A 236,912-nucleotide genomic window follows, 5' to 3' on the forward strand; every position below is an offset into this window, starting at 1 on the left:
GACAAGAGACCCTGAAGAGCCCATATTCTCTCTACGTATTTATCTGTCTTGCTCTCTCTGTGTCAAATAAATAAACAAATAAATATTTTAAAAAATTAAAGTAGCCAGGGTGGTGGCACACATCTTTAATCCCAGAACCTGAGAGGCAGAAGTAGGTGGATCACTGTGAGTACAAGGCTACCCTGAGACTATGATAGTGAATTCCATATCAGCTTGGGCTAGAGTGAGACCCTACCTCAAAGAGTCAGGAAAAAAAAAAAGGTAAAATAAGAATGAATGTTTTTAGGCCCAATGAATGGTGGATTAATCAAAACACTCTAAACCATTGATGTTTCAGGAATTGATGCTTAGTTAAAACAGACATGGTTTGTGGGGTTGGTGTGCCTAGTGTGGGAGGCCTTGGTTTGTTAGCAACTGAATCAACACTTAATCATGGAACTGTTATTCTTCCTGAAGAACAAATGCCTTTTTTTTTTTTTTTTTTTCCTTGTAAAGCCTTGAGCCTATGGTATGGCATTAGCTCTATCAGGTGGTAATGTGGGCTTTTTAAATGGTTCCATAGCAAAAGGGCTTCACTGCTTTACCTTGCAATATGTAATTAAAACAATCTCTCAGAGTAGGAGAGATGAAAGACTGGTCAGCACGACACTGGGTCACGTACAAATCACACATCTACATAACAATAGCATTCATAGCATGGCTTGAAAGAATCTTAGCATCATCTGGAATTGTAGTCACCTATCAGAAAGCAAACTCCAACATCCAATTTAGTCTTCTCTGTTCGTATTCTGCAAACCCCTCAGACTTCAAGATCCATGCCATCATCTTTTCATCTTTCAGCACCCCATGGGAGAAGCCATCTTGCCAGCCTCCACTAGGGACCAGTGGTTAGAGTTGAATCACTCACATTAATGTACCTAGGTCCTAAACTTTTTAAAAAAATTTTTTTTTATTTTTATTTATTTATTTGAAAGTGACAGAGAGAGAGAGAATGGGTGTGCCAGGGCCTCTAGCCACTGCAAACAAACTCCAGACATGGGAGCCCCCTTGTACATCTGGCTAACGTGGGTCCTGGGGAATTGAGCCTCGAACCAGGGTCCTTAGGCTTCACAGGCAAGTGTTTAACCACTAAGCCATCTCTCCAGCCCACTAGGTCCTAATCTTGATGCGGTTTTTGCCTATCCTGGACTTCCTCACCCATGGTATACCAGTGAACAGGATGCTTGAACAGTCTCCAGACTCATTTTCATTTCAAGTAAGACTTTTGGGGGATACTTTTTATTAGTTTGTTTTGGCTTATTTTTTTTAAATTTAATTTATTAGTTTTCTTTTTAGCATGTTTTGGCTTATTTTTGTCTCCCCTACTTCCTGTGTTCTTCCCATCTTATCTAGTTGTTTCATGGCTGTCTATACTCTGACTCTAGACACTTGGTCCAGAACCAAATCTTATGGTAGCATTTCAAAATTCCTATTCACAGATAATATCAGAGATGCTACAGATCCAGTCATCCAGACAGTGTTCAACTTTGCCCAGTTATTGCTGGCTGTGTCTTTTGTCCTTCTATCTCCTCAGGTCTATAGCCCTCTGTGACTTTATGGTCTGGAGGAGACCCATTTTGATTCTTAGACTCATTTCTGAAGTGGAACACATGGGTTTTTCAGAGTATTGTCCAGCCAGAAGTCTTTTGACAGTTTTATATTTTAATTTTTTACAATTATTTATTGGTTTGGTGTGTTGTGTGTGTGTATGTACATGTGAGTGCAAGAGCATGCGTGTCGGGGTCAGAAGACAACTTTTGGGTCAGTGTTCACCTTCCACCTTACCTGAGACAGGATGACAGGATCTCTCATTGTTATTCACCTATCCTTTAATAAGCTTCTGGGCAATTCTTGTCTCTGCCTCCCTTCTCACCATAGGCACAGTGGGATTGCAGAAGCCTGATACAACTTCGGCTTTCTACCTGGGTCTGGGTACCCCATCTTAGGGACTCAAAATTGCATAGTGAGAGTTTTATCCACTCAGCAATCTCCCAGCACATATTTTCATTCTTTTTGTTTTGTTTTGCTCTGTTTTTGTTTTTCAAGGTAGGGTCTCACATTAGCCCATGCTGACCTGAAATTCACTATGCAGTCTCAGGCTGCCTTGAACTCAAGGTGACCCTCCTACCTCTGCCTCCCAAGTGCTGGGATTAAAGGCATGTGCCACCATGTCTGGCATATTTTTTAAAATATTTTGTCTTTTATTTTTCTTTTTTAAAAAATTTGTTTGTTTATTTATTTGAGAGCAACAAACAGAGGGAGAAACAGACAGAGAGAGAGAGTCAGAGAGAGAATGAGCATGCCAGGGCCTCCAGCCACTGCAAACAAACTCCAGATGCGTGCACCCCCTTGTGCAGCTGGCTAACGTTGGTCCTGAGGAATCGAGCCTCAAACCGGGGTCCTTAGGCTTCACAGGCAAGCGCTTAACCACTAAGCCATCTCTCCAACCCTTTTATTTTTATTTTTTAGTTATTTATTTGAGAGCAACAGATAGACACAGAGAGAAAGAGGCAGAGAGAGACAGAGAATGGGTGGATCAGGGACTCCAGACACCACAAAAAAACTTCAGAAGCATGCGCCACCTTCTGCATCTAGCTTACGTGGGTCCTGGAGAACCAAGCCTTGAACCAGGATCCTTAGGCGTCACAGGTAAGTGCTTAACCACTAAGCTATCTCTCCAGCCCCACATCTGGCATATTTTCATTCTTAAGCACCCAAATCTTTCATTGACCCTAAGTAAATTTTCCTTTCTTTTTCTTTTTTTTTCTGAGGCAGATTCTGGCTGCAGCCCAGGCTGACCTGGAAATCACTATGTAGTCTTGGGGTGGCCTTGAACTTACAGTGATCCTCCTACCTTGGCTTCCCTGAGGAATGCTGTGATGAAGGTGGCCTAGAATGAGACCCCAGCAAGAAAAAAACCAAAAATATATTTTTTTAATGAGAAGGAGAGTGAGAGAGATACAGAGTGAGAGAGACACAGAGAGAATTGGTACACCAGGGCCTGTAGCCACTGCAATCAAACTCCAGACATGTACTCCACCTTGTACACTTGTGCAACCTTGTGGGCTTGTGTCACCTTGTGTGTCTGGCTTACGTGGGACCTGGAGAGTAGAACATAGGTCCATAAGCTTCACAGGCAAGCACCTTAACTACTAAGCCATCTGTCCAGCAATCCCCCCACACCCAATTTTTTAAAGTAGGGTTTCACTCTAGCTCAGGCTGACCTGGAATTCTCTATGTAGTCTCAGGATGGCCTTGAACTCATAGCAATCCTTTTACCTCTGTCTCCTGGTCTATATATACATATACATACACACACATATATATATACATATATATATATGTACACACACACACATATACACATATACATTTATTTTTTGATGTAGGGTCTCACTCTAGCCCAGACTGACTTGGAACTCACTCTAGTCTCAGGTTGGCCTCAAACTTGCAGCGATCCTCTGCCGACCAAGTGCTGGGCTGCGCCGCCACGCCGCTGGCTCATACCCCCCCCCTTTTTTCTTCTTTTTGAGGTAGGGTCTCACTCTAGCCCACGGTGACCTGGAATCCACTCTGTAGTCTCAGGGTGGCCTTACATTCACAGTGGTCCTCCTGCCTCTGCCTGGAATAAAGGTGTGCACTACCACACCTGGCCGCTGTATTTTCGCGGTTAAGATGGCGGTGTAGGAGCCACACCAAAGCAGCCGAGGGGAGAAAAGGCAAAAACAAAACCCCAGCAAAATACATTCTTCTACTAAAAAGTGAGGTGTATAAGAAATTATCAACCACAGTAGAGAAATAGGAGAGATTCAGAGCATCTACAGCTCACAGAAGCAGGCAGAAGCGACTCCAGCAGCAGCGGCATCAGGTCCGCGGGACCACAGCCGCGAGGTCTGCGCAAACTCAAGAAACGTGAAGGGAGGATGCAGGGAAGAAGGGGGAGTGGCTCTGAGGAAGAGGACCAGGGGGAGAACTTTAGCTACCATCCAAGGTCCTTGCCCCGCCCCAGCACAAACGCCAGAGACCTGGGAAAGGGCGTTCACCTACATAGCACCCAGAGTAGGCGATCAGCGCAGTGATCCAGTGACCCAGCTAGCCTACCTGAGCCCACAGCGCGGCAAAGAGGGACCCAAGCAGTCATGCAGCATAATTGAGACCAAAACCATCCCAAAAGGTAACTGAGATTACACCAGGTTAGTACCCACCAAATAAGCCTCACATATAGGCTTGAATTGGAAGTGCTAATTGCACTGGAGAGAGCCAGGTATGGTGGCGCATGCCTTTAATCCCAGCACTCGGGAGGCAGAGGTGGGAGGATCGCCTTGAGTTTGAGGCCAATCTGGGACTACTTAGTGAATTCCAGGTCAGCTGAGCTAGAGTGAGACTCTACCTCAAAAAATGAAAAAAAAAGGGGGGGATGGAGAGATGACTTAGCTGTTAAGGTGCTTGCCTGCAAAGCCAAAGAACCCAGGTTTAATGTTATTTATTTTTTATTTATGACATTAAAATTTTATATAGTTACATTTGTTGATCTTCTCCTTTATAATCTCTTATACTGCTTTAGGTTTCAAATTCTCTTTCTTATCCAGAGGTTAGATACTTATGTATACTTTATTTTTGTTAAACATTAACTATCCATATGGAACTGATTTTGCTTTATTTTTGGCCAATGTGCACAGACTCCAATACATTAGGAATATTATTTCTATGCTTTTCAAGATTGTCATAATTTTTATTTCCCATTTAAATCTAATTTTGATTTTTTCACATGTAGAAATATTAATTTTAATAGGAAAATATATTGATCTTTAGTGATTCCTCCCCTTCTTCTTAAGTTTGGAAAGATTTCCCTAGATGAAAATTTCACATGCATACACATACACTTTTTCTTTCTTGCCCCCTTCCTCCTTCCTCTCCTCTTCAGTTTCATCTCCTCCTCCTTTAGGGTTTGCCTGAAGGCCAGCTTTCAGTTAGACACAACCACTAAGCTAGCCTCAAATCACTTGGAATCATTTTGGCCTCTTGGGGGTCTGAGAAAGCAAGAAAAATGTGCGATTGTGATAGGTTTCTTTATAACACCACCTCTCCCTTCCCCTCTTATATAAATATAGCTCAGTGTCCAGTTTCCCAATAAACATATGTATATCTGACAATTCATGAACTGCTGAAGTGAAAGGTTGCCTTTAAATATTTGGTATATAAATTTAGCCATTTCTACAGACAGAATGAAAAAAAAATATGGCCCGATTCTGATGAGATGCTGCTTGTTTCTTCTCACACCATGGGGTTCTGTTCTATGTCATTTCCTTTGAAGTCAGAGGGAGCTCTGTGCAGGACGGCAATGCGAACACCACACCGGCCTCTATACATGAAGGTGAGAACTGCCATTACGATAAACTATTCGCAATGCGGTGGAGGAAACATTGGTTTAATACACTTGGTGGCTACCCTGCAGATCCCACTGTCTGTGAGAGCTTTGTTCAACTGGAGCAAACAAGAACGTTTTGAATCTTGACATACAAGGGCTCATTCAGCAGAGGCATCCCCTGTTATGAGAGGAGGCACAGTGCTGGGCAGACATTGCAGTTTCTAGCCAGCACACTGAGGGCATTTCTCTCACATCCTCTCCATCTGTAAAGAGTCTGTTTTCAAGACCCCAAAGTGATTTTTCTATAGATTGGAGGGATGTGTAAATATTTTATGTGTTTGTACTCACATAGAATGGAGGGCAAACGGCAAGCATATAAAAGTAGCCAGACCTTTTCAATATGGAAAGAAAGTGTTCTTTGCAAGTTTTACCTGTTAAAGGGGGTACTTGGTGAAAAGTAGAGCATGCCACAGGAACAATGAAAGAAACGTTCACATGTAGAGCATATTAGAATTGCAGAAATATGAACATTTGCTTTCTATCCCAGAAGCATAATTTTGTTCATTGGTCTACAGGGTCTTTCTTCCTCCATCTGCTATCCTAATGTCTACTTAGAAACCTAAGTCAAATGATGGCTTCAGGTTATTTTCCTATAAACATTGGAATGAGTAGAGGGCAGAGAAAAATGCTTAGTAATTTTTCCCCCAACTATTCCTAACTTTGTAATAATGGCATCTACTTCCTGCAGGTTTTTGCTAATGCCGTAGCACACACTTAGCTTGCAGACCCTCCTTGCAAGCACCTCTCACAGGACAGCACACTAGCATATTGTAATGTCTCCTGTTGGATATCATCATTGGAGTGTAGAAGGCATTTCAACTTAAAATTCTGAATTATTTTACGGAAAAGTAAATCCACAGATTACTTTGGGAATGATATTTAAACACTTGAGCCTCAATGAGATTATCAATGGAGGAAATATGGATGGATGGAGAAAAAGAGAAAGCACAAAGTCCTGGAGTGCTTCATATTCAAGAATGGGAAAAAAAGAACTCCAGAAAAGCAGACCTGTGAGAACTTGTCATCAGAGCATGTAAGCACTGGCATCATTCCTTGAAATAATAGTTGCATTGTGGGGCTGGAGAGATGGCTCAGAGGTTAAGGTGCTTGCTTGGAAAGCCTAGTGACCCGGGTTTGATTCCCCAGTACCCATGTAAAGCCAGATGTACAAAGTGGTGCATACATCTGGAGTTTGTTTGTGGTGGCAGGAGGTCCTGGTGCACCCTTGCTCTTTCTCTCTATCTGCCTCTTTCTCTCTGTCTCTATCACTCTGAAATAAATAAATATATAAGAATTTTTTTAAAAATTATGTATTGTAAACCAGGTATGGTGATGCACATTTGTAATCCCAGGATTTGGGAGGGAGGCTGAGGTAGAAGGCTTGTTATTAATTTGAGACCAACTTGGACTACAGTGCTACACTGTATTGTAATATTTACAAATATTTCCAGTATGTGAATGTGCCCTAATTTACTTAAATAGTCCTCTACTGATAGTCTCTTGACTGGTCCTCTTGCTCTCAGTTTATTCTTTGTTTTTTTGTTTTTATTTTCTTCTTCTTCTTCTTTCTCCTCCTTTTCCTTCCTCCTCCTCCTTCTTCTTTATTCTTCCTCTTCTTTTTCTTCCTCCTCCTCTTCCTGTCCTTCTCCTTCTTCTTCTTCCTTTTCCAAGGTAGGGTCTCTCACTCTAGTCCAGGCTGACCTGGAATTTGCTTTGTAGCCACAAGGCTAGCCTCCAACTCACAGCAATCCTCCAACTAATTTAGCCATCCAAGTTCTAGGATTAAAGGCATGTATGTGCCATCATGCCAAGCTAGTTTATTCTTTTTTTTTTTAATTTTTATTAACATTTTCCATGATTATAAAATATATCCCATGGTAATTCCCTCCCTCCCCACCTCCACACTTTCCCGTTTGAAATTCCATTCTCCATCATATTACCTCCCCATTACAATCATTGTAATTACATATATACAATATCAACCTATTAAGTAGCCTCCTCCCTTCCTTTCTCCACCCTTTATGTCTCCTTTTCAACTTACTGGCCTCTGCTACTAAGTATTTTCATTCTCACGCAGAAGCCCAGTCATCTGTAGCTAGGATCCACATATGAGAGAGAACATGTGGCGCTTGGCTTTCTGGGCCTGGGTTACCTGACTTAGTATAATACTTTCCAGGTCCATCCATTTTTCTGCAAATTTCATAACTTCATTTTTCTTTACCGCTGAGTAGAACTCCATTGTATAAATGTACCACATCTTCATTATCCACTCATCTGTTGAGGGACATCTAGGCTGGTTCCATTTCCCAGCTATTATAAATTGAGCAGCAATAAACATGGTTGAGCATGTACTTCTAAGGAAATGAGATGAGTCCTTTGGATATATGCCTAGGAGCGCTATAGCTGGGTCATATGGTACATCAATCTCTAGCTGCTTTAGGAACCTCCACACTGTTTTCCACAATGGCTGGACCAGATTGCATTCCCACCAGCAGTGCAGAAGGGTTCCTTTTTTTCCACATCCCCGCCAACATTTATGATCATTTGTTTTCATGATGGTGGCCAATCTGACAGGAGTGAGATGGAATCTCAATGTAGTTTTAATCTGCATTTCCCTGATGACTAGTGACGTAGAACATTTTTTAAGATGCTTATATGCCATTCGTATTTCTTCCTTTGAGAACTCTCTATTTAGCTCCATAGCCCATTTTTTGATTGGCTTGTTTGATTCCTTATTATTTAACTTTTTGAGTTCTTTGTATATCCTAGATATTAATCCTCTATCAGATATATAGCTGGCGAAGATTTTTTCCCATTCTGTAGGTTGCCTCTTTGCTTTTTTCACTGTGTCCTTTGCGGTGCAAAATCTTTGTAATTTCATTAGGTCCCAGTGGTTAATCTGTGGTTTTATTGCATGAGCAATTGGGGTTGTATTCAGAAAGTCTTTGCCAAGACCAATATGTTGAAGGGTTTCCCCTACTTTTTCCTCTAGCAGTTTCAGAGTTTCCGGTCTGATGTTAAGGTCTTTAATCCATTTGGACTTAATTCTTGTGCATGGCGAGAGAGAAGAATCTATTTTCATCCTTCTGCAGATATTTATCCAATTTTCAAAACACCATTTGCTGAAGAGGCTGTCTCTTCTCCAATGAGTATTTTTGGCATTTTTATCGAATATCAGGTGGCTATAGCTACTTGGGCTTACATCTGGGTCCTCTATTCTGTTCCACTGATCTACATGTCTGTTTTTGTGCCAGTACCATGCTGTTTTTGTTACTATGGCTCTGTAGTATAGGGTAAAATCAGGTATGGTGATACCACCAGCCTCTTTTTTGTTGCTCAGTATTATTTTAGATATTCGAGGTTTTTTGTGATTCCAAATGAATTTTTGGATTGTTTTTTCTATTTCCATGAAGAAAGCCTTTGGAATTTTGATAGGGATTGCATTAAATGTGTAGATTGCTTTAGGTAAGATTGCCATTTTCACGATATTGATTCTTCCAAGCCAGGATCAAGGGATGTTTCTCCACTTTCTAGTGTCTTCTGCAATTTCTTGCTTGAGTGTTTTAAAGTTCTCATTGTATAGATTCTTTACTTCCTTGGTTAGGTTTATTCCAAGGTATTTTATTTTTTTGATGCAATTGTGAATGGGAGTGATTCTCTGATTTCATCCTCTGTGTGTTTGTTGTTAGCATATATGAAGGCTACTGATTTCTGTGTATTTATTTTGTATCCTGCTACATTGCTGTAGGTTTTGATCAGCTCTAACAGCTTGCTAGTAGAGTTTTTAGGGTCCTTTATGTATAGAATCATGTCATCTGCAAATAATGATAACTTGATTTCTTCCTTTCCAATTTGTATCCCTTGTATGTGTGTCTCTTGCCTTATTGCTATGGCCAAGACTTCCAAAACTATATTAAATAGAAGTGGGGACAGTGGACACCCTTGTCTTGTTCCTAATTTTAGTGGAAAAGCTTCCAGTTTTTCCCCATTTAGTAATATGTTGGCTGTAGGCTTGTCATAAATAGCCTTTATTATATTGAGATATGTTCCTTCTATTCCCAGTCTTTGTAGGACTTTTATCATGAAGGGATGTTGGATTTTGTCAAATGCTTTCTCTGCATCTAATGAGATGATCATGTGATTTTTGTCCTTCAACCCGTTTATGTAATGTATTACATTTATAGATTTGCGTATGTTGAACCATCCCTGCATCTCTGGGATAAAGCCTACTTGGTCAGGGTGAATGATCTTTTTGATATACTCTTGTATTCTGTTTGCCAATATTTTGTTGAGAATTTTTGCATCTATGTTCATGAGGGAGATTGTTCTGTAATTTTCTTTTTTTGTTCTATCTTTGCCTGGTTTTGGTATCAGGGTGATACTGGCCTCATAGAAGGAGTTTGGTAGAATTCCTTCTTTTTCTATTTCCTGGAAAAGCTTAAGAAGCAATGGTGTTAGCTCTTCCTTAACAGTCTGGTAAAATTCAGCAGTGAATCCATCCGGGCCTGGGCTTTTTTTAGTTGGGAGATTATTGATAACTGTTCGGATCTCCATGTTTGTTATAGGTCTCTTTAAGTGATTAATCTCATTTTGATTTAATTTAGGTAGGTCATATAGATCAAGGAAATCATCCATTTCTTTCAGATTTTCATACTTTGTGGAGTATATGCTTTTATAGTATGTCCCTATGATTTTTTGAATTTCTCTGGAATCTGTTGTGATGTTACGTTGTTTATCTCTGATTTTATTAATTTGTGTCTCTTCTCTCTTTCTTTTGGTCAGATTTGCTAAGGGTTTATCAATCTTGTTTATCCTTTCAAAGAACCAACTCTTTGTTTCATTAATTCTTTGGATTGTTCTTTTTGTTTCTATCTCATTAATTTCTGCCCTAATCTTTATTATTTCTTCCCGTCTACTAATTTTTGGTTTGCCTTGTTCTTCTTTTTCCAAGGCTTTAAGGCGAAGCATTAGGTCGTTTACTTGCGACCTTTCTAATTTCTTAATATAGGCACTTAAGGCTATAAATTTACCTCTTAGAACTGCCTTCATTGTGTCCCAGAGATTTTGGTATGTTGTGTTCTCATTATCATTTGACTCTATAAATTTTTTTATTTCCTTTTTGATTTCTTCATTGACCCACTCATCATTTAGTAGTGTATTGTTTAGTTTCCATGATTTTGTGTATGCTCTATAGCCTTTCTTGCTACTGATTTGTAGTTTAATTCCATTGTGGTCAGATAGAATGCAAGGAATTATTTCAATTTTCCTGAATTGGTTAAGATTTGCTTTGTGTCCTAATATATGGTCTATTTTAGAGAATGTTCCATGTGCTGCTGAAAAGAATGTATATTCTGCAGCCTTTGGATGAAATGTCCTGTATATATCTGTTAGGTCCATTCCTTCTATGACCTCATTTAGTCCAGATGCCTCTCTGTTTATTCTTTCCCTGGATGACCTGTCAATTGATGAGAGTGGGGTGTTAAAGTCACCCACCACCACTGTGTTTGGTGTTATCTGTGACCTTAGTTCTAATAGTGTTTGTCAGATGAATTTGGGAGCCCCCATGTTAGGTGCATATATGTTTAGGATTGTAATGTCCTCCTGTTGGAGTGTGCCCTTAATCAATATAAAGTGACCTTCCTTATCTTTCTTGACTAACATCGGACTAAAGTCTACCCTGTCTGATATTAGGATAGCAACCCCTGCTTGTTTTCTAGGCCCATTTTCTTGAAACACCGTCTTCCAACCTTTCACCCTAAGATAATGTCTATCCTTTGTAGAAAGGTGAGTTTCTTGGAGACAACAAATTGTAGGATCCTGCTTTTTAACCCAGTCTGCAAATCTATGTCTTTTCGTTGGGGCATTGAGACCGTTGATATTAAGAGATATTATTGAAAGGTGTGTATTTATGTTTGCCATTTTTTTGTGTGTGTGTGTTACTGGTTCTACCTGTGCTCTCTTCTGTTAACTGGTATTTGAGTATAGCTTGTTTTTTCTAGGTTCCTTATATGTGTGCTTTTCCTTTTGTTCAGCATGGAGGATTCTACCAAGTATTTTCTGTAGAGCTGGTTTTGTCTTCAAATACTCCTTTAACCTGCTTTTGTCATGGAATGTCTTTATTTCTCCATCTATTTGAATGGATAACTTTGCAGGATAAAGTAACCTTGGTTGACAGTTGTTATCTTTCAGAACTTGGAATATATCACTCCAAGCCCTTCTGGCTTTAAAAGTTTGTGTTGAATAATCTGCTGTAATCCTGATGGGCTTGCTTTTGTAGGTAACTTGATTTTTCTCTCTAACTGCTTTCAATATTTTTTCTTTGGTTTGTGTGTTTGGAAGTTTGATTATAATATGGCGAGGAGAGGTTCTTTCTGGGTTTTGTCTGGCTGGGGTTCTAAAGGCTTCCTGTATCTGTATTGGCACCTCTTTCCCAATTTGGGGGAAATTTTCCTCTATGATTTTGTTGAAGATGCCTACTATGCCTCTGGAGTGGAGTTCTTCTCCTTCTACTATCCCCTGAATTCTTATATTGGATCTTTTCATAGTGTCCCGAATATCTTGAAATTCCCACTCATACTTTTCTATAAGTTTGTCTTTCTCTTTGTTGGACTGCATTAGGTCTGCCACCTGGTCTTCTAGCTTAGATATTCTGTCCTCTCCCTCATCCATCCTACTGGTGAGATTTTCTACAGAGTTTTTTTATTTCATTAACTGTGTTCTTCATTGCTAGTAATTCTGACTGGTTTTTCTTTATTATTTCTATTTCCCTATTTATGTCTTGTATTGCCTTCTTTATTTCATTAAATTGGTATCCTGCCTCTTCTTTGATTCCTTTGATTTTCTCTTTGATTTCTTCTTTGATTGTTTTCATGTGTTCTTTGACCTCTTTGAACATATTTATAATTATTCTTTTGAACTCTTTCTCAGGCATTTCCTCTAACTCTTTCTCACTGGAGGACATTTCTGATGCATTAATACTTTTAGGTGGATTTATATCGTCTTGCTTTTTAGTGTTTCTTGTGTTATAATGTATATATTTTTGCATCTTGGATTAAGTTAATGCTTGGATTTTCTAGCTAGCTGTGTATTCTTAGCTGTATCAATTGATTTGATGTAATATATTTTCAGGGTAGGACCTTAAGATATTAGGTGTGGCTCTTAAGACTCTCAGAGTATCTACAAAGATGTTCTTAGGGGTTGAGTTTCCCTGCTTTAGGAGTATTCAAGCAGGCTGAGTGGAATAAAATACAGGTAGATTCTAAAATTTAACTAAACACTGTACACATTCAATCAAAAACAGCCCCGAGTATGTATGCAAGAGTAGTTATTATAATGACCAGATCCTCTATCAACAAAGAGGTTTAGATTTCTGGTCTGTTGAGGGATCCAAGTCAGCTTGTGACCAAGTGAGACCCTTCCCTGGTGCAATCCCAGTTACCTTGGGTGATTTTGGTCTCAGTCAAGTTGCTGCCTGGGTCGTCGGGCTGCTGTTCTGATTTCTGGAGCTGGGCACTTGCTTTTCCTACGGTGCAAACCGAGACGTTGCTGCTGCCTCTGCTGCTGCCGTAGCTGCCACCACCGGAGCCACCACCGCTGCTGAAGCTGCCACTGCCGTGTCCACCGCCACTGCTCCCCCCGAAGCCGCTGCTGCGGGATCTGCCGCCGCTGCCGCTCCTGGGTCCGCTGCTGCTGGGGCCGCTGGTACTGGTGCTGGAGCCACTGAAGTTGCTGCTGAACTCTGCTCCTGCTTGGGTCCCGCTGTCAGCCCAAGTTGGTGTGGCCGGGTCCCGGGCCGCTGCTGTGTTTGCTGGAGCTGGGTTCAGGCATTGGGGGAGGGGAGGGAGCCACAGCTGCTCTGGTTGTCTCACTGCTCCTCGTGTTCTTCTACCTCGCGGTCTGCTCCTCCGCTGCTCGCTGCCGCTCTCCCCTCACGTTTCCGAGTTGTGGAGAGCGTGGTGTGAGGGGAAAATCCCGCAGCTGGCTTTTCCTGCGGCTCGAGCCGAGAGTCTGGAGGCTTTCTGCTGCGCCACGGCTGCGGCGGTTGGCCAAGCTGCCGGAGCCGCTTTTCCGCCTGTGCAGGCTCTGGATGCTCTATAACTCTTCTACTTCTCCGCTGCCGCCTCAATTTCCTATACACCTCACTTTTTAGTAAAAGTGTGTATTTTGCTGAGTTTTTTTGGTCTTTTTCCCCCCTAGGCTGCTTTGGCGTGGTACCTACGCCGCCATCTTAACCGGAAGTCTAGTTTATTCTTATTTCAAACCAATCCATATACTGCCTAATTTAGCCTTGAATTAACATGAATTATTTGTGCATGGATGAAAAGTAGAACTAGGCGTGGTGGTGTGTGTACTTACAAGGCAGAGGTAGGTGGATTGCCCTGAGTTGGATGACTACCCTGAGACTACATATGATTTCCAGGTCAGCCTGGGCTAAAGCATGACCCTACCTCAAAAAAAAAAAAAAAAAGAAAGAAAGAAAGAAAGAAAAAAGAATGTAGAATCTTTTAAGTCAGATCTGGTGGCTAATATCAGGAATCCTAGCACTCAAGAAGCCAAGAACGGGAGGCAGAGGTAGGAGGATTGCCGTGAGTTCAAGGCCACCCTGAGACTACATAGTGAATTCCAGGTCAGCTTGAGCCAGAGTGAGACCCTACCTCGAAAAACCAAAAAAAAAAAAAAAAAAACAAAAGAAGCCAAGAAAGAAGGATCACTGTGAATTGAGGTGAACCTAGAATAGAGTGAAATGCTGCCTCAAAAAAAAAAATAAATAAAAAAAAAAATATATATATATATATATATATATATATATATATGAAATTATGGTCTCCAATGATAAGCTCCCAATAATCTCTGGACAAAAGAGGGGCCACATCCATCAAAATCTCCCTAAAATAACAATGCTTATCCCATTTAACCTATGCTGATTTCATTCTCCATTGAAGAATCTGTTTTTCTTTTTCGGGAGTTGGTGAGACCTGAGGAAATAAACCACTCCTCACACTTTAGCCAAAGCCCAGGTGCAACCACAGAGGAACTGAGACAAGCAAAAGTGCTGCTTCCATGGTGGGCCTGACAATCAGTGCCAGGGCAATGGAGATAGACCCTGAGGATACACAACTCACACCGAAACAGAGATTCTAAGGCTCCTAAGAGCTCATCACTAAAAGTAGACTTAAAGCATACCCACTACAGATCAGGAAATTTGGAGAAGAGGGGGCAGAAAGATTTTTTTTTTTTAATTTTTTATTTATTTGAGAGCGACAGACACAGAGAGAAAGACAGATAGAGGAAGAGAGAGAGAATGGGCGCGCCAGGGCTTCCAGCCACTGCAAACGAACTCCAGACGCGTGCGCCCCCTTGTGCATCTGGCTAACGTGGGACCTGGGGAACCAAGCCTCGAACCGGGGTCCTTAGGCTTCACAGGCAAGCGCTTAACCGCTAAGCCATCTCTCCAGCCAGGCAGAAAGATTTTAAGAGCCATTGTTGGGAGGGCATACCCAGAGGCATTGCCCCCTTCCCCTCCAATGACTGCTGTTCTCACAATACATAACCCACAACTTCACGGTGAATACCAGCAACACCACTGAGGTGGACCCTCAGAAGATTGGGGGCAGTGATGAGGGAAATGATAGTTCCAACACATGATGTATCCATACAAAATACAGTACTGTGTTGGTTTGATTCAGGTGTCCCCATAAATTTAGGTGTTCTGAAAGCTAGGTCCCCAGCTGATAGCAATTTGGGAATTAAAGTCTCCTGAAGGCTGTGTATTCTTGGGGGCAGGCTTATGGGTCTTACAACCAGCTTCCTCTTGCTAGTGTTTGGCATACTCTCCTGTGGCTGTTGTTCATTTGATGTTGGCCAAGAGGTGATATCCACCTTCTGCTCATGCCATCATTTTTCTCTGCCATTGTGGAGCTTCCCCTCCAATCCTTAAGCCAAAATAAGCTTTTTTTTTTTTTCTTCCCAAAAGTTGCTCTTGGTCAGGTATTTTCTGCCAGCAATGTGAACCTGAATGCAGCAGTAAAGTTGGTACCAAGAAATGGTGTGATTGCTGCTGGAATCCTGACTATAGCTTTGACCTTTTGGAACTGCTTTGCAGGAGGAATGTGGAAGGAGTTGAAATCCTGGCCTAAGAGATGCCTTGTACTGCTATAAGTACAGATTGATAGACTATTCTGGTCAGAGTTGAAAGACCTGAATGCAGTAAGAATTGTGGGTTTGGCTTATGAGGGTGACAAAGAGCTTTGCCTGGACTGGTCTAGAAGTGGTTTGTGTGAGAAGCTTGCTGTTATACCCATGTCCTGAGAACTTGTGCAGGGTTGCATTGCACAGAAATTAACAGGTTTGAGCCAAGGGATATAGCACAGAAAAAAATAAATCTTTGGGCCAAAACTTCTGCCTATTCAACTACAATTGTATGAAAGATTACAACCATTGAGATTGGGCTAGCTGACCTGTATTTGAGACAACAGGAAGAATGCAGATGCTTTTGAAGGTGCCTGAATGCTGAAAGAGTGTCCTGTTCTTCAAAGTCTTTAGTCCTTCCTGGATTAATAACTTGATAGCCCAACTGGTATTATGAAGTATAACAAATTCAGGAAAGAGAAGGTCATTGAATTTGAAACATGGTTTTATATTCTGGAAATGGCCATAGGCAGTGGAAGCAGGCTTGTTGGATTATCTGTGTGGAGACCCAGTGGAGCTATGAGTTTGGACCATGGGTTGAAGTAGAGACCCAGTGGTGATGCCAGGACTATGAGATGGCTGCCAAGGAAAGATGTGGGCCCTAGGTGAAGTTTTCTGGAACTGTGAATGGTCTAGCTGGAGGAGCAGAATTGGAATTCCAGACACTTGTCACTGGTTACAATTATCACACTTGGAGACTTGTCACTGACTAGAATTGTTGAGCTATAGAGTTTGGTGTTTGCCATGTCTCAATCTTGTATTGGTTGAATATTTCTTTGCTCTGCCTAATGCCATCTTTTACAGCATGAATGTTTATTTTGTGCCATTTATTATGTTTTTTTTTTGTTTATTTTAGTTTTGGGTTTTGTTTTTTTTTTTTGGTATTATAGCTCAGTTAAAAGACCTTGGACTATGGGGATGTTTGAACATCATTGGGATTGATTAAAAACTATGGGGACTTTTCAAGTTGGATGAATGCATTGCATTTTATATCATGTATGGTTACCAGTTTATGGGGGTGAGGGCAGAATGGCGGTTTGATTCAGGTGTCCCCATAAAATTAGTTGTTCTGAATACTAGGTCCCCAGCTGATGGCAATTTGGGAATTAAAGCCTCCTGGAGGTTGTGTATTGTTGGGAGTGGGCTTAGGAGTGTTATACCTAGCTTCCTCTTGCCAGTGTTTAGCACACTCTCCTATTGCTGTTGTCTACCTGATGATGGCCAGGAGGTGATGTGTACTCTCTGCTCATGCCATCGTTTTCCCCTGCCATCATGGAGCTTCCCCTTGAGTCAGTAAGCCAAAATAAACCTTTTTATTCCCACAAGCTGCTCTTGGTCATGCATTTTCTGCCAGCAATGTGAACCTGGCTAGAAAAACTATTAATAAAAAATTTTAAAATAAGAATAATTTTTTAAAAGTTAAAAAGAAACAGCTGGGTGTAGTGGCACATACCTTTAATCCCAGTACTTGTAAGGTGGTTATAGGAGGATCTTTGTGAGCTCAAGGCCACCCTGAGACTATATAGTGAATTCCAGGTCAGCCTGGATTAGAGCAAGATCCTATCTCCAAAAAAAAAAAAAAAAGAAAAAAGAAAAAAGAGAAGTAAAAAAATTGAATAAAAATGTTATGTTGTATTTCTATGATAAAATACAATGCAGGTATTCAAAATCATATCGAAGGGCCAGCCTGGACTAGAGAGCCTACCTTGAAAAACCAATAAATAAATAAAATTTTATACACACACACATATATTGAGAGCTGGGCATGGTGGCGCATGCCTTTAATCCCAATACTTGGGCGACAGAGGTAGGACGGTCACTGTGAGTATGAGTTTGAGGCCACCCTAAGAGTACATAGTGAATTCCAGGTCATCCTAGGATAGAGTAAGACCCTATGTTGAAAAACCAATATATTAAAACCAGGTGTGGTTATACACCTTTAATACTAGCTGGAGAGACTGAGGTAGGAGGATTGCTTTGAGTTCAAGGCCAGACTGGGGCTACAGATTGAGTTCCGGGTCAGCCTGAGCTAGAATGAGACCTTGTCTTGAAAAACAGGTTGAGAAAGTGCAAAGTATGATCACAAGTTCCAGAACAGCCTGGATTGCAAACAAACAAAAGCTAGACCTATTTCTAGGTGGGGTTCCCAGGTGATTTTTATTTTATTTTTGAAGCTCCCATGTATTTTGAGAATATCTTTCATCTTTAAGTTATTTTTTAAGATACTTTAATGGTTTTCAATTTCTATTAGTGGGAACCAAACCCAGAACTATATATATGTTAGGCAAGCTGCCTTCCACTGAGCTCTACCCTCAGTCTTCCCCCCCCCCCCTTGGAGAAGGAGGCAGTTCGAGGTGGGGTCCCACTCTAGCCCAGGCAGACCTGGAATTCACTATCTAGTGTCAGGCTGGCCCCAGACTCAGTGATTCTCCTCCCTCAGCCTCCTGAATATTGGGATTAAACGCATGCCCCACAATACCCCGCCACCCTCCGTCTTTAAAAAGCATATTTTTTAGGGCTGGAGAGATGGCTTAGTGGTTAAGCGCTTCTCTGTGAAGCCTAAGGACCCTGGTTCGAGGCTCGGTTCCCCAGGTCCCACGTCAGCCAGATGCACAAGGGGGCGCACACATCTGGAGTTCATTTGCAGAGGCTGGAAGCCCTGGCGCGCCCATTCTCTCTCTCCCTCTATCTGTCTTTCTCTCTGTGTCTGTCGCTCTCAAATAAATAAATAAAAATTTTTTTAAAAAGCATATTTTTTACTAGGGAGATGGCTCAGTAAATAAGGCACTTGTTTGCAAATTCTGCCAGCCCAGGTTCAATACCCCAATACCCACACAAAGCCAGATGTACAAAGTGGTGCATGTGTGGCACATGTGTCTGGAGTTTATTTGCAACAGCAAGATGCCCTGGCATGCCCATTCTCCCTTTCCCTTCTCTCTCCCAAATAACTAAATAAAACAAAAAGCATACTTTAATTATGTTACTTCACAATCAGGAGAGGAGCGTTGATTTTTTTTTTTCTTGCCTAAAATGAAAATCTTTAAATATCTTAATTTAGAAGTCAAGACTTTTATTGTTTTTCCATTGACACAAAACCCTTTGTTTTAGTTAAATGGTTCTATTCAAGGTCTCCTGATATACTTTGTACTTTCCTATAGCCATACTCTTCTATCTATATATCTATGAGAGAGAGAAAGAGAGAGAGAGGAGAGAGAACACAGAGAGAATGGGTACACCAGGGCTTCCTGCCACTACAAATGAACTCAAGACACATGAGACTAGAACCTGGATCAGTAGGCTTTGGAAGTGCCTTTAAACTCTGAGCCATTTTTACAGCCCCACACTACTTTTTTTTTAAGTGTTGGGATTATTTTATGGCTCCACTTTTCCTATAATTTTTACAAATCCTTTAAGGCATTAAGTTCCATCTGATAGTTGGCTTAACAACATGAATGATGGAAGAGGTATGTTAAATTAATGACTCTGTTATTTATTCAGCATTTATCACAGGATGTTTTGCAGTATTGTGGCTCTTTTTCTATGGGCCCAAAACTTATCTCCCTAACTGGCATTTTTATTTTCAAAGGACCTGTCTGGGACTTGGAGTTCTTTGTATTTCCCATAATGTCCTGAGCTTTGTTCACAATAAGCATGCAATAAACATTTGCAGAGGTTTAGATCCAACGCCATTTCAAATAAACATCACTTTTAAATTTTGAAATAACTTTGGATCTCTCTATATATTTATATCTTTAAAAATCATTTATTTATTTATTTGAGAGAGAGAGAATGGGCATGCCAGGGCCTTTAGCCACTGCAAACAAACTCCAGAAGTGTGCTCCCCCTGGAATTCACTATGTAGTCCCAGGCTGGCCTCAAACTCACAGCAATCCTCCTACCTCTGCCTCCCAAGTGCTGGGAGTAAAGGTATGTGCCACCACACCGAGCCCCTGCAATTCTCAGGTCCCTGCTCCTCATTAGATTGAGATTACAGATGAGCATGGACACACCCAGTTGTTTATACGGGTCCTGGGATTGATGTGAGCAGTCTCTCAGACTCCCTTGGCCCTCATGCTTGAATAGGAAGTGCTCTTACCCACTGAGTCATCTTCCCAGCTCCCAATATTTTTTCAATGTAGTAGTGTAGGTATTTGCAAAACAGTTATATTTATGCTTTAAAAAATATGATGCCAGGATTGGTGGCGCACACCTTTAATCCCAGCACTCAGGAGGCCGAGGTAGGAGGATCACCGTGAGTTCAAGGCCACCCTGAGACTACATAATGCATTCTAGGTCAGCCTGGACTAGAGTGAGACCCTACCTCAAAAAAACAAAATAAATAAACAAATAAGAAAGGAAGGAAAGAAAGAAAGAAAGAAAGAAAGAAAGAAAGAAAGAAAGAAAGAAAGAAAGAAAGAAAGAAATGAATGTACATGTTTCATCCATATAAAGCAAGCTTTGAAGCCTGTGACTTGTGACAGGCCATGTGATTTTGTGTTCAGTACTATGGATTGAACTTTGGGCCTCACATGCTAGGCAAGCACTCTGGCCCCTGCCCTCAAGCCAAGCACACTCCCTGAAGGTTTTAAGAGCAGCACCAGTGTGGTAACTCCTTTAATCCCAGAATTTGGGAGACTGAGTTCCAGGTCAGTCTGGGTTAATATGAGATCCTGCCTCAAAACAAAACAACCTGTTGTGGAGGTGTAACCTTTAATCCCAGCACTTGGGAGGCAGAGGTAGGGGGTCCCCTGTGAGTTTGAGGCCAGACTGGGACTACTTAGCAATTTCCAGGTCAGCCTGGGCTAGAATGAGACCCTACCTCAAAAAACCGAAAACAAGAGCTTGGAGAGATCTCTTAGCTGTTAAGGTACTTGCCTGAGAAGCCAAAGGACCCATGTTCAACTCCCCAGATCCCACATAAGCCAGATACACAAGGTGAGATATGTGCAAGGTCACACATGTGCACAAGGTGGCACATGTATCTGGAGTTCAAATGCAGTAGCTAGAGGCCCTGACACACCAATTCTTACTCTCTCTCTCTATCTCTCATTAAAAAAAGACCAAAAACAAAGCTAAAGATTTTAAGAACAATCCTAAGCACTTAAAGATCTTAAAGTACTTGTTAAATTATTATCCTTTAACCTAAAACAAGAGTCATACTAAAGGTAAGTATAAGGAAGTCTCAAAAAGTTCTGAATTTTATTTCTATATATTATAAAAACATCAAACTCAGGCTGGAGAAATGGCTTCGTGGTTAAGGCACTTGTTTGCAAAGCCAAAGGACCCAGGTTCAATTCCCCAGGATCCATGTAAGTCAGATGCACAAGCCAGCACATGTATCTGGAGTTTGCAGCACTGGAGACCCTGGTGTGCCCATTCTCATTCTCTCTCTCAAATAAATAATTTTTAAAAATCAAAATCTGGGGCTGGAGGGATGGCTTAGTGGTTAAGATGTTTGCTGCAAAGCCAAAGGACCCAGGTTTGATTCCCCAGGACCCATGTTAGCCAGATGCACGAGGGGGTACATGTGTCTGGAGTTTATTTGCAGTGGCTGGAGGCCCTGGTGCACCCATTCGCTCTCCCTTCACCCCATCAAATAAATAAATAAATAAATAAATAAATAAATAAATAAATTAAAAATCAAACTTTTTTATTGACAACTTCCGTAATTACAGACACTAAACCATGATAATTCCCTCCCCTCCCCCACTTTCCCCTTCATAATTCCACTCTCCATAATATCCCTTTCCCTTCTCAATGAGTTTCTCTTTTAATTTGATGTCATCATCTTTTCCTCCTATTATGATGGTCTTGTGTAGGTAGTGCCAGGAGGCACTGTGAGGTCATGGATATCCAGGCCATTTTGTGATTAGAAGAGTGCATTGTAAGGAGCCCTACCTACCCTTTCTTTGGCCCTTACATTCTTTCTGCCACCTCTTCTGCCATGGACCTTGAGCCTTAGAAGGTGTGATAGAGACGTTTCTGTGCTGAGCACTCCTCCATCACTTCTTCTCAGCACTATGGTGCCTCTTGAGTTATCCCAGAGGTCACTGCCATCTGAAAAGAGAAGCATCTCTAATCAAAAGTGAGAGTAGCATTAACATATGGGTATGAACATTAAGAAAAGTGTTTACAGGGCTGTTTGGTGAGCATAATATATGCATTTAGCCAGACAAGAGCAGGCGTTACACCCCTAGGGCTCATGACCTTCCCCATCATAGGTTTTCAGCATCTGGCATGTATTCTTTCCTGTGGAGCAGGCCTCCAGTCCAATGAAAAAGCAGTTGGTTTCCCCCATAACTGACATACCACTATTGCACCCATTGGCTCATTTGGCCTGGCTGGCCAAACTTAAGGCTTGCAGTAGCCACTGTTGCTTATCCCCACTGATGAATTCTCTCTCTCCAATGGTGCTGCATGCAGCATAGTTTTTTTTTTTTTTTCCCTAGCTTTCTGTTAGCTGATCTACAGGGAAAAAGTTTTCACCTCAGATGCAGCTTGATTTCTCAGTGACTTGCAGCCCAAGCATGTGGAGTCTTTGGCAATAGGGTTGTTCTTTTTTTTTTTTTTTTTTTTTTTTTTTTTTGGTTTTTTGAGGTAGGGTCTCACTCTATTCCAGGCTGACCTGGAATTCACTATGTATTCTCAGGGTGGCCTCGAACTCATGGCGATCCACCTACCTCTGCCTCCCAAGTGCTGGGATTAAAGGCGTGCGCCACCACGCCCGGCCAATAGGGTCATTCTTACCATCTATTCTTGGTGAAAAACCAAGAGCTTTGGCAATAGTCTGTAATGTTTTGAGTGTATCAGGGATCTACCTGGCCAAAAACTAACTGGAAGGTATTCCATCCCTGGCACTGAAAATTTTCTATCAGTCTATGGTTTCTGGTGCTCCATTATCCAAAAAGTAGGTTCCCATATAGCTCATTCATAACATCTCGAATTTTGATTAACTGTCCTCCCATCCTTCTTTATTCAATCTCTTCCTCTGACCCTTGCTTAGACCATTGCACCCCCAGTAATCTCTTCTTCTACTTATATACAATACCATCCATCCCCTTAATCCTCCATTCTCCTCCCTCCCTTATAGTCCCTTTCTAGCTTGCTGGCCTCTGCTACTGCTTTTTATTTCAACTCACATATGTCTAAACATTTTGGTGCTAGGATCCAAATATGAGAGAGAACATGTGACGTTTGGCTTGCTGGGCCAGGGTTAGCTTGCTTAGTATAATCCTTTCCAGATCCATTCATTTCCCTGCAAATTTCATAATTTCATTTTTCTTTACTGCTGAAAAGAACTCCACTCTATAAATGTACCACATCTTCATGACCCACTCATCAGTTGAGGGACATCTAGGCTGGTTCCATTTCCTATCTATTGTGAATGAATAGAGCAGAAATAAACATGGTTGAGCAAGTATCTCTAAGGTAGTGAGAAGAGTCCTTAGGATATATGCCTAGGAGTGTTATAGGTGGGTCATATGATAAATCTATTTTTAGCTATCGCAGGAACCTCCACACTAATTTCCACAATAGCTGTACCAGACAACATTCCCACCAATAGTGTAGAAGGGTTCCTCTTTTTCTGCATCCTTGCCAGCATTTATTGTCATTTATCTTCTTGATAATAGCCATTCTGACAGGAGTGACATGAAATCTCCAAGTAATTTTAATTTATATTTCCCTGATGGCTAAGGATGTAGAATATTTTGGGCGGGATGTTTACAGATCATCTGTATTTCTTCTTTTAAGAACTCTATTTAGTTCCATAGCTCAGTTTTTAATTTTTTATTTGATTTTTATAAAAACGTGAATTATGTGTATATAAATTACATATTATATTGGGCTGGAGAGATGGCTTAGTGGTTAAGTGCTTGCCTGTGAAGCCTAAGGACCCCGGTTTGAGGCTCGGTTCCCCAGGTCCCACGTTAGCCAGATGCATAAGGGGGCGCACGCGTCTGGAGTTCGTTTGCAGAGGCTGGAAGCCCTGGCGCGCCCATTCTCTCTCTCTCCCTCTATCTGTCTTTCTCTCTGTGTCTGTCACTCTCAAATAAATAAATTTAAAAAAATTACATATTATATATCAGGCAATCTTATTAATTTGAATATTTTAAAAAAATAAATAAAACTAAATAAAAACATAAGAGATAAATAAAAACTTGACTTTGCATGTCATTCTTGAGCAGGGACCATGCTAATCTTCTCTTTATCGTTCTAGTTTTAGTATATGTGCTACCAAAGCGAGCACCCACAGCCTATTTTTACCTTAAGCTTTAAGTTCATTGTATGTCCTGGATATTAATCCTCGGTCAGATGTGTAGCTGGCAAAGATTTTCTCCCATTCTGTAGGTGCCTCTTTGCTCTATTTACAGTGTCCTTTGCTGAATCAAAGCTTTTCAATTTCATGAGGTCCCAGTGGTTGATTAGTGGATTTGTTTCCTGAGCAACTAGGGTTATATTAAGAAAGTCATTGCCTATGCCAATAAAAAACATCAAGCTCTTAAGACAATTATTAGGGAGGTCCTGGGTTGTTTGTGCCTTTGCTGACACATTTTTTTTAATATATAATTTATTTATTTGAGAGAAAGAGGAAGAGAGAGAGAGAGAGACAGAGAGAGAGAGAGAGAGAGAGAGAGAATGGGCATGCCAGGGCCTCTAGCCACTGAAAATAAACTCCAGATGCATGTGCCGCCTTGTGCATTTGGCTTACATAATACTGGGGAATCTAACCTGGGTGGTCCTTTGGCTTTGCAGGCAAGTTCCTTAATTGCTAAGCCATCTTCCCAGACCCATATTGGGTTTTGAGTATAAATGCTCACATAAAGTCACTGAAAGCAACACAACATATCATTTCTAGTCATCCCATCTATGTTGTTGGTTATTAATTTTGTTTTTGACACCAGGTCTAGCCCAGATTAACCTGGAACTCACTCTGTAGACCAGGCTGGCCTCAAACTCACAATGGTCCTCTTACTTCAGTTTTCTGAGTGCTGGGATTAAAGTGGTGAGCCACCACACCACAGTAAGTGGTGGGCCTAAGTGGTCACATCTACAGAGAGGTGTGGATTATGTGATGAAGTACTTTTACATTTTACTCTTTAAATATTTTTATTTATTTCATTGCAAGAGAGAGAGAGAGAGGGAGAGAGAGAGAGAGAGGGAACAAGAATAAGAATGGGCATGCTCAGGCCACCCTGTGAGTCTGGTTCCATGTGGGTACTGGGGAATTGAACTCAGGCCAACAGGCTTTGCAAGTAGGCACCCTCAATTGCTGAGCCATCTCCCTAGCCTTTTTACTCTTTTGTGTGTGTGTGTGTGTGTGTGTGTAAGCATATCAGGCAGGCTTTTTGTTAGTGGCTGGGGAACTGAACCCTGGGGCTGGCAGATTTTGTAAGCAAAGTCCTTTAACTGCTGAGCCATCTCCTCAGCCCCTACATTTTACTCTTTTATCTCCCTAATTGTTTATAACCAAAATTGTATGTATTATGTGCACAGTTGTTAGAGTTAAATAGACTGAGAAAACAGAGTTTTCCAGTGTTGTGTATGTGATATCTATGTGCATGCTCAGGCCAGAGGGGAGCAAGGGGTGCCCTTCTCTTATTGCTCATCTGCATATGATCTTAAGACCTGGGTCTCTCTCTCAACCTGAAGGTGATGTTCCAGTGAACCCCAGCTTTCCTCTGGTCTCTGACCCCCCACAGAGTGGATGTAAATACATCCAGCTTTTTCCTTCCTTCCTCCCTCCCTCCCTCCCTCCCTCCCTCCCTCCCTCCCTCCCTCCCTCCCTCCCTCCCTCCCTCCCTCCCTTCCTTCCTTCCTTCTTTCCTTCCTTTCCCTCTCTCTTCCTCTCTTCCCTCCTTAGAGAGAGAGAAAAAGAGAATAGGCACACCAGGGCCTTTTGCACATGATCACTTTGTGCATATGACTTTACACATATGCGGGTACTGAGGAACTGAACCCAGATTGACAGGCTTGCAAGCAAGTGCCTTTAACCACTAAACCACATCAAGCCCCACACCCACCTTTTTATGTTTGTTCTGGGGAGTCAAACTTGGTGGTCTCCAGTCTGAGAGGCCTTTATTGCCAAAGCAGTAAGATTTCTTAATCGCTGAGCCATCTCTCCATCCCTTGCCTTTTCTTTTGCTATCCATATTTAACATTCAAGTGTTTGGATTTGGCAAATGCTAACTTGGCAATCTAAGGGAAGAGAAACTCATTCTCCAAGATGGACATATTGACTTTATTTTCTCTTCCCTCCATCAACCCAACTACACTGCTGACTAATGTTTGTTTGGTTTGCTTTCCTTCCAGATATTGTGTCTAGTCCTTGTCATCACTAACCATCACTGAACTCTTACCGTGGGCCAGGCACTAGTTCATCCATGTATGTGTCCACTACTGTTCCTTTGCTGAACTCCCACCAAACCTTTGTGAGGTAGGTACTAAACAGGCCAGAGAAGCTTGTCTTGTGCAAGCTGGGTCACACAGTTAGCAAGTGAGCTGAGCTGTGTCTCCAGCAGTCTGACTTCAGGCTCTGTATAGGAAAGAAGAAGAGAATGAAACGAGTCTGTGGTTTAAGATTTTTTACTTTATTTCATCGTTGGCATATATACTTTTGTCTAATTGGGAGGTGACTAAAGGCATCTGGGTTTGGTTGATGTGCTGGTTGAAAATTACTATGATTATAAGGATGATTATTATAGTATTTAGTAATTATGCAGTGCTTTATACTTCAAAGAACTATGCTTTATAATCATTTATTAGCTATGTCTCCAAACATCTCTATGAAATAGAGATGCATTTATCATGCATATTGTGCAGAAAGAGAGGCTGAGGCACAGTGAGATGGGCCATCATTTTGATTTAAAAAAAGAAATGAAGGGAGAATTCAATCCTTTCAGTTCTTTTCTCTTATTAAATAGCTCATGCTGGACAAGAATACAAATTCAATTAGTTAAAAATTTTAAATGGCCTGTTTTAAAGTGTCTGTTCTAATACTTTTTCTTAATATTTAATTTAAAATTAAATGCAAAGTATGCTAAAATTGATGACCATTCCCTTTGCAATCATTTTTTTGTTTGTCTGTTTTTAGAGGTAGGCTTTTACTTTAGCCCATGCTGACCTGGAATTCACTATGTAGTCTCAGGGTGGCCTTGAATTTATAGCAATCCTCTCTTACCTTGGCCTCCCGAATGCTGGGACTAAAGGCCACCACACTCACCTTTTATCTTTGTTTTTTTTGAGATCCATTATTTTTGGGCTTTAAAAAAATTATATATTTGGCATGCACCACCATGCAGAGCTTTAAAAATAGTATATTTTAGCCAGGCGTGGTGGTACATGCCTTTAATCCCAGCACTTGGGAAGCAGAGGTAGGAGGATCGCCGTGAATTTGAGGCCACCCTGAGACTACATAGTGATTTCCAGGTCAGCCTAAGGTACAGTGAGATTGTACCCTGAAAAAAACAAACAAACAAAAAATTATTTTTTATTTTTTTATCTTTATTCATTTATTTATTTATGAGAGAGAGAGAATGGGTATGTCCGGGCCTCTAGCCAGTGCAAATGAACTCCAGACACGTGTACCACCTTGTGCATCTGGCTTTATGTGGGTCCTGGGGAATTGAACCTGGGTCCCTAGGCTTCACAGGCAAGTACCTTAGCCACTACATTATCTCCCCAACCCAATTTTTGAGGTTTCTAAAAAAATATTTTTAGCCGGGCATGGTGGCGCATGCCTTTAATCCCAGCACTCAGGAGGTAGAGGTAAGAGGATTGCTGTGAGTTGGAGGCCACCCTGAGACTACATAGTGAATTCCAGGTCAGCCTGGGCTAGAGCGAGACCTTACCTCGATAAACAAAACAAAAAAATTATTATTTGCAAGGAGAGAGAGAATGAATAAGAATGGTCACTGCAGGGCCTCTAGCCCCTTCAAATGAACTCCACATGTGTGCACCACTTTGTGCATACGTGCCACTTTGTGCATCTAGTTTTACATGGGTACTAGAGAATTAAACCTAGGCCATCAGGCTTTGCAAGTAAGCAACTTAACCATTAAGCTATCTTCTCTCTAGCCCCTATTTTTGAGCTTTTAAAAATCACATTTCTGGGCTGGAGAGATGGCTTAGTGGTTAAGCACTTGCCTGTGAAGCCTAAGGACCCCGGTTCGAGGCTCGGTTCCCCAGGTCCCACGTTAGCCAGATGCACAAGGGCGCGCACGTGTCTGGAGTTCCTTTGCAGGGGCTGGAAGCCCTGGCGCGCCCATTCTCTCTCTCTCCCTCTATCTGTCTTTCTCTCTGTGTCTGTCGCTCTCAAATAAATAAATAAAAAAATTAAAAAAAAATCACATTTCTGTCAATGTGACATCTTTGCTCACATTCAAGCTTGCTCTCTCCCGTTTCTGCACACCAGCACTAGTAGACTACAGATACTACTGGAATCCCAGTGTCCATATCACCTTGCTTCTATTGTCTGTGAAAATGTGTCTGTTCACCACATGCATAGGACTCTTGGTGATAAATTTCAATAAAGTCAGACTTCACACAAGTATTAGAGAAAGTTTCAGATGCAGGGCAGTTTGTACACTTCAAAAATGAAGATTATAAACATGTCAGTATGATTGGGATGGAAGTAGGAGGAAGATGAGAAGGATCTGTGTGGGTTTATTACAGCTCCCTATAAAAAGCCTGGAAGAGATACATGCATTCTTCTATAAATCCAGTGTCTTTCAGGTGGGAGGCCGTCATAGCCCCGGCACATGGGAAAGGCTCAATAAATATTAGTTTAGTGGTTAAGAGTGTGTCTCTGGAGACAGATTGTCTGGATTCTAATCCTGGCTCTATCGCTGGCTAGCTACCTTAACTAGCCGTGCTGGTGTTTCTCCATCTAGAGCAAGGGGAAGGAAAGACCATAGAGTAGGTTATCATGAAATTTATTGAAGCTTTGATACTGTCTTTTCCACATCCAAGAAAGTTGGTAAATATCAATCAACTACAACTCCTTTAAGGCATTGGTGCTGATGATGTATGTAATTTGATATCTGTACTTGCCTTGTTCAAGTGCCATAATCTGCTACCCAAGAAAAACAATTCAAAACTTTCTCAAAATACATTAGAATAAGTAATTATGAAGATGAATAAAATTGATAAGGCAAGGCTGAAGAGACGGTTCAGTGGTTAAGGTGCTTACCTACATAACCTAAGGACCCAGGGTTCAATTCCCTGGTATCCACATAAACTCAGATGTACAAGGTGGCTCATGCATCTGGAGTTTGTTTGCAGTGGCTGGAGGGCCAAGAGCGTCCATTCTCATTCTCTCTCTCTTTCTCTCTCTGCCTGTTTCTCTCTCTCTTAAACAAATAAATAAATAAAATAGTTTTTAAAAACTGATAAAGCAAAATTCTATATTTGTTTCTTCCTTCCTTCCTTTCTCCTTTCCTCCCCACCCCCTTCCTTCCTTTCTTTTTGTAAAGATTTAGCAGAGAGAGATAGAAGAGAGACAGACTTCAGACAGGGCTGGAGATATGGCTTAGTAGTTAAGATGCTTGCCTGCAAGTCCTAAGGACCCAAGTTTGATTCTCCAGTACCCACATAAGCCAGATGCACAAGGTGATGCATGTATTTGGAGTTTGTTTTCAGTGGCTGAAGGCCTTGGCATACCCATTCTCTCTCTCTCTCTCCATCTGCCCCTTTCTCTCTCTCTCACTTGCTCGCTCAAATAAATATAATATTAAAACAAGATTTTTGAAAAAGAAGAGGGACTGGAGAAATGGCTTATTGGTTAAGGTGTTTCCCTGAGAATCCAAAGGACCCAGGTTCAATTCCCCAGGACCCACGTAAGCCAGATGCACAAGAGGCATATGCATCTGGAGTTCATTTGCAGTGGCTAGAGGCCCTGATGCGCCCATTCTCTCTCTCTTCTTTTTTTAATTTTTAAATTTTTTAAAAAATTATTTTATTTTATTTATTCATTTGCAAACAGAGACAGACAGAGACAGAATGAGCACACCAGGGCCTCTAGCCACTGCAAATGAACTCCAGATGTGTGTGCCACCTTGTCACTTTGCATGGGTACTAGTGAATTGAACCCAGGTCATTAGGCTTTGCAGGCAAGAGCTTTAATCACTGAGCCATCTCTCCAGCTCCCTATACTTGTTTCTTTAAGCTCTCCTCTACATGCTCTTCCTTTCCATGGGCCTCAGACTCAGTGTCTTCTATGAAGATTTTACTTGTGAGGGAGGCCAACTCACTGTGTTTCCTATCAAAAGCAGATCTATGTCAGCCAAAGACAAAAATGTCTTCTGGATGCATCCCAGGTATTTGCTAGAGGGTTGGTAGTATCAAGTGGTGCCAGAAATTGGGGTTAAAAGTTTCTTGACTTAAATTTTTTTGTTTTTGGACAGAACTATGGGACAAACAACACCTTTGAGAGCCATTTCCCTCCCCACCGATCTTTCCATATATTCTAAGAGTAAAACATATATAATATGGGTTGAAGAGATGGCTTAGAAGTTAAGGCATTTGCCTGTGAAGCCTAAGGACCCAAGTTCAATTCCTCAGTACCCACGTAAACCAGATGCACATTTGAAGTTTGTTTGCAATGGCTAGAGGCCCTGACACACCAATTCTCTCTCTCTCTCTCTCTGCCTCTCTCAAACAAATAAAAACATAATATTTTTAAAAACATATATAATACATGGTGCTGTTATTTGAAGAAAATGCTCTCAGCTGGGTGTGGTGGTACACATCTTTAATCCCAGCACTTGGGAGGCAGAGAGGTAAGAGGATTGTCATGAGTCCAAGGCCAGCCTGAGGCTCCATAGTGAATTCCAGGTCAGCCTGGGGCTAGAGTGAAACCCTATCTCAAAACAAAAAACAAAAAACAAAACAAAACAAAAAAGCCAAACAAAGAAAAAGGAAAAGAAAATGCTTTCCAAGCACTTGTACTAAGGAAGGTATAAAAGGTGAGGTAGATGAAATAGGAGTCTTCAGATTTAAGAAATTCTAGTCAGGTGTTATTGAACACATCATATAACATGAAGATGGAGGGAGCAAGAAAGATTTTGAGCCTGAGGCCACCTTGAGCTATACAGTGAGACCCTGCCCCTTCTCTCCCCCAAAAGCTGTAAGTCTGGCCAGGCAGGTGACAGGGTCATAGAAGACAGTAGAAAATATCATAGGAAGCACAGGACTCAGACTCAAGCTGAGTTGTAAAGGATCAGGTCTCTGTTAAAACAGACCAAACAGAAACAAGAACTCCAGTATTTCAATGCCTGGCAAAGGCTAAACACCCAAGTAGATGGCTCTTTTGTTGAACAAACTGCCTAAATGGATTTTGGGGGTAGGAGCTTTGCAGAGAGGGGCCATTGCTTTGCATGGTTCCAGTGGATGTGTGGTCTGTGTGACTGGCACCCCCTTGAGCAACATTCATGTTGTATTCTTTGTGAATGGTACCCCCTGGAATTGTGCAATCTGGCTATTAAGTCAATAAAAATGGCCTGGTGTCTGGCCTGAGATAAGGATTGAGAACCAAATCCTTCTACATAATAAAATAGCAGGAATGTTAAGTCCTCCCTGGTGAGTAGAGGCAGAAGAGGAGAGTGGTGTCTGGAATGGAGAGAAGAAAAGGTGTCTTTAGGGTGAGGATGGGCTGGCCATTTGCTGATAAATTGGAGTCTATGAACTTGGTGAGATAGTCCTGTAATTTTAATTTATTTATTTTGGGTGCCAGGGATAGAACCTAGGGCTTTGGGCATGTTAAACACATACCCCAACACCTGTAATTTTTAGATGGGAGTTTACTGTATGCCTTAGTCTGATCTTGAATTTATGACTGCCTTCACTTCCAAAGTGTTGGGATTACAGACACAGGCTTAAGCCACCATGTTCTGCTCTTTTTTTTTTTTTTTTTTTTGGTGGTAGGTCTCATTCTAGCTCAGGCTGACACAGCATTCACACTATGCTTCCAATCTGGCTTCAAACTCACAGTGATCCTCCTACCTTTGCCTTCGGAGTGCTGGTATTAAAGGGGTGAGCCATCACGCTTCTTGTAACTCTTTTGTTTGTTTTTTCTAGGCGGGGGCTCCCTTTAGCCCAGGCTGACCTGGAATTCATATGTAGTCTCAGGTGCCACCACACCCAGCTCTCCTTGTAATTTACAAAAAAAAAAAAAATTTAAGATTAAATTAAAAAAATTTTTTTTGTTTATTCTTTATTTATTTGAGAACAATAGACAGAGAAAGAGGCAGATAGAGAGAGAGAGAGAGAGAGAGAGACTGGGCGGGTCCTGGGGAATTGAACCTGGGTCCTTTGGCTTTGCAGGCAAGCGCCTCAATCACTAAGCCATCCCTCCAGCCCAAGATTTAATTTTTATTTACTTCTTTTTTTATATAGTTATTTGTTTGAGAAAGAGAAAGAGGAAGAGAGGGAGAGAATGGGTGCACCAGGGCCTCCAGCCACTGCCAACAAACTCCAGACGCATGCACCCTCTTGTGTATCTGGCTTATGTGGGTCCTGGAGAATAGAACTAGGCTCTTTTGGCTTTAGGATCTTTTGGCTTTGCAGGCAAACACTTTAACTGCTAAGTCGTCTCTCCAGCCCAAGAATTAACTTTTATTTATTTGAGACAGACAGAGGGACAGAGAGAGAGTGAGAATGGGCGCGCCAGGGCCTCTGGCCACTGCAACTCCAGACACATGTGCCACGATGTGCATCCGGCTTATGTGGGAGCTGGAAAATCGGAAAGGGGGTCCTTAGGTTTCACAGGCATGCGCCTTAACCACTGAGCCATCTCTCTAGCCCTCTTTGTATATATTTTTTTAATATTTCATTTGGAAGCGGGGGTGAGGGGAGAGAAAATGGGCACTCCAGGGCCTCCTGCCACTGCAAAGGAACTCCAGATGCACTCTCCACTTTGAGCCTCTGGCTTTATGTGGGTACTGGGAATTTGAACCTTGGCCACCAGGCTTTGAAAGCAAGTGCCTTTAACTGCTGAGCCATCTCTTCAGCCCTTTGCTTGTAGTTTTTAAAAGACATGCATAAGGGCTGGAGAGGTAGCTTAGCGGTTAAGCGCTTGCCTGTGAAGCCTAAGGACCCCGGTTCGAGGCTCGATTCTCCAGGACCCACGTCAGCCAGATGCACAAAGGGGTGCACGCATCTGGAGTTCATTTGCAGTGGCTGGTGCGCCCATTCTCTCTCTCTCCCTCTCTCTCCCTCTTTCTCTGTCCATCGCTCTCAAATAAATAAATTAAAAAAAAAAAAAAGACATGCATAAAATCCTTAGTCATTTCCCTTCAGGAGAAACTGGTAAATGAAGTTGAACAACTGTTTGGGGGCACTTTTCTACATGAATCAGAAAATAACCAGCAAATACTTCATTGATCAGGCTCACAAGCAATAGCTGCCTAATTGCACAATACCGTAACTTGCCTTTTTATACTGCTTTTCTTCAAAGAGCTGAAAACGTTTAATTTCCTCATTTAGTCTGACATTCTAGTGTGGGAGGGGCAGATTTATGATAACATTATTTATAGATGAAGAAATTGAAAATAGAGATTAAATCGCTTACTCAGTGCTGCATAGCCAGGGTGGTGGAGCCCACACTGGAATTTGGTTTTCCAGGCTCCAGCCACAAAGTGGAAAATGCATGAGTCTTGGAATTAGAGGGATCTTTGACCAATCCTGTTTTTGCCCTCTTACAAGAATGTAGCCTTAAGTCGATTACTTCACCTAAGTCTCAGTTATTCTCATTTGTAAAAGAAAGGCCATAAAACCTCATAGCACTGGAAGATTAATTTAGAAAATGCATGCAAAACTTTGACACAGAGCAGTTCGAAAGTAAGATTTGTTCCACCCCCCCCCAATCCAGGGCTATCTGGTCACATTTCAGTAGAATTTTACATCATTAAGAAGAATCCTCCGCTAAAACTATTTTTTTTTCCCCCAAACTCATCTCCTCTGGAGAGCAGAACATGAATTAAAACGTTCCAAAATGTCATTAACTTTAGGGGAAGAAGCTCTGCTGGGTTGTGGATGTAGCTCACTGGCACTCGCCTCCCTCGCTCTGAGGCCCTGATTGCAATCCTCAGCTCTGCAGAACAAAAACAAACAAAACTTTTGTGGGTTCAATGAGAGGGTGTGTGTGGGGAGAGGAGTGTGGAGGGGCATGAGAAGGTGAACCTGTCCAAAATATATGCAACACATGTACAAAAATTGTCAATACATAAATAAACAAACAAACCCTCTTTGCTAGATTTACTCCTGTTGGAGATAATTAGAAGAGGAGGATAAATTCTTAGGGTATAGTGGTTCTCAAAGGGTTTATCAGAATCCCCTTCTGGTTCACAAGTTCTGGGGTGGGGGGCCCTGGTAATTTGCATTTATAACAAGTTTCCAGGTGATGTTGAGCAGCTCATTCAACCTTGAGAAGTACTATCACAGGGAAGAGAAAGGCTGGGGATGCCACCCAGCACTTTGTTTAACAAGCCCTGCAGGCGATGCCGAAGCTCTGCTGGCAGAGTTGGTGAAAAGCATTTGGCCAAACAGATTCACTTTCAGATCCTAGCTATACTTACCAGGTAGATGACCAGATGTAATGAATGAGCCATGTGGAGCTCTTTGGTTTCCTACGGCTAGAGCCGGCCTGCTGGTGTCTGTGAGTGAGGATTCCTCTCTCCAGGTCCAGTAAGTTTTGCCAGCATAGGCTTTTTTTTTTTTGCTTTGCACTGAGAGACATGAAAGGCTGCTTGAATTTGAGTGTTATAGAGGCATTTACAAACACTTCCGCAATCACACACACAAAAATAAGGCAACACTTTAAATAAAGTCTGTAGAAATGGGCTTGTTTACATCTGGAATTTGTAATAAGGGGTTCTCAAGTATTTCCACTTTACCCTACCATTCTTAGTAGAATGTTTAAGAATTTTTAAGAATGTTTAAGACTTCCCTCATATCCCCATGCCTTTTTTTTTTTTTTCAGACACTACGCATGCCGAGTCTCTTTTTCTTTCTCTTTCAGACAAGATTTCATGTAGCTCAGGCTGGCTTTGAATTTCTGTTCCTCCTGCCTCCGCTTCCTAAGTACTAGTTTTTCACTTTTCAATTAATTTTTTTTTTTTACTTCTTTTAAGATTTGGCTTCAAATACAAAATCTATCTCCAATATTGATGCCTTTCTGATTTTGCAGCCGAGGAATCTTTTTTTTTTGTTGTTTTAATCTTTTCTATTTGTATGATATCTTACTTTGTGGGTTCTCATACTGCCTCTGCTCAGAGCTTCAGACAGAACCAGGTCTTTTCTATTGCTTGTTGCTGGCGAGGTATAAAAATTGTGGATTTATCTAGTGCTACATGCTTAGAAATGTTTACCATGCATTATCATTTTAATTTCTGAAATCCAAAGATGAACACACACACGCATGCGCCTGCGCGAGGAAAACGAGGTTTAAAGGTAAAGTAACTTGCCAGTGTGAAAAAATAAAACAGGATCCAGGTGCTAAGATCCTATAGTTTTCCCCCTCCCCCAGGCTTGGCATTTGTGGACGTGCAAGTGATTCCCGATATATAGGAATAAAATTCAGTTCCTGTCCTTAAAGAATTACAAAAAAAAAAAAAAATATCTGGTTCGGGACAGACGAGTTATACACACACGCACCATGAGTTAAAGAACAATCAAGAGTCAACATCTTTGGTACTGAGTTTGGTTAAGACAGGTTTTCCTCCTCGGGAAGGTGTACAAAATACCACCAACTTTGGCTAATGATTTAAAGAATGCACCCGAAGCGCTTCACGGTGTCTACCACGTAGCAAGTATTTAATACAGGCGAACAATTATTTTTCCGCGAGACAGATGGGAGCGCAGATAACCCCGCGCGCCAGGTGAGCGCTCCGGGCTCCGACAGTTCAGGTCTCGGAGCGTCGGGCGGTCTCAGCGCTAGAAGTCGCGGGCTGGAGGGGAAGGACGCCAGCAGCGGGTCGGGCAGGGGGGCCGCCAGCCGGCGACCGGATCGCGAGGCGAGGGGCCGCGGGGCCGAGGCGGGCAGCAGAAGCCCGGGGGCGGTGGACCCGCGAGCGCCCGCCCCCGCCGGCCCGCCCCGCCCCGCCCCGCCCCGCCCGGGAGGCCCTGGCAGCTCCAGCCCGCGAGCAGTTCCGGTGCCAAAACCCTTCCCTCCCCCGCTCCCCCGGAAGTGCTTTTCTAGGGTTCGGGCCGCACAGAGGCCTGCTAAGCCGCGGCCGCCGAGGCTCCGAGGGCTGCGAGCGAGGGGCTGCCGTCCCCGTGAGGACGCGGAGGTCGCGGCCCGCCGCCCCGCGCCTGCCAGCGCCCGCTCCCGCGGTGAGTGGCGGGGAAGCGCACGGGGCCCGGCCGCGAGCCCGCGCCGGGGAAGGCGCCCCCCACTCCCGCCGGCCCCCCGCTGCCGGCTCGCTCCGGGGCTCCCGGCGCCCCGCTCCTCAGCTGTCGGGGCTCCGCGGTCGGCCGCCGGCCCGCGGGGCGGGCAGAAGCGGGCTGCGGGGGCCCCGGGCCGGGGTGCGGGCGTTGGTGGTGGGCGGGGCGGGGTGGGGAAGGGGGTTCCCGGAGCTCTGGCTGCCGCAGGGACCGGAGAGCGGGGGTGCGCCGGGCTCCCGTCGGGGCTCCCCCTGCTTTCTGCCCTCTCCGCTTTGGGTGTCTGTTGAACCTGATGCCGGGAACCCGGACGCCAGTCTCTCCGCTGGGCTCCGGTGCCCGGCTTTCGCCGCCTCTTGAGTCTTTCCCCCCCTCCCCGCGCTTCGTAACGAGCCTGGGTCCCTGGGGTGTCGTGGGCTCGGTCCCAGGGTGGGGCACTCACCGTGGATGCTGGGGAGCTCCTGCCTAGGCTGGATTTGGGACGGTGCTTGGGACTGGGTAAGGATGCCTACGTAGGTCACTGAGGCATTCCTCCAAGGGTCCTGCTCACTTGAAAGTTTGCTTGAAACTGTTGTTGAACTTAACTTTTTTTTTTTTTTTGAAACCAACGATTTGAGGGAAATCATAGTTCACATAAATATCCCTGGTTCCTTGCTGACGTAAAAATGAAGCTATTCTCTAACCAGCCCTCCTAATTCCTGTGGTTATCCCAAGTCGCAGTTGTGTGATGAGTTCAGACGGAGGATATTGCACGAATCGATTGCAGTGGTTTGGAGAATTCCATCCTTCTCGCCCCAAGTTTACGTTCATATTTGGAACTGTCATTTCTTAAACTCTTAAAGAAAGATTGTCCTCAGTTTCTCCCGAGAGGTTCCTTATACAGTTACAGCTGTTGTTGCGATGCAGAAATTCCCACAGGTGGGCAGAAGTGTTTTATTTGTTTAAACTTACGAAGTGTTTACTTCGGATAAACTGAGAATTTCCTAGAGAAGAAAATGGTGTAGGTAGCAGTGAACAGATTCTAGGTAGTATAGTACTGGGGAACGGTTTGTAGAAAATAGAGTTTTTTCATTTATTGCTTTAAAAAATAATAACCAGAAGGGAATTAATTTTCTGCAGATGTCCAGTGTTTTTGCAGTGTAAAGTATACACAAGGTTTCGTGAAACCAATGGCACTGTCTTCACGTTTCATATTATGCTTATATTAAGGTTTATACTGTAGGGCTTTTTTGGGTCCTTATGTCATTCTCTCGCTCCACCACTGGAAGGGGAGGTGATATCATAAATTATGGAAAACAGAAAGAAGGGACAATACAAGTTCTGGGAACTTTCGTATGCACAGGAAAGTTTATTTTCAGGTTGTTGATATTAAACAGGCAAAGGGGTGGTGTTGGTTTCAATCCCTGGAAGAAAATTGGAGGACAGAGAAGTTGTACAGTTTTTAGGTTTAGGTAGAAGCTGTAGAGTCTTGTGGATTGAAGTGCTTATTTGTTTAGAGCACAAAGTTTGAGTATTGAAACTGAGATTCTGGAGCAGGAGGCAAGTTAGGTTTGTTTATGGATCTGTAGTGTTTTATGGAGATTGTAAGAGCAGAAAAAGGAAATTGGTGAAAATCAGATACTGTCAGTCATTGCAAATTTTAATTTCATTGCTCAAGTCAATTCAAGGAGAAGTGAGCATTTTCTGTGTTCAGTGATGTAGGAGCAAATAAAGACAGTTATAACTTAGATTAGTGTTTTGACAATAATTTTCTAAGTTGTGTCTGAAATCATGAGAAATTAAATTGTATTCTCTAGAATACTTAGTGTTTTAAATACTGGGACTTAATGTTGAGGATTGATGTGGGGTGAAAAGTACTGTGCTAAGCATTCTATGTCACAAGGATTAAGTCTGGTTTAGGAACTTTGGATCTAGTATGGGTTTACCATATAAATAAATATCTGGCTGGGTGTGGTACTTGGGATGCAAGGAGGCAGAGGTTAGGTCCTAACCTGGGCTACATTTCTAGACTCTGTTCAAAACAAAGAACCAGGGCTGAGGAAATGGCTCAGGTGTTTGCTTGCAGAGCCTGCCAGCTAGGGTTCAATTTTACAGTACACATGTAAAGCCAGATACACAATGTAGTGCATGTGTCTGGAGCTCATTTGCAGTGGTAGGAGGCCCTGATGTGCCTATACTCACTCGTTCTCAAATAAATGAAAATATTCAAAACAACCAAAGACCCTATCAAACAAACAACCGAAGAAATATATGAAACACTTAATCACATTGGGTGGGTTGATCTAAAGTTTGGAGTAGTAAAAAAAAAGTTTAATTTAGCTGAGATAATCATGGGAACTAGTAGAGATACGGTAATGAAAGAATAGTTTAGATGCTATTAGATAGTTTAGATACAGTGGGCTCCTATTTATTTTGCACTAGGTTCTATTTAAATTTCACAGTAACATAAGCATTTTTTCAATTTTCTTGGTTTATTTTGGCTGTAGACTTTTTATTTATTTATTTGAGAGTCGGGGGGGGGGGGGAGAGAATGAATGGGCACGTGCGCCAGGGTCTCCAGTCACAGCAAACTCCAGATGCATGCGCCTTCTTGTGCCTCTGGCTTATGTGGGTCCTTTGGAATCAAACCGGTATCCTTTGGCTTTGCAGGCAAGGACCTTAACTGCTAAGCAGGGTTTCAGTGTAGCCCAGGCTTAACTGAAAGTAGCTCTGGCTGGCCTCATACCCATGGTGATCTTCCTACCTCCACATCCCAGGTGCTGTGATCAAAGGTGTGTTTTGTGATGCTAGGGAGTCTCAGGTATGTTGTTAGTTGTTCTGGCTCTGTGGCCACAGGTAATAGTCTGTATTTGAGGCCAGATCCTTCTGGTGCAAAGGCCAGTGTTTTGTTTCTGTTATAGGTGCTACCTCCCAGTAAACGAGTATCTAAATTTAATGTTAAGGAGTTTAAGACTTTTCTGAAAGAAAGATGCAGGGATTAGGATTAGGTGGACTAAGAAGGCCTTTCAAAAAAGTGAATTACAATAGAAACGTGGGAGGTGGGAAGGATCATTGTGTAGAGAAAAGATACTGGACCAGATTATATGGAATGTAGGGCTCATTTTGGGAATTAAAGATAAGATTAAAAGTTTAAATTGGGACTGGATTGTGGAGTATGTTTAAATGTGGTGTTTAGAAAATGGACTGATAGCCAGTAATGTAGTGTGCAGAACGCTTTTTGGTGGCAGGCTGACTCTCATTATCCTGCTGAAAATACTGGGAAAGGGCAATGGGAATGAGATAGTAGCAAAGGCTTATTAGGACCCAGCAACTGATGTAGTTGGTAGACAGAGGGCGGCCTTGACAGGGAAGATTCAGAGGAGATGGAAATTGAAAGTTACACCTTATAAGTGCGGCTGATGTTGATTGTGGTACAGTTACTGGAAATATGGGCAAGGAGGAGTTGAATAATTACATTGGGTTCATATATCTGGAGGGTTTTTGTTTGCTTGTTTGTTTTGAGATAGGCTAGCCTCATATTTGAAGTTCTTGTGTTTTTAATATACTTTCTGGAAATACAGGTTTGCATTTCAGGAGAGAGGTCAGAGCTAGGCATGTATTGCATATGGATATAGGGAAAAATACAAATACATTATTCATATAGATCTAACAAATTGAATCTGTTTAAGGATGAAAGTGCCAAGAAAGTGGAGTGGGGAAAGAAAAAGAAAGCAACAACAACAAAGGCATCTGTTTAAAGCAGGAGGAAAAACTAGAGTGAACTACATTATGCAGCTGTGCAGTGGGTAAAGAATTTGATAGTCTGTACAGCTTCCTTGCGCTGCAGGTTCAGATGGAATAAAAAAAGAATCTGATTCTTAAAAATTTAATGGGGGCTTGAGAATATGGCTTAGCTGTCTGCCAGTCCAGGTTCAGTCCCCCAGGACCCACATAAAGTTGGACTTAAAAGTTGCTCATGCATCTGGCATTCCTTTGCAGTAGCAAGAAGCTTTGGCATGTTCAGACATAGTGAGTTTGAGGCCATCTTGGGCTGCATGAGACCCTGTTTAAAAAAGAAAATCTGGGCTGGGAAGATGGCTTAGAGGTTAGGGTGCTTGCCTGCAAAGCCTAAGAACTCACATTCAAATCTCCAGGTCCCACATAAGCTAGGTGCACAGTGACACAGACCATAATGTTGTATATGCACACAAGGGCTCACACCTCTAAAGTTTGTTTGCAGTGGCCGAAGACCCCATTCTCTCTTTGTCAACTTAAAAAAAAAAATCCAGGACTGGAGAGAGATGGTTTAGCAGTTAAGGCATTTGCCTAAGGACCTAGGCTCGATTCCACCAGATGTACAAGGTAGAACATGTGTCTGAATTTCTTTTGCAGTGGATGGAGGTCCTGGCACACCCATTTCTTTCTTTCTGTTTGTGTGTCTGTTTGTTTCTGAAAGTATATAAAATATTTTAAAAAATTCAGTTAGGAAGCAAAGTGTTCTTGGTTTTGCTAGCAAGAATGCTATGCTGCTTATCATTACTTTGTTTCAGAGAGAACATATTCTTTAGAATCATTTGGTTCAGACTGTAAAAATTTGATTACTTTAAAGCCATGTTTGGCTGTTTCCTTTGGACATTTGCTTGGTAAGTGATATGTGGGAATTTGAAAGTAAATGTCTGTTACACTTTTATTTTTGTGTATGGTTTTAATTTTTATTTCAATATTAAAAAAACTCCAGCCGAACATGGTGGCACATGCCTTTAATTCCAACCCTTGGGAGGCAGAGGTAGGTGGATTGCTATGAGTTCTAGGCCACCCTGAGACTACATAGTGAATTTCAGGTCAGCCCAGGCTAAAGTGAGACCTTACCTCAAAAATAAAATAAACATAAAACCACAAAACTCTTGACTATTTAAAGATAATGTGCTTTATATTACTATGGCTCTTAATACTGCCCAATTTAGAAAATGACATTTACATTTTTTTTTCTAATAATCTGTTTTTATTGTAGTGTTGAGGGATCAAGTCTGGAGCCTCAAGCATGTTAGACAGGTGCTCTACCACTGAGCTGCACCTCAGCCCAATATAAGTACTTTGATTAACATGAACACTTGAAAAAATTTTTTTAATATTCATTTTTATTTATTTATAAGAGACAGAGAGAGAATGGGCACGCCAAGGCCTCTAGCCCCTGCAAATGAATGCCAGATGCATGTGTCACCTTGTACATCTGGCTTACGTGGGACCTGGAGAATTGGACCTGGGTCCTTAGGCTTTACAGGCAAGTGCCTTAACTGCTAAGTCATCTCTCCAGCCCAATATGAACACTTAAAAAAATACATATTTATTTAAGAGAGACAGAGTCAGAGGGAGAGGGAGAGAATGGGTGCACCAGGGTCTCCAGCCACTGCAAACAAACTCCGGACACATGTGCCACCTTATGCATCTGGCTTATATGGGTCCTGAGGAATTGAACCTGGATCCTTTTGGGGTAAGCACCTTGACCACTAAGCCATCCTCCAGCCCAACATGAACACATAAAAATTATTTATAAATTTATTTGAGAGAGCACAGTGAGACAGAGAGACAGAGTGAGTATGGGAGCACAGGGTCTCCTGCTACTGCAAACAAACTCCAGACGCTTGTGCCACTTTGTGCATCTGACTTCACGTGGGTACCTGGGATCAAACCTGGGCCTTCAGGCTCTGCAAGCAAGCACCTTTAACTGCTGAGCCATCTCTCCAGCCCAAATGCTTTTATTCTAATGTTCTGATTATTCTAGGGGGATAGAAAAAGATATTTTTGTGTTATTATATATCTGTGTGAAAATCATGTTTTATTCAGGAAATATTTATGAACATTTACTTAGTTAATATTTTAGAAACTCTTAAGAAGTATAAACCTACAGAATTTCATGAGGTTTTCTTTTTTCTTTTTTTGGGGGGGGGGCTGTTTGGTGTAGAATTTGCTCTAGCCCAGGCTGACCTGGAATTTACTATGTAGTCTCAGGAAGGCCTTGAACTCACCGTAATCCTCCTACTTCTGCCTCCTAAGTGTTAGGATTGAAGGTGTATGCCACCACACCTGGTTCTCTTTTTTTGTCTCAATTATAAAAGAAAACTTATTTATTTATTTGCAAGCAGATAGAGTTTATAAAAGACAAACAGAGAGAATGGGTGTGCCAGGCCTCTAACCACCGCAAATGAATTCCAGACACATGCACCACTCTATGAATCTGGCTTTATGTGAGTACTGGGAAATTGAACCTGGGTCATCAGTCTTTGCAGGGAAGCACCTTAACAGCGGATCCATCTCTCCAATCAACTGTTCCTGTTCTTTTCTTTTCTTTCTTTTTTCTCTTCTCTTCTCTTCTCTTCTCTTCTCTTCTCTTCTCTTCTCTTCTCTTCTCTTCTTTCTCTTCTGAAAGAGGGAGAGGGAGAGGGAGAGGGAGAAGGAGAGGGAGAGGGAGAGGGAGGGAGGGCATGCACATGAATTGGAATCCCAGGGCTTCCAGCCACTGCAATCAGACTCCAAGTGAGTGTGCTACCTTGCATGCATATTTCACCTTGTGTGTCTGGCTTACGAGACAAACATAGGTCCTCTTAGACAAACACCTGAACTGCTAAGCCATCTCTCCAACTCTGGTTTTCTTTTTAAATATTTAATTTAAAAAATATTTGCAAGCAGAGAGAGAATGGGTGTGCCAAGCATATAGCCACAGCAAACAAACTCCAGATGCATGTGCCACTTTGTGCACCTGGTTTTATGTGGGTATTGAGGAATCAAACCTGGAATCATTAGGCTTTGCAGGCTAGTGCCTTAACTGCTGAGCCATCTCTCCAGCTCCACCTTCTCAGTTATTTAAATAGGTTATTATTTATTAATATGTAAAAAGATTGTAATAGTTTGCAGAATGAGGCTTAGGGTTTAACTTTAACGGCAGGTTTACTATTTTCTTCTGAATTACTATGGAAGTGTTCGTTTCTTTCTTGAGAATTCATTTCTTTTGTTTTTCAGGAATATGTTGTCACTATATCACAAGCACTTGGAATGTCCAATGAGACCTGTACCAGTGTTATTGGAGGCAGGGGTTTTGTGTGGGCTTTGTCTGGGCTGCTTGGCTTAATTTCAGTGAGCCTGGTATTAATGAGACAAAGGTCAGGAGTTCCTTTTAGCTTTAGTCTACATAATGGCCAGGGAGCACACCTCTCACTCCCTCCAGCTGTCTTGGAAATTCCTCGGTTGTCATTGGTCACCAAAGTGACTGGATGAGGGTGGACTTTTATGCCCCTGGAAAAGTTTTGAGGATACTTTGCTTAATGGTTAGGAACTCTGATAGCCTGAGTTAAAATTTTTTTAAAATTTATTTTTATGTATTTTATTTGAGAGTGAGAGAGAGAGGGAGAGAGAATGGGCATGCCAGAGTCTCCAGCCACTGCAAACAAACTCTAGATGCATGTGCTACCTTGTGCATCTGGCTTACGTGGGTCCTGAAGAATTGAGCCTCGAACTGGGGTCCTTAGGCTTAACAGGCAAGTGCTTAACCGCTAAGCCATCTCTCCAGCAAAATTCTAACCCTATGAGTTTGGGAGAGTCCCTAAACCTCTCCAAGCCTCTATTTCCTTATATTGGAGAGCTTAATATTTGGTGTGGGCAGGTCCTATTGTTTTCCTTTTATGAGGGGATCTGGCCACTTTGACCCGTGGCTCCCCACTCCTCGACTGCAGCAGTGTTAGGCTGTGACAATTTTCATTTACTTGAGTCTTAAGTGAGAATACAGTTAGCTTTTCATGAAGTTAAATCTATTGAATTTAAAAGATCTTTTTGCTACAGTCATCAAATTTGGTGGGAACATATTCAGTTCCTTTTTGTATTCACTTACTTATTTATTTGAGAGAGGGAGGGGGGAGAGAGAGAGCGCTCGAGAGCGCGATGAAGCAAGCACATACCAAGGGCCTCTAGCTGCTGCAAAGGAACTCCAGACACATGTGCCACCTGTACATCTGGCTTACGTGGGCCCTGGGGAATTGAACCTGTGTCATTTGCCTTTGCAGGCAAGCATCTTAACTGCTAAGCCATCTCTCCAGCTCTCAATTTTTAAAAAATTTATTTATTTATTTGAGAGAGGGAGAGAGAAGATGGGCATTCCAGGACCTCCAGCTGCTGCAAATGAACTCCACATGCATGTACCACCTGTGCATCTGGCTTATGTGGGCCCTGGGGAGTTAAATCTGGGTCCTTTGGCTTTGCAGGCAAGTGCCTTAACCTCCAAGCTATCCCTCTAGCTTAAATTCTTTTCTTTTTTCTTTTTCTTTTATTTTTGAGATAGGGTCTCACTGTAGCCAAGCTGACCTGGAATTCGCTATGTAGTCTCATGGCGATCCTCGTATCTCTGTCTCTCAAGTGCTAGGATTGAAGGCTTGTGCCATCATGCCTGGCTTTGCAAATTCCTTTTTTTTTTTTTCAAGGTATGGGCTCATTCTAGCTCAGGCTGACATGGAATTCACTATGGAGTCTCAGGGTAGCCTCGAACTCACAGCGATCCTCCTACCTCTGCCTCCCGAGTGCTGGGATTAAAGGCGTGAGCCACCACACCTGGCTTTGCAAATTCCTTTTTTAAAAAAAAATTATTTATTTATTAGCGAGAGGAGTGAATAGGGTGTGCCTGGGCCTCCACCACTGCAAACGGACTCCAGATGTGTGTGCCACTTCGTGCATCTGGCTTTACATGGGGTACTGGGGAATCAAACTCGGGCCCTTAGGCTTTGCAAGCAATCACCTTTAACTGCTGAGTCTTCTCTTTAGCCCCTTAATTCTGTGATGTGATGACTTTGAGAATTCATTTCTTTTGTTTTTCAGGAATATGTTGTCACTATATCACAAGCACTTGGAATGTCCAATGAGACCTGTACCAGTGTTATTGGAGGCAGGGGTTTTGTGTGGGCTTGTTTTTTGTTTTTGTTTTTGTTGAGGCAGGGTTTTACTCTAGTCCAAGCTTAACATGGACCTCTATAGTCCCAGGCTAGCCTCCAACTCATAGCAATCCTCCTACCTCTGCTTCCCTAGTGTTGGGATTAAGGGCATGTGCCACCACACTGGGTAACAGTTGGTTCTTTTGTTGATGGTGTTTTTAAGGGTGTACTTTTTTTTTTAACTTAAAAAATATTTGTGTGAGAGAGAGAGAAAGAGAGAGAATGGGCATGTCAGCGCCTTTAGCCACTGCAGATCAATTCCAGATGCATGTGCCACCTTGTGCATCTGGCTTACATGGGTCCTGAGGAATCGAACCTGGGTCCTTTGGCTTTGCTGGCAAGCACCTTACGCACTAAGCCATCTCTCCAGCCCTATTTTATTTATTTGAGAGAAATAGGCAGATTTGTATATATCTATATATAGAGAGAATGGGCATACAGGGGCCTCTAGCCACTGCAGACAAATTCCATTTGCATGTGCCACCTGGTGCATCTGGTTTTACGTGGGTACTGGGGAATTGAACCCAGATCCTTAGGCTTTGCAGACAAGGATTTTAACTGCTGTTTTTTGTTTTTGTTTTTTTAAGTCAGCTCTCACATGCTGGGCTTGAATTTGGTATGTAGCCAAGACTTGCTTGGAGCTCCTTAATTTGCCTTAGCCTCCTTAGTGCTGGGTTATACAGGATTATAGTAGTGAGCCACCATGGCTTGCTCTGTTTTTTATTTTTGTGTATCTTGGTCAAATAAAAGTTGATAATTCTACGTTGGTACTCTAATCTACTTACCCCCCTGTAAAAAGATTATGGGGGACTAGAGAGATTGCTCAGCAGTTAAGGCACTGCAAAGCTAATGACCCAGGGTTGATTCCCTAGTACCCATGTAAAGCTAGATGCACAAAGTGGCACATGCATCTGGAGTTCATTTGCAGTGGCTAGAGGTCCTGGCACTCCCTCTCTCTCTCTTTCCTTGTAAATAACTCAATAAAAAAGATTATAGTTCTGTGAAATCTGAAGATCTTGGCTTAAATAGTGCTTGAGATAGTGGTGGGGAAGAGTACTCATCAAGTTCAGTGATGTACATCCTGCCCTTTTACCCTACAGAATTGTGTGGTGGTTCTCACTCCTATTGGGAGTGATTTTGTCCTTTCACAATTAATACTTACAGCATATTTCAAAGAACAGTTAAGACCATTTTCTGTTAAGTGCATACAAGTTGCTCCAAATCATTTAAGGCTATATTTCTCAACTCGAACCTCAGGAGAAATCTGGGGTAGTGGGAGGCTGCTGCTTGGGGTGCTACTTTAAGTTACCATGTTGATTAGCCAACAAGATAAATAATTTGGGCTGGAGAGATGGCTTAGCGGTTAAGCACTTGCCTGTGAAGCCTAAGGACCCCGGTTCGAGGCTCGGTTCCCCAGGTCCCACGTTAGCCAGATGCACAAGGGGGCGCACGCGTCTGGAGTTCGTTTGCAGAGGCTGGAAGCCCTGGCGCGCCCATTCTCTCTCTCTCCCTCTCTCTGTCTTTCTCTCTGTGTCTGTCGCTCTCAAATAAATAAATAAATAAAAAAAAAAAAAAAAAAAAACAAGATAAATAATTTGCCTTTGACATAGTTAAGTAGCAGAAATTGGTGTTCCTTTCCCTTTATGCAGAAAAGAGTTGAAGCTAGAGCAAGAAAGGCCTTTTTATTTAATACAGCAAGTAAGCCTTGTACAAATATTCAACATGCTTTCTAGAGAAACAGAATAGTGCAGCAGTGTGCAGAATGGGTTATGTAAGTGGAGCCGCCAAAGCCCTCCTGAGGACACAAACCAATTATTAACATAAGCACTTATTGAAATTGCATCAGCTGTCTAGATGTGAAGTTTACTGACTCTGGTTCACTCAGTTTCTGGGAGGGTCATGGGAACTTAAGGTACAAACCTAGCTTACTGTGGTGGTTTAATTGAGGTGTCACCCATAAACTTAGGTGTTCTGAATGCTAGGTTCCCACCTGATGGAGATTTGGGAATTAATGCCTCCTGGAGGGAGTGTATTGTTGGGGGCGGGTTTATGAATATTTTAGCCAGCTCCCTGTGCTAGTGTTTGGCATACACTCCTGTTCCTGTTGTCCACCTGATGTTGGTTAGGGGGTGATGTCCATCTTCTGCTCATGACATCGCTTTCCCTGACATCATGGAGCTCCACTTCAAGTCTGTAAGCCAAAATAAACCCTTTTCCCCCCCAAAGTTGCTCTTGGTTGGGTGATTTCTACCAGCAATGCGAACCTGATTGCAACAGTAAAGCGGTACTGAGGAGTGGTGTCATTTGCTGCTGGACTTTGTGGGTTTGGCCTTTTGGAGCTGATTTTTAAGAGCAATGTGGAAGGATTTGAAACCTTGGCTTAAGAAATGCCTTGCAGTGCTGCAAGTACAGCTTGATGGATTGATTATTCTAGTCAGAGTTGAAAGGCCTGAATGCAGTAAGAACTATGGACTGTGAGGTTTGGCTTATGACTGGGCTAGCAGTTCGTGTGAGAAGCTTGCTGCTATGCCTGTGTCCTGAGAAGTTGTGCAGGGTTGCTTTGCATAGACTTGAACTGGTGTGAGCAGAGGGATATGGGACAGAAAAAAAAAAAAAGAAACCTTTGGGCCTGAACTGCTGCCCGTTCACCTGCAAGTTATTTGAGACGGGGCCAGCTAACCTGCACTGGGACAACAGGAAGAATGTAGACTCTTGAAGGGGCCCAAGTGCTCAAGGAGTGTCTTGTTCTTTAAAGTCTGCTTTATTTCCCCCTGGATTAACAAATTGGCACCCTACCTGGTATTGTGGAGTATAAGAAATGCAGGAAAGAGAGGGTCATTGAGTTTGCAACATGGTCTTGTGTTTTGGAAATGGCCATGGGCAGTGTGAAGCAGGTTTGCTGGATGCCTGCATGGAGACCCCATGGAGCTTTGAGGATGAACTGTGGGTTGCAGTGGGACCACGAGGTGGCTGCTAAGGAAAGCTGCCGGCCTAGATGAAGTTTTCCAGGACTGAGTAGCCTAGCTGGAGGGGCGGAATTGGAATGCCAGAGACTTGTTGCTGGTTAGAATTATAGGTCTTGGAGATTTGTCACTGGCTAGAGTTGTTGGACTTGAAGCTACGGAGTTTGATGTTTTCCCTGTTGTTTTAAATCTTGTATTGGTTGAATATTTGTTATGCCCACTGCCATCTTTTGCAGTGTGAATGTTTATTCTGGGCCATTATGGGTTTTGGGGGGATATATATATATATTTGGTATTATGGCTCAGTTGGAAGATCTTGGATTTACGGGGATGTATGAAAATCACTGGAATTGATAAAAACTATGGAGACTTTTTTTTTTTTTTTTTTGGTTTTTCGAGGTAGGGCCTTACTCTGGTCCAGGCTGACCTGGAATTAATTCTGTAGTCTCAGGGTGGCCTTGAACTCACGGCGATCCTCCTACCTTTGCCTCCTGAGTGCTGGGATTAAAGGCGTGCGCCACCATGCCTGGCTATGGAGACTTTTTTTGTGGTTTGTTTATTTTTTTTATTTATTTGAGAGTAACAGACAGAGAAAGGGGGGGAGGGAGGGAGAGAATGGGAGCACCAGGGCCTCCAGCCATTACAAGCAAACTCTAGATGCATGTGCCCTCTTGTGCATCTGGCTTACGTGGGTCCCGGGGAATCAAGCCTTGAACCGGGGTCCCTAGGCTTCACAGGCAAGTGCTTAATCACTAAGCCATCTCTCTAGCCCTATGGGGACTTTTAAAGATGGATTGAATGCATTACATTTTATATCATGGATGGTTAACAGTTTATGGGGGCCAGGGGCAGAATGTGGTGGTTTGATTCAGGTGCCCCCCATAAACTTAGGTGTTCTGAATGCTAGGTTCCCAGCTGATGAAGATTTGGGAATTAACCCCTCTTGGAGGGAGTGTATTGTTGAGCATGGGCTTATGGGCATTATAGCCAGCATCCCCTTGCCAGTGTATGGCACACTCTCCCGTTCCTGTTGTCCAACTCATGTTGGCCAGGGGTTGATGTCCACCCTCTGCTCATGCCATCGTTTTCCCCTGCCATCATGGAGCTCCTCTCTGAGCCTATAAGCCAAAATACTACCCCCCCTACCTTTTCTCCCAAAGCTCCTTTTAGTTGGGTGATTTTTACCAGCAATGTGAACCTGGCTACAACACTTAGACTTTTGAATTATGGTTAGTCTTCTGAATCATAGTTAGCATTTAGCTGGACTTGGTGAGACACACTTTTAATCCTAGCACACTCAGGAGGCTGAGATAGGATCATGGTGAGTTCGAGGCTATCCTGGGCCAACAGGCTTTACAAGAAAATGCTTTTAACCACTGAGCCATCCCTCCAGCTCCTTGCTGTCTTAAAATTTTTTTTTTATTATTTATTTGAGAGAGAGGAGAGAAAGAAAAATATATATAAGCATGCCAGGGCCTTCAGCCACTGCAAATGCATGCAGCCCCTTGTGCATCTATCTGGCTTACATGGTCCTGAGGAATTGAACCTTAGTACTTTGGCTCTGCAGGCAAGTGCTTGAACCTCTAAGCTCTCTCTCCAGCCCCTTTCTGTCTTTTTTATTTTTATTTTTATTTTTTTTTTTGGTTTTTCGAGGTAGGGTCTCACTCTAGTCCAGGTGGCCTTGAACTCAACAGCGATTCTTCTGCCTCTGCCTCCCAAGTGCTGGGATTAAAGTCGTGCTCCACCATGCCTGGCTTCTTGCTGTCTTTTAAAAAAAATTGTATTTATGTGCAAGCAGATACACAGCAAGATATACAATATGGGTGTGCCAGAGCCTCTAGCTACTGCAAAGGAACTCCAGATGCATGTGCAACTTTTTGTATCTGGTTTTATTTGGGTTCTGGGGAATTGAACCTAGGTTGTTAGACTTTGTAGGCACGCACCTTGACATTGAGCAATCTCTTCAGCCCACCTTGCTGCCTTTTAAAAAGTATTTATTTATTTGAGAGAGGGAGGGAGAAAGAGGCAGATAAAGAGAGAATGGGTGTCCCAAGGCCTCTAGCAACTGCAAACAAATTCCAGATGCATGTGCTACCTTGTGCATCTGGTTTATATGGGTCCTAGGGAATCAAACCTGGACCCTTAGGCTTTGTAGGCAAGCACTTTTAACTGCTAAACCATCCAGCCCCCTCGTTGTCTTTTTTTAAAAAAAAATATGTTTTATTTATTTGAAAGACTGAGGAATCTAACCTGGGCTATCAGGGTTTGCAAATAACCCCTGAGACAGTTCTCTAGCCTCTCTTCCCTCTTGAATGCTGAGATTGAAGGTGCAGGCATGTGCCATTAATCTGGAGAATTTGTTTATTGGAAAAAGTCTTTACCTTAATCTCATTCTGAAGATGTTTTTTCTGCATGCACTCTAGATTGGTTTTTCTTTGTTCATTACAGATTATTCTGTTCTGGCTTTTATTGCTGTTGTAGAATCCACAGCAAGTACCAGCATAACTGACATTCCTTTATAGGGTGTTTTCTTTTTTTTTATTCCTTTTTTCAAGGTAGGGTTTCATTCCAGTCCAGGCTGACCTGGAATTCACTATGTAGTCTCAGGGAACTCACCATGATTCTCCTGCCTCTGCCTTCCAAGTGCTGGGATTAAAGGCGTGCACCACCACGTCTGGCTATATGGGGTTTTTTTTGTGTTTTTGAGACCGTGTATCTCTGTGCAACTCAGGTTTGCCTTAGACTGGCGGCAATATAAACATGAGTCACCACACCTGGGTGGTAATGTATTATTATATTATTATTATTATTATTATTTTTGCAGTAGTGAAGGTTGAACCCATGGCCTTAACACATGCTAGACAAGTGATCTACCACTGAGCTATATCTCAGGCCTTGGTTCCACTCCTCGCTCCCTGAGATAGGGTCTGAATTTAGCCTACCTAGGCTGACCTACATCTCACTCTGTAGTTTCAGGCTGACCTTGAACTCACAGTGATCCTCCTACTTCTGCCTCCCCAATGCTGAGATTAGCCCTGTGTTACCATACCTGGCTAGTTTTCAACTTTTTTTTTTTTTTTTTTTTTTGGTGTTTCAGGGTAGGCTGTTTTTGGTGTTTCAGCCTAGGCTGTTCTGGAATTCACTATGTAGTTTCATGGTGCCCTCGAACTCATGGTGATCCTCCTACCTCTGCCTCCCAAGTGCTGGGATTGAAGGCATGCACCACCATGTACGGTTCAACTTTTTAAAAAAAATTAATTTAATTTAACTCATTTATTTGAGAAGAAAGAGAAAGAGGGAGAATGGGTGTTGCCAGGGCCTTTGGCCAGTGCAAAGGAACTCCAGATGCATGTTCCACTTTGTGCATCTGGCTTATGAACCTGGGTGTTTTGACTTTGCAGGCAAGTGCCTTAACTGCTAAGTCATTTCTCCAGCCCTAGTTTTCAACTTTGTACTTACTATTTTCTCCACTACAATTAATATTGCCATCTGCAAGTATTATCTTACTTTTTTCTTAAAAATAGTCTAGCTGGGTGGGCATGGTGGTACATACCTTTAATTCCAGCTTGGAAGGCAGAGCAAGGTAAGGAGGATTGTTGTGAGTTTGAGGCCAGCCTGAAACAAAACAAAACAAAACAAAAAACTAAATCTAGGCAGGTGTTGTTGGTAGAGCACTTGCCTAGGACGCATGAAGGCCTATGCTCAGCCCCCAGCACTGTATAAAACTGGACATGGTAGCACATTCTTATAATCCCAGTACTAGAGAGGTAGGGACAAGAGGAACAGAAGTTCAACATCATCCTTAGCAACGCAGAGTTCACAGCCAGCTAGCTACCTGAGACCATGTCTGAAATGCTCCCTTCAGCCCCTCCAAGGAAAGGTCATCCAAACAAAAACAACCAACCAACCAAGCACCTGTTAACATAAAAATGCACAAAGCACTCCCCCTCCAAAAATAGAAAAACTAAGTAGTGATAGTTTATATTTTTATTAATTTTTTTACATTTTTTTGTTTATTTATTTATCTGAGAGCGACAGAGAGAGGAAGAGGCAGAGAGAGAGAGAGAGAGAGAGAGAGAGAGGGAGAAAATGGGCATGCCAGGGCCTCCAGCCACTGCAAACAAACTCCAGACACGTCCGCCTCCTTGTGCATCTGGCTAAAATGGGTCCTGGACAATTGAGCCTTGAACCGGGGTCCTCAGACTTCGCAGGCAAGCACTTAACTGCTAAACCATCTCTCCAGCCCAGTTTTACTAATTTTTTTAAAGACAAGGTCTTGCTATGCAGTCCTTGCTGAACTGGTACATTGTAGGCCAGACTGGCTTACTCATGGTAATTCTGCTTCAAGTCACTCAAGTGCTAGGATTACAGATGTGTATCACCATGCCCCAATAGTCTTGTCTTAATCTGTATAGTGCATTTTATATATATTTTGTAATTACATTTTATTTGTATTTGAGACGGGGTGTTGCTATGCTGCCCAGGTTGGCATGGAACCCACTGATCCTCTAGTTTCCACTCCCTGAATGCTAGATTATAGGCATATGCCACCCATGCCTGGCTCATGATTTGATTTAATTAAATCAAATGCCTTGTACTTGCAGCAACTTTTGCCGGAGCTCTTGTGATTACAGGCATGAACCAGAACACTTTTTTTTTTTATGCGAGAGGGGAGGGGGAGTAAGTTGGCACGCTAGGGCCCCCAGCTACTGCAATTGAGCACCAGATGTATGTGCCACCTTATGTGCGTGTGCAACCTGGTTTACATGGGACCTGGAGAGTAGAACATGTGTCCTTAGGCTTTGCAGGCTAGCACCTTAACCACTAAGCCATCTCTCCAACCCCACACTTAGATTTTATGATTGTACTTACTTTATAGTTTTAAAATTAAGACAGAACTGATGTGAGGTAAGCAGTGTGCCTGGGAAATGGCTCAATGGGTAAGAGCTCTTGTTGTTCAAGTGTGAGGACCTGAGTTGAAGCTCCAGCACCCACATAAAAGGCTGGGCATGGTCATTCAAGTCTGTAACCATAGCACTGAGGGAACAGAGACAGGAGGATTGCGGAGCCTAATGGAAAAACAGCGAGCTGCAGGTTTCTCAAGAGACTGTCTCGTAAGATAGAAGAAAAAGAACACCCAATTATCTTCCCCTGGCCTCTGCACATGTGTGTGTGTGGCACATGCATCTGCACACATGTCTATGCCATATAGATATCCCCCCCCCACAAACTAAGGAAAAAAAGCAGTGAAATTCAAACCCTGTCATTTGTAAGTTTCTTTTCCTTGTTTATAGCTGCCTTTAAAATTGTTATTAATGTTTAAATTACTTTTAAAAAATATTTTTACTGGGCTGGAGGGATGGCTTAGTGGTTAAGACATTTGCCTGCAAAGCCAAAGGACCTAGGTTCGGTTCCCCAGGATCCACATTAGCCAGATGCACAAGGGGGTGCATGTGTCTGGAGTTCCTTTGCAGTGGCTGGAGGCTATGGTGTGCCCATTCTCTTTCTTCCTCTCCTTTTCCTTCTCTCCCCTCTCCCTCTTTCTCTGTCAAATAAATAAAATATTAAATAAAATAAAAAAATATTTTTATTTATTTGTGAACACACAGAGAAAAAACTGTGTGTGTACACCAGGGCCTCTTGCCAGTGCAAAGGAACTCCAGACAAACGCACTACTTTGTGTATCTGGCTTTATGTGGATACTGGGGAATCAGACCTGGGCCAGCAGGATTTATAAGCAAGGGCCTTTATTCTCTGAGCAATCTCCCCAGCCCATAAATTACTTGCTCTATTGAATGAATGAATAACATAAACATGAACTGTTGGCTGAAATAGCTTGCAGAAATGGTAGTAATTCTATTGTAATTGTATTTTATATTACAAGGAATGTAGACTATGTATCTGTATAATAAATATAATTGTTGAGTTCTTAAGTCTCATATGGAAGGAGTTCCTGATATTTTGCATAACTTTAGCTGTTTTCAGATAGAAAGTTTGCTAGATTTTGCACATAGCAAAGAAAATTTAAATTTTAAAAACATCAAGTGATAAAGGTTAGTGAGGAAGATTTTTAATTTTCTTTCTTTTTTGTTTTTTGGTGATTTTGAGATTGGTCTCACTCTAGCCCAGGCAGTCCTGGAACTCACTCTGTAGTCTCTGTAGGCCCCAGCCATGAGGCTTTGAAGGCAAGTGCCTTAACCACGGAGCCATCTGTCCAGGCTTGTTCTTCTACCTCTCATTCTGAGTTACTGCAGGAGGGACTTGGGTATTGAACAACTTAGGCTATTGAAGTCAGTAGTTATGGCAAAGTTACTTCGTATCAACGTCCATGTTAGTCATTGAATGTATTTTCTTTCTATCCTTTCCCTTTCTCTTCCTTCCCTTCTTTTTCTTTCTTCTCCCCCTTCTTCCTTCCTTTTCTTTCAAAAAATTAGTTATTGTCAGGTGTGGTGGCACACGTCTTTAATCCCAGCACTCTGGAGGCAGAGGTAGGAGGATCACTGTGAGTTCGAGGCCACCCTGTCACTACAGATGAATTCCATGTCAGTCTGAGCTAGAGTGAGACCCTATCTCGAAAAACCAAAAACCAACCACCCGGACAAAAAAATCAGTTATTTACTTGCATATGTGTGCATTATGGGCATATGCATGGGCGCATCAGAGCCTCTTGCCACTTAGACACCCATGCTACCTCTTGTCTAGCTTATGTGGGTAGAATTGAACCCTGACTGGCAGTTTTTGCAAGTTAAGTGCCTTTAACTGCTGAGCCATCTTCACAGCCCCTTTCTTTTCTTCTTTTTAATATATATGTATGGTCTTAGGCTGACCTCCAACTCATGAACTCCATATGCATGCACCCCCTTGTGTATCTGGCTTACATGGGTCCTGGAGAATTGAACTGGGATCCTTTGGCTTTGCAGGCAAATACCTTTACCGCTAAGCTCTCTCTCCAGCCTATCCATCCATCCATCCCTCCATCCATCCATCCATCTATCTATCTCACCACCTTCCCCAAAGTAGGGTCTCACTGTAGCTCAGGCTGACCTGGAATTCACTTTGTATTCTCAGGGTGGCCTCAAACTCATACAGTGATCCTCCTACCTCTGTCTACCTAGTGTTGGGATTAAAGGTGTGCACCACCACACCCAGTTTAATAATTTTTTTTAATTCATTGAGTTAGACAAGGGAGGGGAAGGGAGAATGAATGTGCACCAGGGCCTTTAGGCTTTGCAAGCATTTTAACCTCTAAGACATCTCTCTAGCCCCTTCTTGTTAAAACAACAAAAACAATTTTTAAATTTGTTTGAGAGAAGAGAGAAAGAGAGAGGGCTGGAGGGATAAATAAATAAATGGAATAACAATTTTATAAGCCAAGTGTTGTGGTGCATACATTTAATCCCAGCACTCTGGAGGCAGAGGTAGGAGGATCACTGTGAGTTCGAGGACACCCTGAGAATACAGAGGGAATTCCAGGTCAGCCTTGGCTAGAGTGAGACCCTACCTTGAAAAGCATTTTGTGTGCGTGTGTGTGTGTGTGTGTGTGTGTGTGTGTGTGTGTGTGTGTGTGTGTAGAGAGAAAAAGGGGCTGGAGAGATGGCTTAGCAGTTAAGTGCTTGCCTGTGAAGCCTAAGGACCTGGTTCAAGGCTTGATTCCCCAGGACCCACGTAAGCCAGATGCACAAGGTGCCACATGCATCTGGAGTTTGTTTGCAGTGGCTGGAGGCTCTGTCTGGCGCGCCCATTCTCTCTCTTTCTCTTCCCCCTCTTTCTCTGTTGCTCATAAATAAATAAAAATAAACAAAAAATTTTAAAAAAAGAGAAAGAGAGTGATTGGGCATCCCTCCGTCCTACCCTCCCACTCTCTCTTCCCTCCCTCCCACCTTCCCTTCCCTCCTTCCTTCCCACCTTCCCTCCTCTCCTTCCTTCCCTCTCTTCCTTCCTCCTCTCCTCCCTCCCTTTCTCCTTTTTCTTTATTTTTTAAAACATTTTTATTTATTATTTGAGAAAGAGTGAGAAAGAGAGGCAGGTAGAAAGAGAATGGACACCCTAGGGCGTCCAGCCTCTGCAAACAAACCCCAGACACTGGTGCCACCTTGTGCACCTGTCTTTACATGGGTCCTGGGGATTCAAACCAGTGTCTTTTGGATTTGCAGGTAGGCGCCTCAACCGCAAAGCCATCTTCCCAGACCCTTTCTCACTCTCTCTCTCTGCTTGCAAATAAATAAGCAAATAAAAATATTTTTTAAAAGATGAGTTAAATCTGAAATACATTGTAGATGCTCTATGTCTTGAAGTATCAAATATTCATCTGTGGGCGGGGGAGAAGGCTCTGTGGCTAACAGCACTTGCTTGCAAAGCCTGATGTCCCAGGGTCAGTTTCCCAGCATCCACATAAAGCCAGACACAAAAAATGGCACATGTGTCTGGAATTGGCTTGTAGCAGCAAGAGGCTCTGACAAGCCCATTCCCTCCCTCCCTGACTCCCTCCCCCCCCACATACATGCACTGTAGCCATAATTGAAATCTGTAAATATGAACAAGCACATCATCTCATTAATAAACATGTTTCCTCAATTTTATTCTATACCAAATAATTTGTTGTTGTTATTGTTTGAGGTAGGGTCTCACTCTAGCCCATGCTGACCTGGAATTCACTAGGTAGTCCCAGGCTGGCCTTGAATTCACAGCAATCCTCCTACCTCTGCCTCCTGAGTGCTGGGATTAAAGCTGTGTACGATCACACCCAGCCAAATTATTTTAGAGTAACTTTTTAAGTGATTTATTATCAGTAATGATTTGATTAGTATACCTATTTATTATCTACTTATGTAAAACTTTTTTAGGCAAAAAGGGATTGTGACTACAAAAAGTTTCAGAACTCCTGATTTGTAGTATATATCCAGTTTTGTTTGCTGCTTTAAAAAGAGATTATATTGAGTGTTTTCCTTTTTCTTTTGCATTATGAGGATTGAACCTAGGTCCTTGCAAAGTGTTCTCCCAGTGAGCTGTGTTGCTAGTGGCCATGTTAAGTGGGTTTTTTTTTGTTGTTGTTTTTCGAGGTAGGGTCTCACTCTAGCCCAGACTACCTGGAAGTCACTATGTTGTTTCAGGGTGGCCTCGAACTCATGGTGATCCTCCTACCTTTGCCTCCCAAGTGTTGGGATTAAAGGCATGTGCCACCACACCTGGCTTAATGTTAAGTGTTTTGGTAAAACCATATATTATAATAAGTATTTCTTGTTTGTAATTTGTTGCTGTTATAGGAAATATTACAGAAAATGCTTTTAATAAGTATGTTTCTTTATGTTTTTAAGATAGATTCCCAGGTGGGATATATTTTTATTTTTAAATAAAAGCATATGAATTTTTAGTGTTTGGTACATTTGACTAAAGTGCTTCTCAAAAGAATAGTATTACCAATTGATTATCCTTGTTAGATTGGATATTAGGGTTACTTTTTCTTCCTAACTTAACAGATTAAAAAGGCACTTACTTGACTGTTCTAATTTTAGAATACATTTTTTATGTAACAGTTTTTCCATAAAGAGTAAAGTTGGTTGTAATGTCATAATGACATGAACTTTTAAAATGTGATGTTTCTTTTAAGGAATTGGAGAAGCATTTTATTATCTGTGCCAGCATGTAACAGTTCTAAGTTGGATGTTGAATCAGCAGATACTTCTCTTTAGTTTATAGTTTATTATCTATAAAATATTTATCAGTTTTTATCTCAGTCTGGATCCTTGTTGATCTTTTCTCCTGTCTGTTCCCTGCTTAGAGAGCTGTTCCTTCCTCCAATGGTACTATGCCAGCACCTCATTCATTTCGCCTGTGTTTTTGTCAGCTTCAGGTGCCTGGTCATACTGACATGTTAATATCTATCTATCTGTCTGTCTGTCTGTCAGTAAAACTGCTTGGGCCAGAGAGATGGCTTAGTGGTTAAGGCACTTGCTTGTGAAGCCAAAAGATCCAGGTTCAATTCCCCAGGACTCACATAAGCCAGATGCACAAGGTGGCACATGCATTTGCATTTTGTTTCCAGGGACTGGAGGCCCTGGCACACCCACTCTGTCTCTCAAATAAATAAAAATAAAATATTAAAAACAAATTTTTATTTATTTGTAAGCAGAGAGAAAGAAAGAGAAAATGCCTGGTGGGTGGGGAATGGAGATTATGGGCACACCAGTGTCTCTTGCCACTGCAAACATACTCCAGATGCAGGTATCTCTTTGTGCATCTGGCTTTATGTGGTTACTGGGGGCTCAAACCCAATCAGCAGGTTTTGCAAACAAGTGCTTTTAACTGCTGTGTCATCTCCCTAGCCTGTAAATAATGTATTTTGATCATAATTCCTTTCCCTTTTTGTCCTCTTGTCCCCATTTTCTCTCCTCCTCTTACTGAACCCTTTCTTCTTTCAGTGTCCCTCTTCTACTTTTTAATTTTTAAGTGCAGTTGTTTATTTTTAGTGTATTTTCTTGTAACATACAGAGCAATGGGTTTCATTATGGCATGTTCATGTATATGTGTGATTATACATGGGTTTCATGTGTCTTCCCACACATCCTTCCCATTTTAGTTTGTTCCCGTCTTGCCTCACTCAGTCCTCCTATTTTCTTTCTTTATTATTAATTTTATTTTATACATATCATAACAGGTTGTATGCTTTAATTCTTTTGCCTCTGATCCTGTTTCCCTGAGGTCATGAAGACCTCATTAAGTAAGGGTCTGTGGAGTAGGGCAGGGAGGACTATGTTTCAGGGTGTTCCCACCCACTCTGGCTGTTACTATCTCCCTTCCCCCTTCCGCAGTATTCCCTGAGCCTTGGCAGGTCTGTTGGCAGTGTGATTTAATGTTGAGTTCTTTGTAACCTCTGAATTTCTGCTTTGATAGGTATTGATTGATCACGTGTCTCTCCCCACCACCTTGGAGCTGGTTGTCAGGTTAGCAATAAATGTCGCCACTTTCTCTGCAATTTCTCCTGGCCCTTGCAGATGTGGTATTGGTGGCACATGTCATGGTGGGCAGTTGGCTATGTTTTTGTCTTATTGGTGGATTTTGGATCTTTTCCATTTTCTCTTCCATCTGTAAAATAAAACAGATTCTGCAACCAAGAGAGAGCAGCTTGGGTTAAAGGGGGTATGCAGTGTTATTTGAGAGACTTTTTGGTGTGCAAGCCCACTCTTCTTCTCCAGAGAGCAGTGGGGGATTCTTTCTGAAGTCTGAGTTCTCTGACCATAAGATTCTGACTTGGTTTCCAGTACCAGACATGAATTCTCTCCCATTAAGCAGGTCTTATGTCTAATCAGAGAACAGTTGGTTATCCACAGAGATCACTGTTGCATAAGCATTATTTGACTAGCTGGTTGATTTCCTAGTCTGCAGGGTCTCCTGCTTATTCATGCTATTATTGTTGACCATTGTCCTCCAGCAGCTTCCATAGGGCTTTCCAACACCATGAGTGGCTTGCCGGGAGGGAGCTAATTTCTCTTTTGGTTCCAGCATGATATTCTATTGTCCTATGAATGCAGCCTGTGGTGTCTTTAGCAATACCTTTTAACTCTGGCAGGTAATCAAGTGCTTTTTTTTTTTTTTTCTTTTCAAGGTAGCCCAGGCTTACCTGGAATTCACTATGTAGTTTCAGGGTGGCCTTGAACTCAAAACAATCTACTTACCTCTGCCTCCCAAGTGCTGGGATTAAAGGAGTATGCCACCATGCCCAGCTTCAAGTGTGTGTGTATTGTTTTCTTTTTTTAATTATTTATTTTATTTATTTATTTGAGACTGAGAGAGGTAGAGAGAGAAAGAGAGAGAGTGCGTCAGGGTCACCAGCCACTGCAAACGAATTTCAGACGCATGTGCCACCCTGTGCATCTGGCTTATGTGGGACCTGGGGAATCGAACCTGGGTCCTTAGGCTTTGCAGGAATATGCCTTAACCTCTTAGCCATCTTTCCAGCCCTTGGGTGTTTTTTTTTTTTTTTAATTTATTCATTTGCAAGCAGAGACAGACAGACAGACAGACACACTGCAAATGAACTCTGGATGCATGCACCAGTATGCACATCTGGCTTTTTAAATTTTTTTTTTTAAGTATTTTTATTTATTTATTTATTTGAGAGCGACAGACACAGAGAGAAAGACAGATAGAGGGAGAGAGAGAGAATGAGCGCACCAGGGCTTCCAGCCTCTGCAAACGAACTCCAGACGCGTGTGCCCCCTTGTGCATCTGGCTAACGTGGGACCTGGGGAACCGAGCCTCGAACCGGGGTCCTTAGGCTTCACAGGCAAGCGCTTAACCACTAAGCCATCTCTCCAGCCCACATCTGGCTTTTTAAACAAGTGCCTTTGACCACAGCCATCTGTCCAGCTCCCATCTTCTTTCTTTCTTTAATTTTTTTTTTTTCAAGGTAGGGTCTCACTGTAGCCCAGGCTGACCTGTGATTCACTATGGAGTCTCAGGGTGGCCTTGAACTCATGGCAATACTTCTACCTCTGCCTCCCAAGTGCTAGGATTAAAGGTGTGTGCCACCACACCCAGCTTCTTTCTTTAATTTTTAAGATAGGGTTTCATGTAGTCCAGGCTCATCTCAAATTATATAGCTGAGGTTTGTCTTGAACTTAGTTCCCCCCTCCTCAAGGTCTCAGCAGCTCAAACTTGTGATCATTCTGCCTCTTGAAGTACTGAAGTTACAAACATGAGCTTCCACACCATGCTTATGACCTTATACGTCTGATCCTTCTGTCCCCACTTCCCAAATGCTGGGGATTATAGGTGTGTACCACTGTGTCTAGTTTATGCAGTACTTATGATTATTGAACTAGGGTTTCATGAATTGTGGGGAAGTACTATAACCAACTAGTCTATATCCTTAGCTCAAATATTATATTAGAGGAGTACACAATCAGATAACAACAAAAGACAACGAATCTCTTGAAGCAAAATAAGTTTTTATGGTCTGGGGAGCAAACCCAGCATCTTTTTTTTTTTTTTTTTAAATGACGTCTTAGAGCATCTTTCAAGGTGTGTAAGTTGCAGCTTGACAGGTGGAAGTGGGGAGGATTAATGGGAAGTGAAGACTCTACTCTTTTTTTTTTTTAAATTTTTTATTTATTTATTTGAGAGCGACAGACACAGAGAGAAAGACAGAGGGAGAGAGAGGGAATGGGCGCGCCAGGGCTTCCAGCCTCTGCAAACGAACTCCAGACGCGTGCGCCCCCTTGTGCATCTGGCTAACGTGGGACCTGGGGAACCGAGCCTCGAACCGGGGTCCTTAGGCTTCACAGGGAAGCGCTTAACCGCTAAGCCATCTCTCCAGCACAAACCCAGCATCTTATACATGCTAGGCTTTATTGCTTCAGTCCTCAAACAAAATTTAAATTTAATATTTACTAAGTGCTAGTCACTGTGCTTATGTTAATTATTTTAATTAATTTTTTTTTGAGGAGAACTTTTATTGAAACCAGTCATACATGCCTGTAATTTTTGCACTTGGGAGGCTAAGTCTGGAAAGTCAGAATTTTGAGGTAAACCTGGTGTATGTAGCAAGGCTGTGTCTCAAACAAAACAAAACAAAACAAAACAAATGAAAAAAGCCTTCAGAATTAATAAACCGACAAAAGCTCAAGAACTTGCCTTTGTCAGGCCAGATGCTTGTTGTGGACCCGCTCTTAGGCACATCCTGGCAGGAGCTCTGCTGTCATTTGCATTGTCTTGAATCCTCAGGCTGGCATTTCCAGTTTCCATTCCCAAGATCTTAAAGCAGCACTTAGCCAAACTGAACTGTCTGGCTGTCCAGACCTTCTCTTAGGCCTGGGCATTACTGTTTCTAGGGCTCTTCTGCATAGTATTTGTTTTTTTTTTTTTTTAATTTTTAACTTTTTTTTCGGAACCAATTTTATTTTTAATTTTCAAACATTTATTTACATGTGTGTGTTAATTAATTATACATATAAATATGCATTTAAATATACATATACTGTTTGAGGTAGGGTATCACTTTAGCTTAGGCTGTCCTGGAATTTATTCTGTGGTCCCAGGCTGTCGTTGAACTCACAGCAATCCTTCTACCTTTGTCTTGAGTGTTGGGACTAAAGGTGTATGCCAACATGTCTGGCTATTCTCAGCACTTTGTTAAAATTTTTTTTAATTTTAGTTTTTATCTTTAAATATTTATTTGAGAAAGAGAGAAACAGAGTAGATATTTATATAGAGAGAGAAGGGGCACACTAGGGCTTCTAGCTGCTTCAAATGAACTCCAGATGCATGTACCACTTTGTGCATCTGGCTTTATATATGTAGTAGGGAATCTAACCCAGACCAGTGGGCTTTTCAAGCAAGTGTCTTTAGCCACTAAGGCACCTCTCCAGCCCACTTTGAGTTTTGAATCTCCCCAGTAGTCACTGCCACCTGCAGAAAGAAACTTCCCTGACCAAAGTCCAGGTCAACACTAATCTATGGGCAGAAGCATAAATAGATGGCAATTTAATGCTTACAACATGTTTAGCCAAATAGCAGCTCTACTCCTCTATTAATGGTGCCACTATTGCATTAGTAGTAGGCACATCTTGTCTGGCTGGTTAGTTATGTAGTTTGCAGGGTTCACTGCTGGGTAAGACTGTTGGTGAGTCCTCCTGCTGTCCCACCCCCCAGCCCAGCAGCCTGCATAACACTTTCCAGTCCTAGGAAAGTTAGCCAGGAAGGAGGCTTTCAGCTCAGTTCTGGCTTGATTTCTCAATGTCACACAACCGAAACATGTGGCGTCTTCAGCAATAAGGTCCGACCATCTAGTTCTATTAGGCAACAAAAAGTGTTGGCACAGTCTGTATTGCTTTAGGGCCTCCCTGACCAGCAAGTCATTGAACATTAATTTTGAAATGCTACAGTTAAAGGTCTCATGTATATAGAGAGTATATAATTGAGAAAAATGATTAGTAGGAATGATAATAATGATTTGAGATAGTTATGTATTGATCAAATGAGAGACAGAGAATGAGTAAATGAATGATTTACCAGGGCCTGTTGTCTCTACAAATGAACTCCAGACACATGTGCCTTTGTGCATCTGGCTTTATGTGGGTATTGGGGAATTGAATTCAGGATGGCAGGCTTTGCAAGCAAGTGCCTTTAACCATTGAGCAATCTCTCCAGTATGTATGTATGTATGTATGTATGTATGTATGTATGTATGTATGTATGTATGTATGTGCGTGTGTGTGTGTGTGTATATATATATACATATATATATATATATTTTTTTTTTTTTAAGGTAGGGTCTTACTCTGGCCCAGGCTGACCTGGAATTAACTATGTAGTCTCAGGGTGGCCTTGAACTCATGGTGATTCTCCTACCTCTGCCTCCTGAGTGCTGGGATTAAAGGTGTGTGCCACCACACCTGACTCCCAGCCCCATGTTTCGCATTTTCTTTTTTTTTGGGGATAGGATCTCACTCTAGCCCAGGCTGACCTGGCACTCTGTAGTCCCAGGCTGGCCTTGAATTCACAGCAAACCTCCTTCCTCTGCCTCCCTAGTTCTGGGATTAAAGGTGTGTGCCACCATGCTTGGCAAAATGTAACTTAAGTATTCATAATAATTATACATTCTTTTTATCATATTTCCTCCTGAGGTCAAGACTTTTCCTTGTGGGTGTTGCCTATTTTAATAATCCACATCCATGAGGCATTATATGTTAAGTATCCTAGTTGTTTCCTTTCTAATTATAGAAGAGAAAGAACTTGCCAGGCATGGTGGCCTACGCCTTTAATCCCAGCACTTGAGAGGCAGAAATAGTAGGATCGCAAGGCTACCCTGGGCTAGTGTGAGACCCTACCTTGAAACAAACAAACAAACAAAAAACAAAAAGTTATTCAAGTTCTTTCATTTTTTTCTTTCTTTCTTTTAGTGTTTTTTTAACTATTTTTTAAATTTTTTAATTTTTTATTTATTTATTTGAGAGTGACAGACACAGAGAGAAAGACAAATAGAGGAAGAGAGAGAATGGGCGCGCCAGGGCTTCCAGCCTCTGCAAACGAACTCCAGACGCGTGCGACCCCTTGTGCATCTGGCTAACGTGGGACCTGGGGAACCGAGCCTTGAACCGGGGTCCTTAGGCTTCACAGGCAAGCGCTTAACCGCTAAGCCATCTCTGCAGCCCTTTTTGTTTTTTTTTTTTGAGGTAGGGTCTCGTGCTATCCCAGGCTGACCTGGAATTCACTATTGTAGTCTCAGGGTGGCCCTGAATGCACGGTGATCCTCCTACCTCTGCCTCCCAAGTGCTGGGATTAAAGGCATGAGCCACCATGCCCGGCTTTGAATAACTTTTGTATTATATTGTAATGTATGGAATTCCTCTGGTTCTCTTCTCTCTTCTCTTCCTCTTCCCTTCTTCTTCCCCTTCCTCTTCTCTTCCTCTTCTCTTTTTTCAGATGGATGTTGCCTTATTTCCAGACCTGTCTCAAATTCTTAGGCTCAGGTAGTTTTGCCTCAGCCTCCCAAGTAGCTGGGACTATAGGCGTGTATGGCTGCCCCTAGCTTTTCTGTAGTTTTATGGTAAGCATAGAGGAGTGAGTCCTTTATTTTTTAAAAACGTACACCTAATTTTATAATAACTTAAAAACTAATTGTTCTTTGAGTCTTTTAGAACTTTTTATAGAAACATCTTTCCACTCAATTCATTGGTTTACATTATCTTAAATTACTTAATTACAGTAACAAGTATAGTTGGCATGAAGTGGTTTGTGAACAAAATAGTTAGATCTTATTAACCACCCTATTCATTTGTGAAAGAAGGAAGGTAGGGACATATTAAGAAAGTGTTTTATTTATGATTTAAGGAAGTAGTCTACTACTAGACTTTCTGTATAGTCATCAGTCCAGATAGGACATCAGGGAGTGATTATGTGGGCATTGCAGGGCTCTGTTAGATCCCCTCCCCTGCTCCCAGATAGGGTCTCACTCTAGCCCAAGCTGACCAACAATTTGCTATGTAGTCTCAGGGTGCCTCGAATCCACAGTGATCCTCCTACTTCTGTCTTCTGTCTCTCAAGTGCTGGGATTAAAGGTGTGTGCCACTATGCCCAGCTGGAACACTTTTTGGAATGCGTTTTTTTGATACTAATTTTTAATGATGTAGAAGTGGGTACTATTAATTATATTCCAGGGTACTGCTTTTTAAGTCTCTCCCAATTCATATGTTCTCCCTCACCCCTCTGAAATCTACACAGTTATATATTGCCTTTCATAGAGTGAAGTTTTTAAAAGAAACAGCCTTCTAAAATACAGTAATTTTATTCACAGAACACAGAAGGAATTCAGCAGATGTTTGTGGAATGAATGTGTTGCTGAATGTTGGAATTCAGTAAGTAGAGAGGAGTCAAAGATAACCTGTCGATTTTGAGATGATGAATGCTTATAAAAGAAGATTTGGCTGGCTTTTGATGGTGAGTTTGGCAGTGGGTTGGGGTATGTGGAGTGATCCAGAAGAACATGTGTTGGATTTTCCAAGTTGAAACATGTAGTTTGAAAATTTGGGGTCAGCAAAGAGTCTAGGAAATGTGGAGAAAGAATTGTTTTGACTTAGCCATTGTTCTGGTCACAGTAGTTTCTGACAATTTGGTTTTTAGAGGATTATTACAAGATTCATTATTTCCTTCTTTCATTTCTTTCTCTCTCTCTTTCCTCTCTCCCTCTTTCTAGTATGATTCCAGTGCATTTACAGTCGGAAGGGAGACAGAGACAGGTGGTTTCCTGGGAGTTCACAAGTGGGATAGTAAACAAGAGACCCTGCCTCAAATGAATGGAAGGCAAGGATCCACATGAAAGTTGTCCTCTGACCTCCTCATGTGCCGTTACAGAAAGACAGTTAAAAAATTAGTTTGTAAATGAAGAGACCAAGATTTTATAACTAGAAGCCCAAGTGATTAGAAAGCTATTAAGTTTTTCATGAGATGATTATTATATACTTGCTCCCTAAATTGCATGTGTCCTGTGCTTGTAGGAATATTGAGGTACATGGCAGAGGAGATGAAAAGAACTGTGGGACTAGAGGCATTGAGTCAAATGAGAACCAAAAGAGAGCGATCATGTTGTAGAAGTCTTACAGAGGTGGGTGAGATGCTACTTAAAACACAGGGAACAGTTTGTGGTAGCTTGAACTTCAGTGTGCATTCCTGAGCTAGGCATAGTGGCTCACCTTTGTAATCTCAAACCTGGGGAAGGCTAAAGTAGAAGGATTGCTACTGAGTTTGAGGCCAGTCTGGGTCACAGAGTAACTTTCAGGTCAGCCTGTGCTACAATGAGACCCTATCTCAAAACCAAAACAAAATAAAACATGTTGGCATGGTGGTGCATACCTGAGGCTCAGGAAGGAGGACCATGAAATCAAGGACAGCCTGGGCTAATAACAAAATCCTATCTCTACAATTAACCAATAAATGGAGGATGACAAGAACAGAAGGAAAAAGAAACGCAATCCTACATAATATTATACACATTAAGTGCCTGGATTCTGGCTTTAAAAAAATTGATTTATTTGAGAAAGAGAGAGAATGGATGCGCCAGGGTCTCTAGCCACTGCAAATGAACTTGATGCATGTGCTACCTTGGACGGCTTACGTGGGTGGATGCTGGAGAATTGAACTTAGGTCCTTAGTGTTTGAAGGCAAGCTCCTTAATGTCTAAGACATCTCTCCAGCCCCTCTGGTGATTCTGCCAATTCACATTGATCTGTGTAGATTGATAACTTTCTTGCTGTTTTAACAAGGTCTAGAATATGAACCATTACTCTTAAAATATTTTTTCTTTCTTTCTTTCTTTCTTTTTTTTTTTTCTTGGTGCTGTAGATTGAATCTAGGGCCATGTTAATGTTAAGCCCATGTTCTACCACTGAGCTGTGCTCTGTTTCCTCTGAACATTCTTTTGGCCATGTTCTTATGGTTAAGACTCATTAGTAATAATAATTTAATAAATGAAATTTATGGATAAAGGCATAAACATAAATTAGACTATCATTTTAAATATTTTATTATTTATTTATTTGAAAGAGAGGGCCTCCAGCCACTGCAAACAAACTCTAGACACTTGTGCCACCTTGTGCCTTTTGCTAATGTGGGTCTTGGGAATTCACACCTGGGTCCTTTAGCTTTGCAAGCAAGCACCTTAACCACTAAGTCATCTCTCCAGCCCAGCTATCATTTTATATATGAGCTGTTTCTCTTTCTTAAAAATATTTATTTGAGAGAAAGAGGCAGACAGTGAGTATGGGCATGCCAGGACCTCCTACCGCTGCTGCAAATGAACTTCATAAACATGTGCCACTTTGTGCATCTGACTACGTGGGTACTGGGGAATAATACCCCTGGACTGTTTGGCTTTCAGCCTTTGCAAGCAAGTGCCTTTAACTGCTAGCCCATGAGCTGTTTCTCATGAATTTTACCCCTTTCAGATCCTACCTCGAAGAAATTTGGATGGGACTAGGGAATGATTTTGATAGTTATGCAGAGTTTTGGATCTGTGTTACATGTAAATATATGAACCAGTATTAGACAGAAAATTCTTTTTACTTCACATGGCTGTGTGAACAGAATGAATGCATTAATCGCTTGTGTGTTTTGTCTGTCCTTAAAATAACCCTTTTTGCTGGGCATGTTGGCAAGACCCTATCTTTGAAAAAAATTCTCTAAATTCCAAGCATATTTTCAAAGTTCTTTGATTTTATAGTCATAAAGTCATTTTATTTTTCTACAAATTACTCCATACTATGTTGTTCTCTAAATTATAAAATACTTTCCCCCTCCCCCTAGGTAAGGTGTCACTGTAGCTCAGGCTGACCTGGAGTTCACTATGTAGTCTCAGGGTGACCTTGAACTCACAGAAACCCTTCTACCTCTACCTCTTAAGTGCTGGGATTAAAGGCGTGCTCTACCACGCCCAGCTAAAACCCTTTTTTTTTTTTAGGTAGGGTCTAACTCTAGTGCAGGCTGACCTAGAATTCACTGTGTAGTCTCAGGGTGGCCTCTTGGTGATCTTCCTACTTCTGCCTCCCCAGTGCTGGGATTAAAGGCATGAGCCACCACCATGCCCGGCAGGTTTTTCTTTTCTTTTCTTTTCTTTTCTTTTCTTTTCTTTTCTTTTCTTTTCTTTTCTTTTCTTCTCTTCTCTTCTCTTCTCTTCTCTTCTCTTCTCTTCTCTTCTCTTCTCTTCTCTTCTCTTCTCTTCTCTTCTCTTCTCTTCTCTTCTCTTCTCTGTTCTGTTCTGTTCTGTTCTGTTCTTTTCTTTTTTTTTTGAGGTAGGGTCTCACTGAAGCCCAGACTGACCTGGAAATCACTCTGTAGTCTCAGGGTGGCCTCGAACTCACAGTGATCCTCCTGCCTCTGCTTCCCGAGTGCTGGGATTAAAGGCGTGAGCCACCACGCCCGGCAGTTTTTTTTTTTTTTGAGGCAGTGTCTCCCTGTAGCCCAGGCTGACCTGGAATTCACTGTGTAGTCTCAGGGTGGCCTCAAACTAATGGTGATCCTCCTACCTTAGCCTCCCAAGTGCTGGTATTAAAGGCAAGTGCTGGCTCTTACCTCAATTTAAAACAGACCCTTTTACAATTGAAAAAGAGCTGTTAGCCAGGCTTGGTGGTACACAAACAAGAAACATAACTGAAGTCACAGCATTTTGTTTATGTATTCAGTTTTTTTTTTTTTCACGGTAGGGTTTCACGTTAGACCAAACTGACCTAGAATTCCCTTTGTAGTCTCAGGGTGGCCTTGAACTCACAGGGATCCTTTTACCTCTGCCCCCCAAGTGCTGGGATATAAAGGCATGTGCCACCATGCCTAGCTATAAAGGCACAGTGTTTTTAACCTAACCACTGTAACAGTGATTCTGTGTAGCAAAAAGGCACTTGTGACTCATAACCAACCAATCATTTTGCAATATACCATGTTTAAGTTAGGAACTGATATAGAAGTAATTGTTTCTGGCAGAAAAGATGTATTATACTTTAGGTAGTTTTACAGTTCAGATAGTTTGCTATTTCTTGACATCTGCTCTTGAAAGTGCCTGTCTGACATCTCCTAATATATACAGTAGACATAATTGTTAATATATCTCTTTTGAATTAGGGACTTTAAACTCATATTGAACAATACTTAATTTAGCACAACAAAGAACCTACATGTCATGGTGGTTCATTTACTCTGTAGGCTCTTGGTTTATGGAGATTATTCTAGTGTAAACCTTTTTAAAGCATATAAAAATTTTGCACTTTAAGTATGTGGTTGTAATGGAAAGGTGATGACTTGATTGGTTGTATTAACTGAAATTTCTCCATCTAATCAGTTTGATGTTAGAGTTCATCACCATATTGTTTATTAAAACACCATTCCAAGGCTGGAGAAATTGCTCAGTGGTTAAGGCATTTGCTTGCAAAGCTTATGTGCTGGAGTTCAGTTCCCTAGTACCCATATAAAGCCAGATGCACAAAGAGGCGTGTGCAGCTGGAGTCCGTTGAAGGCCCTGGCATGCCCATTCTCTCTCTTCTATCTTTTCTATCTTTCTCTGCTTGTAAATAAATCAATAAAAATATTTAAAAGAGGGCTAGAGAGATGGCTTAGCAGTTACGATATATGCCTGCGAAGCCTAAGGACCCTGGTTTAATTCTCCAGGTCCCACATAAGCCAGATGCACATGGTGATAAGCCAGATACACATGGTGATGCATGTGTCTGGAGCTTGTTTGCAGTGGCTAGAGGCTCTGGTGTGCCCATTCTCTTTCTCTCCCTCTCCTGTCTCTAATAAATAAATAAATAAAATTAAAAAATTTAAAAAAATTTAGCCGGGTGTTATGGCACATGCCTTCAATCCCAGCACTCGGGAGACAGAGGAGGAGCACCATGAGTTCGAGGCCACCTTGAGACTACAGAGTTAATTCCAGGGCAGCCTGGACCAGAGTGAGACTCTACTTCAAAAAACAAAACAAACAAAAAAAAATTCATACACACACACACGCACATATATACATTTAAAAGAGGGCTTAAGGCGCTTGCTGGCAAAGCCAAAGGACCCAGGTTCAAATCCCCAGTACCCATGTAAGGCAGATGCACAAGGTGGCACATGCATCTGGGTGTTTTTTGCAGTGGCTAGAGGTCTTGCTGTTCCCATTCTTTCTATATGCTTCTTTCTCTCCTTCCCTCAAATAAATAAATAAATAAAATTTAAAAAAGTATTTTAAGGAAATAATAATGCCCTAAATGCAGCTTAAAAAAATAACACCATCCCATTATTGATGTATTAAGCATGCTGCAAATAATTTTTTGTTTTATTTTAAGGTAGGGTCTCACTTTAGTCCAGGCTGTCCTGGAATTTACTCTGTAGTCCCAGGCTGGCCTCCTCCTACCTCTACCTTCCAAGAGCTGGGATTAAAGAAGCATGCTAATATGCCCAGCAAAATAATTTTTTTAATGGTGCCAGGAATAGAACTCAGAGCCTTACAGTGCTCTACCAACTGAACTCTGTCAACAGCGCCCCTCCCCCACTTTTTGTTTTATTCCAAAGTAAGGCCTCACTCTAGCACAGGCTGACCTGGAAATTCACTATGTAGTCTCAGGGTGGCCTCAAACTCACAGTGATCCTCCTACCTCGGCCTCACGTGTGCTGGGATTAAAAGCATGTGCCACTGCGCCCAGCTCAATAAACATTTTGATGTAGCGTTGGGTAGCTACCTAAGAGCTTGGATACAAGTACTATTAAACTGTGATAGCCAATCTGAAAAGTGAGATGTGTATATTTGGTTTTGGTTTGAGGACAGGTTCTTATTAGGCAGTGTTGAAATCTGGAGCCTTCCCCTACCAACTGTTGGGATTAAAAAAGAACTCACTCAGTCCTTCTGTCCCTCTTTCCCTTTCCTTCCTCAAAGTGGACCCTAATGGAAATAAGGGAACAACTAGCCTTAATTCCACACTTGTTTTTAAATATTTTGTTGAGAGAGAGAGAGGAAGAAGGAAGGAGCACATAAGGGCTTCCTGCCACTGCAAATGAACTCCAGAGGCATATACTACTTTGTGCATCTGGTTTATGTGAGTACTAGGGAATTGAACCTGGGTCCTTCAGCTTCAAAGATAGGTGCCTTAACCTCTAAGCCATCTTTCCAGCCCTTAGTTTATTATCTTGTTTAAGAGTTGTAGAAGTCTGGTAGGGCTTTTTTTTTTCTTCTTCCCTATATCCCTAAAGTGTCCATTTGCTTTTTTCTTTTTCAGGTTTTTCAAGGTGTGGCCTTGTTTTACACAGGCTGATCTAGAATTCACTATGTAGTCTCAGGTTGGCCTCAAACTGACAGTGATCCTCCCACTTCTGCCTTCTGAGTGCTGGGATTAAAAGCATGTGCCACCACACCTGGCTTTGATTTTGCTTCTTTTAAATTTTTTTTTCTTTTTGAGAGAGAAAGAGGCAGATAGATGATAGGTAGGTAGGTAGGTAGAAAGGAAGGAAGGAAGGGAGGAAGGGAGGAAGGAAAGAAGGGTGTGCCAAGGCCTCTAGCCACTGCACATGAACTCCAGATGCATGTGCCGTCTTTTGTGCCTATGTCACCTGGTGGTTTACGTGGGTTCTGGGCAGTTGAGCATGGGCCCTTAGGTTTTTCAAGCAAGCGCATTAACCACCAAGCCATCTCTCTAGCCCATGATTTTGCTCCCCCCCCCCCTCCTCAAGGTAGGGTCTTATTCTAGCTCAGGCTGACCTGGAAATCACTCTGTAGTCTCACTGTGGCCTTGAACTCATGGCAGTCCTCCTACCTCTGCCTGCCCAGTGTTGGGATTAAAAGCGTGCGCCACCACATCTAGTTGATTTTGCTTTTTAATTGGTTTCTATAACGTGGATTGGTTTGACCTTAAATCTTTCATAAAATTTTAATCAACTTTTAGTAGTTTCTCCAGTTTGTTCAACATTTTAAAATAGTACTACAAGTATAAGTGTGCTGATAAATTTGGGAAGTTCTGACATATATGTGTGTGTGTGTGTGTGTGTGTGTGTGTGTGTGTGTGTGTGTGTGTAGATATATATATGGATTTTGAGGTCAGGCTACTTGTATCTTGTTTCGTTACTCACCTAGCCATGTAACTTAAGAGACACAATCTTTGTATCTTTGTCTATCAGGCATACTATGTGTACCAGTGTCATGAAGGGTATTAACCAAACTGTAGAGTGCATTGAGCAATTGCTGACATACTCCCCCCCCCCCCCCCCCCCCGCAGGTAGGGTCTCACTGTAGTCTGGGCTGACCTGGAATTCACGGTGTAATCTCAGGATGGCCTCCTACCTCTGCCTCCAGAGTGCTGGTATTAAAGGTGTGTGCCACCACGCCTGGCTGCTGACATACTTTCAAGCATTTGCAGAGCAATGCATATTCTTTCCTTTTGGTCATTATTAGAATCATAGAAAGCTTTCAATATTGGAGCTTTTTTCCAGTGTTACCAGTTTTGCAGTCACTATTACCACCATTACTTCATGCCTCCCTTTGTACAACTTCTGTTAGTTGCTACCACCACTACTGATTCCTTCTTCATTTTCATCAGCTGCTAAGTTAAAATACTTTTATTAGGAGGCTAAATGTAGTTAATTTGAAATATTAAGTAAGGAAGATCACTCAGATAATCAAGTAAGCCTTTAATCCCAGCAGAGGTAAGTGAGTTCCAGGTCAACCTGGACTAGAGACCCTACTTCACAAAACAAAGCCAACCAGCCAACCAACCAAACAAACAAAAAAACTCCAAATAAAAAGAAGTCAGGGGCTAGAGAGATGGCTTAGCGGTTAAGCGCTTGCCTGTGAAGCCTAAGGACCCCGGTTCGAGGCTCAGTTCCCCAGGTCCCACGTTAGCCAGATGCACAAGGGGGCGCACGCGTCTGGAGTTCGTTTGCAGTGGCTGGAAGCCCTGGCGCGCCCATTCTCTCTCTCTCCCTCTACCTGTCTTTCTCTCTGTGTCTGTCTCTCTCAAATAAATAAATAAAATAAAATAAAATATTAAAAAAAAAAAAGAAGAAGTCAGATGGCAGACCTAGATTAAGACTCTGGCCTTCTACTCTAGATAACTTTGCTTTAAAGCTGCACTGTTTTAGTGGACTGGAGGGTGTTGTCTTTGGCTTTCTTATGCCCACATTCCAAACTTTTTCCCTACTGCTGCTTCAAAAGGTAACCAATAAAGGTGCTTGCTTGTAAAGCCTGATAGCCTGGGTTCAGTTCCCCAGTACTACCCACATAAAACCAAATGCATAAAGTGAGTGGCACATGCATCTGGAGTTCATTTACAGTGGCAGGAGGTCCTGGTGCACCCATACTCACATACACATACACACACCCTCTCTTTCTGTTTCAAATAAGTAAAATAGTTAAGGCTCAATTTTTATCTTTATATGAAAAAAGCTTCATTAGTTTTTTTAAAAAATAAAATAGATTCTGATGCAGCTTTTGGTCTTAATTTTGTGTTTTGAAGCATTTTCTTTTTCTGGAATCAGGTCCTTGGTTTAGACTGTGTAGAAGTATGTTAATTAGATTATATTTAGTTTGTGAATTTGTGCCCACAAAATGTGACTTTGAAAAGTTGCATGTTACTACAGTTCTTGCAGATAAGATTATTTCCTGTTTTCTTTTGTCTATTTAGTACTTCATATGTTTTTTCCATGAGGAGACCTTTGAATTTGACCATTTGTATCATTTGACATTCAGACTTAAATAAAAGTTCAACTCTACTACCACTGGTGCTTAAGAGTGCTAATTATGGGTCTGGAGAGATGTCTCAGCAGTTAAAGATGCTTGCAAAGCATGATGGCCCCAGTTCAGTTCCTCAGCCACCCACTAGGCATTTGTTTGTAAAAGACCCTGATGGGCACATGCACTCTCACAATAAATAAATGAATAATTAAAATAAAAAGAATGCTAGTCATTCAAATTTTCAAGGTTTGGATTTGACCTAAGAGTTGCAAATAACATGAATTTTTTACAATATCCACATATATGTTATTAAGTGTAAGAAGCAAAATATATGAGCTACTTTTTTTTTTCTTCCCAAGGTAGGGTTCTCACTGTAGCTCAGGCTGACCTGGAATTCACTGTGGAGTCTCAGGGTGGCCTCGAACTCATGGCGATCCTCCTACCTCTGCCTCCCAAGTGCTGGGACTAAAAGCATGTACCACCACACCTATCTAAAATATATGAACTTTTGTAACAATATCTACATACACATTATTAGTAGTGAGAGGTAATATACATGTAGTTTTATAACTATCCACATACATATTATTCAGAGTAAGAATGAAAATAGATGAACTTTTATAACTATCCACATATATGAGGATTAGTGATCTCTCCACTGGCTATACACATTTATACATCCTTTCTCAGATTTTGGGGGTTACATTATTTACTATTTATATTATTATGAGCATGGAATTGATTGTTTTTTATGGTTAGCCTCAAGATTCAATATGGTTGCATTGCCTTTCTTGTTCAACTTATTATTTACCAATGTTAGTTTATTTTTGTACTTTGTACCTATTATTAGTATATTTGCAATTACTTGCCAAATCTGAATCACCTTTTGATGTGGTTTGACACATCAGATAACCTGTTGTTTCCATTTTCTTCTGAGACAACAAAGCTTTCTGCATCCTTATTAGAATTTTCCTATTTGTCAGTTTGGCATTTTGTCTTGATTCAGTTGTGGCTTGGGTTCTTCTTTTTAATATCTTACTTTTATTTATTTACTTGAGAGGGAGGGAGAAGGGAGAGAGAGAGAATATGAATGGGCATGTCAGTGCAGCCAGCTGCTGCACATTCCAGATACATGCGCCCCCTTGTGTATCTGGTCTTGCAGAATTGAACTGAGGTCCTTTGGCTTTGCAGGCAAGTGCCTTAACCACTAAGCCATTCCTCCAGCCCATGACATGGGTTTTTAAGATCAGAGTTTCTAGTGCCATTTTTCAGGTAGGGAATCTTCACACTCACCAAGGATACAGAGGGGAGAGAGAGGGGTGTGTGTGTGTGTGTGTGTGTGTGTGTGTGTGTGTGTTTTGTGATATTATGTATATGACTTTTCAACCAGTCATCTGTTCAGTCCCTACCTGTGTTTTTTTCTTTATTTGTGCCTCAATACCTGAATTTCTCCATGAGCTAGCATGTTGCTGCCATTCCTTATTGTTGTTATTTTTTAATTGTAGTTAAATACATTAACACAGCATTTACTTTAAGTAATTTAAAATTCACAGTTAAGTGCATTTAGCACCCATTACTGCTATCTATCTTCAGAACATTGTCATCATCCCAAGCTGAAATTATGCTCATTACACAATGTAACTTCTTTTCCCCTTTCTCTGTCTTCTACCAACCATATCCTTACTTCTGTCTTTGATCGTGTCACCTTGCTTTGGGATGACTCTTCATCTAACATTTAGAATCCCACTTTCTTGTCTTTGCCCTTTCTATCTTCCCAAATGTTGATGTTTCATTTGCTGCTTTATTGCTTCTCTTTATCCTTACAGCTTTTTAAAATAAATTATTTATTGGCAAGATGCGGGGGAGAGTGCATGCCACATGCCAGGGCCTCCAGCCACTGCAAATGAACTCTAGATATGTGCTACTTTGTGCATCTGGCTTTATGTGGGTACTGAGGAATCTAACCCAGGCTGTCTGGCTTTTCAGGAAAGCATCTTAACCGCTGCGCCATCTCTCCAGCCCCGTCGTTACTATTTTAATAATACTGCTGAAGTCTCCATTAGTGCTTGCTTTGGTAGCACATATAGTAAAGTCTCCTTTAACTGTTTTGTTTTTGTTTTTTTTTTCTTGAGACAGTCTCATATATCAAGGTAGCCTCTAATTTTCTATGTAGTTGGGGAAAGCTTTGAACTTCTGATCTACCTGCTTTCAGCTCCCAAGTGCTGAGATTATAGGCATGCACCACTAGGCCTAGTTTATGCAGTGCTGGAGATCAAACCCAGGGCTATGTTCATGCTGTACAAGCACTTAATCATACTCAAGCCCTCCTTAAATTTTTAAATATAAGGTTTCAGGCAGAAGTCAAGGTCAGTCATCTTCTGAAAGTCTATCCTGTTCCTTTTGCTTATTATTATTTTTTAAAATTTAGGGTTCCTGTAAGAATTTTAAAGAAATTACAGGTATACCAAAAAGGAAGTTTTTAGCCACATTCACTTAAAAGTAAGCTAGACAAATGGACTCCTTTTCTACCTGTTCCCATTATGTTTATAGGGGTTTGATTGTCTAGCCCCGCCTCAACCCCTTTCCTTCTCTCCTTCCTATACCCGAGATGATGCTAAGACAGTTTGTCTTTCTGTCAGCATTTTTATAATGAGAACTGGCTTCTCTGTGAGGAATGATTTTGGAAGAGACTCACAAAAAACTTCTGTAGGGGCTGGAGAGATGGCTTAGCATTTAAGACACTTCTCTGTGAAGCCTTAGAACTCAGGTTTGACTCACGTAAGCCAGATGCATAAGGTGGCACATGTGTCTGGAGTTTATTGGCAGTGACTAAAGGCCCTAACGTACGCATTTCCACCTTCCCTTCCGCCTCTGTCTCTCTCTCTCTCAAATAAATAAATAATAATTTTTTAAAACAATAAAAATCTTCTATAAAAGTGTAATTGTAAAAATGCAGTTGAGGTTTTCTTTATACTTCTGAGTGCCTTATGTAGGGTTACTGTTACTGCTTGTTGTGGACAGAGTCTTATTGCTGTGATGAACATCAGAACCAGGTACAGTTGATGGGAGGAAGAGGTTTATTTCAGCTTACAGATCCAGGGGAAGTTCCCTCTGTGGCAGAAGCTGACTCCCATTCATAAATCCAAGCAGAGAGAGACTACTACTAGCCAGCAAGCTCTAAAAGCAGCAAAAACAAATCTGTAGCAATCAGTATTCCCAGAGCTCACACCTCTCTGCACACCTTTGGAATTCAGGTCTACTCACAAACACATCTTTGGGCTGGACCCCAGGATCTCCCCCACTGACACCTCCTTAGCCTGGCGGCTGAAGACCCAAGTTACAAGTTTAATAAAACACCTCAGTCTGGGGGGGGGGGGGCGACATACATTGAAACTACCACATTTCTCCTCTGGGTTCTGTAGGCTTATACCATCTCATATTGCAAATTGTATTTAGTTAAACTTCAAAGGTCCCCATAGTCTTTGCCAACTTTAACTATGAGTCCTGTAAAGTCAAAACAAGTTACATAATTCCAACATATAATGCCTCAGAGTAAACATTTCCATTGCTATAAGGCTTAACCTGGAGAGACTGGGCCAATGTAAAATCAGTAACCATCAGGTATATATCACACATCTGCAGTTCAAGTCTGACATCCATAACCAGTGAAGACAGTTGTTGGATTTCCATTTCCCATACCTCTATCTGAGCTGAGTAGCCAGGAGAAAAGTTCCATCCTGAGCCAACAGTGCTCTGTGGTAACCCTTGTACAGTCTTTGAATATCCAAAACATCTTTGGGTCCCCACTGCAAACCATAGTCCATTCTACAGTGGCCTCATTGCTTCCAGTAGAGGGAACAATGTGCACTTCATGACCCACTTCCACTCATCTGTTTTTAATATTTTTATTTATAAGAGAGAGAGGGAGAGAAAGAAATAGGATTAGCAGTTAAGGTGCTTTCCTTCAAAATCTAATGATCCAGGTTCGATTCCCCAGTATCCATGCAAAGCCAGATTTTGGATTTTGTTTGCAGTGGCTAGAAGCCCTGGCACATCCATTCTCTGTCCTCTCTATATTTCTGTTTGCAAATAATGATATTTAAAACCTTTAATTTATAAATTAGGCATAGTAAAAATTCAAAGCAATAATAAAATAGGACAATTAGGTCAGTATACTCTAATAAAAATGCCGACATCACTACATGAGCTTTGGGGCTCTTAAGTAAAGTAAGGCCTTATAACTAAGACCACTGCAAAGTAAGTAATGGTGGGGTAATGTGTCCAGTAGGGGGTATACTGTACCAAGGGATGATCCCTGCCCTGCGTGGGATAGGACATGATGATGCAAAATGTCATCACACTACTTCAGTCGCTACACAATTTAAAACATAAATTGTTAGGCTGAGGATATATAATTCAGTGGGAGAATGTGAGCTTACCATGTAGGGTTCCCTGGGGTCAATATAGCACCCCTTCTCAAAAGGGGGGAATCTGAAATTGTTAACTTGTTTGTTTTTCATTGAATAGTTTTCTCTCTCTCTTTTTGGGGTCTTTCTCTAGCCCAGGCTGGACTAGAATTCACTATGTAGTCTCAGGGTAGCCTCAAGTTCAACAATCCTCCTTTTTCAGCCTCCCAAGTGCTGGGATTAAAGGCGTGCCCCACCATGCCCAGCTCGTTTAATATTTTCTAACCATGCTTGACCACAGAGAACTGAAGCCAGAGATAAAGGCTGACTCTGTATACCAACTGACTCTTGAGGATTTTGGCTTCTGGTTTTCACATGCCACACAAACTGTGTGTCTATGCTTTATGACCTGTGCTTGGACATTTTGGACACTGGAAAAAGCATTACTGAAATACAGTAGAGACATAGAGAAAAATGTGGAAGAAGAATGTGAATTAACATATGTGACAGTTGGGCACTGACTACTGTGCACTGTTCAACAGGATGAATTAGTTTTCTGTGTAGCTATTTTATTATTTATTAAAACAAAAGGAACATACTATATACATATTACATATATACATACCTTCTTTTGAAAAAATTTAATATATCCTTTGATACTTGTAAATTTTTGATTTTAATGGCTTGTGAACACAGGTGTCTCTTTGGCTGTAGACCATCAGGTGAAAAGCTCATGCTAGGGAGAAAGCTGCTTGGGGATTCATGGTGTAGTGTCAGACATGATCTCATCTCCTCCCCTCCCCTCCCCTCCCCTCTTCTTTTTTTAATTTTTTTCCAGTTAGGGGTTCACTGTAGTTCAGTCTGACCTGGAATTAGTCTCAGAGTGGCCTTGAACGCACTGCGATCCTCTTACCTCTGCCTCCCAAGTACTGGGACTAAAGGAGTGTACCACCACGCCTGGCTTGGAATAATTTCTACTAGTTCTTTTTCCCCTGTATCATCATCACTTTTTATAAGGCCTGCACTACCACACCTGGCTTAAATTTTTTATTTTATTTTATATTCATTTATTAGAGAAAGGGGGGGCGAAAGAGAGAATGGGTGCGCCAGGACTTCTAGCCATTGCAAACAAATTCCGGATGCATGCGTCCCCTTGTGCATCTGGCTTATATGGGTCCTGGGGAGTTGAACCTGGGTCCTTTGGCTTTGTAGGATAACACCTTAACTGCTGAGCCATCCCTTCAGCCCCATCATCACTTCTTGATAGTGTTCTTTAGAAATAAATCACTTTCTAAAGCAGGAAAATATTTAGGGCTGGCCAGATGGCTCAGCAGTTAAAGCACTTGCAAAGCCTAAGGACCTGAGTTTGATTTCCCCCAGTGCCTATGTAAAGCCAGATGCACAAAGTGGTACATGCATTTGGAGTTTGTTCGCAATGGCAAGAGGCCCTGACACGCCCATTCATATATTTTTTCTCTTCTCTGCTTGTAAATATAAATAAATAAATTTGAAAAAATATAACTTATAGAAATAAGGTTTCCGGAATTCTGAAGATAAGCCCAGTGTGATGGTACATGCCGTTAATTCCAGCACTCGGGAGGCAGAGATAGGAGGATTGCTATGAATTGGAGGCTAGCCTGGAGCAACAGAGTGAGACTCCTCAAGGGGGCGGGGGGACGGGGACAAGGATGGGACATAGGTTAAATGTGGACAATAACTTTTTTGTGTTTGTTTTGAGAAATTGAAGATAGTCTCCCCCACCCCGGGTGGAGCTAGGGCAGGTGCAAATATGTTAACCCCACCTGATATGTCAGAATATCCGGAGATAGAAAAAGCCAATTTAAGCATATTATCAAGTTTTAAAGGCTATTGGGTAGGACAAAATGCTCATCAAATTTTTGTGAAAGTTAGAGAATCAAAATCAGGGCTGAGCAGCCTAAAACAGTGCCCAGCATCACATTGCACAGTGAGCTCTCTGAGGATGCCAGTGCATGTACAGAGACAGACAGACGCCACAGCCTGCCCCAGTGACACTGCTGGCTCTGGGTGACTCGTAGATGCTGTCCCCTCTGCCCCAGACTTGACCTTGTGTTTGCTCTGCTGTTAATATGGGAACGCTCATCTCTTGCTTGCTTGTTGCCCATTCCTACTCTAGGTTTGTAACATTTAGCAAAACACATATTTTAGACGTATAGGCAATGTGGAAAAGTTTTTAACCTTTTGAAATCATAAGGTGAGTGAATTCTCAGTTAAGATATAGAAAAGTGTTTGGCCTTCTAAACTAATAAGGTAGAGAAAGCACAAGCATATAATAAAGATTCACTGTACTTAATGTGTTGGATATTTGTTGAGCTGTTTTGTGCCAGGTACAATACTAAGTGTTCTATAAGCATGATCCTATGTTGTTCTTAAAACAACCTTAATCATTTTGGAGGTGAAGAAATAGGGTGGGAGAAAGTAAAGTAACTTGCCCAAGATCACAGCTAGTCATAGCAGAGTTGTGATGCCCTCGGAACTGTAATTGCTTGTGTTCAGAACCACTGTGTTCAACTGGCTCTTACAATTATTTTTCTGCTATATTTAGTTCAGAATCTGTAAGTGTGTTAGTCCACTAAGTTTATTTAGATCTTGTATATGGCATAGAAATGTATTTAGAAATTTTAAAGAAACTTATAAATTGATGGCTTTCCTTTACTTTGTTTGAGACAGGCATTTTAAAAACATGTATTTATTTATTTATCTGCAGGCAGAGAGAAGAGAGATAGAGAGAATGGGCCCGCCAGGGCCTCTAGCCTTTCTACAAATGAACTCCAGATCCATGTGCCACTTTGTGCATATGACTTTACGTGGGTACTGGGGAATCAAACTTGGGTCTTTAGATTCTGCAAGTAAGTGCCTTAACCACTGAGCCATCTCTCCAGCCTTTTAGATGTTTTGAATCAATGTCTTTCCCTGTGTAAACACTAAGTCTTATTTCTGTACCAGTTTACATTTTAGACAGACATGCGTTTTTAGTTTAAAACTAAAAGATTGTGTGATACCTAGAAGTAATAAACAGGAGCTGATATTTAACTTGGTCAGTATCCAACTTGGTTCAAGGAAGAAAATCATAAAGACAAACTTTCATATTTTCTACAATGACATCCAAGCTTGAGTATTTCTTAATAAGCCATGATCTCATTATTGCTTTACAACAGGTCTGTCTTGCAGATTTTTCTATGCTACCAAAAAGTGCTTTATAATAATGTTATCTTATATATTTGTACCTGTGTAATAAGTAGCAATTTTTTATAACATTTAATAAATTGAATGCCTTCTTTAACACTTATTTTTTACTTTATTTTTATTTATTTATTTGAAAGAGGAGAAGATGCACAGAGAAGGAGAGTGAGAATGGGGCGTGCCAGGGCTTCCAGCCACTGCAAATGAACTCTAGACGCATTCATCCCCTTGTGCATCTGGCTTATGTGGGTCCTGAGGAATTGAACCAAGGTCCTTTGGCTTTGCAGGCAAACACCTTAACCACTAAGCCATCTCTCCACCCCCTTAACATTTGTTTTTTAAAAATAGTTTTTTTGGAGAGAGGTAGAGAGAGAATAGAGGAGGGGAGGAAAGGAGGGAGAGAATGGGCACATAAGGACCTCCAGCCACTGCAAATGAATTCCAGATATGTGTGCCCCCTTGTGCATTTTGCTTATGTGGGTTCTGGGTTCTTTGGCTTTGCAGGCAAGTGCCTCAACTGCTAAACTATCTCTCTTCCAGCTTCCTCCTTTTTTTTGGAGGTAGGATTTCACTCTAGCCCAGGCTGACCTGGAATTCACTATGTAGTCTCAGGATGGCCTTGAACTCATAGCAATCCTATTACCTCAATCTCCTGAGGGCTGGGATTAAAGGTGTGTGCCACTATGCCTGGCTTCATACTGTGCTTTTTTTTTTTTTTTTTTTTGAGGTAGGGTCTCACTCTGGTCCAGGCTGACCTGGAATTAACTCTGTAGTCTCAGGGTGGCCTTGAACTCGTGGCGATCCTCTGCCTCCCAAGTGCTGGGATTAAAGGCGTGCGCCACCATGCCTGGCTATACTGTGCCTTTTATTCTGACTTCATCTGATCTTGTTTAGGATATGAATTTTGATTCAAGAACTGTTCGTTTATGGTTTTGTGTTTGGTACGGTGCAAAGTGTATAAAATAGATTTTTAGATCTATGTTATTGGCACTATGTCTTTTAGGCTAATACATTCATTATGACATTTATGCTTCTAATTTAAACTGTACCTAAATAGCAGGTTGCAAATGAGAAGTAGGTCTTTTGTTAAACTATCAAGTTGAAAACAAGATGTTGAGGCATGTATATTTTGGGTATTGCATTGTAATTCATGAAAATCAGTAAGGCCACAGGTTGTGATGATACTTATTTATATCTGTGTGTGTCTCTTACATGGAGAATTGAACTGGGATCCTTTGGCTTTGCAGGTAAATGCCTTGACCACTAAGCCATCTATCTCTCCAGCCCCCCATTCTTCTTTTTAAAATATTTTTATTTATTTGAGAGAGAAAAGGTAGAAAGAGAGAGAGAGAGAATGGGCATACCAGGACCTTCAGCCACTGTAAAGGAACTCCAGCTGCATGTGCCACCTTGTGCATCTGGCTTAGGTGGATCCTGGGAATAGAACCTGGGTCCTTCAGCTTTGCAGGCAAATGCCTTAACTGCTAAGCTGTTTCTCCAGTGCCCTTATTCTTTTCTTTTTTTCTTTTTTTTAAATTATTTTATTTGCTTGGTGTGGTGGCACACACCTACAATCTCGGCACTCAGGAGGCAGAGGTAGGAGAATTGCTGTGAGTTTGAGGCCAGTCAGGAACTACAGAGTAAGTTCAGCGTGGGCTAGAGTAAGAGTAAGTAAGTGGGGTAAGTAAGGTCACATTGGGCTAGAGTGAGACCCTATCTTACAAAAATCAACATTTTTTAATTTACTACAGAGAGAGAGAGAGAGAGAGAGAGAGAGAGAGAGGGAGAGAAAAAGAAAGAAAGAAAGTATGGATGTACTAAGGCCTTTCACCACTGCAAACAAACTCTAGACACATGAACCACTTTGTATGTAGGTACTGGTTTATTGAACCCAGGCCATCAGGCTTTGCAAGCAAGCACCTTAAATGGCTGAGCCAGTCTTCCCCCATTCTGTTTTTTTGTTCAAGGCAGGTTTCACTTCAGCCCATGTGGGCCTAGAATTTACTGTTGACCTCAAACTACAGTGAGTCTTCTGCCTAGCCTCCCATGCTCCAAGTGCTGGCACTAAAGGCATGCGCTACCACACCTGCTCTTTTTTTTTTCTTTTTAATTTTAATACATTTATTTACTTGCAAGCAGAGAGACAGAGAGAATAGGCATGTCAGGGCCTCTAGCCTCTGCAAAGAACTTCAGTTGTATGTACCACTTTGTGCATCTGCCTTTATGTGTGTATTGGGGAATTGAACCCAGACTGTTAGGATTTGCAAATAAGTGCTTTAACCGCTGAGCCATAGCTCTATCTCCCCATGTCCCCATTCCTAACCATCAGTTTAATGAGTTGAAATTATGAGGGACGTATTTTTGTTTGTTTGAGGCAAGACCTCACTGTAACCAGGAACTTACTCTGTAGCTCAGGCTGGCCTCGAATTCATGGTGATCCTCAGCTTCCTGAGCACTGGGATTATAGATGGTAAGGCCCCACAATCAGCTATGAGAGACATTTAAAAATATATATATATTTGCTTGAGGGCTGGAGAGATGGCTTAATGGTTAGGGCGTTTACCTGCGAAGCCTAAGAACTCAAATTCGAATCTCCAGGTTCCACATAGCCAGTTGCACAGTCACGCAAGCATGCAATATTGCACATGTGTACAAGGGGGTGCATGTATCTGGAGTTTGTTCACAGTGGCTAAAGGCCCTGGCAATCCTGTCCTTTCTCTCTCTCTCTTCCTTTTTTTTTCTCTCTCACGATAAAATAATCTTAAAAAAAAATAAAAAATATTTGAGAAAAGAGGAAGGGTGGGCTAGAGGGGAAGAGAAGGGGTGCACCAGAGCCTCTTGCCCCCACTCTGCAAGTGAACTCTAGACGCATTTGTCACTTTGTGCTTCTGACTTTATAGGTGTACTTGGGTATCAAACCTGGGCCAGCAGGCTTTGCTGAGTCGTCTCCCCAGTACCACTGTGAGGGACTTTGTTTTTTAATCTTTTAAAAATATTTATTTATTATTTATTTATATTCAAGAAGAGACAGAAGTGATGGACATTTTAAGTGTTAATTTTTGTTTTTAGTTTGGACAAAAGAATTTTGAGGATTAGCATTTAAGTTTAGTCCTTTGGGAAATTTTTGCTTTTTTTTTTTTTTTTTTTTGGTTGAGGTAGGTTCTCACTCTAGTCCAGGTTAACCAGGAACTCACTATGTAGTCTCAGGCTAGCTAGCCTTGAACTCAAGGCAGTCCTCCTACCCCTGCCTTCTGAGTGCTGGGATTAAAGGTATGTGCCCAGATTCCTTGGGAAAGTTTTTAAAAGAATTTTATTTATTTATTTGATAAATAATAAATAAATAAATTAATAAATAATAAATAAAAAATTTTTTGATAAATAAAATAAAATAAAATCTCCTCTAGCCACTGCAAATGAACTCCAGATGCATGAACCACCTTGTACATCTGGTCTAACTGGGTCCCGAGGACTCAAACCTAGGTCCTTTGGCTTTGTAGGCAAGTGTCTTAACTGCTAAATTTCTCTACTTTTTTTTTTTCTTTTTTTGGCCGGGGGTGGGGGTTGAGTTTTGAGATAGAGTCTCACTCTAGCCTAGGCTGACCTGGATTTCATTATGTAGTCTCAGGATGGCCTCAAACTCATGGCAATCCTCCTGCCTCTGCCTTCCAAGTACTAGAATTAGTAGTGTGTGCCACCACGTCTGACCTACTTTTGGATTTCTTTTCTGTAAATCATTAAGTAGTACTGATATTTAATAGCATCCTTTTTTGTCATGATTTAAAATTTTTTTTTGATAGAAAGAGGGGGGGAGAGAGAGAGAATGGGTGCATGAGGGCTTCTAGTCACTGCAAACGAACTCCAGACACATGCGCCACCTTGTGCATCCTGCTAATGTGGGTCCTGGGGAATAGAACCAGGGTCCTTTGGCTTTGCAGGCAAACACCTTAACCTCTAAGTCATCCCTCCAGCCCAGTCATGATATTTTTTTTCCAAGGAATTTTTTTTTTCCTCCACATAATTGAGGACATGAGTATATCATGGTCATATTTTCTGGTTAAAACGTTTTCTCTTTTCTGTTTTTGTTTTAGTTTTTTGAGGTAGGGTCTCACTGTAGCCCAGGCTGACCTGGAATTCACTATGTAGTCTCAGGGTGGCCTCGAACCTTTACTTCTACCTCCTGAGTGCTGAGATTAATGTGTCTGACAGAATTGATTTCTGTTTTATACTAAGTATGTTACTTTTACTGTATGATAGGCAGTAAGTACATCTAATAATAACATGAAATGTTTAACAAGTCATAACTCTGATCACTTTATTATAAATTTAAAGGAATATATTAATATATGTGTATTTATGCCTGTGTATGTATAAAGACATAGGCAAGATTTCACATACTCAGGAAAGCACAGAAACTGTTTTCATAGATTGTGTACCTACTCAGTAAATCATAATTTTTTAATTGATATAATTTATTTTTTATTTTCTTATGTATTTTTTATTTTTATTTTTATTTTTTATTTTTTGGTTTTTCAAGGTAGGGTCTCACTATAGCCCAGGCTGACCTGGAATTCACTATAGAGTCTCAGGGTGGCCTCAAACTCACAGGGATCCTCCTACCTCTGCCTCCTGAGTGCTGGGATTAAGTATTTTTTTATTGAGCTAAGGAGTGAAACTAGTGCTGTGTGCATACCAGACAGACAAGCACTATGACACCGAGCTGTATTCACAGCCCCTTGACTTGTGAGTAATGAGTCATTCAGAGATGATTCAGATTGATGATGATGAAAACCTGTTCCTGTGTGTGCTAGTTTACTCGTAACCTTAGGTAGGACCAGGTGTAACATGTTCTTTACATTCATCCCCTGAGGTCACTTTTTTTTTTTTTATATTATTGTGTGTGTGTGTGAGAGAGAGAGAGAGAAGGAGAGGGAGAGGGAGAGGGAGAGAAAATGGTGTGCCCAGACCTTTCAGCTGCTGTGAACAAACTCCAGACATGTGCACCCCCTTGTGCACATGTACAACATTGTGAGCTTGCGTCACTGCGTCTGGCTACATGGCACCTGAGATTTGAACATGCATTCTTGGGCTTCACAGGCAAGCACCTTAACTGTTAAGCCATCTCTCTAGCCCACATGTTTTTAAACATGTAACAGTGAACCTGTACCCTTTGTCCTCATTTCTAAAGAAACTTTGGGAAAATGGGAAAAAAGATCTTTTAAAGCATCAAACTGAATTTATGTTACTCCTGTGAAGTAGTGTGTGATTTGTGACTAATAATTTTATTCCAAGTTACTATCGACCATATAGTGCAAAAAGGCAGGCTGAGGGCTAGGTATTATAGATAGCTCAATGGTAAGAGAATTTGCCTAGCATGTGTAAGGTCTTGGATTTGAGCCCCTTTGCCCCCCACCTCCCAGAAAGCTAAGATTTTGAATTCTGAGTTCACCTCAGGTTTGAACAAGTTACTTAGCTGTTTTAACTTCTTTCTCTAAGAATTCAGTGAATTGCTGTGACTTTGTGTTACATAGAAGTTGCTTTATAAAGGGAACTGTTATCACTGGTCTTTCATGTAATTGAACTTGGTAATATGATTTCTAGATGAGTGAAGTTATTTCTGCCAAAAATATTTAAGGGTTCTTTCTACCTGTGTCCTCAAATCAAAATAATTGTTTTTTCTTTTTTTTGTAGAAAGTCACTCTAACCTGGAACTCACTTGATAGTCTAAGGCTGGCCTCAAACTCAAAAGTGATCCTTTTACTTCTGCCTCCAGACTGCTGGGGTTAAAGGCATGCACTACCACACCTGGCTCAAATCAAATACATACATATATATAATATATTTAAATATATATGTAATTTATTTATTTATTTGAGAAAGCAAGAGAAAGAAAGAAAGGAAGAGAGGGAGAGGGAGAGAATTGGCATGCCAGGGCCTCTGGCTGCTGCAAACGAACCTCAGACACATGTGCCACCTTGTTTATTTGGCTTTTGTGGGTCCCGGGGAATCTAACCTGAGTCCTTTGGTTTTGCAGGCAAATGCCTTAACCACTGATCTATCTCTAGCCTTCAAATTTCAATATTAAATTTATCTAGCTGTTAGGACCCTTGCTGTTCTTGCATTTTTTAAAATTCATTTTTATACCCTGGTTTAGATGATAAGCATATAACAAGTGCTTTGTGGCTTTACATAAAAATGGGTTGTTCAGATGAACGAAATGTGAATGGTAGTTTGGGGGCAATTCTAGAGAAGGGGGGGGATATCTTTTGTTTTGGTCTTCAGAGACTTAAATGTGATTACTGAGCATCTCTTAATACCCCTAAGTTTGCCCGCTACATGATGCTTAAAAAGCAAAGTAGAACTCAGCCTAGAGGGAGTTGGTTTATTTAAAGAGCAAATAATTAAGTTCAGACATCCCAACCATGTTGTACCTAGTTAAGTCATGTTAAGAGTTAATGTGTCCTTTTGATTCTTCCAAGTGGTCATAATACCTAAAGATAACAGATACATTTGAGGTAGTTAAACTTTTTCTCAGATTACTTGGAATGTCATATATAATTACAAGTAGAAACCCATGAATGATTAGCAGGGAAAGAAATGTCATTTATGTTGGTAGCTGTTTCTGAAGGGACTCATTTGATTAAAATCTATTCCTTTGTAAAATGACGGCACAGATTGTTGAAATGCGAAAGCAATATGAAAAATAGTGTGGTAGACACATCTTTATTACTTCTTGAAGTTAGGAACAAGAATCTTTTAGAAGTGACTGACTAGCTCTGTAGATGTTTAGATAAGAAAAACTGAAAATTGATGATGTTGTGTTTGGTAATTATCCTTTCTAAAATCTGTAACTTACTTTTCCTCAAATATTTTCTGCTAGATAAAGGAAAGCAAAGATATGAGATATATAAGTGTTGTGGGCTTGAAAAAACCAAGACCTTTGGCTGGATAGATGGCTTAGTGTTTAAGGCAGGTGCCTAAGGACCCAGGTTCAATTCCCCAGATCCCACATAAGCCAGATGCACATGATGGTGCATGTGTCTGGAGTTGGTTTGCACTGGCTAAAGGCCCTGGTACATCCATTCTCTCTCTCTCTCTCTCTCTCTCATAAATTAAGAAACAAAACAAACAAAAAACGTAGAGGGCTGGGGAGATTGCTCAGTCAGCAAAGTTCTTCCCACACAAGCATGAGAACCTGTGTTTGGATCCCTAGTACCCATATAAAACCTGGATGTGGTAGTTAGTTTGTAATCCTAGTGTTCCAGAGATAGGGGAATCCTGGACTTGCTGGCTAGCTAGTCTAGCTGAATCTGTAAGCTTTGGGTTCAATAGCAAACCCTGTGTGGTAGTTTGAATATATGTCCCCATATACTTGTGTGTTTTGTTAAAGCCTGTCTCCAGCCACCTGGTTGGGGGAGGTGTCACTGGGAGTGGATCCTGGGATCCAGCCCTAAGGTGTGTTTGAGGGAGACTTGAATTCCAGCCCAAAGTTACGCAGAGAGGTCGGCCCTCTGCTTGCATCCCTGCTGTTCACTCCTTTTTGGTGTGTGTGCAGGTGCTGGTGCTAGTGTTTTGCTTGGTGTTTTTCTGTCTGTTTGGATATATGGAAGCAGTTTCTTCTGCCACTAATGAAATTCCCCCTGGATCTATAAGCTTGAAATAAATCCCTTCTTCCTACAAACTACCCAGTTTAGATGCTCATCACAGCAACGTGAAACTAAGTACCACACCCCTGCCCCCCAAAACAACATGGAATACAATTAAGGAAAACATCTGATGTCAACTTCTGGCCTCCACATACACGTGAATTCTCATCTGCATACATATCTGTACCCACACACATATTAACATGTACACAAAAATGCATGCATACCTGGGCCTCCTCTTGGTACTGTGGATGAACTCCAGAAGCATGTGCCACTTTGTGCATCTGACTTTACATGGGTACTGGGGAATTGAACCTGGCTTGTACCTTTAACCACTGAACCATCTCCCAAGCCTATGCTTTTAGTAACTTCTAAGGTGACTGTGAATTTTCATGTACTTTGTGTTTCAGTCCATGGCAGTCATTATCATATTATGGTTGGCAATTGAAAATAATAGTTGCTTCTGGGCTTTTATAAAGGAAAGAATAGGGGTTCCTTCCCCTATGAAGTGGAATGGTTGTTCCAGGCCCTCCAGCCGCTGCAAACGAATTTCAGATGCGTGCACCCCCTTGTGCATTTAGCTTGAATGGGTCCTAGAGAATCAAACTTTAGCTTTGCAGGCAAACACCTTAATTGCTAAGCTATCTTTCTAGCCCTTAAGATTTTTATTTTATTTATTTATTTATTTATTTTTTAATATTTTTTGTTCATATTTTATTTATTTATTTGAGAGTGACAGACACAGGTAGAAAGACTGATAGAGGGAGAGAGAGAATGGGCGCGCCAGGGCTTCCAGCCACTGCAAACGAACTCCAGACGCGTGCGCCCCCTTGTGCATCTGGCTAACGTGGGACCTGGGGAACCGAGCCTTGAACCGGGGTCCTTAGGCTTCACAGGCAAGCGCTTAACCGCTAAACCATCTCTCCAGCCCAAGATTTTTATTTTTATTTATTTATTTGACAGAGAAAAAGAGAGTGAGAAGGAGGGTGGGGGAGAGAGAGAGAATGGGCACTCTAGGTCCTCCAGCCATTGGAAATGAACTCCAGATGTTTGTTCCCCCTTGTGCATCTGGCTAACATGGGTTCTGGGGAATCAAACCTGGATCCTTTGGCTTTGCAGGCAGATGTTTTAATCGCTAAGCCATCCCTCCAGCCCAGGAATTATGTTTGAACCCAGGTATGGTGGTACACATTTAATTCCAGCACTTGTGAGGCAGAGGTAGGAGGATTGTGGTGAGTTTGAGGCCACCCTATAACTATATAGTGAATTTCAGGTCAGCCTGGGCTAGAGCAAGACCCTACCTCAATAAAAACAAGGCCATTCATTGCAAGTTAGTGAATTGTGTTTAAAGATTTTATGTTTTTTTTTTTTAAATATCTGAGTCACATTCTTAATTACTGAACCTTTGTTTCAGAAATGGCCATTAAGAAGTGATGTCCAGATGCAACAGTCCATGTATCATAAAGTAAGATGCAGCGTGGCTTTTCAACCAGATTGGTAAGTGTGACTAATACTTATCAACTTTGGAAAAATATTTACTAAAAAATGTGGACATTTAAAAGTTGTGTTTTAGGGGCCGGGCGTGGTGGCGCACGCCTTTAATCCCAGCACTCGGGAGGCAGAGGTAGGAGGATCGCCGTGAGTTCGAGGCCACCCTGAGACTACATAGTGAATTCCAGGTCAGCCTGAGCCAGAGTGAGACCCTGCCTCGAAAAACCAAAAAAAAAAAGTTGTGTTTTTAGCCAGGTAGGTGTGGTGACACTACATGGTGAATTCCAGGTCAGCCTTGGCTAGAGTGAGACCCTACCTCAAAAAATCAGAGGAGGGATGGAGAGATAGCTTAGCTGTCAAGGCACTTGCCTGAAAATTCAAAGGATTGAGGTTCGATTTCCCAGGACCCACATAAGCCAGATACATAAGGTACCACATGGATTTGGAGTTCACTTACAGTAGCAGAAGGCCTTGGTGTGCCCATTCTCTCTTTCTCTCTTTCTCTGTCAAATCAACAAAATAATAAAAAAGAAAAAACAAGGGGGATATCCTTTAAGCATGGGGCTTCTTACTGGGCTGATAAAAAAGATTGAGATTAAATGATGGTAATGATTGCAAAACTTAGTGACTATAAATTCTGCTGTTGAAATGGATAGACCAAAGTCAACCTTTAGAATACCAAATCTTGAAAAACATAAAACTCAGTTGAGTTACAAAAGTATACAAAAGTTTTTTATCAAGTCCAATGATGATGTCCATATAATCCGCATAATTCAAGATTTTTTAACTGAGCCATAAAAGCAAAAAAAAAAACAAACAAAACAACAGCAACCCTCCCCCCCAAACAAAACATAAAAACCCCTCAAATACCCAAAACTCAATAATGGCACAGAATAAACATTCACACTGCAAAAGTTGGCATTGGGCCTAACAAATATTCAACCAATAAAATATTTAAAAGAACCAGGGTAAACATCAAACTCTGTAACTCCAAGTCCAACAACTTTAGGCAGTGACAAATCTCCAAGTCTGATCATTCTAACCAGCAACAAGTCTCTGGAACTCCAGTTCCACTCCTCCAGCTAGGTTGCTCACAGTCCTGGAAAACTTCATCCAGGGCTGGCAACTTTTCTTAGCAGCCATCTCATGGTCTCAGCATCTCTACTGGGTCTCCACTGCATCCCACAGTCCATCCTCATGGCTCCATTGGGTCTCTATGTAGGCATCCAACAAACCTGCTTCACACTGTCCATGGCCATTTCCAAAACACAAGACTATGTTGCAAACTCACTGACCCTCTCTCTTCTGAATTTCTTATACTCCACAATACCAGGGTGCCAGTTTGTTAATGCAGGGGGAAATAAAGCTGATCTTGAAGAACAGGACACTCCTTGAGCATTCATACCCCTTCAAAAAACTGCATTCTTTCTCTTGTTCCCATGCAGGTTAGCTGGCCCAATCTCAGTGGTTATAATCTCTCATACAATTGCAGCTGAACAGGCAGCAGTTTCGGCCTAAAGATTTCTTTTTGTGCCATATCCCTCTGCACATACCAGTCCATTTCTATGCAAAGCAATCCTGCAAAACTTCTCAGGACATGGCCATAATAGCAAGCCTCTCACACAAGCTGCTTTTAGCCCAGTCCAAGCAAAACTCTTTCTCATCCTAATAAGCCAAACCTTATGTTCCATAGTTCTTACTACATTCAGGTCTTTCAACTCTGACCAGAATAATCCATCAAGCTGTACTTACAGCACTGCAAGGTGTCTCTTAGGCCAAGCTTTCAAATCTTTCCACATTCCTCTTGAAAACCAGCTCCAAAAGGCCAAAGCCACAAAGGTATCTACCAGCAATCCTACTCCTGGTACCACACCAGTTCATTTCTACATAAAGCAACCCTACATAAGTTCTCAGGACACAAGCATAACAGCAAGCCTCTCACACAAACTGCTTCTAGCCCAGTGCAGGCAAAGTTCTTTCTCACCCTCATAAGCCAAACCTCAGAGTCCATAGTTCTTACTGCATTAAGGTCTTTCAACTCTGACCAGAATAATCCATGAAGCTGTAATTAAAGCACTGCAAGCCATCTCTTCAACCAAGGTTTCAAATTCTTCCATATCCCTCTTGAAAATCAGCTCCAAAAGGCCAAAGCCACAGAGTCAGATGTTTTAACAGCAACCCTACTTTTAGTACCAACTTTTCTGTTGCAGCTAGGTTTGCATTGCTGGCAGAAATCACCTGACCAAGAGCAGCCTTTGGGAAAAGGGTTTATTTTGACTTACAGACTCAAGGGAAAGCTCCACAATGGCAGGGGAAAGCTATGGCATGGGCAGAGGGTGGGCATCACCCCCTGGCCAACATAAGGTGGGCAATAGCAATGGAAGAGTGTGCCAAACACTGGCAAGGAGAAACTAGCTAGAAGACCGATAAGCCCACTCCCAACAATACCCTGCCTCCAGGAGGCGTTAATTCCCAAATCTCCATCATGTGGGAACCTAGCATTCAGAGCACCTAAGTTTATGGGGGACACCTGAATCAAACCACCACAGCTGTCTTTAATGCTTCCTACAAAGATTTTCACAGTTAAGTGGGCCCCTGGTCTTGGAGAATCTTTTCTTGACACAGACCTTCCACTTCATCCACCTTGGGTGACCTTGCATTCATGATACTGCATACACCTTCTCCCTGGTAGCATAGGTAATAAGCCCAAAGCCCCCGGGGTGCTTGGTGTTTTGCTCTCACATTCCCACATGGCTTGTGAGTGTTCCCATTGCTCAGAGTGGCTTTGATGAAGAGCTTCTGCAGCTGTCCGGGTTCCTTCGGAGACTGGGACTTCGACACGATGGTGTGAGAGGAGAGGCTTCAGCGGCACCCCCTCCCCCCGCATCCACAGGCAGAATGGCTACTTGAAATTTTTTTTAAAATATGTTATTTTTATTTATTAGAGATACTAGGTGTGCCATGACCTCCAGCTACTGAAAAACTCAAAATGCATGTGCCATCATGTGCATCTTGCTTATGTGTTTACTGGGGAATCAAACCTCTGTGTTTAGCCTTTGCAGACAAGCACGTTAACCACTAGGCCATCTCTCTAGCTCTGAAAAGTTTTTACAAACAAAATTAAATCTGTTTTTCTCAGAAAAGAATTCCACAAGGTGGGCTGGAGAGATGGCTTAGCGGTTAAGGTGCCTGCCTGCAAGGCCTAAGGACCCAGTTTGAATCTCCAGGTTTCACATAAGCACATAGTGGCATATGTGTCTGGAGGTCGTTTGCAGTGGCTAGAAGCCCTGGAGTGCCCATTCTCTCCTAATCTGCACCCCCCCACACTAATAAATAAAACTAAAATCTTAAAAAAAAAAAAAAGATTTCAGTGGCACATGCCTTTAATCCCAGCACTCAGGAGGCAGAGGTAGGAGGATCACCATGAGTTCAAGGCCAGCCTGAGAGTACATAGTGAATTCCAGGTCAGCCTGAGCTAGAGCTTGACCTTGCCTCAAGGAAAGAGGAAAAAAAAGAATTCCACAAGGTAAGAAATTATTAATCATAAACCAAATGTTCTTATCAGATTATGAAGGATTATGAAAGGTAAAGTTTTTTTTGCCTTTTGAAATAGAGTCTCATTTAGCTTAGGCTGGCTCAAATTCATTATGGAGCTGAGGCTGCTCTTAAACTCTTGATATTCTTTATTATATTAATTATATAAAGTTTTGAATTTTTATTTTATTTATTTGAGAGTGACAGACAAAGAGTCAGAGAGAGAGAGAGAAAATGGGAGCACCAGGGCCTCTAGCCACTGCAAACAAACTCCAGATGTATGCACCACCTTCTGCATCTAATGTGGCTTATATGGGCACTGGGGAATTGAGCCTTGAACCAGGGTCCTTAGGCTTCACAGGCAAGTGCTTAACCGCTAAGCCATCTCTCCAGCCCTATTAATTTATTTTTTAAAAACTCTTGCTGGGTGTTGTGGCACACACCTTTAATCCCAGTACTTGGGAGGCAGAGGTAGGAAGATCATTGTGAGTTTGAGGCCACACTGAGACTACATAGTGAATTCCAGGTCAGCTTGAGCTAGAGTGAGACCCTAGCTCGAAAACCAAATAAATAAATAAATAAATTAAATAAACAAAAACCATAAAGCTTAATACTCTTGCCTTCTCTTTCCATATGCTGGTATTCTATTTTTTTTAAAGAATTTAAAAAATATATATATATTAGGCTGCAGAGATGGCTTAGTGGTTAAGGCATTTGTCTGTGAAGCCTAAGGACCCAGGTTTGAATCCCCAGATCCCACGTGAACCAGATGCACATGGTGGCACAGGTGTCTGGGCTTTGCAGTGGCTAGAGGGCCTGGTGCACGCGTCATTCTCGATCTTGAGCGCTCTCTCTCTCTCTCTCTCTCTCTCTCTCTCTCTCTCTCTCTCTATTTATCTAAAGTAAATAAATAAAATATAAACTGGGCAGGGCGACTCTCACCTTTCGGTAGGAGGATTGCCATGAGTTCAAGGCAACCCTGAGAATACGTAGTGAGTTCTGGGTCAGCCTGGGCCAGAGTGAGAAAAGCCAAATAAATAAATAAATAAAATATAAAGATAGATGTTTTATTTGTTTATTTATTTGAAAGGGAGAGAATGGGTGTGCCAGGGCTTCCAGTCACTGCAAATGAACTCCAGATGCATGCATTTCTTTGTGCACCTGGCTTATGTGGATCCTGGAGAATCGAACCAGGATCCTTTGGCTTTACAGGCAAATACCTTAACTGCTAAGCCATCTCTCCAGCCCTAAATTTTTTTTTTTTATATTTATTCAAGAGAGAGAAAGTAGGTGCACTAGGGCCTCTAGCTGTTGCCAACAAACTCCAGATGCATGTGCCACCTTGTGCATCTGGCTTTGTGGGGTACTTGGGAGTTGAACCTTGGGTCCTTTGGCTTTGCTGGTAACCATCTTAACTGTTAAGCCCTCTCTCCAACCTTACATGTAGTTCTTGTTTATGAATTTTAAAAATTATTGCTAAAGTGATCAGCTTTTGAATGAGTAGTTGTATTATAATAATGTAGTATTCTGGTCCTTAGGCTTTATAATATTTTTTTGTTTATCTTTATTTATTTGAGAATGACAGAGAGAAAGAGGCAGAGAGAGAGTGGGTGCACCAGGGCCTCCAGCCACTGCAAACGAACTCCAGACCTATTCGCCCCCTTGTGCATCTGGCTTACATGGGTCCTGGGGAATGGAGCCTCAAACTGGGGTCCTTAGGCTTCACAGGCAAGCGCTTAACTGCTGAGTCATCTCTTCAGCCCATCCTTAGACTTTTGAAAGAAGAGATGTTGAGGTGAATAGATAGGATTTTTATTGTTTTGTTTACTTTGTACCAATAACTTGAACTCAGTTGCTTGGTAGCTTTAAGAAGTTATTTTGGTTAATTTTTCTCAGGAACATTTTGGACAGGTTCTTATGATTATTAGATTAATTCAATGTTCCACCTGAAAATGTAACTAGTTTTTTTAATATATTTATTTTCAGAGACAGAGAGAGAATGAGAATTAGGCAGATAATAGAATCAGTGTGCCAGGGCCTCTAAGCCACTGCAAGTGAACTCCAGACACATGTGACTTCTTGTGCATATGGTTTATGCGGGTCCTGGTGAATCAAACCTGGGTCTTTTGGTTTTGTAGGCAAGTGCCTTAAACTGCCAAGTCATCTCTCCAGCCCCAATAACTAATTCTTATTCATCTTTTTAAATATCACATGTCCTAAGAAGTAAATGTACACATCTTTTCCCCAGTTTCGAAACTGCTATAGATTTAATAAGATGAGATTTTAGTCTTGGTCTTGTAAACAAAGAGTCACAATAAAAAGGACTCAGATAATGAAGAAAGAACACACTGCCAAGATTTTTCCAAGTTCCTTGTGAAAGTGCCCTCCTCCTGCTTTTAGAGACAGAAGTATACTATGTAGTCAGGCTGCCTCAGCCTCCTCCACAGTGCTGGGATCACACCTGGAGCCACCTTTCCCCTCCTAGGAATTTAGGAGGAGGTTCTGGAGCATGTGTTTGCATGTTCACATCTCCCAGGATGTTGCTCACAGGCATTGAGATGGTGCTTCAGGGGAAATGCAGATCCTTCTAAAAGTCAAAAGGTATAATATCTGTGAACTTAGTGTGTTCCATCTTTGCCATTGTTCTTCTGGAAGATGAAACTTAAATCAACAATAATACATTGTGTGATATACAATGATGCTGGATTACAATGTTGGGTAATCCTAGGACTTCCCTCTAGAATAATTTATAAGTAGTTACTTAAATAATTTCATAACTTTTATAAATATTTGTTAGTGGTACTGGGGATTAAACCTAGGGCCTTACATGTTGTAGGCAAGTACCTGTACCACTAAGCTGTAGAGATTGCTCAGCAGTTAAAGTGTTTGCCTACAAAGCCTAAGTACCTGGCTTCAATTTTCCAGTACCCACGTAAAGTCTGATGCACAAAGTGGCACATGCTTCTGGAGTCTGTTTGCAGTAGCTGGAGGCCTGGGCATGCCCATTCTCTCTGTCACTCTTCTTTCTCTGTGCTTGCAAATAAATAAATGTATATATGTATGTATGTGTGTATGTGTGTGTGTGTGTGTATATATATATATATATATATATATATATATATATATATATATATGAGTATTTAAGAAAAGGTCAGTTTGTATTCATTTCTTTGTTAGAATTAAAAAGTATGAATTAAGCTGGGCATGGTGATGCACACCTTTAATCCCAGCACTAGGAGGATAACCATGAGTTCAAGGCCACCTTGAGACCACAGAGTGAATTCCAGGTCAGCCTGAGCTAGAGTGAGACCCTATCTTGAAAACAAACAAAAAAGTATGATAATAAGTGGGAAGAATGCAAACATTTGCTTAGAAGTTTGTCTAAAATCTTTTAGAGCAGCTCAGAAAGGAATGATAGAGCCTAACAAAAGCATGCATTTTTTTTTTCTTGTAGAAATTATCAATGCTACTTGAGGAAAGCTTAGTACTGGAAAGGTATTACCTATACTATGAGACATTTGTCATTTTCTATTACATGTTAGTATCTCTGTTGTATTGTATTTAAACATTGACCTTATTTTATTTATTGACTTTTTTCAAGGTAGGATCTCAATGTAGCCCAGGCTAACCTAGATTTCACTACATAGTCTCAGGGTGGCCTTGAACTCAAGGGTGATCCTCCTACCTCAGCCTCCCAAGTGCTGGGATTAAAGGCATGCACAACCATACCTGGCTTTCTTTGTTTTTCAAGGTATGCTCTTGCTCTAGCCTAGCTGACCTGCAATTCACTATGTAGTCTGGCCTTGAACTCACAGCAGTCCTCCTACCTTGGCCTTCTGAGTGTTGAGACTAAAGGCATGCACCACCATGCCTGCCAAGCTTCAGTTTACTCAATTTAATACAATTTAAGAAACCCACAGAGAATTAAGTACATTTCTTGACTGCTGTAAGATGTCAGGATAGATTTTGAGTAATTCATTGTTAACATAGGTCAGTCTATGTGTGGAAGACCTCATATATTCTGACTACTTGGTTTGATGTGAGCTTGTGGAAAAATCAGCCCATGTAGGTGGTGAAATAAAGGAATACCGATTGGCTGATAGTCTGTTAACTTTTGGGGGATGGGTGTTTGAGGTAAATTTTCTCTCTAGCCCAGGCTGACCTGGCATTTACTATGTAGTCTCAGGGTCGCCTGAAACTCAACAGCAGTCCTCCTACCTCTGCCTCCTAAGTGCTGGGATTAAAAAAGATGTGTGCCACCACACCCGGCTGTAGTCCATTACTTTAATACTTTGGAGCACGGGTCCAGCCAGTCCCAGTGCTCCAGTGTCTGAGGCTCAAAATTGGCTAAGACTGGGAACTTCTGACTCACATTTCTTACTGTATGGTAAGGCTTCAGGTGTCACAATTAAATTTAACTGTGGTTGTGAAATTTGTCCTCAAAACTGGATAGTTTTATAGTTTCATAAAAGAATACAATTATTTTAAATACCCTTATGTTTCGTGTTGTACTCAAGAGTTCCATGTGATCTGACTTGATTTTATTTTGTTCAGTTACTTTAGGTTAAAAAAAAAAAATCAAAACTCGGAATAGATTGAAACTCCACACAAATTGCTACCACAGAACAAAAGTGCTGATCAAGTTGAATCAACCCCTGTAATGTATTCTGAAAGGAAAACCTCTCCTCTCTCCCCCAATTTGAAGAACAAGCATTTTCCTTGCCAAGAAGTACTGACTTTAAATGGACCAGCTGTCCATATTAGGAGCATAGGGTTGCTAAGGTGACCATGGCTATTTGGAGAAGAATGCAGCTGAGAGGGCAAGTTCTTGATGTGTGAGCTGAGGGAAAGAATGTGGTGTGATCGTACATCATTCCTCCTAATCACATGCTCAAAGTGCTGTGTGGGCAGCATGCAGAAATACAGGGCTGAGAGCTCGAGTTTGTGTGTTGAAAATCATTCTGTTTTCATGTGAGCCAGAAGCTTACAGTTCAGAAGGAAAATGTCTGCCTTGTGTATATCTGTGTGCAGTCAGGGGGAGGCTACTTAATAGTAGATAAAATGGAACTGAATTTCTTTTGCTTGATAGGCATAAGCATCCATTATATTTAGTTTTTAAAAAGTGTCTTGGGATAAATATTTTACCAGCTCATCCCTTTTAGTCATCAGTACAGTGCTAATGGGCTCCCAATTCAATGTTGTATTCTTTTTTTTTTTTTGTCTTTTTTTTTTCTTTTCATGGTAGGGTCTCACTCTAGCTCTGGCTGACCTGGAATTAACTCTGTTTTCTCAGGGTGGCCTCAAACTCATGGCAATCCCCTTACCTCTGCTTCCCAAGTGCTGGGATTAAAGGCATGCACCATCACGCCCGGCTTTGCTCTGTTTTTTTTTTTTTTTTAAAGGTAAAGTCTTGCTCTAGCCCAGGCTGACCTGAAATTCACTATTCAGTCTCAGAACTCACAATGATCTTCCTGCATCTGCTTTCTAGTGCTAGGATTGAAGGCTTGTGCCACCATGCCTGTCGAGACTCCACCTTTTAGAGTCTACCATGAGCACTGATGCACATACTTGAAGTGAGGCGTAGACACAGACTGAACTCTGTGCTGTTTTGCTTTTAGTTTTTATTTTTATTTCTAAATCTCTTCAATAATGTATTAATTTTGGTGGGGGAGGGACAGAATCTCATATATTTCAGCCTGGCCTCAAACTTATTTTGTAGCTTAATAGGACCTTGAGCTGATCCTCCTGCTCCCTCCTCCTGACTGCTGGGATTACAAGCATGCGCAACCGTCCTTGTTTATGGGGTTTTGTTTATTGAACACTAGGCTGCACGCTTGCTAAGCAAGTACTCTGCATCCCATCCTAATAATATGTTGACTTAAATGAGGCATACAGGGTAATATCTGCGATGTGAATTAATTAGAATGGTGACAGCTCTATAATAGCCCTATATTACATTCTTTTTCATTTAGTTTTGATTTTTAAAAATATTTTAGCCGGGCGTGGTGTCGTACACCTTTAATCCCAGCACTCGGGAGGCAGAGGTAAGAGGATTGCCATGAGTTCAAGGCCACCCTGATACTCCATAGAGAATTCCAGTTCAGCCTGGGCTAGAGTGAGACCCTACCTCAAGGGAAGAAAAAGAGAGAAAAGAGAGAGAGGGAGGGAGGGAGGGAGGGAAACACACAGACAGAATGAATCAGTGCACCAGGGCCTCTAGTCACTGCAGGTGAACTCCAGATGGATGTGCCACCTGTTCATCTGGTTTATGTGGGCCCTAGGGAATTGAACCTGGGTTCTTTGGCTTTGCAGGGAAGTGCCTTAACCACTAAGCTATCGTTCTAGCCCTTGTTTTGTTTTTGACTTGGGGTTTCATTGTGTAGCCCATGCTGGTCTTGAACTCATCCTTCTTCAACCTCCCAAGTGCTGAAATTATAGGTGTAAGCCATAACACTGGGTTCTTTATTTTCTTTAACCAGTGAGCCTTCTTACTAGCCTTTTTTATTTTCTTAATTAGATAATATACTTGATTTGACAGTATTGTTTTTTATTAGTTTCATAATTACAGAATAATTTAACTTCTGAAGTAGGCTGATTATGTGGCATTTCTTATGTAGACCTTGATAACCTTTGACATTCTGTGTAGCCTGTCCCCTCCTCCCAACTCCGAATAAGCAATGTATGATCAATTTACACATACATGCTTATGAGGGCACACACACCCCTTCTCAACAGTCCTAAATGTTAATGTAGTCAAATGGAAAGGGGTTTTCTCCTTAAGAATCTTTTCTTAACTAGAGGCCCTTTACTACCTTTAGTAAAGCCACTCAACACTTTTCTCTCTTGCCTTTCATATTTAACACTTAAATTACCCTAGGCACTGATTTTCCTGTTTTCTTTTGCTTGAGAGTGAGAGATAGGGTGCAATTCTCTGTTCTTTTTGTTTGGTTTTAGTTTTCAAGCTAGGGTCTCGATCTAGCCCTGGTAGTCCCTCTGTAGTTCCCAGGCTGGCCTCTAACTCACAGTGCTTCACCTAACTCTGCTTCCCAGGTGCTGAGATTAAAGGCATGTGCCACCATGTCACCTTCTGTTCTTTTTGAAATATGCAGTTGATTATTCAAGCGCACTTTTGTATGTATATATGTATGTGTGGTGTGTGTGTATGCAAGTGGGTATGTATGTGAGTGGGGGCTTGTGCACATGGGTATGCATTTGGAAGAGGCCAGAGTATGTTGAGTGTTTTCCTTGATTACTTTCCTTTATTAACTGAGGTAGGATCACTCATTTGAGTCCATAACTCACTGATACAGCTAGTCTTGCTAGTCAGGTTCCAAAGGAATCTCCTGTTTCTGCCCCCTAAGCGCTGGTATTACACATGGCAATCCTCCTATCTCTGCCTCCTGAGTGCTGGGATTAAAGCTTTGTGCCACCACGCCCGGCTTCCACATAAGTTTTGATATGCCATATTCTTGGTTTTAGTTATTTTTAAAGTGGTTCTTGGGCTGGAGAGATGGCTTAGTGGTTAAGTACTTCCCTGTGAAGCCTAAGGGCCCCGGTTCAAGGCTCGATTCCCCAGGACCCACGTTAGCCAGCTGCACAAGGGGGCGCACACATCTGGAGTGGTTTGCAGTGGCTAGAAGCCCTGGCACGCCCACTCTCCCCTCTCTCTCTCTCTCTCTCTCTCTCTCCCCCCCTCTCTCTCTCTCTCTGCCTCTTTCTCTGTCTGTTGCTCTCAAATAAATAAGTAAAAATAAACAAAAAAAATTTTTAAAAGAGGTTCTCATTATTAGGGAATATATTCTTAATTTCAAATATAAATAACTTTTTTTTAAAAGTTTTTATTAGCATTTTCCGTGATTATTAAAAACACATCCCATGGTAATTCCCTCCCTCCCAGATAACTTTTAAATGTAAAGTTTTATAATATGTTCCCAGTTACTACATTATGGTCAGAGACTATAATGTAAATTATAAAGATATTTGAAGACTTACATATAGCTAGTTTTCATAAATGTCCAGGTGTATTTGGAAAGAATGTAAATCCTCCAATTCTTAAAAATAATATATACTTTTTATTCTATGGCTTTTGACCTACCTGTATTTTGGGTTGTTTCTGATAAGTAACATTAAATTGGAATGTCTCTCTCATTTTTCTTCTGTTGATGGTGCTAGAGACTGAACTCAGGCCCTCATGTATGCAAGGCAAACATTGTCAACTGAGCTATATCCCCCTCTTCATTCTTAACTGGAGAGTTTCTGTCAGTTGTGATTCCTAATAGATAGATTTGGATTTATTTTATTTCCATGGCTTTTCTATTTGTTCTCTTTATCCTTCCTATTTATTTCTTTTTTTATTTTTTGCTTGCTTTTTGAGGTAGGGTCTCATTCTAGCTCAGGTTGACCTGGAATTAACTATGTACACTCAGGGTAGCCTTGAATTCACAGCGATCTACCTACCTCTGCCTCTGGAGTACTGGGATTAAAGTAAAGGCGTGTGCCACCATGCCCGGCTTCATTATTTTGTATTGCATTAAGTACATGCATGTTTTATTTTATTCCATCTTCCCTGTAGTGTTTTGCATTCATGTACATTTGTTTATAAATTGATATATTGTTTGTGTGTGTGCCTGTGTTTTGTTTTTTGGATTTTCAAAGTAAATTATTACTCTGGCCCAGGCTGACCTAGAATCCACTGTGTAGTATCATGGTGGCCTTAAACTCACAGAGATTCTCCTACTGCTGCCCCCTGAGTGCTGAGATTAAAGTCATGGCTATCTCCAATATATTGTTTTTGTGGTGTTTGTATACTTTTTTATTTATTTATTTGAGAGAGAGAGACCGTGGGCATAAATAACACAGCCTCTTACCACTGAAAATGAACTCTAGACACATGTGCCACCTTGTGCATCTGGCTTACATGGTGCTAGGGAATTGAACCTGGGTCCTTAGGCTTCATAGGCAAACACCTTAACTAAACCATCTCTCCACTCACACCCCCCATTGACACAGAATAGCATGTTAACCTACACTGGCCTGAAATTCACTGAGTAGTTGAGGGTGACCTTGAATTCCTGATCCTCTTGTTTCCACCTGAGTGCTAAGGGTTAGATGACCCACACAAGGCTAGTCTAGCTATTTTGACATGTATATTTTTCTTAGGAAAAGTCTAAAAATAATCAGTATCTTCACACTGTTTTAAAATAATTTTTTATTAAAAATTTACAGCATCAGTAACATATACACAATTGTCACTAACTGAACGTTGCCTCCAATATATTTCTATATAATACTTAACATTATTAAACTTAAAACTGCTATGCTGTTTTGTTGGCTTTAAATAATAGACAATTATTTGTAGTCATTTAAGTGAGATATATGTTTTATAACCACATATTACATGTAAAACTGATTAAAAAAAAACAATCATCAGCACTGTCACCTTTCCAAAGTCCATCTCCTTCCCCCTCTTTTATATTCCAAATCAAAGAAAGACAGGATCATTATCCAGTATCTTAGTATCTTCTCCTAAACCTAAAAGCAAAAAGAAAGGTGGCTTTTGATTCAACCATTGAAAAATGTCAATTTCTCCTCATTCCATCATTCATCACTGAGGAAAGGAGTGCACAAAACATTGTACCACATAAACAAGTAACTGTTTATACTGTTCTTTTGAATAATGCACTAGCATAGAATGCTCTGGTTTTCTTCTTCCTAAGCAGTAACGCTATAGTCTATGATCTTAGTAATAACTTTTTCCACGTTCATGCATGGTTCTAACATGTCAATCTTTGTTTAAAATTATTTCCTACTTGGCAGTTTTCTTTAAAAAAAATTTTTTTTTTTTTTTGAGATGGGATCTTCCTCTAGCCCAGCCTGACCTGGAATTCTCTCTGTACTCTCAGGTTGGCCTTGAACTCACAACGAACTTCTGACCTCTGCCTCCCAAGTGCTGGGATTATTTTCAAGCAATGGGGCAGGGTGAGGGGGACAGACAGAGAATGGGCACACCAGGGTCTCCTGGTATTGCAAACAAAGTCCAGATGCATGCATTAGTTTGTTCACCTGGCTCATCTTGACTCATCCCTTTTTGGGTCTGGCCATCCTTACATAATAATTGTTTTTCCACCTATGAAATATATACTTCAGGGACCAGAGAAAGATGGCTTAGCAGTTAAGTTACTTGCCTGCAAAGCCTACGAACCCATGTTACACTCTCCAGATCCTATGTAAGCCTGACACACAAATTTACATAAGTGCACAAGGTTGTCCATGCGCACAAGATGTCACACACATCTGGAACTTGATTGCAGTGGCTGTAGGACTTGGTGCACCAATCCCCTTCCCCTCTCTCATAAGAAAAAAAAAAGGAATATATCTTTAAGTGAACTTTTCTGATAAAAAAGGTGTCTTGAGCCGGGTGTGGTGGCGCACGCCTTTAATCCCAGCACTTGGGAGGCAGAGGTAGGAGGATTGCCATGAGTTCAAGGCCACCCTGAGATGACAGAGTTAATTCCAGGTCAGCCGGGACCAGAGTGAGACCCTACCTCGAAAAACCAAAAAAAAAAAAAAAAAAAAAAAAAAGTGTCTTTTTCTGAAAATGTTTATTTTTATCTCCATTGTTGAAAGAAGCTCATCTGTGGATAAAATTGGAGTTTTTTTTTCTTTTCAATTTTTTTTTTTATTAACAACTTCCATGATTATAAAAAATATCTCATGGTAATGCCCTCCCTTCCCCCACTTTCCCCTTTGAAACTCCATTCTCCATCTCTTATTTTGATGTCATGAACTTTTCCTTGTCTTGTGTAGGTAGTGTCCGGCACTGTGAGGTCATGGATATCCAGGCCATTTTATATCTGGAAGAGCATGTTGTAAGGAGTCCTACCCTTCCTTTGCCTCTGACATTCTTTCTGTTACCTCTTCTGCTATAGACCCTGAGCCATGGAAGATGTGATAGGGATGTGGCACTCCTGTCACTTCTTTCCAGTACCATGATGCCTTCTGAGTCATCCCAAGGTCACTGCCATCTGAAAAGAGAAGCTTCTCTACCAAAAGTGAGAGTAGCATTAATATAAGGGTATGAACATTAAAAGAAGTGCTTACTGGGTAGTTTGATAAGCATAGTATATACATTTAGCAAGACAGCAGCAGATGTTACACTCCTAGGGCTGATGAATACTCCCGATGACTAGGGATGTAGAACATTTTTTTAGATGCTTATATGCCATCCATATTTCTTCTTTTGAGAACTCTCTATTTAGTTCCATAACCCATTTTTTAATTGGCTTGTTTGATTTCTTATTTAATTTTTTGAGTTCTTTGTATATCCTAGATATTAATCTTCTATCAGATGTATAGCTGGCAAAGATTTCTTTCCATTCTGTAAGTTGCCTCTTTGCTTTATTCACAGTGTCCTTTGCCATACAAAATCTTTGTAAATCATGAGGACCCAGCAGTTAATATGGGGTTTTATTGCCTGAGCAATTGGGGTTGTATTCAGAAAGGCTTTGCCAAGACCAATATTGAAGGGTTTCCCCTACTTTTTCCTCTAGCAGTTTCAGAGTTTCAGGTCTGATGTTAAGATCTTGAATCTATTTGGACTTAATTCTTGTACACAGAGAGAAAGAAGAGTCTGTTTTCATCTTTCTACAGATACATATCCAGTTTTCCCAGCACCATTTTGTTGAAGAGGCTTTCTTTTCTCCAATGACTATTTTTGGCGTTTTAATGGACTATCAGGTGGCTGTAGCTACTTGGTCTTACATCCAGTTCCTCTGTTCTGTTCCATTGATGTGCATGTCAGCTTTTGTGCCAGTACCATGCTGTTTTTGTTATTATGGCTCTGTAGTATAGGTTAAAATCAGGTATGGTGATACCACCAGCCTTATTTTTGTTGCTCAGTGCCGTTTTACATATTCGACGTTTTTTGTGACTCCAAATGAATTTTTGGATTTTTTTTCCTATTTCTGTGACGAATGCCATTGGAATTTTGTTTTTGGATGCAATTGTAAATGGGAGCAATTCTCTGATTTTATCCTGTGTGTATTTGTTGTTAGCATATAGGAAGGGTATTGGTTTCTGTGTGTTTATTTTGTATCCTGCTACATGGTTATAGGTGTGTATCAGCTCTTAACAGTTTGCTGGTAGAGTCTTTAGGGTCCTTTTTATATAGAATCATGTCATTTGCAAATAATGATAAGTTGATCTCTTCCTTTCCACTTTGTATCCCTTTTATGTGTGTCTCTTGCCTTACTGCTATGGCTAAGCCTTCCAGTACTATTTTAAATAAAAGTGGGGATAGTGGTCACCCTTGTCTTGTTCTTGATTTTAGTGGAAAAGCTTCCAGTTTTCCCCCATTTAGTAATATGTTGGCTGTAGGCTTGTCATAAATAGCCTTTATTATATTGAGATATGTTCCTTCTATTCCTAGTCTCTGTAGGACTTTTATCATGAAAGAATGTTGGATTTTGTCAAATGCTTTCTCTGCATCTAATGAGATGATCATGTGTCTTTTGTCCTTCAGTCTATTTATATAATGTATTACATTTATCGACTTGTGTATGTTGAACCATCCCTGCATCTCTGGGATAAAGCCTATTTAGTCGGGGTGAATGATCTTTCTGATATATTCTTGTATTCTGTTTGCCAATATTTTGTTGAGAATTTTTGCATCTATGTTCATGAGGGAGATTGGTCTGTAGCTTTCTTTTTTTTTGTTCTACCTTTGCCTGGTTTTGGTGTCAGGGTGATGCTGGCTTCATAGAAGGAATTTGGTAGGATTTCTTCTTTTTCTATTTTATGGAAAAGCTTAAGAAGCAATGGTGTTAGTTCTTTTCTAAATGTCTGGTAAAATTCACCAGTGAATTCATCTGGGCCTGGACTTTTTTTAGTTGGGAGATTTTTGATAACTGCTTGGATCTCCATACTTGTTACAGGTGTATTTTAGTGAATAATCTCATCTTGATTTAATTTTGGTAGGTCATGTAAATCAAGGAAATCATCCATTTCTTTCAGATTTTCATACTTAGTGGAGTATATGTTTTTATAGTTTGTCTCTAAATTTTTTGAATTTTTCCTGGTAACTGTTGTGATGTTGCCTTTTCCATCTCTAATTTTATTAATTGTGTCTCCTCTCTCATCAGATTTGCTAAGGGTTTATCAATCTTGTTTATTCTTTCAAAGAACCAAATCCTTCTTTCATTGATCTTTGAATTTTTTTTAGGTTTTTGTTTTATTAATTTCTGCCCTAATCTTTTTTCTTCCCGTCGATTGATTTTCAGTTTGTCTTGCTCTTTTTCCAAGACTTTAAGATGAATCATCAGGTCATTTTCTTGAGACCTTTCTAATTTCTTAATATCGGCACTTTAAGCTATAATTTTCCTTCTTAGGACTGCCTTCATTGTGTCCCAAATGTTGTGGTATGCTGTGTTCTCATTATCATATGACTCTATGAGATTTTTGATTTCCATCTTGATTTCTTTACTGACCGATTCATCATTTAGTAGTGTATTATTTAGTTTCCATGATTTTGTGTATACTCTAGCTTTCTTTGCTATTGATTTGTAGTTTGATTCCATTGTGATCAGATTGAATGCAAGGAATTATTTCAGTTTTCTTGTATTTGTTAAGATTTGCTTTGTGTCCTAATACATGGTCTGTTTTAGGGAATTTCCATGTGCTGTTGAAAAGAATGTATATTCTGCAACATTTGGATGAAATGTCCTGTAGATATCTGTTAGGTCTATTACTTCTATGACCTCATTTAGTCCAGATGCCTCTCTGTTTATTTTTTGCCGGGGTGACCTGTCAATTGATGAAAGTAGGGTGTTGAAGTCACCCACTACCACTGTGTTTGGTGTTAATCTGTGACCTTAGTTCTAATAGCGTTTGTTTGATGAAGTTGGGAGCCCCTAGGTTAGGTGCATATATATTTAGGATTGTAATGTCTTCCTGTTGGAGTGTCCCTTTCATCAATATAAAGTGACCTTCCTTAAATTTCCTAACTAATGTTGGACTGAAGTCTGCCTTGTCAGATATTAGGATAGCAACCCCTGCTTGTTTTCTAGGTCCATTTGCTTGAAACACCATTTTCCAACCTTTCACCCTAAGATAGTGTCCATCCTTTGTAGAAAGGTGAGTTTCTTGGAGGCAACAAATTGTAGGATCCTGCTTCTTAACCCAGTCTGCAAACCTATGTCTTTCTGTTGGGGCATTGAGGTCGTTGATTTAAGAGACATTATTGAAAGGTGTGTATTTTTTTTTTTTTTTTGCCATTTTTTGGTAGGTCTTCCAGTTTTACCTTTGCTCTCTTGTGTTAACTAGTATTTAAGTATTGTTTTTTCCAGGTTCCTTCCTTATATGTGTGATTTTCTTTGTGGTCAATGTGAAGGATTCTTTCAAGTATTTTCTGTAGAGCTGGTTTTGTCTTCAAATATTCCTTTAACCTGCTTTTGTTGTGGAATGTCCTTATTTCTCTGTCTATTTGAATGAATAGCTTTTCAGGATAAGAATACCTTGGTTGACAGTTGTCATCTTTTAGAACTTGGAATACATCGCTCCAAGCCCTTCTTGCTTTTAAAGTTTGTGTTGAGTAATCTGCTGTGATCCTGATGGGCTTGCCTTTGTAGGTATCTTGATTTTTCTCTAACTGCTTTCAATATTTTTTCTTTGGTTTGTATGTTTGGTAGTTTAATTATAATATGGCGAGGAGAGGTTCTTCCCAGGTATTTTCTGGCTGGTGTTCTAAAGGATTCCTGTATCTGCATTGGCACTTCTTTCCCAATTTGGGGGAAGTTTTCTTCTTTGATTTTGTTGAACATGCCTAGTATACCTGTGGAGTGAAATTCTTCTCCTTCTACTATACCCTGCATTCTTATGTTTGATCTTTTCATAGTGTCCTGAATATCTTGATTCCCATTCATACTTGCCTATTAGTTTGTCATTCTCTTTGTTGGACTGTATTAGATCTGCCACCTGGTTTCTAGCTTAGGTATTCTGTCTTCTCCTTCATCTGTTCTACTGGTGAGATTTTCTATAGAGTTTTTTATTTCATTAACTGTGTTCTTCATTGCTAGTAATTGTGACTGGTTTTTATTTATATCTCCTTATTTATGTCTTGAATTGACCTCTTTATTTCATTAAATTGGTTTCCTGTGTCTTTGAGTTCTTTGATTTCCTCTTTGACTTCTTTGAGCATATTTATAATCATTCCTTTGAAATCTTTCTCAGGCATTTCCCATAATTCATTCTCACTTGAGATCATTTCTGATGCATTAATGCTTTTCCGTGCATTTATATTGTCTTGATTTTTGGTGCTTCTTGTGTTATAATGTATATATTTTTGCATCTTGGATCAATTTAATACTTGGATTTTCTAGTTAGCTGCAGTATTATTAGATGTGTAAGTCAATCTGATGTTATATATCTTCAGGGTAGGGGCTTAAGGTACTAGGTGTGGCTCTCAAGACTCAGAGTATCTACATAAGTGACCCTAGGTGTTGGGTTTCCCTGCTATGAGAGTATACAAGAAGGCTATGTGGAACAAAATACCAGCAGATTCTAAAATTTAACTAAACAATGTACACATTCAATTCAAAACAGCACAGAGCATTTATGCAAGGGTAGGTATTATGACAACCAGATCCTCTAACAAAGTCATTGTCCCTTAGGGTGTGTGGTGACCCACACTTAATCCTGTCATTAAGGAGGTTAAGATTTCTGGTCTGTTGAGGGTTCCAAGTCAGCTTGTGACCAAGTGAGACCCTTCCCTTATGTACAAAGAAGAAACAAAGCCACTATAAATCAAGAAGCAGCAAATAACAAGCCCAAAATATAGCTTATTTAAGAATGGCAAATCTGACCATCCATCAGATTTAACCTTTAATTTATCCTGATCAATTAGCACTTCTGGTTCAGGTCTATATACCAGGTTTATTTGGCAGGTACTGACCTGGTGTAATCCTAGTTACCTTTTGGGATGAGTTTGGTCTCAGTTATGCTGCACTCCTACTTGGGTACCCACTTTGGTGCACTGTGGGTTAAAGTAGGCTGGCTGGGTCATTGGATTGCTGCTCCGGTCATTGGTACTGGGTGCTGTGAGCTCCCTTTCCCTGGTGTCTGGTGCTTCCTGGCGCTTGCATTGCCAGTTTTGGAGCTGAGGCTAGAGCTGGTGGTTCTAGTTGTCCCACTGGTCCATGTGATCCTCTACCTTGTAATCTGCTCCTCCTTGTTTGCTGCTGTCCTCCCTTCATGTTTCTTGAGTTTGCAAGGAGCTGCAGTGTGAGTGGAAAATCTCCTCAGCTGGATTTTCCTGTGGCTCAAGCTGAGCCTGGCAGCTGTGACCCCACGGACCATGGTGTCGCCGCTGCTAGAGCCGCTTCTGCCTGCCTGTGTGGGCTTGGGATGCTCTGGATCTCTCCTACTTCTCTGCTGCTGTTGCTAGTTTCTTATACACCTCACTTTTTAGTAGAAGAGTGTATTTTGTTGTTTTGTTTTTTTTTCTTTTTCTCCCCTAGGCTGCTTTTGTGTGTGCCACCACCTTAACCCGAAGTCCTAAAATTGGAGTTTTGGGGCTGGAGAAATGACTCAGCTGTTAAGATACTTGCCTGCAAAGCCTATGGACTCAATTTCATTTCCCAAGTACCCACATAGAGTAGATGCACAAGATGGTGCATGTGTCTGGAGTTAGTTCACATTGGTTGGAGGCCCTGGTTTGCCCATTCCCTCCCTCCTTCCCCTGTCGCGAGCACTCTCAAAGGTGATTGGTTGAGAGGATTCCGCCCATGAAGGTCAATAATACTCAGACGCTGGTGTACTCGCAAAGGAGTTTACTGGGATGAAAGTCACACACAAGCAAGTCCAAACTATCACAACTAATATTATAGCTAATATAATATATATCCAAATTATATTCATCACTACTAACACAATATTTCTAGTGAGTCTAAAATGTATACAACCTGATATCGCGACACTTGGGAGTATCGCGAGACTCGGTCTGTGAGATTTCTGACGTCACAACCTGGCGACGCGGGGTCCGTGCTCCGACTTTCTCTCGGTTCGCAGTTTTCAAGGCGAGTCTCAGTCGTCTCGGTCGTTCGGACAGCGTGTCGGGCAGATGAATTCGGATCAGTGATGCGTCTCGCGGAGGTCTCAGTCCGGACCGCTGAGCAGCCGTTCAGTCAGTCATAGTGTCGGGAGGACTGGGACAACGGCTGCTCAGCGGCTGGGTTTTTTGTATTTTCCACTACTTATCTAGGGTTGTACACACACCTTCTGGTAATCTCTTACTATGTCATTGTACTCAGCTTTTTCTTAGATTTTTGCTTACGAAGGTTGACTTTGCAATTTTGCTCTCACACACAAAGAAAAACAAACTTATTTATCTAAACTGTCCCTGGACCATATGTTGGTCCTTACATGCTCATAACATTCCCCCTGCTGTCTTTCTCAAAAAAGTAAGGCTGGACGTGGTGGCTCATGCCTTTAATCCCAGCACCCGGGAAGCAGAGATAGGAAGATCTTTGTGAGTTCGAGGCCATCCTGAGGCTACATAGTGAATTCTAGGTCAGCCTGGGCTAGTGTGAAACCCTACTTCGAAAAAACAAAATAAATAAAAAATATTTTAAAAACTGAAATTTTCTTTTCACAATGAAGACCTTATTCTAGTCGCCTGACAGTGTTGCTGGTGAGAAGTCTTAATTTCCCCTTCCTTTTTTAGTAATCTCTTTTACTTAGCTGTTTAACCCTCCCTTCTTGGTGCTTTGCAGCTTTATATAATGTATTGAGGTTTTAAAATTTACTTATTTAGTAACCCCTTTGGGCTTCCTTCCTGCAGCTGAGGATAATAATGATAATATCTTTGGAAAATTGCAGAAAACTTTGAATAATACCTCTAATTTTCTTTCCTATATTGTTTTCCCCACATATTATTTAGATGTAATCCATTTTTTTTACCCTTTTTCAATTTTTTTCATATTCCTTAAAATCATTTAAATGCTATCTTGTAGTTAGTTATAAAGCCTCATGGGACATAGTTTGATTCTTTTTACCAACACCAAAGCCAAGCAGGCATGTTTACTTGCTGTCTCCTTCCACAGGAGAGCCTTACTGATTATTTGGTCATATTGTGTAGCCCTTTGGATATTCAGTTTGTATGCAAGGGAATTTCAGGTTATTAAATACACTCTGTCCCCCAAATTCTTTGGTTGTGAAGGCAGTTGTGTTGTCTTAAAGTCAAGAGCCACCTTCTATAGCTTTTTATACTTATGCCAAATTAGGAGGATGCTTAAAAATGTTTATGATAACTTTTTGTTTCTTTGTTTTTTTTTTTTTAAGATTTATTTTAGGGGTGGCTGGGGAAAGATGGCTTAGTGGTTAAGCCACTTGGCTGCAAAGCCTAAGGACCCCAGGTTCGATTTTCCAAGTCCCATGTAAGCTAGATGCACGTGGTGGCAATGCATCTGGAGTTTGTTTGCAGTGGCTACAGGTCCCATAAGCCTTTGTGCTTCCTCACTCTCACATGCGCGCTCTCTCTCTCCCTCCCTCCCCCCCATTACTAATAAATAAATAAATAAAAATAAAATTTGCCTGGCATGGTGGTGTACACCTTTAATCCTAGCACTTGGGAGGCAAAGGTAGGAGGATCACTGTGAGTTCAAGGCCACCCTGAGATGACATAGTGAATTCCAGGTCAGCCTGAGCTAGAGTGACACCCTACCTCAACAAACAAAACCAAAAAATACCAAAAAGTTTTTATTTATTTATTTATTTGACAGAAAAAGAGAGAGACAGACAGACCAAATGGAATGGGCATGCCAGGGCCTCCAGCAACTACAAAGAAACTCTGGACATGTGCACCTCCTTGTGCATAAGGCTAATGTGGGTCCTAGGGAATCGAATCGGGGTCCTTTGGCTTTGCAGACAAATACCTTAATGGCTAAGCCATCTCTCCAGCCCAAAAAGTTTTTTTTTTAAAGTATATTTTTATTAAATAAGAACTTTGTATGGACACATCATGTGTTGGTACCATCATTTCCTTCCTCGCCTCCATTCCCCTTCTCAGTGGAATTGCTGGTATTTGTGGGGTTGTGAGTTAGGAGTTGTAAGAGCAATATGCAGAATTTGTGGGTTGGGGCAATGCCTCTGGATATACCCTCCCACCCTGTGGCTCTTAGAATCTTTCCACCCTTTCTTCTACAAAATTCCCTGAGCCTTGGTAAGTGTGTGTTTTTTAAAATTTTTGTTTAGTTTTATTTATTTGAGAGCGACAAACAGGGAGAGGAGAGAGAGAGAATATGGGCGCACCAGGGCCTCTAGCCACTTGAAAGGAACTTGCCACCTTGTGCATCTGGCTTACGTGGGTACTGGGGAATTGAGCCTTGAACCAGGGTCCTTTGGCTTCACAAGCAAGTGCTTACCAACTAAACCATCTCTCAAGCCCCTTGGTAAGTGTGTTTTAAGTCTACTTTAGTGTTGAGCTCTCTGAACCTTCTGGATTTCTGCTTTGGTACATTTTGTGCATCCTCATTGTCTTATCTCCACCACCCTGGCATGGGTTGTCAGGCTCCATGGAAGCAGCACTCTTGCTGATCTTGACAATTCTTATGTTTTTTTCTGGGCCCTGGCTGATGTTTGAGGGGTGGCTCATCTCATGACAGGGAATCAGCTGTCTTTTCTTGTCTTGTTGATAGATTTTGGTCATTCTTGGCTCTTGCTGCCTTCTGGGGAAAAAAGAAAACACCAACAGATTCTCCAACAAAGAGTGAGATCTGGATGGGTTATAGGGGATAAGAGATTTTGATGGGTATAGCCTCTCATTGACCACACCTAATAGAAGTTTCTTGTTGTAGATCATAATCTTGCTCTCCATAGGATTCTGACTTGGTTCCCAGTTCCAGCTATGGGTTCCTTTCCACTGAATGGATCTCTTAGCCCACGAGAAAGCCATTGTTGACTCACGTAGGCTGGGTGGCATCATTGCACAGGTGTGTTTATGTCTAGTCAGGCTGGTTGCTTTCATATAGCAGTGGTTCCTGCTTGGTCACAACATTGTTGGACATTTTCCTCCAGCAGCTCATGTAGTGCTTTCCAGCGTTGTTATACTGTCTAACCATCTGGGAACTGGCCTCCTTCCAAATTCCAGCTGCATCTCTTGGTGTTTTGTTTTGGCATCATGTTCAGTCTTCATCAATTGGTTTATCTCAGGCAGGTAATCAAGTGCTTTGACAGAAACCTGTTTTTTTTTTTTTTTTTTTTTTTTTTCTTTTTGTGGACCTCATAGGTCTTTTCTGATCAACAGGTTAGTGTGGGTTGTAACCGATTTTGGGTACTGGGAGTTATAAGCCAGTGTTGAATGTTTTAGAGTTAGGCTTAACTCCATCCTTTCCAGGGCCGTTCTTACCAGATGATCCCCATACTGCTATTGAGGGCTCTATCTTTTACTCTGTGAACCAGGAGGAAGGTCTCTTTGTTTGAAGCATGGTCTCACACTATCCCAGGCTGACCTGGAACTCATTCTTTATCCCAGGCTGGCCTCAAGCTCATGGCAATCCTATCTCAGCCTCACCAGTGCTAGAATTAAAGGTATGCACCATCATGCCCAGCCTTATTTTTTTTCCTTTATATAGCATTGTAGATTTAGGCAATAAAGTCAGTCAGGGCAGCAAACCTGCCATGTTGCCTGTAATGGAAATTCTTGCTCAGTTGTGTTTTATACACATTTTGGTTACGGTTTATGTAAGAAATTAACTTGTCCTCTGTGGTAGTTTGAATAGATGGCCCCCAATATATTCAATTTTTTATTGTTTGTAGTTTGCATCTGCAGCCACCTGGCTGGAGGCAGTGTCACTTGGTAGATCTTAAGGTGTGGTGGTGGGTTTCAGATTTCATTCTATTATGCAAAGTTTGCCTAGCTGGAGTTCCTAAAGTGTGATGTGTGGCTTTTTGGCTTTTTTGGCTTGTGCTTCTCTCTCTGTGTTTTGTACTGTGAAGGCAGGCCAGCTTTTTCTGCCATTTATGGAACTTCCCCTAGATCTGTAAGCTTCAATAAATATCCCTTCCCCCATAACTGTGCCTGGTCTGGAAGTTCATCTTAGCGAACCTGAAGCTGTCTGCTACATCCTCATTCTACAAAAGAAAAATGTTCTTGACCATAAGCTTGGTGAATTCATTATTTTTTATAATACTTAAGCTAAAATAAAATGCCTAAGGTCTGTTATTTATTTATTGCTTATTTATTTAAGAGTCATATGGAGTCTATAGTATTTTTTTTTTGAGGTAGGTTCTTTTGCTAGCTGAGAGCAACATTGATTTGTAGTCATAAACATAAATGTTTAGGGGCTGGAGAGATTGCCTAGTGGTTAAGGACCCACGTTCTATTCCCCAGAACCCATGTAAGCCAGATGCACAAGATGGCACATACATTTGCAATTTGTTTTCAGTAGTTCGAGGACTTGGCACACCTTTTCTCCCTGTCTGTCTGTCTGTCTGTCTGTCTCTCTTTCTCTCCTGTCCTTCTCTTTCCCTCTCTCTCAAATAAAGACAAAAAACATAAATATTTAGAAGTTTGATAGATACACACACAAACACACGTATCAGCAGTAGCTTCCAGAACCACAAGAGTGGTTCACAATTTGAGGTACCAGGATGTGAATTACCTCCTATGGAGCAGTCCTCAAACCAAATCAGAAAGTGGTTGTTTACCACCATAGCAGTCACACCATTTGTTGCAGGCAGGTTCACATTGCTGGTAGAAATCACCCATCCAAGAGCAGCTTTTGGGGGATAAAAAGGTTTATTTTGGATTACAGACTCGAGGGGAAGCTCCACGATGACAGGGGAAAATGGCATGAGCAGAGAGGGTGTACATCACCTCCTGGCCAGCAGCAACAGGAGAGTGTGCCAGCCACTGGCAAGAGGAAACTGGTTATAATACCCATAAGCCCACCCCCAACAATACATTGCCTCCCAGAGGCTTTAATTTCCAATTGCTATCACCTGGGAACCTAGCATTCAGAACATTGATGTTTATGGGGGACACCTAACACAGCATTCCACCTCTGGCCCCAGAAATTGATAACCATCCATGATATAAAATGCAATGCATTCAGTCCAACTTTAAAAGTCCCCATATTTTTATCAATTCTAATGATGTTCAAACTTCCCCATAATCCAAGGTCTTTTTTTGGTTTTTCGAGGTAGGGTCTCACACTAGTCAAGGCTGACCTGGAATTCACTCTGTCATCTCAGGGTGTCCTTGAACTCACAACGACCCTCCTACCTCTGCCTCCCGAGTGCTGGGATTAAAGGCGTGCGTTTCCACGCCCGGCAATCCAAGGTCTTTTAACTGAATGATAATACTAAAATATCCCCCCCAAATCCATAATGACACTGAATAAACATTCACATTGCAAAAGATGGCTTTGGGCATAGCAAAGAAATATTCAACGAATACATGATTTAAACAGGGCAAACATCAAACTGTGTAGCTCCAAGTAGAACAACTCTAGTCAGTAACAAATCTAACCAGTAGTAAGTCTCTGGAGTTCTAATTCTACCCTTCCAGCTAGGCTACTCACAGTCCTGGAAAAGTTCATCCGAGGCTGGCAGCTGTCCTTAACAGCCGTCTTGTCCTGGCATCTCCACTGGGTCTCCATTGCAGCCCACATGGTCCATCCTTACAGCTCCATGCAGGCATCCAGCAGACCTGCTTTCTCATGCCTATGGCCATTTCTAAAACACAAGACTGTGTTGCACATTCAGTGTTCCTCTCTTTCTTGTATTTCTTATATTCCACAATAACAGATAGAGTGCCAATTTCTTAATCCAGTGGGGAATAAAGCAGACTTTGAAGAGTAGGATACTCAGCTGGGCAAGGTGGCACACACCTTTAATCCCAGCACTTGGGAGGCAGAGGTAGGAGGATCGCTGTGACTTCAATGCCACCTGAGAGTACAGAGTGAATTCCAGGTCAGCCTGAACTAGAGTGAGACCCTGCCTCGAAAAACAAAAACAAACAACAACAACAACAAAAAAAAGAGTATTACACTCCTTGAGCATTCAGGCCCTTCCAAAAGAGTCTATATTCTTCCCTTGCTGGAGCCTGTTGGCTGAAAGGCTTTGAGCCTGATGGGAGTGAGGATTAAAGAAAGACAGGAGAGAGAGAATGAAAGCAAGGACTCCAGTCCAGGGCTGAAGCAAGGACTGAAGCACAGTTTATTTCACAGCATTCCTTTTTATATATTCTTACAGTTTTTCCATGGACAAAAATTCCATAAGCTTCACACAAGTTTCTATCAAAAACTCCTTCCTGTTAAAAGAGTTTATGCACTTCAATCACTTCTCAGTACAAAAGACTATTTAAGGCCAGCCAAATGGCTTCTGACACTGAATATACATTATCTTGCTTGCATGTAGGTGCTAAGTCTTGCTAGTGTCTTGCTGCCAAACTGCTCCCGGCATTCCCTGTTGTCCCAACACACGTCAGCTGGCCCAATCTCAAAAATCTCTCACATAATTGCAGCTGAGTAGTTTCACCCAAATATTTCATTTTTTCTGTGCCATATCCATCTGCTCACACCAGTTCATTTCTACATAAAGCAACCCTGGTCAAGTTCTCAGAATACAGGCATAACAGCAAGCCTCTCATACAAACTGCTTCTAGCCCAGTGCAGGCAAGGCTCTTTCTCCCTCTCACAAGCCAAACCTCATAGTCCATAGTTTGTATTGCATTCAGGTCTTTCACCTCTGACCAGAATAGTCCATGAAGCTGTAATTTTAGCACTTCAGCCAAGGTTTCAAATTCTTCCATATTCCTCTTGAAAGTCAGCTCCAAAAGGCCAAAGCCACAGAGTCAGGTGTCTACCAACAACCCCACTCTCGGTACTAACTTTATAGTTGCAGTCAGGGTCACATTGCTTGCAGAAATCACCTGACCCATAGCAGCTTGTGGGAAAAAAGGTTTATTTTGTCTTACAGACTCAAAGGAAAGCCCCAAGATGCCCGGGGCAAATGATGGCATGAACAGAGGGTGGGCATTGCCCCCTGGCCAACAGAAGGTAGACAACAGCAACAGGAGAGTATGCAAACCACTGGTATGGGGAAACTGGCTATAATACTCATAATCCTGATCCCAAAATACAGTGCCTCCAGGAGGCGTTAATTCCCAAATCTCCATCAGCTGGGAACCTAGAGTACAGAACACCTATGTTTATGGGGGTCCCCTGAATCAAACCACCATACCACTATTACATCAATGGGCACATCTTACCTCATAGGTCAGTAAGGTCAGTAGTATAGCAGGCAGTCTCATATTGTTCCATGCCTTTCATCTATAAGCTAAGTGACTCCCAGATCTTTGTACTAACTCTTTGTTTCTTTTCTGTTTTTTGGTTTTTTGAGGTAGGGTCTCACTGTGGTCCAGGCTGATGTGGAATTAACTCTATAGCTCTAGGCTGGCCTAGAACTCATGTCAATCCTCCTACCTCTGCCTCTTAAGTGCTGGGATTAAAGGTGTGTGACAGTACACCCGGCTTAATTCAGTATCCTTCTGTCTGTCTGTTAAACGTTTTTACAGGCATCACAGTACATTCAAGATGGACTTAATGTGTTTCACTAAACATTAAGTCCTTTCTATGTTCCTTAGCTCAGTGTGTGCATTGTCAACTGAAAGTGGAAATGAGGTATTTTCTTTGTCTCCTGCTTTGCCTTCCTATTCTGTTCAACCAACCACCAACCAACCAACCAGTCAACTAACCAGTCCATCAAAAATCAGTGTTAGGCTGGAGGGATGGCTTTGCAGCTAAGGTGCTTGCCAGCAAAGCCAAAGGACTCCAGTTTGATTCCCAAGGACCCATGTAAGCCAGATGCACAAGGGGTGCATGCATCTGGAATTCGTTTGCAGTGGCTGGAGCCTTGGCGTGTCCCTTCTGTCCCCACCTTTCTTTCTGTCAAATAAATAAATAAAAATAAAATATTAAAATATCAGTGCTGGATTTCCAGTTAAGATGTTGGTGTAGGGACCATGCCAAAGCAGCATACAGGGGAAAAAGCCCCCCCCCCCCAAAAAAAAAAACAACCCTGCAGCAAAATACACACTTTTACTAAAAAGTGAGGTGTATAGGAAATTGAAACGGCAGCGGAAAAGTAGGAGAGATCCAGAGCATCCAGAGCCCACAAGCCAGCAGAAGTGGCTTGGCGGTGGCACGCCTGCCAACTGCCATGCTTGGCTTGCGCTGCAGGAAAAGCCAGGTGGGGGATTTTCTACTCAACACCAGAGCTCTCCTTAAACTCAAGAAACGTGAAGGAAGAATGGCAAGGAACAATGGAGGAGCAGATCACAAGGTAGAAGAACATACGGAACAGTGAGAGAACTAGAGCAGCATTGGCAGCCTCCCCTCCCCCACCGCCAGTGCCCAGCTCCCAAGAACAGAGCAGTGGTCCAGGGACCCGGCCACGCCTACTTGAACCAACAGTGGGACCCAGGCAGTAGCAGAGGTAACTCGGATTAAAACGGAAAGGTCTCACCTGGTCACAAGCTGACTTGGAACCCTCAACAGACCAGAAATCTTAACCTCCTTGTTGTCAGGATTAAGTGAGTGGGTAAGACACCACACAGCATAAGGGACACAGGATCTGGTTGTCATAATACCCACTCTTGGATAAATACTCTGAGCTGTTTTTCATTGAAAGTGTACATTGTTTAGTTAAATTTTAGAAACTATCTGTATTTGGTTCCTCTCAGCCTACTTGAATACTCTCATAGCAGGCAAACCCAACCCCTAGGGTCATTTTGTAGATACTCTGAGAGCCTTCTGAGCCATACCTAGTGCCTTAAGCTCCTACCCTGAAGTTATAGAACACTAGATTGATATATCTAATAATACCCAGCAAACTAGAAAATCCAATCATTAAATAATCCAGGATGCAACAATATATACATTATAACACAAGAAACACCAAACATAAAGACAATATAAATCCACCAAAAAGTATTAATGCATCAGAAATGACCTCCAGTGAGAATGAGTTAGGAAATGCCTGAGAAAGATTTCAAAAGAATGATTATGAATATGTTCAAAGAAGTCGAAGAAATCAAAGGAATGAAAGAGGAAATCAAAGGAATCAAAGAAAACACAGGACACCAATTTAATGAAATAAAGATGTCAATACTAGACATAAATAAGGAAATAGAAATAATTCAAAAATGTCAGAATTATTAACAATGAAGAACACAGTTAATGAAATAAACTTTGGAGAAAATCTCATCAGTAGAATGGATGAAGGAGAGGACAGAATATCTAAGCTAGAAGACCAAGTGACAGATCTAATATAGTCCAATAAAGAGAAAGACAAACCAATAAAAAAGTATGAGTGGGAATTTCAAGATATTTGGGACACTATGAAAAGATCAAATGTAAGAATTCAGGCCATAGTAGAAGGAGAAGAATTTCACTCCAAAGGCATAATAGGCATCTTCAACAAAATCACAGAAGAAAACTTACCCCAAGTTGGGAAAGAGGTGCCAATGCAGATAAAGGAATCCTTTAGAACACCAGCCAGACAAAACATGGAAAGAACCTCTCTTCACCATATTATAATCAAACTACCAAACACACAAACCAAAGAAAAAATGCTGAAAGCAGTCAGAAAAATCAAGTTACTTACAAAGGCAAGCCTATCAGGATTACAGCATATTACTCAACACAAACTTTAAAAGCCAGAAGGGCTTGGAGTGATGTTTTCCAAGTTCTGAAAGATAACAACTGTCAACCAAGGTTACTTTATCCTGCAAAACTATCCATTCAAATAGAGGGAGAAATAAGGACATTCCATGACAAAAGCAAGCTAAAGGAGTATTTGAAGACAAAACCAACTCTACATAAAATACTTGAAAGAATCCTCCATGCTGAAGAAAAAGGAAAGCACACACATAAGGAACTGGGAAAAAACAAACAATCCTCAAATACTAGTTAACACAAGAGAGCAAAGGTAAAACTGGAACTATTAAAAAAAAAATGAGTACACAGCTTTCAGCATTATCTCTGAATATCAACGGCCTCAATGCCCGAACCAAAGGACATAGGTTTGCAGACTGGGTTAAAAAGCAGGATCCTACAATTTGTTGCCTCCAAGAAACCCACCTTTCTACAAAGAATGGGCACTATCTTAGGGTGAAAGGTTGAAAAACGGTGTTTCAAGCAAGTGGACCTAGAAAACAAGCAGGGGTTGCTATCCTAATATCTGACAAGGTAGACCAGTCCAACATTAGTTAAGAAACATAAGGAAGGCCACTTTATATTGATTTAAAGGCACCCTTCAACAGGAGGACATTATAGTCCTAAACATATATGCACCTAACATGGGGGCTCCCAAATTCATCAAACAAACGCTATTAGAACTAAGGTCACAGATAACACCAAACACAGTGGTAGTGGGTGACTTCAAAACCCCTCTCTCATAAATTGACAGGTCATCCTGGCAAAAAATAGAGAGGCATCTGAACTAAATGAGGTCATAGAAGGAATGGACCTAACAGATATCTACAGGACATTTCATCCAAATGTTGCAGAATATACATTCTTTTCAGCAGCACATGGAACATTCTCTAACATAGCCCATATATTAGGACACAAAGCAAATCTTAACAAATACAGGAAAATTGACATAATTCCTTGCATTCTATCTGACCACAATGGAATTAAACTACAAATCAATTGTAAGAAAGGCTTATAGAGCATACACAAAATCATGGAAATTAAACAACACACTAGTAAATGATGAATCAGTCAATGAAGAAATCAAGAAGGAAATCAAAAAATTTATAGAGTCAAACGATAATGAAAACACAACATACCAAAATTTCCCGTTACACAATGAAGGCAGTCCTAAGAGGTAAATTTATAGCTTTAAGTGTCTATATATAAGAAATTAGAAAGGTCGCAGGTAAACGACCCAATGCTTCACCTTAAAGCCTTGGTAAAAGAAGAACAAGGCAATCCAAAAATCAGTAGATGGGAAGAAATAATAATGATTAGGGCAGAAATCAATGAAATAAAAACCAAAAGAACAATCCAAAGAACCAATGAAACAAAGAGTTTGTTCTTTGAAAGGATAAACAAGATTGATAAACCCTTAGCAAATCTGACCAAAAGAAAGGGAGAAGACACAAATTAATAAAATTAGAGATAAAAAAGGTAACATTACAACAGATTCCAGAGAAATTCAAAAAATCATAGGGACATACTATAAAAGCATATACTCCACAAAGTATGAAAATCAGAAAGAAATGGACGATTTCCTTGATTTATATGATCTACAGGAATAAAATCAAGTTGAGATTAATCACTTAAATAGACCTATAACAAGTATGGAGATCCAAGACGTTATCAAAAATCTCCCAACTAAAAATAGTCCAGGCCCAGATGGATTCACTGGTGAAATTTACCAGACCTTCAGGGAGGAACTAACACCATTGCTTCTTAAGCTTTTCCAGGAAATAGAAAGATCATTCACCCCGACTAAATAGGCTTTATCCCAGAGATGCAGGGATGGTTCAACATATGCAAATCAATAAATGTAATACATTATATAAATGGACTGAAGGACAAAAGACACATGATCATCTCATTAGATGCAGAGAAAGCATTTGACAAAATCCAACATTCTTTCATGATAAAAGTCCTACAGAGGGCTGGAGCGATGGCTTAGTGGTTAAGCACTTGCCAGTGAAGCCTAAGGACCCCGGTTCGAGGCTCCATTCCCCAGAACCCACGTTAGCCAGATGCACAAGAGGGCGCATGCGTCTGGAGTTCGTTTGCAGTGGCTGGAAGCCCTGGCACGCCCATCCTCTCTCTCTCCCCTATCCTTTCTCTGTCTGTCACTCTCAAATAAATAAATAAATATAAACAAAAATTTTTTTAAAGAAGTCCTACAGAGACTGGGAATAGAAGGAACATATCTCAATATAATAAAGGCTATTTATGACAAGCCTACAGCCAACATATTACTAAATGGGGGAAAACTGGAAGCTTTTCCACTAAAATCAAGAACAAGACAAGGGTGTCCACTGCCCCCACTTTTATTTAATATAGTACTGGAAGTCTTAGCCCTAGCAATAAGGCAAGAGACACACATAAAAGGAATACAAAGTGGAAAGGAAGAGATCAATTTATCATTATTTGCAGATGACATGATTCTATATAAAAAGGACCCTAAAGACTCTACCAGCAAACTGTTAGGGCTGATACACAACTATAGCCATGTAGCAGGATACAAAATAAACACACAGAAACCAATACCCCTTCCTATGTGCTAACAACAAATACATAGAGGATGAAATCAGAGAACTGCTCCCATTCACAATTGCATCAAAGAAAATATTGTACCTTAGAATAAATCTAACCATGGAAGTAAAGGATCTTTACAATGGTAACCATAAAACACTCAGGAAGAAATTGCCGTAGACATTAGGAAATGGAAGAACATCCCTTGTTCCTTTCAGTTCCAGGGATGGGATACATTCAATGAATTGTTGGCCAGGGAGGTCCCTGATGCCCCCAAAACATCATAGGCCATTGCCTAGGCCCTTGGTTTTCCACGAGGAATCGATGGTAAGACTGTATTGGTGAAGACTCCACATAATTGGGGTGGAAGGCCACTGAGAAATCCTGCTGGAACTGAGCTGATAACCTTCTCCATGTAGACCAGCTGACAGAAAGCTGGAAGAAGCCATTGTACACGTAGTCCAATTGGACTGGAGTCCCGCTCCATAGGAGGAAATACATCCCTGATACTGAAAACTTAAAATGGGTAGTCATGAGCTCTAGGATTGTAGTATCTGCTGATGTGTGGATACATGTATATACTATGCTTATCAAACTGCCCAGTAAGCACTTCTCTTAATATTTATACCCTTATATTAATGCTACTCTCACTTTGGGTAGAGAAGCTTCTCTTTTCAGATGGCAGTGACCTTGGGATGACTCAGAAGGTATCATAGTGCTGGAAAGAAGTGACTGGAGTACTGAGTAACATCTCGATCACACCTTCCAAGGCTCAGGGTCTAATGTGGAAGAGGTGGTGGAAAGAATGAAAGAGCCAAAGGAAGGGTAGGACTCCTTACAATGTGCTCCCTCCAGACATAAAATGTCCTGGATATCCATGACGTCATAGTGCCTGACACTACCTACACACGACCATCATAGTAGGAGGAAAAGATCATGAAATCAAAATAAAAGAGAGACTGATTGAGAGGGGGAGGGGATATGATGGAAAATGGAATTTCAAAGGGGGATGTGGGGGGAGGGTATTGCCATGGAATATTTGTTATAATCATGGAAAATGTTAATAAAAATTGAGAAAAAACTCTGTGTTATTTATGCTGGAACCCAAGTTTTACTATAATCCATCTTTTTTCTCATCTTCATTGTTCATTCCTCTAACTTAACCCTGATGGTTTTTATTGAAACACCCTGTAAACAAGTTATAACCATAAGGTGTCATAAGGAGTGGTGGTGGCGAAAATGTATGTTTAGAAAGGGCTCAGATTTGTATAGCCCACAGCCTTTATTTTCAGTCTATTAGGCTACCCTTTCCTCCCTCTCTCCCTTCCTCCCAGCCTCATAGTGCTGGGATTGTAGCAGTGAGACACATGCATAACTGCTGGCGTTATTGGAGACTTCAAGGGTTTTCTATTGGAGAAACTTAAAATACTGAAAAACATGTCTTTTATTTTAGACTTTAATATTGTGCTTCAAATGTATTTAAGTACTAGTATACATGTCTTTTTATTTTCCAACTAAACTAAAATTGTGTCTGAGTCTTGTTGTACTTTGTATGTAGAAGCTTTAATAGCTTCCAGGGAATTCAAAATTATAATTTGTGTATGGAAAATTTTTAATTATAGTGCTTTGATGTATTATATTTATGTAATCACACGAAACTAATATGCTTTATAGTTAACTATTGAATTAAGTTCAAAGATTTTATAAAAGAGGATTTAAGTAGACAGCTTTTCAGCTATTTATAATTGAAGAAACATTTTGAAATGGAATAAAACATAAAACTTATAGCCTTTTTTGAGAGGGCAGTATAGAGATTTTTTTGGCACTTGGCTTTTTTGGGGTGGGGAGTTGTTTAGAGGTGGTGTTTCACACTAGCCCAGGCTGTAATGGAACTCATTATGTAATCTCAGTGTGGCCTCCAACTCATGGGATCCTCCTACCTGCCTCCCGAGTGCCAGGATTAAAGGTGTGTATCACCGTGCCCCACTGCATTTGTTTTTAAATTGAAAAAAAAATTGAGGACAGCTGAGCTACATACTAAAACTCTTCCCCATCCTGCTCAAGAAAAAAAGAAAAAGAAAAAACCGATAAGGGAGGAAATATTTTTTTAAATTTTTATTAGCATTTTCCATGATTATAAAAAAAATCCCATGGTAGTTCCCTCCCCCCCACTTTCCCCTTTGAAATTCCATTCTCCATCATATTACCTAAGGGAGGAAATATTTTCACAGTTGATTTAAAAAATACATATTTATTACTGGGTGTGGTAGCGCACGCCTGTAATCCCAGCACTGGGGAGGCAGAAGTAGGAGGGTCATAGGAGGATCGCAGTGAGTTCTAGGCCACCCTGAGAGTACATAATGAATTCCAGGTCAGCCTGTGCCAGGGAGACCCTATCTCAAAAAAGAATGAATAAATAAATAAATAAATTTTATTTGAGAGAGAGGGAAATAATGGGAGTGTCTGGGCCTCTAGCCACTGTAAACAAACTTCAGATGCATATGCCACCTTGTGTTGTATCTGTCTGGCTTATTTTGGTCCTAGGGAATTGAACCTGGGTCATTTATTGGCTTTGCTGGCAAGTGCCTCAACCATTAAGCCATCTCTCTAGCCCCTCTCAGTTGATTTCTTGTTGTAAGCTGTACTTGGAATAGCCTAGTAATCTTAGCTGTACTTTTGAATGTGACTCTTCCGAAGTACCTTTACCATGGATGATTAATAACCTGAGCTTAAAGTTAAAATAAATTTGCAGGCAATCAAATCATAAGACCTTAAGAGGAACATTTCCTTTGCTTAGGTGGCAAACACAAAAATGATGCCTTCTGAATTTGACTTCCATTTCTTCACTTGGTTCATCTGGCTTATGTGGGTACTGGGAAATAGAACCTGGATTCTTAGGCTTTCCTAGATAAGAACCTTAACTGCTGAGCCATCTCTCTTCAGCTCCTAAATATTTATGCTTATGACTATTATGATTGTTTATTTGTTCTTTCTGTCTCACTCTGTCTTCTTTGCTTGTTTTTGAGGTAGGGTCTTACTTTGGCTGAGGCTGACCTGGAATTCACTGCAGGTTAGCCTTGAACTCCCTCTGCCTCTGGAATTAAAGGTATATGTCACCGTGCCCAGCTTCCAAGATTGTTCTTTAGATCAGTATTTATCAAGCGCTCAAGAGTACATCTATCTTGTATGCTCTGAAATTCTACCACTGAGTTGACCAAAAGGAAAGAAAAGATAATGTAAACATTTTCTTAGCGTTTTACTTTTTAATTGTGTGTGTATTATGTGTGTATGTTCATGTGTATGAGTGCATGTACATACGTCATGGCATATGTGTGGAGGCCAGAGGATATCTTAATCCTCATTTTCCTTTGTTTTTTCTTTTTTTTTAAAAATATTTATTTATTTATCTATTTGACAGAGGAGAGATAGAGAATGGGCACACTAGGGCCTCCAGCTGCTGCAAATGAACTTCAGACATGTGTGACCCCTTGTGCAATGGCTAATGTGGGTCCTGGGGAATTGAACCTTGGGTCCTTTGGCTTTGCAGGCAAATGCCTTAACTGCTAAGCCATCCTTCCAGCCCCTTTGGTTTTTCTTTATTATTATTGTTGTCATTTAACTAAATTTTTGCCCAAGTCAACCTGGAACTCACTCTGTTAGCCTCAGACTGGCTTTGCATTTATGGTGATTCTCTTACCTCAGTCTTCTAAGTGCTGACATTATAGGCATAAACCACCATGCCTGATATTTTTCGTTTATGTTTATAAACACACTGTTGCTTATTACTACACATTACCAATTCTTTTTTTCATTCTTTTTATGAAGAACATACTTAGTATGAATGTCATGTGTTAGTACTATCTTTTCCCTCCTCCCTGCCCCAATTCCGCAGGGGTCTCTCCTCCTCAGGGTTGCTGGTATTCCCCTTGCTGTTGTGGGTTATGCATTGTAGGAGCAGCAGTCAGTTATTAGGGGGAGGCAATGCCTTTGGGCATGATGTCCCAACCTGTGGCTCATACAATCCTTTTACCCCCTCTTCTGCAAAATTTATTGAGCCTTGGTGGGTGTATTTTAAGTGTCCTTCGGGGATGAGCTCTTAGGAGCCTGTGAATTCTTCTTTTGGTATGTGTTGAGCATCCTCAGCACCTGTCTCCTTCATGCTGGCGCTGCTTGTGAAGCTCCCCATGAACACCTCCTCTGAGGTCTCGCCTGGGCCTGGGCTGGGCTGTGAGGGGTGGTTTATCTCCTTGGGTCTTGCTACTTTTCTGCTTGTGAACCCTTTGGAGCAGGGAATCTGGGAGTTAGGGCTTGTCTTCCTCTTTCTCTTTGAGGTATGGTTTCCGGATTTTGTTGTTCACTGTTGTGGCCTGTAAGCTTCTGGGAAACTTTGCTGTCTTCACTTCCTTTATAGGAGGAGGCACTGGGATTGCAGATGCTCACCACAGTGTCCAGTCTTACATGTGTTCTCGGGGTCTGAACTGTGCTTGCATGGCAAATGCTTCACTCATGGAACAGTCTTCCCATTCCTTTTAAATATGTTGGTAGTTCTTTCACTAGCTGCATGCAGTATAGCATACATTTAAGAGATTATTTTTCAACTTTTTGCTTTGTTTTGTTTTTGTTTTTCGAGGTAGGGTCTCACTCTAGCTCAGACTGACCTGGAATTCACTATGTAGTCTCAGGGTGGCCTTGAACTCACGGCGATCCTCCTACCTCTGCCTGCCAAGTGCTGGGATTAAAGCCATGCGCCACCATGCCCAGCCTACGTTTTTCAACATGACTCACTAAAAATTGAGTGCATCTTACAAGCTGTGGCAAGTTACAGGATATTAGCAACTTTTTTTCTTAGGGTTATATAAAGTCTTGGTTTTAAAGTCAATTGTAGCTCAGCTGAAATTAAAAAAGCATTCATGTTTCTGTTGGTTTTCAAAATAACAACAATATACTGACCTTTGTACCTGAGGATTACTTTTTTAGAAGACAAAAAAAACAAAAGAAAAACAAAAAAAAACCCACCTGGAACAGAAGCCCACAGAGGCTTGCAAGTGCTTGAAGTTACTGTTGCAGAACCTATTAAGCAAAGACCGTGTGTGTGTGTGTGTGTGTGTGTGTGTGTGTGTGTGCAGAATATCTATACTTATAGACAATAAAACATATTTCCCTCCCCTCCTCCACTTTCCCCTTCACAACTGTTCTCCATCATATCCCCTCTCTCTCTACATTAGTCTCTCTTTTAATTTGATGTCATCATCTTTTTATCCTATTATGAGTGTCTTGTATAGGCATTGCTAGGCCCTGTGAGGTCATGGATATCAAAGCCAAATTCTGTCCGGACAGTTGTATGTAAGAAGTGGTACCTTTCCTTTGGCTCTTACATTCTTTCCACCACCTCTTCTGCAATGGACCCTGAGCCTTGGAGGGTGTGAGATGTTTCAGTGCTGGACACTCCTCCATCCCATCTTCTCACCACTGTGTTGCCTTTTGGGTCATCCCAGTGGTCATCACCATCTGAAAAGAGAAGCTTCTCTTACCAGAAGTGAGAGTAGCATTAATACATGAATATGAACATTAAGTGTAGTGCTGTCAGGGCAACTTGGGGAGAGTAATATATGCATTTATCTAGACAAGAACAGGCTTTATACCCCTAAGGCTCATGACCTCACCTGCCATAGCCTTTTGATGAGATGTATTTCCTTCCATAGAGTGGGCCTTTAGGCTAACTAGAGAGCAGTTGGTTTTCCCCAGAGCAAACATGCCGCTATTGCACTTGTTTGGTCATTTGGCCTGTGAGGCCAAATTTGAGGCTTCCAGTGTCCACTGTTTTCACCTCTGATGATTTCTGTCTCCCATAGGGCTGCATACAGCTTTTGCCAGCTTTCAGTTGGCTGGTCTACAGGGAGAAGGTTTTCTGTTCAGCACCAGCTTGATTTCTTAGTGACTACTGCTCAGGCATATGAAGTCTTCAGCAATAGGGTCTTACAATCTGTTCCTGGTGGGAAACCAAAGGCCTTGGCAATAGCCTGTAATGTTTTAGAGGCAACAGGGACCTCCCTGGCCAAGAACTCACTGGAAGGTATCCCATTCCTGGCACTGAAAATTTTCTAGTAATAATCTATGGCTTCTGGATATGCCATTATTTTAAAAAGTAGGTTTCCATATGTCTTATTCAGAATATCTTGAATTTTGATTGATTCCTCCCTCCCCTCGCTCCCCCCATTCTTTTATACAATCTCTTCCCATGGCCTCGCTTAGACTTTTCCCCTCCCTGTAATCTGTTAATACCATCCCCTTAAATCCTTCCCTTTCCTCCTTCCCTTATAGCTTTTTTCTAGCTTACTGGCTTTTGCTACCAATTTTTGGTCCCAGCTCACACACAAGTCTATACGTTTGTAGCTAGGCTCCACATATGAGAGAGAACAGGTGATGTGTGGCTTTCTTGGTATGTGTTACCTCACTTTGTATAAGCCTTTCCAGATCCATCCATTTCCCTGCAAATTTCATAGTTTCATTTTTCTTTACTGCTGAATAGAACTCCATTGTGTAAATGTACCACATCTTTATTATCCATTCATCTGTGGAGGAATATCTAGGCTAGTTCCATTTCCTAGCTATCATGAATAGAGCAGCAATACATGGTTGTGCAAGTATCTCTAAGGTAGTAAGAAGAGTTATTAGGATATATGCTGGGGAGTGCTATAGCTCAATCATATGGTAACTCTATTTTTAGCTGTCTTAAGAACCTCCACACTGATTTCCACAAAGGCTGTACCAGATTACATTGCCACCAACAGTGTAGAAGGGTTCCCTTTTTTTCCGCATCCTCGTCAACATTTATTGTCTTTTTTTTCTTGATGGTAACCATTCTGACAGGAATGAGATGGAATCTCAAAGTAGTTTTCATTTGCATTTACCTGATGGCTAAGGATATAGAACACTTTTAGATGTTTATATGCCAATGAGAACTCTCTACTTAGTTCCATAGTCCATTTTATTTTATTTTATTTTATTATTTTTATTTATTTGAGAGAGAGATACAGAAATGGAGAGAAACAATGGGTGCACCAGGACCTCCAGCCACTGCAAACGGACTCCAGATGTATGTACCCCTTGTGCATCTGGCTTATGTGGGTCCTGGGGAGTCAAACTGGGTCTTTGGCTTTGCAGGCAAGCACTTTAAATGCATAACCTATTTTTTAATTCAATTGTTTGATTTCTTATTCTGTTGTTTGAATTCTTTGTGTATTCTGGATATTAATCCTCTGTCATATGTGTAGCTGGCAAAGATTGTCTCCCATTCTGTAGGTTGTCTCTTTGCTCTATTTACAATGTCTTTTGCTGTACAAAAGCTTTGTAATTTCATGAGATCCCAATGGTTGGTTAATGGTTTTATTTCCTGAGCAATTGGGGTTATATTCAGAAAGTCATTGCCTGTGCCAGTATGTTGAAGGGTTTCCCCTACCTTTTCCTCCAGGAATTTTAGAGTTTCAGGTCTGATATTAAGGCCCCTGATCCACTTGGATTTGATTCTTGTACGTGGAGAGAGACAAGGATCTATTTTCATCTTTCTACATATAGATATCCAGTTTTCCCAGCACCACTTGTTGAAGAGGCTATCTTTTCTCCAATGAATATTTTTGGCATTTTTGCCAAAAATCAGATGGGTGTAGCTGCCTGGATTAATATCTGGGTTCTCTATTCTGTTCCATTGATCTACATGTCTGTCTTTGTGCTAATACCATGTTGTTTTTGTTACTATGGCTTTGTAATATAGCTTATAATCGGTTATGGTGGTACCACCAGCCTTATTTTTCTTTCTCAAAATTGTTTTGGCTATTCAAGGTTTTTTTGTGTTTCCAAATGAATTTTAGGATTGTTTTTTTCTGTTTCTGTGAAGAATGCCATTGGAATTTTAATGGGAATTGCATTAAATATGTGGATTGCTTTTGTTAAGATTGACATTTTCACAATATTGATACTTCTAATTCAAGAACATTTCCATTTCTTGGTGTCTTCTGCAGTTTCCCACTTGAGTGTTTAAAGTTCTCATTGTAGAGATCCTTCACTTTAAGTTTATTCCAAGGTTCTTTTTTTTTTTTTTAGGCAACTGCGAATGGGAGTTTTCCCCTGATTTCATCCTCTGTATGTTTGTTGTTAGTATATAGGAAAGCTACTGACTTCTGTGTGTTTATTTTGTATCCTGCTATGTTGCTAAAAGTGTTTTTATCAGCGCGAATGGTTTTCTGGTAGAGTCCTTAAGGTCCTTTATGTTTAGAATCATATCATCTGCAAATAATGATAATTTGATCTTTTCCTTTTCAATGTATATGCCCTTTATGAGTATCTCTTGCCTTACTATAGCTAAGACTATAAGGACTGTATTAAATAAAAGTAGGGACAGTGGACACCCTTTTCTTGTTCCTGAATTTAGTGGAAAAGCTTCAAGGTTTTCCCCTTTTAGTATTATGTTGGCTGTAGGTTTGTCATGAATAGCTTTTATTATATTGAGATTTGTTCCTTCTATTCCCAGTTTCTGTAGGACTTTTACCATGAAGGGATGTTGGATTTTGTCAAATACCTTTTCTGCATCTATTGAGATGATCATGTGATTTTTGCCCTTCAGACCATTTATACGATGTATTACACTTACCAATTTGTATATGTTGAACCATCCCTGTGTCCCTGGGATAAAGCCAACTTGGTTGGGGTGAATAATGTTTCAGATGTTAAAGGTGGCACATGAGTCCAGAGTTTGTTTGCATTGGTTAGAGGTACTGCATGCCCTTCTTTCTCATTCTCTCTCTCTCTTAAATAAATAAAATCTTCTTTTGTAGAATTATTAACAAAGTATGATTGTGCTTGCCTAACATGCAAAAGAAAGGTCCTTGGTTTATTCCCAGCACTGCAGAACCAGCTAATAAATGAAACAAACAAACTTCAGCTGGTTGTGGAGGAGGGTGGGCTACATAGTGAGACCGTGTCCCAAAAACAAGCTTGGGTACTTGACTAGAGTCATGGATATTCAGGAGTGAGCTAAAAAGGAAGGGTCATGCATGCTTATTCATGGAATTCTTGTATCTGCTATCTTAGCTAAGAATGATTTAGAAAGCAGCACAAAACTCAGTCTGACCTTTTAGAGCTATTTAGGAGGGACAAACAGCTTAAGATCTATCAGTTACCACACTCCTCCCTGCCCTGCCAATTAGAGCTTGAAGAGAGTCTTCATCCAAATGCAGTCTGCCAACTTGGTGGTGAGGCGATAGATATTCTTGTAGCCCCAGCTCTTGAGATGCTGAATCAGGAGGGTCATTAAGAATCTTGAGGCTAACCTGGGTTACATCACGAGTTCTAGGATGATACAATAAGACTGTCTCAAACAAAATCTACTGGCAATTTTTTTTTTTTTTTTTTTGAGGTAGAGTCTCCCTTCAACCCAGGCAGACTTGGAATTTACTATGTAATCTCAGGATGACCTTGAACTCCCGGTGATCCTCCTACCTCTGCCTCCAGAGTGCTGGGATGGCAATCTTCCTACCTCTGTCTCCTCCGTGCTGAAACCAAAGGCATGTGCCACCAAGCCAGACCCCATTAGGGTCACTTATTCTTTTCTTTTTTCTTTTTCCAAGGCAGGGTCTTGCTCTAGGCCAGGCTGACCTGGAATTCACTATGTAGTCTCAGGGTGGCCTCAAACTCTTGGCAATCCTCTTACTGCTGCCTCCCAAGTGCTGGGTTAAAAGGCATGTGCTACCTCGCCCGGCCACAGAAACCTTTTAAAACTATTTTTTACTTTATTTATGAGAGAGAGAAAATGGGCACACCAGGGCCTTTAGCTGCTGCAAACGAACTCCAGACGCGTGTGCCACCTTGTGCATCTGGCTTACATGGGTCCTGGGGACTTGATCCTGGCTTTGCAGGCAAGCACCTTAATTGCTATCCCTTTAGCCTGAAACTTTTTTTTTTTTAATATTTTTTTGTTCATTTTTATTTATTTATTTGAAAGTGACAGAGAGAGAGGGAGAGAAAGAGACAGATAGAGAGGGAGTAGGCGCGCCAGGGCCTCCAGCCACTGCAAACGAACTCCAGATGCGTGCGCCCCCTTGTGCATCTGGCTAACGTGGGTCCTGGGGAAACAAGCCTCGAACCAGGGTCCCACAGGCAAGCGCTTAACCGCTAAGACATCTCTTCAGCCCTAGCCCGAAACTTTCTTTTGTTTATTAGAGACAGAGGGAGAAAAAAAGAGAGTGAGCAAGTAAGAGTAGGTGCACCAGGGCCTTCAGCCACTGTAATTGAATCCCAGACACATGTGTCATCTTCTACATATCTGGCTTCTGTGGGATCTGGGAAGTTGAACATGAGCATCCTTGCATTTCACAGGCAAGGGCCTTAACTGCTAAGCCATCTCTCCTGCCCAAAGTTGCCATTTTTAAGTTAAGGGCTCATGGGGACATAAATAGCAAGAAATGTGTTGCTAAAGAAAGATGTATATGTGAGGGAATGAAATTTAGGGAATACATTGAATACACTTATTATACTAAAGAGAGACTCTTTACAAATTCACAGTGAGCAGTTAAGCTCTGGTTTCCAAATGTATGAATTTTGTTTGTAAAATATACCCAGGCTGGGGCTGGGGATATAACTCAGTTGGTAAAATATTTGTGTAGCATGCACAAAGCCTAGTGTGTGATCCTCAGCACCATATAAGATGGGTATAATCCAAGGACTCAGGAGTTGAAACCAAGAGTACTAGGGAGGACACAGGACGATCATGAAGTCTAAAATTAAAAGGATTGATTGTGTTACATAAATAATTTTGGAAGTGTTCATTTTAAGTATTAATTCTGCATGCTAACTCCAGTTAGTATGTAGTTTAAAATGAGACTCTTCCTGGAACCCCTAACATGATGCCTGATACAGCATTCATATTCACTAATACTCCTGAGTGAGCTTGCTTTTTTTCTGCTATAAAGCGAATAAATTGATCAGAAAATTAGCAATGGTATATTGAATTCTTTTATAACTATATAGAAATTTATTTTTTAAAAAGTTTTTAAAAATAATTTTAGTTATTTATTTGAGAGAGAGTGAGTATGAGTGCTCCTGAGCCTCCAGCCACTGCAAACAAACTCCAGACACATGCGCTACCTTGTGCATCTGGCTTATGTGGGTCCTGGGGACTTGATCCTGGGTCCTTTGGCTTTGCAGGCAAAAGCTTAACGAGCTAAGTCGTCTCTCTAGCCGAATATATAGGAATTTATTGCTATAATGTCACAATCCTGTGACTATGGAACACTTTTTCAGATTGACTGATCTGATCTAGTTCTAGTTCTGGGTATCTTGCAAAATAGAAGATGCAGAGGGTGGATTCTAAAGAGACTCTGCCAAAGTTTAGATAGAGAATTCCTCTGCTACTAACTAAAATAGAACTTTAGATATGCAAGGAGCCTTGCAGGTAATTTAGTCTAACACCTCATACTATGGAAGAGGACATTAAGTATTGAGAAGTGAGTTGTTTAGTATCATGGCTGTAGTAGAAAAGCCAGAAACATTAAGACTATTGTATTTCACCTTTATCTTTGAAAAGGAATTGTAGCATGTGCATATGCACATAAAATAGTACAGTTTTTAAAAATCAAGCTTAAATATTAAATGATTTTAAACAGTTTTTTTTGTTTAGCAATTCGAGTTTGTTTAAATAGATCAATTCAGCTCGTAGTGCTACCACAAGTCTTATATCTTAAAAGAAATAAATTCTCAGGCTAGGTATGTAGCTCAGCGGTTAGAATATGTGCTTAGCATACATGAGAACCTAGGTTCACTTTCCATACAAAATTGAGGGAGGGATAAGGAATTCTTAATTTTTTTCTATTTCTAGGTTAAGGCAAACAAAGACAACATTGTATTTTGAAATATGATTGAACTCCTGATGTAGCATCAGAGGCTAACCATATTAATGGCCACATCTAGGTAAGTTGAAATTTACCTTAAAAGACAGGAAGTCTATAACTTAATTTAATAGTGTTTTCTTGAATGCAACTATGTTGTATCTTGGTTTACTTTCTCTCTTTCCCAAAGAATAAGAACAAATGGCTTTAATTAAACTAAGGCACTGCTTATCAATTTAACATATTCAATAAACTTAAATGCAGTATTGATCTCAGAGAAAAGCTACCTCTTGTTGTTGAATATATCCTAGAGAGCATCGTTCTCCTGAGAGAGAGTAAACACTTGTGTTTTTGCTGAGTTGTAGATTTCAGGAATATGTGTTGATGGGATTTTTTAAAAAATCAGTTGTTTACAATATTAGTGCATTGTTAGGTCTCACATAACTCAGCTATGGCCTCCAAAGATTGATCTCATGGTCATCAATGCAATCTAAAACAGCATCAGACTTTTCCCCCTTGCATAGGAGTTTGTGATTCAGGAAGAGGGGTCAGAGATGTGGGTGAAAATTCTGCATTAAAAGAAGTGTCCCAGAAGTTAAAATAAGAACCACATTGCCTGTGTCTCAGTAGTTTCAATTCTTCACACTAAATCTATTCTTTAACCATGTTGATTCCTCTTGTTCTTTTTTGCTTCTCCCCTTCCCTTTTCTTTTCTCCCTTTCCTTCCCCCTCTCCTCTTCTCTTCCCTTCTCCCCCTCCTTTCCCTCTCCTTCACCCTCTCATTTTGTTGTGCCTCTTTTATTTCTTTTTTGACCAGACCTGATGACTTATCACATCAAATTCTGCAATGCCATCATCCTAAAATTTTGTTGCCGACAGATTCTCAGACTCTGAGACCCTGGGCCACTTGAACTGTCTGCCCTCTAGACTACTAAACCCAGCTGTCAAGCTGCATAGTCTTGCTCTGCTGGGCTGTTACCACTTTGTAATCCTGCTGACTTTTCATGGGAGAGCCTTGGTTGTCAATCCTACCAGTCACCTCAGGTCCTTCATTCTGCAGTTCTTGCCTATGTTTTACAAGATGGGATGTCACCTACTGCTGCTTACCTGCTGTGTTCTGTCCATCCTTCCTTATTTCTCTTTTGCTACAAGAGAACAAGGCATTCCTTCCCTTGTTTAGACCGCACAGTGTGACAGGGTGGGACCTGCAACTCCTCTACTCCTCAACCTATTATATTTAAAAAAATTTTTTTTCAAAACTGCACATTTACTTACTTACTTAGTTTATAGTTTAGTTATTTTTTTATTTTTTTGTTTATTTTTACTTATTTGAGAGCGACAGAGAGAGAGAGAGAGAGAAAGAGGCAGATAGAGCAAGAGAATGGGCGCGCCAGGGCCTCCAGCCACTGCAAACCGAACACCAGACGCATGCGCCCCCTTGTGCATCTGGCTAATGTAGGTCCTGGAGAATTGAGCCTCAAACTTCAGGCTTCACAGGCAAGCGCTTAACCGCTAAGCCATCTCTCCAGCCCTATGAGTTTAGTTTCTGAGGTAGGGTCCTAGGCTGACTTGGAATTCACTATGTAGTCTCAGAGTGGCCTTGAACTCCTGGCAGTTCTCCTATTTCTGCCTCCTGAGTGCTGGGATTAAAGGCGTACTTACATCACCATGCCTGGCTTCAATTTACTCTTATCTGTCAATTAGCCCTTCCATTCACTCCCCTCTTTTTTTGTCTTGTCTTATGTTTTTCCTCTTACTTAGTGATTGATTACAAATCTTCTTACTTAAATCTATGTCATATTAAAAAAAATACACACATGGTGGGGCACACCTGTAATCCCAGCATTTGGGAGGCTGAGGCAGAACAATCAACAGGTTTGCAGCTGGCTTGGACTAGTTAGTAGCAGGATGTGTCAGAGGTAAGAGGAGACCACACCAAACCAAATCATAGTGCTCTAATCTCTTTCTCTTTCTCAGCCACTTCTTGAAAGAGGTTTCCATCCTTGGGGCCACTTTATCTCCCACTTGGTCATCGTAGCTTGCTACCCACTCATCCTTCTTCTCCAGAGGGTGTTTTCTCCCTGACTGGCTTCTCTTCACTCCTGCACTCCAACACATTTGCAGAATTCCAGCCACAGACCACTTTCTATAACTACCCTTAAGTATTGTCTTTTCTCTTATATAGTTCAAAGCCTATGGAGCCGGGCATGGTGTTGCATGCACGCCTTTAATCCCAGCACTTGGGAGGCAGAGGTAGGAAGATCACCCTGAGTTTCAGGCCACCCTGAGACTACATAGTGAATTCCAGGTCAGCCTGGGCTAGAGTGAGACCCTACCTTGGTGGGGGAGAAACAAAAACAAAAAAATCAGAACATAGGCTGCACTGTTTTTTTGTTTGTTTGTTTTTGTTTTTTGAGGTAGGATCTCACACTAGTTCAGGCTGACCTGGAATTCACTATGTAGTTTCAGGGTGACCTCGAATTCACGACGATCCTTTTCCCTCTGCCTCCCAAGTGCTGGGATAACAGGCATGTGCTACCATACTTGGCTTGTTCTGATATTTTTAATGTCTTTTCTCAAAGACATACTTGCCTCTTTTTTTTTTTTGTCAGTTTTGATTAGCTTTTTTTTCCCCTTTAATTAAATAAAAACTTTGGATGGAGACATCATGTATTGGTACCATCATTTCCCTCCTCCTTGCCCTTATTCCACTGAGGGCTCTCCTCAGTGACATTGCTGTTATTCACCATGGGGTTATGGGTTATGAGTTGTGAGAGTAGCAATCAGTTATTGGGGCAGGCTAGTGCCTCTGGGTATTCCCTCCCCTCTCCCACGAAGTTCCCAGAGCCTGGGTGGGTATGCTTTAAGTCTACTTTAGTGTTGAACAGTCAGCAGCTTCTGGATTTCTGCTGTGATATGTTTTGAGTGTCCTTTGTGTCTGTCTCCATCACCCTGGCACTGGTTGTCAGGCTCTCCATGCCATACTTATCTTTAGCTTTCTTTTCTCCATCTTCACTTGGTGGTTTAGGATAGTTAAAAGTGTGCCAATTACCTCTTCGCTAGCAAGCACAGAACCAGCGCCTTTCCTCTGCCACATGGAAGTAGCTGCTGGCTCCTGCTGGCCCAAGCCTGTGCGCAGTGCTCTGCAGCTTTTCTTCTTAAACTTTCTTTCCTTTTTATTCCTTCTGTTGCTGCTTGGGTTTTAAGTCTTTGTCATGTTTCAGTTTTCAGTAGTCCCTGATGGATTTTTTAAAAATACTTTTTATTTATTTGAGGAGGGGGAAAGAGAAGAGACAGATAAAGAGAATGGGCATGTCAGGGCCTCCTGCTGCTGTAAACAAACTCCAGACACACGCCATCTGCCACCCTGTGAACCTGGCTTTATGTGAATCCTGGAGAATTGAACCTGGGTCCTTTAGCTTCGTAGGCAAGTGCCTTAACTGCCAAGCCATCTTTCCCTCCACGTGATGGATTTTTGAGTCAAATTCCTGTTTAAGTTTATCCTACGGGAAGCTAAATTTTGCATACACATTTGACCATCTCACTTTTCTAGTTAAAATGAACAATATACTTTTATGTAGGGTCTCACTCCAGTCTAGGTTGACCTGGAATTCACTAAGCAGTCTCAGGGTAGTCTCGAACTCATGGCGATCCTCCTGCCCCTGCCTCCTGAGTGCTGGGATTAAAGGCATGTACCATGCCCTACTAAAATGAGCAATATTAAAAGGTTGTGTTTATTTATTTGTTTGTTTGCAAGGAGAGAGAGAGAATGAATATGAATGAGCAAACTAGGGCATATGGCCACTGAAGTCTTGCAAATGAACTCCAGACACATGTGCCACATTATGAATCTGGCTTTACATGGGGAGTTGAGCCCAAGCCGTTACGCTTTGCCAGCAAGCATCTTTAATCACTGAGTAATATCTCCAGACCTGGGGCTATATAATTTTAAGTAGACTTTCAAAATGTTTGTCAGTTACCCCTTTGCTTTAAGATTTAAAAATTTTCTCATCTAATAGTTTATTACACATTAATTTTCTTGCATGGTGTGTGCTTGCATATGTGAAGGTGCACATGCACAAGAAGGCCAGAGGACAACCTTGGGGATTATCCTCAGGAACACTTACCTGCCTTTTTTTGCTGTTGTTTTTTGTTTTTTTGAGGTAGGGTCTCACTCTAGCCCAGGCTGACCTGGAATTCACTATATAGTCATAGGGTGGCCTCAAATTCATAGAAATTCTCCTAACTGTGCCTCCCTAGTGCTGGGGTTAAAGGTGTGCACTACCACGGCTGGCTCAGCCCATTTTATTCTTTTAGGTGTTTTTTTTTTTTTATTTTTTTTTATTTGTTTGTTTTCGAGGTAGGATTTCACTGTAGACCAGGCTGACCTGGAATTCACTATAAAGTCTCAGGGTGGCCTCGAATTCTTGATGATCCTTTTACCTCTCCCTCCCAAGTGCTGAGATTAAAGGTTGTGCCACCATGCCTGACACTCCACTTCTTTTTGAGACAGGATCTCTCATTGGCCTTTCACTGGCTCACCAATTAAGCTAGAACAGCTGCAGCTATAGTTGTATCTTTCTGTCTTTGCCTCCACAACACTGGGATTACATGTGCATGCTAGTACACCCAACATTTTATATGGGTACTGGAGATAGAAAGAATTCAAGTTCTCATGCTTATCAGAAAAGCACTTTATCTCCCCAACTGCTACACAATTTTTTAAAAAAATATAACATTCATAGAACATATGTTGTTATACAATACGCTTAGTACCCTGGAAAATGAAGATGACACATTCCTCCTATTTTCAGAGAAATTACAGTGAAATGGGCAGCACAGACAGAGAAATATTACAGTAGAATGTGATAAAGACATAATGGCTGTTCCCATTTTACTGTGGCAATATTAGAGGTGGGCTAGCTTCAAGATGGGGAGAAGACCAAGTCACAAATCCTTAACTTGTTGTTTCAGCTGCTTTATGATTCAGTCCCTACCTGTGTTACAGACTACTCTATGTTCCAGTCATACTGAATCTTCACTTGCTCTTTAATGCAGTGCCATCTTTCATGACTTATCTCTTGAAGGACTTTTGTTTACCTCTCTCAAGTATCTATTTCTATTTTTTGTCTAGTACACTTGTTTCTGCCTATCTTTTAAGTCTCAGCTTATGTTGGTGTTGCCTTCCCTCTTTTCCGTGCCCCCAGTACTGTGCATATATATGTTTTGTGTGTGTGGAGAGAGAGAGAGAGAGAAGGGGGTGGAGAGGCAGGAAGGGGAGGACACACATGTGCCATGGCATGCGTGTGGTGGTCAGAGGACTACTTTGGATGCTGGTCTTAGACTTCCATCTTGTTTGAGGCTAGTCCTCTTTGTCTCTGCCTCTCATGTCACCACAGTCTTCCAACTTTTATGTGGGTGTCTGGGATCCAAACTATTCACTGAGCCATCTCCCCAGCCTTCACACACTACTATAAGGTTGTCGCAATGCATTTTTAGGATCATTGCTTATCACCTTTGTTGCATACTCAAGTGCTATCTTAGAATAATTCAAATATTATAAATCTTAATTAACTTTACAATTTAGTAGTTTCTTTTGATTATATAATAGTGCACTTTCTTATCTTAATTCTAACATCGAGGTATTCTTCACCTTGGTGTAGTATAGTTTATTCAGTTCACAAATAACGTAAAAAAACCTACTGTGTGTTAGGTTTTGTGTTAGGTACTAGGTATGCCTCTGCTGAGAAGGAGCTCACATTACAGTTAAAGAAGAATCATAGATAAAGAAGCACACAACCTATTAGAATTCTTCTAGATACAGCGTGTGGTAGATGCTATAATGCTGGGAAACCCGTGGTACTTTGAGGAGCTCTATCTTAGAATTCTAATTCCTCCAGAGCTCCCCAGTTGTGCTGCATTCTTAATCTGGCAAAAGGAAAGGAGTAAAAAGCTTCTTTGGAAGCATATGTCATAAGCAGTTGCTCTGGAGAAACTGTAACTTTTGAATCTTACTGGAGGCACGGTTTGAGGAGAAGGGAAGGAGAGCTTAGACCACAGCAGTAACAAAGAACACATTGTAAAGGACCTATGGCATAATGAAGAGTTTTAAACTTTTATCCTGAAAAGTGGTGATAACCACTAAAGAAATCTAAAAACCTGAGTCTATTCTGATCAGACCTGTGTCTATAATGTTGTATAGTTCTTTGTGCTTCCTTCACTCCCCACGTATCAAATACCACATTCATTTTTATGCTTTTTAAAAAAAATTATATAACCCCACTGAGTGGTGGTGCACGCCTTTAATCCCAGCACTTGGGAGGCAGAAGTAGGAAGATTGCTGTAAATTTGAGGCCACCCTGAGACAACATTGTGAATTCCAGGTCAGTCTGGGCTAGAGCAAGACCCTACCTTGCAAAACCTAAATAAATAAAAATAAAAACAATTATTCAGTACTATTTGCAAGCAGAGAGAGACAGACAGACAGAACAGGAAAGAGAAAGAGATAAAATGGGTTCCACGGGCTCTTGTAATTGCAGACGAACTCCAGACACACGTGCCACTTTGTGCATCTGGCTTTACATGTGTACTGGGGATTCAAACCTGGGCCATCAGGCTTGCAAGAAAGCACCTTAACTAACACTATGCCACCTCTCCAGCCCCCCATTTTGATCCTTTCACCTATTTAGAAGTAATACTTGGAATTTTTCCTTTGTTCATTTGGAATTATAGCAAAGGATTAAATAGATGTACTATATCTGCCAGTAGTCTGTGTTTTATACTAATGGCTAAATGTTAGGTTGGTTCTCTCTCTTACTAATAATACACCATTCTAAATTTCTTGGATGTTATTTGCCAGTGAACTATTGTTTCATTAGGCATTTGAAAGATACTATACTAACAATCAAAATACCTATGAAGTTAGAAGTTGAGCATCTTGTTAATTTTTTTAATCAAAGGACATGAAATCCTGATAAGGCATGAGGTTTTTATGAACTCAATATTAAATAACAAGTTAAATATTTAGATAGTATTATATATGAGTATGTGAGGCAGTAAATCAGCTGTGGTTATGGTCATTTCATTATAAATATATATAACTGGAAATCTGAGCTTTTGTGACATCTACCTTAAAAAATGATTCTTGTCACTATCAAAGTTGACTAGCTAGTTGCACAAAATAGACCTTTAGACATCTGTCTCTTTAGCTTTTTGCCCCTGCAACAAAATATTATGCTTGTTTAGATGACTCGGGGTCTTTTCCTGTTTTACAGTTTTTGTTGTGTCTTGCACCTAATAATCGTCTTCATTATTTTTGCATAGTGCTCACATGGTCTTCTGAAGAAGCCATGGGTAGCTGCTGTAGCTGTCTAGATAAAGACACTGTCCCAGATAGCCATCGGAACAAGTTTAAGGTCAGTACAACCAGTCAAACTACACGTTTCTCTCTACTTGGATGTGCTTTTGTATTGCTTTTTTAATAAAATGGTTATACTCTTAGACCTCCTCTCCCATCCAATTCTGCTGAGGGTCTTCTTAGTATTCAATGGAGAAGCTTCATAAAAAGTGGGGAAAGCATAATCCTAAAACCATGGATGCTGGCTGGTAATTCCCAGGGTCTGGATTGGGTTTCCCACCACAATGAGCTGTTGGTCAGGAAGACACAAAGTCCTCAAAATAATACAAGCCATTGCCAAAACACTTGGTTATCTGCAGGAGCTAAAAGGTAAGTCCCTACTGTGGAAGACACAGAACATCAAGTGACTGTGCTGGAACTGAAAGGGAATCCAGTTCCTTCTGGCCTTTTTTCTTTGTGGAGGGGGGAGAGGGGTGTATTGTGTGATTTTGTGTGTGTGTGTACATTCTGGAGTATACACAGGTGCATGTGCACATGTGTATGCATGCATGTAAAAGCTACAAGTTACCATCTTCCTCAGTCATACTGTCCTTATTCTTGGAGACAGGTTTTCTTGCTGAACCTAGAGCTTGTAGATTCATTCCACTACTTAGCCAACAAGCCCCAGAGATCCATTTGTCTCAATCTTTCCATGCTGGGACTATAGTATGTGGGTACTAGGGATCTGAGTACAGGTCCTTATACTTAGGTGACAAGTTCTTGACCTACTGAGCCATCCCCTCAGCCTTTGGATATGCTTTTTGTACTTAATATATCTGACTTCTTTTTTTTTTTTTTTTTTTTTTTTTTTGAGGCATGGTCTCAGTCTAGCTCAGGCTGACCTGGAATCCACTGTGTAGTCTCAGGGTGACCTAGAACTCATGGCGTTCCTACCTCTGCCACCCAAGTGCTAGGATTAAAGCGTGTGCCACTATGCTCAGCTTGTTGTTTTTGTGTTTGTTTTTTCTTGAGGTAGGGTCTTACTCCAGCCCAAACCGACCTGGAACTTACTCTGTGCCCAGCTTTTTTTTTTTAATCACCCCCCACCCCAGTCTACCTTTCTTATTTGAGTAAATCATATTTCCTTACTGATAGTATGGAATTGTATTAGTTAATTTTTCATTGCTGAAATAGAAAAATCTAAAACTGAATACTTATAATGAAATCAGATTTACTTACAATGTTGGTTAGTGAATGTTCAGTCAGCATAGCAGCAGGCCGTAAGCAAGGACTTTGACTACATTGTGATGGTAGGATATCACAGTGGTAGGAATGTACACTATGACAGGAAGACTGGGGGAGATTGCATTGCAAAACAGAAATTGCATGCAAAGAGACTTGTCTGCTGGGAGCCAAACAAGAACTATGTTAATCCCTTCTGAGGGCAAACCCCAGTGACCTTCCATTAGGTCGCATCACCTCAGCACAGCCACACTGAGGACCCCGACCTTCAAGCCATGAACTGTTAGGTTACAAACCATAGCAAGAATCCTCTTCTACTTTTCATTTGGTCACGTATATTCAATAGTTAACCACAAATTATGGTAATACTTTTTCTTAAAAATGTCATTTTATGCTTTTTTTTTTCCAGCCTCCTCACTGCCTAGTAGTCAGCTTTCTATTACTATAACAAAAACTTATACTGAGAAAAGTATTATTTTGGCTCACATTTAGAGGTTTTAGTCCATGATCCATTGACCCCACTGCTTTGGGACTGTGGCAAGATAGCACATCAAGGTGCATTAGAGAGCAGAATCACTTACTCATGGTCAGGAGATGGAAGAAGACAGGCCTGGGGTCCCACTATCCCTTTCAAAGATACTTCCCCAGTGACAACCAGAAGACCTCTCATTAGACCCATACAGTCTTTTAAAGGGTCCATGACCTCCCTCATGGTACTACAGTCTGGGGATATGCCTTAAACACTCAGGTTCTAGAGGATCCTTAAGAGCTAAACTGTAACACCACTGTCCAGACATTTTTTTTTATTATTTTATTTGTGGGGGGGGGGGCAGCCAGAGAGAGAAGGAGAGAATGGGTATGCCAGGGACTTTTGTCCACTGTGAATAACTCCATATGCATGGGCCCTTTGTGCGCATGTGTGACATTGCGCACTTGCATTACTTTGTGTCTGGGTACGTGGGACCTGGAGATTCAAACATGCATTCTTAGGCTCCGCAGGCAAGTGGCTTAACCACTAAGCCGTCTGTCTCTCCAGCCCTGTCCAGATATTTTTATGCATGCTTTGATGGTTTCTTTCTTTTTTTTTTTTTTCCCTTAGGCAGGGCCTCACTGTGTATCCCCAAGCTGCCTTCCAACCTCCAATCCTCCTGCTTCTTCTCCTCTGCTGGGATTGGAGGGATAGGCCACTATGCCTGGCTTGATTTAACTCTACTTCTATTTACCCTGTAATCTATTCTTTGTTAGCTATCCACTTAGTCTTTTTTCATAATTCAGTAGCTTGTACTAAAGTAGGCTCAGTGCTCCCACAACTATTGAATATTTTGTAATCTGGCCTTGGTGTGCTCTAAGTCACAGTCCTCAATAACACAAACTAAGTGTAAGTCACACCCTTTTTCCTTTTGAGCTTTGTGACCTTGGGCAGACTATTGCTACCAGGTCTTATTTCAGTTTATATAATGGAGACCTGCAATCTAGGATTGTTAGGAGGATTAAGTAGGGAAAATACATATAAAGTACTTTGTTCTGTCCTAAGGGAATAATAGCTCTTAGTCTTTAGTCATTTATTTTGTCTGCAGCACTGGGGATGCAGCCCACGGCCGTGTGCATGCTAGGCAAGTGTTCTATCACCGAGTAACAACCCCAGCTCATCTTGGGCATTTTCTAAAGCTCACCAATACAAGTCCTTTCAATACATGAATTCTGTGCCTGTGTAGCATTGCATTTCCATTTTATGTTCTATATCTCTTAAGCCACCAAAATTTCCCTCTCATTTGATTTCCTTTCTAAATTTAATCATAACCCAGGTCTAGCTAAACTCCTTTCTCCTCTCTGAAGGTTTCTCCAACAGCCTTAGGCAGTGCAACCACTGTCGTATTTATGTGTCTTATTAGTCATACACCATTTCATGGTGTTGACTGTGTTTGTAGCTCCTGTTTCTCCAGTGGGAATGTGAATTACTTACACATGTGAACTGGGTGTTATTTTACTGCTGCATAGCCATGCCTTGCATGTACATTGGTAAGTGAATGAACCAACAAGTGACAATAGTATGCTATCCTATAACTGGTGAGATGTTTAAGTCACTGTAATGTTTTATTTTTTTTAGGTCATTAATGTGGATGATGATGGGAATGAGTTAGGTTCTGGCATAATGGAACTAACAGATACAGAATTAATTTTATATACCCGCAAACGTGATTCAGTAAAATGGCACTACCTCTGCTTGCGACGTTATGGCTATGACTCCAATCTCTTTTCTTTTGAAAGTGGCCGAAGGTGTCAAACTGGACAAGGTAGGTTTAAAAACAAACATGAAATTATTTTCTTCAGATATTATCATACTGGAGATATTGTTCTTTCAGTTATTTTATATGTACTGTTAAAATTTGTTTCTTATCTACTGAAAGAATAGCTCCCAAGACCAGGAGTGGTAATGCATACCTATAATCCAGCTCATCAGAGACAGAAACAGGAGGATTGCTACAAACTTGAGCCCAGCCTGGTCAAGTCCCAGGGCAGCAAGGGCTATAAAAATGACCTTATTTTTACAACAGACCTTCCAGATGTGAATGAATTATTCATTCATTAAGCATACTGTCTATAGCAGAAATTTTGACTTGTGTTAACTTTAAGCGTTCCACTAAAATAGTACCGTTAAATTGATTAACTGCATTGTTCTAACCAAAACACTGGAGTCATATAGAACACAGCTTTATTTTTCTTTCTATTTACTAGTTGAATGGCTTTGGCAAGTTATATATCTTCTGTTGAACATTATAAGTGGGGAATGACCCATTTTACAGAATAGTTATAAGCAAGGTAATGATTGTAAAATCCTTACCAAGGGCCTGTTAAATTGCTTTGTTAATGATGAATTGGGCTCCCCCTGCTGTTTAAAAACAGACTAAGAATATGTGTCTAAATCTTGTTTTGTTTGTGCTGTTTTGGACTTATCACTTAGACTTAGAAAACTGAACGTTTTGGCTTTGTTTTCATATGCATCATTAATTTACAGAAACCACTTGCAAGGCTCTTTTGTCTTGGTATATAGGAGAATTTTCTTCTTTGACATGTGTTCTTACAACTTTTAAAGGAGATGGTTGCCATTTTTCTCTTTTGATTTATATTTATAGGAATCTTTGCCTTTAAGTGTGCCCGTGCAGAAGAATTATTTAATATGCTGCAAGAGATTATGCAAAATAATAGTATCAATGTGGTGGAAGAACCAGTTGTAGAAAGGAACAATCACCAGACAGAATTGGAGGTCCCAAGAACACCTAGAACACCTACAAGTAAGTAGCCATTCCCTTCATATTTTGAATGTCAGACACTTACAAGCTATAGGTTGTAGATATTTAAAATATTTATTTATTTGTCCAGAGAGAGACAGAGACAGACATACAGACACAGACAGAAAAAGAATGGATGTGCCAGGGCCTATAGCAAATAAACTCCAGATGTATTCATCACTATGTGCATCTGGTTTTACATGAATAACGGGGACTCAAACACTGGTGGTTAGGCTTTGCAGGCAAGCACCTTAATCACTTAGCCATCTTCTCCAGTCCATTTATAGATATTTACTATTAACAATTACAAATAACTTGTTTTAACAGCAATATGATGGTTATTGATATCTAAAAAATTGTTAGCTATAATTATAAGCACTTTTATTTTAAAATGAGAACACTAGGGCTTAGCAGTTAAGGCACTTGCCTGTGAAGCCTAAGGATCCATATTTGACATTTCAAATCCCATGTAAGCCAGATGCACAAAAGTGAGACAAGTACAAGGTTGCACATACCTACTAGATGGCACAAGTGTCTAGCATTCGATTGTAGTGGCTGAGGCCCTGGCACACTGATTGTCTCCCCCCTCCCCCCCCTCCCTTCTTCTCTCTAAAAAAATTTTTTTTTTAAGTTTAAAATGAGAACACTATCTCATATTATCTAAAATAGAGTCAAAGAGCTAAGAGTGTAGATCAATAGCAAAATCCTTGCTTACCATGCTTAAGGCCCTAGGTTTGATATTCAGTACTGCCAAAAAGTAAAAATAAATATGAAATAAAATTGGATGGGGACATTATTTGTGCTCTAATGTCCTCTCAGTGCAGATTAAATGCTTACTCATTTTTATTTTCTGTTTTATTCCCATCCATATCCTGTCTTCTTAAAACAATAAACAAAAACTCAGCTCCTGGGTTTGCAGCTCAGAGCTTACCTAATGGATATCCCCGGTATCCCTCGTTTGGAGACGCTTCATCCCACCCTTCCAGCAGGCATCCTTCGGTGGGGAGTGCTCGCTTACCTTCAGTTGGTGAAGAATCTACACACCCTTTGCTTGTGGCTGAGGAACAAGTAAGCCTGTACTACTGTGTAATAGTGAAAGTGAGCCCATGGAGTTAGTGCTGCTGTGGAAACACTGAAAAGTTTACCTTTGTAGTGAACAATTGAGGAATAGCATGTATATGTTTGAGGGCATATATCCAAATATATGCAGGTATCAAAGAAACTTAGCTTTTAGCAGCTTGTGGATCCATAAGAGGTACGTGTATAGATGAAGATGTTACTAATGGTCATTAGGCAATTTTAGTTTTATAAGTTTCTTCATTTTTTCTCAGTTTTACATTTCATTTTGAAACCTTAGAGATTTAGGTATTGTAGTACAAAGTTTCAGGTTGCTGGGATGAACTTCCAGACCAGGCACAGTTATGGGAGAAAAGGATTTATTGAAGCAGGAGAAGTTCATAATGGCAGAAGCTGGCCTGCTTTCATAGGAACAAGTAGAGAGACCTGAAAAACCAAAAGCCACCACAGCAAGCACACCTCAGGAACCCCAGGCAGAACTCAGGCACTTTGCATATCTTTGGATTGGAATTCAGATCTGCAGATCTAAATTACAATCTTTAATAAACTCCTGAATATATTGGGGTCATTCTTTCAAACTATCATATTTGCGTCATGGCCTCCCAATAGATTCATAACCATCTACATTGTACATTATATCCAGTCCAACTTCAAAGGTCCCCATAGTCTTTACCAACTTAAGATAGTTCCAAAGTCCTAAATCTCATCTGAGATTTAAAATGGTCTCTTAGCTGTGAGTCCTGTGAAATCAAAACAAATATACTTTCAACATATAATGGCACAGAAATTAAACATTTTCAACTCTTATAAAGCATAGCAGGGAGAGATGGGACCAATGCAAACTCAACAACCATCAGGCAAACTTCAAACAGCTGTAGCTCAATTCCAATATCATAACCACTGACTGACCATCTCTGGATTTTCCAATTCTATCCCTCCAGCTGGACTGAGTAGCCAGGGAAAACTTCCATCCTGAACCAATAGCCACATGGTAGCCCTTGCACAGTCCTGATATATCCCAAACATCTTCCGGTCTCCATGCAAACCATGGTCCATCTTCTAATTCTTTTGCCAGCCTCTCCCTCCCCTACCCCATGGCCCATTTCAGTTTATTGCATGAAGTTACACTAGTCCAAGTTAAAAGTGGACCCCAAATGGTTACATTATCAAGCTGTGAGGTTTTTGAACTTGTGACAAGGGACAGAAGGGACATTCTACTCATTGCAAAGAAATCCTCACTCCTACTTCAGAGAGCCACAAGCACTTAAAACCCATGAACCTTCAGCTGATCATCCTTAGCCAGTCCAATCCCTGGTAGGAACTGGCATATATGTTCTTGCCTTGGTCACCCTGTAGCTGAATCACTTCTCCATATTCTGGATGTTCAATTACAGTACCATTGCAGGCAACTTTCTTCTTGAATGCCTTCACTAGTTTCTTTTTATCTTGATCATCAGCGATCCCTTGGACAGTAGTCAGGGTCTTCCTGCCATTCCTCTGTTGAATTCTTACATGGATATAATCCTCAGTGCTGGTAGGAAGAAGGTCACCACCCTTACTTGTATCAGCAAAGGGGTCAAAACAGTGGAGGTTCTGGATAGTGGACATATTATATGATTCCTTTTCCTCGCAGGCGGCTGTGGGAGAAGGTGGGGGGGGGGAGATGTTGGGAAGTGAGGGAGCTTGAGGGGAAGGCAGCTAAGTCCTCATTGATGGCCCACTGGGCCTTTGCCAGTCTCTTAATGAGGTTCATCATGCCTTGCCTATATGCTGCATCTTAGCAGTGGTTCTTGGGACCATGTGCATGCTTCATGACCACTCCACGCATTTTTCATGCTTCCCAAATCAATACCAGGTGTGCAAGACCTGGCCATTTTCTTAATTCAGGGATGAAATAAATCCTGACCTTGAAAAGCAGGTTCCTTCTCCAGTTGACTCTTTTCTAAAAGAATTTGCATTTCTAACATAGTCTTTCCTCAGGCATCTTTTCCATTGTTTTAATGTAAATTGGGCCATCTTCCTTCAGACTAATTTGTTTGACAATAGCAGCTTCAGTAACCTAAAACCAGTCTCTGTGGCAGTAAATTTTAAACTTATTGAATTTTTCCAACTTAAAATCTTAAATCTCTCAGTCCCATATCTTTAGCCAAGCATTTAGTCCATTACAGATTTAACATTGCTCAAACTGTCTAGGCATGGACAGCAGAATGCAGCTAGCCCTTCTGCCAGTAACCCAGTTCCAACAAAGCCTTCTACAGTCTCTCTTTCACCTTAGACAGTTCACAAGCCAAGCATCCAAATAAAATTCTCTCTACACTTAGCATTTTTAAACTCTCATTAGAGTGATCTATAATACTTGGCTTTTATCACTCCAGAAGGTGTCTTCAGTTGCAAGTACCAAGTCCTTGCCCATTACTCCAAAACAAAAGTTCCCAAAGGGGGCTGGAGAGATGGCTTAGCAGGTAAGCGCTTGCCTGTGAAGCCTAAGGACCCCGGTTCGAGGCTCGGTTCTCCAGGTCCCACATAGCCAGATGCACAAGGGGGCGCACGCATCTGGAGTTCGTTTGCAGAGGCTGGAAGCCCTGGTGCGCCCATTCCCTCTCTCTCCCTCTATCTGTCTTTCTCTCTGTGTCTGTCGCTCTCAAATAAATAAATAAATAAATAAATAAATAAAATAAAATAAAATAAAAGTTCCCAAAGACCAAAATCCACATGGTTAGAGTCATCTCTCCCCACTCTCAGTACCAATTCTGTAGTAGCTTCAGGTCACTGGGACGAATTTCAAAACCAAGGCATAGTTAGGGGAAGAAGGGACTTATTGAAGCAGAAGAAGCTGGCCTACTTTCACAGGTCCAAGCAGAGGGCAGAAAAGCCAAAAGCGACCATAGCCGCACACTTCAAGAACCCCGCGCAGAACTCAGATACTTTATATATCCTTAGGTTGGAATTGAGACCCTAAGATCCACCCACAATGACACCTCTCCACCCAGGAGACTGCAGATCTAAATTACAATCTTTTTGTTTTGTTTTGTTGGTTTTTCTAAGGTAGGGTCTCCCTCTAGCCCAGACTGACCTAGAATTCACTATGTAGTCTGAGGGTGGCCTCATACTCACTGACAGTCCTCCTACCTCTGCCTCCCAAGTGCTAGGATTAAAGGTGTATGTCTCCACACTTGGTTAAATTACAATCTTAAATAAACTCCTGAATATACAGGGGGTCATCCATTCAAACTACCATAGGCATATACTTCCAAATGTTTTTATACCGTCTCTCTAAAATGCCATTGAACTTTTCTAAAAAGTGATTTCTTACTAGGCAGTATTTGTTTTATATCTGTATATGTTATAGAACTTTTAAGCAGGGTTTTTCTCTTTATGCATTCAGACAGTAAACTAATTATGGTAACAATCTGTCTTTTCCTTTTGAACTGCTGAGAATTTCTAGGACAACAACAAAATGAACATTCCTCTTTTGTATCTGATTTATTGGAAACAGGGCCTTGCCTAAGCTGGACTTAAACTTGGGATCCTCCTCTCTTGTCTTGGCCTCCTAAGTGCTGGGATTATTACCATGGCTGCCATCTTTTTTTTTTTTTTTTTTTTTTTTTTGACACAGCAGGCATTTCATGTTTCACCATGAAGTATAATGCTGCATGTTACTTATTCTTTTGTAGAGGGCTGGAGAGATGGCTCAGCAGTTAATGGCACTTGCTTGCAAACCCTGAAGGCTAAGGTTTGATTCCCCAGTACTCCTGTGAAACCAAATAAAGAGGTGAACATATAGTCTGGACTTTGTACACCACTATACCCATACCCAGAACTTAAAAAAAAAAATATTTTGGAGGGGCTGGAGAGATGACTTAGCATTTGAAGCGCTTGCTTGCAATGCCCGACAGCCTGGATTTGATTCACCAGCACCTATGTAAAGTCATATACATAAAGAGCCACATGCGTATGGAGTTTGCAGCAGCAAGAGGCCCTGGTGTGCCCATTCTGTTTTTCTTTCCCCCTCTCTTTCTATGTTAAAAAATATATTTTTACTTATTTGAGAGGGAGGGAGATAGGGAGATAGATTGTGTATGTGTATAGGTATGCCACTGCAAATGAACTTCAGGCATTTGTGCCACTTTGCATATGGCTTTACATGGATATGAATTGAACCCAAACCATCATGCCTGGCAAGCATTAGTCAGGTTCACATTGCTGGCAGAAAACACCTTAGCAAGAGCAGCTTTGGGTGAAAAAAAAGAAAGGCTTATTTTGACTTACAGACTTGAGGGGAAGCTCCATGATGGCAGGAGAAAATAATGGCATGAGCAGAGGGTAGACATCACCTCCTGGCCAACATCAGATGGACAATAGCAACAGGAGAGTGTGCCAAACACTGGCAAGAGGAAGCTGGCTATAACACCTATAAGGCTGTCCCCAACAATACACTACCTCCAGAAGGCTTTAATTCCCAAATTGCCATCAGCTGGGAACCTAGCATTAAGAACACCTAAGTTTATGAGGGACACCTGAATTTAACCACCACATTCTGCCCCTGGGCCCATATAAACTGATAACCACTCATGATGTAAAATGCAATATATTCACTCCAACTTTAAAATTCCCCATAGTTTTTAATCAATTCCAGTGATGTTCAAACATCCCGATAGTCCAAGGTCTTTTACCTGAGCCAAAATACCAAAAAACAACAACAAACCCATAATGAATGGCACAGAACAAACATTCATACTATAAAAGATGTCACTGGGCATAGCAAAGGAATATTCAACCAATACAATATTTAGACAGGACAACCAACCAAACTCTAGCTCCAAGCCCATCAACTCTAGTCAGTGACAAGTTTCCAAGTCCGATAATTCTAACCAGTGACAAGTCTCTGGAGTTCCAATTCCACCCCTCCAGCTAGGCCATTTACAGTCCCAGAAAATTTCATCCAGTGCCAGCAGCTATCCTTGGCAGCCATCCCATAGTCCTGACATCTCCACTGGGTCTCCACTGCAACCCACAGTTCATCCTCATTGCTGTATTGGGCTCTACACAGGTAATCCAGCATGTCTGCTTCACACTGCCCATGGCCATTTCCAAAATACAAAACTGTGTTGCAAACTCAATGACCCTCTCTTTCCTGCATTTGTTATACTCTATAATACTAGGTGGGGCTACCAACTTGTTAAACCAGAGAAATAAAGCAGACTTGTAAAAACAGGACATTTCTTCAGCATTCAGGCCCTTTCAGAAGACTGCATGCTTCCTGTTTTTCCAATGTAGGTCAGCTGGCCCAATCTCATTGGCAGCTGAACGGGCAGCAGGCTCAGCCCAAATACTTTATTTATTTTTTTCTGTGCCATGTCCCTCTGCTCACACCAGTTTCTACAAAAAGCAACCAGCAAGCCTGTCACACAAACTGCTTCTAGCCCAGACCAGAAAAAGCTGTTTTTCACCCTTATAAGCCACACTTCACACTTCATAGTTTACTGCATTCAGGTGTTTCAACTCTGACCAGAATAGTCCATCAGACTGTACTTACAGCACTGCAAGGCGTCTCTTAAGCTAAGATTTCAAACCCTTCCACATTCCTTCCTCAAAAATCAGTTCCAAAAAGCCAAAAGCCACACAACTCAGGTTTCTAGCAGCAACAGTCCCACTCCTCTGGTACCAACATTACTGTTGCAATCAGGTTCGTATTGCTGGCAGAAAACACCTGAGCAAGAGCAGTTTGTGGGGCAAAGGGGTTATTTTGGCTTACAAACTCGAGGGGAAGCTCCATGATGGCAGGGAAAAATGATGGCATGAGCCAAAGAGGGACATCACCTCCTGGCCAACATCAGATGAACAATAGCAACAGGAGTGTGTGCCAGACACTGGCAAGGGGAAGCTGGCTATAACACCCATAAACCCACCCTCAATAATACACTGCCTCCAGGAGTCGTTCATTGTCAAATCTCCATCTGCTGGGGACCTAGCATTCAAAACATATGTTTATGGGGGACACCTGAATCAAACCACCACAGCAAGCAAGTGCCTTTATCTTCTAACTCTTCTCTCTAGTTGTTCTACTCAAATTTTTATTAGGTTAAAAAATAGGTGGAAAAAATTTAAAGTGCTAGTGTATTTAAAGGAAACTTAAGGGCTAGAGAGATGGCTTTTAGCGGTTAAGGCGCTTGCCTGAGAAGCCAAAGGACCGAGGTTAGATTCCCCAAGACCCACATAAGCCAGATGCACAAGGTGGGGTTTGTTTGCAGTGGCTAGAAACCCTGGTGTCCCCATTCTCTTTCTCTCCCCCACCCATATAAATAAAAATAAAATGTTTTTAAAAAAGAGAAAGTTGGCCAGGCATGGTGATGCACGCCCTTAATCCCAGCACTCAGAAGGCTGAGGTAGCAGGATCACCAGGAGTTTGGGGCCACCCTGAGACTGCATAGTGAATTCCAAGTCAGATTGAGCCAGAGTGAGACCCTGTCTGGGAAAAAAAAAAAAAAGAGGTAGGAGGGTCACTGTGAATTCCAGGTCAGTCTGTGCTAGAGTAAGACCCTACCTTTAAAAATAATAAATAAATAATAACTGATATAAACAAGGAGTGTTGGTTGCCACACACCAGTAAACTCACTCAGAGAAGTGAAGGTAGCTGGATCAACTGCCAGTGTAGACTTCATTGTGAGAGTATGCTAGTTACTTTTCTTATTTAAAAATTACTTTTATTGATTTATTTGAGAGAGAAAGAGGCAGAGAGATAATGGGTGCACCTGGGCTTCCAGCCACTGCAAATGAACTCTAGATGTGTGTGCCTTATCTCAGTTAATCTAATTAACTCTTTCACAGACATGCCCAGAACTTAGTTTTGTAGGAAATTCTAGATCCTGTCTAGTAGACATAGTAGACAGTCAATACTAACCTTCACAAAGAGCTTGTTTCAAAAAATAATACAGTAAAATTAAGTTTCTTACAAAACTTGTTTATTTGCATGGCTGGGAGAGTGGTAATAGGTGTACCAGGGTCTCTTGCTACTGGGAATGAATATCAGATGCTTAAGCCATTTTTTTGCATCTGGCTGGGAATTGGACTTGGGCCAGCAGATTTTTAAGCAAGTGCCTTTAGCCTCTTAGCCATCTTCCCAGGCCCTGTTCTTATTTTTAAAATGTTACTGATTCACCTTCTCTTTCCTTTCAGGTACATACCTATGTTAACACTACTGGTGTGCAAGAAGAGAGGAAAAACCATGCAAGTGTGCACATCCCACTGGAGGCAAGGGTTTCTAATGCTGAAAGCAACACACCCAAAGAAGAGGCAAGTAGTATTGAAGACAGGGACCCTCAGATTCTTCTTGAACCGGAAGGGGTCAAGTTTGTTTTAGGACCAACCCCTGTTCAGAAGCAGTTAATGGAAAAAGAGAAACTGGAGCACCTTGGAAGAGATCAAGTTAGTGGAAGTGGTACAAATAACACAGATTGGGACACAGGTTATGACAGTGATGAACGGAGAGATGTACCCTCTGTTAACAAACTGGTGTATGAAAACATAAATGGTCTATCTATCCCTAGTGCCTCAGGGATCAGGAGAGGTCGTCTGACATCCACCAGTACCTCAGATACTCAGAATATCAACAACTCAGCTCAGAGAAGAACTGCATTATTAAACTATGAAAATTTACCATCCTTGCCTCCTGTTTGGGAAGCTCGCAAGCTAAGTAGGGATGAAGATGACAATATAGGACCAAAGACCCCATCTCTAAATGGCTACCATAATAATCTAGATCCAATGCATAATTACGTAAATACAGAGAATGTAACGGTGCCAGCAAGTGCTCACAAAATAGACTATTCAAGGCGTCGGGATTGTACCCCGACCGTCTTTAACTTTGATATCAGACGCCCCAGTTTAGAACACAGGCAGCTCAATTACATACAGGTTGATTTGGAAGGTGGCAGTGACTCTGACAACCCTCACACTCCAAAAACGCCTACCACTCCTCTTCCACAAACCCCCACCAGGCGCACAGAGCTGTATGCTGTGATTGACATCGAGAGAACTGCTGCTATGTCAAATTTGCAGAAAGCACTACCACGAGACGATGGTACTTCCAGGAAAACGAGACATAATAGTACTGACCTGCCCATGTGAGCCTGGAAAGCATTATGTTGTTGCACCTTTGTGAAGTTTCAAAATGAAGATGAATGCTTCATTTTCATTTCTACACTCCTTTTATAGACTGAGAAAACTTTCTCTATTTCATGTGCATCTTTAAAGGGAATTAATGTAGAGCAGGTACTCCTTAAAGAACACTAATTTCATTATATACTCCTCATTATTGTACAGCAGCACTCCCATTTTCACAGTGCCTATCTAAAATGAGAGTTGAAGTGAATGACATGCTGGTTGGGTTTTTATTCAGTATTCTGGACTTAAGCATATCTTTCCCGTCTAAGTTGTGGTTGGAATTTAAAATCTTTCATAAAGCCTCTTGATAGTGTACATTGCTAACAGATAACTCTAGGCTTTGAAAGTACTATTTGTAGATTCACTGTTCACAATATGTGCTCTACAGCATATAACATGAGGAATCTTGTATTTCATTAATTAAGGCTTTTTGACTTGGGCCAAAACATGTAAAAGTAACAAAAGACCCCCACCTCCTTTCATCCTAGTTAGCACCTCTCCTTTGGTGTTGCTAGAAAGAGTCCTATATCATGAATATAGTTTGCTCTCAGTGTGTTGAACGGCAGGCAGGAGACAGTTGTTTACTCATCTCATGGTGTCATTTTAAGGGCATGTCCAGATATCTTACTCAGAATTACAGTAGGTTTAGGAATCAGTCTCAGGTCATTTTACCCAGAAACATTGGAAAATCTAAATCATGATCTCTTGGAGTTTCTTTCCTACAGATTATTGACAGCACATTGTTTTCTGGAGACATTTGTGCCATTAAGTTCCCATTTATCTTGTCCCTGCCCCAACCCTTTGGATTTTGGGTTGTCTTTTTTCTTAATATCTTTTCCACTTTAAAATGTTTGAGTTTGTATATAGTCTTGCGATTGGATTATGTGTTTATTGTTATGTAGTTTGCATTTTTTGTCAAATTATGGTCTTGAAGGTTCATTTGGAACTTACTGTTATTTCTATAACAGAGTTGCCTTTGTCCAGTATTTATTTATATGCTGTTTACTTTTCAAGTTGATAAAAAAATTTTTCTAAATTTTAAATTTCATGTGTGTCCATAGGTGATCTCTTTAGCAGCTGAAAAAAAAAACATGCTAAGTTTCTAAAGGTCCTGTCTTCTGTGGGCACATTCCCAGCACTTTAGCAGGGAGTTCCTCAGCTACATGGCTTCAGTTGTATTCTGCCCACTGTAGTGTTCCTCAGCTCTGCTGTCCTTTCACTTGGAGCTGGGTCTCTAACTCTTCCCCCGATTTCAGTGAATGTTAATATTGTTGCCAGCATAGCAGGTACAAGTGAAGTGTCTCGCAGTAATAAGTTTGTGTTATAATTTAGGATCTAAAATGAACTGAAGTTTATATGATGAGTCCAGATGTCAAACTCTTGGAAAATCAAAAATGTCTCAAATTTTCAAACATTATTCAATTTAAGGGAAGATGGAGTGGAAAGAAAATCAAGTAACTTTGTGAAATATGTTGCTTTTTTTTTCCCTTTAAATATGAGGAAATTTGAAATTATCATCTGGATCCACCAGATGTGACTAAGGTTAATTTAACATGAAAAAAATTCAGCCATATAATACCCAGTCTATTCAGTAAGTAACTTAATTGTAGATACATAAATGGATTAGTAGAACAATAGAGTGGGACCATTATAAAACATTATTATTACAAGTGTCTGTCATTATCTGTTTTTGCTTTTCCTCTCTGAACTTGGTGCTTGCTAGTCTACTGTTCTCCTAAAAAGAGCAGTGGCATAGATGTGCAGTTTCCATTTTTCCTTTCTTCTAAGTAGATTGCTAATCGTGCCAAATTTCTGTAGTCATTTTTGTTTTAATGTTGAATAAGAATTATGATGTAACCAATGCACATGGTTTCCTCTAACCAGCAGTCAAGGCAGAACATTAATCTCCAAATGAAAGGGCTGATCTGTTCGTATACTTTATTCTTTCTCATTTTTGCATGTTTCTTCCAGGTTCTAATCAGTTTTTATATTTTTTTAGGCAACTCTAATCAGTACAATTTGTGCTTTAACTAGTATGTGGTTAAAGAATGAAAATGGGACCAATTTGCTAAGAATTTGATTTTAGGGTACTCAGTGAATATTAGGAAGAGATACACAAGTGGTAATTTCTAGATGCCTTCTAGAAGTCACCTTTGTTCCTGTTTAATAACAAGTCATCTAGAATACCACCATTTTTCACAGTAGCTTAGTAATGGGCATTAAACTCTGTCCTGGAAGAATATACCTATTATTATATGGGCTCATTTTAGAATAAGAATTATGGCCATATGTCTCAGATTTTCTGAGACAAACCTAATTTTACATGATCAGGTCTGTTGATAGATCATGTGACCCAACTTCTGGTTTTGAAATATTGTTTTATTTTTCCCCCCCAAGTAAAATTCTCTTTTATCCATACAGATCACAGTATTTCTTCCAGATGAGGGTTGGAAACGGATATGGGTATTACCAGTGTGTTTCTGAATGTGTTATTTCCTAGTTTCATCTTCCTTCAAAAAATGAAAATATGGTGCCTTCCCTCCCTCCAGGAAGATTGGCAAATAGTTCCTTTTACTTAGTGCTGCTGTGGAGTGATGAGATACGCACTTTACTCTTGAAGACTCAGCAAAAAGCTTTCACTTCTCAGTATATCCAGAATAGATCACATGTGGGACTAAAGAAAATTTGCCAAGCAAGCTTTGTCTTTATAGGTATTAATGTTGACACCCTACCCCCAGTACAATGTTATAATAGTCAACCTGGTATTTGTTTATCTTCCCACCTCACCTACTAAAAACTGGTGGCACAGCATATTTTAAAAAATGTACCTCAATAATGTTCTATTAAAAATGGGACAGGGGCCTTATGCTTTCATAATTTCCCAACAATGTGCCACCATGTATTTGCCTCAAGGTAAAGGTTTTAACAAGATAGTACTTCCCAGTTTCCCTGTGCTATTCTCTAATCCATAATGCTCAAGTGTTTGTGCAATGTATAGTAGTATGTGTGTATAAATATATATATTCTTGAAATATACATACCATCAGAGATTCAGAAGTAACTGATGTACTGGCATTTTGTTCATATTTCTGGTGTGTGAGGTATATGGTACTAATTACCTTTCCTTGATGTTTGCCAAATTTTAATAAAGGCATTGGTACGAAATTACAGAATGTATAGACTATGTTTTGGCTTGAAAATTAGCAAATGTTTTATGCCCTACTACAGTGTACTCTGCCCAGACCAGGACCTGCTGTCTTCTTGTTCCTGACACTCCCGTTCTCCATCCCCACTTCCTTATTTTTTCCAGGTATAACTAAAATCTTTTGTAGCATCACTGTAGTTGCAACTATCTGGCAACTGGACATGATATATGGAAACAGACTGGTATTAATAGTACAGTAGTCACCAGCGTGCCACATCTGCATTAGTAAATGCAAAACACACATTTTATAAAGGACAAACTTTGTGTTTTTATTTTCATTACATTGTATAATACTGTAAGATTATTGTATGTCCTAATTTGCATTATAACTGTCTTTTCCTACATAAAGGCATAAATATAGCAACTTTGTATAAAGGTAGCTTATTAGAGTTTTTTCTTTCATAAAAGTTGTCTTAACAGTGGGACTACTATTGCCAAATTGTATATGAAATATAAATTTTACCCCTATGGTTAATTGCTTTTTATGAACATTCCATTTTTCTCTAATTAAAGATATGTGATACTGTACTATGCATAAATTATGTTCTAATGCTGTTTCATATCAGCATTTTAAATTTTGGTTTGCATTTTTAATATTGGCAAAACTTAACCACTGTTAATTAAAATAAAAACCTTGTTGTATATGTAACAGCATCATTTTCCCTTTATATCCTTTCCTGCCCTTTGTTTCTCAATTTCTCCCCATCAGTGCCAACTTCATACATTTTGTAGCATGGCAATAAAATGTAACTTTTCCACAGAGGCCGGAGTGTGGCTTTGGAGGAAGTGGGGATGGGAGGGTTGTCTTCAGTTGTCCTGGCGTGTAACTGCCATACAAGCCGTGTCGTCAGGCATGAGAAGTTATATATGATGGAAACATGCTTTTAAGGACAAGTGTGAATGTGTTTTTAACCTTCATTTTTGATGTAACAATAATAACTAATTTTTTATCTTTGGAAAAGTCAAGAGTTCTTGAAGTACAATCAAATCTTTATTAACTGGAGTACTTAAAGAATAAGCTAATGACTGAATTTTTGTTCAACAAGGGCTAAGCAACACATTTTTTTAAAATCCTTATTTATTGTAGAGTATTAGTATACTTTACTGTCCTGAAATTATAACATGTAAAATATGGTTTGATCTTAGATGATGTAGCATCTTGCAATGCCTTACTATTGTCATTCTGGCATAGATATCTGCAATGAGGTACTCAAGTTGATACTGGAAGCCGTGCTGACTATACACTGACCTTAAGCATTCATGAGAAACTGCTTTGTTGAATAAAACCTGATAAGAGTTCTTATGGTCACTTTTCCCTTATTGCCAAAAGTAGATTGCAATAAAATCACAATAAAAGTTTGGTTGAATACCGATTTAAAGTTTGATTTGTCTTTTATCCATTGCCTGACTCTAAGGCTTGTTTTCTAAGTGAAAAATACTTTGTAAGATTTTATTTCACAGTCATTCAGTGTTTGATTCATGTGGTCGTTCATACGTGGGGTCTTAGCTCTGAGACGTAAACTAAATTAGATCTTGAGCACTGAGATGGAAATCACTAAGCAAGTGTAGGGTAGACAAGCCCACAAGTGACAGTGTGTGCTATGTGCCACATACTTGAACTGGTTATGATGTGGGGAGACTGCATCTTGGAAAACCAGGACATACTCAGAACTTAAAAACTTCTTTGGATTACATATTTTTCTTTGAAGTCTTTTGAAGATAACATGTTCACATGTTCATATTTAACAAATGAACTTGAAAATAGGCCCTATGCTAGTCACCAAGATAGCAATCTTTGTCCTCAAAAGAATTTACACACACAAACACAAAGAAACAAAACAAACAAAAGAAGTGGGTAGTGGCATACACTTTTAATCCCAGCACTCAAGAGACAGAGGTAGGAGGATCGCCAAGAGTTCAAGGCCACCCTGAGATTACATAATGAATTCCAAGTCTAGAGTGGGCTAGAGTGAGACCCTACCTCGCAGCCCCCCCCCCCAAAAAAAATTTACAGGCTGGAGAGATGGGTCAGTGAGGTGCTTGCCTGCAAAGCCTAATCATCCAGGTTTGATTCCACATTATCTACATTGAAGACCAGATGCACAAAGTGACACATGCATCTGGAGTTTGCAGTGTCTAGAGACCCTAGCATGCCCATTCTCTCTTCTCTCTGCTTGCAAATAAGTATTTTAAAAAGTAATTTACAGTTAGACTACCTCTTCTAATGGGGATGATGCTATTTCCAGGGAGTTAAAGCCTAAGGCATGTATTATATGTTATGCATAACTTCTTTTTATTTTTGAATCTTTCAAGGTAGGCTTTATCCCAGGCTGACCTGGAACTCAGTCTATAATAATCCCAGGCTGGCCTTGAACTCATAACAATCCCCCTACCTCTGCCTCCCCAGTGCTGGGATTTAAAGGTGTGTGTCACCATGCCTGGCTTATAGTATAGATAACTTCTATCCCTTTTAGACTGGCACTCCTATATACTTTAGAATTGAGAAAATTGTCATTTTTAAAAATTTAATTAGTTATAGAGCTACTTAGTATGGATACATCATGAGTTGGTACCATCCATTAAAGGTATGTATGTGCACACAAAAATGTGTAACAAATTTAGGTTCTAGAGTCATTACATTGTGAACCAGTCATTCAGATTTGTGATTAAAACCTGTGTGGAACCTGGAGAATTCACTTGTGGGAGAACTGTGAGGGACTCAATCTGCACTGCAGGATATTTAGGCTCCCTTGTTTGCTTCCTCATACAAATTTTAGGACTGGTTCTTTATACCTCACTCACCACTAGAAAGGGTTAGTACTATTCCTACTGAAAACCTAGAGTCCAGAAGTTGCCTGTAAACAGATCCAGCAAAAGTAGCTATGTATTCTAAAGCAGTGTACTGCTTGAATGCTGGAACATTCTCAAATTAGAAATGTGAATTGTGTGGTGCTTTAACAATTGTCAAATACTTTCACAAACATTACCTTACCTAAATTATATTCTTGGCCTTAACGGTTGTCTTCTCTGTTCCCATTAGCAAACCACCAAGTGTCAGCACTGATTATGTGTGATACCTAGATATGACCAAGCTTTCCAACCTTATTGCCATCCAAACACTAAGACTAAATGGGCCACGGCTGTGTGACTGGACCTGTGGCTTCTGAATGCACCTCAGCAATATTGAAAAGATCTAGAGAGCTGTTCACTCTAGGCAACGTTTCCATCCGTGTCCCCAAACCACCTTCAAGCCATCACATAACCGGTGCACTGCTTTCCCTATCATGCCAAGCACACCTAACCTAGTCACAATGTGTAACAGTTTATTAGAGTAATAACCCAAACCAAGCCCACTGTAGGCCAGGCATTGTTCTAATCAGTATTTCCAGGAAATTGAGAAGCAGAAAGGTGATGTGGAGCTGACCAGTTAACAAAGCAAGGGAACTGGAGAAGAGGTTGAGGATGACAGAAACAAGGGTTAGAGATTAAGAGTGGAGAGACATCTGGAGGAATGGCTTAACAGTTAAGGTGCTTGCCTGCAAAGCCAAAGGACCCGGGTTTCACTCCCCAGGACTCAGGTAAGTAAGATGCACAAGGTGACACATGCATCTGGAGTTCATTTGCAGTGGCTGGAGCCCCTGGCATTCCCATTCTCCGTCTCACTGACTCTCTCAAATTATTTTTTTTTTTAATGAGGGCTGGAGACATAGTGGTTAAGGTGCTTGCCTGTGAAGCCTAAGGATTCATGTTTGACTTTCCAGATCCCAGGTTAGCCTGATGTGCAAAGGTAAGGCAAGTGCAAGGTTGCACATGCCCACTAGGTGACACAAGCGTCTGGAGTTCGATATCAGTAGCTGAGGCCCTGGTGTGCCAATTCTCTCTCTAAAAAGTAAAATGAATGGGAAATGAGGCAGTCCATGGGAACAGACGTCCCAAGGTCTCATCACTTCAGTTGGTCTTATAATACAACTGATGTAAATTGCTGTAAAATTAAAAAATGTTTTGGGTAAATTCAGTTCATTGATCACTCTGGGTGGCTTTCAATAAGTTGATTCAGAGTTTATGGAATTCCTAAAATTACAGTTAGAATGAAGAGTTAAATTCAAATCCATGGTAGTTTGGTTATAGAAGCTGAGTGACTAGCCTCTATGGTGGAAGGGTTACCAAAAGAAGAGGTAGGTCAAAAGATGCATTGGAGGGCTGGAGAGATGGCTTAGCACTTAAGGTGCTTGCCTGCAAAGCCAAAAGACCCACATAAGTCAGATGCACAAAGGGGCACATGTGTGTGGAGTTTGTTTGCAGCGGTTGAAGGCCCTGGCACACCCATTCTCTCTCCATCTTCCTGTCTCTCAATTTTTTTTTTTAAGATACATTGGAGCCAAGAAAATTCAAGGGCTTTAACTTGAAGACCATCTTTAGCTCAGGCCATACAAAAGCAACTGATGAGCTGGATTTGACTCCCCATAGCCTGCCAGACTTGGTTATAAATACATGTGTGAGTAGGAGCAACTAAAAATTAAAAATACCCCTCAATGAACTGTCAGAAATACAGGAGCTTGCTAAGTAATCAGAGAAAAATATATAGCAATGATAGAAAAAAAGCATTTGGTTTTGCTTTAAGACACCGTGGGGGGGGGGCGGGGGGTCAATTTAAAAGTAGAAAACTGTTTTTTGGTTGTTGGTTGGTTTTTTTAGAGGTCTCACTCTAGCCCAGTCTAACCTGGAATTTACTGTTAAGTCTCAGGGTGGCCTCGAACTCATGGTGATCCTACCTCTGCCTCCAGAGTGCTGGGATTAAAGACATGCTCCGCCACGCCCAACTTGAAAACTGCTTTTAAATTTGGGGTCAATCTTGATCTCCACAAACGTAATATAACAGCATATTATCTGTACCACTGGAGAGAGGGAAAAAGTGAAGGGCAGAACCTCCAGAATGGCTAATCATGGGTCAAGATAAATGTCTCTAAGGCTCACTTGTCCTGGCCAATGTCCAATTACAGCGTTTTAAGTGATAGAAAACCTTCCTTTATAATAATGCTGAAAATTAAAAGAGAAATAAAAGTGTCTTAGAATATATTGCTAAATAACACCTCTTCCTCTTCCCCACCAACCCCCCCGCCAAAAAAACACCCGAAAAACTTAAAGTGGTTGCTTCCAGGAAGAGGAAATGATGCGAGGTAAATTATACTTTTCATTATTATGAAACAGTTGAAGCTATACCTGTAAGTTTAACCTTATATATATGACTAAATTTCCTTTCCTAAGCAGAACTCCGTGGCCGTGGCAACCCCGGCAGCGCAGCTCCTCTTTGTTCCACGCATTTTCTCCCGATCAGCCCGTTCCTGGCTCTCGCGAGAGTTCGGCGCTCGAGGGGCAGAGCGCGAGGAGGGACCCGAGACTCCGCCCCCGGCGGGGGAAGGGCTGTTTCGGTCCCAACCCAGCTGCACTCATTAACAGGACTGCGGCCCGCGGCGGCGCAACAGGACTCCGCCCCCCTGTATCGTCACTTCCGGCTTCCTTTCCCCTGCTGGCTCCGGGCGCGAGTCGTGAAGGGATCAGCTTGTGTGCCGGATTCTTCGGAACCATGGTGAGTCTGGCCACCAGGTCCCCTACCTCTGTCCCTTCCCTTGCCCTGCGTACCCTGCCTCCTCGCCGCTCTCCCTCCTTAACCTGAGTCGCAAGCTTCCGGTGTCCGTCCGTCCCCTGGGCCTGCAGCACATGGCGCCGGCCACGGCGGGAGGCCTCCCCGGGGAGGGAGCCCGGGAGGAAGGGTGCACCCTCAGGCCAGAGTCTCCTCCTCGGTCCGGCCATCTCACGGTTAGGGGATCCGGGAATCCGCAGCCCTCGCCTCCCCCCCCCATACGAAGAAATTTCTAGTGTGAGACCAGCTCCGCCCTCTTGGGGCGGAGCCCGGCGGCGTGTGGAAGATGGAGTGACCGGGCCGCCGTCCTGCTGGGGACGAGCCGTTGCTGACCGCCTGCCTTACGGGTGGCTTAACTTGCTCTTTAGTCTTGACTTACGTATCAGTCAGGCCATCTGATGTGTAGTTAATATTTTGTTTATTCCTGGCGACCTCTGTGGGGTCCCTTCCCTGACATTTTGAGATAAATGGCTGCATCCACGATGGGCTCGTGTGAAATTACCATGTTGTAAGTCAATTTTCCACTAGGTTTCTACTGGCCAGTGAGGCGGGAGACACTAAAGTACATGTGTTAGAAGACTGGTATTCAAAGTGAAATTTCTCTTGACCTTCCCTCTAGGCGTCCCTGTCCCTTGCACCTGTTAACATCTTCAAGGCCGGAGCTGATGAAGAGAGAGCAGAGACAGCTCGTCTGGTGAGCTTGTTCTCCTGCACTCTTTTAAAGAAAATTGTACACTTCTCTATGGTTATAAAATTCTGACTGTCTCTGATTTTTTTTGTTGTTGTTGTTTTGTTACTTTAGTCTTCATTTATTGGTGCCATTGCTATTGGAGACTTGGTGAAGAGCACCTTGGGACCCAAGGGCATGGTAAGAAAACTAGGATTTTTTTTTTTTTTTTTACTTTTTCTGAGAGTTGGCTTTGTTATGTTGCCTGGGGTAGCCACAAATACCAGCCCTGGCTGGGTTTGGTGGCACACACCTTTAATCCCAGCACCCAGGAGGCAGAGTTAGGAGGATTGCCGAGAGTTTGAGGCCACCCTGAGACTACATAGTGAGTTCCAGGTCAGCCTGGGCTGGAACAAGATCCTACCTCAAAAAATAAGAACAACCAAACGTACAAGCCCTTAGTGGAAATATATAGTCAGTAACAGTTTATTATTATTTATTAGAGAGAAAGAGAATGGGTGCACCAGGGCCTCTAGGCACTGCAAATGAATGCCACCATGTGCACACTCATGTGGGTTCTGGGGAATCAAATCTGAGTCCTTAGGCTTTGCAAGCAAGCACCTTAACTACTATGCCATCTCTCCAGCCCAGTAACAGTTTTTATGCAAAGGCCTCTGTATGACCATTCCCATACCCATGCCTCTCTCCAGTGGCAGCAAGTGTTAACCATTTGATGTGAAACTTTGGTTATTTATTTGGGGAAAAGAGAGAATATGGGTGCACCAGGGCCTCTAGCACTGCAAATGAACTCCAGATGCATGTGCCACCTTGTGCATCTGGCTTACATGGGTCCTGAGGAATTCAAACCTGGGTCATTTGGCTTTGCAGGCAAGTGCTTTAACTGCTAAGCCATCTCTCCAACTTTCATTTTGACATTTCCATACTTACATATTGCTGCCTTAATTGCCATATAGTCTTCTGGAACTTGATAACAATCTAGAGATTTCAAGCTGGCAGTTTACTGCTGGGTGAAATGACTGACTGACCCATTTATTTTTCAGGCAGTACTTAGATCTTCACACAAATATATTCTTTTTAGGACAAAATTCTTCTAAGCAGTGGACGAGATGCTTCTCTTATGGTAACCAATGATGGTGCTACCATTCTAAAAAACATTGGTGTTGACAATCCAGCAGCTAAAGTTTTAGTTGGTAAGTCTGAAGAACTTACTTTCTAATAGCTATATCAGCTAACTGTACTTTAGCTCATACCCATCACTTGTTAGCTAATTATCACCATTATTAAAATGTAAGTGCCACAGTTGTCTTAGTCCAATTTGGGACTAATTTTAAATGATACAAGTTTATTTGTTGTAGAGTTTATTTGGGAGACTGGGAAGTCCAGGATCAAGGTGCCATGTTTAGAGAGGTCCTTTGTGTTGTGTCACAACATGACAAGGCACCACATGGTTGAGACAGAAAAGAACTTTGGAAGGCATATTCAAACCAGAGCAGTGTTAGAACTCTTGCATTTTATACCTAAACATTTTCTCAAACTTGTATCAGGTGAGGAACCTAGTAAAAGGGAGATTTAGATTTGTAGTGGACATTTTTGAAGAAGTTAATTGCATGTTTTTTCTAGATATGTCAAGGGTTCAAGATGATGAAGTTGGTGATGGCACTACCTCTGTTACTGTTTTAGCAGCAGAATTACTAAGGGTAAGAGCAACTGAGCAACTCTTAAGCTTGTTATTTTTTGCTAGTATGGTCTTGAGTATTAGAAGCAATCTGATCCTTTGGTAACTTTTATTTGTATAACTTTATTAATAGGAAGCAGAATCTTTAATTGCAAAAAAGATTCATCCACAGACCATCATCGCAGGTTGGAGAGAAGCCACAAAGGCAGCAAGAGAGGCTCTGTTGAGTTCTTCAGTTGATCATGGGTTTGTATTCTCCAGAGTACTACTGTTAGTAACATTTAACCTAGAGAACAATGAAAAACACATAAAAGTGTGACCTTGCTACTTCACTCTTCCTCCGCAGTAGAGCCATGTCACACTCCAAAGATAGCCTCTGTAACCCTGTGTTGTAGTCTGGTTCGCATTGCTGGTAGAAGTCACCCAACCAAGAGTAGCTTGTGAGAAAAAGAGGTTTATTTTGGCTTACAGGTTCCAGGGAAAGCTCCATGATGGCAGGGAAAACGATGGCATGAGCAGAGGGTTGGACATCATCCCCTGGCCAGCGTTAGGTGTACAGTAGCATCAGGAGAATGTACCAAACACTGCTATGTGGAAACTGGCTGTAACACCCATAGGCCTGCCCCCAAAATACACTGCCTCCATGAGGTGATAATTCCCAAATCTCCATCAACTGGGAGCCTAGCCTTCAGAACACCTAAGTGTATGGGGGACACCAGAATCAAACTACCACAACCTGTCTGGCCTTGAATTTGTAATCTAACTCAGCCTTCTGTGTGCTTGAGATTATAGGTGTGCTCTACTATGACTGACCTGTTTCTCTTCCTCTCTCTGGTAGAAAGTAATGTGATGTTTTTTACTTGGGCTGGAGAGATGGATCAGCAGTTAAAGGTGCTTGCTTGCAAAACCTAGTGGCCCTGATTCAATTCCCCAATACCCACATAAAGCCAGATACACAAAGTGGGGTGACTGGAAGTTGTTTGCAGTGGTCAGAGTCCCTGGCGAATCCATTCTACCTCGTGAATAAATATATTTTTCTTGTTTTTCAAGGTAGGGTCTCTGTAGCCAAGGCTGAGCTGGAATTCACTATGTTGTCTCAAGAGGATGGCATCAAACTCGTGTCTATTTTACCTCTGCCTCCCAAGTGCTGGGATTAAAGGCATGCATCACCACACCCAGCTAATAAAAAATTTCCATTATTTGACAGAGTGAGAATGGGTGCGCCAGGGCCTCCAGCCACTACAAACCAACCCCAGATGCATGTGCCACCTTGTGCGTCTGGCTAACATGGGTCCTGGGGAATTCAAACTTTGGTCCTATGGCTTTGCAGGCAAATGCCTTAACTGCTAAACTATCCCTCCAGCCCTGTTTGTTTGTTTTGAGGTAGGGTTTCACTGTAGCCCAGGCTGACCTGGAATCTACAATGTAGCCTTAGAGTGGCCTTGAACTCATGGCAATCCTCCTACCTCTGCCTCCTGAGTGCTGGGATTAAAGGTGTGAGCCACCACACCCAGCTAAATAAATTTCTTAATGTATTTATTTATGAGACAGAGAGTGGGCACACCAGGGTCTCTACTTACTACAAACTCCACATGTATGTTGCTTTGTGCATCTAGCTTTTTAAACAAGTGAATTTCTGGGTGTCAATAAATTCTCTTTGATGTTAGTTTTTGTATACTTTAGTATATAGTATAATTTCCCTTAGCTGTCTGTGTTTGGGGATTCTTAATTAGGTGAGACTAATTTCTTTCCATGTGGCTTTTAGAGACCTGGTAGTTTAGAGTCAAGGTATCTCTTGACTTAGGAATAGCTAGGAAAGTTGTTTTTTTTTTTTTTTTTTTTTTTTTTTGAGGTGGTGTGTGTGTGTGTATCTAACCCAGGCTGACCTTCCTTGAAATACATTATATAGTCTCAGGCTGGGTTTGAGCTCACAGCAATCCCTCTAGTGCTGGGATTAAAGGTGTATGCCACCTCACCCAGACAAAATATGGTTGATTTACTTAATCATGTTCTTCCCCTCTTCCCCCTCCCATTCGGTTGGTTTTATTTAGTTATGATGAAGTTAGATTCCGGCAAGATCTGATGAATATTGCAGCAACAACATTATCGTCAAAGCTCCTTACTCACCACAAGGACCACTTTACAAAATTAGCTGTAGAAGCTGTTCTCAGACTGAAAGGTTCTGGAAATCTGGAGGCCATCCATATCATCAAGAAACTAGGAGGGAGCCTTGCAGACTCTTACTTAGATGAAGGTATGTATGTGTGTCTAATTGGGAAATAAGCTGATTATTACTGAGGTTTGAATACCTGGTGAACCATACAGCTTTTCTGTAAGAACTAATCATTGGAGCCATTCGTGCTACCTTTTTCTGTTTTTTTTTTTTTTTTCCTTTGAGTCTAGCCCTGGCTGACTTGGAACTCCCTATGTAGCTCAGGCAGGCCTCAAACTCAGACTATCTTCCTTAGTCTCCTAAGTGCTGGGATTGAAGGCATGAGCCACCACTCCTGGGCGGCCAGCCTTGTCATCATAATCCATTTGTTCCATCTTCATATTTCAATTTTACACCACAAAATCATTTTTAGTCCCTAATAAAGAGAAATTTGTTTTTGCAAAAGTCAGCTATTTTTTTGTTTGTTTGTTTGTTTTTATTAGAGAATGGGCACACCAGGGCCTCCAGCTGCTGCAAATGAACTCCAGATGTGCGTGTCCTCTTGTGCATCTGGCTAATGATTGTCTTAGGGAATTGATCCTGGGTCCTTTGGCTTTGCAGACAAACGTCTTAACTGCTAAGCCATCCCTCCAGCCCAAGTCAGCTATTCTTAAATGGTGCTTCTTTTAGGACTAAATGTATTCTGTAAGAAAAGGCTAGGTAAGTTAGATCAGTTAGTGTTTTTTTTTTTTTGTTTGTTTTTGGTGTGTGTGTGTGTGTGTGTGTGTATCTGTCCCAATTTAGTTTTGAACTTGCTATGTAGCGGAGAAGCTTCTGATTCCTCAGCTTTCAGCTTCTGAGTGCTGGGATTCCAAGTGTGTGCCAACACACACAGTGTCTTTGTGTTGAGGATTGAGCTAAGGGTTTTATGCATACTAGGCACGACTACCTTTTGAGCTGTTTCCATGCATAGGAAAAAGTTCTTGTTTTTATCTGTGTATTATTTATTTATAAGCAGAGAAAATGAGAATAGGCACACCAGGGCTTCTAGCAAACAAACTCCAGGCACACATGCTACCCCATGCATCTGACTTAATGTCGGCATTAGGGCAGGTGCCTTGATTGCTAAGCCATCTTTCCACACATACTCCACCTCCCTTTTTAAGTTCCTTTAGTTGACAAATGATTGCATATCGTTAATGATGTATACAATAGTTTCTGAGAACTAGTAAGTTAGGAAGTGCTGCTGTCTTGATACTGTGGTTTATGTCATTTTTTGAAAGCATCTTCACATTGTCTTTACTTGTCAAATGGCTTATAGAACATGTGGGTATTCTCTAAGAGAGAAGGAAATAAAAGGGTTTTTCATCTTTTTAGCAGTGAATTGAAATCCTGGTTTGTCTCAGTTTGTTTTAAACAAGTGTTATAATCCTGAAAATATTCTTGGTCAAATTTATAAAGAGCCGTGTAGAACTTCTGTTAAAGACCTAAGCATTGTAATGGGAAATTTAATCATTTTGTTCTTAATAGTGATGCTCTGTTATGTGAGAATTAGATTTATCTGGAATAGAGCAGAAAATCACTGGATTGACTTAAGCTAAAAGTGCATCTGAAAGAAGTTTGGAAAGATAGTGAATACTGGGTTCTTAAAATAGTACCAAAGCCACCAGACAAGCTAGTAATTAGCTTTTCTGCCTCTGTACTTCTGTTTTACAGAGGAGTATCTATGATTGCTACCATGTTGGCTGTCTCCATTCTCCATAGTCTTTCCATTGTACCACTATAAGTTCTTTTAAGTTTAGTGATTTCTAGCAACATCCTTTGTTTCTGAATTTTCACTACTTGTTTTGTATTGCTTTTAAGCTAATGAATTTGGACTTATGTTTTTAACACTATAATCCATATACTTGAGAAGGTAGTACTTTAAGTGATGTGGTTATTTCTGTACTCTACTGTAATATTGTCTAGTTTCTTTTTTCTTTTTTTTTTAAAGTATGTATTGGAGAGAGTAAGGCAAATAAAGAGAATGGGCATGCCAGGGCCCCTGGCCACTGCAAACGAACTCCAGATGCATGTGCCACTTTTTGCCTCTGGCTTATGTGGGTCCTGGGGAATTGAACCTGGCTCTTTAGGCTTCAGAGGCAAGTCCGTTAAATGCTAAGCCATCTCTCTCCAGCCCAGTTGTTTCTTTTTCGTAAATAAATATTTGGTTTTTTAAAGGTAGGATCTCACCAGCCCAAGCTGACCTGAAATTCACGGTAGTCTCAGGCTTACCTTGAACTCATCACGATTATACTACTTTTGCCTTCCATGTGCTGGGATTAGAAAGTGTGCATTAGCACACCCAGCAAAATGTATTTTTAAGTAACTTACTGATTGTTGTGCCCACTGCCTTAATGGAATGCTTCCTAGATGCTAGAAACTTGGTACATTGAACTCTAAAAAACAGTCTTTGAATTAGTAAAGAGATAGCTTTGTAACATTTACTAATATGGCCTTGGAGTGTTTAATCCTCTCTATGTTTATTGTAGGCTTTTTACTGGATAAAAAAATTGGAGTTAATCAACCAAAGAGAATTGAAAATGCTAAAATTCTTATTGCAAATACTGGAATGGATACAGATAAGATAAAGGTATGTAACTACATTTTATAAAATGCAATTGCTGGTTGCTTTAGACTTGTCAGTTACGCTAAAAATGTAGATTCTGTATAAATAACAGATAAATACTTTTTGATACCCTTGTCCATAAAAATGTTTTAGGAATAATGAACCTTTTAATGTGTTTATGTCTTTCTGTCATAGATATTTGGTTCCCGGGTAAGAGTCGATTCTACAGCAAAAGTTGCAGAAATAGAACATGCAGAAAAGGAAAAAATGAAGGAGAAAGTTGACCGTATTCTTAAGCATGGAATAAATTGCTTTATTAACAGGTCTGTACTTGTGCTTACATTGAATTAGATATTTAGAAACTGCTTCATGTAATTTTCTAGAAATTACAGATGATAACCAATCAGTAAAGTAAGATTGACTCACAAAGTGAACTGTTGGGTCATTGACAAGTTTACTGTATTGTGGTCTCACCTTATCTGCTGAGTACATGTTGTAAGATCCTGTAGTGGATGCCTGGAACTATAAGAAGTATTAAACCCTTACACAGTGTTTATCTTTGTATGCATACAGTTTTGCTTTTCTTGTTTTGTTTTTGTTTTTTTTTTCAAGGTAAGGTCTCATTCTAGCCCAGGCTGATCTGGAATTCACTCCGAGTGGCCTCAAACTCATGGTGATCCTCCTACCTCTGCCTCCAGAGTGTTTGGATTAAGGGCGTGTGTCACCATGCCTGGCTCTATGCATACAGTTTTTAAAAACCTTTTTTTGTGAGGAGAGAGAATATGAATGTGGGCACACCAGGGCCTCTTGCCACTGCAGATAAACTCCAGACACATGCATCACTTTTGTATATCTGACTTTATGTGGGTACAGGGGAACTGAACTTGGGCCAGCAAGTTTTGAAAGCAAGCACTTTTTAACTACAGAGCTATATCCCCAGCCCTCTATACAACCTTTTCTTTTTCTTTGAGGTAGGGTGCTCAGTTAAGTTTAGGCTGACCTAGTCTAAAGGTGGTCTCAGCTCACAGCAATCCTCATACCTCTGTGATGGGATCAAAGGCATGCACTGCTACACCCAGCTTCTATACAAACTCTTGATGATAAATGTTTTGTTTGTAAATTAGACAGTACTAAGAGATTAGAATAAGTAGCTGGGCATGGTGATGGATGCCTTTAATCTCAGCATGAAAGAGGCAAAGGTAGGTGGATCACTAGGTTTGAGGCCAGCCTGGGACTGCATAGGGAGTTCCAGATCAGTCTGGGCTAGAGTGAGACCCTACTTCCCAAACAAATGAAAAATTATGTGAATGTAGTCTAGATCTCTCAGTACATTATTTTATTGGATTCACTTTTGTAATAATTGCAATACAGAGTTCCTTATGGCAGATGAAATGAGTTAAATTAGGCATTCTAATAGGGTTGCTTAAAGTCTCATAACCTAGATGGCTGATAGATTAGCAGGCAGGTAGAGTATACAGTGTGGATCTTACTGGACAAAGGATGATTCATATCCTGGTTGAACACTGTAACAGTGCAAGACTTCAGATTGACTACTCAGACTTCAGATGACTTCAGGGAGTAATGTAAAACTGATACATTAGGGATTTCTGAAGGGGGTCCTGAATCATTGAGTATTTCTGGACCTTGGTTGATGCAAATTGAAACCTGGGGAAGGGAGACCTCTGGTGACTGTTAGAAAAGAATTCTTATGAATAACTTTAAATTCTTTATTATTTTCATTTGTTTATTTATTTGCAAGCAGAGAGAGAGAAGAGACAGAACGGCTAAGGGCATCCAGCCACTGCATATGGTCTCCAGATACATTTGTCACTTTGTGCATCTGGCTTTAGGTGGATACTGGGGAATTTAACTCTGATTTTTAGGTTCTGCAGGCAAACGGCCATTTCTCCAGCCCATGGATAACTTTACTAAGAGTTTAACACTTACTTTCAGTGCTATAGATTATTAGTAATCAGAACATATGAACATAGGTAAAGTTTTTGATGCATTGCTGCTGAATTTCCTTGTAGAATTTTTGTTGCTGCTTTTATTTTTCAAGGTAGGGTGTAACTGTATCCCATGCTGACTTGGAATTCATTGTGTAGTTTCAGGCTGTCCTTGAACTCATGGCAATCCTCCTACCTCTGCCTCCTGGGATATATAGGATATCCCAGGCCTAAGTTCAGTTCCCCTGTACCCACATAAAGTCAGATATACAAAAGTGATGCATGTGTCTGGAGTTTATCTGCAGTGGCAAGAGGCCCTGGTGTGCCCACATTCATATTCTCTCTCCTCACAAAAAAAGGTTTTTAAAAACTGTATGCATAGAGCCAGGCATGGTGACACACGCCCTTAATCCAAACACTCTGGAGGCAGAGGTAGGAGGATCACCATGAGTTTGAGGCTACTCTGAGTGAATTCCAGATCAGCCTGGGCTAGAATGAGATCTTACCTCGAAAAAAAAAAAAAACAAGACAAGCAAAACTGTATGTACATACTGGGATTAAAGACATGTACCACCATGCCCGACACCTTTCAGAACTAAGGGACTAGTTTATGTAATCAGTGGCAAAATAATTTTTAATACTAGTCATGGATATGTTAACAAAAGTCTTTATATGTGAGAAATGATAATGTATCTTAATCTGCATTTCTTTGATTGCTGCTAAAGTACAAATACTTTAAATCTAATGTAGTTTTATCTTGAGAGAGAAGGAGTTGTTTTGAGCATCTTTTTGTGTATTTCATTTGCAGGCAGTTAATTTATAATTACCCTGAACAGCTGTTTGGTGCTGCTGGTGTCATGGCTATTGAACATGCAGACTTTGCCGGTGTGGAACGCCTAGCTCTTGTTACAGGTAGGGGCAACAACAATAAAAAACACACTGATTTCTACCAAAATAACCACTTTTGGATTTATTGAGTTACAGTGGGATTCATTGTTGAGAATGAGTCTAGCTTTTCTGAAATATGATATATGCTTTGGATACTTTCATTTTTTTTAAATTAGCAAGCAGGAGGAAAAAGAAGAAAGAAAGAATGGGCACACCAGGGCCTTGAGCCACTACAAATGAACTCCAAATGCATGTGCCACTTTATGCATCTGACTTTCTGTGGGTACTGGGGGAATTGAACCTGGGTTCTTTGGCTAGTGCCTTAATCACTAAGTCATATCTCAAGCCCTAGTTATTTTGAATGCTGGTTAAGTTTCCCTAGCTGAAGTGCTTGTGGCCCAGAAGTGTTTCAGAGTTTGGATTTTTTTTGGAATGGGGCGTTATATTTTTGCATATACATGAGATACTTGGGGATAGGATCTAAGTCAGTCTAAATATGAAATTTATTTATACTTAAATATATCTTAATACAGTGAAGGTATTTTAGGCAATGTTTTTGGTTCCCCTGCATTTTTATTGAATTACTTGATGGGGACAGGTGTAGAATTCTTCATTTGTGTCACAGTGTTTAAAAGGTTTCAGGTTTTTTTATTAAAAAGTGTTAAATTTTAGGTTTTCAGTTTAGGGACATTTAACATGTATACTAAATTATATATACCAGTTTTGCCTTAGCCATACATTTTTTACTGTTTCAATATACTAAATATCTTCACAGATTCATAAGATAGTTTTCTAAATATTGTCTAATCAAACTCAAAAAATTCTTTTACTTTATTTCTATTGCTGAGAAGCTAAATTCTTTATGCCCTTAACCTTTAATGAACATTTTGTATAGTACAGCTACAGTACCCTTTTAAATTTTTGTAGTAAACTTTGTGTAGTACAATTATTGTAACCTCATAACCTTCAATGAACATTTTGTGTAATATACTTTGTATAGTACAGCTACAGTAACCTTTTTTGGTTTTTCGAGGTAGGGTCTCACTCTAGCCCAGGCTGACCTGGAATTCAAAAGGCTCCAGTCTGCCCATTGTTCCCCCGCCATCTTTCTCAAATAAATTAAGATATGATAGAGAATGGAATTTCAAAGGGAAAAGTGCGGGGGGGGGGTTATTACCATGGGATATTTTTTATAATCATGGAAAATGTTAATAAAAATTGAGAAAAAAATGAAGAAACCTCTTTCTTGGGGGAAAAAAGGCTGACCTGGATAGTTGATTGGGAAATGGAGAAGAATAGAAATAAGACAACTAAAATGAATTCCTTTGTGTGTGTGTGTGTGTGTGTGTGGTTGATGTATGTGTTTGTGGAAATGTGTGTGCCTTACAAACACATGTGGAGGCCAGAGGATATTGCTTTTGGCATGGTTGCTTGAGATGGACTCTGTGAATCTGGAGCTGCACTTTTCAGTCAGACTGACCAGTGAGCCCTAGCAATGCGCCTCTCTTTGTGGCTCATGGAACTGGGTTCCAGGCATGTGTGGCCATGCCCAGTTTTTATGTTGGGTGACAGGGATTGAACTTGGGCCTTACCAGACCCTCATGCTTACATGGCAAGTGTTGAGCCATTTCCGCAGTTTCAATTTAATCTTTTTTTTTTAACTTAAATTTTACTTAAGAAAAGAGAATGGTTATGCCAGGGCCTATAGCAACTGCAAATACTCCATATGCACATACCACCTTGTGCATCATCTGGCTTACATGAGTACTAGGGAATCAAACCTGGGTCATTAGGCTTTTCAGGCAAGCACCTTAACTGCTGAGCCATCTCTCTATTCTAAATTATTATTATAATGCGTATTTTCCTCTACTAAACTCTTGAGTATACATTTCTGTCTTTTCTAAGAACTGCCTTAGGATTTCTTATATTTCATTTGTGAGGGGATTATACTAAATGCTTAAAATAAGCAGGTTACAAGTGGTTGATGTAATAGGACTAGTTACATATTTATATGGTATAAAATTTTATTATAAAAATAAAGTTTTGTGGCCTAGTGTGGTGGTATATACCTGTAATCCTGAGACTATATAGGTCAGCTTGGGCTAGAGCGAGCCCCTACCTCAAGAGGCTAAGGGAAAGAAGATGTCAAGGAAAAGGTTTAGTGTTGTCTATTAGACTCAGAAGACAATCTGAATTTAAATTGAAAATAATTTTACTGTAAGTATCAGTTTAACTTTTGGAGGTAGTTTTTGTACAGTGTGTATACAGGATTGGAAGGCAAGTGTACTCACTACTACATTTCCTCTTTATTTTTGCATTTTCAAGGTAGGGTCTCACTCTATCTCAGGCTGACCTACTATGTAGTCTCAGGGTGGCCTTGAACCCACTATGACCTCCTCCCAAGGCATGCGCCACCACACCCGACTTACATTGCCCTCCCACCCAGGTAGTGTCTCACTCTAGCCCAGGCTGGCCTCAAACTCACAGCTATCCTCCTACGTCTGCCTCCCGGGTGCTAGGATTAAAGGCATGTGCCACCACACCTGGCTTACATTGCCTCTTTTAAAAAGTATTTTTATTTTAAGCCGAGCATGGTGGCGCATGCTTTTAATCCTATCACTTGGGAGGGAGGCAGAGGTAGGAGGATGCACAAAGTGGTACATGTATCTGGACTTGATTTGCAGTGGCTAAAGGCCCTGGTGTACCCAACATTCTCTATCTGCCTCTTCCTTTCTGAAATACATAAAAACAAAAAAAATTTGTTGTTCTGTTTTGTGTTTGGTTTCTCCAGGTAGGGCCTCACTCTAGCCCAGGCTGACCTGTAATTCACTATGTAGTCCCAGGATGGCCTCAGACTCAGGACAATCCTCCTACCTCTGCCTCCAGGGTGCTGGAATTGAGGACATGCACCACCATGCCCATTCAGCCCCCTCCCCCATTTTTATTTCTTTGTTTGTTTCTTGAGGTAGGGGCTTGCTCTAGCCCAGGCTGACCTGGAATTCACTATGTAGTCTCAGGGTAACCTCAAATTCAGTGATCCTCCTACTTCAGCCTCCCTTGTGCTGGGATTAAAGGTGTATGCCACCATGCCCAGCTCTCTTTGTTTTATTCATTATTGACAACTTCCATAATTATAGACAAGTAACTGTCATAATTCCCTCCCACTTCACTTTCCCCTTCACAGGTGTATTCTCCATCATATTCCGCCCCCCCCCCCCCGCGCCTGCAATCAGTCTAAAATATTTTTAATTATTTACTTGTAGTAAAGAATAAGAGAGACTGGGCATGCCAAGGCCTTTTATCATCACCTGTATATCTTGCTTACATGTGTCCTGGGGAATTGAACCTGGGTCCTTTGGCTTTACAGGCAAATACCTTAACTGCTAAGCCATGTCTCCAGCCTCCCCCCTTTGATTGGGTGCACCAGGGCCGCTGCAAACAAACTAGATGTGTGCGCCCCCTTGTGTATCTCTCTAACATGGGTCCTGGGAAATCGAACCTGGGTCCTTTGGCTTTGCAGGCAAATGCCTTAACCACTAAGCCATTCCTCCAGCTCCTCCCTTTATCTTTCAAAACCATTTATAAATACAGTATTGGAACCTATCTAATTAATAGAGTAATTGAATGGTAACAATTCCATAGTTTGCCTTACGGTGTTTCTGGTGTAGTATGAGTGCATAATCAATATGTCATGACCACCAAAAAAGGAATGCCTGATATAGAATAAGCAATTAATGTTTTAAATATTGGTTAACATGCTATCTACCCATTACTGCTTGTTAAAAAAAGGAATTTTAAGCCTGTAATGTACTTAATTAATGTTTTATGTTCATAGGTGGTGAAATTGCCTCTACCTTTGATCACCCAGAGCTGGTAAAGCTTGGAAGTTGCAAACTTATTGAAGAAGTCATGATTGGAGAAGACAAACTCATCCACTTTTCTGGGGTTGCCCTTGGTGAGGAATGGTGTATATCTTGGTTTAAGTGCTATAAATCCTTGTTGACTTCTATTGAATTGGAAGACAAATAGAAACAAAATTTAACTGGGCATAGTACATAGTGTTTCTGTTTGTTTGTTTTGTTTTGTTTTTTCAAGACAGGGGTCTTGCTCTAGCCCAGGCTGACCCGGAATTAATTCACTATGAAGTCTCAGGGTGGCTTTGAACTCCCAGCGATTCTCCTACCTCTGTCTCCCAAGTGCTGGTATTAAAGGTGTGTGCCATCACATCTGGCTTATAGTGCATATTTTGTTTCAGTGTCTTGAAACCAGGTTTACATTGGCTGGGCTTTTTAAAATTGTGTATATTTAGCATAGTTTTTTCTTGATGACTTAAAGCCCTTATGAATTACTGCAAAGAGAAAACATTGCATTGTTAAAAAAAGTCACCTTTCAGAACCCAGTAATATAGTCATCAGCTACATAGATAGTGGGATGCAATCTGTTTTGTGTCTTGTGAAGTATCTGACCAAGAGTATTATTTATCTGTAGGTGAAGCTTGCACTATTGTTTTGCGTGGAGCCACCCAACAAATTATAGATGAAGCAGAAAGGTCTCTGCATGATGCCCTTTGTGTCCTTGCCCAGACTGTGAAGGATCCTAGAACAGTTTATGGCGGAGGTAAGCATTTGGGAAAGAGTGAAACACTGTTTTTTGAAGTATAGTATGACATAAAATGATGCGCTTTTTTTCATTGGTACCTGTTGAAACTATTAATATTATATTTACCTTTGATTTTTTTAAAAAAACAAATTGGAATTTTATTGTAGGTTGTTCTGAAATGCTGATGGCCCATGCTGTGACACAGCTTGCCAATAAAACGCCAGGAAAAGAAGCTGTTGCAATGGAGTCTTATGCAAAAGCACTGAGAATGGTAAGCTATACGACATCTGAATTTTGTGGTTATTAATGGTTTTCAACTACATGCATTTTTCAGTCTTTGACCAAAAAAAAAAAAAAATGGTCTTTTATTTGGCTTTTAGAAAATGAACTGGTTTATAGCACTTTAAAATTTAGATTCTAAATGTTATATTCTCCATGAGCAATAATAAAAGGAAGCAGACATCCAGGCACAGTAGATGTCTGTAATTTGAGCCCTTGTGAGGCTAAGGCAGGAGGATTTAAAAGTTAAGGTCACCAGGCATGGTGGTGCATGCCTTTAATCCTAGCCCTTGAGAGGCAGAGATTGGAGAATCGCTGTCTACCCTGAGACTGACTTCAGAATGAATTCCAGGTCAGTCTGGGCTAGAGTGAGACCCTACCTCAAAAAAAAAAAAAAAAAAGAAAAAAGGAGTTAAGGCCTTTCTGAGAAATAAATCTGTGGCAGATTTGATATGTCTTCTAAGTAAGCGTAAAGCAGTGGGTCTTAGTAGTTATGTGTCGTCTTTATTTTGTAGCTGCCTACCATAATAGCTGACAATGCGGGCTATGACAGCGCAGATCTGGTGGCACAGCTCCGAGCTGCTCACAGCGAAGGCAGAATAACTGCTGGACTGGGTAAGTATCCAGCCAAATTGTTGTCATGGTTAGAAGTAATTTTCTTCAATTGTTTTTAACTTAAAATTCTGATAACTATGACTCCTAAGGATATGTAAATAGGCTTGTAGTCTTAGTTAAGTATACACTATTACATTCTTTTTTTTTTTTTTAATTTTATTTATTTGAGAGCGACAGACACAGAGAGAAAGACAGATAGAGGGAGAGAGAGAGAATGGGCGCGCCAGGGCTTCCAGCCTCTGCAAACGAACTCCAGACGCGTGCGCCCCCTTGTGCATCTGGCTAACGTGGGACCTGGGGAACCGAGCCTCGAACCAGGGTCCTTAGGCTTCACAGGCAAGCGCTTAACCACTAAGCCATCTCTCCAGCCCTTAAATTCTTTTTTTAAAATTTTTTTTTGGTTTATTTTTATTTATTTATTTGAGAGTTACAGACAGAGAAAGAGGCAGAGAGAGAGAGAAAATGGGTGTGCCAGGGCTTCCAGCCACTGCAGACAAATTCCAGATGTGTGCGCCCCCTTGTGCATCTGGCTAACGTGGGTCCTGGGGATTCGAGCCTCGAACCAGGGTCCTTAGGCTTCGCAGGCAAGCACTTAACTGCTAAGCCATCTCTCCAGCCCTACACTATTACATTCTTAAAACACAATTGGTGTTAACTTCTAATTTCATGGTAAAAACTTTTAAACACTTTAAAAAATATATTTTTATTTATTTGAAAGCAGAGAGAATATGTAGCTGCTGCAAATGAACTGTAGATGTATGTACCACTTTGTGGCTTTACGTGGGTACTGTGAGATTGAACCTGGGTCATGAGGCTTTGCAAGCAAGTGCCTTAACCGCCGAGCCATCTCTCCGGCTCCATAGTAAACATAGTAAACTTGAGATACTCAGGTACAGATTTCCAATATATAAAGGTGACTAGTGAGGCAGCTTTAATTCATATTGAATTTTTTTTTCTGAGGCTGTTCAGACATTATACATTTAGCCCTAACAGGTAATCCTGTCATTGAACAAAACAGAGGCAAGTCATTTCCTGAAGATGAAATAGGAAACTTGAGTAAATGAATTTGAATTCTCATTTAGTTTTGTTTCCACAGATTAATAAGCTTATATAATTAAATAAAATAGGTATTCTTTTTAAAGCAGGTTTAGTTTTGTTGCAAGTCATTAGGTATTAAAACATAATAAATATCTTTTCAGATATGAATGAAGGTACTATTGGAGATATGGCAATATTGGGTGTAACAGAAAGTTTCCAAGTGAAGCGACAGGTCCTTCTAAGTGCAGCTGAAGCAGCCGAGGTGATTCTACGTGTGGACAACATTATCAAAGCAGCACCAAGGTACTTTTAATGGCTAGGAAATTGTACATAAAATCCCAGGGAGATCTCTTCATTTGATAACTAAGGTTAGTGGCAGATGGACTCATTTTGCTCAGTTAAAGCTACTACACAACTTACTAAAAATGAGTGGTCACAATTCTTAGAATTTTTTGTTTTTTTTAGTATTTATTTTAAGATATTTTTATTGTGAGAAGAGAGACAAGAGAGAATGGGCATGCCTGGGCCTCCTGCCCACTGCAAAAGAACTCTAGATGCACGTACCACTTTGTGCATCTGGCTTTACATGGGTGCTGGGGAATCACATTCATGTTGTTAGGCTCTTCAGGCAAATAAATGCCTTACCTGCTGACCAATCTCTCCAGCCCTTCATGTTATTTGTAGGCTAGATATGAAATGTTCTCTTAAAAAAGGTTGGAGAGATTGAACCCCAATTGACAGGCTTTTCAAGCAAGCACCTTTAATTGCTGAGCCATCTCCCCAACTCTGATTTTTAGGTTTTAAATCAGAAAAGCTTAGGAGATACCAACAGGTAGGGTGTTCATGATTTTTAAAAAAGGGTTTATGAAAAGCCAGGCTAAGAACAGTCAAATAGCAAGGAGCTTGCAGACCGCTCGACGTGCTTTCACCAGGATGAAACAGCCCAATTGTTTGCTCTCCCAGATATATTTTTATATTGATGTGTGTTTGGGGTTGGATTGGATTGAAAGAGCTTTTTAAGTTGTTGTGCCCCCCCCCCAAGGCAGGGTCTCACATTAGCCCAGGCCGACCTGGAATTCACTATGTAGTCTAAGGGTGACCTCAAACTCAGCATTCCTCCTACCTCTGCCTCCCAAGTGCTGGGATTAAAGGCATGTACCACCATGCCTACCTAGATTTTTTTTGTGTGTGGAGTAGTTTTATGTTTTGGGGGAGACAGGATCTTGCTATGTGAACAGCTAGCTTCAGACTTTCATTCCTCCTACCTCAGTCTCAAGTACTGAGACTATAGTTGTTTGCCACCACACATGGCTCATGATTTTTTTTCTCTGTCTTTCTTCTTTTCCTGGTAGGGTCTCTAGCCCAGGCTGACCTGAATCTCACTAGTTCCAGGCTGGCCTTGACCACACAGCAATCCTCGTACCTCTGCCTCCCAGGTTCTGGGTTTAGAGGTGTGTACCACCACATCTGGCCCTTTGTTTGTTTTGGATTTTTGAGGTAGGGTCTCACTCACTGACCTGGAATTCACTATATAGTCTCAGGCTGGGATTAAAAGGTGTGTTCCCACACCTGGCTTCTTTTTTTTTTTTTTTTCTTTCTTTCATAAAGAGATTTTTACAGATTCTTATTGAAGAAACTTTCTTTAAGTTCTCTTACAAATTCATTCACAATAAATTCATTCACAATAATGGTCAAGTGAGCTGCTTTAGAGTATTGTGAAAAATCTGACATAAGGGAGGAAGGATTTTGACTTGGTTTCAGTCCACATTTGACTGATTTCATTGCTTTTGGTCCTGTAGTGAGGCATTGTATACTGGCAGAAAGATGTGCAGAGCAAAATACAGCGGCGGCGGGGGGGGGGGGGGGGGAATCTAGAAATGGCTTAAGGGTTAAGCACTTGCCTGTGAAGCCTAAGGACCTCAGTTTGAGGCTCAATTCCCCAGGACCCACATAAGCCAGATGCACAAGGTGGCACATGCATCTGCAGTTTGTATGCAGTGGCTGGAGGCCCTGGCGCACCAATTCTCTATCTATCTCCCTCTTTCTCTTGTCTGTCTGTCACTCAAAATAAATACATAAATACACACACACATACATACATACATACATACATACATACATACATACATACATATATATATATATATATATATATATATATATATATATATAAAAGGTGGGTGTGATGGTGCAGAGGTAGGAGGATCACCGTGAGTTTGAGGTCACCCTGAGACTACTATGTAAATTCCAGGTCAACCTGGACCAGAGTGAGACCCTACCTTGAAAAAAAAAGCACAGCTGAGAAATAGAGAGCAAGGACAAGAGACAATCTTATGAGTACCTTTCTGGTGTCCTACTTCCTCCAGCCATTCCTCACTTCGTAAAAGCCCATTTGGCTGCGAAAGTCATCAGTGGGTTAATTCATTGAGTTAGCACCTCATGATCCAGTCCTCAGTAGTACACCAGGGACCAAACCATGGGGCTTTTTAGAGAGAGAGAGAGAGAGAGAGAGAGACAGGAAGAGGCAAATGGATAGCACGGGCATGCCAGGGCCACCAGCCACTGTAAATGAATTCCAGACACATGCCACCATGTGCATCTGGTATATGTAGGTCCAGGGGAATTGAACCTGTGTCCTTTGGCTTTGCAGGCAAGCTCCTTAGCCCCTAAAGCCACCTCTGCAACCCACATGAGACCTTTTTAAGGGAATATTTCATATCTAGCCTATAAATAACATGAAGGTTTGATAACTAATTTGTTTTCTCAATTTTATTAAACATTTTCCATGATTATAAAAAATATCCCATGGTAATACCCTCCCCCCTTTCCCCTTTGAAATTCCATTCTCGGGCTGGAGAGATGGCGTAGCGGTTAAGTGCTTGCCTGTGAAGCCTAAGGACCCCGGTTCGAGGCTCGGTTCCCCAGGTCCCACGTTAGCCAGATGCACAAGGGGGCGCACGCGTCTGGAGTTCATTTGCAGAGGCTGGAAGCCCTGGTGCGCCCATTCTCTCTTTCTCCCTCTATCTGTCTTTCTCTCTGTGTCTGTCACTCTCAAATAAATAAATAAATAATAAATAAATAAGAAATTCCATTCTCCATCACATCCACTCCCCATATCAATAAGTCTCTCCTATTTGGATGCCATGATCCTTCCCTCCTCTTATGATGGTCTTGTGTAGGTAGTGTCAGGCACTATGAGGTCATGGATATCAAGGCCAATTTTTTGTCTGGAGGGAGCACATTGTAAGGAGTCCAACGCTTCCTTTGGCTCTTACACCTCTTCCGCAATAGACCCTTAGCTTTGGAAGGTGTGATCGAGATGTTACTTGGTACTCTAGTTACTTCTTTCCAGCACCATGATACCTTCTGAGTTGTCCCAAGGTCACTGCCATCTGAAAAGAGAAGATTCTCTATCTGAAAAGAGAAGATTCTCTATCCAAAGTGAGAGTAGCATTAATATAAGGGTAGGAATATTAAGAAAAGTGCTTACTGGGCAGTTTGATAAGCATAGTATATGCACTTATCCAGACATCAGCAGATGTTACACCCCTAAGGCTCATGACTACCCCTGTTTTAAGTTTTTCGTATCAGGATTGTATTCCTCCCTTGGAGCGGGCCTTCAGTCCAATTGGAGGGCAGTTGGTTTCCACCATGACCGATGTGCTACTATTGCACCATTGGCTCATTGGGTCTGGCTGGCCAATTATAAGGCTTACAGTGACCACTGTTGAGTGTCTTCACTGGTGGTTTATCTTCCCCCCATTGAACTGCATGTAGAATGGCTTCTTCCAGCTTTCTGTGAGGTGGTCTACATGGAGGAGGTTATCAGCTCAGTTCCAGCAGGATTTCTTAGTGGCCTTGCAGCCCAAATATGTGGAGTGTTCAGCAGTAGGGTCTTACTATCTATTCCTAGTGCGAAACCAAGGGCCTTAGCAATGGCCTATAATGTTTTGGGGGCATCAGGGACCTCCCTGGCCAACAATTGACTGGAAGGTATCCCATCCCTGGCACTGAAAATTTTCTAGCAATGATCTACAGCTCCTGAGTGTTCATTGTCCAAAACTGAAGGATTCCATTTGGTTTATGTATATCCTCTCAGATTTTGATTAGCCCTCCCTCCACCTTTCCTTTACTCAATCTCCTCCCCTGACCTCACTTTGGGCCTTTTCACCCCCATTAATCTATTCTACTTACATATATACAATACCAACCTATTAAGTACCCTCCTCCCTTCCTTTCTCTTCCCTTTATATCTCATTTTTAGCATAATGGCCTCTGCTACTGAGTTTTTCCCTTCTCACATAGAAGCCCAGTCATCTGTAGCTAGGATCCACATATGAAAGAGAACATGCAGCGCTTGGCTTTCTAGGCCTGGGTTACCTCACTTACTATAATCCTTTCCAGATCCATCCATCCATTTTTCTGCAAATTTCATAACTTCATTTTTCTTTACCACTGAGTAGAAATCCATTGTATAAATGTGCCACATCTTCATTATCCATTCATCAGTTGAGGGACATCTAGGCTGGTTCCATTTCCCAGCTATTATAAATTGAGCAGCAATAAACATGGTTAAGCAGGTCTAAGGAAATGAGTCCTTAGGATATATACTTAGGAGTGCTATAGCTGGGTCATATGGTAGAGCAATCTTTAGCTGTTTTAGGAACTTCCACACTGATTTCCACAATGGCTGGACCAGATTGCATTCCCACCAGCAGTGTAGAAGGGTTCCTCTTTTTCCACATCCCCGCCAGCGTTTATGATCATTTGTTTTCCTGATGGTGGCCAATCTGACAGGAGTGAGATGGAATCTCAATGTAGTTTTAATCTTCATTTCCCTGATGACTAGTGATGTAGAACATTTTTTAAGATGCTTAATGCCATTTGTATTTCTTCCTTTGAAAACTTTATTTAGCTCTATAGCCCATTTAAGTCCAAATGGATTAAAGACCTTAACATCAGACCTGAAACTCTGATACTGCTAGAGGATAAAGTTGGGGAAACCCTTCAACATATTGATCTTGGCAAAGTCTTTCTGAATACAACCCCAGTTGCTCAGGCAATAAAACCACAGATAAACCACGGCCCTCATGAAATTACAAAGATTTTGTACTGCAAAGGACACTGAATAAAGCAAAGAGGCAACCTACAGAATGGGAAAAAATCTTCGCCAGCTATATATCTGATAGAGGATGAATATCTAGGATATACGAAGAACTCAAAAAGTTAAATAATAAGAAATCAAACAAGCCAATTATAGATGGCCTTGGAGCTAAATAGAGAGTTTTCAAAGGAAGAAATACAGATGGCATATAAGCATCTAAAAAATGTTTTGGTTCTTTAATGTAGGGTTTTACTGTAGCCCAGGCTGACCTGGAATTCACTATGTAGTCTTAGGGTGGCCTCAAACTCAAGGTGATCCTCCTACCTATGCCTCCCAAGTGCTGGGATTAAAGGCATGTGCCACCACACCCACCTGGTTTTTTGCTTTTTTTTTTAAGAATATACTTCATATGGATACCTCATATGTTGGTGCCATTATTTCCCTCCTCCCTACCCCAATTCTGCTGAGGGCCCTCAATGGGGTTACTGGTATTGCCCATGGGATTGTGGATTATGAGTTGTGAGTGCAGCAGTCACTTGTTGGGGCAATGGTGCCTCTGGGTGTGCCTTCCCAACCTGTGGCTTTTACATCTTTCTACTTCCTCTTCTGCAAAATTCCCTGAGCTGTGGTGGATGTGTTTTAGGTCTACTTCAGTGATAAGCTCTCAGGAGCTTCTGGGTTTATGTTTTGGTATGTGTTGAGTATCCTCCTCATCTTTTTCCTTCACCCTTGTGCTGATTGTCAGGCTCATCACAATTACTGATTTTTACTTGCTGTTTAGTAGTTGTCAACTGTTTTAACAGAGTTCAAGAGGACTTGGAAAGTATTCTAGCTTGGACCCTGAAATAGTAGAGGTGATAAGGGATTGATTATGGAAAGATAGAGACAGTGAGTATGGACATGCCAGAGCCGCTGCCTCTGCAAATGAACTCCAGATACATGTGCCACTTGGAGCATATGGCTGTATATGGGTACTGGGGAACCGAACCTGGGCTGTTGGGCTTTGCAAGCAACAGTCTTTAATTGCCGAGCCATTACTCTAGCCCCATGGTGTAGATACATTTTGTAAGTAAGCTCATAGGGTTTGATAGTGGTTTGGATACAGAGGATGAGATGAAAGGAGGTGTATAATTTTAATGCTTTTCCTGGAGAAATAAGACTGAGAGGTGAAGGCTCTGGGAGGAAGACAATGTTTACTTCATTTAATGGACATTAAGTGTCCTTAATGGCAGTTAGCTAGTCAAGTCTAACGTAGTCGTTCAAGCTATGATTTTTTAATTTATTTTTTATTTTTTTGGTTTTTCGAGGCAGGGTCTCACTTTAGCCCAGGCTGACCTGGAATTCACTATGTAGTCTCAGGATGGCCTCGAACTCACGGTGATCTCTTACCTCTCTGCCTCCCAAGTGCTGGGATTAAAGGCCTGTGTTACCACACCTGGCTCAAGCTGTGATTTTCAAATTTTAGTATTGTTAGCTGTTTGGGAGTGGGGAGATGGTAACAGATGTAATGTCTGTTCACATGTAGGTAGGGTACTGACAACAGCTCAAAGTCCAACGTGGTGAACCAATGCATTATTGGGGTTACTTTAAGAGCGTAGTGACTCATGGAAGCACCATCTCTGGAGCTCACTCCCCAGCTTCCAGGCAGCTTGGCTGGTCTGAGAGAGTCTCTTCTCGGGCAGTTGTGTGCAGCTTCTGTAACCTTGAGGAGAGGCCTGTGACTCTTCAGCTTTCTTGCATTTGTATCATAAACCTCCCTCCTCCCTCCCATGAAGGAAGGCTTCAATTGCTATACATCAGCCTACATAGCCTGTTTAGAAACAAGAGATGAGCTGTGTCTCTTTAAGAGTGAATGTTAGACCTAAAGAAGGAAAGAGTTTTGAGGACTGAGTACTAAAGAATTTTAATAGAGCAACCAACCACAGATATAAAGAAGGAAAGTATATGTATAGAAAATTATCTAAACTGGATGAGGTGAATACATATTTATTACATAATATCTGCTTTAATATTATTAGACAACATAGTGAATTCCATGTCAGCCTAGCCTAGAGCAAGACCCTACCTCAAAAACAAAACAAAACACTATAAATGTGGGTATGGATTACTATGAAAACCCAGCATTTCTGAGTGGGAGGGGATTTTGTTTTGAGACAAGGTCTCGCTGTAGTCCACTCTAGCCTTAAACTCATGATCTTCCTGTCTCCACCTTCTGAGTGCTGGAATGACAAGTGTGTGCCACTTGGCCTAGCAGGATTTAGTAGAGGAAATAATGTGTGAAAGAGCAAAGTAATCCACTAAGCAGCTGAGAAGGAGAAGAATTGATTTTAGATAAAAGCATAAGGAGTTCCATTCATAGGAACAGAACTGGAGGAAAGAAGAAATGTTTTAAATTACACCCCTTTGGTTAGTAGAATGCTTGCCTAGCTTTTACAAAGCATGGGTTTCCTCTTCAGCATTGCATAAACTGAACATGATGGGCTTGTTTGTGCTCCCAGCATGCAGGGGGATCATGAGTTTGAGACCATTCAGGGCTACATGAGACCCTCCTATCTCTAAAAAACAAACCAAAAAGTTAGAGATTATATCTCACTGCGAATTCAAGGCCAGCCTGGGCTACATGAGAGTCTGTCTCAAAAACTAAATAAGGGCTGAAGAGATGGCTTAGCAGTTAAGCACTTGCCTGTGAGACCTAAGGACCCCAGTTTGAGGCTCGATTCCCCAGGGCCCATGTTAGCCAGATGCACAAGGTGGTACATGCATCTGGATTTCATTTACAGTGGCTGGAGGCCCTGCCATGCCTATTCTCTCTCTCTCTCTCTCCCCCCCTCTCCCTTTCTCCCCCTCCTTCCCTCCCTCCCTCGCGCTCTGTCTCTCTTTCTCTCTGCCTCATTCTCTCTCTGTCGCTCTCAAATAAATAAATAAAAATAAATAAAACTCATCTTTATGAGAATTAATATACAAGGGATTTCTTTGTGAAGGACTTTCCGCACTCATTTCATTGGCTTTTTTTCTTCTTCTATGAATAATAGGCCATCTTGTTACTACTAGAAAAAAGGAAGAATAAAAGTAATTTGGATGTAGAGAAGAAAGGTTATTGCTACATAGAATGGTAGACTAGAAAGAAGACCGGGCTGAAAAGTCCGAGAAGCTTTGCTAGTGGTGTTGGGAGGATAATGGGCAACATTCTGTAATTTGAAAATTGGTAGAGATGTTACCAAAGTTTTTCTTTAAAAAAAAAAAATTATATGCAAGGAGGTAAGGAGGAGAATGGGCACACTGGGGCCTCTAGCCATTGCAAACAAACTCCAGTTGCATGTGTGCCGCTTTATGCCATTGGTTTTTATGTAGGTACTAGGGAATTGAACCTGGGTTGTTAGGCTTTGCAGGCAAGTGTTTTTACTGCTGAGCCATGTCTTCAGCTCTCTTTTTTTTTTTCCTTTTTAAATATTTATTTATTTGCAAGCAGAGAGAAGAGACAGGCAGAGAGAATGAATATGCCAGGGCCCCCAGCCACTGCATTTGAACCCTAGGTGCATGAGCCACTCTGTGCAAATGGTTTTATGTAGATACTGGAGAATTGAACTCTGGTTATTAGGCCTATAACCTACCCCCAGCAATGAATATGATAACTCAGTACCATTGGCCATATGTGAATTTTATAAATACCTTAACAGACTTAGTGTCTAGCTAGGTGTGGTGGCACACAAGTTTTGGCCAGAACTTGGGAAGCCGAGGTAGGAAGATTGCTTTGAGTTTGTGTTTGAGGCCAGCCTAGAACCACAGAGTGGGTTCCAACTCAGTCTGGGCTAAAGTACAACCATGTCTTAAAAAAGGCAAAAGAAAATTCTGGCCAAGTGTGATGATACTTGCCTGTATTCCCAGTACTTAGCTGATACAGAAGAGCTGTAAGGCCAGCAGCTGGGCTGTAGTATAAGACCTTGTCTCTCCCCCCACAACACCCCCCCCCCAAAAAAAAAGCCCCAGTAATGTTCTCAAGTTTTCTGGGATGCAAACTTGTTTTTCCTACTCTCTTATTAATCTTTGGCTGTCTGATGAATGACTTTCTGGACAATAACTAGTAAGCATAACTGTACTTTGCTTGTCTTCCTCCTCTATTCTGTTTCTTAAGCTCTGTTTTTCAAGCTTTAGTTAAGTTCACTGGTACCTTTACCATCCCTCCTCAAAAAACGATGTGTCTGTGTTCCCTCATCATGTGGTCACCAGAGAATAAAAGGTGTGAGAGATGATTATTGGTATACTAAAGCGACTTACTCAGCCTAATCACCAGTTCATGTTAGCAGTTCTTGTATTCTAGAGCTTTTGTTTAGAACCCCTGTGCATTATTATTTTATGGTTTCCAGTTTGATGTAACTATTTAATGTGGCTAATTTGATAAATTAGTTTTCTAATACTTATGTTATTCCAAAAAATGAATTAAGCCAGGTGTTGGGGCCATGTTCCTATAATCCTAGCACTGGGGAGACTTAGGAGGATTGCAGGTCTGAGTCTAGTCTGGACTACATAGTGAGACCCTGTCTCCGAAAAAAGGAAAGAAAGTAAAAACTAAGTTGACCTATTTCTGAGGACTCTCTTTTATTAAGTTGTTTGGGTAAGAATCAAGAACTATGTATCTGTAGGCTTTTTTGTTGTTGTTAGAGAAAGAGAATGGGCGCACCACGGCCTCTAGCCACTGCAAATGAACTCCAGGCTCATGCGCCACCATGTGCATCTGGTTTATATTGGTTCTGGGGAATCAAACTTGTGTCCATAGGCCTATTTTTACAATGGTTTCAGTAAAACTAGGATTCTGGTTATATTTGTATTTAGTTGTAAAACTTTGACTAATGGGCTGGAGAGATGGTTTAGCTGTTACAGTGCATACCTGTGAAGCCTAAGGACCCAGGTTTGGTTCTCCAGGTCCCACATAAGCCAGATGTACATGATGACACATGCATCTGGAGTTCATTTGCAGTGGCTAGAGGCCCTGGTGTGCCCATTCTCCCTCCTTCCTTCCTCTCTCTCTCTCTCTCTCTCTGTGTTTCTAATAAATAAATAGATGAAAATAAAATCATTTTTTAAAATAAAACTGGTTAAAATGCTTTTTCCCTCTTCTCTTAAATATATTATTTTTTTTCCATTATAGGAAACGTGTCCCGGATCACCACCCCTGTTAAGCATTCCCATTTGCTGTTGACATCTGGACCAGTTCATAATAAAGTTGTATTTGAAAGACTTCAGCCTCTTAAGTAGACTGTGGAATTGATGTGCCCATTATATCCTTAACATTTGAACATTTGCTGACCTGTTTTAACATGGGTCTAATTTATTTGTTGTTTAATTTTCCATACAATTCAGTTAACTGATTGTCATGTTTCTCATACTGTGTATTAAAAATAAAATTTTAATTACTTAGATTTTTTTTGTCTTGCTGATTGTATGTGTCCTGTTTGAAATCTATTCTATAGAAATGATATATTTTCAATATAGAATTGTTCCAGCTTAATGGTTTATATTATACCTTTCCTGGACATTGTACATACTCAAACCTTTTTTCTTTTCTTTTTGAGGTAGGTTTGCTCTAACCCAGGCTGACCTGGAATTTACTATGTAGTCTCAGGGTGGCCTCCAACTTATGGCATTCCTCTTACCTCTACTTCCAGAGTGCTGAGATTAAAGACATGTGCCACCACACCTGGCCATACATCATTTTTACTGTGCACTTAATTTGGAGGGGTATGAAAGTGTGCCATGAAATATAGCCCTGATTTGATTTTGTGTAAGTCATGGTTTAAATGTTGATTGTTGAATATTCTGTCCATTGCCTATAAAAGGTAGCATTCTCTTAAAGAAGAGGGGCATGGTTAAATTTTAGGATTACATTGTTTGGGTTTTTGTTTTGTAGATAAGGAAAAATGGCAATAGGTATGTACTGAGTATGGTTTAAATGTGACTTCAGATGTAGAAGTCACTAAGTCATCATGTTGCAGAATACAGAGTGAGAAGTTCTACAGTATCTTGGGAGGTTTTGTTTTATCCTTCTGTGTTCATAGCATAGAGGGATTTCAGACACAGTATGAAATACCAGGCTTAAGTTGGGTGGTGCTATCTAAAAATTTGTGTCAGAGGCTGGAAAGATGGCTTAGTGGTTAAGGTGATTGCCTGCAAAGCCAAAGGACCCATGTAAGCCAGGTGCACAAGGGGGCACACATGTCTGGAATTTGTTTGCAGTGGCTGAAGGCCCTGGCATGTCCATTTCTTTCTTTCTCTACCTATTTTCTATATCTTGCTCTCTCTCAAATAAATACATTTTTTAAATACACATGACAGTTTGTGTCAGTATCTTCATAAGTAGCATCTATTAAAACTAGAAATGACTGGGCCTGGTAGTGCACACCTTTAATCCCAGCAGTAGGAGGATCACTGTGAGTTTGAGACCAGCCTGAGACTACATGGTGAATTCCAGGTCAGCCTGGACTAGAATGAAACCCTACCTCAAAAAAACAAAATAAATAAACTAGAAATAGCTGGAGAGATGGTTTAGCAGTTAAGGTGCTTGCCTGCAAAGCCTAAGGAGCCAGGTTCAACTCCCAGAATCCACGTAAGCCCTGTCTCTGAAAAAAAAACAGAAAGGCCAGTAAATACTAAAATTTTAATAGTCTACAAGGAAGTATGGGAATTTACATTATTGTGCCCAAGAATACACCCATGTACCACCAGCTCCTGTTATTTTTGCAGTGCTGAGGTAAATGCTTTACCCCTGAGCTTCACCTTCAGCCTAGCCTTTGCTCGTTTTGAGTTCATGTCTGTTCAAGCTGTTAGGGATTTTGTTGTCTTGGGTCTGCCCACAAAGATCTTTACATTTTGTTTCAGAGGCAAGTCTAACCTAGGCCTCTAATTCCCATATTAGCTTTAGAGTTGAAAGAAATTTTAATGCAGAAATAACAAATGTGGGGCTGGAGAGAAATGGCTCAGCAGTTAAGGCACCTGCCTGCAAAGCCCGATGACATGGGTTTGATTCCCCTGCACCCACATAGAGCCAAATGCAGAAAGTAGTGCATTCATCTGGAGTTTGTTTGCAGTGGCTAGAGGCATAGAGTGCCCATACTCTTAGTCTCCTTTCTTTCTATGCATGCAAATAAATGAAAATATCAAAAAATAGCAAATGTGGAAGTAGTTAACTTTCACAGGCTTTTATGAAACAAAAAATAGCTAATATTTATTGTCATGGCATAGAATTAAATAGTTGTGTTTTTTTTTTTTTTTCTTATAGCCATATTTTCTTTGAGAAAGGATGGTCTTGCTCTTCTCCCCATTAAGTGCTGAAACCCAAACCGGGGCTTTACACATGCTAGGCAAATGTTCTACCGAGCTATGTCCCCAGCCCTGAAGAGGGCAATTTGTGTATTACTAATTTCCATAGCTGAAAACTCATTCTTCGCTTGCTTGTAGGCTGTACAGGCCCACCCTTGCTGGCTAGCAGCGCCATGAGGGTTGGTAGGTCTGATGTAGGAAGTGCTGGCATTGTATAGAGAAAGGGAATTAGCATTCTCTTCCTGTCTACTCTGTTTCAGTCTCTATCATCCGAGGCCTCTTCCATTGCTCTCTAAGTGGATCTGGGTAATACTTTTCATCCCTGTCACTCAGCCTTATGAGTAGTAATAGCCACTGCTAACTGCTAGAGTTTGGGTTAGTGTTACTTTTTTTCTTTTTGCATTTCAACCTGTCTAGTCAGTCCTTTGTGAACACCCCCCCCACACACACACACACAGAAAGCCCACTTCAAAAAAAAAAAAACAAAAAACTTATTTGTTGGGTGTGGTGGCGCATACCTTTAATCCCAGCACTCTGGGAGGTAGAGGTAGGAAGATCACGGGGAGTTTGAGGCCACCCCGAGAGTACATAGTGCATTGCAGGTCAGCCTGGGCTAGAGTGAGACCCTACCTGGAAAAACAAAAACAACAAATTTTAATTTTTTTTGCAAGCAGAGAGAGAATAGGCATGCCCAAGGCCTCTAGCCACTGCACGCACCACTTTGTGCATCTGGCTTTACATGAGTACTGGGGAACTGAACCTAAGTCATTAGGCTTTGCAGGTATGTGCCTTAACTGTTGAGCCATCTGTAGTGGTTTGATTGAGGTACCCCTCATGAATTGATGTATTCAGAATGCCAGGTCCTCAGCTGGTGGCGATTTGGGAATTGGATCTTCCTGGAGGTGATGTATTGTTGGGGGCAGGGTTATATGTGTTATAGTCAGCTTCCCCTTGCCAGTATTTGGTATACTGTCTCATTGCTGTTGTCCATCTGATGTTGGCAAGGAGGTGATGTCCACCCTCTGCTCATGCCATTGTTTTCTTCCGCCATCATGGAGCTTCCCTTCAACTCTAAGCCAAAATAATCCTCTTTTTTTTTTTTTTTTTTGTTCCACAAACTGCTCTTGGTCAGGTGTTTTCTGCCAGCAATGCGAACCTGACTGCAACACTGTCTCTCCAGCCCCACCTTTTTTTCTTGAGGGGAAGTGTTTTTCAAAGCAGGGTCTCGCTCTAGCCGAGGCTGATCTGGAATTCACTGTGTAATCTCAGGGTGGCCTCGAACTGACAGCAGTCCTACCTCTCTCCTGAGGACTGGGGTTAAAGGTCCGCAACACCATGGCCGACTATGTGTTTAAAAAGCTTTCTTTTTATTCTGCTTGTTTTGTTTTGTTTTTGTTTCATTTTGTTTTTTGAGGTAAGGTTTCACTCTAGTCCAGGCTGACCTGGAATTCACTATGTAGTCTCAAGCTGGCCTCAAACTCATGGTGATCTCCTACCTCTGCTTCCCAAATGCTGGGAATAAAGTCATGCACCACCACACCTGGATTTCTCTGCTCTTTTTCTATAAGAACATTAGTTCCATTTCTTTTTCCTGTAAAGATGCAAGCTTTTCCTTTTGTTTGTTTCTTGTTTTTTGTTGTTGTTGTTTTTTTCAGGTAGGCTCTCTAGCCCAGGCTGACCTGGACTTTGCTATGTAGTCTCAGGGTGGCCTTAAACTTGAAATCCTCCTACCTCTGTCTCCTGAATGCTGGGATTAAAGGTGTGTTGCCACCACACCAAATGCAAAGTGTTTTTTTCTTTTTCTTTTTTTGTTCATTTTTTATTTATTTATTTGAGAGGGACAGACACAGAGAGAAAGGCAGATAGAGGGAGAGAGAGAGAATGGGCGTGCCAGGGCTTCCAGCCACTGCAAACGAACTCCAGATGTGTGCGCCCCCTTGTGCATCTGGCCAACGTGGGACTTGTGGAACCGAGCCTCGAACCAGGGTCCTCAGGCTTCACAGGCAAGCGCTTAACCGCTAAGCCATCTCTCCAGCCCTCTTTTTTTAAAGATTTTACTTATTTGACACAGAGAGAGGGGGGACAGAGAGAGAGAGAGAGGAAAAGTGGGCGCGCCAGGCCCTTCAGCTGCTGCCAACAAACTCCAGGCGCATGCACCCCCTGGTGCGCATGTGTGACATTGTGCACTTGCATCACTGTGCATCTGGTTATGTGGGACCTAGTGATTTAAACATGAGTTTTTAGGCTTCGCAAGCAAACACCTTAACCGTTAAGCCATTTCTCCGCCCCCCCCCCCACTGCCTTTTTAATTTTTTTTTTTTTTTTTTTCATTTTTCAAGGTAGATCTCACTCTGGCCCAGGCTGACTTGGAATTCACTATATAGTCTCAGGGTGGTCTTGAACTCATGGCGATCTTCCTACCTCTGTCTTCTGAGTGCTGAGATTAAAGGCGTGTGCCACTACACCTGGCTAAAAAAGTGTTTATATTTATTTGTAAGCAGAGAGAGAAAGAGAAAGAATGGGCATGTCGGGTCCTCGAGGCACTGCAAAGAACTCCAGTTGCATGCGCCACCTGTACGTCTGGCTTAGGCTTTGCAGGCAAGCACCTTAACCACAGAGCCATCTCTCCAGCCCTTTCCTTAAGTTTTTGATACCATTTCGCTATGTATTATTTATACTCAAAATCTTCCTGCCTCAACCTCTTAAATGCTGGGATTGTGGGTGTCTACCTCTGTATCTAGCAAAACCCCCCAAAGTATAAAGGTACAAGGCATAGTGATGCTGCATTGTGGGACAAAACAAAAAAGCAAATATGACTTCATTCATTTCCACCGAGTCTGTTAAAGATGTTAGTTAAATTTTAACCTATACTACAGAGCCATAGTAACCAAAACACATGGTACTGGCACAAAAGCAGATATGTAGATCAATGGAACAGAATAGAGGACCCAGATATAAGTTCAGGTAGCTATAGCCCCCTGATATTCGATAAAAATGCCAAAAATACTCATTGAAGAAAAGACAGCCTGTTCAGCAAATGGTGCTGGGAAAACTGGATATGATCTGTAGAAGGATGAAAATAGATTCTTCTCTCTCTCCATGCACAAGAATTAAATTCAAATGGACTAAAGACCTTAAAATCAGACCTGAAACTCTGAAATTGCTAGAGGAAAAAGTAGGGGAAACCCTTCAACATATTGGTCTTGGCAAAGACTTTCTGAATATAACCCCAATTGCTCAGGCAATAAAACCACAGATTAACCACTGGGACCTCATGAAATTACAAATATTTTGTACTGCAAAGGACCTGTGAATTAAACAAAGAGGCAACCTACAGAATGGGAAAAAAATCTTTGCCAGCTGCATATCTGATAGAGGATTAATATCTAGGTTATACGAAGAACTCAAAAAGTTAAATAATAAGAAATCAAACAAGCCAATTAAAAAATGGGCTATGGGCTGGAGAGATGGCTTAGTGGTTAAGTGCTTGCCTGTGAAGCCTAAGGACCCCGGTTCGAGGCTCGATTCCCCAGGACCCACATTAGCCAGATGCACAAGAGGGTGCATGCATCTGGAATTTGTCTACAGTGGCTGGAAGCCCTGGTGTGCCCGTTCTCCCTCTCTCTCTCTCTCTCTCTTTCTCTCCCCCTCTTTCTCTCTCTCCAACTTTCTCTGTCGCTCTCAAATAAATAAATAAATTTTTTTAAAAAATGGGCTATGGAGCTAAATAGAGAGTTCTCAAAAGAAGAAATACAGATGGCATATAAGCATCTAAAAAATGTTCTACATCCCTAGTCATCAGGGAAATGCAGATTAAAACTACATTGAGATTCCATCTCCTTTCAGATTGGCTACCATCATGAAAACAAATAATCATAAATGCTGGCAGGGATGTGGAAAAAGAGGAACCCTTCTACACTGCTGGTGGGAATGCAATCTGGTCCAGCCATTGTGGAAATCAGTGTGGAGGTTCCTAAGACAGCTAAAAATTGATTTACCATATGACCCAGCTATAGCACTCCTAGGCATAAATCCTAAGGACTCATCCCGTTTCCTTAGAAGTATGTGCTCAACCATGTTTATTGCCGCACAATTCATAATAGCTGGGAAATGGAACCAGCCTAGATGTCCCTCAACTGATGAGTGGATAATGAAGATGTGGCACATTTATACAATGGATTTCTATTCAGTGGTAAAGAAAAATGAAGTTATGAAATTTGCAGAAAAATGGATGGATCTGGAAAGGATTATACTAAGTGAGGTAACCCAGGCCCAGAAAGCCAAGAGCTGCATGTTCTCCCTCATATGTGGATCCTAGCTACAGGTGATTGGGCTTCTGTGTGAGAAGGAAAAAACTCACTAGCAGAGGCCAGTAAGCTAAAAAAGAGATATAAAGGGAAGAGAAAGGAAGGGAGGAGGGTACTTAATAGGTTGGTATTGTATATATGTAAGTAGAATAGATTAATGGGGGTGAAAAGGCCCAAAGTGAGGTCAGGGGAAGAGACTGAGTAAAGGAAAGGTGGAGGGAGGGCTAATCAAAATCTAAGAGGATGCAAATAAATCATATGGAATCCTCTGGTTTCGGGCAATGGAACACTTAGGAGCCATAGATTGTTGTTAGAAAATTTTCAGTGCCAGGGATGGGATACCTCCCATGAGTTGTTGGCCAGGGAGGTCCTTGATGCCCCCAAAACATTACAGGCCATTGCTGAGGTCCTTGGTTTCGCACTAGGAATAGATGGTAAGACCCTACTGCTGTACAGTCCATAGTTGGGCTGCAAGGCCACTGAGAAATCCTGCTGGAACTGAGCTGATAACTTCCATGTAGACCAGCTGACAGAAAGCTGGAAGAAGCCATTCTACATGCAGTTCAATGGGAGAAAGTGATACCACCAGTGAAGATACTCAACAGTGGACACTGCAAGCCTTGTAATTGGCCAGCAATAGTGGCAGTTCTGTCATGGTGGAAACCAACTGCCCTCCAATTGGACTGGAGGCTCACTCCATGGTGGGGAACACATCCCTGATACTGAAAATTTAAAACAGGAGTAGTCATGAACCCTAGGGGTGTAACATCTGCTGATGTCTGGAAAAATGTATATACTATGCTTATCAAACTGCCCAGTAAGCACTTCTCTTAATATTTATACTCTTATATTAACGCTACTCTCACTTTGGGTAGAGAATCTTCTCTTTTCAGATGGCAGTGACCTTGGGATGACTCAGAAGGTATCATAGTGCTGGAAAGAAATGACTGGAGTAGTGAATAACATCTCAATCACACCTTCCAATGCTCAGGGTCTAATGCGGAAGAGGTGGCGGAAAGAATGTAAGAGCCAACGGCAGGGTAGGACTCCTTACAATGTGCTCCCTCCAGACATAAAATGTCCTGGATATCCATGACGTCATAGTGCCTGACACTACCTACACAAGACCATCATAACAGGAGGAAAAGACCATGACATCAAAATAAAAGAGACACTGATTGAGATGGGGAGGGGATATGATGGAGAATGGAATTTGAAAGGGGAAAGTGGCGGGGGGAGGGTATTACCATAGGATATTTTTTATAATCATGGAAAATGTTAATAAAAATTGAGGAAAAAAAAGATTTTAGTTAAATGGCACAATGGCCTGCACCTATAATCCCAGGCACTTGGGAAGCTGAGGCAGGAGGGTCACAAATCACAAATTCAAGCCCAGTTTGGGCAACATATTGAGATCCAATCTCAAGAAAACAATTAACTTGCTATCACTCACTTTATTTGTGGAAGCTACAACCGTATATAAAGTTCTAGAAGGGTGGTGGGAGATAGCTAAATGCTTGAGTAGTGTGTCTGTGTGAGAGAGAGAGAGAAAGAAAGAATGAGAGGCCCTGGGTTTCATCCCCAGCTCCAAGTGGGTGAGGAAGAAGAGCCTGCCAGAGATTTCCCTTTTAATAACATTAGTGTTTTGGGTTTCCATACTTAGAATCAGGGGTAAAATGGTTACATTTGGTGCTTTAGCAGTTTTCCTTTGGTGGCAAGTGATTCCAGCATCTACAGAAACAGAAGAGTTGCCGGGTGTGGTAGTGCAGGCCTTTAATCCCAGCACTCGGAAGGCAGAGGTAGGAGAATGACCTGTGAGTTCGAGGCCACCCTGAGACTACATAGCTAATTCCAGGACAGCCTGAGCTAGAGTGAAACCCTACCTCGAAACAACAAAAACAAAAACAAATAAACAAACAAACAAAAAAACAGAAGAGTTGAGCTAGAGAGATGGCTTAGTGGTTAAGACATTTGCCTGCAAAGCCTAGAGACCCAGGTTGGATTCCCCACTACTCATATAAGCCAGATGCACAAGGTGGCACATGCAACCGGAGTTTGTTTGTAGTGACTGGAGGCCCTGGGGAGCGAGCTCACTATCTTTCTCTCTCCAATAAATAAAATATTTTAACAACAACAACAACAAAAAATAAGCGCAAATAGAACAATAAACTTGATTCAAAACCTACAGTGAAAATATGTTTAGACCATAGAATTAACCATATGTGACAAATATTTATTTATTGCATATTTATTTGTTTTGAAAGAAAACAGCTTTGCAATAATCCCCATGTTTAAAATTTGACATTTGATTCAGAGCAGTTAGGTTGCACTATGAGAACTCCATGGTCAATTTGCTAAAACTTTTATGATGGTATCCTGCAGATGTATATGAGATGGGTCCATTAATCTTGTGAGGAAGAAGACTGGTAAAACCGAACAATCCTTAAACTACTGTAGGTAAAGCATGGAAGAAAAGGTCTTGGCAAAAAAAAAAAAAAAAAAGTTAGCATCAGCTGAGTGTGTTTTATTTCAATTATTAGGAATAAAAAAATAGACCACATCATAGCAATCTAATAAAATCTGAATTCATAAAGGAGAAATATGTTGACTTGTGGATATAAACCTACTGCATGTAATGATTAGAATGGCAGGCTGCTGGTGGTAACAATGGGATTGTGATGGCCTGGAAGTACTTTTAACAAGATTTCTGGTAGGGAAACTATGCTTTGTTATGTTGTTTAAGAACCATACGTGGGTAGGTTAAGAGACTTTCATGGGAAAAGTTCTTTTTAAAAGCTCAATATGGTTTGCTTTTGTTGAGATGACACTTTGTGTCCTCGTTTTTTGTAAAAGTTATTAAATAATTCTCTGACTAGTTTATGTATTTGTGAGTTCAATTTAAACACTTCTAAGAATAATGGCCAAAAGAACTCAGGCTTATACACTCACTTCCAGTCACTATACTGACTTTGCTTTAATCCCAGCACTTGGGAGACAGAGGTCAGAGAATCACCACGAGGCCACCTTGAGACTACTACATAGTGAATTCCAGGTCAGCCTTGGCTACAGTGAGACCTTACCTCGAAAAAAAAAAAAAAAAAATCAAAACAAATTGAAATAAAAGTTGAGATACTGAGAAAAGGCAGACTTCCTACCAGCCCCTCCAACTTCAAACCTCAAAGTGCTCATTTCAAGCAGATTTCTCACCTATTACCTTTAGCATAATGGGTTTTGGAGAATGGCTTTCTTCAGCTAGGGAGATTTCGTCCGCTCTGGTTCTTTTAGTTTGAAGGAGCAGAAGGGTTCTGCTCTGGGCTGCATTGCAGAAGAAAGGCTCTACTTCCTCCATGCCTTGTAAGGTTGTCAGTGACAGCAAACGGAGCTGACCTGGGAAAATAGTGGACTCAGCATGAACCACTGCCAGCTCTGGAGTCAGCTGGACTCCAGCAAGGGGCGGTGTTGGAATGTTTCCCCCTTGAGCTTTGCAATAGCGGAGTTCTCATCAGCCTGATCAGGTAGGAGTGAGCCCCATCGGCGCTCATTGACCCTGGTCACCCTCACTCACTATAAAGAAAGAATGGGCTGCGAAGGGCCATGGGCAGGCCACCTCAACATTTAATGGTTTTGTTTGCTTCCTTTTTAACAAGTACCTTATATCAAGTGCTTCCAAATCACATGAGCAGCCACTTTAAAGAGCAGAAGAGACTCAAGTGCCCAGTTTCAAAACATTTACTTGAAGAAGCCGTTTCTGGCACAGGCCACTAGTGCAGGAAACTTCCCTTTGGAAGGGGTGCTGTGGGCCAGATAGTATTGCTTCTCAGTGTTCCTTTGTGGCACATCACCTGGTTCTCCACCCGCTCTTCAGATAACGGGACAACCCCTTCAAGTCTAGTGAGAAGTCGGGGAGTATGCTGGAGTTGGGCCCTTGTCATTGGCCTGCGAATGAAGCCGCTCAGGAGCACGGAGGAAGGGGGGGAGCTGGGACCGGCGCGCGTGGCTCCAGGCTCTCTTGGTCCGTGAGCGCACAGCGCCTGGTTTTCCTGTGGTCAGGCTCCGGGGTCTCCTCCGCCCACCTTCCCACCCGACGCACGCCTTTGCCCACCTTGGGTGCATTCCTGCAAGGATTGTGGTCATAGATGACGAGCTTCAAGCCTGACAAGTGGGCCAGGCTGGGGAAGTAGCGGATGCTGTTCCGGTCCACGTCGATCACCTCCAGGAAGGGCATGTGCAGCAGCACCGGGGGGAAGTCCGTCAGCAGGTTGCCCGACAGCCAGATGGTCCTCAGCTCCCGGAGGCGCCGGAGCTGGCCGGGCAGCAGACGCAGCGCGTTGGAGCCGGCGTGCAGGGTCTTCAGGAGGCTCAGCTCACACACCACGTCGGGCAGCTGCGTGAGACAGTTGGCCTCGATCCACAGGGTCCGGAGATTCCGCAGCAGGCTGAGCTCGTCGGGGAGGTCACAGAGTTTGTTGTTCCCCAGGTAGAGGATGCAGAGCTGTTTCAAGGTGCACACCACCTGGGGCAGAGCCTTGAAGTTGTTGAAATCCAAGGCCAGAATCTGCAGGTTCTGCAATTGGCCCAGCTCGGGGGGCAGGCTGTGGAGGTGGTTGTCGCTCAGGTAGAGCTTCACCAGCTCGGTGAAGGAGCACACGTGCCCCGGGAAGCGGCGCAGCTGGCATCCGCTCAGGTCCACCATCCTGTCCAGCGGCATCTCGCGCAGCTCTCCCACCACGAAGTTCTGGCAGCGCTCGGCCGGGATGAAGGCCACCAGGGCCCGGATGGCGTTCCCCATGCCAGCTCCTGCCCACCACTTCACCCCGGGAGCTGGCAGTGCTGACCGCCCCGGCCCTTCCTACCCTGCCTTTATAACCTGGGAATTCTGTGACAGAAGCCAGTCACTTTTGACAGGGCAAAGTGCTCCTGATAGCAACTTGAGTGTCAGTGATAGGCCAAGCAGACAGGCAGGGCCCGGGAGGCGGTGTCTCACTTACTTTTATCATCTAAGCCCCAGCCCTCTTTATCTACTTCTTTTCTTTCTTTTTTCTTTTCATTTCAAACGGAAATTGAGTACTTTCTCCCCAATGATGAAATACTGAAATATTACATAAACGTACAGAAGAAGAAAGTGAAAAAATACCTACTGTTCTACTTCATAGAACTAGGTATAAACATGGGAATGCATAGTCCTGCAGCTTTCTTGCAACAAGTGATCAATTTGTTTAAAAAATTAAATGTGCTTTTTAAAAATCACATCATGAACATATTTTATACTTGCAGTTATTTATTATTTTTATCGTTTTGGTTTTACAAGGACCTGGAATTCACTATGTAGTCTTAGTGTGGCCTCGAACTCATAGGGATCCACTTACCTCTGCCTTCCAAGTGTTGGGATTAAAGGCGTGCACCACCACGCCCCGCTTGCAGGTATTTTTAAACACTTGTATTTCACCATATGGACTGAACATGTAAGTCACAATGTATGACTATTGTAAACATCCTTTCATATAGAAATGTGAGCAGTGGGGCTGTAGCTTACTGGTAGAGTCCTTAACCATCATGCACAAGACCCTGGGTTTAATTCTCGGCACATCAAAAATAATAACAAAAACAAAACGTGGGTATTGATGTGTTAAATTCTATAGGAAGTGTCCTTGAGAGTGTTACTGGGTTAGTGGTATGCATCCTTTAAATTTTTTTTAACATTACTTGCATGTGTGTGCACATGTCCAGGGTCTCTTACCACTGCAAACAGATTTCTGCCAGGATGCATGTGCCACATTTTGCATCTGGCTTTATGTGGATGCTAGGGAATCAAACCCATGCCGCAGGCTTTGCAAGCAAGCATCTCTTACTGCTAAACCATCTCCCAAGCCTCTCCTTAAATCCCCCCCCACCCCCACCACCACTGGTAATCTCCCAAACTCCACCAGCCCTAAATCAGGATGCATTCAGAAGCAGCAGACTCAGCAGTCCATTTTCTTATTTCTTCATTTTTACTAGTTGTTAATACCTTTCTACACTTAAAAAATGTAATCTGTGCTGAGTGGTAGAACATTTATGTACTATGAGTGAGTCCCTGGGATCTATCGCCAGCACGGCAAAATGAAACCCTTGCTCTTGACAAAAGACAAGTAGACATGCAGGAGAAAAGTGGAAGGCTAGCCTTCTAAATCTTAGCTATATTAGAATGTAATCTTACAGTGTAACTGTCACACACATTTAGCCCATCAAAAGTTTGTACTTCTCTTCCATAGTGTCCAGCTGAAAGCAATCAGTGACCAGCGGAGCATTCCTGTGATAGCTTGACAATGAGGGTCTTCAAGTTCTGTCCACTGGAAAGGGGGTGTTCGATGTCTCCTAGACATGGCTCCTTGTAAAATAGGCTTCTCCCTTCCTCCACATTCTTTCCTCCACATAGTGGCTGGATATTGTCACCCAGGGTGACTTTAGAATCTACCAAGCACACAGAAGTCACATGCTGGAGTTGGCAGGACCTTGAGTCACCCTGGATTCCTGAATAAGTGCTAGGAACAAAACACCTCCCATCCCCTGCCAAGCTTCACTCACTTGCCCATTGGATGAGGTGACTGTGAGATTTGGGGATTTATATTACCTTAACTTATGAATACTTGTTAAAAATAAGGAGATATAGCCAGGCATGGTGGCGCACGCCTTTAATCCCAGCACTTGGGAGGCAGAGGTAGGAGGATCGCTATGAGTTTGAGGCTACCCTGAGACACAGTGAATTCCAGGTCAGCCTGGGCCAGAGTGAGACTCTACTTTGAAAAACCAAAAAAAAAGGAGATAGGGCTGGGAAGGTTGCTCAGCAGTTAAAGGCATTTGCTTGCAAAGCCTCAGACCTGGGTTCACGTCCTCAGTACCCAAGTAAAGCCACATGCACAATGCAGCACATGCATCTGGAGTTCATTTGCAGCAACAAGAGGTTCTGGTGTGCCCATTTTCATTCTTCCTCTCTTTCCCTTCCCTCCTTCATAGACATGATAATTTTAAAAACCTGGAAATATATCTATGTGTATTGATTTGAAAATACATTTAGAATAAGTCGGGAAGGAAAAGAGTAAGGCACAGGACAATCTTTATGAATTCCATCTGTAAAAAAATACCCATCTGTCTTTTTGTATGCATAAAAACTTCTCTGATAAATAACTAAGTGATTATCTATGAGGACCTTCTCTGCAGGTTTGAGGATGAGAGGGATGCTGTTTTATATATTTATATGGTTTGATTTTTTTATTTTATTTATTTACTTATTTTTTCTTTTTTTTTAATTTATTTAATTTTTATTAAGATTTTCCATGATTATAAACAAAATCCCAAGTTAATACCCTCCCTCCTTCCCCCCACTTTCCCCTTTGACATTCCATTCTCCATCATATTACCTCCCCATCTTATTTATTTTATCTTTTCACATTTTTTATTAACATTTTCCATGATTATAAAAAATATCCCATGGTAATACCCTCCCTCCGCCCCCCACACTTTCCCCTTCGAAAAGCCTGCAGCACCCAGTATTCCCAGGCGGTCTCCCATCCAAGTACTAACCAGGCCTAACCCTGCTTAGCTTCCAAGATCAGATGAGATCGGGCGTGTTCAGGGTGGTATGGCCATAGACTGGTTTGATTTTTTTTTTTTTAATCATATGGTTTTAAAATTAAAATGTGTCCCAACATGGTGCCTCAGGCCTATAATCCCAGGAAGCTAAAATAGGACTGCTGGAAGTTAGAGGACAGCCTGGGCTACAGAACAAGACTGTCAAATAACAGTAACAAGCAAACACTGAGAACTGTGGTCCAGAAGATAAAACCCCAACCCACGAGCTTGCCTACTAATCTGGAAAGAGCATTTGGGTTTCTGAGGAGGACCAGATCACCTCTTCCCTCCTTCAACCTGGCTGCACTGCAGGCTAGGAGCATCCTCCACGGTGATCCTGCAGGACTGCTTGGTGAACCTGTCAGGCCTCACTTTTGCTCACAAGATTAGGACTGAAGCCAGTGTTCTTGGGCTTTCCACACTCTGCATGTCAAGGACTATTATCTTGAGCTGTGTCCTTGCTTTGTGTGGGGGTATTATTATTATAACTAGCCTCACACATGGCTGTGCTTTGCCTCTATATTTAGCAATGGTCAGTGGTGACCACAAATGGTCATGAAGCAGCTGCCTTACTGTTTTCCCTAGAAATGATAATTATAGAAGTATCAGTACTGGTTGTTATTTACTGAGTGCTACAGTCAGTGTCTCCTTGTGTGACATACATCCAACCAAGAGCAGCTTATGGGAGGAAAGGGTTTATTTTACCTTACAGACTTAAGGGGAAGTTTCATGATGGCAGGGAAAGATGATGGCATGAGCAGAGGGTGGACTTCACATCCTGGCCAACATCAGCTGGACAACAGCAGTAGGAGAGTGTGTCAAACACTGGCAAGGGGGAGCTGGCTATAACACCCATAAGCCTGCCCCCAACAATACACTGCCTCCAGGAGGCACCAATTCCCAAATTGCCACCAGCTGGGGACCTAGCATTCAGAACACCTACGTTTATGGGGGACACCTGAATCAAACTCCCACACTAAGCATGTGCTAGATACTACCAAGCACTGTGCCAGGTACTCTAGGTATTGTCTATAAATTCTTAGAACACAGCCACTTTTCAGATGGAAAGTTGTGGCTCAGAGAAACTGAATAGGTAGTGAGCATTTGCTATGATCTAGATGCATGGAAGCTGGTGACTAACAATGGGGCCCCAATCCCACAGATGACACAATTCCACCAGGGCAGGGAGAGCGGAGGATTCCTCACTAGGCCGCCCCAGTTCATCAGCTTTGCCTCCATACACAGAATTTCCATTCTGCACTTTAACACCGCCCGGGTAGAACTAGGTAGCTGTAGATCCGTCCAATGGTTGGAGGTGGTTTGTAACTCCTCCTGCCCCCCAGAAAGTTCATGTGCTGGAAGTTTGGTGTCCAGAGGAGCAGGGTTGAGGTAGTAAAAGAGTTCAGAAGTAGGGACTACTGGAAGGTAGTTAGATCATGAATTGGTTAATAATACATTCTGGCAGTGGGTCAGGCCTGGGAAGATCATATTAGATGTTATCAAAAGAGCAAGGGGGGGCTGGAGAGATGGCTTAGAAGTTAAGACACTTGCCCGTGAAGCCTAAGTGTAATGGTGTGCTAGGGGTCCAGGAAAGTCCTTGAACCCCAAACCCTAGGTTTGTTTTTAATTTTGATCAAATAATTCAATAAAAAAGACTGAGAAGGATAATTATTATATTGTTATATTTATTGAGGGAAGTACAGAGCCAAGGAAAAGCACCCCCGTGGCTAGAGATCCCACGTGTAGGGCCTGGAAAACCAGTGTGGAAAGAAAAGAGAAAAAAGGAAGTTCAAGGAGCTCCTGCCATGTGGAGAGCTGGAGGGGGTAAAGGAGCCCAGGTGGAAAGTAGGGGTTAAGGGGTCCTTCTGGCTGGGCCTGGGCCAAACCAGCACAGGCCCAGCCAAGGGGAAAACTCACCCACAGCTGGAAGTTCCCAAGTGGTTAGAGAGCCTGCCCTACCCTTACAAAGGTATTTATGATCTTATGGGGGTGGACTGTCTTCTGGCTTAGGTGAACCAGAGGGACAGCTGCTTGGTTAGGGCTAAGGGTTGTCTCAGGAAGAGGTTAGCCCTGGCACCAAGTGCCGGGGGCTAAATTTGACCAACCACAATGTTTAAATCCTGTGAAAGACCTGCCTCCCATGAGAGGCTGTGGCTGTTTGTGGAAAATAGTCTAGGGAACTAGGTAAGAGAGATAATAAGTCAGATCATCTTTGATTTCTAGCAAGTGCAAACTTTTCTGCCCTTTTTATCTTCAGGGGTCCAGCCACCCTAACTGTACCCCCCCTCATAAGGACCCAGGTTCGATTCCCCAGTATCCATGTAAGCCAGATGCACAAGGTGGCGCATGTGTCTGAAATTTGTTTGCAGTGGCTGGAGGCTCTGGCATGCCCATCCTCTCCCTCCATCTGCCTCTCTCTCTCTCTCTCTTTCTTGCTCTCAAAATAAGTAAATAGATAAAAGTTTTAAAAAAGACACCAAAAAAAAGTTTTAAAAAAGAGCAAGGGGGTTGGAGAGATGGCTCAGTGGTTAAAGGGCTTGCCTGCAAAGCCTAATGACCCAGGTTCAAGTCCTCAGTACCCACAAAAAAACAGATGCAGAGTGGCACATGCATCTGGAGTTTGTTTTCAGTGGCTAGAGGTCCTGGCATGCCCATACCCCAGCCACCTTCATTTTCTTCCATACTGTCCATTTCTAATCTGCAGGCCAGATCTCTGCTGGGCAGAAAGAAGGGCCTTGTCAATCAATGAGAGGCAGCCCTTTCCTGTTTCGGGTTGTGTAAATTTGGGCTGTGGGTCTCAGAGAACCAAAGATTTAGAGGTTGGTTCTTCACATCTGAGGCCCATGCCTCAAAATGAACAGATTGAATGACATTTTTATTTATTTATTTATTTATTTTAGGGTCTCCCTGTGGTCCAGGCTAACCTGGAATTAACTATGTAGTCTCAGGGTGGCCTCAAACTCACAGTGATCTTCTAACTCTGCCTTCTGAGTGCTGGGATTACAGGCGTGCGCCACCACACCACACCACGCACATTTTAAATGCTATGAATGTCCTTTCTACTATCATGAAACAAGGGTAATGAATAGCCAAGGGGGTGGGAGGGATTGGTCAGAAGGCTAAGCTCCACCATAAACAGCAGCATGGTGAGAAAATGCAAAAGAAAAGCTCTGTCAGGATGCATCAAAAGATTCTGGTGGAGCAGACCTGTGGTCCCAGCTATGTGGGAGGCAGAGGCAGGAAGATCACAGGTTCAAGGCTAGCCTAAGCCACAGAGTGAGTTCAAGGCCAACCTGGGAAATTTACTGAGACCCTGTTTTAAAATAAAAAGTAAAAAAAGAACTAGAGATATAGCTCAATGGTACAATATTAACCTATACCTAGAATGTGAGAGACACTGGGTTCAGTCCCGAGCAACACACACACACAGTGTATACAAGATGTGTGAAAAGAGCTGGGGATGCAGATGTAGCTCGGTGGGTAGAATGCTTGGCTAGCATGCACAAGGCCCTGAGTCCAGTTATCCAGAGCAACATAAACCAGGCGTGGTAGTGCACACCTATAATCCCAACACTTGGGAGGTAAAGGTAGTGTTAGAAAGAGCAGGTAATGAAATGAGAGAGAAGACTTGGCTCAACAGCAGAGACAGGTTTTATTTGGGGAAAGTCAGAGAAGAGTTCTGGCCAGGCAGGTGAGAAGTCTCTTCCCTTACAGACTAGGGGGTGTACTTATGGGATGGTGGGGTCACTGGAAGTCTTTGGTTGTAGGGCGGTCCACTTTGCCTCCAGGCTTGGAAAGTGATCATTGGGATAGGTGGTCTGGGTCACTCTTGGGAAACACAGAGTTACAATGAAATGGTAATCCGAGTCCAAAAATGGAAACATTCTGGTTCTAACAGGTAATGATATCAGAATCTCAAGGTCATCCTCAGCTACATGTTGAGCTTGAGGATATCCTGGGCTGCATGAAATTCTGCATCCAAAAATAAAAATAAAAATGGCTTAGTGGTTAAGACACTTGCCTGTGAAGCCTAAGGACCCAGGTGGGATTTCTCAGTACCCACATAAGCCAGATGCACAAGGTAGCATATGAATCTGGAGTCTGTTTGCAGTGGCTAAAGGCCCTGACATGCCCATTCTCTCTCATTATCTGCCCCCCCTCAAATAAACAAAATATTTAAAAATATTTTTATTTATTTATTTGACAGAAAGAGGGAGAAAGAGAGAGAAAGGGAGAGAATGGGTGGACCAGGGCCTTTAGCCATTGCAAACAAACTCCAGATGCATGCGCCTCCTTGTGCTTCTGGCCAAAGTGGGTCCTGGGGAATCAAACCTGGGTCCTTTGGCTTTGCAGACAAATGTCTTAACTGCTAAGCCATCTCTCCAGCCCTAAACAAAATATTTTAAATTTAAAAATAAAATAATAGGATGAAAAGACTTCACAAGGCAGTACTTAGCCATCTATTGGACAGAAAAGGACAGTTCCCAGTGAAAGCACTTGGCCAGAAAATGGGCAATCCTCTCTTCAAAAGTCATGCCCACAGGTGAAGATGTGATACTTTGCTATTACTCCTGCCTTGCTTTCCCCTTCGTGATAATATTTCCCTTCAGAACTGCAAGCTGAAAACCATTAGCTAGGGCAAGAGTCCCAAGATGGACTCGAGATGAAGGAGAACAGCAACATTGATGTAACTTCAGATGTTTACATTTGCCTAACCCTTCTCCTCTGACCTAACAATGCCCTTGGCCAGTTTTCCTACCAGACAACCTGGCTGCACTTCTGATGGCAATCTGTTCTCTGACTGATTACCTCCTCAGCTTGGTCCCAGCTCTCTCCTGAATTCCTCAGTCCTTTGTCTTCTGTATCCTCCTCCCAAAAAGAAAAACTATAAAAACCCAAACTATCCAGACTCACGCTGGCTGTTCTCTCTCTCTCCTCCCATGAGACAGGCCAGCAGCTCAGGCCCCAATAAACAGCTCTTTTCCTGCCTTAGAGTAGTCGTGTGTGGTCTTTGGTTATTTGCAAACCTTACAGAAACAAACTCTTTCCTTCCATAAGCTGCTTCTGGTCAGGTGCTGAATCCTAGTAGCAAGAAGATGATTGGTACACTAAGTATAAAAGGTTCTGTCAGTGCTGGAAAGATGGCTCAGCCTCAATGTGCATTACCGGAAGGCCTAACAACCCGAGTTTGATTCCTCAGTACCCATTTAAACAGAGGCGCATGTGCCTGGAGTTTGTTTGCAGTGCCTGGAGGCTCTGGTGTGTTCTCTCTATCTCTCCCAGGTATAGTGGTGCATGCCTTTAACCCAGCATTTGGGAAGCTGAGGTAGGAAGATCTCTATGAGTTCTAGGCCAGCCTGAGGCTAATTATAGGTCAGCCTGGGCTAGAGTAAGACCCTACCCTGGGGAAAAAAAAATAGTTCAGCCAGCACCTGGGATTATTATGTACAAGAGGGCCCATGAAACATCTCATCTGATAGCCACTAGTTGGCCATTAGTGCTTGGTGGACAAAACAATCCCTTATCGTCACTCTCCATAACTTGTGCAGTCATTGGGGTGCAGGTGAGTTGGGCCTTGTGATACAAGGAGACAGATATATTTGAGGAAATATGCTTAGGTTACTAACAATCCTGAAAACAGTAGGTGCATCCATGCAAAGCATACTGGTTTGGCATTAGTTTCATATGAGTAACTCCTTAGCATTACTGAAAACTGTAACAGCTGGTTCCCTGGTATGATTACCACTTAGGATGTGTGAAGACTATAAACAATCAGGAAGACCACCATTACTGCGATTTCTGAATACCACCAAAATGACCTCACAGATCTGCAGTCATCAAGAGAACTACTGAAGTCAGCCTTGTTGGCACAGGCCTGTCATCCCAGCTACTTAGCAGGCTGAGACAGGAGTATCACAAACTCGAATTCCACCTGAGCTATACAGTGAGGTCAAGGCCATCCAAGGCAACTGAATAAGACCCTGCCTCAAGATAAAAAAGTTATAAGAGGGCTGGGGAGATTGCTCAGTAGTTGAAGACACTTGCTTGCAAAGCCTGCTGGCCCACGTTTGACTCCCAGCTGCTCATGTGGAGTCAGATGCAGAGAGTGGTGCATGCCTCTGAAATTTGCAGTGGTGAGAGGCCCTGTTGTGCCCATTCTCTCTCTCTCTCCTCTCTAATAAATAACTTTTTTGAAAGTTAAAAGAGGGGCTAGAGAGATTGCTTAGTGGTTAAGGCACTTGGCTGCAAAGCCAGAGGACCCAAGTTCAATTCCCCAGGATACACAAAAGCCAGATGCACAAGGTGACATATGTGCCTTGAGTTCATTTGAGTGGCTGGAGGCCCCGGCGTGCCCATTCCCTCCTTCCTTCTCTCTCTCTCTTTCTCAAATAAATAAATAAATAAATAAAATATTTTTAAAAAAAAGTTAAAAGAGGACTGGAGGCTGGGCGTGGTGGCACACGCCTTTAATCCCAGTACTAAGGAGACAGAGGTAGGAAGAGCACTGTGAGTTCAAAGCCATCCTGAGACTACATAGTAAATTCCAGGTCAGCCTAAGCTAGAGTGAGACCCTACCTTGAACCGCCCCCCGGCAAAAAAAAAAAAAAAAAGAGGATTGGAGATTGTGGTGGTTTGATTCAGGTGTCCCCCATAAACTTAGGTGTTCTGAATGCTAGGTTCCCAGCTGATGGAGATTTGGGAATTAATGCCTCCTGGAGGGAGTGTATTGTTGGGGGCGGGCTTATGGGCTTTATAGCCAGTTTCCCCATGCCAGTGTTTGGCAGACCCTCCTGTTGCTGTGGTCCACCTTTGGTTGGCCAGGGGGTGATGTCCACCCTCTGCTCATGCCATCGTTTCCCCCTGCCATCATGGAGCTTCCCCTCAAGCCTGTAAGCCAAAATAAATCTCTTTTTCCCAGAAGCTGCTCTTGGTTGGGTGATTTCTACCAGCAATGCGAATCAGACTGCAACAGAGATCTAGCTCAGTACTTGAGAACTTGTCTAGTATGTGCAAGGACCTACATGTAATCTTTAGTACAATTAAATAAGTAAATTATTAAGTTATAAAAACATCAAAATGTCTCAGTTTTACAAATTAAACAAAAACACAAAACAATCAAATGAGGGGTTAATATTTCAGCCCCCACAATAAGCTGGCATTAACTGGATAAATAATCAAGGTGAACTCTGAAAAACTGAGAAGAGCCTACACCAAAAAGAAACCCAATGAACTCACACACACTTACACACACACACACACACACTCATACATGCTCTCTTACCTTGAAAGCAGGCAATACATATTGTGAAAGATTGAAGAAAAAAAAAAGGATGGAAATGGAGAACAAAATGATGGGTCTGTCTTCCAGTGCTTGGCTCTGAGGTACAGGTAGCTTCGCTCTTTTTGACCTCAGGGTGACGATGGTGCTGTATGCCAAGGACAGTGTTCCCAGGGGAGTACTGGGCCTCCCAGAAGTCCACTGCAGAAGCAGGGCTGTCTCACCCAGTTGGCATTTGATCACCTGTACCTGTTGGCTCTGAACTCAGGCTTCTCCGTCCAGATGTTTGCTCCACTGGTGTTCATGATGTTTGGGTTACCAAGGAATTTCTTCCAACTGATAGTCTATTGTTATGGCTCTTAATCTCAGTGTAACAGAAGCCATCCTTTGAATGATTTGGATGAAGAATTTATTACAAGGTTTAAGGAGGCTCACAGGTAACCTGGGTGTGATAGAGAGCCAGGCTTGAATACTACAGCCCGGGCCAGTAGATGGCATTATAGGGTTGGTCTAGTCCTACATGGGCTTAATAGGCAGTCTCTCTGAGCCTCTTGAACCTCTGACCCCACTAGCGCTGGCTGCTGCCCCTGACACATGCTCCTCTACAGACTGGGATTTGCCTAGCTGCATCCTAGATTTTGCATCACTAACAGTCAAATCAGGGGTCTATAAGAAGAGTTCACTAGTCACTTGCTCCACCCTAGCTGAAAGGGAGGTTAGTTTTCCGATTCAATAGTGGAGAGTGGACTTTATTTATTTATTTGCAAGCAGAGAGAGAATGAGAGAGAGAGAGAGGAGAGAGACACAGACAAAGAGAATGGTCATGCCAGGGCCTCCAGCCACTGTAAAGTCCAGACATATGCACCACTTTGTGCATCTGGCTTTACATAGGTAATGGGGAATCAAACCCAGGTCACTGGACTTTGCAGGCAAGCACCTTTATCACTGGGCCATCTCTCCAGCCCAGTGGTGGACTTTTCCACTACCAAGATTTTCCTTAAGCCAAAGAAGGTGAGTTGTGTACTGACAGCCATAAAAAACCATTAAGTGCCACCCATGACTAGCCTGGGGTCCTGCACCCCTCCCATGGATGGACTTTGCATGGGTAAGTTTCCTACCTGTATCCATGGGGCTATTGTGAATCTTAAAGCAGATTTAAAATGTAACGCATAATTCCCAGAACTGGGACACGAGTGGTTTTCTAAACAATCATGTAGTGTTCAGAAATCTTGAATGGAAGGTTTATAATCTTCAGACTTTCAAAAGAGTCCAATAACATTCAATGTGACCACTGTATTTGCAGTTGAAGTACAATTTAGGTAGGAAAATGTATGACAATTTTGCCATTACCGACAGCTACTGAAATGAAATGAAAGCAATCTATCAAAACAGGTAGCATTCGGCTATCTTGGGTTCCACAATTTTAAAAGTGAAAAAAGCAGAAAAGGACTTCTTTTTACTGTATTCTATAATTTAGACTTTTGATGAATACAGACTTTTACTATCACATTCTGGTTAACAAGGTGGCAATAGAATTCAGTATTGGCAGCAAGGACTTTGACATTAAAGAGAGCTTTTATGACCTGAATCTGAGTCTTGCCATATATTTCTTTCCGAGCTTTTGATATTGCTTCTATGATCTATAAAATGGGGATCATTTCGGTTGTCCATCTCCCTGTGCTGCTGTGGGGATTCGATGAGGGAATGTGCTGTAAGTAACTAGCTCTTACTGTGAGCTGGTGTTACTGCTGTGCTTATGAGCCACTTACCTACAATGAGGGGTAGTACTCTGCCTCCAAGCAGGACATCCCTGAACAAGCAGCTAGCTTAAGCAACCCATGGGAGCTGGAGTGGAGATGGGGTTCATAATTCGATAGAGATGGGAACCAAATTGAGCAAGCACCTTGCTGGAGCTTGCTGAGTGTCAGTGAGTTAATGAAATGGATAAATTGCATGTTTGATGAGACACACGTATGTGCTTATGCAATCCTTAGAACGCTGAGACACCTTGGGATCCTGTTCTGATTTGCATAAAAGGAAAAGTCACATGACACCCAAAACTAAGTGAAAAAATACAATCTCACTCTGCACTGTCGTGTGGTAAACACCTTGAATCTGGCACCTTAGGCCACTAGGCCATCCCAACACCTATCACCATCATTTGGGAAAGCTACAGTTTGCTCTCATAGTGCTCCCAAATTCTTCTTGGCTCCTCTGCCATTTAGAGCAGGTTCTTCAAAGGCCTATCCTTGAGGCTGAATAGGATGTAAGCTTCAGGCACAGTAGGCACTAGGAAAGTCACAACTGATCCGGATGGCTTGCAGGCTGTCTTGTCACCCTGTTGCCTGGTCTCCTTTTCTACTCAGGCCTCTCAATTCTGGAATTAAAACCTGAGTAGCTCACCAGGGCCTTTCTCCAGACTGTCAAAATAAAGAACAAGATAAAGAGAGATGGTTCAGTGGGCAAAATGCTTGCTGCAAGCATGAGGACCTGAGTGCAGATCCCCAGGCCCCACATAAAAGTTTAGCATGATGGTGTGTGCCTGTAATTCTAGTGCTGGGAAAGGGGACATAGGAGGATCCCTTGGACAAACTGGCTAGCTAGTCTACCTGAATCTGTGGGTTCTAGGTATAGTGAGAAACCTTGTGTCAAAAAATAAGATGGACGGTTGGAGAGATGGCTCAGCAATTAAGGTGCTTGCTTTCAATGCCTGATGGCCCAGGTGTGAATCCTTAGTACTCACATAGAACCAGATGCACCAAGTGGCACATGCATCTGGATTTCTTTTGCAGCAGCTGGAGGTCTTGGTGCACCCATTATCTTTCTCTCTCTGTTTGCAAATAAATAATATTTAAAAAATGGGGTGGAGAACAACTGAGAAAGACACCCAGCATTGACATTTTGTCTCTACAGGTGCACGCACACACACAAACACATGTACCAGTATGTGTATGTGTGCCCATATACATACAAACATGCATGCTTACACACAACACACACATATGTTAACTAAATAAATAAGCAAACCAGAGGTCTACTGGGAAGCCTTCTGTGAGCACTTCGCTGGTGGCAACCAAGCTGGAGGAGTCCAAGTTAACCTTGATCGTCCTGTTGCGTGTGTGGTTCCTGTTACAGTGGACGACTTTCTCTTTTAGGAGCTTGGGTTATGCCACCTGGATTTCCAGGGAAGCCACTCTTGGGCACAAAAAAAGAGGCCATCCATCCTTCTGTCCTTGCGAGCAGCATTTTATTGACCTGAAGAGGTCCACTCCTTCTGTCTCCTCCCTTCCAATGCTCTGCCCAGGGACTTCAAACGGCTGAACATTTTCTAGTGGACTTCATCTACTATCCGAGTTTGTCCTGTCCTTCCAGTTCCTGCATTAGAAGCAGGGTGAGGTGGTTTGAATTAGGTGTCCCCCATAAACTCATGTGTTCTGAATGCTTGGTTCAAAGCTGATGGTAATTTGGGAGGTGGAGCCTTGCTGGAGGAAGTGTGTTGTTGGGGGTGGGTTTACAGGTATTCCCCCTTGCTAGAGTTTGCCTCACTCTTCCTGCTGCTCTTGTTCACCTGATGTTGGCAAGGAGGTGATGCCCAGCCTCTCTTGTTTCCTGCCATCATGGAGCTTTTTCTTGAGACTGTAAGCTAAAGTTACAAAAATAATAATAATAGAGCTAGGAGTAGTGGCATATGTCTTTAATTCCAGCACTCAGGAGGCAGAAATAGGAGGATTGCCGTGAGTTCGAGGTCACCCTGAGAGACTCCATAGTGAATTCCAGGTCAACCTGGGCTAGAGTGTGACCCTATCTGGAAAGAAAATAGCCGGGTGTGGTGGTTCATGAGTTTAATCCCGGCACTTGGGAAGCAGAGGTAGGAGGATCACTGTGAGTTCTATGTCAACCTGGGACAGAGTGAAACCTACCTAAAAAAACAAACAAACAAACAACAACAACAAAAAACACCCAAAACAAATCAAACCAAAGCAAAACAAAACTTTCCTCCCATCAGCTGCTTTGGGTCAGGTGCTGTGCACCAGTAAGAGAAGGTATATTCAACAGGGAGTAAAGTAAAATGTCCCTTGCTTGGGAAGCCTCCTGAGAGTATCCATTACTATGGTCAGTTTATTAATCCATCTTTTTTTGTGGGAAGAGAAGGTTTATTTTGGCTTACAGACTCGAGGGGAAGCTCCATGACAGCAGGTGGAAATGATGGCATAAGCAGAGGGTGGACATCATATCCTCTCAAACATAAGGTGAACAACAGCAACAGGATAGTGTGCCAAACACTGGCATGGGGAAACTGGCTATAACACCTTTAAGCCCACCCCCCAAAATACACTGTCTCCAGGAGGCATTGATTCCCAAATTTCCATCAGCTGGGAACCTAGCATTCAGAACACCTAAATTTATGGGGGGCAACTGAATCAAACTACTACATTCTACACCTCTCCGCCATAAATTGATAACCATACATGATGTAAAGTGCAATGCATTCATCCAACTTTAAAAGTCCCCATTGTTTTTAATCAATCTTCATAATGTTCAAAAATCCCTATAGTCCAAGGTCTTTTTTTTTGTTTTATGTTCATTTATTTAATTTGAAAACGACAGACAGAGAAAGAGGGAGGGAGGGAGGGAGGGAGGGAGGGAGAGAGAGAGAGAGAGAGAGAATGGGCACCCCAGGGCCTCCAGCCACTGCAAATAAACTCCAGATGCATGTGCCCCCTTGTGCATCTGGATGACGTCGGTACTGGGGAATCTAGCCTCGAACTGGGGTCCTTAGGCTTCACAGGCAAGCGCTTAACTGCTAAGCCATCTCTCTAGCCCAGTCCAAGGTCTTTTAACTGAGCCACAATACCAAAACATGAACAGTAATAACCCAGCAAACCCCTAATGACACAGAATAAACATTCACACTGAAAAAGATGGCACTGGACATAATAAAGAAATATTCAATAAATACAAGATTTAAACAGGGCAAATATCAAACTCTGTAGCTCCAAGTCCAACAACTCTAGTCAGTGACAAATCTCCAAGTCTGATAATTCTAACCAGTGACAAGTCTCTGGAGTTCCAATTCTGCCCCTCCATCTAGGCTACTCACAGCCCCAGAAAACTTCATCTGGTGCCAGCAGCTCTCCTTGGCAGCCATCCCATAGTCCTGACATCTCCGCTGGGTCACCACTGCAACCCACAGCTCATCCTCACAGCTCCATTGGGTCTCCACGCAGGTAATCCAACAAGCCGGCTTCACATTGCCTATGGCCATCAAAATACAAAATTGTGTTGCAAATTTAATGACCCTCTCTTTCATGCATTTGTTATATACTCCATAATACCAGATGGGCTACCAACTTGTCAATTTAGGGGGGAATAAAGCAGACTTTGAAGAACAGGATACTCTTTCAGCATTCAGGCCCCTTCAAAAGAGTCTGCCTTCTTCCTGCTGTCACAGTGCAGGTCAGCTGGCTCAATCTCAAAGGTTGTAATCTCTCATACAGTTGCAGCTGAATGGGCAGAAGTTTCAATTCAAAGATTTCATTTCTGTGCCATATGGCTCTGTTCACATCTGTCCATTTCTGTGCAATGCAACTCTGCACAAGTTCTCCAGATACAGACATAACAGCAAGCCTCTCACACAAACTGCTAAGGCAAAGCTCTTCTTCACCCTCATGCATTAAGGTCTTTCAGTTCTGACAAGAATAGTCAATCAAGCTGTATTTACAGCACTGCATGGCCAAGGTTTCAAATCCTTTCACAGTCCTCTTGAAAATCAGCTCCACAAAGCCATAACCCACACACTCAGGTGTATAGCACAATGATCCCACTTCTTGGTACTGACATTAATGTTGCAGTCAGGTTCACATTGCTGGCAGAGAACACCCAATCAAGAGCAGCTTGTGGGAAAAAAAGATTTATTTTGGCTTATAGGAAACTCCACAGGGCAAAATGATGGCATGAGCACAGGGTGGACATCTCCTCTTGGCCAACATCAGAGGGACAACAGCAATAGGAGAGTGTGTCTTATTGATCTATCTTGTCTGGATAGTGGCTGGTAAAGTGACAGCTTGATGGTTTTATGGTATTTCTAAGATCTATGTTTCCTTCCCTACAGTCATAGGGAAGATGGTTACTTCAACCCATCGATGTCTGTGAACAAAACATGTCACTGAACCCATGTGGCTCATCACTCTGGATGCCCACTAGGTTTCTAGGTCTCAGAGGGCTCTGACCCACAGGTGCACTGGGCCTGGTCATCCTGACCTACAGGTGATGATCCAAGGCTCTGAGAAGGAAAGAATGAAAGATGGGCTGGAGAGATGGCTTAGCCATTAAGCGCTTGCCTGTGAAGCCTAAGGACCCCGGTTCGAGGCTCGGTTTCCCAGGTCCCACGTTAGCCAGATGCACAAGGGAGCACACACGTCTGGAGTTCGTTTGCAGAGGCTGGAAGCCCTGGCGCGCCCATTCTCTCTCTCTCCCTCTATCGGTCTTTCTCTCTGTGTCTGTCGCTCTCAAATAAATAAATTTAAAAAAAAAAAGAAAGAAAGAAAGATGGCCCCTGTTCTGGAAAAGCAAGAAAGGGGGAAGAAACCTGCTCCTGGGGAAAGGTGGGTCCTGGGCTGTTCCCACGTCCTATGTGTTCTTGCCTTTGTGGCTTCTGGTAGGTCTGCGTTCTTGAGGTTTGGGGAAGCGGGTGTGCAGCGGGTCCTGCTCCACCTCCTGCAGTCTCTATTGCCTCACCCTCCCTGCCCAACCCGCCTCCCACATGTAGGCTGCCACGCCTCCCAGTGGGGCAGAGCCTGGGTGGCAGCCCATGGCTTCAAGACTGGGACATCTTTCTGAGTATCAAGACCTTGCCACCTATACCTCTAGCTCGTGCGAGGGTCCTGATTCCCCATTGAAGGAAACTCAGGCTCCGAACATGGCTTGGGAGACCCTGCAGGATCAGCCCCTGCCCAGTTGTCCAGCCCACCTCATATTACTCTCAATCTCTTTCCCTAGGCCCTGCCCTTCTGACAGGTCTTCATGAACCCGCCCTGTTCTCCTCTCCCTGGCTGGCATCCCTCACATAGCACCCTCTTCCTTAGTTGATGCCAACTCTTACTCACTTGTGGGGTCAGCTGACACATCATTTCGGACATCTCAGGAAGGATGAAGGACTTTATCTGTGTGAAAGTGTTTCTTTTGGTGAACATGTGCTGAGTACCATTTTCTCCTTCTAGACTGTAATCCTCAGGAGGGCAGGGGTGGGGTGGTGAGGCGCCTCTAGCTCAGGGCCTGGCACACCGTGTCCTCAGCAAGTGTAATTAAATGGACTGCTGCTAATTGGCAGGTGGAGTAGTCATGATTTGCATCCAGAAAACTTTTTTAAATCTAAAGAGCATTTAGTACAGGAAAGGACCCTGTTTCACCATTGCTGCACCAGCTAGCACCTTGGGGGACATGGTGTGATGAATGCCTGTATTCCGACATTGTGAGAGTTTCTACCTCTCTAGTCATAAACTCTATAGACGTATGAATAAATTCAGAGATAGGGCCAGGAAGAAAGGCTTTTCCTGTCATCTGTTGCCAGATTTTCTTAGGTACTTTTAAATTTATTTTTATTTATTTATTTGAGAGCAACAGACAGAGAGAGATAGAAAGAGGCAGATATATACATAGAGAGAGAATGGGCGCGCCAGGGCCTCCAGCCACTGTAAACGAACTGCAGATGCATGTGCCACATTGTGCATCTGGCTTTTGTGGATCCTGGGGAATTGAGCCTCAAACTGGAGTCCTTAGGCTTCACAGGCAAGTGCTTAACCGCTAAGCCATCTCTTCAGCCTTTCTTATTTATTTTTCTTTATTTATTTACTTTTAATTTTTTATTGACAACTTCCATAATTGTAAATGATATCCCATGGTAATTCCCTCCCTCCCCCAACTTTCCCCTTTGAAACTCCACTCTCCATTATATTCCCTCCCCCTCTCAATCAGGCTCTCTTTTATTTTGATGTCATGATCTTTTCTTCCTGTTATGATGGTCTTGTGTTGGTAGTATCAGGCACTGTGACGTCATGCATATGCAGGCCATTTTGTGTCTGGAGGAGCACATTGTAAGGAGTCCTACCCTTCCTTTGGCTCTTACATTCTTTCCATCACCTTTTGTGCAATGGACCCTGAGCCATGGAAGGTGTGATTGAGATATTTCAGTGTGAACACTCCTCTGTGACTTCTTCTCAGCACCATGGTCATCCCAAGGTCACTGCCATCTGAAAAGAGAAGGCTCTCTACCCAAAAGTGAGAGTAGCATTAATATATGGGTATGAACATTAAGAGAAGTGCTTACTGAGCAGTTTGGTGAGTTTTCTTATGTATTTAACACTCAACATTATGGTCAATATAATGTCATGGGAAATAAAGTGTCTTTTGCCATTTTCTTTACTGAGTAAACCAAAGAAGTTAGTCTCAGGGTGTGTGTGTGTGTGTGTGTGTGTGTGTGTGTGTTGCATGCATGCATGTTGTCTACATGTTTGTATGTGTGTGGGTATACATTCATGTGTGTAAATATGTGTGTGGAGGCCAGAGGGTGATGGCAGTTATCTTCCTCAGTCACTTTCCACCTCATTCTTTGAGACAGGACTTCTCACTGAACTCAGAGCTCACTGACTTGGTTCGACTAGCTAGACAGTGAGTCAGAGCTTTTTTACTGAAGTCTTTTCCTTGGTTCTGAAATAATTTTGAAGTAAAGTGTGTGTGTGTGTGTGTGTGTGTGTGTGTAAGAGAGATACACGTGTATATGGTCTCCTGAAAAGGTTTTCAGGGCGCTTTGCAGTGAATATCTGCTCATGGAGCGTCTCCTTGTGTACCTTATTTGGAGCTAGTTGCTTTCTTTCCCAGTTTTTCTACATTTGAGCTCATAGCTCAATTTGCATTTCTTTTTCCTTTCCCTCCCTCTCTCCTTCCTTCTGTTCTTTTAATTTTTTTTGTATTTTGTTTTTATTTGTTTATTTGAGAGAGACAGAGTAGCAGAAAGAGGAGAGAGAGAATTGGCATGTCAGGGTCACCAGCCGCAGCAAACAAACTCCAGATACATGCCTCACCTTGTGCATCTGGCTTACGTGGGTCCTGGGGAACCAAACCTGGGTCCTTTGGCTTTGCAGGCAAGCACCTTTAATTGCTAAGCCATCTCTCCAGCTCCCTTTTTTCCTTCTTTAATTTTCCCCTTCTTTCTTTCTTGACAGGGTTTCAAGTATAGCCCAGGCTGACTGAAAACACACTATGCAAATGAGAATGACCTTAAACTTCTAATCATCCTGCCTATACCTTCCAAGTGCTGGAATTCCAGAATTACACCAAGTTTGATGCAGTACTGTGATGGAACCCAGGACTTTGTACATGCTAGGCAAACGCTTTACTAATGTTTCGTGTCTTAGTTCTCTTGCTTGACTGCTGAGATGTCAACTCCCTGGGGCTTAGGAGTGCTCCAGCCATGTTAGCACCGATGGCAGCACCTCAAACAACATTAAATTAGTAGGTGCTAAACAGTAGACAAAATTCTGTCCTTCTGCAGCAGGTGAGTGAACGAATGAGTTACTCTCAGTTTGTTTATCTAAACTCAAATTGCTTATAGCCATTGACTTAGCAATTATGATAAAAGGGTTTTTTTTCCTCCTTTTTTATACTCCTGATTATCCTTGTGAAGGAGAATGGATGCGAGAAGAATTTATTCACAAGAATTAACAGAATGTGGGCTGGAGAGATGGCTTAGCGGTTAAGCGCTTGCCTGTGAAGCCTAAGGACCCCGGTTCGAGGCTCGGTTCCCCAGGACCCATGTTAGCCAGATGCACGAGGGGGCGCACGCGTCTGGAGTTCGTTTGCAGAGGCTGGAAGCCCTGGCGCGCCCATTCTCTCTCTCTCCCTCTATCTGTCTTTCTCTCTGTGTCTGTCGCTCTCAAATAAATAAGTTAAAAAAAAAAAAAAAAGAATCCACTCTCTTAAAGAATTAACAGAATGTATCCAGACATGGAAGAAGCCAGAAAAAAAAAAATCATGTTTGCTTTGTGGCCAGTCAGATAAGGCCTAGTTTTCTTCTTCCCAGAGCACGCGCCGTGGAGAAAGCTGAGGGTTTCCCGCCTGCCCAGGGCTGGAGTCCACAGAAGTTTCCCAAATACCCAGCGAAGGTGACGATTCGCTGATTCTCAGTGTTGAGCTGCCAGAACCTGTTCTTTGGCAACTGCTATGAAGACAACTCTTCCGAGGAAAGCGGCTTCAGCAGCGGGCAGTGAGGTGAAACACGGACCCCTAAGGAATCCCGCGCTCTCATCGGGGTACAGTCAGGGGAATCAGTCCAAGTGCGAGAAGCTTTCTTGTGGCTTGCGTGTGCGCGAAAGGAACCAACGCCAGGAAGTTCCCCTGACCCCCGGTGGGAATCTGCCTCGGTCCCTGGGAACCAGCCAAGTTCAGACCAGGGGCCCCCAAGGCGGGGTGGGCGGGAGGAGAGGGCGGGGGAAGTGTGGACACACCAGGATCTCTGGTCACTGCGAATGAACGCCAGACACACTTATGTAGTTACTGGGGAATTGAACCCCGACCAGCAGGCTTTGTAAGCAAGTGCTTTTGGCAGCTGAGCCATCTCCCCAGCCCTGCTTCTGGTTTCTGGGGCTGAATCATGAACATTATTACTCAGGCTGGCATGGGCTCCTGAGCTCAAGCAATCCTTTCTGTGAACCTCCTGTGGCGAGAAGACAATGTTGGCTGTCATAACAGTGAGACCGGTGTCTAGTAGTGAGGGCCACCAGTGATGCTGCTAAACATTCTACAGTGCATGGGAAGGATCCCCCCCCCCCCAAACCCAACAGAAAATTGTCTAGCTCAAATGTCTGCCATGCTGAGGCTGAGAACCCTGGGGCTGTGCCAATGCCAGCCAGCTCTCATCCTTGGAACTATATTACTATAAGCATTAGATCCACAAAATGGCTAGTCACTTACCATCTTCAGTGGAAATATCACTACTGGGCTTTCTCTCAATTTAATAAGGTGGGATGGGATAGTATTGAAATACCTTAAATACTATTATGCTTTTAAGAATTCCCTTTGGTGTCGCTTGGCATGGTGGTTCACGCCTATGATTCTGGCTTCCAGCACTCAGGGGGCTAAGACATGAAGGTTGAAAATTCAAGGCCAGCCTGGGTCACACAGCAAGACTTTGACTCAGAATACTGGGAAAAAGAAACAAGAAAGAAAGAAGGAAAGAAAAAAAGGAAAGAAAGGGGGCTGCAGAGATTGCTTAGTGGTTAAAGTGCTTGCCTGTGAAGTCTAAGGACCCAGGTTTGACTTCCCAGAACCCACGTAAGCTAATTGCACAAGATAACATGTGCAAAAGGTCATGTATGTGCACAAGGTGGTGGATGCATCTGGAGTTCAACTGCAATGGCTACAGGCCCTGGTGTGCCAATGAATGCTCTCTCTCTCCCGCCCCCCTCTCTCACACAAAAAGAAAAAGGAAGAAAGGAAAAAGGGTTGCTAACCCTCTTTTGGTAGTGGTGATAGTACTAAAACTTTCTGAGAAGTGATTAGTTGATATTGTGTCAGCAGCTTTGGGTTTGGACCTGTGAAATTTGAACTGACTGTAAGCTTTACAAAGCACTTGTGGAGTCTCTTCTAGTTCCCCTTTTCTTTCCTAGGCTCCGTGAGTGAGGTGAGCTGGTGATTTATTTTCCCACAGATAAGTTCTCACTCTAGCCTAGGCTGACCTGGAATTCACTATGTAGTCTCAGGGTGGCCTTGAACTCACAGCAATCCTCCTACCTCTGCTTCCTGAGTGCTGGGATTAAAGGCCACTATGTTTTAGTATATTTGCTTGGGCAGCACCTATATTAATATTGGAACAATACAGAGAAGATTAGCATGGCCTCTTGCACAAGGATGACATGCAAATTTGTGAAGCGATCCATATTTTTATCAAGCTCCCACCAACTGTGGGCTACAAGAGGGCCTACACCTATTAAATTCTCCTTAAAATAATAATGGTTATCCCATCCATTTATCTGGTGCTGACTTCACTCTCCGTTGGAGATTCTGCTTCTCTTTTTCAGATGGACACAGATCCTGAGGAGAGAATCATCCCATAACACCTTACCAGGGCCCCAACTGAAATCATAGAGTATTGGGGGAAATGAGCAATAATCAACTCCTACCAAACCAGGTATCCAGAGACACAGAGGCTCCCAAGACCTCATCACTGAAGTAGACCTAAAAAGATCTCATCACAGCTCAGGGAAATTCACAGAAGGGAGGAGGCGGAAAGAATGTTAGAGCCATATGTTGGGACATAATGCACAGAGACATTGCCTCTTTCCCATAAATGATGGCTAACCCCACAATGCATGACCCACATTCCCCAATGAGGATGGTCCCTGCAGAGGAAGTTGGACAGGGAGGAGGTTAATCATGGTATCAACATGGCTGTATACACACTGTGTACATAACTAATAATAACGAAGGTCTGCATTTCTGAAATGTGGATATAATAATAATGGTATTATATTGAGAATATGGCAGAAGTTTAACATGTCAATTCCTTTCCTATCCCCTGCCAAACATTCTTTCTTGTCTCAGTACTGTGTAAGGTCACCTTGCATCTTTAAGGAATGCCAGCATTTGCTCAAGTCTGTGGCTCTGTGTATCTAGCTCTGGCCATCAGGCTGTCACAGCAAACACTTGTAGCCAATAAGTCATGTCTCCCATCCCATATATTTGCTTTCTTATAACAAAATTAGTTTTTCATTGACTTTGAATGGTGTTCATAGAATTTTTGACCTGTTGCTAATGTTTGAGGAGTAAATGTCTTGCAATGTCTATGTTCCCTTTCCTGGGGTATAAAGCCATTTAATGTTGGGTTCTCCCCAGCTGGGGCATACTTTAAAATTTTTTATTTATTTATTAAGTTTTTCTAAATACTTCAGAGAATGGTTCAGAAACCTACCGAATGGCATAACAGCCTGGCTTCTTGCAAGAATGCTTGTCTAAAAATAGGGTGTCAAAAGCAGGGCTTCACGAGCAGATGGAGAGCCTTCTCAGGGCTTGGGATGGTTGGTGATTATGCATTCTACTCCTAGTGTCCAGATTATTCACAGCTGTTTTTCTGATCAAAGGGCCCTGGAGATGCTGGCCTGATGCCACATGTCAGGGGCTTGTTAGCAAACACTCCATATGAGACAGGAGTGGCTCCATCTACCTCTAAGCCTTGCCTGGCCTCCAGATGGGCTAGGAAAAGGTTGACAAACTGAGCTGTAACAATATTCTGAAACCCAGCAACCCCCTAATTCAGCTTACATCTCCTTTTTTTTCTTTTTGAGGTAGGGTCTTGCTCTAGCCTAGGCTGACCTGGTATTCACTAGGTAGTCTCAGGCTGGCCTTGAACTCACAGGGCTTCTCCTACCTCAGCCTCCTGAGTGCTGGGATTAAAGGCATGTGCCACCATGCCCAGAACCTTCCAGCTTTATTAGTGTGGGGTTTGGGGATCTGAACTCAAATACTCAGAGTTGCAGGGTGGGGCTCTTACCCACTCAGCCATCCTCTCAGGCTCTGCATCTCACCCTCTTAGCCACTCTTCATGGTCTGAATGGCCATTTTCAGATGAGGAAACAGGTCAGAGAGTTTAGTGGGGCCCATGCCACAGAGTGAGTGAATGGCAGAATTGGTAGTCTGCCTGACACGGGAGGCCACAGTCCCACAAGGTGTTTCATGAGGAGAGGCTCAAAGGCTTCCACGAGAGGGAGATATTTTCCAGGAAACTGTAGAAAAGGGAAACAGATTTGTGGAGAGGGTTGCAGCCGAGCCATGTCCCTCTGGTATCTGGGTCAAAACTTCACAAGAATCTTGGGCCCTGTGTCTGGCTGCCCCAGGGCTCTGAGCATGAAGGCAGGCTCTGTAATAACCTCGGCTGGAAGTGAGTCAGCTTCCAGTTCTCCACTGCCCCCTCTGGGACAGCTGCCCTGAGAGCCGTGCACTGGGACAGGCACCTCTCTGGAGGTTGCCATTCTCCTGCAGTCTCCACCGCGACCCTGGTGCTCTGGGCTGTGTGCTGGGGCACCATGGGACACCTCAGAAGTGCTGGCATCAACTCTGGGTCAGGTCGCTTTGGATGTCAGCAAAAACCTGCTGCCTTGAAATGCAAAAATGTTGGAAGCAGAACAGAATGTTGGGTCGGAATGGAATTAAAATTGGCAAGGTTCTGTCTGGTAAACAGTAGCTTTAAGAATATTCTCCAATGAGGAATTTATATTGTATCTTGAGTACAGTATGAAAAACATGGCAAAGAAAAAAAAAATCAAAAGGAAGCATGCTAAAATGCTGGCAGTAAGGGTCAGGGAGATGGCTCATTGGCTTGCCTTTCAAACATGAGGATCTGAGTTCGCTCTCCAGGACCCACATAAATGCCAGGTGGCACACGCTTGTGATCTCAGAGCTGAGAAGGTGGATTCTTGGAGTTTATTTACCAGCTAGACTAGCCTAATCAATGAGCTCCAGGCAGCGAGACACTGTCTCAAAAAGAGGTGGACGGTGTCCCTGAGGAATATCTGGGGTTGGTCCTCTGGCTTCCACAAGCACATGCACACCTGTACACACATGCGTACCCACACACACATGGGCATGCTTACACACGCATCTCTCTCTCACACACAAGCACACACATGTAAAAATCACCGGACAGTGGCTTTGATAATAGAACATTTCTTTCTTTCTACTTTTTCTAAAACATGCACCATGTGTACTCTTACAGCGAAACACACATATTTAAAATTCCCCTTTCCTCCTGGCATGGCTTATTCTATGCGAGGGCTAGAGGGCACCGGATGTCCTTCGGGATAGGAATCTCCTCTGGGCACTGGGAAGGACTGTAGGAGGCTAGCAAGACGCCACAGGGTTAGTGTGAAAATTAAGTAGGACAATCTGGTAAAATATGAGTACAAATGTAACAAATGGCCAGCCTTATTTATCATTCTAAAAATCAACACTAGTGGGCCGGGGACACAAGTCACTTGGTAGAGACTTTTCCTGGCATTCACGAAGGTTAATCGTCAGTATGAAAAAAAAAGTGTCACTATGGCCACTAGAGGGCACTTCAGGCTCTGGAATCACCATGGCACAGGTCACCATGATTCATAGGTAGACAGACGGAAGACAAAGTGGAAATGTAACCTCCTCCCTTGCCATGTGTTGAGAAAGAAATCACATTTATTTATTTATTTTTGTTTTTTAAAAAATATTTTATTTATTTATTTGAGAGAGAGTAAGAAAGAGGGAGAGAGAGAGAGAGAGAAAGAATGGACACATGTGCCACCTTGTGCATCTGGCTTACATGGATCCTGGGGAATTGAACCTGGGTCCTTAGGCTTCGCAGGTAAGTGCCTTAACCGCTAAGCCATCTCTCTAGCCCTTTTTTTTTTTTTTTTTTTTTTTTTTTGAGGTAGGGTCTTGCTCTAGCCCAGCCTGTCCTGGAGTATACTATGTAGTCTCAGGCTGGCCTCGAATTTACAGCGATCCTCCTACTTCTGCCTCCTGAATGCTGGGATTGAAGGCGTGTGCCACCACACCAGGCTGAAAGGCTGAAGTCACCTGTCCAGTTGGCAGCAGCAGCCAATGCTGACATTGTCATTCCCAGGAAGGCATATGCCATTCAATCAGATCTTATGACGAGGAGGACAGGTTTTCTCCCGGCAGGGCAGGACTGTGATGGATGGCCCGGGGTGGCAGGCTTAGGGAATGGGAAGGAGAGCAGCCCAGGGCTCCAGTGGTGGTGTGCAGAGATGGATGGTGGTCTGTGTTCTAGCTCTGGGCTGCTTGGAAAAAGGGCAGGGTCCCGTGTGAGCTGAGGTCCTAGGCAAGGTCATCCAGTACCAGGACTCCATTCCTTTTTCAAAAAAATATTTTATTTGGGCTGGAGGGATGGCTTAGCGGTTAAGGCGTTTGCCTGCAAAGCCAAAGGACCCAGGTTCGATTCCCCAGGACTACGTAAGGCAGATGCACAAGGGGGCATACATGTCTGGAATTTGTTTGCAGCGGCTGGAGGCCTTGGTGCATCCATTCTCTCCCTCACTCCCCTCTCCCTCCCTCTTTCTCTGTCAAATAAATTAAAAATATAAAAATATTTTGTTTACTTAAGTATTTGGAGGGGTGGGGGAGAAAATGGGCACATCAGGGTCTCTAGCCATTGCAACAAACTCTAGACTCATGTGCCACTTTGAGCATCTGGCTTTACGTGGAAACAGGGTAATTGAACCTGAGTTCTTGGGCCTTGAAGGCAAGTGCCGTAACTACTGCAAGGCTCCATTGGAGTAGCATGCTCCCCAATCTCTCTCCAGTCCTGACCTCTCTCCAAGCTACAAATGTGTCTGTAGATGCAATTATCTATCTGACTTTTCTACTTGCATGGGGTTTAATACACTCAAAACAAACCTGGTTTTCTTTTCTCAGTAATCCCCAACCTACAGGTCTTTCAGTCACTTCCATTTCAGTAAACATCCGCACAGATCCCCCAGTAGTCCAAGGGGAAACCCAGAAGTCATCTTTAATTGCTCTTTTCCCATTTCTCATCAGTACCTTATCAAGTGCTACTGAAATGTGTCCTTCGTACTCTTCCACTCCATCCCCACTTTCCCCCTTCCATGGCCACAGTCCTTTCTAAAGCTGTACCTCTCCAGACCATCCTTCACACAGCAGTTGGAGGGATCCATTAACAGGGGAAATCAAACCATAGAAACTGGCGTGGAAGCATCCAATAGCTTCCAATGGCTCCTGGAATAAATTCTAAACACCCCACTCTGAACTGCAAGGCTGGTGTGGTCTGACTGCCTTCACCTCTCCAGGCTTTTGAGTCAAACTTGCCCATGGCAGGCCCTAGCTGGAATCCCTTTCTCTAGGAGCCTCTTCCAATGGTGGATCCTTTGTGCCATTCAGCCCTCAGGTCAAGTTGGCACTCACCAGAGGACCTCCCAAGAGTGTGGAGGGATGATTTTCACCTTGAGTTGACCTGCACCCTGGTGCCATTGGTGGTTGTGGTAGTTTGACTGTGATAGTGTAAATGGATGACCCCATAGACTCAGGTCTTTTGTGCAAATTGAGTTTGCAAGTTCAGCCCATAGCAGGCAGATTCATGCTACAAGGGGGTGTGTCATTGAGGGTGGATCTGAGTCCAGCCCAAAGGCATGGAGAGAGCAGTTTGAACTCTGTGTTGGTGCTTGCTGCTTTGGTGTTGGCTGGCTGTTTGGTGGGTTTCTCTGTGCTTGGATCTGCTAAAGGGAGCCAGCAACTTCTGCCATTGATAGAACTTCCCCTGGATCTATAAGCTTGAAATAAATCCCTTCCTGCCATAAACTATGTTTGGTTGGATGTTTGTTCCAGCAGCGTGGAGCTGACTGCAGCAGTGGTGTTTATTATTTCATTAGTGCCCAGTGCAACGGACAGGGATTCAGGAAGGATCAGCCCTTCGTGCTCAGCACTAAAGGAGGCATCTCCATCACCGCCTTCAAGGCTCAGGGAGCCTTGCAGATGAGGGGCAGGAAGAACGTAAGAGTCAAAGGATGGGGAGTAGTCTTCCAGGCACAAAGCAGCCATTGCATTCATGACCTCACAGAAGCTGTCGTTTTTGTCACAAGACCTGCACAGTCATGGGCCCATCAACATTTCATGATGATGGTGGAGGAGAGCCAAAAAAGTGTTACCAAAATCAGATCAGATGACTGGAAAAGGATTCCCCACCTCTGAGCCTTTGCACTTACTGTTTTCTTTTCAGAAAACTTTCCCTTACGTAGTGCTTGACTTGCTTTCCTGTCCTTTATGCTGTTGCTCAGACATGCCTTTCTCAGAGAGGTTTTTCCTCTAGTAGTGTCTCCAAAATTGTGATTCCTTTGCTCTTTCTTGCTTGTCCTGCTTTAGTGTTCACCCGACTCTAACACCACCTAAGTTATATGTTTTATTGGATTTTTTAAAAAATAATTGATTTATTTAATTATTTTAGAGAGGGAAATAAGGAGAGAGAGAGAAATAATGGGCCCACCAGGGCTTCTAGCCACTGCAAACAAACTCCAGATGCATGCACCACCTTGTGCATCTGGCTTATATGGGTCCTGGGGAATTGAACCAAGGTCCTTTGGCTTTGCAGCAAACGTCTTAACTGCTAAGCCATCTCTCCAGCCCTTTATTGTATGTTTGTAAAGTCTATTTCTCTCATTTCCCCAAGTCTTATCTCAAACAAAAAAAGATTTGGCATTGAGGACTGGGGAGATGGCTCAGCAGTTAAAAATGCTTTTTTTTTTTTTTTTTTGCAAAGCCTGCTAGCCAGGGTTTGATTCCCCAGCACCCACATGAAGCCACATGCAAAAAGTGGTGCATGCATTGCATGTATCTGGTGTTCATTTGCAACAGCAAGAGAACCTGGTGCCCATGCATATATATGTGCAAATAAATAAAATAAAATAAACAGATTTGACACTGAGCCTGAAATATCACAGAAGATGAAAGGTTAAAACAAAAATTAAAAACTTCAATCAATTGAAGAAGCAAGCAAACAAACAACCCCCCCAAATCTGATATTAAGAACATACCCAGGGATATTAACATTATATATTTCAGATTTAATGGAGTTGCAACCCAAAGTTCTTGGGATAAAACTGCACACTTTTAGAAAAAAAGATTACCTATTTTGTGATTTAGGGTTGCTTTGGATGGAATGTATCCTCCTTAAACTCTTACATTGAAGTCCTAAATCTTTTTTATAAATTTAACTTATTTTTATTAGAGAGAAGGAGAGGGAGAGAGAAAGAGAGATAGAGAGAATGAGCACACTAGGGTCTCCAGTCACTGCCAAGGATCTTCAGACACATGTGCCACCTTGTGCATCTGGCTTACATGGGTACTATGGATTCAAACCTGGGTCCTTTGGCTTTGCAGGCAGGTGCTTTACCTGTTAAGCCATCTCTCCAGCCCAGAAGTCCTAATTCTTGATGTTTTAGTATTGAGATTTGGGTTAGACAAGGACATCAGGGTGGGGTCCTTGTAATGGAATTAGAGCCCTCTAAAATGACATACAGACAGGAGAGTTTTCTTGGTCCACCACGTGAGAAGATAGCTAGGTGGTGGCAATCTATTCAAACACTACACCTGTGAGCACTTTGATGTGGGGCTTTGTACCCTCCAGAAGGGTGAGAAATAAGGTTCTGTTGTTGTGGTGGTTTGATACAGGTGTCCCCCATAAACTTAAGTGTTCTGAATGCTAGGTTCCCAGCTGGTGGATATTTGGGAATTAATGCCTCCTGGAGGGAGTGTATTGTTGGGGGCGGGCTTATGGGCTTCATAGCCAGTTTCCCCATGCCAGTGTTTGGCACACCCTGCTGTTGCTGTGGTCCACCTTCTGTTGGCCAGAGGGTGATATCCACCCTCTGCTCATGTCATCGTTTTTCCCTGCCATCGTGGAGCTTCCCCTTGAGCCTGTAAGCCAAAATAAATCTCTTTTTTCCCAGAAGCTGCTCTTGGTTGGGTGATTTCTACCAGCAATGCGAACTGGACGGCACCAGTTGTCTATAACCAAAGGCATTTTGTTAAAGCAGCACTCCCAATAGTGTGGTGTTACAGGACAGTGTGGTGACTTCCTCAGACGGTAGGGGACAAATGTAGGACTAGACTCTAGGAGGCAAAGGTGTACATTTGGAAGACCTTTGCTTTCTTTTAACTCTGCATGTCCACCAACCAGCCACTTTCAGAGGAAGAAAGAAAGAAAAGGGAGGGAAGGAAGGAAGATTGACTTTGTGAGTGTGTGTGTGTGTGTTTGGGCATCGGGTGGGGCTGGTAGTGAGTTTTGATCTTCTGGTTGAATTTAAGGAAGAGGCAGCCTCCAGTGTGGCACTGGGACTAATACTGAGTGGCCTTCCCCTTCCCTCCCACTCCACCCTGTTCTTCCTGCCCTTTCTTTCTCGTCTAAGACCTTAGACCCAGGGGTTCAGGACAACCTGTATTAGTCAGACTTCTTTAGAGGAACAGAACTGATAGAATGAGTATGTATTATAAAGGGGTTTATTAGATTGGCTTACAGGATACAAGCTTTGAACAGTTCAACAATGGCTGTCTGCCAAGAAGAGAGAGAGAGAGTGAGAGAGAAAGGATGGGCCAAAGCAAAACCACTTTGTGCATCTGGCTTTACATGCATATTGAGGAATTGAACCCTAGTGGTTAGGCTTTGCAGGCAAGCACCTTAACTGCTGAGCAATCTCTCTAGGCCCTACTTATATATATATATTTTTAACAATTTTTTTGGTATTTTTAGTTATTTGAGAGTGACAGACAGAGCGAGAAAGAGGCAGATAGAGAGAGAGAGAGAATGGACATGCCAGGGCCTTTAGCCACTGCAAATGAACTCCAGATGCGTGCGCCCCCTTGTGCATCTGGCTAATGTGGGTCCTGGGGAATCGAGCCTCGAACTGGGGTCCTTAGGCTTCACAGGCAAGCAATTAACCACTAAGCCATCTCTCTAGCCCTATATTTTTGTTTTCTTTTGAGGCAGAGTCTCAGTCTAGCTCAGGCTGACCTGGAATTCACTTTGTAGCTCCAGGCTGGCCTTGAATTCTCCTACCTCAGCTTCCTAAGTGCTGGTACTAAAAGCGTGCACAAATCACACACTGTTTTTTTGTTGATCATTAGAAGTATACACAGTCTGATGGAAAAAAAAAAACATAAGAAAAGTGTATAGCTAGGTATGTAGTTGGTAAGGGTGTCCATACAAACTCTTCCAGCTCTTTTTCATTCTAGAAGGCCCCAGGGGATGGGATTGTGTGTATATTAGCTCTTACATTGCAACTCTGAGGAGCTCTGAATCTGCAGAACTGTGTTTGTGTCTGAATTTTTCCTGTGTGCTTAACTGGGATTGGGCAGAGTAGGATACATCAAAAGCTACTTGTAAGGATGGCATCGGCCCCTTTCACTTTGGTAAAAGAGGCTGGGAAGCTGCATAGAATTGCTCTGAGGCTGGAGGACAGACTCCAGGGATTGTGGTAAGACAGCTGAAGCAGAGGACATTTCCAACTTGAGGCTGATCTTTTGCACTTTGTTGTGACCATTCCTTAAAGCTCTGCTCACAGACTCTCTGAATATCCATGGAGTGTATTCCAAGACTTCCTGATGGCTAGACATAAATAAAGCCAGCGCCCATCATGGAGAGAGCTTAAATACAGGTATATTCCTGCCTCTTGCATTCAGTGGCTCTCCTGACATTGTCTTTTGTCAAGTTTTGGTCCTTTATAACTTTGAGAAATTTTATTTCCCAAGCAGTTCCTTCTCAAGCATCTCCTTTCCCCAAGAAGGGGTGGTTGGGAGAGATGGAGAAAGTCCTGGCATCACTGCTAATTTTTTTAATTTATTCATCTGATAACGACAGACAGAGAGAGAAAGAGGCAGAAAGAGAATGGGCGCGCCAGGGCCTCCAGCCACTGCAAACGAACTCCAGACGCGTGCGCCCCCTTGTGCATCTGGCTAACGTGGGACCTGGGGAACCGAGCCTCGAACCGGGGTCCTTAGGTTTCACAGGCAAGCGCTTAACCGCTAAGCCATCTCTCCAGCCCCACTGCTATTTTTGAGAAGCAGGAAATCCCCAACCAGCCTTCCTTCACGTGATGTTCTCACAACCTGGCGTCATCATTTGTTCTTCACCCGCTCACTGGCTTGCCTGTCTCCTGAGGAGAGCAGGTCAGGCTGATTTTGTCGAGGTTCCCATGGTTTCGTCTCCCTATCTGTGGGTTAGGGCCCGTTACTCTGTGCCCGTGCCCGTTGCTCCGGGCCTGACATCATGGAGACGACGATGGGCCTGATAGGAAGCAGCAGGAGGGCTCCTGGCCGGCGCTGTTCAGGGCAAGAGTCAACCAGCCTTCAGGGTAGCACCCCAGCTGCGGCTCTGCTAACCCCAGCGAAGAGGCTCGAATTTCTCCAGTGAAAGTGACACAGCCCTGACATGCTCTTCCTGGGTTTTCTGGGATCTCACATCTCTGCAAGGTCTGTTGCCAGCGGGAGTCCCTGTGTCTTGGATGATTCCTACTGTGCTCAAGCCAGGGAGAACTAAGACTGTACATTTCGGCCAGAGGGAAAAGTATCCAGTTTCAACACATCTGAGTGGTGGCTCCGGCTGCTGGGGATTTATAACCATAGTCATAAGCAGAAAGATTACCTGAGGCCTTTCAGCTTCTGCATTTTCATATGCATATTTTGTGTGTGTGTGTGTGTGTGTGTATGTTCATATGTTTCTGGGTGCACATGTAGGTGTGTGAGGTTGATGTCTGGGTCTTCCTCAGTTGCTCTTCATCACATATATATGTATGTATGTATGTATGTATGTATGTATGTATGTATGTATATTTTGAGACAGAGCCTCCCACTGAACCTAAATCTCACTGACTTGGCTAGACTAGCTAGTCAGTGAGCTCCAGGACTCTGTGTCTGCCTCCCCAGTGCTGGGAATCCAGGCTCAGGCTTCAAGGACTGCCACTTTCCATGGCTGCTGGGGATCTGAAATGATTGGCTTGTGTTTGGAAGACAAGTTGCTTGAAAAACACTAACATACTTTCAAATGTCAGAATCCCAAGCCGGGTAGGGAGGCTCATGCCTTTAATCCCAGCACTCAGGAGGCAGAGGTAGGAGGATCACTGTGAGTTCAAGGCCATCTTGAGATTACATAGTGAATTCCAGGTTAGCCTGGGCTAGAGTGAAACCCTACCTCAAAAACCAAAAAGAACAAAAAAACAAAAACAAAAACAAAACACAAAAATATCAGAATCCCTCAGCACTTTGCAGTTGAATCTGAGTGCATGGAGTTTATGCCCATTCACCAGGAGGTGTGGGAAACTCCCTGGGGAGAGGGCAGAACGGAGGGTGGTCTTTTTTCTAGGCACATGCACAGTGAAGACACAGTTTGCCTTCCCTTTGCCAGGCTCCTATAGTTGAATTCACACAGCTCACCACACATTTTACACGGTTTCAGTGTTCTGTGAGATGCATCTTGATCCAAAAACCTTTCATGTGAACAAGGAGAAAGGAATTGGAGATCTTATGGTGGATCCAAAAGATTGCTTTGGGCATCCAAACTGGGCTTATACAGTCCTATATTATGTCCAAATGGTGGGACTATTTCTGGTGAGTGAAAGGATCACCAGGAAGGGGCACATAGTGAGGAGGAACACATTTGTAGAGAAATGGGCTCCAAGCATGCACCATCCTTCAGGGAAATAATAACTTTTTCTGATGGCTTATTGGAAGACCTGACTTTGAATCCCAACTTTGTTAATATCAGCTCTGTAACACAGGTGCAGCATTTCACTTTCCTGAACTCCAGTTTCCTTACCTGAAAAACAGGCATGGTGACATGCTCATTTGGGAGTCAAATGTAATAACAAATGACCTGGAAGTTACTATATAGTCTTAGGCTGGCCTTGAACTCACAACAGTCCTCTTACCTCTGTCTCCCAAGTGTTGGGATTAAAGGTGTGTGTCCGCACATCCAGTTGAACCTGTGGAAAAAATTTAACTTATTTACTTATTTATTTGCAATGAGAGAGAGAGAGACTCAGAGAGAAAGACTGAAAGAGAAAGAGAATATGAATGGGCATGCCAGGGTCTCCAATCTCTGCAAACAAACCCCAGACGCATGTGCCACCTTGTGCATCTGGGTTTATGTGGGTACTAGGAAATCGAATTCGGGTTGTCAGACTTTGCAGGCAAGCCCCTTAACTGCTGAGCCATCTCTCCAGCCCAGCT

The 236,912-nt window shown here is 41.8% G+C and overlaps 4 protein-coding genes, 1 long non-coding RNA gene and 3 other non-coding genes across 11 annotated transcripts; 3 read left to right on the forward strand and 5 right to left on the reverse strand.

Moving 5' to 3' along the window:
- Positions 1 to 6,165: 6,165 nt before the first annotated feature.
- On the forward strand, positions 6,166 to 160,769 carry Frs2 (fibroblast growth factor receptor substrate 2). 4 transcript variants are annotated; one of them, XM_045151874.1, is made up of 10 exons: positions 6,166 to 6,500; positions 25,967 to 26,090; positions 65,239 to 65,381; positions 90,315 to 90,397; positions 135,074 to 135,165; positions 142,407 to 142,498; positions 145,769 to 145,955; positions 146,796 to 146,954; positions 147,856 to 148,019; positions 155,205 to 160,769. In XM_045151874.1, exons 6-10 carry the CDS (start codon positions 142,433 to 142,435, stop codon positions 156,153 to 156,155), a joined length of 1,527 nt encoding a protein of 508 aa, XP_045007809.1. In that variant the 5' UTR covers positions 6,166 to 6,500; positions 25,967 to 26,090; positions 65,239 to 65,381; positions 90,315 to 90,397; positions 135,074 to 135,165; positions 142,407 to 142,432; the 3' UTR covers positions 156,156 to 160,769. The 4 variants fall into 4 exon arrangements, with proteins under 4 accessions (XP_045007809.1, XP_045007811.1, XP_045007810.1 ...); XM_045151876.1 differs by lacking the exon at positions 135,074 to 135,165; XM_045151875.1 differs by lacking the exons at positions 6,166 to 6,500; positions 25,967 to 26,090; positions 65,239 to 65,381 and adding an exon at positions 35,929 to 35,983.
- On the reverse strand, positions 21,667 to 34,372 carry LOC123461458. Its single transcript, XR_006637704.1, has 3 exons — positions 34,228 to 34,372; positions 26,014 to 26,189; positions 21,667 to 21,712 (listed from the first exon to the last, which is right to left on the reverse strand). It is a non-coding gene; the product is annotated as an uncharacterized LOC123461458 (long non-coding RNA).
- On the reverse strand, positions 23,797 to 23,903 carry LOC123461851. Its single transcript, XR_006637915.1, has one exon. It is a non-coding gene; the product is annotated as a U6 spliceosomal RNA (small nuclear RNA).
- On the reverse strand, positions 149,310 to 149,636 carry LOC123461457 (eukaryotic translation initiation factor 1-like). Its single transcript, XM_045151879.1, has one exon. The coding sequence runs from the start codon at positions 149,634 to 149,636 to the stop codon at positions 149,310 to 149,312; it is 327 nt and encodes a 108-aa protein (XP_045007814.1).
- A 4,087-nt stretch (positions 160,770 to 164,856) lies between the features above and the next one.
- On the forward strand, positions 164,857 to 192,046 carry Cct2 (chaperonin containing TCP1 subunit 2). The gene is made up of 16 exons (XM_045153501.1): positions 164,857 to 164,983; positions 165,657 to 165,731; positions 165,840 to 165,905; positions 166,804 to 166,915; positions 167,346 to 167,422; positions 167,534 to 167,646; positions 169,452 to 169,654; positions 172,084 to 172,184; positions 172,356 to 172,483; positions 174,915 to 175,018; positions 178,830 to 178,949; positions 179,483 to 179,611; positions 179,761 to 179,864; positions 180,388 to 180,487; positions 181,687 to 181,828; positions 191,776 to 192,046. The coding sequence occupies exons 1-16, from the start codon at positions 164,981 to 164,983 to the stop codon at positions 191,804 to 191,806; spliced, it is 1,608 nt and encodes a 535-aa protein (XP_045009436.1). The 5' UTR covers positions 164,857 to 164,980; the 3' UTR covers positions 191,807 to 192,046.
- Positions 192,047 to 202,202: 10,156 nt separating this feature from the next.
- Lrrc10 (leucine rich repeat containing 10) lies at positions 202,203 to 203,039 on the reverse strand. Its single transcript, XM_004650086.2, has one exon. The coding sequence runs from the start codon at positions 203,037 to 203,039 to the stop codon at positions 202,203 to 202,205; it is 837 nt and encodes a 278-aa protein (XP_004650143.2).
- Positions 203,040 to 205,761: 2,722 nt separating this feature from the next.
- LOC123461734 lies at positions 205,762 to 205,880 on the reverse strand. Its single transcript, XR_006637816.1, has one exon. It is a non-coding gene; the product is annotated as a 5S ribosomal RNA (ribosomal RNA).
- Positions 205,881 to 224,972: 19,092 nt separating this feature from the next.
- Positions 224,973 to 225,076, forward strand: LOC123461829. The gene has a single exon (XR_006637894.1). It is a non-coding gene; the product is annotated as a U6 spliceosomal RNA (small nuclear RNA).
- Positions 225,077 to 236,912: the final 11,836 nt, after the last annotated feature.

This window comes from Jaculus jaculus, chromosome 6 (genome assembly GCF_020740685.1).
Source record: "Jaculus jaculus isolate mJacJac1 chromosome 6, mJacJac1.mat.Y.cur, whole genome shotgun sequence".
Taxonomy (NCBI): domain Eukaryota; kingdom Metazoa; phylum Chordata; class Mammalia; order Rodentia; family Dipodidae; genus Jaculus; species Jaculus jaculus.

Coding starts and splice junctions, on each gene's coding strand:
- Lrrc10 (XM_004650086.2), bottom strand. CDS start 203,039: ATGGGGAACGCCATCCGGGCCCTGGTGGCCTTCATCCCGGCCGAGCGC.
- Cct2 (XM_045153501.1), top strand. Junction 166,916..167,345: donor AGCAGCTAAAGTTTTAGTTG/GTAAGTCTGAAG, acceptor TGTTTTTTCTAG/ATATGTCAAGGGTTCAAGAT. Junction 172,185..172,355: donor TGGATACAGATAAGATAAAG/GTATGTAACTAC, acceptor TTTCTGTCATAG/ATATTTGGTTCCCGGGTAAG.
- LOC123461457 (XM_045151879.1), bottom strand. CDS start 149,636: ATGTCCACTATCCAGAACCTCCACTGTTTTGACCCCTTTGCTGATACA.
- Frs2 (XM_045151874.1), top strand. CDS start 142,433: ATGGGTAGCTGCTGTAGCTGTCTAGATAAAGACACTGTCCCAGATAGC. Junction 145,956..146,795: donor AAGGTGTCAAACTGGACAAG/GTAGGTTTAAAA, acceptor TTATATTTATAG/GAATCTTTGCCTTTAAGTGT. Junction 146,955..147,855: donor AACACCTAGAACACCTACAA/GTAAGTAGCCAT, acceptor ACAAAAACTCAG/CTCCTGGGTTTGCAGCTCAG.